The 288,358-nt window shown below is 45.6% G+C and overlaps 4 protein-coding genes across 6 annotated transcripts; 1 reads left to right on the forward strand and 3 right to left on the reverse strand.

The window, feature by feature from the left end:
- The first annotated feature begins 6,074 nt into the window (after positions 1-6,074).
- Positions 6,075-50,144, forward strand: LOC126070585 (interferon-induced GTP-binding protein Mx1-like). Its single transcript, XM_049874905.1, has 15 exons — positions 6,075-6,299; positions 7,892-7,967; positions 8,962-9,109; positions 26,742-26,934; positions 28,126-28,263; positions 31,002-31,156; positions 32,281-32,419; positions 35,245-35,443; positions 41,296-41,374; positions 43,784-43,906; positions 44,316-44,457; positions 46,643-46,801; positions 47,006-47,082; positions 48,677-48,928; positions 49,422-50,144. Exons 3-15 carry the CDS (start codon positions 8,984-8,986, stop codon positions 49,650-49,652), a joined length of 2,013 nt encoding a protein of 670 aa, XP_049730862.1. The 5' UTR covers positions 6,075-6,299; positions 7,892-7,967; positions 8,962-8,983; the 3' UTR covers positions 49,653-50,144.
- A 16,233-nt stretch (positions 50,145-66,377) lies between these two features.
- LOC126070590 (interferon-induced GTP-binding protein Mx1-like) lies at positions 66,378-93,626 on the reverse strand. The gene is made up of 15 exons (XM_049874913.1): positions 93,514-93,626; positions 91,845-91,920; positions 88,389-88,536; positions 85,423-85,615; positions 84,092-84,229; positions 82,589-82,743; positions 81,343-81,481; positions 78,344-78,542; positions 75,675-75,753; positions 73,051-73,173; positions 72,511-72,652; positions 70,163-70,321; positions 69,882-69,958; positions 68,422-68,673; positions 66,378-67,106 (listed from the first exon to the last, which is right to left on the reverse strand). Exons 3-15 carry the CDS (start codon positions 88,512-88,514, stop codon positions 66,876-66,878), a joined length of 2,013 nt encoding a protein of 670 aa, XP_049730870.1. The 5' UTR covers positions 88,515-88,536; positions 91,845-91,920; positions 93,514-93,626; the 3' UTR covers positions 66,378-66,875.
- A 6,933-nt stretch (positions 93,627-100,559) lies between these two features.
- On the reverse strand, positions 100,560-137,754 carry LOC126070589 (interferon-induced GTP-binding protein Mx2-like). Of its 2 annotated transcripts, none has more exons than XM_049874911.1 (14): positions 137,653-137,754; positions 129,338-129,895; positions 127,762-127,954; positions 126,633-126,770; positions 122,798-122,952; positions 117,953-118,091; positions 113,696-113,894; positions 112,128-112,206; positions 109,046-109,168; positions 108,614-108,755; positions 106,913-107,071; positions 106,197-106,273; positions 103,938-104,204; positions 100,560-101,951 (listed from the first exon to the last, which is right to left on the reverse strand). In XM_049874911.1, the coding sequence occupies exons 2-14, from the start codon at positions 129,824-129,826 to the stop codon at positions 101,721-101,723; spliced, it is 2,391 nt and encodes a 796-aa protein (XP_049730868.1). In that variant the 5' UTR covers positions 129,827-129,895; positions 137,653-137,754; the 3' UTR covers positions 100,560-101,720. The 2 variants fall into 2 exon arrangements, with proteins under 2 accessions (XP_049730868.1, XP_049730869.1); XM_049874912.1 differs by lacking the exon at positions 137,653-137,754 and adding an exon at positions 130,477-130,541.
- Positions 137,755-192,658: 54,904 nt separating this feature from the next.
- Positions 192,659-251,516, reverse strand: TMPRSS2 (transmembrane serine protease 2). Of its 2 annotated transcripts, XM_049874915.1 has the most exons (15): positions 251,385-251,516; positions 241,097-241,144; positions 236,345-236,415; positions 229,915-230,137; positions 223,452-223,538; positions 222,199-222,315; positions 214,729-214,855; positions 214,070-214,180; positions 209,861-209,904; positions 207,647-207,818; positions 203,590-203,765; positions 201,154-201,249; positions 197,411-197,553; positions 194,894-195,046; positions 192,659-194,232 (listed from the first exon to the last, which is right to left on the reverse strand). In XM_049874915.1, exons 3-15 carry the CDS (start codon positions 236,357-236,359, stop codon positions 194,221-194,223), a joined length of 1,476 nt encoding a protein of 491 aa, XP_049730872.1. In that variant the 5' UTR covers positions 236,360-236,415; positions 241,097-241,144; positions 251,385-251,516; the 3' UTR covers positions 192,659-194,220. The 2 variants fall into 2 exon arrangements, with proteins under 2 accessions (XP_049730872.1, XP_049730871.1); XM_049874914.1 differs by lacking the exon at positions 241,097-241,144.
- Positions 251,517-288,358: the final 36,842 nt, after the last annotated feature.

A 288,358-nucleotide genomic window follows, 5' to 3' on the forward strand; every position in this document is an offset into this window, starting at 1 on the left:
TAACAACTCCATAACCAAGAGATGACATTTTTAATCTAGTGCTATTATGCTGGGGTCTTTGGGCTTCTCCTTACAGGCCAGAGGAGGAATGAGGCAACCTAGAATAGAATTTGGAAGTGAGGACTGGGAGAATTTTGAAGAGTAGCTGGAAAGAGAAGAGCCAGCTGGGTCAATTCCCATAAACCCCAGGGGAGAGGTCCTGGGAAGGCAGTTGACAGGTGTGCCGTCTGCACCATTTGAAAAAATTAACTTTCACAAAGTATTGATTTCCCAGTACATCACCAGGCAAATGGCAGGGGACGGCTGGCGCTGTCAGGAAAAGTGATTTGCAAAGGCCACCACCTTCCCCGGTGACCATGTACTAGACCCCGGGTGCACAAAGCCAGGGCCCGCGGCGGAGCCTCCGGCCAGCCTGGCTCGGCTCCCCGCGCTCCTCCGCTTTTGGCTTTCAGCATCTGAGTCCTGGGGCAGGGCTCTCTGCGGGGCCCTGGGGCGAGAAGCAGGCAGAGCAGGGCCTGCCACTGAGAAGAGGAACTGGCACGCACGCCACGCGCCAGCCTCTTTGCACTTTAATTGAAAACCAGTCTCCTGGGGTATCCTCTTCAAATGCAGATTCCGATTCCGTGGTCTGGGGTGGCCCCAGATCTGAATTTCTGACAAACTCCCAGGGGATGCCAATGTTCCTGGTCCGAGACCACCCTTTGAGAAGCACAGGTCCATAAGTCACACGCACAACACCAGGCAAAAGCAACAAGAGTGTGGACTCGCACCTGGCCAGCTTGGGGTCCGCGACAGATGCAAGGCGCCCGAGCGGGGCGCACGGCCTGCAGCTCTGGCCGCACAGCGACAGCCTGAGCGCGTTCCTAGGAGGTGCTGCTGGCCCCGCCGCCTCCCGGGAGCCCGCTGGTCACCGGCAGGATCGTATCCGGACGGACCGATATCCGATACACAGCGCGACAGCAGAGCGCAGCGCCAGTAGGGCGGGATCCTGGGGGTCTTCTAAACACCGCCTGACCCTCCTCCTCCCGGTTTGCCGTGGGTCGGAGCACCGCCCACCCCGCCGAACCCCGCCCCCTGCTCAGGGCACCGCCCACCTCGCCGGACTCCGCGCACCCTCCGGACCCCGCCCACCCCCGGACCACGCCCACCCCAGGCACCGCCCACCCCGGGCACCTCCCACCCCGGCCCCCGCCCCCTGCTCAGGGCACCGCCCCCGTCAGGCCCCGCCCACGCCGCCAGGCACTGCCCACCCCGCCGGACACCGCCCACCCCGCCGGGCATCGCCCACCCCGCTGGACACCGCCCCTTGCTCAGGGCACCGCCCCCCACGCCGGACACCGCCCACCTCCCCGGACACTGCCGAATCCCGCCGGACACCGCCCCCTGCTCAGTGCACCGCCCACCCCTCCTGACCCCGCCCTCCCCGCCGGACACCGCCCACCCCGCCGGACACCGCCCCCTGTCCAAGCACCTAACCCTCCCCCGGCACTGTCCCCTCTCCTGGCAATGTCCCCCTCTCCGGACACAGTCCACCTCTCCGGACACCGGTCCCTCCTCTCGCACCGCCCCCTCTCGGCCCCTCCTCCGAGCAGCGCCCCTCCCCCAGTCAGTGTCCCCTCCCCCGGCACCCACCGCCCCTCTGTCCCTGCACCGCCCGCTCTCGTCCCTTTTCGGCAGTGCCCGCCCCTCACCGCACCGCTGCCTCCTCCCCGCCCTCGGGCTCCGGAATCCAGTCTGCGCACCTAGACTTCCCTTTCTCTGAGCCCTGGAGGAGAAAAGAAACCGAAACCGAAACTGACTGCTGAATGGACCTGCAGGGAAGGCGGGCGAGAGGCGGGGAGGGGGCTGTGGAGAAAACCAAGGGCTCAGGGTAGCCCTCCAGAGGTCACAGGAGAACCAGGCCTGCAGTGCCAGACTCAGCCTCCTGGGCTCACTGTCCACGCACCCACTCATCTATTTATTCATTTGTTCATTCGAGAAACATTTATTAAACTCTGCCAGATCCCGAGTACAAGAGGGTGCAGGGTTACGGCACGCTTGACACTGTCACAGGGGGTGACACCGAAATGACCCCAGGGTCCCCGGCAGCGGCGGCTGAGGCAGGCAGCCAGGTTCCACAGGGGGAGGGTCTGGCGAGGCAGTGGCGCCACTAGGGTTGGTGTCACCCATCACCCAGCACAGTAGCTCCTCACCACAACCCACCCCCCATCACCCAGCACAGCCCCGCTCATGAGGGGTGACACCATGAGTTACCACACTGGGTGACAGACACCAACCCTAGTGACACCCCTAGTGTATGGGGCATGGATTGTCAGGGAAGCACCTCCACGGACCTGGAGGACCAGGTGCAGCTGGTGGGTGGATGGGCCAATGGCGACAATGCACAGGGCTGACTACATTCCCAGAAGAAATCCTGGCTGCAGGCGCCAGGGGAGGAGAGCGGCCCCAGCTGGCAATACATGAAGTGAGGAGGGTGCTCAATGCCGGAAAAGGAAGGGAGCAGAGAGAGGTGCACCAGGCGCAGGCCAGCATTGGTACACTAGGCTGGGCAGTTTGGGATAACTTCCTCTCACCCCTCTCCCCCTGAAGGCAGCCCCCCCCGTGCAGAGTCATATTCCTATAGGTGTTGAAGAGGACACACCCATTCAGAGGAGGCTGGGCTTGCAGTGGGGAGCCCACCCCACAGTTGCTGGGATAGCACTCCATGAACATTGGATCAGCTATCAGGGAAAAGCCAACCCAGGCCAGCCCAGGCCATCGGGGTGTGAAAGGCTGCGGGAGGACCCCTACAGGCTGGAGACTCCAAATGATGACCAGGCAGACAACAGGGCTGAGAGTCAGTGAGATTGTTGGGCCCCTAATCTGCTTCTCCTCTGGATGCTGTGTTTTGCCACATATAGAAACGGAGGGAGTTCTGCAAGAAACCAAAGGAGACCTACATAAGTGGAAAAACATACCTTGCTCATGGATAGGAAGACTTAACATTATAAAATTGTCTATTCTACCAAAAGTGATCTATAGATTTAATGCAATTCCAACGACATTTTTTAATGAGATGGAGAAACAAATCACGCCCCGGATAAGTAAAGCTTTACTGAAAAAGAAAAAGTGGGAGGCCTCACTCTACCTGATTTTAGAACCTATTATACCGCCACAGTAGTCAAAACAGCCTGGTACTGGTACAACAAGAGATACATAGACCAATGGAACAGCATTAAGAATTCAGACATAAAGCCATCCACATATGAGCCGTTGATACTTGACAAAGGCCCCCAGTCAGTTAAATGGGGAAAAGACAGTCTTTTTAACAAATGCTGCTGGCATAACTGGATATCCATCTGCAAAAAAAAATGAAACAAGACCCATACCTCACACCATGCACAAAAATGAACTCAAAATGGATCAAAGACCTAAATATAAAATCTAAAACGATAAAGATCAAGGAAGAAAAAATAAGGACAATGTTAGGAGCCGTAATACACGGCATAAACAGTATACAAAACAGTATAAAGAATGTAGAAGAAAAACTAGATAACTCAAAACTAAAAAACTCACATAACTAGGAGCTCCTAAAAATCAAACATCTGTGCTCATACAAAGACTTCACCAAAAGAGTAAAAAGATTACCTACAGACTGGGAAAAAGTTTTTGGCTATGGCATTTCCGATCAGTGCCTGATTTCTAAAATCTGCATGATACTGTGAAAACTCAACTACAAAAAGATAAATAACCCAATTTAAAAATGGGCAAAGGATATGAACAGACACTTCACTAAAAAACACATTGAGGTAGCTAACAGATACATTAGAGAAATGCAAATCAAAACCACAATGAGATTCCATCTTATTCCAACAAGGCTGGCATTAATCCAAAAAACACACAATAATAAATGTTGGAGAGGTTGTGGAGAGATTGGAACACTTATACACTGCTGGTGGGAATGTCAAATGGTACAACCACTTTGGAAATCAACTTGGAGCTTTCTTAAAAGCTAGAAATAGAAATACCATATGATCCAGCAACCCCACTCCTTGGAATATATCCTAGAGAAATAAGAGCCTTTACATGAACAGACATAGCACACCCATGTTCACTGCTGCACTGTTTACAATAGCCAAAAGATGGAAGCAACCAAGGTGCCCATCAACGGATGAATGGATAAATAAATTATGGCATATTCACACAATGGAATACTACGCATTGATAAAGAACAGTGAGGAATCTGTGAAACATTTCATAACATGGAGGAATCTGGAAGGCATTATGCTGAGTGAAATTAGTTGCAAAAGGACAAATATTGAACAAGACCACTATTATAAGAACTGGAGAAATAGTTTAAGCTGAGAAGAAAATATTCTTTGATGGTTATGAGAGGGGGGTGGGAGGGAGGGTGGGAGAGGGGTATTCACTAATTAGACAATAGATGAGAACTACTTTCGGTGAAGGGAAAGACAGCACACAATACAGGCAAGGTCAGCACAACTGGACTAAACCAAAAGCAAAGAAGTTTCCTGAATAAACTGAATGCCTCGAAGGCCAGAGTAGCAGGGGTGGCGGTTTGGGGACCATGGTTTCAGGCGACATCTAAGTCAATTGGCAAAATAAAATCTATTAAGAAAACATTCTGCATTCCACTTTGGAGAGTGGCGTCTGTGGTCTTAAATGCTTGCAAGTGGCCATCTAAGATGCATCAATGGGTCTCAACCCACCTGGATCAAAGGAGAATGAAGAACACTAAGGACACAAGGTAATTACGAGCCCAAAAGACAGAAAGGAGCACATAAACCATAGACTACATCAGCCTGAGACCAGAAGAACTAGATGGTGCCCTACTACAACCGATGGCTGCTCTGACATGGAACTCAACAGAGAACCCCTGAGGGAGCAGGAGGGCAGTGGGATGCAAACCCCAAATTCTCATAAAAAGACCACACTTAATGGTCTAAGACTAGAAGGACCCCAGTCGTCATGACCCTCAGACCTTCTGTTAGCCTAGGACAGGAACCATTCCCAAAGCTAACTCTTCAGACAGGGATTGGACTGGACAATGGGATGGAGAGAGATGCTGGTGAGAAGTGAGCTTCTTGGATCAAGTAGACACTTGAGACTATATTCTTGGATCAAGTAGACACTTGAGACTATGTTGGCATCTCCTGTATGGAGGGGAGATGAGAGGGTAGAGGGGGTTAGAAGCTGGTGGAATAGACAAGAAAAGAGAGAGCGGAGGGAGGGATTAGAGTGTCTCATTAGGTGTAGAGCAAATGGGAGTATATAGCAAGGTGTTTTTTTTTATATAAGTTTTTGTGTGAGATGCTGACTTGATGTGTCAACTTTCACTTAAAGCACAATAAAAATTAAAAAAGAAAGAAAGAGAGGAAGAACGCCAGGAAGGTGGGACCAGGCTCTGCCACCATGGGAGCCACAGGCAGGCAGGCCCATGGTTAATGAGCACCTACTGTATGTGTGATGGGCACCGAGTGGGCACTGGAAGAATACAAGCTTGCTAAGACCTTCATGGAGGTGACAGCTGGTCAAGGAGGTGGACTCTTCCCCACTCTCCATAACAGCCATCAGACTCAGATGCCACAGCGGCATCCTGAGCTCAGGATGGAGGGTGCCCGGAACAGCTGTGGCCCAGGCGTGGGAGGAGAGCCCAGGGGAGCTACACTGACCAGGAACATCAAAGAAGGTTTTTTTCTTGAGTTCTAATAATAGTGGTGTCATACAATATTTGCCCTTTAGTGACTGACTCATTTCACTCAGCATAATGGGCTCCAAAATCACCCACGTTGTGAATGTTTCGCAGATTCATCTTTGTTCTTGATCGTCTTCCTTTATCATTGCGTAGTATTCCATTGTGTGTAAGCACCTTAATTTGTTTATCCGTTTATCTGCTGGAGCGGCGGTTCCTGCGCACCTCAATCATCCACGGAGCTTGTTGAACAGAGCTGGCTGGGCCCGCCCCAGAGCTTCTGATTCAGCAGGTTGAGGGTGGGGCCCAAAATTCTGCATTTCCCCCAGTTCCCAGAGATGCTGAGGCTTCTGGTCCGGGTCCCCACTTTGAGAACCTGTCTTACTTCCACTAGGTGCTGGGCTGAGATTGCGCAAGCGCCCCGCCCCCCGCGCTCTGACTTTCGGCGCCTGGGTTTCCTTTCTGCTGCCTGTGAGCGGTGAGCATCTCGCAGCGCCTAGGCCCGTTGGCCGCTGAGCATCGTTTCCCCGCGTCTGGGGGCGGCGCCAAGCGGGGCTTAAAGCCACCAGCGCCCGGACCTGGAGCCTGGTGACCTGCGCCGAGACCGGTGAGTGTCGCGCCCTGGGGTCCGCTGATCTCCAGCCCGGGAGTGGGTACCGCGGGAAGGGGCGTTCGGCCGCGGGACTGGGAAGCCGAGCGCTCGGGAGTGCGGACATTGCGGGGAGCGGGCGCTAGTAATAGTACTAATAATAACGACAGCAGTGATGACGGGGGCTCGGACTGCGCTTGGTTCTGTTTCTGACCAACAGCGTGCTGAGGGCGCTGAAGCCCCATTAAAAACAGCCCTGGAATAGGAGGTTTTTATTTGGTGGCGGGGGCGGGGGCGGAGCAGAAGGTGGAGGGGATGGAGGGTCGGAGGGGGGTGTCCAGGGGACTCGGGTTAAGGTGGAGGGGGGGCGCTGTGAGAAAGTTTCGAACCCATTGCTGCAAACGTAGGCCAGCGCTTTATCAGGGTGTCTATGCCTGCAAGCGAGTGCGAACTGCAAAAGTCAGCTTTAGGCGGCTACTTGGAGGCGCACGTTCCAGGGGTCTGCACAGATCCTGCTGAATCAGGCGAGGGTCGAGCGGAGGGTCCGTCAAGAATGCGCTGGGTGACAGAGCCACCCTTCGCGAAAAAGGGTCCTTTGGAGACAGACCGGGCATGCGCAGAAGAGCCTCCGCTCGCAATGGCCGAGGGCTACCGGGTTCCCATGGGCTCCCTCCCCCAAGCGAGTGGGAGGGTACTGGGGGAGACCCATTCCCAATCTTCACAGTAGCTTAAGAGGATGACGTGGTGTGGTTGTGAGGGAGAAAGGCACGACCGTCCTTGGGAGTTTATGGAAGGATCCCAGGCAGCTGCTAAGCCCTGCACCCATGCCCCCCCCCCCCCACTCCGACCACCACCCTGGGTGAAGGCTTAGCTGTGAGTATGGAATTCAAGGAATGATTTAGCCAAATTTTGAATCAAGTTTTTACTGGAAGCAGTGTCAAATGACGCTAACCACTAGTTGTCAGCCTCAACCAGCTCCTAAGATGTCATCTCAGCTTTCTGCTTTAGCTCACCCCAGGCCCCTCCCCAGCTGTGGACCGGGCCCTCCTGCCCCGCCCACGCACCCACTTCACACTGGGTGTGGTCCCTGGGGTTTACAACCATTTGGTCTAAGAACAAGATGTTCGGCCCTTTCAATTATAAAAAAAATTTAAATGCCAGTGGGTTTGGGAAGGTAAAAGCACTTTCAGGAGAAAGAGGGAGTTGCAGAGTGGGGCTGCAGGCACTATGACTATGGATCTATCCATCCATCCATCTATCCATCTATCCATCTAACAACCTTGGGTCTTCAGCCTTCCCCTGTGGACAAGGACTGTGTGGCTCACGGGGAGGGTGCCCTGAAAAGAAGCAAACAGAGCATGGGTACTAACTGTTGATCCTTGCGCTGAACGTACAGCAAGGCTCTGAGCCTTAGGCATGCATCTTATAATTAAAATATTCAAGGCTTATGGGAAGGATTCTGGGGAAATACGCATGCCTTCAACGCATCACCGCTGGAAGGGTGCCTCGGCACTACTGAAAGCAGTGGGAATGAACTTGGGGAGTACTCTCATTTATTCCCCCCCTTCCCCCACATTTGGTCTAATTTGTATATTTTGCATGATTTCAAGGAGGTGTCAGAGAACATTTCTCCATTTTCCTCGGTGCAAGGTTACCTCTTCAAATAAAAGGAACCTCCTGCTGGAAGTAAGTTAGTGCTTTGTTATTTTATAAGATTAATCGTTTTCATTTACTTTTATCTAGGATTGTTAGATGCTGAAAATTTAACATTTATACTCTTTTGGTCCCAGAAAAATTAAAAAATGAATTTCTAATACATAGAAACCAGTTGCTGTCCAGTGGCCCCCATGTGTGTCAGAGTAGAGCTGCGTTCCCTGGGTTTTCAGTGGCTGATTTTTAAGAAAGTAGATGGCCAGGCCTTTCTTCTCAGGCACTTCTGGGTGGATTTGAACCTCTAACCTTTCAGTTAGCAGCCTAGCATGTTAACTGTTTGCATCACCCAGAGACTCCTTCACATACATACATGTGTATTTTTTCCAGTGCAGACAAATATGGTAAAGGGGTCAATTAAATGCTTTCCAAAACAAATGGATAGGATTAGGATAGAGTTATATGGGGAAGTGGAATGAAAATATGAATTCAAGGATCAAAGAAACAGTGTAAGAGACTAAGATTTCATTTTTTTTTTAACTAAAGATTTGGGTATCGAATTACCATGGTACTTAGATTCCCTTGGCTACATTTGAAAGAGATTTATAACAGTTTAATTTTAAATGTAATTTTTTAAAAATACATACAGAGTTCTATCATTACAACTATTTAAATATATAGTGAAAAAAAATTTCACCTTCAGCCTACAATTGTGACATAAAGTACCATTTTTTCAAAACCTTTTGGGGTATGGAAGGGTATTCTTGAACACGACTGAGCTGAGATGTAGGATTTTTCTTCATTTCACGTTTGCTTCTTCCGGAACCTTCCTTTAATTTCTCCATCGATAGACAGTTACTGAGCTGACACTGTATTCCATGAACTCTTCTAGGCTCTGGGGACATCACTGTGAATAAAGTTGTCCAAGTCCCTTCCCTCAAGGAGCTTCCCTTCTAGTGATGGGTGTGGTTCCACGAGTAGATATTACCAAGCTTTTGGTTTTTGTTCATATTGATCTGCTTGATTTCAGGCTTCATTGACAAAGGAAGAAGATGGTGCGTTCTAAAGCAGAAAAAGCAACACCCGATTCAGCTGCTACAACCAACCGTCTTCTGTTACTAAACGGAGATGCCAATATGGCAAATGATACGTACGTGTCAGAGAAGAAGCAGGACTGGGTAAGCTGTTGTCTGAAGCTCTCTGTGCATTCTGACCTGAGCTGTGCCCATTGTATCAGCAACGACGCTGCTGCCCGTGGTGTCTGCTGGGCTCTTCTTCCCCAGGCAGGATGAGAATTCTCTGCTGCCTCTGCTTGGGCCAATGCAGCCAAATGCAGACGTTCTGCCATAGCTGACTCTGGCTGGGGTACCATTCAGGTCTGGGGAACCAGGTGAGGCGCTGATTGGCTCCTGTAGGAATTGGCCTGAACGCTGGGCCCCTGAGCCTGGAGTTATCGCCTGCCCCAGGCCTGGTCCCTTCTCCAGCTACAAACCCTCTGAGGTAGCGTCATGACAACACCTCCACAGGGAGCCACATGCTGTCTTTGCTCCCAGAATCAAGCCATACTTTTTGTGGGAACCAAACGCAGGCTCCGGAATCAGTCTGAGCTGAATTAGGTCCCAATGCTGGCACAGCCTGCTGTGTAAGCTTGGATGTCTGTTTTTGCCTTTATGAAAGCCTGGTTTCCGTCTCTCCGTGGGGAGCGTGACAGTGTTAACGTCACGTGGCTGTGGCGCCGATTGAATGCAGGTGACAGCGGGCAGGCAGGAAGAGCTCAGTTGACTGCTGTTGTGTATTTTTAAACCATGGATGGATAGTCCCTTTCAGAATGGCTCCAATTTCGTAAATAATGTTCAACAGTATTTCACATTAGTATTAAAAACCGTGCTGAAGGGCACAGGAAAACATACAGGCCCACCCATCTTTCCCCGCCACCAGCATAACTTTCCGTTTCCATGCCTTCCCTCCTGTGTCCTGTCTGTGCCTGCTGGGTGAGCGGCCGCAGGGGCATGCACCCTGAAGGTGCTGCGAAAAGTGCTTCACCTGCTTAGGCCCTTTTCCAGTCACGTTGAGCAGAGATACATCTTGTGACCCAGCAATTCCTCTTCCAGATACAGGTAGCCCTTGTTGTTGTTAGGTGCCACCAGGTTGGTTGTGACTCATAGCACACTATGTACAACCCAACGAAACGCTGCCTGTCCCCACACCATCCTCACAACCATTGCTATGTTGCCAGCCCATTGTTGCAGCTACTGTGTGAGTCCATCTCATTAACGGTCTTTCTCTTTTTCGCTGACCTTCTACTTTACCAACCGTGATGTCCTTCTCCAGGGGCTGGTCCCTCCTGTTAACGTGTCCAAAGCAAGTGAGACAAAGTCTCACTATACCCACTTCTTTTTTTATTTTTTTAATGTGCTTTAAGTGAAAGTTTACAAATCAAGTCAGTCTCTTATACAAAAATTTATATACACCTTAATATATATCCCTAATTGCTCTCCCCCAATAAGACAGCCCTCTGCTTCCCTCCACTCTCTCTTTTCGTGTCCATTCCGCCAGCTTCTAACCCCCTCTGCCCTCTCATCTCCCCTCTACATAGGAGATGCCAACATAGTCTCAAGTGTCTACTTGATCCAAGAAGCTCATTCTTCACCAGCATCTTTTTCTATCCCATTGTCCAGTCCAATCCCTGTCTGAAGAGTTGGCTTTGGGGATAGTTCCTGTCTTGGGCTAACAGAAGGTCTGGGGGGCATGACACCAGGGTCCTTCTAGTCTCATTCAGACCATTAAGTATGGTCTTTTTAGAGAATTTGGGGTCTGCATCCCACTACTCTCCTGCTCCCTCAGGGGTTCTCTGTTGTGTTCCCTGTCAGGGCAGTCATGAGTGGTAGCCGGGCACCATCTAGTTCTTCTGGTCTCAGGATGATATAAGTCTCTAGTTTATGTGGCCCTTTCTGTCTCGGGCTCATAGTTATCATGTGACCTTGGTGTTCTTCATTCGCTTTTGGTCCAGGTGGGTTGAGACCAATTAATGCATCTTAGATGGCTGCTTGCTAGTGTTTAAGACCCCAGACACCGCTCTCCAAAGTGGGATGCAGAATGTTTTCTTTTTTTTTAATAACTTTTATTAAGCTTCAAGTGAACGTTTACAAATCCAATCAGTCTGTCACATATAAGTTTACATACATCTCACTCCCTACTCCCACTTGCTCTCCCCCTCTTGAGTCAGCCCTTTCAGTCTCTTCTTTCTTGACAATTTTGCCGGCTTCCCTCTCTCTCTATCCTCCCATCCCCTCTCCAGACAAGAGTTGCCAACACAATCTCAAGTGTCCACCTGATATAATTAGCTCACTCTTCATCAGCGTCTCTCTCCCACCCGCTGACCAGTCCCTTTCATTTCTGATGAGTTGTCTTCGGGGATGGTTCCTGTCCTGTGTCAACTGAAGGTCTGGGGAGCATGGCTGCCGGGATTCCTCCAGTCTCAGTCAGACCATTAAGTTTGGTCTTTTTATGAGAATTTGGGGTCTGTATCCCACTGATCTCCTGCTCCCTCAGGGGTCCTCTGCTGTGCTCCCTGTCAGGGCAGTCATCGATTGTGGCCGGGCACCAACTAGTTCTTCTGGTCTCAGGATGATATAGGTCTCTGGTTCATGTGGCCCTTTCTGTCTCTTGGGCTCTTAGTTGTCGTGTGGCCTTGGTGTTCTTCATTTTTCCTTTGCTCCAGGTGGGTTGAGACCAATTGCTGCATCTTAGATGGCCACTTGTTAGCATTTAAGACCCCAGACGCCACATTTCAAAGTGGGATGCAGAATGATTTCATAATAGAATTATTTTGCCAATTGACTTAGAAGTCCCCGCAAACCGTGTTCCCCAGACCCCCGCACTTGCTCCGCTGACCTTTGAAACATTCATTTTATCCCGGAAACTTCTTTGTTTTCGGTCCAGTCCAATTGAGCTGACCTCCCATGTATTGAGTGTTGTCTTTCCCTTCACCTAAAGCAGTTTTTATCTACTGATTAATCAATAAAAAACCCTCTCCCACCCTCCCTTCCTCCCCCCCTCGTAACCACAAAAGTATGTGCTCTTCTCAGGTTTACTATTTCTCAAGATCTTATAATAGTGGTCTTATACAATATTTGTCCTTTTGCCTCTGACTCATTTCGCTCAGCATAATGCCTTCCAGGTTCCTCCATGTTATGAAATGGTTCAGAGATTCGTCACTGTTCTTTATCGATGCGTAGTATTCCATTGTGTGAATATACCACAATTTATTTACCCATTCATCCGTTGATGGACACCGTGGTTGCTTCCAACTTTTTGCTATTGTAAACAGAGCTGCAATAAACATGGGTGTGCATGTATCTGTTTGTATGAAGGCTCTTGTATCTCTAGGGTATATTCCTAGGAGTGGGATTTCTGGGTTGTATGGTAGTTCTATTTCTAACTGTTTAAGATAACGCCAGATAGATTTCCAAAGTGGTTGTACCATTTTACATTCCCACCAGCAGTGTATGAGAGTTCCAATCTCTCCGCAGCCTCTCCAACATTTATTATTTTGTGTTTTTTGGATTAATGCCAGCCTTGCTGGTGTGAGATGGAATCTCATCGTAGTTTTAATTTGCATTTCTCTAATGGCTAATGATCGAGAGCATTTTCTCATGTATCTGTTGGCTGCCTGAATATCTTCTTTAGTGAAATGTGTGTTCATATCCTTTGCCCACTTCTTGATTGGGTTGTTTGTCTTTTAGTGGTTGAGTTTTGACAGAATCATGTAGATTTTAGAGATCAGGCGCTGGTCGGAGATGTCATAGCTGAAAATTCTTTCCCAGTCTGTAGGTGGTCTTTTTACTCTTTTGGAGAAGTCTTTAGATGAGCATAGGTGTTTGATTTTTAGGAGCTCCCAGTTATCGGGTTTCTCTTCATCATTTTTGGTAATGTTTTGTATTCTGTTTATACCTTGTATTAGGGCTCCTAGGGTTGTCCCAATTTTTTCTTCCATGATCTTTATCGTTTTAGTCTTTATGTTTAGGTCTTTGATCCACTTGGAGTTAGTTTTTGTGCATGGTGTGAGGTATGGGTCCTGTTTCATTTTTTTGCAAAGGGATATCCAGTTATGCCAGCACCATTTGTTAAAAAGGCTATCTTTTCCCCAGTTAATTGACACTGGTCCTTTGTCAAATATCAGCTGCTCATACGTGGATGGATCTATGTCTGGGTTCTCAATTCTGTTCCATTGGTCTATGTGTCTGTTGTTGTACCAATACCAGGCTGTTTTGACTACTGTGGCTGTATAATAGGTTCTGAAGTCAGGTAAGGTGAGGCCTCCCACTTTCTTCTTCTTTTTCAGTAGTGCTTTGCTTATCCGGGGCTTCTTTCCCTTCCATATGAAATTGGTGATTTGTTTCTCTATCCCCTTAAAATATGACATTGGAATTTGGATCGGAAGTGCGTTAAATGTATAGATGGCTTTTGGTAGAATAGACATTTTTACTATGTTAAGTCTTCCTATCCATGAGCAGGGTATGTTTTTCCACTTAAGCATGTCCTTTTGAATTTCTTGTAGTAGATTTTTGTAGTTTTCTTTGTATAGGTCTTTTACATCCTTGGTAAGATTTATTCCTAAGTATCTTATCTTCTTGGGGGCTACTGTGAATGGTATTGATTTGGTTATTTCCTCTTCGGTGTTCTTTTTGTTGATGTAGAGGAATCCAAGTGATTTTTGTATGTTTATTTTATAACCTGAGACTCTGCCAAACTCTTCTATTAGTTTCAGTAGTTTTCTGGAGGATTCCTTAGGGTTTTCTGTGTATATAATCATGTCATCTGCAAATAGTGATAACTTTACTTCTTCCTTGCCAATCCGGATACCTTTTATTTCTTTGTCTAGCCTAATTGCCCTGGCTAAGACTTCCAACACGATGTTGAATAAGAGCGGTGATAAAGGGCATCCTTGTCTGGTTCCCGTTCTCAAGGGAAATGCTTTCAGGTTCTCTCCATTTAGAGTGATATTGGCTGTTGGCTTTGCATAGATGCCCTTTATTATGTTGAGGAATTTTCCTTCAATTCCTATTTTGGTAAGAGTTTTTATCATGAATGGGTGTTGGACTTTGTCAAATGCCTTTTCTGCATCAATTGATAAGATCATGTGGTTTTTGTCTTTTGTTTTATTTATGTGATGGATTACATTAATGGTTTTTCTGATATTAAACCAGCCTTGCATACCTGGTATAAATCCCACTTGATCAGGGTGAATTATTTTTTTGATGTGTTGTTGGATTCTATTGGCTAGAATTTTGTTGAGGATTTTTGCATCAATGTTCATGAGGGATATAGGTCTATAATTTTCTTTTTTTGTAATGTCTTTACCTGGTTTTGGTATCAGGGAGATGGTGGCTTCATAGAATGAGTTGGGTAGTATTCCGTCATTTTCTATGCTTTGGAATACCTTCAGAAGTAGTGGTGTTAACTCTTCTCTGAAAGTTTGGTAGAACTCTGCAGTGAAGCCGTCTGGGCCAGGGCTTTTTTTTGTTGGGAGTTTTTTGATTACCGTTTCAATCTCTTTTTTTGTTATGGGTCTATTTAGTTGTTCTACTTCTGAATGTGTTAGTTTAGGTAGGTCGTGTTTTTCCAGGAATTCATCCATTTCTTCTAGGTTTTCAAATTTGTTAGAGTACAATTTTTCATAATAATCTGAAATGATTCTTTTAATTTCATCTGGTTCTGTTGTGATGTGGTCCTTCTCATTTCTTATTCGGGTTATTTGTTTCCTTTCTTGTATTTCTTTTGTCAGTCTAGCCAATGGTTTATCAATTTTGTTAATTTTTTCAAAGAACCAGCTTTTGGCTTTGTTAATTCTTTCAATTGTTTTTCTGTTCTCTAATTCATTTAGTTCAGCTCTAATTTTTATTATTTGTTTTCTTCTGGTGCCTGATGGATTCTTTTGTTGCTCAGTTTCTCTTTGTTCAAGTTGTAGGGACAGGTCTCTGATTTTGGCTCTTTCTTCTTTTTGTATGTGTGCATTTATTGATATAAATTGGCCTCTGAGCACTGCTTTTGCTGTGTCCCAGAGGTTTTGATAGGAAGTATTTTCATTCTCGTTGCTTTCTATGAATTTCCTTATTTCCTCCTTGATGTCTTCTATAACCCAGTCTTTTTTCAGAAGGGTGTTGTTCATTTTCCAAGTATTTGATTTCTTTTCCCTAGTTTTTCTGTTATTGATCTCTAGTTTTATTGCCTTGTGGTCTGAGAAGATGCTTTGTAATATTTCGATATTTTGGACTCTGCAAAGGTTTGTTTTATGACCTAATATGTGGTCTATTCTAGAGAATGTTCCATGTGCACTAGAAAAAAAAGTATACTTTGCAGCAGTTGGGTGGAGAGTTCTGTATAAGTCAATGAGGTCAAGTTGGTTGATTGTTGTAATTAGATCTTCCGTGTCTCTGTTGAGCTTCTTACTGGATGTCCTGTCCTTCTCCGATAGTGGTGTGTTGAAGTCTCCTACTATAATTGTGGAGGTATCTATCTCGCTTTTCAATTCTGTTAAAATTTGATTTATGTATCTTGCAGCCCTGTCATTGGGTGCATAAATATTTAATATGGTTATGTCTTCCTGATCAATTGTCCCTTTTATCATTATATAGTGTCCTTCTTTATCCTTTGTGGTGGATTTAAGTCTAAAGTCTATTTTGTCAGAAATTAATATTGCTACTCCTCTTCTTTTTTGCTTATTGTTTGCTTGATATACTTTTTTCCATCCTTTGAGTTTTAGTTTGTTTGTGTCTCTAAGTCTAAGGTGTGTCTCTTGTAGGCAGCATATAGAGGGATCGTGTTTCTTTATCCAGTCTGTGACTTTCTGTCTCTTTATTGGTGCATTTAGTCCATTTACATTCAGGGTAATTATAGATAAATAAGTTTTTAGTGCTGTCATTTTGATGCCTTTTTATGTGTGTTGTTGACAATTTCATTTTTCCACATACTTTTTTGTGCTGAGGCGTTTTTCTTAGTAAATTGTGAGATCCTCATTTTCATAGTGCTTGACTTTATGTTAGTTGAGTCGTTACGTTTTTCTTGGTTTTTATCTTGAGTTATAGAATTGTTATACCTTTTTGTGGTTACCTTATTATTTACCCCTATTTTTCTAAGTAAAAACCTAACTTGTATTGTTCTATATCGCCTTGTATCACTCTTCATATGGCCGTTCAATGCCTCCTGTATTTAGTCCCTCTTTTTGATTATTGTGATCTTTTACCTATTGACTTCCATGATTCCCTGTTATGTGTATTTTTTTTTTTTAATTAATCTTAATTTGTTTTTGTGATTTCCCTATTTGAGTTGATATCAGGACGTTCTGTTTTGTGACCTTGTGTTGTGCTGATATCTGATATTATTGGTTCTCTGACCAAACAATATCCTTTAGTATTTCTTGTAGCTTTGGTTTGGTTTTTGCAAATTCTCTAAACTTGTGTTTGTCTGTAAATATCTTAATTTCGCCTTCATATTTCAGAGAGAGTTTTGCTGGATATATGATCCTTGGCTGGCAGTTTTTCTCCTTCAGTGTTCTGTATATGTCGTCCCATTCCCTTCTTGCCTGCATGGTTTCTGCTGAGTAGTCAGAACATATTCTTACTGATTCTCCCTTGAAGGAAACCTTTCTTTTCTCCCTGGCTGCTTTTAAAATTTTCTGTTTATCTTTGGTTTTGGTGAGTTTGATGATAATATGTCTTGGTGTTTTTCTTTTTGTATCAATCTTAAATGGGGTTCGATGAGCATCTTGGATAGATATCCTTTCGTCTTTCATGATGTCAGGGAAGTTTTCTGTCAGGAGTTCTTCAACTATTTTCTCTGTGTTTTCTGTCTCCCCTCCCTGTTCTGGGACTCCAATCACCCGCAGGTTATCCTTCTTGATAGAGTCCCACATAATTCTTAGGGTTTCTTCATTTTTTTAAATTCTTTTATCTGATTTTTTTCAGCTATGTTGGTGTCGATTCCCTGGTCCTCCAGATGTCCCAGTCTGCATTCTAATTGCTCGAGTCTGCTCCTCTGACTTCCTAGTGCGTTGTCTAATTCTGTTATTTTATTGTTAATCTTTTGGATTTCTACATGTTGTCTCTCTATGGATTCTTGCAACTTATTAATTTTTCCACTATGTTCTTGAATAATCTTTTTGAGTTCTTCAACAGTTTTATCAGTGTGTTCCTTGGCTTTTTCTGCAGTTATCCTAATTTCATTTGTGATATCATTAAGCATTCTGTAAATTAGTTTTTTATATTCTGTATCTGATAATTCCAAGATTGTATCTTCATTTGGGAAAGATTTTGATTCTTTTGTTTGGGGGGTTGGAGAAGCTGTCATGGTCTGCTTCTTTAAGTGGTTTGATATGGATTGTTGTCTCCGAGCCATCACTGGGAAACTAGTTTTTCCAGAAAATCCACTAAAAAAAAAAATGCAGTCAGATCCCTATCAGAGTTCTCCCTCTGGCTCAGGCTATTCAGATGTTAATGAAGCCGCCTGGGGAGGGTGGGGGAGGGAAAAGAGAGATAGGAAAGTAGCACCTCAGAATATAGCCAGAGTTGCTTGTCTTGCTTGGAATGACTATTATATCTGAGATTTCCGCGGGCGCATCGCCTATGTGTGCTGGCTGTGTGGAGATTGCCCCCGGGGGGGTCTGGCCCGCTGGAGTCACGGTCAGATCCTCCGCTTCCAGCCCCACGCCCAGCGTCAAGGCTCCCCTACTGGGACGGTGCACTCTCGACTCCAAAATCAGTTGCTGCCTCCCGGGGACTTCTCGTCCCTCCAGCCGCGTGGCCTTGCCGCCCCCGAGAACCAGTTGGGCCTCCTCCCGGAGTTAGTTCAGATGGGTGGAGCAGGTCCCCGTGCTTGTGCCGTGACCAAGTGTCCCGACTGGGACGCTGTTCTCCCTGCTCCAATACCAGTCGCTGCCTCCCAGGGACTTCTCCTACCAGCTGCGTCCCACGCCGCCCGCGCAACCCGGCTGGTCCCCTTCCCGGGGTTAGTTCAGGGGGGTGGAGCAACTCTCCGTGTTTATGCCGTACCTGCGTCCAGTCCAAATCCCTGCGGGACGGTTCCCCGGCTCAGATGCTGCTCTTTCTGCTCCAAGACCAGTCACTGCCTCCCGGGGACTTCTCCTGCCGGCTGCGTCCCACGCCGCCCGTAGAACCGGCTGGTCCCTCTCCCGGGGTTAGTTCAGGGGGGTGGAGCCGCTCTCTGTGCTTGTGCCGTACCTGACTGGTACGCTGGCTCCAGGCTCTGGAAACAATCGCTGCTTCCCCGTATTAGTTCGTTGTCCGTCTCTAAATCTGTGTTTGTTGTTCAGGGTTCGTAGATTGTTATGTATGTGATCGATTCACTTGTTTTTCCGTGTCTTTGTTGTAAGAGGGATCCGAGGTAGCGTCTGCCTAGTCCGCCATCTTGGCTCCGCCGAATGTTTTCTTAATAGATTTTATTTTGCAGATTGACTTAGATGTCCCCTGAAACCATGGTCCCCAAACCTCCGCCCCTGCTACGCTGGCCTTCAAAGCATTCAGATTATTCAGTAAACTTCTTTGCTGTTGGTTTAGTCCAGTTGTGCTGACCTTACCTATATTGTGTGTTGTATTTCCCTTCACCTAAAGTAGTTTTTACCTACTATCTTATTAGTGAATACCCTTCTTCCTCCCTCTCTCCCTCATTCGCTTCCTCCCTCCCTCCCTCCCCCTTCTCATAACCATCAAAGAATATTTTCTTCTCTGTTTAAACTATTTCTTGAGTTCTTATAATAGTGGTCTTATACAATATTTGCCCTTTTGCAACTGACTAATTTCACTTAGCATAATGCCTTCCAGATTCCTCCATGTTATGAAATGTTTCACAGATTGATCACTGTTCTTTATCGATGCCTAGTATTCCACTGTGTGAATATACCATAATTTTTTTTATCCTTTCCTCCATTGATGGGCACCTTGGTTGCTTCCATCTTTTTGCTATTGTAAACAGCACAGCAGTGAACATGGGTGTGCATATATCTGTTTGCATAAAGGCTCTTATTTCTCTAGAATGTATTCGAAGGAGTGGGATTGCTGGATTGTATGATAGTTCTATTTCCAGCTTTTTAAGGAAGCGCCAAATTGATTTCCAAAGTGGTTGTACCATTTTACATTCCCACCAGCACTGTATAAGTGTTCCAGTCTCTCCACAACCTCTCCAACGTTTATTATTGTGTGTTATTTGGATTAATGCCAGCCTTGTTGGAGTGAGATGGAATCTCACTGTAGTTTTGATTTGCATTTCACTAATGCCTAATGATCATGAGCATTTTCTCATGAATCTGGTAGCTGCCTGAGTGTCTTCTTTAGTGAAGTGTCTGTTCATATCCTTTGCCCATTTTTTAATTGGGTTATTTGTCTTTTTGTAGTTCAGTTTTTGCAGTATCATGTAGATTTTAGAGATCAGGCGCTGATCGGAAATGTCATAGCTAAAAACTTTTTCCCAGTCTATGGGAAATCTTACTCTTTTGAAGTCTTTGGATGACCATAGGTATTTGATTTTTAGGAGCTCCCAGTTATCTTCTTTTTCTTCTGCATTGTTAGCAATGTTTTGTATACTGTTTATGCCATGTATTAGGGCTTGTAACATTGTCCCTATTTTTTCTTCCATAATCTTTATCATTTTAGATTTTATATTTAGGCCTTTGATCCATTTTGAGTTCATTTTTGTGCATGGTGTGAGGTATGGGTCTTGTTTCATTTTTTTGCAGATGGTTATCCAGTTATGCCAGCAGCATTTGTTAAAAAGACCGTCTTTTCCTGGTTTAGCTGGTTTGGGGCGTTTGTCAAATATTAACCGCTCATATGTGGATGGATTTATCTCTGGATTCTCAGTTTTGTTCCATTGGTCTATGTATCTGTTGTACCAGTACCAGGCTGTTTTGACTACTGTGGTGGTAAAATAGGTTCTAAAATCAGGTACAATAAGACCTCCCACTTTGTTCTTCTTTTTCAGCGAAGCTTTACTTATCTGGGGCCTCTTTCCCTTCCAAATGAAGTTGGTGATTTGTTTCTCCATCTCATTAAAAAAATGTCGTTGAAATTTGGATTGGAATTGCGTTAAATCTATAGATCGCTTTTGGTAGAATAGACATTTTCACAATGTTAAGCCCTCCTATCCATGAGCAAGGTATGTTTTTCCACTTATTTAGGTCTGTTTTGGTTTCTTGCTGAAGTGTTTTGTAGTTTTCTTTGTGTAAGTCTTTTACATCTCTGATAAGATTTATTCCTAAGTATTTTATCTTCTTAGGGGCTACTGTAAATGACATTGTTGTGGTGATTGCCTTTTCAATGTTCTTTTTGTTGGTGTAGAGGAATCCAACTGATTTTTGTATGTTTATCTTATATCCTGATCCTCTGCGGAACTCTTCTATTAGTTCCAGTAGTTTTCTTGAGGATTCCTTAGGGTTTTCTGTGTATAAGATCATGTCATCTGCAAATAGAGATACTTTTACTTCTTCCTTGCCAATCTGGATGCCCTTTATTTCTTTATCTAGCCTAATTGCTCTGGCTAGGACCTCCAGCACAATGTCGAATAAGAGTGGTGATAAAGGGCATCCTTGTCTGGTTCCCGATCTCAAGGGGAATGCTTTCAGGCTCTTTCCATTTAGGATGATGCTGGCTCTTGGCTTTGTATAGATGCTCTTTATTATGTTGAGGAATTTTCCTTCTATTCCTATTCTGCTGAGAGTTTTTATCATGAATGGGTTTTGAATTTTCTCAAATGCCTTTTCTGCATCAATTAATAAAATCATGTGATTCTTGTTTTTTGTTTTATTTATATGATGGATTACATTAATTGTTTTTCTAATGTTGACCCATCCCTGCATAGCCGGCATGAATCCCACTTGGTCACGGTGAATTATTTTTTTGATATATTGTTGAATTCTATTGGCCTGAATTTTGTTGAGGATTTTTGCATCTAAGTTCGTGAGGGATATAGGTCTGTAATTTTCTTTTTCTGTGGTGTCCTTACCTGGTTTTGGTATCAGGGATATGCTGGTTTCATAGAATGAGTTTGGGAATATTCTGTCTTTTTCTATGCTCTGAAATACCTTTAGTAGTAGTGGTGTTAACTCTTCTCTGAAAGCTTGATAGAACTCTGCAGTGAAGCCGTCAGGGCCAGGGCTTTTTTTTTGTTGGGAGTTTTTGGAATACTTTTTCAATCTCTTCTTTTGTTATGGGTCTATTTAGTTGTTCTATCTCTGTTTGTGTTAGTTTAGGTAGGTAGTGTATTTCTAGGAATTCATCCATTTCTTCTAGGTTTTCAAATTTGTTTGAGTATTGTTTTTCATAGTAATCTGATATGATTCTTTTAATTTCAGTTGGGTCTGTTGTAACATCACCCATCTTATTTCTTATTCGGGTTATTTGCTTCCTCTCCTGTTTTTCTTTTGTCAGTTTGGCCAATGGCTTATCAATTTGGTCGATTTTTTCAAAGAGCTAGCTTTTGGTCTTTTTAATTCTTTCAAATGTTTTTCTGTTTTCTACTGCATTTATTTCTGGCCTAATTTTTATTATTTGTTTTCTTCTGGTGCCTGTGGGTTTCTTTTGTGTCTCTCTATTTGTTCAAGTTGTAGGGATAGCTCTTTGATTTTGGCCCTTTCTTCTTTTGGGATGTGTGGATTTATTGATATAAGTTGACCTCTGAGCACTGCCTTTGCTGTGTCCCAAAGGTTCTGATAGGAAGTGTTTTCATTCTCATTGGATTCTATAAATTTCTTTATTCCATCCTTAATGTCTTCTATAATGCAGTCTTTTTTGAGCAGGGTATTGTTCAGTTTCCAAGTGTTTGATTTCTGTTCCCTGCTTTTTCTGTCACTGATTTCTACTTTTATGTCTTTATGGTCAGAGAAGATGCTTTGCAATAGGTCAGTGTTTTGGATTCTGCTAAGGCTTGCTTTATGACCTAATATGTGGTCTATTCTAGAGAATGTTCTATGTGCACTAGAAAAAAAAGTATACTTGGCTGCTGTGGGGTGGAGTGTTCTGTATATGTCTATGAGGCCAAGTTGGTTGATTGTGGCATTTAGATCTTAGGTGTCTTTATTGAGCTTCTTTCTGGGTATTCTGTCCTTCACTGAAAGTGGTATGTTGAAGTCTCCTACTAATATTGTGGAGCTGTCTATCTCACTTTTCAATGGTGATAGAGTTTGTTTTATGTATCTTGCAGCCCTGTCATTGGGTGCATAAATATTTAATATGGTTATATCCTCCTGGTATATTGTCCCTTTAATCATTATATAGTGTCCTTCCTTATCCTTTGTGGTGGATTTAACTTTAAAGCCTATTTTGTCAAAAATTAATATTGCCACTCCTGGGCTTTTTTGATTGTTGTTTGCTTGATATATGTTTTTCCATCCTTTGAGTTTTAGTTTGTTTGTGTCTCTAAGTCTAAGGTGTGTTTCTTATAGGCAGCATATAGACAGATCATGTTTTTTAATCCATTCTTCCACTCTCTCTCTTTGTTGGTGCATTTAGGCCATTTACATTCGGCATAATTATGGATAGGTATAAATTTGGTGCTGTCATTTTGATGTCTTTTTTGTGTGTTGCTGACAGTTGCTTTTTCCCACTTACTTTTTGTGCTGAGTAGATTATTGTCTTTTCCTCATATTCATTGTTGTTGATTTTGTTTCCGCTGAGTCTCTATTTTTTTCTTGTATTTTATTTTCATGTGTAGGATAGTTTGTCTCATTTGTGGTTACCTTATTATTTACCCCTATTTTTTTCTAAATTTAAACCTAACTTTTATTTCTTTGTATCCCCTTGTCTTACTCTCCGTGTAGAAGACCTATGACTACATTTCTTAGTCCCTGTTTATTATTTTAATGTTGTCTTCTTTTACATAATAATATCGCTGTTTCCCTGTTTTGACCTTTTTTTTAATCTTGATTTATTTTTGTGATTTCCCCGTCTGGGTTGACATCTGATTGCTCTGTCCAGTGTTCTAGTCTTGGGTTGATACCTGATATTATTGATTTTCTAACCAAAGAACTCCCTTTAGTATTTCTTGTAGTTTTGGTTTGGTTTTTATGAATTCCCTAAACTTCTGTTTATCTGGAAATGTCCTAATTTCACCTTCATATTTGAGAGACAGTTTTGTTGGATATATGATTCTCGGCTGGCAATTTTTTTCCTTCAATTTTTTATATAAGTCATCCTATTGCCTTCTTGCCTGCATGGTTTCTGCTGAGTAGTCCAGGCTTATTCTTATCGACTCTCATTTGTAGGTGACTTTTCATTTCTCCCTCACTGCTCTTTAAATCCTCTCGTTATCTTTGGTTTTGGCAAGTTTGATTATAATATCTCTTGGTGACTTTCTTTTAAGATCTGCCTTATGTGGAGTTCAATGAGCATCTTCGATAGATATCTTCTCATCTTTCATGATATCAGGGAAGTTTTCTGCCAACAAATCTTCAAGAATTCTCTCTGTATTTTCTGTTATCCTTCCCTGTTTTGGAACTCCAGTCACTCGTAGGTTATTTCTCTTGATAGAGTCCCACATGATTCTTAAGGTTTCTTCATTTTTTTTTTAATTCTTTTATCTGATTTTTCTTCAAATATATTGGTGCCAAGTGCTTTATCTTCACGTTCACAAATTCTGGCTTCTGCTTGCTCACGCTGCTCCTCTGACTTTCTATTGAGTTGTCTAATTCTGTAATTTTATTGTTAATCTTCTGAATTTCTGATTGCTGTCTATGGATTTTACCGGCTTATTAATTTTTTTGTTATGTTCCTGAATAACCTTTTTTAAGTTCTTCTACTTCTTTATCTGTGTGTTCCTTGGCTCGTTCTGCATATTGCCTAATTTCCTTCCTGATGTCTTGAAGGGTTCTGTATATTAATCTTATGTATTCTGCCTCCGGTAATTCCAGGAAGGCGCTTTCATCTAGAAGATCCCTTGATTCTTTGTTTTGAGAGCTTGTTGAGGCAGTCATGGTCTGTTTCTCTATGTGACTTGATATTGACTGTCATCTCTGAGCCATCTATAAATTATTGTATTAATTTATTTTATGTTTGCTTACTGTGTCATAGTTTCTTGCTTTGTTTTGTTTTGATATGCCCATATGGGTTGCTTGAGTGAGCTAGCTTGATTATTTTTGCCTTTGAAGCTCTGATGTCCTGTCTCCAGATGGCTAGAGCTGTTATCAGGTATATCAGTCTAGGAGTCCATTCACTTTTCTGGTATGAATTCAGCTGAGGTGTCCAGGTAGCTGATCATCAAGTGTGGGTACAGGCTCTGTCCTAGTCTTAGAGGGGCAGGGGTGATTGATGTAGGTACCAGTGTCTGGTTGCAGCAAGGGGTCATGCTCTGAACAAGGCAGAGGGCCAAGACTCATCCCCCAAGTGTCTCTGAGGAAAGTGTGTCCCTGTTCCCTAGAGCTCACAGGTGGGTGGGTTCTGCAGATGGACCACGGGCACCCAATGTTTTTGGTTGTAAGGACTGGGAGGTACCAGTTATCCTTGGACCCCGTTTGCGGGTTGGGTGACCTGAGTGGAGCCACCAGTCCTTAGGGCCCTGATGTGGGTAGGTGAGGACCCTGTTTATTAGGCAAAATGGTGTTAAACATCCTACACCCACCTCTCCACCACACAGCGGAAACAGTTGTAGTCTGCCAACAAGGGCCTATTCTCCTGAAATAGGCCCACACAGGTGCATGCAGAGAGGAAAGTTACTCAAAGTCCACAGACTGTTTATGCCTGGACAGGAGCCACTTCTCTCCTGAGCTCCCCCGGTTAGTGTACCTGGCAAATTATCTTTTCCCCCAATTGTGAATTTATTCCTTCTCCAGGGCCTGGAGGAAGGCTCTCAGGCCCTGGAGGAAGGCTCTCAGGCCCAGGAAAATCAAAAGCTGCTGAAGCCGGCTTGGGGGCGGGGAACACGGTAAAATACACGGAAATACTTAGCTTTTGCAGGCAGCACCAGCCTTCTCTGGTTCCAGAGGTGTGAGTAGGCTGTGCAGCTGGCTGCTTCTACCTGAGGAAACTGCGGCTGAACTCTAGTACCAGGCTGCCTCTGCAACTTCCAGGAATGGTGCCTGAGGGCTTCCAGTGATTCAGGTCTGGTAACTCCTCTCTACTTCTGAGCAGCCTTTTCCTCCCGGCTCCTCAGTTCGTTTTCTAACCTCGCCTTTGATGTTCAGGGCTCCTAGCTTGTCATAAATATACTCGTTTCACTTGTTTTTTGGGGTTTTTATTGTAAAAGGCTCGCCAGAAGCGCCTGTCTATTCTGCCATCTTGGCCCTGCCTCTCACTATACTCACTTCTAAGGAGCATTCTGGCTGTATACCTTCTAAGGCAGATTTATTTGTTCTTTTGTCAATCTATGATATATTCAGTAATCCTCACCGACACCATAATTCAAAGGCATCACTTGTTCCTTGACTTCTTTATTCATTCTCCAGCTTTCACATACATGTGAGGTGATTGAAAACACTGTGGCTTGAGTTAGATGCGCCTTCGTCCTCAAAGTGACATCTTTGCTTTTTAACACTTTAAAGAGGCCTTTTGCAGCAGATTTGCCCAATGCAATGTCTCGTTTGATTTCTTGACTACTGCTTCCAGGGGTATTGATTGTAGATCCAAATAAGATGAAATCCTTGACAACTTCAATATTTTCCATATTTGAAAATATTTTCAATATTTGAGGTTTATCATGATGTTGCTTATTGGAGCAGTAAGCAACATCATGGTAAACGGAGAAAATACTGAAGTTGTCAATGATTGAGGGCCAATGTGGAGCAGCTAACAACAGCATCAACACAGTCCTTTACTGCCTCTTGTCCAATGCCAGAAAACTATTTTCTCATCTATTTTCTTTCCAGTTTTCTGCTTGTCAAGCGGAAGAGGAAATTCCTCCCATGTTTTTTAGTGACTCAGGTGCCATCACTTAGGGAGTAGACTCCTGTTATGGCATTCCCTCCTCATTCTCTGGGTCTTCCTGTTGACAAGTCCCATTGTTAGGAATGAAGAGTCGCAGGTCGCTGAGCTCCCAGAGACACACCTGGTATCTCCTGCTCCCAGAAATGCTGTGGGAGTCACCTGATGCCCACTATGCCAGTTACCATTGAGCCAACCCCACGTCACGGTGACCCCACATGTGTCACAGTAGAACTGTGCTCCATAGGGCTTTCAGTGGCTATGATCAATTGGAAGTGGATCACCAGGCCCTTCTTCAGAGGCACCTCTGGGAGGACTCAAATCACCAATGTGTCCATTAGTAACCGAGCGCTTAACTGTTTGCACAACCCAGGGACTCTGACACCTCTCTTAAACCCAGAAATCCAGACTCACTGCTGTCGAGTTGATTCTGACTCACAGCAACCCTATAGGACAGCATAGAACTGCTCACAAGTTTTCGAAGGCAGCAAATATTTACAGAAGCAGACTGCCACATCTTTCTCCCGCAGTGCAGCTGGTGGGTTGGAACCGCTGAACTCTCAGTTCGCAGCTGAGCACTTAATCACTGTGCCATCAGGGCTCCACATTAAAAAAAAATACCCGTTCCCGTTGGATGAATTACAACTCATAGCGAACCTATAGGACAGAGTAGAGCTGCCTCATAGGGTTTCCAAGGAGCGTCTGGTGGATTAAAATTGCCAGTTTTAGGTTAGCAGCCAAGCACTTAACCACTGCACCACCAGGGCTCCACTATAGAGGATGAAAACTGCAGCTGACTTGCTCCCGTATAAAAACCGTAACAGGCACATTTATGTGATGGAACACGACTGGCAGACATGACAACGGTTCTTAAGTCTGTCTTCCCCAGGGGGCCTCAAACAACCTGTGCAGCCAGTATGAGGAGAAGGTGCGCCCCTGCATCGACCTCATCGACTCCCTGCGGGCCCTGGGCGTGGAGCAGGACCTAGCACTGCCCGCCATCGCTGTCATCGGGGACCAGAGCTCCGGGAAGAGCTCAGTGCTGGAGGCTCTGTCGGGCGTCGCCCTGCCCAGGGGCAGCGGTAAGAACTCACTCACTCCTAGCATGTTTCTCTGGGCGTGTGTGACTTGCAGGTAGTGGAAGGTTGAATAAGTGCTCCTGGTCCCCAGCCCAGAACCACGTGCATGTGGGCATCTTTCCCGAGCCCTTCTCAGAGCTTGCCTTCCATCTTGGGGGACAAAGATTGGTGCCCAAGTTAGGGATGTGTTTGAGCTACAAGGCCAAGAATAGCCCTGAGGGTGGAATCCTCGTGAGGGCTCTGGGAGGAGGTCACACCTGAGATGGACATTGACATGGAAGATAGGGAGGATTTAGAAAGAAGCTCTAAGTATGGGGGACTTGTCCCTTGTTCAAGGGATTGCTCATGCACAAATCTGACCCATGTTAGATGGCCAGGTTGGACACTGGGCCTCTGGATGTGAATGGAGTGTGTATATTGGGGGCCGGGGGGGAATGTTGGCATAAGCTTGGGGATTTCCCACCACAATTTGTCACCTGAGCTGGTGGTGGAATGCAGGCATGAGCAGGAAGTGTGAGGTGATGGCTTCCAATCATTCATGAACAAGAGCTGCCTGGACCCTCTATGACTCCCCCGTGGGTGCTGGACATGGGGGCTTAAGACAACAGATTTATTGTCTCAGGGTTCTAGAGACTAGAAGTCCCAATTCAAGGTCTCTGTGCTCCCACTGAAGGATCTAGGGGAGAAACTTTCCTTGCCCCTTCCTGCCCTTCCTGCCCCTTCCTGCCTTCTGTTGCCAGTTCCTTGATCTGTAGGTGCATCACTCCAATCTTCCTCCGTCTTCACATGGCCGTGTCCCCACTGTGTCTGGGTGTCTGTTCTCCCTTTCTTTATAAGGACAGCAGTCCCTGGACCTAGGGCCCACCAACTCCAGGGTGACATCACCTTGACTAATTACATCAGCAAAGAGCGTTTTTCCCCAAAGATCCCATTCTCAAGTTCCAAGTAGACATGGATTTTGGGGAACAGTATTCAACATAGCACAGATGGTATTCGAGATGCATATTGTGGGGCCACACCAGGCAGAATGCATCAGAGGCTCCGACCTGGAAGTTTGCATTTTAGCAGTCTTTCCAACTGTGAATAAAGAAAATTGAGAACCCTGGGGATCAGTCACCTGTATGGTGGTCCAAGGCCACCACAGGGGATTTCTAAGAGTAGAGTATAGGAGCTGATGTGGAAGTGGCCTCCTAGGTATTGTTACGAGATGTCCCCTGGTGCTGAAACTGAAAAAACTTGGGCATGAAGAAGGCTGGAGAGGGAAGGTCAGCTACAAGGACTTGGAGTTCGACATTTCAGACCCTTCAAAGGTGGAAGAGGAAATAAACAAAGGTAAGTACCCTCTGCTTGTACATCACCGTATTCATCACCTTCAGACGCCTGGCCCAACCTTGTCAGGTGGCTGGGCTCTCCCTGTGGCTGTTCCCACTCTCCCCTTTCTGAGCTTTCCTGACCCATTAGGAGCCCACCCTCCTTCTCGCCCTCTCTCCTCCTCGTCAGACCCCTAGCTCCCTTACACTTTTTCTTCTTTCACCCTCATAAAGATCAGCACTTGTACACGAGATATGACATCAGTAATTTATTGCCCAGGGTGGGATAAAGTTTCTGAGAATGATGTCAATTTTAAATTGTAAACCTTGTCTCCAAATGTGAAGGATTCATCCCTTCTCAGGGGGCTTACCATTCCAAAAATCTGATATAAGAAGAATTGGGGAGTGGGAGGCAGGGAACCCCTTTCCCCTGTCAACCTCATAAAAAAAAAATTCCAAACGCCTGAATGGATCATCACTGTACCCTACTCAAAGGGGTGAGCCTTTTCCTCTGGGGAGAATATATGCATTTGCATAATCCTACCTTAGGCTCACTTAAGGCAGGTCTTGATAAATGCAAATTAGAAAAAAGATCAGTTTGATCAACTTGAAGTATCTGAAGGGGGACATTGCACTAGAATAGATGTAGATAACTTCCAAGTGTTTAACAAAGAGCAGGAAGTGTGAGTGAGATGGCGTCAGGAACCCAGGCTCCTTCTATCTTGTTGCTCCATTGTGTGTGGGCTCCAGATAAATACCTTCTTCCTTGTTGATTTTAATGTTTTCCGAGCATCTGGCATCATGAAGTTTCAGTCATTTGGGAAAGTATGAAAGTGACATGAACAAGTTGCCAACAGGAGGAAAGAATGGATTTGCCCTCTATAAAGGAGGGAACATAAATTAAGATTTGTCGATTGTTTTAGGAAAAGTTAAATAATGTCATAGACAAAACAAGATTTTGTATTAGTTAGGGTTAGGTTGGCTTCCTGTGACAGAAAACGCAACATAATTACACATCGGTTACCTCTTGCTGGATAACAAACACATCTCAAAGCCTAATGGCTCAGAACTCTTGTTTCTTAATGATTCGACACATGATCTGGGAATTCTTCTCATGTGGGTTGACTTGGCTGAATCTGGGTGATCTACAATGGCCTTAGTCACATGTCGAAGACATTAGCTAGCATGACTAGGCCTTCTCTCAATGTGAATTTTAACCTTCCACCAAACCCAAGCCACCCAGTTCTCTTGAGGTGATTCTGACTCATAGCAACCCTGTGGGAGACTAAAGACCAGTTGACATGCCGTCACATATGACTCATGATGACCTTATGTGTGTCAGAGTAGAAAAGTACTCCATAATGTTTTCAGTGGCTGTGATTTTTGCAAACTATATCCCCAGGCTTTTCTTCCAAGGTGCCTCTGGGTAACTTCCAACCTTTTCACCGTATAGCAGAAGGGTTCCCAGCAACAAGAGAGGACAAGCCCCAATGTTTCAACACTTTACTGCTCTCTGCTAACTTCACATTTTCTAATGCCCTTTGGCCGAGGAAATCTCTTGGTCAAACCCAATTTCAAGGGGCAGAGGGAGAAATAGGCTCTCTCTTCACGGGAGAAATGGCAAAGTCATATTATAAAGGAGCATGCATACAGGGATGCTTGCAAGGGATCATTGAGGCCATTGGTGCACGCAGACTGACACAGTGGTTTCTTCAATGATGTGCAAGTTGTATTTCCCTGAAGTAGAAGCCCAAACTGAGCCGATCAGACCTGGTTTGGGGGTTGCACAGTATCAAAAGCCCAGGCTCCTTCTATCCTGTTGCTCCATTGTGAGTGACCTCCATCCCCAAGGCCCCTCACGATTGAGTCATTGAGTCTGCATTCCACCTACTGGACTTTGGCAGAGCCACATTTCTGCCCTCCAAGTGCACTTTTTGGTAGCTGCATATTGTATTTTTGCATATACTCCATTCGCCAGACCTTGATCTCATGACCGCATCTAGCTGCAGGGAAGCCTGGGAAATGTGGTCTTTCATCTTAATTGCTATGTGGCCATGCACACACTGAGGGTTTTATCAGCTAGGGAGAGTGGATATTGGGGAAGAATTAGCAGACAATGCTACCTATGTCATTGTTGTGATTCTTTCCAATCTACGTTCTAGATAGTAGAAAACATGCCAAAAAGGCATTCTGGATGTAGAAAAGACTAGAACATAGAGTTGGAATTAGCTAACAATTTGATGAAATCAATTCATATGCTAAAACTCTTTCGTTTTCATTTTTAAGGAGCAAGAAGCAAAAGAAATCTCTTAAGAAGATATAGCCAAGCTCATCTTGTCTAAAGAAGCACTTTCCCCACGTTCCCACATACTTTGCAGTTCATAATTTAGGAGTCTCCAGGTGTTTTTATTAGTTCCATATTTACTTTGTTGAATCTACTCGTGCCATCAATGGGAGGGATGTAGCTGGAACACCACGAAGAACTCTGTCACTGCTCACTTTTGGGGGGGTACAGGGTGGTGTATTCCATTAAGATGGGTCCAATGGGTTGCCCTGCAAGAGTGTTCTGGCCTCTGGTGGGGAATATACTGAGTTATCCTTTGAGGACCCTTGTAGCTCCCATCACAGTAAATCGAATCTGCTCCTAATATAGTTTTATCTATGAATCATAATGAATGGACAGGCTTTCAGTGCATTCCCTGTGAGGAGACACTTCTCACCTAAGATCTATTCAATTTTTCCTTTGTTCCTCTTCTTTAGCCCAGAACATCATTGCTGGGGAAGGAATGGGGATCAGTCAGGAACTCATTAATCTGGAAATCAGCTCCCCCAATGTTCCGGATCTGACATTGATTGACCTTCCTGGTATAACCAGAGTGGCTGTGGGCAATCAGCCAGCTGACATTGGACAACAGGTGAGACTTCCAACTCTGTGTGACCTTGCCTAGGGGGACATACAGGGTAGAGTGCTGCATTAGAGCAGGACTAAGTTGAAGGCTGAGTTTTGAACAGTGAGTATTTGGAGGTGTAAGTAGGGCATTGGGTCTCCTTGTCCTTGGTCAAGTCTCATGGGAGCGTCTCTGGAGAGTGAGGCTAATCAGCAAAATGGGAAGTAGGATTTATTTTTGTGTTTTCTATTTCATGGCATATCTAAAGCGATGGTTAGTAGGAAGGAATTCTTGTGGGACAAGAGAGCCTTAGAAATGGGCAGAATGATATTTGAGGATGACTGAATTTCACTCTGTGGATTAAGGGTTTAGGGAACGATCAACCCATTCACTTGGCATCTTGTTATCTGGCCGTCAGGTCTGAGGTCTTAGGGGTTAGTTAATCAGCTAAAACCTTGTATTAGTCAGGATTCTCCAGAGGAAAAAAGCCAATAGGATGTGTGTGTGTGTGTGTGTGTGTGTGTGTGTTCATGCACACACACACACGCCTAGCCGCACACACCGACACACAGAGACATTGATTCATTTGAAGAATTTGGCTCATGTGATTGTAGAGCCTGGCAAATCCAAAATACGTAGTTCAGGCAACAGGCTGGCAGCTCGAGCAGGATGTCTTTATTCCAGTCTTGAGTCAGAATTCCTTCTCTTCTCAGAAACTCCATTTCTTGCTCTTAAGGACTTCAGTTGACTGGATGAGGTGCAAGCACATTTTGGAGGGTAATCTCCTTTACTTAGAGTCAAAGGACTGTAGATGTTAACCACACCTACAGATTACAGCAACTCCCAGACTAGTGTTTAACTAGATGACTGGGTGCCCTAGCCTAGCCGAGTTGACACATAAAATTAACCATCACAAACTTACGGTTTTCCTTGACCCAGTAGCTGTGCTTCTGCCTCAGAGAACAGTTTCTCATAACGCTGACTAGGGAGGTGTGACCAGTTCATGTTTGTGGGCTCATTTCTCTGTGTTACTTCTTTTGGGGATGTTCCCCTGGGACTCTGGGGCCTATGGCAAATACAAGGTCAGGACCTACGTAACGCTTATTCTCCTTTACAGTATTCACGCGTCACATCCTCACATTTTCTTACAGATCAAAGCACTCATTAGAAAGTACATCCACAAGCAGGAGACAATCAGCTTGGTGGTGGTGCCGAGTAACGTGGACATTGCGACCACAGAGGCGCTCAGCATGGCTCAGGAGGTGGACCCTGATGGAGAAAGAACCATAGGTAAGAAGAGGGGAGAACCTAAGGATTGTGGGTGGTTTCAGAATGGAAAAGCATCTCCTGAATTCAGCTAGGTGTTTCTTGGCACACACTTGGAGTGGTGGACCTGCATCCAGCACATAAGAATTGCTGAGGTCAAGATAATTATGAGTCCAGGAGACGGAAAGGACCACATAAACCAGAGACTGCATTGGCCCGAGACCAGAAGAGCTAGATGGTGTCTGGCAACAACCGATGACCGCCCTGGCAGGGAACGCAACGGAAAGCCCCTGAGGAAGCAGGAGAGCAGTCGGATGCAGACCCCAAATTCTAACAAAGAGAACAGACTTAATGGTCTGACTGAGACTAGAAGGACCCCAGGGGTTAAAATGGTCCCCAGACCTTCTGTTAGCCCAAGACTGGAGCCATTCTCAAAGCCAACCCTTCAGACAGGGATTGGATTGGACTACGGAATAGAAAATGATACTAGTGAAGAATGAGCTTCTTGGATCAAGTAGACACGTTAGATTATGTTGGCATCGCCTGTCTGGAGGGGAGATGAGAGAGTAGAGGCAACCAGAAGCTGGCCGAATGGACACAAAAATAGAGAGTTGAGGAGTTAGTGTGCTGTCTCATTAAGGGGACAGCAACTAGGAGTATGTAGCAAGGTGTGTGCAAGTTTTTGTATGATGTACTGACTTGATTTGTCAACTTTTCACTTAAAACACAATAAAAATTAAAAAAGAAAAAGAATTGCCAAGCTGCCAGGTCTGGTGCCCATTTAGGCTGGTTAGCTGGGCCTGATTAAATGCCACAACTTGACTCTTAACCTTTGTATTAGTGTCTTAGGTCTACTGTAACAAACTACCACTAACTGGGTGGCTTCTTGTAAGAACAGAACTTATTGCCTCTCAGCTCTGCACTCTAGAGGTCCAAATCAACATGTCAGTTGTACCTTGCTCCCTCTGAAGGCCCTGGGGGAATGTCCTTTCTTGTCTCTCTCAGCTTCTGGTAGCTCCACGTGTTCCTTGACTCTAGATGCATCTTCGTGTGGCCCTCCTTTCTCTGTCTTTCTGCATACATTCTTTCTAAGATATGAGTCGGATAGGATTAAGACCCACCCTACTCCAGTATGACCTCCTCTTAACTTAATTGATAACATCTTCAAAGGCCTTATTTCCAAACAATGTCGTGTTCACTTATACCAGGGTTTAGGACTTCGACGTGTTTAATGGGGGGTACACCATTCAATCTATAATAATCCTTATCAATCTGCTTATAAAAGTCATGGTGCAGTCCAAGGGAAAAGTAAAATCAGAAGGTGAATTCTATCAGCTAAGAATGCAAAGGACTAATGGACCACAACTACACACAACCTCCACCAGACTGAATGCAGAACAACCAGATGGTGCTCGACTACTACCACTAACTACTCTGACAGGGATCAGAATAGAGGCTCCAGGACACAGTGGGAGAAAGATGTAGAACAAAATTCAAATTCACACACGCATACAGACACACACAAAAGGACCAGACTTCCTGGTCTGACAGAGACTGGGGAAACCCTGAGAGCATAGCCTCTGAAACCCTTTTAACTCACTACCAAAGTCACTCCCGAGGTCTGTGCTTCAGCCAAAGATTAGGCAAGTGTATAAGGCAAACAATAACACACGTGAAGAAAGTGCGTCGTAGTTCAGTTATGTGTATGTGGCTAAATAGGCACACCAGCCAAAAACAAAGAGTAGAAGGCAGGAAATGAAAGGAAAACTGGACAAATGGAAACAGGGAGCCCAGGGTTGAGAAGGGGAGATGGTTGTAACATCGTGGGTCGGCAACCAATGTCACAGAAAAATGTGTGTATTGATTGTTTAGTGAGAAACTGCTTTGCTCTATAAACTTTCACCCAAAGCACAACGAAAAAAAAAGAATGCATTTGACTGCAAGTAACAGAGAACCTGACTACAGTGGCTTAAGCAAATGGCGATTTATTTTCACGAGAAGTTTGGGTAGAGGCAGCCCACATTTGCACAGCTGTTCAGTGAAGCTGTCAGGACCTCTTTCATGCTCCTGTTCCGCCATCCTTAGCGTGTTGGCCTTCATTCTCTTGCTTGTCCGGCTGCTGGCCTTCCCCAGGATGGAGTCTCACCTCCAGGTAAGCAAGGACCAGTAGACACAATAAACCCGGTGGTTAGGCCTGGGCCACCTTCATGGGTGTGCTACCCATGTAGTCACACAGGGCTCCACACTCCTTCTGCAGCCATCTTGAAATACTTAATATTTGAACAAGGGGCACCACACTCTGATTTAGCACTGGGCCCCACATTTATGTCACAGATCCAGGCTGGACCTGTGTTTCTCAGTGTGGGAGTAGGCACCGCCTGAATCAGAAATAATGAGAAATTTTAGAAATGTCGGTCCTTCGATCCCACTCAGCTTCCTGAATCAGGATCTCCAGGGCAGGGGTTGAGACTCTGCATACTAGCTCTCACTTTTGGGATGACTCGGCTGCACGAGGGAGTTTGGTAACCATTGCTTTAGAGAGGGAATTCTTCACTTGCCAGAAGCAAAATGGAAAAGTCATTATGAGCGGCTATCTCTCTTGCACAGGGCCCAAGACGGATGAAGGAAGCCTCCTGAGGAGCCCCCATAGCTGCTCTCAGAGGGAACCCCCGTCTTCACATGCCCTGGCTGTAATTCTCTGACTAGATAGGGGCTCCACCTTGCACCTCAATTCTGGCAGGGCTCTTGTCTGCCCTCTAGCAAGAGTGGGAGGCTGATGACCAGGAGAGCAAGCTGTCATCCACATCGTGACCATCCCCATTCTCTAATTGACCCTCTCCGGCTCTCAGGTATCTTGACCAAGCCTGACCTGGTGGACAAAGGCACAGAGGAGAAGGTGGTGGATGTGGTGCGCAACCTCGTCTGCCACCTGAAGAAGGGCTACATGATCGTCAAGTGCCGGGGCCAGCAGGACATCCAGGACAAGCTGAGCCTGGCTGAGGCCTTGCGGAGAGAGCAGGCCTTCTTTGAGGACCATGACCATTTTAGGTACGTACTTCCGTGGGCTATCAAGGGAACGCTGAAACCAAGACGCTTGTCCCTTACTCAGGACATTGCCACTGATGAGAAGTTGATGTGTGGAGTTTGTGTGTGTGAGTGTGTTTGTACCTTGGCAAAGATTATGAAACTTGCCTGGAAGAATAAAAGGGGAATTAACAAAGGATTGCAAAAATGGATGGATGGATGGACAGACGGATGGATGGATGGACATGTAGTTAGGTAGGTAGTTAGCTAGCTAGGTAGATATAAAGATAAATAGATATGGCAGATGAATGGATGAATAGGTAGGAATTACATTACCAATGAATAAAGCTAAAAGTAGTAGAATAGTGTGGTACCGGAAAAGGAATAAAAACGCAAAGAGTACAAAATCAAAACACTAGAAAGCCCAGAAAGAGACTCCAATACATATATTTAATAGATGATAAACATGCCATTTCAAATCAAAGGGCTGTCATTTTGCTTATTCAAGAAATGATATTGGGATAATTGTTTAATATTTGAAAGATGTCACATGGTGCCCTTATTTAGCACTTTAACTTACACTTTATAGCAAAAGGCTTATCAGTTGAATTTTTAAATTAAATATAAAAGAGAAGCCAAAGCGTCCTGGAAGAAAATGTAGATGTTGTTGTTGTTAGGTGCCGTCAAGTCGATTCCGACTCATAGCGACCCTATGCACAACAGAACGAAACACTGCCCGATCCTGTGCCATCCTTACTATCGTTGTTATGCTTGAGCTCATTGTTGCAGCCACAGTGTCAGTCCACCTTGATGAGGGTCTTCCTCTTGTCTGCTGACCCTGTACTCTGCCAAGCATGATATCCTTCTCCAGGGACTCATCCTTCCTGACAACATGTCCAAAGTATGTAAGACATAGTCTCGCCATCCTTGCCTCTAAGGAACATTCTGACCACACTTCTTCCAAGACAGATTCGTTCGTTCTTCTGGCAGTCCATGGTATATTCAATATTCTTCGCCAGCACCACAATTCAAAGGCGTCAACTCTTCTTCGGTCTTCCTTATTCATTGTCCAGCTTTCACGTGCATATGATGTGATTGAAAATACCATGGCTTGGGTCAGGCGCACCTTAGTCTTCAGGGTGACATCTTTGCTCTTCTACACTTTGAAGAGGTCCTTTGCAGCAGATTTGCCCAGTGCAATGCGTCTTTTGATTTCTTGACTGCTGCTTCCATGGCTGTTGATCGTGGATCCAAGTAAAATGAAATCCTTGACAACTTCGATCTTTTCTCCATTTATCATGATGTTGCTCATTGGTCTAGTTGTGAGGATTTTTGTTTCCTTTATGTTGAGGTGTAATCCATACTGAAGGCTGGGGTCTTTGATTTTCATTAGTAAGTGGTTCAAGTCCTCTTCAGTTTCAGCAAGCAAGGTTGTGTCATCTGCATAACGCAGGTTGTTAATGAGTCTTCCTCCAATCCTGATGCCCCATTGTTCTTCATACAGTCCAGCTTCTAGTATTATTTTTTCAGCATACAGATTAAATAGGTGTGGTGAAAGAATACAACCCTAACGCACACCTTTCCTGACTTTAAATCAATTGGTGTCCTCTTGTTCTGTCCGAACAACTGCCTCTTGATCTATGTAAAGGTTCCTCATGAGCACAATTAAGTGTTCTGGAATTCCCATTCTTCGCATTGTTATCCATAGTTTGTTATGGTCCACACAGTCGAATGCCTTTGCATAATCAATAAAACACAGGTAAACATCCTTCTGGTATTCTCTGCTTTCAGCCAGGATCCATCTGACATCAGCAGTGATATCCCTGGTTCCACGTCCTCTTCTGAAACTGGCCTGAATTTCTGGCAGTTCCCTGTCGATATACTGCTGCAGCCATTTTTGAATGATCTTCAGCAAAATTTTGCTTGCATGTGATATTAATGATGTTGTTCTATAATTTCCACATTCAGTTGGATCACCTTTCTTGGGAATAGGCATAAATATGGACCTCTTCCAGTCAGTTGGCCAGGAAGCTGTCTTCCATATTTTTTGGCATAGACGAGTGAGCACCTCCAGTGCTGCATCTCTTTGTTAAAACATCTCAATTGATATTCCATCAATTCCTGGAGCTTTGTTTTTCGCCAGTGCCTTCAGAGCAGCTTGGACTTCTTCCTTCAGTACCATCGGTTTCTGATCATATGCCACCTCTTGAAATGTTTGAATATCAGCTAATTCTTTTTGGTATAATGACTCTGTGTATTCCTTCCATCTTCTTTTGATGCTTCCTGCGTCGTTTAACATTTTCCCCATGGAATCCTTCACTATTGCAACTTGCGGCTTGAATTTTCTCTTCAGTTCTTTCAGCTTGGGAAACGCCAAGCGTGTTCTTCCCTTTTGGTTTTCCATCTCCAGCTTTTTGCACATGTCATTATAATACTTTGTCTTCTCGAGAGGCCCTTTGAAATCTTCTGTTCAGTTCTTTTACTTCATCAATTCTTCCTTTTGCTTTAGCTGCTCGACGCTCAAGAGCAAATTTCAGAGTCTCCTCTGACATTCTTCTTGGTCTTTTGTTTCTTTCCTGTCCTTTCAATGACCTCTTGCTTTCTTCATGGATGATGTCCTTGACGTCATTCCACAACTCGTCTGTTCTCGGTCACTAGCGTTCAATGCGTCAAATCTGTTCTTCAGATGGTCTCTAAATTCAGGTGGGATATACTAAAGGTCATATTTGGGATCTCGTGGACTTGCTCTGATTTTCTTCAGTTTCACCTTAAAGTTGCATATGAGCAATTGATGGTCTGTTCCAGAGTTGGCCCCTGGCCTTGTTCTGACTGATGATATTGAGCTTTTCAGTTGTCTCTTTCCACAGATGTAGTCAATTTGATTTCTGTGTGTTCCATCTGGTGAGGTCCATGTGTATAGTTGACGTTTATGTTGTTAAAGAAGGTATTTGCCACGACGAAGTCATTGGTCTTGCAAAATTGTATCATTCTATCTCCGGCATTGTTTCTATCACCAAGGCCATATTTTCCAACTACTGATCCTTCTTCTTTGTTTCCAACTTTTGCATTCCAATTGCCAGTAATTATCAATGTATCTTGATTGCATGTTTGATCAATTTCAGACTGCAGCAGCTGATAAAAATCTTCTATTTTTTCATCTTTTGCCCTAGTGGTTGGTGCATAAATTTGAATAATATTCGTATTAACTGGTCTTCCTTGTAGCCATATGGATATTATCCTATCACTGACAGCGTTGTACTTCAGGATAGATCTTGAAATGTTCTTTTTGGCGATGAATGCAACACCATTCCTCTTGGAGTTGTCATTCCCAGCATAGTAGACTATATGACTGTCTGATTCAAAATGGCCAATACCAGTCCATTTCAGCTCACTAATGCCTAGGATATCGATGTTTATGCATTCCATTTCATTTTTGATGATTTCCAATTTTCCTAGATTCATACATTGTACCTTCCAGGTTCTGCTTATTAATGGATGTTTGCACCTGTTTCTTCTCATTTTGAGTCATGCCACATCAGCAAATGAAGGTCCCAAAAGCTTTACTCCATCCACGTCATTAAGGTTGACTCTACTTTGAGGAGGCAGCTCTTCCCCAGTTGTCTTTTGAGGGCCTTCCAACCTGGGGGATTCATCTTCCAGCACTATATCAGACAATGTTCCACTGCTATTCATAAGGTTTTCACTGGCTAATGCTTTTCAGAAGTAGACTGCCGGGTCCTTCTTCCTAGTCTGTCTTAGTCTGGAAGCTCAGCTGAAACCTGTCCTCCATGAGTGACGCTGCTGGTATCTGAATACCACTGGCGTAGCTTCCAGCATCACAGCAACACACAGGCCCCCACAGTACAACAAACTGACAGACATGTGGGGGGGAAATGTAGATGGGTGGTCCTAATCCCAGGATGGGGAAGACCCTTCTGACACCAATACCTAATGTGAAATATTTTAAAAAGAGAGAAGACTGCTAAAATGGGTTGGATATAAAATGGTGAGAAGATGTAGGGTTGGTGAGCAGGAAAGGAGGAATGTGTTTTCACACGGGCTGATGGGAGCAGGTGTGGCCAGCACAGATTTTTGTGTTGCTTACCATCCTAGAAAAGGTACTTCCCTGTGGTTCAGATTTCTACATTCAGGAATTACCCTGGAAAGTAATCAGAGCTGTGCAGTGGTGTGAGCTAGAGGATGTTCAGTACAGTGTTGTTTATAATGGTGAAAAACTGGAAACACTCTAAATGTCACAAATCAGGAGATCGTATAAACAGACCACAGTGAATCCGCATGGTGTTTGCGCCATTACGGGCTGTAGTAGAACCATTTGTTGGTAGGAAGAGGTGTTGATGATAGAATAAGAGTCATACAACCTGCTTACCGAGATCCCAGTGCGGGCACGCGTGTCTGTGGAGGCTCGAGCGGTGTAAACATTCTCAACAGTCAGTCCTCCCAGAAGCCTGCCTTTACCACTGCCACCAAGTCGAGTCCAACTCCTAGTGACCCTGTAGGGCACAGTAGAACTGCCCCTGGTGGATTTGAACTGCTGACCTTTTGGTTAGCAGTGGAATGCTTAACCTTTGCGCCACCAGGACACCAAAGCCTTGCTGTGAGGTGTGATTCAGAGTGGACAGGTGTGTAAGCTGAGAATGAGGTCTTTGTTTTTCTCAAAAACAGGCATGTAAACTCATGCTTCTCTGCTGTCTTTTATGCTAAAAGCCCTTTCTAATATGGTAGTTAGCTGCTGGACAGTCGGCCCCCGAGTTATGGCGACCGCATGCACAACGGGATGGGATGGTTATGATTCTTAGGGCTTTCATTGGCTGATTTTCAGAAGTAGATTGCCAGCCTCTCCCAAATCCATTTGAGTCTGGAAGCGCCGCTGAAAGCTGTTTAGCATCGTAGCAACATGCAAGCCTCCCCTGTGAAACGCGTGGTGGCTGGGCATGAGGTGCCTTGGCCGGGACTCAAACCTGGGTCTCCCATGTGGAAGGCGAGAATTCTACCACGGGTCCACCAGTGCCTTCCTAGAGAACTGTAATAACTAACCCTGTAAACACAAATTTGGACAGTGATAATAGGGCCTCTTCCTAGATTCTTGCAAACATTACATATTTTCATCATTTAAAATCTAATGAATTTTATCAGTATTTTCCTTTTTAAAATATTTTGCTTTGGCTTCTGATTCCAGGCAGTACATGGATGAATGTATTGTGAGGGAGGGTGTGTTGTCTCCAGTTCAGTGTTCATAGACACACTTATGTAAAAAATAAGTGAAAATACATGTTTATGAAGAATTATAGCTATTATATGATACACGTTTACACATACTGGGGTGTGTCTGTGTGTGCAATGAAAACATCTCCAAGCATGATGTGTATTTTTATAAAGACATATTCTATAGGGTTAAGCGTTTGACTGCTAACCAAAAGGTTGGCAGTTTGAATCCACCAAGAGGTATCTCAGAAGAAAGGCCCGGTGATCTGCTTCCGAAAGATCCCAACCACTAAATACCCAGGGAGCACAGTTCTGCTCTGAGACATGTGGGGCTGCCGTGGGTCAGAATCAGCTGGATAGCAATTCGTTTAGTTTTTTCTTTTTTATTGTGTCGTCAGATGTCCAGAGAGACGCATTTATTATATCAGCAGAAAGGGATAATTCTATACCATTGTTGAAATATCCAAGATCATTAAAATCCACTTTTTCCATATGGTCCAACAAGAGTATTCATTAGAACCCAATTGCAAAGCATTTTGTTCAGCCGACATAACTGGATATACCTTGAATTTTGTTTTCTGACTACTTAAGGAATGCAGACTTGGGTTTTAAGGGCACATCAGGCTGGACATCCATGCGGTGTTCTCTTTCAGGGTTCTCCTGGAGGAAGGGAAGGCCACCGTTCCACTTCTGGCAGAAAGACTCACCACCGAGCTCATCACCCACATCTGCGTAAGTACATGTCACCCACATCTGCTTAAGTACACACCACCCACATCTGTGTAAGTACACACCACCCACATCTGCTTAAGTACACACCACCCAGATCTGTGTTAGTACACACCACCCACATGTGCGTAAGTACACGTCACCCACGTCTGCATAAGTACACGTCACCCACATCTGTGTGAGTACACCTCACCCACATCTGTGTGAGTACACACCACCCTCATCTGTGTAAGTACACACCTGGGTGTCTATTCTCTGAAACTATCCAACAATCACGTTGCTGAACCCTGCGGGTGGCCTCAACGTCAGTGTGCCCCTGCATGCCCTGGGGTCTTGTTGCAGTGAGGGGTCTGATCAGTAGGTCCGGGGCGGGCCTGGGAGTCTCAGCTCCCACCAGCTCCCAGTGATGCTGAACTGCCTGGACCACATTTCATGGGGTGGCAATAGATGATACCCACGGGGCCCGAAGAAAAATTACATCTTGATTCTAATTCATTAAACAGCTGCCATTTAATTAATTACATAACCATTACCTGAATAACTAATTATGAATTACTGAAACAGGAGTGTCATGAATCATCCTCGTTTGTTCCCAGCCACCGTAGTCATCTCTGGGTCATGTTCATTCTCACGCTCTTCGTTTCTAGAATGTTCTCCATTCCTTTCAATGTGGTTCTTTCTCTCACTTACCTGGGCATCAGCTTTCCATTTTTCACATTGTCAATCCTTTGTAAAGGCTTCCTTGCACATATTGATGTTGTGTTTTGCGTTTGTTGGCTCCAATGTCAGAAGCCCTGGAGGGTGGGGTCTGCTGGTTGTCTCTGCTGCTTCACCCCCGTGCCTGTGACTTGGAGCTGGAGTTTTGGCTGGGAGTCTGTCTTTTCTGGAACTTGATCTGTGGGTGTGTGTAGATGCCTGGGTGGAAGGTGGGCTCCATGGCCACGGAGCCGGGCGACTGAGGGGGCCTTTAGCTTGAACTGCGTTACTTTCTCAGCTTGAGTTTTAGGGGCTGCTCAGTAAGTGGGATTTGGCAGCAGAGTTCTTAAAGGGTTGGCTTGGGGTTACAGATTCTCAGTGGAGATAATACCTTTCTATCCCCTCAGGGCTAGAGTTCAAGATTTTCATGCAATCCCCAGGAGTTATTTCTAGCTAACCATTACAACAAGGGAGTCCCTGTGTAGTCAGCTGCTAATTGAAAGGTTGGAGATTGAAGTCCACCTAGAGGTACCTTGGAAAAAAGGCCTGGCAATCTACTTCCAAAAAGCCAGCCATTAAAAACCCTATGCAGCACAGTTCCAATCTGATGCGCATGAGGGTGCCATGAGTTGGAACTGACCAGACAGCAGCTGGTGGTAGGGGTATTATAAGGAGAGTGTAGCTTTTCTGCAGAAGGAAGGTGCCCCACCCTGAGCAGGCCCACCTGGGGCCTTCTCTTTGCCCCACACACCAATTCAGGCTCTGAAAGTCCAGCTCAGGCAGTCTCACCTAAACAAGTGCCCTGAAGGCAGATCAGCTTCCCTGCTGCCTTCCGCTGTCCCCCGGGTCCTGCTGCCACCTGGCTTTAGTGTGCCCCTTTGTGACCTCTGTCAGCTGTCTGATGCTCTGTTTTATCTTAACAGCCATCTTCAGCAATCTGCAGTGGGGGGCCAGCCAGCATATCCCAGACAGGAGTCCTCGATGGCTTTTCATCTGTTTAAAACCACGTAAATGTTGTGGGATCTCGTTATTCCAATAGGCACTTTTCAACAACCCACTAGACAGGAGGGTTTCTAATCTCCCTGCAGAGAGCTGGTGTAAAAAAGTCACCATGCATGGAGAATATTAAGCCGAGTGAAAAGAGCCAGACACAAACGCTCACAGGTAGTTTGATTCCATTTTTGTGAAATATCCTGAATAGGTACATCCATAGAAATGGAATGCAGACAGGTGGGTGCCAGTGCCTAGGGGAGGTTCTGGAAGCATCTACTGAAAGGCTGTGGGGCTTCCCTTTAGAGTGGCCAAATGTTTTCCCAGTAAAGAGAGGTGAGGGTTACCCCTTGTGCGTGTACTATGTGCTGCTGAATGGTTCACTTTAAAATGGTCAAGTTTGCAATATGTGAATTTCATCTGAATTTTTTTTAAAAAGATCCCAGGTGGAGGTGCTCCTTGCGTGGCTCATATATAGGGCCTGGGAATCACTCAGAAGGGCAGTGTCAGCCTAAGGCTGTGCCCACTAGAGGGAGAACATGGGAGACCTGGATGGAAAGCCATGGCCCGAGTTGTCCCTTTGTCTGTCTGAAACTCCTTCCTTTTAGAGGAGACTGAGAAGTCAAGGCTGCCCTCGGCCTCTTGGTACCTTGCAGACCGTGTGTGTCCCTGTTCACACCCTGTTCACATTATATATTTCCATCCTTTTCTCTCTGCTCTCTGCAGAAATCTCTGCCCCAGTTAGAGAATCAAATCAAGGAGAGTCACCAGAAAATAACAGAGGAGTTACAGAAGTACGGTGTGGACATCCCCGAGGATGAGAATGAGAAAATGTTCTTTCTGATAGATGTGAGTACTGCCAGCGGCATTAGGTGGAGACTCACACAACATTGTCTGAAAAGGGGTCATGTGCTCAGGCACCTCTCCCCTCCCCAAAGCTGATCTGCACACCCTGTTCCACTTCATACCAAAAGGGGGATGGAGGAGACAGACGGGACTGTGGGGGCAGAGTCCACAGTGAGGGCGTGTCTGTCATGTGATGGTCCCCTTTGAGGCATTGACCCTTCCAGGTGAGCACTCACCTGAGACCCACAGGTGGTAAGAGGAGGCTTGGAGGGTCTGTGCTAACACCTCTGCTTTCCCACGATCCCACAGTGGCCCATCGTCCATGCACACCCGCCCACCAACATCCTCATTACTTGTATTTTCAGTATCTCAGCTTATGCTGACTTTGTTTTTTTTTTTTTTTTTTTACCAGAAAATCAATGCATTTAATCAGGACATTCTTGCTTTAGTACAAGGAGAAGAGTCAGTGGGGGAGAATGACAGCCGGCTATTTACAAAAATCCGAAGTGAGTTCCTCAAATGGAGTAATGAAATTGAAAGGAGTTTCCAGGACGGTGAGTTTGAGGTCCCGTTGTGAACCTGGGTGTTGGGTTCAGACTGAGGCGGTAGAGGGTGGCGATGCCGTTGGTGTGCATGCCGGAGTGAGGAGTTAGTGGGCTGAGGCCCGGCAGAAGCGTTGGTGTTTGCTCTGTTCCACATCACTGGACTGCACCCAGAGAGCATGGGGCACTGATTTCAAAGGACACCTGGAGAGAAAAGGCAAATGAGTCAGCCCAGATCAGCCCCAGCTCCTGGAAACATCAGCCCTCGTCACCTGGGAGTATTGCCCTGACGCAAGCACCATAGTCATTCTGTCACCAATGGCACCACCACTAAAATAGCCCACACCTGTTCTCGGTTAATGGTCAGGGTCGTGAAGTCTAATGTGTCTCCGAATGGATTTTGAGGAAAGGTGGTAAAAAGAAGGTAAAATTGCATGATAGATACTGTCCTTGCATCTTTGGGTTCTCAAGAGTCTGGAAAAGGGAGAAAATGTGACCTGAAAACTACTTTATAATATTTTAAGAAGCCCTAAGGAGATCACTGGCGGTTCAGTGGTGGAAACCTCACCTTCCACGCAGGATACCTGGTTTCGTCCCATCCAGGCACCTCATGCAGCCGCCAGTCTGTCCGTGGAGGCTTTATATTGGTATGATGCTGAACAGGTTTCAGTAGAGCTTCCAGACTACGATGGACGAGAAATAGGCCTGGAGATCTACATCTGAAGATCAGCCACTGAAAACTCCATGGATCACAATGGTTCGAGCCGAAGCTGATTATGGGGATGGCGCAGGACCAGGCAGGACTTCCTTCAGTTGCGCCTGGAGTTGCCCGGAGTCAGGGGCCTACGTGACAGCAGCTAACGGCAAAGGAAATGATAAGGAAATGATATATCGACCAAGGGTAAAGCCCCGGGGCTGAGGAACCTTTATGTAGCTTTGCTTTTACTCACACGACTGGATTCAGGAGTCCAGTTGGCATCAGCGGACCAGAAGTTCAAATCCGCAGTTCACCATGGCTTTAGGTAATAAATATGGACAGTAAATTAAGTGATTTGTTGTTGTTAGGCCACATCCTTGAGTGCATTGTTTCTGGCAGAGGGCAGCGAGGATGGGATGGGTTAAATAACAGAGCCCCTTGCTGGGAGAACGGTTAGGAAGCCCTGTGCTCATTTCTGGGGCAGTCACATGCTACATCTCCACCCTGTCAACCCCTTTCCATGCTAGGTCCAGAGAGCAGATGGTGGAGCCCACTGTGTGGGTCTGTCCGTTTGGGGAAGGGTCACTCTGTCCCTCTCAAGGAAGTTGAGCGTCTCGGCCTTCCGGCAATTCCTTTATGATTGCTCAGTCAGCTTATTATCACAAGGACTCATGGCAAGCCCCCTAAGACAAATAACCAAAGTGAAAACTGGGCAAAGGGCTGGAATGGACATTTCTCCAGGGAAGACATTCAGAGGGCCAATAAGTACACAAATAATGCTCAACGTCATTAGTCTTTGCTGTTGTTGTTGTTGTTAGGTGCCATCGATTCGATTCTGACTTATAGCGACCCTATAGGACCCCATAGTAGAACGGTGCCATAGGGTTTCCAAGGAAAGGCTGGTGAATTTGAGCTGCTGACCTTTTGATTAGCCGCCAAGTTCTTAACCAGTACAGTACCAGGGCTCCAGTCTTTAGGGAAGTGCAAAGCAAAGTCACAGTGAAATGCCACTCCATAACCACTAGGATGTTTGAATTAAAAAGTTAGAGAATAAGAAGTGTTGGCGAGGAATGGTGTCCCAGACCTGCATGTACACGGGTGAGAATTTCCCAGCCAAGGTCAAACTAGGCTGGTTCAATACTCGCTGTTTTGGTATTTGTGAGAACTGTATAGACCATAACTACTGTGGCTAATGAGATGAGTTCTTTGGTAAAAATCAAATTTGATTTCCAACATTTCATCCTCAAGTACCTTTTCCAGACTATGTCCTACTCTGTGTATCTGGTTATGTTGTCCTCCGGCATCATACTCTGGCTTCGCCTTTGGTTCCTTGAGAATACAAAGGACGTTTATCCTGAATGCTTTTCTTTATTGCAATCCCTGAATTTTTGTTGAATTGTAATCTGCCAGTTTCTCTTGCCACTTGGCAGCTTCAGAAAGCCCCACAATCTGCAAGATGATATTTGCAGAATCATCCAGTGCTGTGCGTTTTGATTGTAGGTCACAAAATTATGTGTCAACATTACTGGAAATTTGAAAATCAGTATCGTGGCAGAGAGCTGCCAGGCTTTGTGAATTATCGCACTTTTGAGATGATTATAAAAGACCAAATCAAAAACCTGGAAGAACCAGCTGTGGGTATGCTTCACAAGGTGACTGGTGAGTTCTTGGTGCCACTTTTAGGCGTTTGGCTCCTATGGGGGGAAAGTAGTGGGAGGAGGGGAGGAAGAAGACAGGGGGATGTGAAGGAGGGTGGAAAAAAGGAAGCTTCGTTTCTTCCCATTATATCCTCTAATTTTTTGCAATTTATGAAGCTTATGAATGATTTGGCCAACGTTGAACTTCTTCTCTTTCTTTGATCAGATATGGTCCGGCTTGCCTTCACAGATGTCTCAAAAAACAATTTTGAAGAATTCTTTAACCTGCACAGAACAGCCAAGGTAACTGACTGCATGCTATTTAAAACTCTGTATTAAGTCTAATTCTGTAAAAGAGATTTCTTGGATTAAGACCATTTCAGCGTCATCTTCCCATTGTATATGTAGAGAAGCAAACACTCAGGCTTGCTCAGGAGTCTTCCTAGTGATGTTACCAGTTAACCTATGTCTCGGTTATCTAGTGCTGCTATAACAGACATACCACAAGTAGATGGCTTTAACAAAGAGGTTTGTTCTCTCATAGTCTAGTAGGGTACAAGTCCAAATTCAGGGCATCGGCTCCAGGGGGAGCCTTTCTCACTCTTTCGCCTCTGGGGGAAGGTCCTTGTCATCAATCTTCCTCTGGACTGGGAGCTTCTCAGTGCAGGAACTCTGGGTCAGAAGAATGCATTGTTCTCCTGGCTCTAGTTTCTTGGTAGTATGAGGTTCCCCTGTCTCTTTTCTCACTTCTCTTTTGTATCTCAAAAGAGAGTGACTTAAACACAACCTATTCTTGCTGACTGAGGCCTATCCCATTAACATAACTGCTCCTAATCCCACCTTATTAACATCACAGAGGTAGAATTTACAATGCTTAGGAAAAGGAAAACCGCAACAGATGACAAAATGGTGGACACAACACTGGGAATCGTGGCCTATCCAAGTTGACACCAGCAGGACAAAACAGAGTCACAGTGAATGTCGAAGATGGTGACTTCTGGAAAAAAATCCCCAAATTCAGAAACTCATGGGGAAAACCAGACATAAATATGGTGTCCTTCAAGAAAGGAGACCCCCACCCTGAGAGGCAAGAGCGGTCAAGAGAGCAGACTCACCCACCCTCACATCAAGGGCTCCCCCGTTCACCAGCTGGAGAGTTCGGGCCAAGCCCCTGATCCTCCCTGTGCCTGTTTCTCATCCATAACTAGGAGCACCTCCCTTGGAAGGTGTGTAGTTAACAGAGGAAAGTGATGTGAGTGCCTGGCTTTGTGTCCTCGGTGAGGCCGGGAGGATCAGATCATTCTCTGGGAGGGCTGTCCCCAGGGCTTTCTGGCAGTGCTTTCTTGAAACTCCAAGACCATGGAACAGAATTTGACTGACTTAAATTTCAGTCCCCTGGTTACCCTGTGGGAAATTCGGTGGCGTAGTGGTTAAGAGCTATTGCTACTAACCAAAAGGTTGGCAGTTTGAATCCACCAGGTGCTCCTTGGAAACTCTATGGGACAGCTCTACTCTGTCCTACAGGAATTGGACAGACTCCATGGCAAACAGGTTTTTTTGTTTTGTTTTTGGTTACCCTGTGAACCTCTGGTGGATAAATTAGTCCTTAGCATCCGGTTAGAAAACCCCAAGAGATAGAAGGAAGGACCTGCCTTACAGACCTGAGAACAGAGCCCCTGCGAGTCCTCACCCCTGGGTGTGGCTCAGGCTCCAGGGTGATTCTGACCCTCGGCACAGGGGAACCCAGCTTAGACAGCCGAGGTGGGACTCAGAGGGCCATTCCAGGGTCATGTGCCACTTTCACACAGCTCGGATAACCTGACACTGGCTGAATTTTGCCATCACCCGTGCGTTCGTTTCTTGAGGAAGACGTAGTTGTGTTTCTCCTTTCCCGTAGTCCAAAATTGAGGACATTAAATTAGAACAAGAGAAGGAAGCTGAGAAGTCCATCCGGCTGCACTTCCAGATGGAGCAGATTGTCTACTGCCAGGATCAAGTTTACAGGAGCACGCTGCAGAAGGTCAGGGAGAAGGACGCAGAGGAAGAGAAGAGGAAAAAAGAGAATTACCCATACTATCAACCAAAACCAAGTCCTTCCATGGAGTCTTCCATAGCGGAAATCTTTCAGCACCTGCTCGCCTACCATCAGGTGCGTTTGCCCATGTCTCTTAGAACGGGGCCTTCATTTCATTTCCTTTTCTCCTGAGTGACTCTCTCTTTAGCCTCGTCGTCTCTGTAAGGTGAACATCTGTCAGCTCCATCTCTCAGCCTTTCTAAGCCTTTGTACAAGCTCAGATAGTTGTGGGTTAGAGCCACTGGTATCTGGTTTTGTCTGGCTGTGTGTCCGTGGCCACACACAGAGCCTTAGCTTTCTTCTCTGTAAAATGGTTATCACTTCTCTCTGCCTGTAGGATCACCGTGAGTTGGAATCGACTCTGCCGCAACAGTTTTGGTTTGGTTTTGGTATAGCACAGATGTCACTGACGTGGGAGAGTTGACAGTGACTCAAGAGAGAGGCCTCGAGCTGGGAGAGGTTTTCTCTTTGGAAAATGAGCCCCCACATGCTCAGGCGGTGGGGTCTGAGCCCCATCCCGGTGGTGCAGAGTTCCCCCAACCTCTCTGTGCCCTGTTCCTTCTTGCAGGAGTTCAGCAACCGCATCTCCAGCCACATCCCTCTGGTCATCCAGTTCTTCATCCTGAAGGTGTATAGTCAGCAGCTTCAGAAGGCCATGCTGCAGCTGCTGCAGGACAAGGATGGCTACAACTGGCTCCTGAAGGAGAAGAGCGACACCAGCGACAAGAGGAAGTTCCTGAAGGAGCGGCTGTCACGGCTGGCCCAGGCTCGGCGCCGCCTGGCCAAGTTCCCTGGTTAAAGTGGGCTCTCTGCTCAGCCCCGTTTCCCCACCTACTGCGCCAGGGGTGCAGGCCATCACCCTTCCCGAATAGATGTGCTGTGAACACACTAACAGGTTAATGCTTAGCAGGTCTTACAGTGCCTCAGGTCACCTTAATGTCACAGTCATGGTGCATCCATAAGCCCAGGAGCACTTGCAAAGACGCCCAGATACGCAGCTTGAGTTCAAGCCTGAAGACCAGAGTCCGCCCTTACGGAGCATACGGTGTGGACTGGGTGAACGGTTGCATTTTCCTGACTAGGAAAAACTGCGTTCAGCCTTCCAGATTGTTCTTCCTCTCTGAGCTCCCTCTGGCTCTTTTCTCAGAACGGGTGTATGCTAAGCATCACAGGAGGACTCTTTCCTGTTTTTTGTAATGTCCCTTTACATACCCAGTGTTTTCGTCGCTTAGTGTCTGCATGCGCACAGTCCTAGGAGCCGTATCGTATTAGTTTATAATAAACTTGTTTTCGTCAGACATTTTTTGGATGTGTTTTTTTTATTGGGGGCAGAAAGGGAAGAAGCCTGAAGAGGGCAGCAGGTGGGAACCCAGTGAAGCAAATTATCTGCCACTTTTTTTTACAGGAGCCCTGGTGGCTCAGTGGCTAAGAGCTCAGCTGCAAACCAAAAAGGTTGGCAGTTCAAATCTACTATCTGCTCCTTCAAAACCCTATGGGGCAGTTGTGGTCAGTCTTATAGGGTCACTATGAGTTGGAAGCGACTGGAGCACAATGAGTTTCCTGGAGACCTAAGGGGATGGTGGTTGTACAGTGATAGAATTTATGCCTTCCATGCAGAACAGGGTTTGATTCTCAGCCAACACACCTCAAGTGTAGCCACTACTTGTCATTCGAGGCTCGTGTGTTGCTATGTTGCTGAACAGGTTTTGGTGGAGCTTCCAGACTAAGATGGATTCAGAAGAAAGGCCTGGCGATCTACTGGAGAAAATCAGTCAATGACAACCCTTTAAATCACACGGGTCCAGTCCCTAACCTATCATGGGGATGGTGCAGGACCAGGCCACTGGCCAACATGGCCTCTCACAACAACAATTACAAAGACAATACCGCCTTCTGTGGGCGGGCTAGGTAGAAGGTATGACTTGAGCAAAAGGACAGGGTCTGACTATTTCCAAGAGGCTCAACGGAAGTGGGACAGAGTTCAAGAAAGGAAACAGAATATGAAGCATAGGACATCAACTGTGTGTGAGGTGTGCTGGCTGATCAAGTGTCCCAATTTGTTTGACCACTGCCTACCCGTCAGGTAGTTAAAATAATAATAAACCCAAATAGAATACAGGTCTGCAACCAAGAGTTTGGATGCAAATGCTTTGGCTGGGGGAGGGGTCTGATGGGAGGAGAGAAGACAGTAAATTAACACTGAATGGCTTGGAGGAAGACTGCAGACTCCAGACTGTCTTCCTTATGGTCTAACCAGGAATGTGGAGACTCTCAGACTCCCAGCCACTCCCTTGAACCCTGAGCCTTGGAGAGTGTGACTCTGAATGGGTGCTGCTGCCCGGAATGGGGATGGCGGGGGGAGGTGGGAGGAGGTTGGGGGGGAAAGTGCTAGGGACCTAAAAATGAAACAGGTTTAGGAAGGGGGCCAGATAAGAATACCTTATACTTTGAGGAAGAGTTGAAGAATCTGGAATACCCAAGCCTAGAATAGAGAAGGCTTTGGAACTGTAAAAAATCAGTAGCCCTCTTATACACTGCTGGTGGGATTGTAAAATGGTACAACCACTATGAAAAACTGTATGGCGCTTCCTCACTAAGCTAGAAATAGAAATAGCATACGATCCAGCAATCCCACTCCTTGGTGTATATCCTAGAGAAATAAAAGCAATCGCACAAACGGATGCATGCACGCTCGTGTTCATTGCACCATTATTTACAGTAGCAAAAAATGGAAACAACCTAAGTGTCCATCAAAATGTGGTACATACACACAACGGAATACTATGCACCAATAAAGAACAATGATGAATCCAAGAAACATAACATGGACGAATCTGGAGGACATTACACTGAGCGAAATAAGTCAATCACAAAAGGACTAATGTTGCATGATACCACTTTTGTAAAAAGTCAAGTATACCGGGATAAAATGAAAGCTTCAAAGGTCAGCGGAGCAGGGGCTGGGGTCTGGGGAACATGGTTTGAGGGGACTTCTAAGTCAATGGGCAAAACAATTCTATTATGAAAACATTCTGCATCCCACTTTGAAATGTGGCGTCTGGGGTCCTAAATGCCAACAAGCGGCCATCTAAGATACATCAATTGGTCTCAACCCACCTGGAGCAAAGGCAAAGGAAGAACACCAAGGTCACACGACAACCAAGAACCCAAGAGACAGAAAGGGCCACATGAACCAGAGACCTACATTATCCTGAGACCAGAAGAACTGGTTGGTGCCAGGCCACAATCGATGTCTGTCCTGTCAGGGAGCACAACAGACAACTCCTGAGGGAGCAGGAGACCAATGGGATACAGACCCCAAATTCTCATAAAAAGACCATACCTAATGGTATGACTGTGACTAGATGAATCCCAGAGACAAAGCTCCCCAGACCTTCTGATGGCACAGGACAGGAACCATCCCCGAAGACAACTCATCAGGCATGAAAAGGACTGGTCAGCGAGGGGGAGAGAGATGCTGATGAAGAGTGAGCTAATTAAATCAGGTGGACACTGGAGAGTGTGTTGGCAACTCTTGACTGGAGGGGGGATGGGAAGATAGAGAGAGAGGGAAGACGGCAAAATTGGCACGAAATGAGAGACTGAAAGGGTTGACTCAATAGGGGGAGAGCAAGTGGGAGAAGGGAGTAAGATGTATGTAAACTTACATGTGACAGACGGATTGGAATGGTAAATGTTCACTTGAAGCTTAATAAAAATTAATTAAAAAAAAAAAAAGTCAAGTATAGGTTTACATAAAGAAAGCAACATTCTTTGCTGGTTACCAGGGCAGGAGGGAGAGGGAGGGAGAATCACTTGCTGGGTAGTAGAAGCATGTTAATTCCAGTGAAGGGAAAGTCAATACACAACGTGGGGGAAGTCAGTACCATGTGACCAAGGTAAAGGAAGACACTGAGAGGTACTCAAGAATCAAGGGCATCTATGGTAAATGCTATATATAACATGTACGATTCTGCAACAACAGTAACAGTAGCCAAAAATTTGTGAGTGGTTACGTAGGTAGATATGTATGTTATACAGGTGTGGGAGGGCGCATGGGAGTACACGCGTGTGCATATATAGGTATTGATGTGGGCGTTTGTATATACATATTTGTATTTGCTGCATATATATTAATATTTATAAAAGAGCACATGGGGGGGCACAGTTATGGAAACTCCTTAGACATATCCAAACATTTCGTGGGACTGAGTTACTGGGCTTGAAGGCTAAGGACCATAGTCTCCAGGGACATCTAGGTCAACTGGTATAACATAGTTCATAAAGATAATGTTCTACATTCTAATTTGGTGAGTAGCTTCTGGGGTCTTAAAAGCTGGCAAGAGACCATCTAAGATACAACTATTTGTCTCTTCCTGTCTAGAGCAAAGGAGAATGAAGGAAACCAAACACCCCAGGAAGCAATTAGTCCACAGCCTTCTCTAGCCTGAGACCAGAAGAACTACATGGTACCCAGCTACCACTAATGAGTACTCTTGACCAGGGACAGAATAGAAATTCCTGGTTAGAATAGGAGAAAAATGTAGAACAAAACTCAAATTCATAAGAAAAAAAATCAGACTTACTGGACTGATCGAAACTGGAGAAACCCCCGAGACTATCATCCTAAGACATCCTTTTAAACTGAAACTGAAGATACTCCCAGGGGTCACCTTTCAGCCAAATAATAGATTGGCCTATAAAATAGACAGTAACTTCTGTGAGGAACAGGCTTCTTAGAACAATCAACTGTATGAGACCAAATATACAACATTTGCCCAAAAGCAAAGATAAGAAGGCAAGGAGGGACAGGGAAACTGGAGGGATGGAAACAGGGAAGGCAACCTGGAAATGGTGAGAGTGCTGACACATTGCGGGGATAACAACAAATGTCACAGAACAAATTGTGTATAAATTGTTGAACGGGAAAATAACTTGCTGTGTAAACTTTCACCTAAATACAATAAATATTCAAAAACAGAAAAAACCAAAACCAGTAGCCCTCCACTCATGGTGACCCACATGCAACAGAGTAGAACTGTGCTCCAGAGGGTTTTCGGTGGCTGATTTTTTGGAAGTAAATTGCCAGGCCTTTCTTCCGAGATACGACACCTCAGGGTGCACTCCAAATTGCCAAGCTTTTTGGCTTATTTGCTTCTCCCAGGAACTCCATTTAAAGGAAAACAACAACAACAAAAAAAACCAAACCTACTGCTGTCGAGTCGATTCCAACTCATAGCGACCCTATAGGACAGAGTAGAACTGCCCCATAGAGTTTCCAAGGAGAGCCCGGTAGATTTGAACTGCCGACCTCTTGGTTAGCAGTTGTAGCACTTAACCACTAAGCCACCAGGGTTTCCATTTAAAGGAAAGGCTATACAAATATGCTCCCACACGTCTGTTAATTTGTCATATTGTGGGGGCTTGCATGTTGCTGTGATGCTGGAAGGTATGCCACTGGTGTTCAAATACCAGCAGGGTCACCCATGGCAGATAGGTTTCAGCTGAGCTTCCAGACTAAGACTGACTAGGAAGAAGGACCTGGTGGTGGTCTACTTCTAAAAAGAATTAACCAGTGAAAACCTTAGGAATAACAGTGGAATATTGTCTGATATGGTACCGGAAGATGAGCCCCTCCGGTTTGGAAAGCACTCAAAAGACTGGAGAAGAGCTGGCTCCTCAAATAGAGTTGACCTTAATGGTGCAGATGGAGTCAGGCTTTGGGGACCTTCATTTACTGATGTGGCAGGACTCAAAATCAGAAGAAACAGTGGCAAACATTCATCAATAATCAGAACTTGGAATGTATGAAGTATGAATCTAGGAAAATTGGAAATTGCCAAAAATGAAATAGAAAGCATAAACATTGATATCCTAGGCATTAGTGAGCTGAAATGGACTGACGTTTGCCATTTTGAGTCAGGCAATAACAGGGTCTACTATGCCAGGAATGACAACTTGAAGAGGAATGGCATTGCATTCACCATCAAAAAGAACATTTCAAGATCTACCCTGAAGTATAATACTGTCAGTGATAGGATAATATACATACACCTACAAGGAAGACCAGTTAATATAACTATTATTAAAATTTATCCATGAACCACCAAGGCCAAAGATGAAGAAATTGAAGATTTTTACCAACTTCTGCAATCTGAAATTGATCGAACATTGAATCAGGATGCATTGATAATTACTGGTGATTGGAATGCAAAAGCTGGAAACAGAGAAGAAGGAACAGTAGTTGGAAAATATGGCTTTGGTGATAGAAATGGTGCTGAAGATCACGTGATAGAATTTGGCAAGACCAACAACTTCTTCATTGCAAATGTCTTTTTTCAACAACATAAAGGGCATTTTTATGCATGGGAACTTGCCAGACTGAATACGCAGGAATCAAATCAACTACTTCTGTGGAAAGAGACAACTGAAAAGCTCAATATCATCAGTCAGAACAAGGCCAGGGGCCAACTGTGGAACAGACCATCAACTGGTCATATGCAAGTTCAAGTTGACGATGAAGAAAATGAGAACAAGTCCACAAGAGACAAAGTACAACCATGAGTATATCCCACCTGAATTTAGAGACCATCTCAGCAGATTTGACACACTCAACACTAATGACCAAAGACCAGACAAGTTGTGGAATGACATCAAGAACATCATACCTGAAGAAACCAAGAGGTCCTTAAGAAGACAGGAATGAAAGAAAAGATCACAATGTCAGAAGAGACTCTGAAACTTGCTGTTGAACATTGAGTAGCTAAAACAAAAGGAAGAAATGATGAAGTAAAAGAGCTGAATAGAAGATTTCAAGACAGGGCTTGAGAAGACAAAGTATGATGACGTGTGCAAAGACCTGAAGATAGAAAACCAAAGGGAAGAAGATGCTCTGCATTTCTCAAGCTGAAAGAACTGAAGAAAAAATTCAACCCTTGAGTTGCAATATTGAAGAATTTTACAGAGAAAATACTGAACAACGCAGGAGGCATCAAAAAAGATGGAAGGAATATAGAGAGTCACTATACCAAAAAGAATTAGTTGACACTCAACCATTTCAGGAGGTAGCATATGATTAGGAACCAATGGTACTGAAAGGAGAGATCCAAGGTGCACTGAAGGCATTGGCAGAAAATAAGTTTCCAGGAATTGATGGAATACCAATAGAGATGTTTCAACAAAGGATGTAGCGCTGGAAGTGTTCACTCACCCATGCCAAGAAATCTGGAAGACAGCTACCTGGCCAACCTGCTGAAAAAGATCAAAATTTATGCCTATTTCAAAGAAAGGTGATCAAATTGAATGGGGGAAATTATTGAACAATACCATTAATATCACAGGCAAGTGAAATTTTGCTGAAGATCATTCAAAAGCGGCTGCAGCAGTATATAAACAGGGAACTGCCAGAAATTCTAGCTGGATTCAGAAGAGGACGTTGATATCATTGCTGATGTCAGATGGAGCTTAGCTGAAAGCAAAGAATATTAGAAAGATGCTTTCCTGTGTTTTATTGACTATGCAAAGGTATTCGACTGTGTGGATCATAACAAACTGTGGATAACATTCCGAAGAATGGGAATTCCAGAACACCTAATTGTGCTCATGAGGAACCTGTATGTAAATCAAGAGGCAGTTGTTTGAATAGAACAAGGGGATCCTGCATGGCTTAAACTTAGGAAAGGTATGTGCAAGGGTTGTATCCCTTCACCATACTTATTCAATCATTTACAGCCTGTGTTGTGCAGATGGCACAACCTTGCTTGCTGAAAGTGAAGAGGACTTGAAGCACTTACTAGTGAAGATCAAGGACCACAGTCTTCAGTATGGATTATACCTCAACATAAAGAAAACAAAAATCCTCACAACTGGACCAATAAGCAACATTATGATAAGTGGAGAAAAGATTGAAGTCGTCAAGGATTTCATTTTACTTGGATCCACAATCAACACCCACGGAAGCAGCAGTCAAGGAATCAAATGATTCATTGCACTGGGCAAATCTGCTGTGAAAGACCTCTTTAAAGTGTTAAAAAGCAAAGATGTGACCTTGAAGCCTAAGGTGCGCCTGACCCAAGTCATGATGTTTTCAATCGCCTCATATGCATGTGAAAGCTGTACAATGAATAAGGAAGACCCAAGAAGAATTGACACTTTTGAATTATAGTGTTGGCAAAGAATATTGAATATACCATGGACTGCCAAAAGAACGAACATATCTGTCTTGGAAGCAGTACATCCAGAATGCTCCTTAAAAGCAAGAATGGTGAGACTATGTCTCACATACGTGGGACATGTCATCAGGAGAGATCAGTTCCTGGACAAGAACTTCATTCTTTGTAAAGTAGAGGATCACCAAAAAAGAGGAAGACCCTCAACTAGATGGATTGACACAGTGGCTGTAATGATGGGCTGAAGCATAAGAAAGATTGTGAGGATGGCACAGGACCGGACAGTGTTTCATTCTGTTGTACATAGGGTTGTCATGAGTTGGAACTGACTCAAGGGCACCTAACAACAGCAACATGATACTGAACAGGTTTCAGAGGAGTTTCTAGACTAAGAAAGACTAGGTAGAAAGGCCTGGTGATCTACTTGTGAAAATCAGCCAATGAAAACCCTATGGTTCACAATGGTCTGATCTGCAGTGAACCATGGAGATGGCACAGGATGAGGCTGTGTTTTTGTTCTGTTGTTCACGGGGTAGGCATGAGTCAAGGGCCGACTCCATGGCAGCTAACAGGAACAACACATTTCCTCTTTGTTCTAATTAGCAATTTTGGTTAATTTACATTAAGCAAACTACTTCATTTGTCTCTAATAACTTTTTTTTAATAATTTTTATTGAGCTTTAAGTGAACGTTTACAAATCAAGTCAGTCTGTCACATATAAGTTTATATACACCTTACTCCATCCCACTTAATCTCCCCTTAATGAGTCAGCACTTCCAGTCTCTCCTTTTGTGACAATTTTGCCAGTTTCTAACTGTCTCTACCCTCCTATCTCCCCTCCAGACAGGAGATGCCAACATAGTCTCAAGTGCCCACTTGATACAAGTAGCTCACTCTTCATCAGCATCTCTCTCCAACCCATTGTCCAGTCCCTTCCATGTCTGATGAGTTGTCTTCGGGAATGGTTCCCGTCCTGGGCCAACAGAAGGTTTGGTGCATTTAGTCCATTTACATTCAGTGTAATTATAGATAAGTATGTGTTTAGTGCTGTCATTTTGATGCCTTTTCGTGTGTGTTGTTGACATTTTCATTTTTCCACTTACTTTTTTGTGCTGAGACGTTTTTCTTTGTAAATTGTGTGTTCCTCATTTTCATAGTATTTGACTTTATGTTTGCTGAGTCATTATGTTTTTCTTGGTTTTTATTTTGAGTTATGGAGTTGTTACACCTCTTTGTGGTTACCTTAATATTTACCCCTATTTTTCTAAGTAAAAACCTAACTCGTATTGTCCTATATTGCCTTATACCCCTCTCCATATGGCAGTTCTATGCCATGTGTATTTAGTCCCTCTTTTTGATTATTGTGATCTTTTACATATTGACTTCAATGATTCCCTGTTTTGAGCATTTTTTTCTTTTTAAAATTAATGTTAATTTGTTTTTGTGATTTCCCTATTTGAGTTGATATCAGGATGTTCTGTTCTGTGACCTTGTGTTGTGCTGGTATCTGATATTATTGGTTTTCTGACCAAACAATTTCCTTTAGTATTTCTTGTAGATTTGGTTTGGTTTTTGCAAATTCTCTAAGCTTGTGTTTATCTGTAAATGTTTTAATTTCACCTTCAAATTTGAGAGAGAGTTTTGCTGGATATATGATCCTTGGCTGGCAGTTTTTCTCCTTCAGTGCTCTGTATATGTCATCCCATTGCCTTCTTGACTGCATGGTTTCTGCTGAGTAGTCTGAACTTATTGATTCTCCTTTGTAGGAGACCTTTCTTTTATCCCTGGTGGCTTTTAAAATTTTCTCTTTATCTTTGATTTTGGCAAGTTTGATGATAATATGTCTTGGTGATTTTCTTTTAGGATCAATCTTAAATGGGGTTCGATGAGCATCTTGGATAGACATCCTTTCATCTTTCATGATGTCAGGGAAGTTTTCTGCCAACAGATCTTCAACTATTCTCTCTGTGTTTTCTGTTATCCCTCCCTGTTCTGGGACTCCAATCACACGCAAGTTATTCTTCTTGATAGAGTCCCATATGATTCTTAGGGTTTCTTCATTTTTTTAAATTCTTTTATCTGATTTTTTTTCAGCTATATTGGTGTCAATTCCCTGGTCCTCCAGATCTCCCACTCTGCATTCCAATTGCTCGAGTCTGGTCCTCTGACTTCCTATTGCATTGTCTAATTCTGTAATTTTATTGTTAATCTTTTGGATTTCTGAATGCTGTCTCTCTATGGATTCTTGCAACTTATTAATTTTTCCACTATGTTCTTGAATAATCTTTTTGAGTTCTTCAACTGCTTTATCAGTGTGTTCCTTGGCTTTTTCTATAGATTGCCTTATTTCACTTCTGAGGTCATCCCTGATGTCTTGAAGCATTCTGTAAATTAGTTTTTTATATTCTGCATCTGGCAATTCCAGGATTGTATCTTCATTGGCGAAAGATTTTGATTCTTTAGTTTGGGGATTTGCAGAAGCAATCATGTCTGCTTCTTTATGTGGTTTGATATCGACTGCTGTCTCCGAGCCATCACTAAGATATTGTAGTGATTTATTCTATATTTGCTCACTGAGTCTTATCTTGTTTTGTTTTCTTTCAATATACGTAGAAGGGCTACTAGACTTCTCTGTCTTGATTGTTGTAGCCCTTGAATCACTTATGTGCTATTACCAGCTGGTTTGGGCTGTTACCAGTATATAAGCCTAAGAGTCCATTCACTATTCTTGAGTAGAATCTGATTTTGGGTCATCAAGTGTGTGGTGCAGACTGTCACCTATCCACCTAGAGAAGTAGTGGTGATAGTTGTGTGCACCAGATTCTAGTAGCAGCACGGGTTCACACACGGGGGGGGGCAGGATGCTGACAGGCTTCCCCCAAGTGCCAGTGAGGTAGGTGTGTCTCTATTCCTAAAGCACTTTGGTGGGTGGGCTCTGCAGCTGTACCGTAGGCCCCCAATGCAATTACCTCTAGAGATTGGTAGGTGTCACCCTCCTTGGACCCCTAAGGCAGGAGGCTAGGTGGTCTGGGGGGAGCTTCAGCCCTCAGTTCCCTGTTGTGGGTCAGTGAGGTCTCTGTTGAATAAGCAGAGATATCAGGCCTGGGAAACTTGTCTTTCCAGCAATCTGCTAAAACACTTATAGTCAGATTCCTATCAGAAATGCCTTGTTCCCTATAGGAATGAAAGCCCAAGACTGTGGATCATATATGCTTGGCTGGAGCTGGTTCTGTGTTTTTAGTCCAATTAAGGAAGGATTTTTGGTCCCTGGGTTTTTTGTAGCTGCTCTGTCAGGCCAGGGGAATGGGTTAGGAAAAGACCAAAAAAAAAAAAAAGAAAGAAAGAAAAACCACAGTGTAGTTCACTCTCTGACTTAGGAAATTTCAATGTTAATGAAGCCACCTGGGAAGGGGAGGAGAGGGTTCAGATAAATAGGAGAGAGTAGCACCCCAGAATATAGACAAAGTTACTTATCTTGCTTGGGATGACTGTTTTATCTGAGATTCCCGAGGGCCCATTGACTGTGTGCGCTGGCTGGGTAGAGATTGCCCCCGAGGGTCAGGCCCACATCCTGTGCTTGTGCTGTCTCAGAAGCCGCGGTTAGTTCCTCCGCTCCCAGTCCAAAGCCCTGCGCCAAGGTTCCCCGGCTGGGATGCCGCACTCCTGGCTCCAAAACCTGTCGCTGCCTCCCGGTGACTTCTCCTCCTGTCAGCCGCGTCGCTGCACTGCCTGCGTGTACTGGCTGGGCTTCCCCCGAGGTCAGTTCAGGGGGCTAGGGCTGCGCCCCGTGTTTGCACTGTCACAGGATGCAGTGCTCAGCTCCCCTGCGCTCAGTCCAAAGCCCGGTGCCAAGGTTTTCTGACTGAGACGCTGGCTCCAGGCTCCGAAAACAGTCACTGCTTCCCCATGGTTGTTCGTTCTCAGTCTCTGTCACTCAGGTCAACTCTTTAGATCTGTGTTTGATGGTCAGGGTTCATAGATTGTCATGTATGTGATCGATTCACTTGTTTTTCCGAGTCTTTGTTGCAAGAGGGATCCGAGGTAGCTTCTACCTAGTCAGCCATCTTGGCCCCGCCTCCTCTAATAACTTTTTAAATATGAAAATATCATTATTTCCCTAATCTCTTAGCTTTCTGGCTGAATCTTTCCACTGAAATCAGCCTCATCCAAAAGGAACATCATTTACCAAGGTGGCCCCAATAAGAAATATATAACTGAAAAGAATGTTATGTGCCTTGTTCAGCTGGACATTTAGGTATATTTACGAATAGTATTGTCTAACACAAAAATGTGTACTTTCTTCACTTTGCTAACTATACCTTTTTCCGTAACTTTAATGGTTTGACATAAAGGACCCAGTCACCTGTCATGTATTGACGACCTGCTGGATTAGGGCGTGCAAAGAATAAGAAATGGTGTCTGTTCTCAAGCAGGGAGAAAGCTCAACTATGTTCTCTCCCGCTTACAGGCACAATCCTAGGGCAACAGAATCAACACCATTGGAGAAAGCAACTCTGCCACCATCAACTTCAGGAGACAGCTTTAGGGGGTGGGATGCTGGGCTCGGTTTGGCTGGTGCTGAGGGAGGAAAGTCTAGAAGACAGTTGGTGCTCCGTGTCTGAAGCCAACAGAGATGGAAGCCAGGGGTTAGTAATTTCACTATCTATTAACACTAAATTACGAGAAGTAGCTCAAGTATAGCACTGCTCATGCTTTGGGAGAGACAAGAATAGTTTCTTTCAAAGAGCCAAGTGAATTTCTAACAGGAAAGGACCAACAAGGGGATGGGACAGCCCAGCCCCCCTCGCTGCCACCTCGCCCTCTGACCCACACCCCCACCCTCTTCACTGCCACACAACGACCACGTCAACATCATTCCCCACCACGGAAGTGCAGACTGGTGAATGAATCACTCTCCATGGAAAGCATCAGAGGTTCCATAAATACTTGGGAAAACAATTGTGTAATTTGCACGATATTTCACAATTGAATTTCACAGTTTAAAAAAGATACAAAACAGAAGACAACCAGTGTGTCATATAAATAAAAGGAAGCACTGGAGAAGACACATTTCCACCATGACAACACATTTTCACACCTGGGGTGGAGAGCAGGCACCCTACAGGGCAGCATGTCTGTTAATGCAGGGGAGGACATTCCGTCCGAGGCTCACGTGCATGGAGTCCTAGCAACCTTCCATTTCAAGGTGAAGTCTTGTCAGTAGAATCATTCTTGAAAACAGTGTACTTGGAAAAGAGGTGGGACCACAAGGAAAGTGGTGTTGTTAGGTGCATTAAGTCTGCTCCGGCTCATAGCCACCTTATGTATAACAGACAGAAACATTTCCTGGTCCTGCACCATGCTCACAGTCATTGCTATGTTTGAGCCCATTGTCGCAGCCACTGTGTTATCCCATCTTACTGAGGGTCTCCCTCTTTTTTGCTGACCCTCTACCAAGCGTGATTTCCTTCTCTGGGAATTGGCCCCTCCTGATAACATGTCCAAAATTCGTGAGATGAAGTCTCACCATCCTTGCTTCTAAGGAACATTCTGGTTGCACTTCTTCCAAGACAGATTTGTTTGTTCTTCTGGTAGGCCACGGCATAGTCAATATTCTTTGCCAATGCCACAATTCAAATGTATCAATTCTTTTTCGGTTTTCCTTATTCACTGTCCAGCATATGAGGTGATTAAACACACTGTGGTTTGGTTCAGGTGTACCTTAGCCATCAAAGTGATATCTTTGCTTTTTAAAACTTTAAAGAGGTCTTTTGCAGCAGATTTGCCCAATCCAATACATCATTTGATTCCTTGATTGCTGCTTTCATGGCCATTGATTCTTGATCTAAGAAGAATGAAATCCTTGACAACTTCAAGTTCTTCCCCAATGGAGAAAGCAGTCCTCAGGTAAGAGCAAAATTGGCAATGAACGAGGGACCCTCCCCTGCAGTGGAAATGAAGGAGTTGGAGACGGCCCCGGGAGTCCAGAATACACCCCTTTTGTCTTTGTCACAAACACAGGTGGCTTTTCTCAGCACATTCATTTACTAACGTGGTATTAGGAGTCAGGCATTGTGAAGAAGTAGCTCAAATACACCCCTGCTCCTGCTTTGCAAGGACAAGAACAGTTTCAAAGAGCTGAGTGTAGGTGAACTGCTTATGGGCATCAAAAGGCAAAGATTCCCTCTGAGCACTGAGGTAGTCACATGTGGGGACGCTACATGCAAACAGTGCATCTGGGGTGGGTGTTCCTGATTCCCCAGGCAGCCTTAACTGTCCAGGTTACCAGGCATGAGGAGGGCCAGCCTGGCACCCAATGGCCCCCATTCTGAGAACCCAGGGGGCACCATCTGCAAGGAGGCTAGGAGGAGGGGGCGGGGAGTAAGGCTGGTCTCCAGCCAGGGGGCCCCCTACACAACACGCGGGGCCCTGGGGCAGCAGGTGGTTGGGAGCTTGTGGGGGTCTGGGGTGAACATGTTTTGCCATCACTTCCCTGCTCCAAGGGCTCCGTCCACACTCTCACCCCCTCAAGGAGAAAAAGGCCATTGACCATTGATGCCCTTAGAGGTGACCATCACACCATTGCGCATGAAGGCTGGTCCCTTATCTCCAGCCCCCGTCTGGGGCTGCTCAGAAGGCACTGAAAATGACCAGCAAACCCCTGGTGTGGGGGAGGCATGGGGCGTCCCTGGGGGTCTTCCCCAGTCTCCAGGTCCCCCAGCTCTCTCCAGGGGGTGCATTTCCTTTTCTGTCTCAAGCCATCCAGCAGCTGAGAGGTCCCCATCTCCCAGTTCTTCCCAAAGTAGGCTCCATGGTGGGCTCAGCAGGGGGACCCAGCGGGGCACCTCCAGCTTTTCTGTGCTCTGCTCCACAGGCCCAGAAGTGGCCCACACCCAGCCCGGCCAGCCACCCCTCTGGACAGGCGTCAGGGCCCCCATGCCATGTGGGGAGAGTGGGCCTGAGAGGAGCCTCTGTGGAGAGCACCCAGTCAGCCAAGTTCACTGTTTAATAAAAATGAAAGGACCTTCCAATCACCTCTAACCACACATAAAGCTTGGGGAATTAAAAACAGCCTCCATCTCCTTGTGTAGTGGTTTCACCGGTGTCTGGATTAGCTGTTGGCCTGTTCAACAAGGAAAACGAAACTGATGTTATTTTGTTAAAACACAAAAAAGGTAAAAAATGATTTTTTTCCACCCTAGATTGACAAGAGACATTTATAAACCAAATAAGTAAGCTTATTTGGTGGGGAGGGGACTGGGGTGGGCAAGGGCAGTGTGGCTAGTCCACCTTCTTACCTGACAAGTGACTGCCCAGCTGCTGTGAAGCTGTCCCCTGAATGGAAGCTCACAGCTTTGAGGGCAGCCATTCCAGTTCTTGACTTTCCACTAAAAAGTCACTCGTCACTCCCTACATTGACTGTATAGAATATGCCTACCTAGAAAATATTCCCTTACTGGTCCTAGCTGCTGGCAGGACCCATCACACACCTCATCTTATTCCCATGTACGCAGTAGCCCTTCTGGCAGTTCAGGAGTCCCTGGGTGGTGCAAATGGCTAACACACTCAGCTGCTAACGGAAAGGTTAGAGGTTCGAGTCCACCAGAGGTACCTTTAAGAAAGGCCTGGAGATCTACTTCTGAGAAATCAGCCATTGAAAACCCTATGGAGCACAGTTCTACCCACTAGAGTTGCCATGAGTCAGAATCAACTCAATGGCAACGGTTCCCCACCCCCTCTTTTTTTTAATTGAACTTTAGATGAAGGCTTACAGGACAAATTAGTTTCTCATCAAAGAGTTAGTACACACATTGTTCTCTGACAGTGGTTAACAACCCCACGACATATCAACACTCTCCCTTCTCAACCCTGGGTTCCCTATTACCAGCTGTCCTGTTCCCTCTTACCTTCCAGTCCTCGCCCCAGGGCTAGTGCACCCCTTTAGTCTTGTTTTGTTCCATGGGACTCTTCAATCTTTGGCTGAAGGGTGAACCTCAGGAGTGGCCTCATTACTGAGCTGAAAAGGGTGTGCAGGGGCCATGCTCTCAGGGTTTCTCCAGTCTCTGTCAGGCCAGCAAGTCAGGTCTTTCTTTCTGAGTTGGAATTTTGTTCTACATTTTTCTCCAGGTCCTCCTGGGACCCTCTGTTGTAAATCCTGTCAGAGCAGTCAGTGGTGGTAGCCGGGCACCATCTAGTTGTACTGGGCTCAGTCTGGTGAAGGCCATGGCAGATGTGGTCCATTAGTCCTTTGGACTAATCTTTCCCTTGTATCTTTAGTTTTCTTCATTCTTCCTTGCTCCCAAAGGGGTAAGACCAGCAACTGGTTTTTAATAGTCCCCAAACCTCTTCTAGGCATGAGGAGCATTCAGGATCCTTCAGCTCTGCCTCCGTGGGCACTGTGGTGGAAGGTCTTCTCATCAGCCGCCCTCTCAGCTCCTGTGCTCCATTTCCTCAGCCCCCAAGGCAGCAGCACCCATTCAGAGCCACACTCTCCAAGGCCTAGGGTGCAAGGGAGTGGCTGGCAATCTGCCAGTCTCCGCATCCCTGGTTAGACCACAAGGACAGCCTGGGCTCTCCAGTCCTCCTCCGGGCCATTCAGGGTTAATCTTCCGTTTTCCCTCCCTCATCAGACCCCTCCCTCAGCCCGAGTATTTGCATGCAAACAGGTCCCTGCAGACCTGTTTTTGTTCTTTATTATTTTAACTCCAGGAACCCTGTGATTAAGCAAATTTGAACACTTGACCACCCAGCATTCTGTTTCCTTTCTTGAACTTTGTCTCATTTCACTTCAGCCTCTTGGAAATAACCAGACTCATGTTCCTTTGCTCAAGTCATTTCTTCCCACCTGGCCCACCCATGGAGGGAGGGCAGCAGGGCCCTTGTAGTTGTTGTTGTGAATTCCCATGCACAACAGAATGAAATGTTGCCCGGTCCTGCGCCATCCCCATGATCAGTGGCAAATTGAACCATTGTGATCCATAGTAGATGGCAGGCTTTTCTTTCTAGACTGTCCTAGTCTGGAAAAAGCTCTGCTGAAACCTGTTCAGCATCATAGCAACACACAAGCCTCTACTGACAGGTGGTGGCTACACTTGAGGTGCTTTGCCCGGGAATCAAACCTTGTTCTGCACAGAAGGCATAAATTTTACTGCACACCACCGCGGTCCCCTTGGGAGACCAGGATAAACAACCAAACCAAACCCATTGCCGTCGAGTCGATTCCGACTCATAGCAACCCTATAGTGGTGGCAGATAACTTGTTTCACTGGGTTCCTACCTGCTGCCCTCTTCAGGCTTCTTTCCTTTCTGCCCCCCGCAAAACAAAACAAGACAAAAAAAAAAAGTCCAAAAACTGTCTGGTGAAAACAAGTTTATTATAAACTAATACGATATGGCTCCTAGGAGTTTGCACACGCAGACACTAAGCAACAAAAACACCGGGTATATAAAGGGATGTTACAAAAACCAGGAAAGAGTCCTCCTGTGATGCTTAGCATACACCCGTTCTGAGAAAAGAGCCAGAGGGGGCTCAGAGAGGAAGAACAATCTGGAAGGCTGAACGCAGTTTTTCCTAGTCAGGAAAATGCAACCGTTCACCCAGTCCACACCGTATGCTCCGTAAGGGCGGACTCTGGTCTTCAGGCTTGAACTCAGGCTGCTTATCTGAGATCTTTGCAAGTGCTCCTGGGCTTATGGTTGGGCCATGACTGTGACTATAAGGTGACCTGAGGCACTGTAAGACCTGCTAAGCATTAACCTGTTAGTGTGTTCACAGCACATCTATTCGGGAAGGGTGATGGCCTGCACCCCTGGCACAGTCGGCAGGGAAACGGGGCTGAGCAGAGAGCCCACTTTAACCAGGGAACTTGGCCAGGCGGCGCCGAGCCTGGGCCAGCCGCGACAGCCGCTCCTTCAGGAACTTCCTCTTGTCGCTGGTGTCGCTCTTCTCCTTCAGGAGCCAGCTGTAGCCATCCTTGTCCTGCAGCAGCTGCAGCATGGCCTTCTGAAGCTCCTGACTGTACACCTTCAGGATGAAGAACTGGATGACCAGAGGGATGTGGCTGGAGATGCGGTTGCTGACCTCCTGCAAGAAGGAACAGGGCACAGAGAGGTTGGGGGAACTCTGCACCACCGGGATGGGGCTCGGATGCCACCGCCTGTTACAGGTTAAATGGTGTCCCCTCAAAATACGTGTTGTAAATCCTAACCCCTCTACCTGTGGGTGCAAACTCATTTGGGAATAGGATTTTCTTGCTTATGTTACTGAGGCCATATTCGTGTAGGGTGTGTTTGAAACCTAACCACTTTTGAGCTCTGAATGCAGCAGATTAGGCACAGACGCGAGCAAGCAAAATGGGGGAAAGACAGATGCCACGTGGAGATCACCAAGGAATGCCAAGAAGTACGCTAGAGAAACGGAGGTAAGGACCTTCTTCCAGAGCGGACAGAGAACCTTCCCCCGGAGCCAGCACCCTGAATATGGACTTGTAGCCTCCTAAACTGTGAGGCAACCAGTTTGAATTGCGAGGTGCCTGCATTCAGTGCCTGTTCCCCAGGATGCATTAGGTGACACTGCTCATTGTTTGAAATGTGATGTGGCAACCAAAGCAGGGTGTATAAAGAGCTGCTTCCATTTGCTGAGGTGCCACTGCATTTTGATACCTCCCTGAGGGAGTCACCCATGATCATCTCACTGTATACTCACCAGCACCTTAGGAAAAGACACCATTTGTTACCGACTGAGTTGTGACTCCCCCGAAAGATATGCTGAAGTCCTAACCCTTGTGCCTGTGAATATGACCTTGTCTGGAAGTTGAGTCTTTGAGGATGTGATCAGTTAAAGTTGACACTGGAGCAGGTGGGTCCTACTTCAGCCTTATAAAAGAGGAGAAGACACAGAGGCAGGCGAGAGACAGTAGAGGAAGGACCCCAAATGAAGATGCATCCACAAGCTAAGGAATGCTGGGTCTACCAGAAGCTGAGAGAGAAAAGAAAGGATCTTCCCCTAGAGACTCCCAAAGAAGCATGGATCTGCCAACACCCTGAACTCTGACTCCTAGCCTCCAGAACTGTGAGATGATGCCTTTATATGCTGATAAGGCCCCCAATATTTGGTATTTTGTTACAGCAGTTCGAGGAAGTTGATATGCCATTTCACAGAGAAGGAAGCTAAGGCTCAAGGAGGTTAAGTAACTTGGCCAGGGACACACAGCTAGACAAAGCCAGATGCCAGTGGCTCTAACCCACAACTATCTGAGCTTGTACAAAGGCTTAGAAAGGCTGAGAGATGGAGCTGACAGATGTTCACCTTACAGAGACGACGAGGCTAAAGAGAGAGTCACTCAGGAGAAAAGGAAGTGAAATGAAGGCCCCGTTCTAAGAGACATGGGCAAACCCACCTGATGGTAGGCGAGCAGGTGCTGAAAGATTTCCGCTATGGAAGACTCCATGGAAGGACTTGGTTTTGGTTGATAGTATGGGTAATTCTCTTTTTTCCTCTTCTCTTCCTCTGCGTCCTTCTCCCTGACCTTCTGCAGCGCGCTCCTGTAAACTTGATCCTGGCAGTAGACAATCTGCTCCATCTGGAAGTGCAGCCGGATGGACTTCTCAGCTTCCTTCTCTTGTTCTAATTTAATGTCCTCAATTTTGGACTACGGGAAAGGAGAAACACAACTACGTCTTCCTCAAGAAACGAACGCACTGGTGATGGCAAAATTCAGCCAATGTCAGGTTATCCGAGCTGTGTGAAAGTGGCACATGACCCTGGAATGGCCCTCTGAGTCCCACCTCGGCTGTCTAAGCTGGGTTCCCCTGTGCCGAGGGTCAGAATCACCCTGGAGCCTGAGCCATACCCAGGGGTGAGGACTCGCATGGGCTGTATTCTCAGGTCTGTAAGGCAGGTCCTTCCGTCTCTCAGGGTTTTCTAACCAGATGCTAAGGACTAATATATCCACCAGAGGTTCACAGGATAAACAAAAACAAAACAAAACAAAAACCCGTTTGCCATCGAGTCTGTCCAATTCCTGTAGGAGAGAGTAGAGCTGTCCCATAGAGTTTCCAAGGAGCACCTGGTGGATTAAAACTGCCAACCTTTTGGTTAGCAGCAATAGCTCTTAACCACTACGCCACCAGAATTTCCCACAGGGTAACCAGGGGACTGAAATTTAAGTCAGTCAAATTCTGTTCCATGGTCTTGGAGTTTCAAGAAAGCACTGCCAGAAAGCCCTGGGGACAGCCCTCCCAGAGAATGATCTGATCCTCCCGGCCTCACCGAGGACACAAAGCCAGGCACTCACATCACTTTCCTCTGTTAACTGCACACCTTCCAAGGGAGGTGCTCCTAGTTATGGATGAGAAACAGGCACAGGGAGGATCAGGGGCTTGGCCCGAACTCTCCAGCTGGTGAACGGGGGAGCCCTTGATGTGAGGGTGGGTGAGTCTGCTCTCTTGACCGCTCTTGCCTCCCAGGGTGGGGGTCTCCTTTCTTGAAGGACACCATATTTACGTCTGGTTTTCCCCATGAGTTTCTGAATTTGGGGATTTTTTTTCCAGAAGTCACCATCTTCGACATTCACTGTGACTCTGTTTTGTCCCTGTGGTATTAAACATTTTATAATTTTCAAATTCTCTCTCTTTCATTGTTTGTGACTGGCAACTGGTTAACTGTTACATCATTAACTGGCACGTTAACTGTTACAGGTTAACTGGTAACATGACTAGGAAGACTCCTGAGTGAGCCTGAGTGTTTGCTTCTCTACATATACAATGGGAAGATGACGCTGAAATGGTCTTAATCCAAGAAATCTCTTTTACAGAATTAGACTTAATACAGAGTTTTGAATAGCATGCAGTCAGTTACCTTGGCTGTTCTATGCAGGTTAAAGAACTCTTCAAAATTCTTTTTTGAGACAACTGTGAAGGCAAGCCGGACCATATCTGATCAAAGAAAGACAAGAAGTTCAATGTTGGCCAAATCATTCATAAGCTTCATAAATTGCAAAAAATAAGAGGATAAAATGGAAAGAAACAAAGGTTCCTTTTTCCCGCCCTCCTTCACATCCCCCTGTCTTCTTCCTCCCCTCCTCCCACTACTTTCCCCCCATAGAAGCCAAATGCCTAAAAGTGGCACCAAGAACTCACCAGTCACTTCGTGAAGCATTTCCATAGCTGGGGCTTCCAGTTTTTGGATCTGTTTTTTTATAATCTTCTCAAACGTCCGAAAATTCACAAAGCCTGGCAGCTCTCTGCCACGATACTGATTTTCAAATTCCGAAATTTCCTCATGCATAGCATTGTAACCTATAATCAAAAAGAATCACTCTGAACGATTTTCCAGAAATCATCCTGCAGATTGCAGGGCTTTCTGAAGGTGCCCAGTGGCAAGAGAAACTGGCAGATTACAATTCAACAAAAATTCAAGGATTGCAATAAAGAAAAGCATTCAGGATAAACGTCCTTTGTATTCTCAAGGAACCAAAGGCGAAGCCAGAGTATGATGCCGGAGGACAACATAACCAGATACACAGAGTAGGACATAGTCTGGAAAAGGTACTTGAGGATGAAATGTTGGAAATCAAATTTGATTTTTACCAAAGAACTCATCTCATTAGCCACAGTAGTTATGGTCTATACAGTTCTCACAAATACCAAAACAGCGAGTATTGAACCAGCCTAGTTTGACCTTGGCTGGGAAATTCTCACCCGTGTACGTGCAGGTCTGGGACACCATTCCTCGCCGACACTTCTTATTCTCTAACTTTTTAATTCAAACATCCTAGTGGTTATGGAGTGGCATTTCACTGTGACTTTGCTTTGCACTTCCCTAAAGACTGGAGCCCTGGTACTGTACTGGTTAAGAACTTGGCGGCTAATCAAAAGGTCAGCAGCTCAAATTCACCAGCCTTTCCTTGGAAACCCTATGGCACCGTTCTACTATGGGGTCGTATAGGGTCGCTTTAAGTCAGAATTGAATCGATGGCACCTGACAACAACAACAACAGCAAAGACTAATGAGGTTAAGCATAATTTGTGTACTTATTGGCCCTCTGAATGTCTTCACTGGAGAAATGTCCATTCCAGCCCTTTGCCCAGTTTTCACTTTGGTTATTTGTCTTAGGGGGCTTGCCATAAGTCCTTTTGATAATAAGCTGACTGAGCAATCATAAAGGAATTGCCGGAAGGCCAAGACGCTCAACTTCCTTGAGAGGGACAGAGTGACCCCTCCCCAAACGGACAGACCCACGCAGTGGGCTCCACCATCTGCTCTCTGGACCTAGCATGGAATGGGGTCGATGGGGTGGAGATGTAGCATGTGACTGCCCCAGAAATGAGCACAGGGCTTCCTAACCGTTCTCCCAGCAGGGGGCTCTGTTATTTAACCCATCCCATCCTCGCTGCCCTCTGCCAGAAACAATGCACTCAAGGATGTGGCCTAACAACAACAAATCACTTAATTTATTGTCGATATTTATTTATTACCCAAAGCCATGGTGAACTGCGGATTTGAACTTCTGGTCCGCTGATGCCAACTGGACTCCTGAATCCAGTCGTGTGAGTAAAAGCAAAGCTACATAAAGGTTCCTCGGCCCCGGGGCTTTACCCTTGGTCGATATATCATTTCCTTATCATTTCCTTTGTCGTTAGCTGCTGTCACGTAGGCCCCTGACTCCGGGCAACTCCAGGCACAACTGAAGGAAGTCCTGCCTGGTCCTGCGCCATCCCCATAATCAGCTTCGGCTCGAACCATTGTGATCCATGGAGTTTTCAGTGGCTGATCTTCAGATGTAGATCTCCAGGCCTATTTCTCGTCCATCGTAGTCTGGAAGCTCTACTGAAACCTGTTCAGCATCATAGCAATATAAAGCCCCCAGGGACAGACTGGCGGCTGCATGAGGTGCCTGGATGGGACGAAACCAGGTATCCTGCGTGGAAGGTGAGGTTTCCACCACTGAACCGCCAGTGATCTCCTTAGGGCTTCTTAAAATATTATAAAGTAGTTTTCAGGTCACATTTTCTCCCTTTTCCAGACTCTTGAGAACCCAAAGATGCAAGGACAGTATCTATCATGCAATTTTACCTTCTTTTTACCACCTTTCCTCAAAATCCATTCGGAGACACATTAGACTTCACGACCCTGACCATTAACCGAGAACAGGTGTGGGCTATTTTAGTGGTGGTGCCATTGGTGACAGAATGACTATGGTGCTTGCGTCAGGGCAATACTCCCAGGTGACGAGGGCTGATGTTTCCAGGAGCTGGGGCTGATCTGGGCTGACTCATTTGCCTTTTCTCTCCAGGTGTCCTTTGAAATCAGTGCCCCATGCTCTCTGGGTGCAGTCCAGTGATGTGGAACAGAGCAAACACCAACGCTTCTGCCGGGCCTCAGCCCACTAACTCCTCACTCCGGCATGCACACCAACGGCATCGCCACCCTCTACCGCCTCAGTCTGAACCCAACACCCAGGTTCACAACGGGACCTCAAACTCACCGTCCTGGAAATTCTTTTCAATTTCTTTACTCCATTTGAGGAACTCACTTCGGATTTTTGTAAATAGCCGGCTCTGATTCTCCCCCACTGACTCTTCTCCTTGTACTAAAGCAAGAATGTCCTGATTAAATGCATTGATTTTCTGGCAAAAAAAAAACGCAAAGTAAAAGCTGAGATACTGAAAATACAAGTAATGAGGATGTTGGTGGGCGGGTGTGCATGGAGGATGGGCCACTGTGGGATCGTGGGAAAGCAGAGGTGTTAGCACAGACCCTCCAAGCCTCCCCTTACCACCTGTGGGTCTCAGGTGAGTGCTCACCTGGAAGGGTCAATGCCTCAAAGGGGACCATCACATGAGAGACATGCCCTCACTGTGGACTCTGCCCCCACAGTCCCGTCTGTCTCCTCCATCCCCCTTTTGGTATGAAGTGGAACAAGGTGTGCAGATCAGCTTTGGGGAGGGGAGAGGTGCCTGAGCACATGACCCCTTTTCAGACAATGTTGTGTGAGTCTCCACCTAATGCCGCTGGCAGTACTCACATCTATCAGAAAGAACATTTTCTCGTTCTCATCCTCGGGGATGTCCACACCGTACTTCTGTAACTCCTCTGTTATTTTCTGGTGACTCTCCTTGATTTGATTCTCTAACTGGGGCAGAGATTTCTGCAGAGAGCAGAGAGAAAAGGATGGAAATATATAATGTGAACAGGGTGTGAACAGGGACACACACGGTCTGCAAGGTACCAAGAGGCCGAGGGCAGCCTTGACTTCTCAGTCTCCTCTAAAAGGAAGGAGTTTCAGACAGACAAAGGGACAACTCGGGCCATGGCTTTCCATCCAGGTCTCCCATGTTCTCCCTCTAGTGGGCACAGCCTTAGGCTGACACTGCCCTTCTGAGTGATTCCCCGGGCCGGATATGAGCCACGCAAGGAGCACCTCCACCTGGGATCTTTTTAAAAAAAATTCAGATGAAATTCACATATTGCAAACTTGACCATTTTAAAGTGAACCATTCAGCAGCACATAGTACACGCACAAGGGGTAACCCTCACCTCTCTTTACTGGGAAAACATTTGGCCACTCTAAAGGGAAGCCCCACAGCCTTTCAGTAGATGCTTCCAGAACCTCCCCTAGGCACTGGCACCCACCTGTCTGGATTCCATTTCTATGGATGTACCTATTCAGGATATTTCACAAAAATGGAATCAAACTACCTGTGAGCGTTTGTGTCTGGCTCTTTTCACTCGGCTTAATATTCTCCATGCATGGTGACTTTTTTACACCAGCTCTCTGCAGGGAGATTAGAAACCCTCCTGTCTAGTGGGTTGTTGAAAAGTGCCTATTGGAATAACGAGATCCCACAACATTTACGTGGTTTTAAACAGATGAAAAGCCATCGAGGACTTCTGTCTGGGATATGCTGGCTGGCCCCCCACTGCAGATTGCTGAAGATGGCTGTTAAGATAAAACAGAGCATCAGACAGCTGACAGAGGTCACAAAGGGGCACACTAAAGCCAGGTGGCAGCAGGACCCGGGGGACAGCGGAAGGCAGCAGGGAAGCTGATCTGCCTTCAGGGCACTTGTTTAGGTGAGACTGCCTGAGCTGGACTTTCAGAGCCTGAATTGGTGTGTGAGGCAAAGAGAAGGCCCCAGGTGGGCCTGCTCAGGGTGGGGCACCCTCTTTCTGCAGAAAAGCTACACTCTCCTTATAATACCCCTACCACCAGCTGCTGTCTGGTCAGTTCCAACTCATGGCACCCTCATGCGCATCAGATTGGAACTGTGCTGCATAGGGTTTTTAATGGCTGGCTTTTTGGAAGTAGATTGCCAGGCCTTTTTTCCAAGGTACCTCTAGGTGGACTTCAATCTCCAACCTTTCAATTAGCAGCTGACCATGTTAACCATTTGTACCACCCAGGGACTTCCTCGTTGTAATAAAAAAAAAAAAAAAAATTTTTTTTTTTTTTAGTTAGGTAGAAATAACTCCTGGGGACTGCATGGAAGACCTTGAACTCTAGCCCTGAGGGGATAGAAAGGTATTATCTCCACTGAGAATCTGTAACCCAAAGCCAACCCTTTAAGAACTCTGCTGCCAAATCCCACTTACTGAGCAGCGCCTAAAACTCAAGCTGAGACGCTAATATGGTTCAAGCCAAAGGCCCCCTCAGTGGCCCGGCTCAGTGGTGAGGGAGCCCATCTTCCACCCAGGCGTCTACATACACCCACAGATCAAGTTCCAGAAAAGACAGGCTCCCAGCTGAAACTCCAGCCCCAAGTCACAGGCACGGGGGTGAAGCAGCAGAGACAACCAGCAGACCCAACCCGCCAGGGCTTCTGACATTGGAGTCAACAAGGAAGTCTTTACAAAGGATTGACAATGTGAAAAACGGAAAGCTGACGCCCAGGCAGGTGAGAAAAAGAACCACATAGAAAGGAATGGAGAATGCTGTAGAAACGAAGAGTGTGAAAATAAACATGATCCAGAGATGACAATGGTGGCTGGGAATGAGCGAGGATTATTCATGACACTCTTGTTTCAGTAATTCATAATTAGTTATTCAGCGAATGGTTAATTAATTAAATGGCAGCTGTTTAATGAATTAGAATCAAGATGTAATTTTTCTTCAGGCCCCTTGGGTATCATCTATTGCCACCCCATGAAATGTGGTCCAGGCAGTTCAGCATCACTGGGAGCTGGTGGGAGGTGAAACTCCCAGGCCCGCCCCGGACCTACTGATCAGACCCCTCACTGCAACAAGACCCCAGGGCATGCAGGGGCACACTGACGTTGAGGCCACCCGCAGGGTTCAGCAACGTGATTGTTGGATAGTTTCAGAGAATAGACACCCAGGTGTGTACTTTCACAGATGTGGGTGGTGTGTACTTACCCAGATGTGGGTGACGTGTACTTACACAGGTGTGGGTGGCGTGTACTTACACAGATGTGGGTGGTGCGTATTCACACAGATGTGGGTGAGGTGTACTCACACAGATGTGGGTGACGTGTACTTATGCAGACGTGGGTGACGTGTACTTACGCACATGTGGGTGGTGTATACTAACACAGATCTGGGTGGTGTGTACTTAAGCAGATGTGGGTGGTGTGTACTTACACAGATGTGGGTGGTGTGTACTTAAGCAGATGTGGGTGACATGTACTTACGCAGATGTGGGTGATGAGCTCGGTGGTGAGTCTTTCTGCCAGAAGTGGAACGGTGGCCTTCCCTTCCTCCAGGAGAACCCTGAAAGAGAACACCGCATGGATGTCCAGCCTGATGCACCCTTAAAACCCAAGTCTGCATTCCTTACGTAGTCAGAAAACGAAATTCAAGGTATATCCAGTTATGTCGGTTGAACAAAATGCTTTGCAATTGGGTTCTAATGAATACTCTTGTTGGACCATATGGAAAAAGTGGATTTTAATGATCTTGGATATTTCAACAATGGTATAGAATTATCCCTTTCTGCTGATATAATAAATGCGTCTCTCTGGACATCTGACGACACAATAAAAAAGAAAAAACTAAACGAATTGCTATCCAGCTGATTCTGACCCATGGCAGCCCCACACGTCTCAGAGCAGAACTCTGCTCCCTGGGTATTTAGTGGTTGGGGTCTTTCGGAAGCAGATCACTGGGCCTTTCTTCTGAGACACCTCTTGGTGGATTCAAACTGCCAACCTTTTGGTTAGCAGCCGAATGCTTAACCCTATAGAACAGGTCTTTATAAAAATACACATCACGCTTGGAGATGTTTTCATTGCACACACAGACACACCCCAGTATGTGTAAACGTGTATCATATAATAGCTATAATTCTTCATAAACATGTATTTTCACTTATTTTTTACATAAGTGTGTCTATGAACACTGAACTGGAGACAACACACCCTCCCTCAAGATACGTTAATTCATGTACTGCCTGGAATCAGAAGCCAAAACAAAATATTTTAAAACGGAAAATACTGATAAAATTCATTAGATTTTAAATGATGAGAATATGTAATGTTTACAAGAATCTAGGAATAGGGCCTCTTCTCACTGTATCCAAATTTCTGTTCACAGTGTGAGCTCTCTAGGAAGGCACTGGTGGATCAGTGGTAGAATTCTCGCCTTCCACATGGGAGACCCAGGTTTGAGTCCCGGCCAAAGCACCTTGTGCACAGCCACCATGCGTTTCACAGGGGAGGCTTGCATGTTGCTATGATGCTAAACAGGTTTCAGCGGCGCTTCCAGACTCAAATGGATTTGGGAGAGGCTGGCAATCTACTTCTGAAAATCAGCCAATGAAAGCCCTAAGGATCATAACCATCCTGCGGTCGCCATAACTCAGGGGCCGGCAGTCCAGCAGCTAACTAAAAAACTACCACATTAGAAAGGGCTTTTAGCATAAAAGGCAGCAGAGAAGCATGAGTTTACATGCCTGTTTTTGAGAAAAACAAAGACCTCAGCCTCAGGTTACACACCTGTCCGCTCTGAATCACACCTCACAGCAAGGCTTTGGCATCGAGGTGGGGCAAAGGTTAAGCATTCCATTGCTAACCAAAAGGTCAGCAGTTCATATCCACCAGGGGCAGTTCTACGGTGCCCTACAGGGTCACTAGGAGTTGGACTCGACTTGGTGGCAGTGGTAAAGGCAGGCTTCTGGGAGGATTGACCGTGAGAGTGTTTATACCGCACGGGCCTCCACAGACACGCATGCCCGCACAGGGATCTCGGTAAGCAGGTTGTATGACTCTTATTCTATCATCAACACCTCTTCCTACCAACAAATGGTTCTACTACAGCCCGTAATGGCGCAAACACCATGCGGATTCACTGTGGTCTGTTTATACGATCCCCTGATTTGTGACATTTAGAGTGTTTCCAGTTTTTCACCATTATAAACAACACTGTACTGAACATCCTCTAGCTGACACCACTGCACAGCTCTGATTACTTTCCAGGGTAATTCCTGACTATGGAAATCTGAACCACAGGGAAGTACCTTTTCTAGGATGGTAAGCAATACAAAAATCTGTGCTGGTCACACCTGCTCCCATCAGCCCGTGTGAAAACCCATTCCTCCTTTCCTGCTCACCAACCCTACGCCTTCTCACCATTTTATATCCAACCCATTTTAGCAGTCTTTTCTATTTTTCAGATTAGGTATTGGTGTCAGAAGGGTCTTCCCCACCCTGGGATTACGACCACCCATCCACATATTCTTCCAGGATGCTTTGGCTTCTCTTTTATATTTAATTTAAAAATTCAACTGATAAGCCTTTTGCTATAAACTTTAAGTTAAAGTGCTAAATAAGGGCACCATTTGAGTTCTTCCAAGTATTAAACAATTATCCCAGTATCATTCCTTGAATAAGCAAAATGACAGCCCATTGATTTGAAATGGCAGGTTTATCATCTAGTAAACATATGTATTGGAGTCTCTTTCTGGGCTTTCTAGTGTTTTGATTTTGTTCTCTTTATGTTTTTATTCCTTTTCCGGTACCACACTATTCTATTACTTGTAGCGTTATTCACTGGTGATGTAATTCCCACCTATCCATCCATTCATCTACCATATCTATCTTTCTACCTACCTAGCTACCTAACTACCTACCCAACTACATGCCCATCATCCATCCGTCCGTCCGTCTGTCCATCCATCCATTTTTGCAATCCTTTGTTAATTCCCCTTTTATTCTTCCAGGCAAGTTTCATAATCTTTGCCAAGGTACAAACACACTCACACACACAAACTCCACACATCAACTGCTCATCAGTGGCAATGTCCTGAGTAAGGGACAAGCGTCTTGGTTTCAGTGTTCCCTTGATAGCCCACGGAAGTACATACCCAAAATGGTCATGGTCCTCAAAGAAGGCCTGCTCTCTCCGCAAGGCCTCAGCCAGGCTCAGCTTGTCCTGGATGTCCTGCTGGCCCCGGCACTTGACGATCATGTAGCCCTTCTTCAGGTGGCAGACGAGGTTGCGCACCACATCCACCACCTTCTCCTCTGTGCCTTTGTCCACCAGGTCAGGCTTGGTCAAGATACCTGAGAGCCGGAGAGGGTCAATTAGAGAATGGGGATAGTCACGATGTGGATGACAGCTTGCTCTCCTGGTCATCAGCCTCCCACCCTTGCTAGAGGGCAGACAAGAGCCCTGCCAGAATTGAGGTGCAAGGTGGAGCCCCTATCTAGTCAGAGAATTACAGCCAGGGCATGTGAAGACAGGGGTTCCCTCTGCGAGCAGCTATGGGGGCTCCTCGGGAGGCTTCCTTCATCCATCTTGGGCCCTGTGCAAGAGAGATAGCCGCTCATAATGACTTTTCCATTTTGCTTCTGGCAAATGAAGAATTCCCTCTCTAAAGCAATGGTTACCAAACTCCCTCGTGCAGCCAGAGTCATCCCAAAAGTGAGAGCTAGTATGCAGAGTCTCAACCCCTGCCCTGGAGATCCTGATTCAGGAAGCTCAGTGGGATCGAAGGACTGACATTTCTAAAATTTCTCATTATTTCTGATTCAGGCAGTGCCTACTCCCACGCTGAGAAACACAGGTCCAGCCTGGATCTGTGACATAAATGTGGGGCCCAGTGCTAAATCAGAGTGTGGTGCCCCTTGTTCAAATATTAAGTATTTCAAGATGGCTGCAGAAGGGCGTTATAGAGGCGTGGATCCCTGTGTGACTGCATGGGTAGCACACCCATGAAGGTGGCCCAAGCCTAACCACGGGGTTTATTGTGTCCACTGCTCCTTGCTTCCCTGGAACTGAAAGTCCATCCTGGGGAAGGCCAGCAGCAGGACAAGCAAGAGAATGAAGGCCAACATGCTAAGGATGGCGGAACAGGAGCATGAAAGAGGTCCTGACAGCTTCACTGAACAGCTGTGCAAATGTGGGCTGCCTCTACCCAAACTTCTCGTGAAAATAAATCGCCATTTGCTTAAGCCACTGTAGTCAGGTTCTCTGTTACTTGCAGTCAAATGCATTTTTTTTTTCATTGTGCTTTGGGTGAAAGTTTACAGAGCAAAGCAGTTTCTCACTAAACAATCAATACACACATTTTTCTGTGACACTGGTTGCCAACCCACGATGTTACAACCATCTCTCTTTCTCCACCCTGGGTTCCCTGTTTCCATTCAGCCAGTTTTCCTTTTACTTCCTGCCTTCTAGTCTTTGTTTTTGGGCTAGGGTGCCCATTTAGTCTCATATCCCCAACCCCCCAGTGCCGTCGATCATATAGTCTCATATACATAACTGAATTATGAAGCACTTTCTTCACGGGTGTTATTGTTTGCCTTATATACCAGTCTAATCTTTGGCTGAAGTATAGACCTGGGAGTGGCTTTAGTAGTGAGTTAAAAGGTTGTCAGAGGCTGTGCTTTCGGGGTTTCTCCAGTCTCTGTCAGACCAGTAAGGCTGGTCCTTTTGTGTGTATGTGTGAATTTGAATTTCGTTCTACATCTTTCTCCCCCTGTATCTTGGAGCCTCTATTGTGATCCCTGTCAGAGTATTTAGTGGTAGTAGTCAGGCACCATTTAGTTGTTCTGGGTTTAGTCTGGTGGAGGTTGTGTGTAGTTGTGGTCCATTAGTCCTTTGCATTCTTAACTGATAGAATTTACCTTCTGATTTTACTTTGCTCTTGGACCGCACCATGACTTCTATAAGCAGGTTGATAGGACTGCTAGAGATTGAATGGTGTACCCCGCAATAAACATGTCGAAGTCCTAAACCTCGGTATAAGTGAATATGACCTTGTTTGGAAATAAGGTCTTTGAAGATGTTATCAGCTAAGTTAAGAGGAGGTCATACTGGAGTAGAGTGGGTCTTAACCCTATCTGACTCATATCTTAGAAAGAAGGTACACAGAGAGACAGAGAAAGGAGGGCCACATGAAGATGCATCTACAGTCAAGGAACACCTGGAGCTACCAGAAGCTGAGAGAGACAAGAAAGGACATTCCCCCAGGGCCTTCAGAGGGAGCAAGGTACAACTGACATGTTGATTTTGTGGTAGTTTGTTACAGTAGACCTAAGACACTAATACAAAGGTTAAGAGTCAAGCTGTGGCATTTAATCAGGCCCAGCTAACCAGCCTAAATGGGCACCAGACCTGGCAGCTTGGCAATTCTTTTTTTTTTTTTTTTAATTTTTATTGTGTTTTAAGTGAAAGTTTACAAATCAAGTCAGTCCCTCATACAATAACTTATACAGACACTACTATATACTCCTAATTCCTGTCCCTCAATGAGACAGCACACTCCTTCCTTTGACTCTCCATTTTCGTGTCCATTTGGCCAGCTTCTGATCGCCTCTACTCTCTCATCTCCCCTCCAGACAGGCGATGCCAACATAATCTAATGTGTCTACTTGATCCAAGAAGCTCATTCTTCACTAGTATCATTTTCTATTCCGTAGTCCAATCCAATCCCTGTCTGAAGGGTTGGCTTTGAGAATGGCTCCAGTCTTCGGCTAACAGAAGGTCTGGGGACCATAACCTCCGGGGTCCTTCTAGTCTCAGTCAGACCATTAAGTCTGTTCTCTTTGTTAGAATTTGGGGTCTGCATCCGACTGCTCTCCTGCTTCCTCAGGGGCTTTCCGTTGCGTTCCCTGCCAGGGCGGTCATCGGTTGTTGCCAGACACCATCTAGCTCTTCTGGTCTCGGGCCAATGCAGTTTCTGGTTTATGTGGCCCTTTCTGTCTCTTGGACTCATAATTACCTTGACCTTGGCAATTCTTCTGTGATGGATGCAGGTCCACCACTCCAAGTGTGTGCCAAGAAACACCTAGCTGAATTCAGGAGATGCTTTTCCATTCTGAAACCACCCGCAATCCTTAGGTTCTCCCCTCTTCTTACCTATGGTCCTGTCTCCATCAGGATCCACCTCCTGAGCCATGCTGAGCGCCTCTGTGGTCGCAATGTCCACGTTACTCGGCACCACCACCAAGCTGATTGTCTCCTGCTTGTGGATGTACTTTCTAATGAGTGCTTTGATCTGTAAGAAAATGTGAGGATGTGACGCGTGAATACTGTAAAGGAGAATAAGCGTTACATAGGTCCTGACCTTGTATTTGCCATAGGCCCCAGAGTCCCAGGGGAATATCCCCAAAAGAAGTAACACAGAGAAATGAGCCCACAAACATGAACTGGTCACACCTCCCCAGTCAGCATTATGAGAAACTGTTCTCTGAGGAAGAAGCACAGCTACTGGGTCAAGGAAAACCGTAAGTTTGTGATGGTTAATTTTATGTGTCAACTCGGCTACGCTAGGGTACCCAGTCGTCTAGTTAAACACTAGTCTGGGAGTTGCTGTAATTTGTAGGTGTGGTTAACATCTACAGTCCTTTGACTCTAAGTAAAGGAGATTACCCTCCAAAATGTGCTTGCACCTCATCCAGTCAACTGAAGTCCTTAAGAGCAAGAAATGGAGTTTCTGAGAAGAGAAGGAATTCTGACTCAAGACTGGAATAAAGACATCGTGCTCGAGCTGCCAGCCTATTGCCTGAACTACGTATTTTGGATTTGCCAGGCTCTACAATCACATGAGCCAAATTCTTCAAATGAATCAATGTCTCTGTGTGTCGGTGTGTGCAGCTAGGCGTGTGTGTGTGCACAGACACAGACACACACACACATATCCTATTGGCTTTTTTCCTCTGGAGAATCCTGACTAATACAAGGTTTTAGCTGATTAACTAACCCCTAAGACCTCAGACCTGACGGCCAGAAAACAAGATGCCAAGTGAATGGGTTGATCATTCCCTAAACCCTCAATCCACAGAGTGAAATTCAGTCATCCTCAAATATCATTCTGCCCATTTCTAAGGCTCTCTTGTCCCACAAGAATTCCTTCCTACTAACCACCACTTTAGATACGCCATGAAATAGAAAACACAAAAATAAATCCTATTTCCCATGTTGCTGATTAGCCTCACTCTCCAGAGACGGTCCCTTGAGACTTGACCAAGGACACGGTGACGCAATCCCCTATATACACCCCCAAATACTCACTGTTCAAAACTCAGCCTTCACCTGACTCTTGCTCTAATGCAGCACTCTACCCTGTATGTCCCCCAAGGCCATACACAGCTGGAAGTCTCACCTGTCGTCCAATGTCGGCCGGCTGATTGCCCACAGCCACCCTTGTTATACCAGGAAGGTCAATCAATGTCAGATCTGGGACATTAGGGGAGCTGATTTCCAGATTAATGAGTTCCTGACTGATCCCCGTTCCTTCCCCAGCAATGATGTTCTGGGCTAAAGAAGAGGAACAAAGGAAAAATTGAATAGATCTTAGGTGAGAAGTGTCTCCTCACAGGGAATGCTCTGAAAGCCCGTCCATTCATTATGATTCATAGATAAAGCCATATTAGGAGCAGATTCGATTTACTGTGATGGGAGCTACAAGGGTCCTCAAAGGATAACTCAGTATATTCCCCACCAGAGGCCAGAACACTCTTGCAGGGCAACCCATTGGACCCATCTTAATGGAAGACACCACCCTGTACCCCCGCAAAAGTGAGCAGTGACAGAGTTCTTCGTGGTGTTCCAGCTACATCCCTCCCATTGATGGCTTTGAGATGTGTTTGTTATCCAGCAAGAGGTAACTGATGTGTAGTTATGTTGCGTTTTCTGTCACAGGAAGCCAACCTAACCCTAACTAATACAAAATCTTGTTTCATCTATGACATTATTTAACTTTTCCTAAAACAGTCAACAAATCTTAATTCATGCCCCCTCCTTTATAGAAGGCAAATCCATTCTTTCCTCCTGTTGGCAATTTGTTCATGCCACTTTCATACCTTCCCAAATGACTGAAACTTCATGATGCCAGGTGCTCGGAAAACATTAAAATCAACAAGGAGGAAGGTATTTATCTGGAGCCCACACACAATGGAGCAACAAGATAGAAGGAGCCTGGGTTCCTGACGCCATCTCACTCACACTTCCTGCTCTTTGTTAAACATTTGGAACTTATCTGCATCTATTATAGTGCAATGTCCCCCTTCAGATATTTCAAGTTGATCAAACTGATCTTTTTTCTAATTTGCATTTATCAAGACCTGCCTTAAGTGAGCCTAAGGTAGGATTATGCAAATGCATATATTCTCCCCAGAGGAAAAGGCTCACCCCTTTGAGTAGGGTACAGTCATGACCCATTCAGGCGTTTGGAATTTTTTTTTTATGAGGTTGACAGGGGAAAGGGGTTCCCTGCCTCCCACTCCCCAATTCTTCTTATATCAGATTTTTGGAATGGTAAGCCCCCTGAGAAGGGATGAATCCTTCACATTTGGAGACAAGGTTTACAATTTAAAATTGACATCATTCTCAGTAACTTTATCCCACCCTGGGCAATAAATTACTGATGTCATATCTCGTGTACAAGTGCTGATCTTTATGAGGGTGAAAGAAGAAAAAGTGTAAGGGAGCTAGGGGTCTGACGAGGAGGAGAGAGGGCGAGAAGGAGGGTGGGCTCCTAATGGGTCAGGAAAGCTCAGAAAGGGGAGAGTGGGAACAGCCACAGGGAGAGCCCAGCCACCTGACAAGGTTGGGCCAGGCGTCTGGAGGTGATGAATATGGTGATGTACAAGCAGAGGGTACTTACCTTTGTTTATTTCCTCTTCCACCTTCGAAGGGTCTGAAATGTCGAACTCCAAGTCCTTGTAGCTGACCTTCCCTCTCCAGCCTTCTTCATGCCCAAGTTTTCTCAGTTTCAGCACCAGGGGACATCTCGTAACAATACCTAGGAGGCCATTTCCACATCAGATCCTACACTCTACTCAGAAATCCCCTGTGGTGGCCTTGGACCACCATACAGGTGACTGATCCCCGGGGTTCTCAATTTTCTTTATTCACAGTTGGAAAGACTGCTAAAATGCAAACTTCCAGGTCGGAGCCTCTGATGCATTCTGCCTGGTGTGGCCCCACAATATGCATCTCGAATACCATCTGTGCTATGTTGAATACTGTTCCTCAAAATCCATGTCTACTTGGAACCTGAGAATGGGATCTTTGGGGAAAAACGTTCTTTGCTGATGTAATTAGTTAAGGTGATGTCACCCTGGAGTTGGTGGGCCCTAGGTCCAGGGACTGCTGTCCTTATAAAGAAAGGGAGAACAGACACCCAGACACAGTGGGGATACGGCCATGTGAAGACGGAGGAAGATTGGAGTGATGCACCTACAGATCAAGGAACTGGCAACAGAAGGCAGGAAGGGGCAGGAAGGGCAGGAAGGGGCAAGGAAAGTTTCTCCCCTAGATCCTTCAGCGGGAGCACAGACACCTTGAATTGGGACTTCTAGTCTCTAGAACCCTGAGACAATAAACCTGTTGTCTTAAGCCCCCATGTCCAGCACCCACGGGGGAGTCATAGAGGGTCCAGGCAGCTCTTGTTCATGAATGATGGATTGGAAGCCACCACCTCACTCTTCCTGCTCATGCCTGCATTCCACCACCAGTTCAGGTGACAAATTGTGGTGGGAAATCCCCAAGCTTATGCCAACATTCCCCCCTGGCCCCCAATATACACACTCCATTCACTTCCAGAGGCCCAGTGTCCAACCTGGCCGTCTAACATGGGTCAGATTTGTACATGAGCAATCCCTTGAACGAGGGACAAGTCCCCCATACTTAGAGCTTCTTTCTAAATCCTCCCTATCTTCCAGGTCAAGGTCCATCTCAGGTGTGACCTCCTCCCAGAGCCCTCACGAGGACTCCACCCTCAGGGCTATTCTTGGCCTTGTAGCTCAAACACATCCCTAACTTGGGCACCAATCTTTGTCCCCCAAGATGGAGGGCAAGTTCTGAGAAGGGCTCGGGAAAGATGCCCACGTGCACGTGGTTCTGGGCTGGGGACCAGGAGCACTTATTCAACCTTCCACTACCTGCAAGTCACACACCCCCGGAGAAACATGCTAGGAGAGAGTGAGTTCTTACCGCTGCCCCTGGGCAGGGCGACGCCCGACAGAGCCTCCAGCACTGAGCTCTTCCCGGAGCTCTGGTCCCCGATGACAGCGATGGCGGGCAGTGCCAGGTCCTGCTCCACGCCCAGGGCCCGCAGGGAGTCGATGAGGTCGATGCAGGGGCGCACCTTCTCCTCATACTGGCTGCACAGGTTGTTTGAGGCCCCCTGGGGAAGGCAGACATAAGAACCGTTGTCAGGCCTGCCAGTCGTGTTCCATCATATATATGTTCCTGTTATGGTTTTTATACGGGAGCAAGTCAGCTGCAGTTTTCATCCTCTATAGTGGAGCCCTGGTGGTGCAGTGGTTAAGTGCTTGGCTGCTAACCTAAAACTGGCAATTTTAATCCACCAGACTCTCCTTCGAAACCATATGAGGCAGCTCTACTCTGTCCTATAGGTTCATTATGAGTTGTAATTCATTCAACAGGAACGGATATATTTTCTTAATGTGGGGCCCTGGTGGCACAGTGATTATGCGCTCAGCTGCTAAGCAATAGTTCAGCAGTTCCAACCCACCAGCTGCACTGCGGGAGAAAGATGTGGCAGTCTGCTTCTGTAAATATTTGCCGCCTTTGGAAACCCGTGAGCAGTTCTATGCTGTCCGATAGGGTTGTGTGAGTCAGAATCGACTCAACGGCAGTGGGCTTGGTTTTTTGGGTTTCACAGAAGTGTCAGAGTCCCTGGGTTGTGCAAACAGTTAAGTGTTTGGTTACTGATGGACACGTTTGTGGTTTGAGTCCTCCCAGAGGTGCCTCTGAAGAAGGGCCTGGTGATCTACTTCCAACTGATCACAGCCACTGAAAGCCCTGTGGAGCACGGTTCTAGTGTGACACACGTGGGGTCACCGTGACGTGGGGTCGGCTCGAGGGTAACTGGCGTAGTGGGCATCAGGTCACTCCCACAGCATTCCTGGGAGCTGGAGACTCCAGGCGTGTTCCTGGGAGCTCAGCGACCTGCGGCTGTTCATTCCTAACAATGGGACTTGTCAACAGGAAGACCCAGAGAACGAGGAGGGAATGCCGTAACAGGAGTCTGCCCCCTAAGTGATGGCACCTAGAGAAGGGAACCTGAGTCACTAAAAAACATGGGAGGAACTTCTGTTTCTAGCTGTGACAGGGTGACTGGGGCTAAATTTCCTTTTCCTCTTGACAATCAGAAAACTGGCCAAAATAGATGAGAAAACAGTTTTCTGACGTTGCACAAGAGGCAGTAAATGGCTGCGTTGCTGCTGTTGGCTGCTCCACGTTGGCCCTCCACTCATGGCAAAATCATTGACAACTTCAGTATTTTCTCCGTTTACCATGATGTTGCTTACTGCTCCAATAAGCAACATCATGATAAACCTCACATATTGAAAATATTTTGAAATATGGAAAATATTGGAGTTATCAAGGATTTCATTTTATTTGGATCTACAATCAATGGCCCTGTAAGCAGCGATCAAGAAATCAAACAATACATTGCATTGGGCAAATCTGCTGGAAAAAGCCTCTTTAAAGTGTTGAAAAGCAAAGATGTCACTTTGAGGGCTAAGGTGAATCTGACCCAAGCCATGGTATTTTCAATCACGTCATACGTATGTGAAAGATGGACAATGAATAAGGAAGACCAAAGAAGTAATGCCTTTGAATTATGGTGTTGGTGAAGATTATTTAATATAGCATAGATTGCCAAAAGAACGAACAAATCTGTCTTAGAAAAAATACAGCCAGAATGCTCCTTAGAAGTAAGGAGAGTGAGACTCCGTCTTACTTACTTTGGATACATTATCAGGAGGGACCATTCCCTGGAGAAGGACATCATGGTTGGTAAAGTAGATGGTCAGTGAAAAAGAGGAAGACCATCAATGAGATGGACTGACACAGTGGTTGCAACAATGGGCTGAAACACAGCAATGGTTGTGAGGATGGTGTGGGGACAGGCAGCGTTTCGTTGGGTTGTACATAGTGCACTATGAGTCGCTACCAACCCAATGGCACCTAACAACAACAAGGGCTACCTGTACCTAGAAGAGGAATTGCTGGGTCACAAGATGTATCTCTGCTCAACGTGACTGGAAAAGGGCCTAAGCAGGTGAAGCACTTTTCGCAGCACCTTCAGGGTGCATGCCCCTGCGGCCGCTCACCCAGCAGGCACAGACAGGACACAGGAGGGAAGGCATGGAAACGGAAAGTTATGCTAGTGGCGGGGAAAGATGGGTGGGCCTGTATGTTTTCCTGTGCCCTTCAGCACGGTTTTTAATACTAATGTAAAATACTGTTGAACATTATTCACGAAATTGGAGCCATTCTGAAAGGGACTATCCATCCATGGTTTAAAAATACACAACAGCAGTCAACTGAGCTCTTCCTGCCTGCCCGCTGTCACCTGCATTCAATCGGCGCCACAGCCACGTGACGTTAACACTGTCACGCTCCCCACGGAGAGACGGAAACCAGGCTTTCATAAAGGCAAAAACAGACATCCAAGCTTACACAGCAGGCTGTGCCAGCATTGGGACCTAATTCAGCTCAGACTGATTCCGGAGCCTGCGTTTGGTTCCCACAAAAAGTATGGCTTGATTCTGGGAGCAAAGACAGCATGTGGCTCCCTGTGGAGGTGTTGTCATGACGCTACCTCAGAGGGTTTGTAGCTGGAGAAGGGACCAGGCCTGGGGCAGGCGATAACTCCAGGCTCAGGGGCCCAGCGTTCAGGCCAATTCCTACAGGAGCCAATCAGCGCCTCACCTGGTTCCCCAGACCTGAATGGTACCCCAGCCAGAGTCAGCTATGGCAGAACGTCTGCATTTGGCTGCATTGGCCCAAGCAGAGGCAGCAGAGAATTCTCATCCTGCCTGGGGAAGAAGAGCCCAGCAGACACCACGGGCAGCAGCGTCGTTGCTGATACAATGGGCACAGCTCAGGTCAGAATGCACAGAGAGCTTCAGACAACAGCTTACCCAGTCCTGCTTCTTCTCTGACATGTACGTATCATTTGCCATATTGGCATCTCCGTTTAGTAACAGAAGACGGTTGGTTGTAGCAGCTGAATCGGGTGTTGCTTTTTCTGCTTTAGAACGCACCATCTTCTTCCTTTGTCAATGAAGCCTGAAATCAAGCAGATCAATATGAACAAAAACCAAAAGCTTGGTAATATCTACTCGTGGAACCACACCCATCACTAGAAGGGAAGCTCCTTGAGGGAAGGGACTTGGACAACTTTATTCACAGTGAGGTCCCCAGAGCCTAGAAGAGTGCCTGGAATACAGTGTCAGCTCAGTAACTGTCTATCGATGGAGAAATTAAAGGAAGGTTCCGGAAGAAGCAAACGTGAAATGAAGAAAAATCCTACATCTCAGCTCAGTCGTGTTCAAGAATACCCTTCCATACCCCAAAAGGTTTTGAAAAAATGGTATTTTATGTCACAATTGTAGGCTTGAAAGTGAAAATTTTTTTCACTATAAATTTAAATAGTTGTAACAATACAACTCCTCATGTACTTAAAAAAATTATATTTAAAATAAAAGTGTTATAAAACTCTTTCAAATGTGAGGCCCTGTATAAGTAAAGCATTACTGAAAAAGAAGAACAAAGTCAGAGTCCTCACACCATCTGATTTTGGAACCTATTATACCTCCACAGTAGTCAAAACAGTCTGGGACTGGCAAAACAACAGATACATAGACCAATAGGACAGAATTGAGAATCCAGACATAAATCCATCCACACAGGAGCAGTCGTTACTTGACAAAGGCCCCAAGTCATTAAATGGGGAAAAGACAGTCTCTTTAACAAATGGTGATGGCATAACTGGATATGCATCTGCAAAAAAATGAAACAAGACCCATACCTCACGCTGTGCACAAAAACTAACTCAAAATGGATCAAAGACCTAAATATAAAATCTAAAACAATAAAGATCATGGAAGAACTCCAGGAGCCCTAATACATGGCATAAACAGTATACAAAACATTACTAACAGTGCACAAACACCAAAAAAGAAACTAAATAACTGGGATCTCCTAAAAATGAAACACCTATGCTCATCCAAAGACTTCACCAAATGAGTAAAAAGATTACCTACAGACTGGGAAAAAATTTTGAGCTATGACATTTCCGATCAGCGTCGGATCTCTACAATCTACATGATAATACAAAAACTCAACTACGAAAAGACAAATAACCCAATTAAAAAATGGGCAAAGGCTATGAACAGACACTTCACCAAAGAGGATGTTCAGGCAGCTAACATATATATGAGGAAATGCTCACGATCATTAGCCATTAGAGAAATGCAAATCAAAACGACAATGAGATTCCATCTCACTCCAACGAGGCTGGGATTAATCCAAAAACTCAAAATAATAAATGTTGGAGAGGTTGTGGAGACACTGGAACACTTATACACTGCTGGTGGGAATGTAAAATGGTACAACCACTTTGGAAGTCGATTTGGCACTCCCTCAAAAAGCTAGAAATAGAACTACGATACGATCTAGCAATCCCACTCCTTGAAATATATCTCAGAGAAATAAGAGCCTTTACATGAACAGATATATGCACACCCATGTTCATTGCAGCATTGTTTACTATACCAAAAAGATGGAAGCAACCAAGGTGCCCATCAACGGATGAATGGATAAATTATGGTATATTCACACAATGGATACTACGTATCAATAAAGAACAATGATGAATCCGTGAAATATTTCATAACATGGAGGAATCTGGGAGGCATTATGCTGAGTGAAATTAATCTCTTGCAAAAGGACAAATATTGTATGAGACCACTATTACAAAAACTCAAGAAATAGTTTAACCAGAGAAGAAAATATTCTTTGATGGTTACGAGGGTGGAGAGGGAGGGAGAGGGAGGAGTATTCACTAATTAGACAGTAGACAAGAATTATTTTAGGTGAAGGGAAAGACAACACACAATATAGGCGAGGCCAGCACAACTGGACTAAACAAAAAGCAAAGAAGTTTCCTAAAGAAACTGAACGCTTCGAAGGCCAGAGTAGCAGGGGCGGGGGTCTGGGGACCATGGTTTCAGGGGACATCTAGGTCAATTGGGATAATAAAATCTGTTAAGAAAACTTTCTGCATTCCACTTTGATGAGTGGTGCCTGGGGTATTAAACACTAGCAAGCAGCCATCTAAGATGCATCTATTGGTCTCACACCACCTGGAGCAAAGGAGAATGAAGAGCACCAAAGACACAAGGTAAATATGAGCTCAAGAGACAGAAAGGGCCACATAAACCAGATACTCCATCAGTCTGAGACCAGAAGAACTAGATGGTGCCCGGCTACAACGGACGACTGCCCTGACAGGAAACACAATAGAGAATCTCTGATGGAGCAGGAGAACAGTGGGATGCAGATCCCAAATTCTCATAAAAAGACCAGATTTAGTGGTCTGACTGACACTGGAGTGACCCCAGAGGTCATGGTCCCCAGACCTTCTGTTAGCCCAAGACTGGAACCATTCCCAAAGACAACTCTTCAGACAAGGATTGGACTGGACTATAAGATAGAAAATGGTCCTGGTGAGGAGTGAGCTTTTTGGCTCAAGTAGACACATGAGACTATGTGGGCAGCTCCTGTCTGGAGGGGAGATAAGAAGGCAGAGGGGCACAGGGGCTGGCTGAATGGACACAGGGAATACAGGGTAGAGAGAAGGAGTGTGCTGTCTCATTACAGGGAGAGCAACTAGGAGTACATAAAAAAAAAAATTTTTTTATAGTACATAAAAATAAGGTGTATATAAACTTTTGTATCAGAGACTGACTTGATTTGTAAATTTTCACTTAAAGCACACACACACAAAAAAACTCTTTCGAATGTAGCCAATGGAATCTAAATATGGTAATTAGATACCCAAATCTTTAGTTAAAAAAAATATGAAATCTTAGTCTCTTACACTGTTCCTTTGATCCTTGAATTCATATTTTCATTCCATTTCCCCCATATAACTCTATCCTAATCCTATCCATTTGTTTTGGAAAGCATTTAATTGACCACTTTATCATATATGTCTGAACTGGAAAAAATACACATGTATGTATGTGAAGTAGTCTCTGGGTGATGCAAACAGTTAACATGCTAGGCTGCTAACTGAAAGGTTAGAGGTTCAAATTCACCCAGAAGTGCCTGAGAAGAAAGGCCTGGCCATCTACTTTCTTAAAAATCAGCCACTGAAAACCCAGGGAACGCAGCTCTACTCTGACACACATGGGGGCCACTGGACAGCAACTGGTTTCTATGTATTAGAATTCATTTCTTAAAATTTTCTGGAACCCTAAAACTATAAATGCTAAATTTTCAGCATCTAATAATCCTAGATAAAAGTAAATGAAAAGCTCTCCTATAATAGGCCATGAATAATCTTATAAAATAAGAAAGCACTAACTTACTTCCAGCAGGAGGTTCCTTTTATTTGAAGAGGTAACGTTGCACCGAGGAAAATGGAGAAATGTTCTCTGACACCTCCTTGAAATCATGCAAAATATACAAATTAGACCAAATGCGGGGGGGGGGGGGCGGGGAATAAATGAGAGTACTCCCCAAGTTCATTCCCACTGCTTTCAGTAGTGCCGAGGCACCCTTCCAGCAGTGATGCGTTGAAGTCATGCGTATTTCCCTAGAATCCTTCCCATAAGCCTTGAATATTTTAATTATAAGATGCATGTCTAAGGCTCATAGCCTTGCTGTACGTTCAGCGCAAGGATCAACAGTTAGTACCCATGCTCTGTTTGCTTCTTCTCAGGGCACCCTCCCCGTGAGCCACACAATCCTTGTCCATAGGGGAAGGCTGAAGACCCAAGGTTGTTAGATGGATAGATGGATGGATGGATAGAGCTATAGTCATAGTGCCTGCCGCCCCACTCTGCAACTCTCTCTTTCTCCTGAAAGTGCTTTTACCTTCCCAAACCCACTGGCATTAATTTTTTTTTTTTTTTATAATTAAAAGGGCCGAACATCTTGTTCTTAGACCAAATGGTTGTAAACCCCAGGGACCACACCCAGTGTGAAGTGGGTGCGTGGGCGGGGCAGGAGGGCCCGGTCCACAGCTGGGGAGGGGCCTGGGGTGAGCTAAAGCAGAAAGCTGAGATGACATCTTAGGAGCTGGTTGAGGCTGACAACTAGTGGTTAGCGTCATTTGACACTGCTTCCAGTAAAAACTTGATTCAAAATTTGGCTAAATCATTCCTTGAATTCCATACTCACAGCTAAGCCATCACCCAGGGCGGTGGTCGGGGGCGAGGGGCATGGGTGCAGGGCTTAGCAGCTGCCTGGGATCCTTCCATAAACTCCCAAGGACGGTCGTGCCTCTCTTCCTCCCTCACAACCACACCACGTCATCCTCTTAAGCTACTATGAAGATTGGGAATGGGACTCCCCCAGTACCCTCCCACTCGCTCGGGGGAGGGAGCCCATGGGAACCCAGTAGCCCTCGGCCATTGCGAGCGGAGGCTCTTCTGCGCATGCCCGGTCTGTCTCCAAAGGACCCTTTTTCGCGAAGGGTGGCTCTGTCACCCAGCGCATTCTTGACGGACCCTCCGCTCGACCCTCCCCTGATTCAGCAGGATCTGTGCAGACCCCTGGAACGTGCGCCTCCAAGTAGCCGCCTAAAGCTGACTTTGCAGTTCGCACTCGCTTGCAGGCATAGACACCCTGATAAAGCGCTGGCCTGCGTTTGCAGCAATGGGTTCGAAACTTTCTCACAGCGCCCCCCCTCCACCTTAACCCGAGTCCCCTGGACACCCCCTCCTGACCCTCCATCCCCTCCACCTTCTGCTCCGCCCCCCCCCCCCCCGCCACCAAATAAAAACCTCCTATTCCAGGGCTGTTTTTAATGGGGCTTCAGCGCCCTCAGCACGCTGTTGGTCAGAAACAGAACCAAGCGCAGTCCGAGCCCCCGTCATCACTGCTGTCGTTATTATTAGTACTATTACTAGCGCCCGCTCCCCGCAATGTCCGCACTCCCGAGCGCTCGGCTTCCCAGTCCCGCGGCCGAACGCCCCTTCCCGCGGTACCCACTCCCGGGCTGGAGATCAGCGGACCCCAGGGCGCGACACTCACCGGTCTCCGCGCAAGTCACCAGGCTCCAGGTCCGGGCGCTGGTGGCTTTAAGCCCCGCTTGGCGCCGCCCCCAGACGCGGGGAAACGAAACTCAGCGGCCAACGGGCCTAGGCGCTGCGAGATGCTCACCGCTCACAGGCAGCAGAAAGGAAACCCAGGCGCCGAAAGTCAGAGCGCGGGGGGCGGGGCGCTTGCGCAATCTCAGCCCAGCACCTAGTGGGAGTAAGACAGGTTCTCAAAGTGGGGACCCGGACCAGAAGCCTCAGCATCTCTGGGAATTGGGGGAAATATAGAATTTGGGGCCGCACCCCAGCCTGTTGAATCAGATGTTCGGGGGGGGGCGCCAGAGAGCTTTGTTCAACAAGCCCCCTGGATGATTGCGGTGGGCAAGAACCGCTGCCCCAGCAGATGAAAGGATAAACAAAAAAAGGTGCATACGCAGAATGGAATACTAACAAGAAACCAAACCCAGTGCCTTTGGGTGGATTCCGACTCATGGTGAGCCTATAGGACAGAGTAGAACTGCCCCATAGAGTTTCCAAGGAGCGCCTGGTGGATTTGAACTTCTGACCCTTTAGGTTAGCAGTGGTAGCGCTTAACCACTACACCACCAGGGTTTCCAATGAGTGATAAAAGACATGGATCAAGAACAAAGATGAATCCGGGAAACACCTCACAAGGTGGATGATTCTGGTGGGTGTTATGCTGACTGAAATAAGTCAGTCACTGAAGAACAAATATTGTATGCGACTGCTATTATTAGAACTCAAGAAAAAAACCTTCTTTGATGGTTCCAAGGTGGGGAGGGAAGGGAAGGGGAAATCACTAAGTGGAGAGTAGACTTGTGTCAACTTTGGTGAAGGGAAAGACAACACACAATACACGGGAAATCAACACAACTTGAGCAAGGCAAAGGCATAGAACTTTCCTAGAAAACATCCAAATACCTTGAGGGTCCAAGTTGCTGGGGCTGGGGGCTGGGGACCATAGTCTCCAGGGACATCTAGGTGAATTTGTCTAACCTAGATCATAAACAAAAGTTTCCACATCCCACTTTGGTGAGTAGCATCTGGAGTCTTAAAAGCTTGCAAGCAGCCATCTAAGATACATCTGTTGGTCCCGTCCTATCCCATGGGAGCAAAGGAGAATGAAGAAATCCAAAACACAAGCAAAATATTAGCCCAAAGGACTAAAGGACCACATGAACCAGAGCCTTCACCAGCCCGAGCCCAGAAGTAGACGGTGCCTCAGAGCCCAACCCTTCTGAGAGACACCTGTTCTGACTTATCCTCCTACATCCAGCAAAATAAGCTGCCCTTTCTTCGGAAATTGTCCTTGACAAGATAACCACAGAACGGGCCATAGATGGCCTCAACCCGACTCTGGGTGGAGACGAACATCCTAATGAAGAAAAATTCATCCCTTCGTACATCCTGGGGGATCGAACCCTTGTCTAAAGAAAATGCATAGTCATCCCCAAGCTCTGAGCACCTGCGTGAACTCACACTTGAATATTCATGATGAATTTGCATTTTCCTGTCTGCTCTCTGTAAAAGCCCACCTCCCCAAGCTGCCCCGGAGCAGCCTTGGAGGCAGCAGCCCTGATTGCTCCTTTCCTTGTACAATGAGATAAAGGCGTCTTTCTGATCTCCCACCTCAGCCTCTTGTTTATTGGCTGTAACAAGTCACGGGGAGCAAAACCTGGGGTTTTCACCCAGCAACATTGCCAGGCTACCACCACCAACTACTCTGACAGGGATCACAACAGAGAGTCCCAGACAGAGGGAGAGAAAAATGTGGAACAGAATTGAAATTCATGAAAAAAGGCCACACTTACTGGTCTGACAGAGACTGGAGGAATCCCTAAGACTATGGCCCTCCACCCCAACACTTAGAACTCAGAAGTGAAACCACTCCTGAAGCCCATGTTTCAGACAACGATTAGATGGGCCTATAAAACAAACAATAACACACAGGAGGAAAATGCCTCTTAGTTCAGTTAAACATATGAGACCAAATGGGCAACTCCTGCCTGAAAGCAAGACAAGAAGGCAGGAAAGGACAGGAACTAGAGGAATGGACACAGGGAACCCAGAGAGGAAGGGGGAGCGTGCCGTCACATCATGGGGATGGCAACCAATATGTGTAGACATTTTTGAATGAGAAATTAACTTGAGCTGTAAACTTTCACCTAAAGCACAAGAAAAAAAAAAAAAAGAAGTGAGTATATGATCATCTTCATTTTACACCCGAGGCCTTAGGTCACTGCCCAGTGGTAGAGCTACTATTATTTCAAGACGGGTTTTATCCCCCGAGCCTGACCTTTTTGAAGGAGAGAAAATACATTTTCTCCAGTGTTTTAATATTAAAGTAGAGAGAATATATTTCCTTGTTTATTTTAGTATAGCTGTATAAGCTGTGATTAATCTCTAGTCTTTGGAAAATGGCGCAGGTTCTATTCAAGATATGGCTGAGCGGCCTGTCCCACTCTTAACATAACAAACATCCTAATACCTGACAACATGTTTTCTCCTGTTCACAATGGGTGATTGAGAACTTGACATAACTAATGCCATAAAGATGCTTTAAGTAATCTCTGAAAACATTTTTCATTGCACCAGCCGCGCTGGTCTCTTCCAAAGGGGTGTGGAGCTCTCTCAGCTCCTGTGGCCTTGGTCTCCTCTTCTTTGTTCTCTTGAGAAATGGCCTTCAGCTTATAAAATGGCAGCTAGAAAAGATGCCTGACATTTTTAATCTACAACTGTCTTTCTTGCTCCCTGTCTCTGCCAGAGTGGACTTGGCAGAGCAGTTCCACTAGCCGAGAGATTCTTATGTGAGTTTTTTTGTCCTGTTACAAATATACTAATTAGAGTCCAGATGTCTCGCATATCTTTAGTTTAATAAAGAGTTTCTTATAGTTGTTTTGTGATGTATAAGACCATCTGTGGCCTACATGCTTTAAAACATTAGGTAACCCTAAACTTACCCCTATATAAACCCTCACGTCAGCCCTTTAGGGTAGACAGAATTTGGGAGAAATTTAACCCCCTCTGTCTCTTGAGTACCGGCATCCAATAAAGCCATCTTGCTGACTAACTCCTCCTGTCTCACTATAGGCTTTGCAGCAGGCCACTCGAATCTAACATTTTCTCCCACTGCAGAAATCAGCAAAACTCAGTTCCTTTCTTAAGGAAGCCCACAGCCCTCCCCCTGAACTGCTGAGGATGCGTTCTCTACTAAAGAGAATATTTAGTAGTATATTTTCTGCTGGGTAAGTTTCAAACTCTGTAGCTCTTTGAGAATTTCCCTCTCCTTCCCCAGGCAACTTCTGTTCCAATCCCAGCACCCTACTCGCCCACCTAGAGCAAGGCATCCTGTCACTCCCCCACATGTCACCCTCCCTGGCCTTTGTGCGTGCCCCTCTCTCTGCTTGGACTGTCCTTCTCCCGTGGGCTTCCTGAGAAATTCCCCTCCCTGCTAGGGCTCAACTGGGATGTTCCTGGTCAGTGTAGCTCCCCTGGGCTCTCCTCCCACGCCTGGGCCACAGCTGTTCTTCCAGGCACCCTCCATCCTGAGCTCAGGATGCCGCTGTGGCATCTGAGTCTGATGGCTGTTACGGAGAGTGGGGAAGCGTCCACCTCCTTGACCAGCTGTCACCTCCACGAAGGTCTTAGCAAGCTTGTATTCTTCCACTGCCTACTCGGTGCCCGTCACACATACAGTGGGCCTGCCTGCCTGGGGCTCCCATGGTGGCAGAGCCTGGTCCTGCCCTCTTGGTGTTCTTCCTCCCTCCATTACAGTATCTGGCCAAAACACAGCATTCAGAGGAGAAGCAGATTAGGGGCCCAACAATCTCACTGGCTCTCAGCCCTGTTGTCTGCCTGGTCATCATTTGGAGTCTCCAGCCTGTAGGGGTCCTCCCCCAGCCCTTCACACCCCGGTGGCCTGGGCTGGCCTGGGCTGGCTTTTCCCTGATAGCTGATCCAGTGTTCATGGAGTGCCATCCCAGCAACTGTGGGGTGGGCTCCCCACTGCAAGCCCAGCCTCTTCTGAATGGGTGTGTCCTCTTCAACACCTATAGGAATATGACTCTGCAAGGCGGGGGGCTGCCTTCAGGGAGAGAGGGGTGAGAGGAAGTTATCCCAAACTGCCCAGCCTAGTGTACCAATGCTGGCCTGCGCCTGGTGCACCTCTCTCTGCTCCCTTCCTTTTCCGGCATTTAGCACCCTCCTCACTTCATGTATTGCCAGCTGGGGCCGCTCTCCTCCCCTGGCGCCTGCAGCCAGGATTTCTTCTAGGAATGTAGTCAGCCCTGTGCATTGTCGCCATTGGCCCATCCACCCACCAGCTGCACCTGGTCCTCCAGGTCCGTGGAGGTGCTTCCCTGACAATCCATGCCCCATACACTAGGGGTGTCACTAGGGTTGGTGTCTGTCACCCAGTGTGGTAACTCATGGTGTCACCCCTCATGAGCGGGGCTGTGCTGGGTGATGGGGGGTGGGTTGTGGTGAGGAGCTACTGTGCTGGGTGATGGGTGACACCAACCCTAGTGGCGCCACTGCCTCGCCAGACCCTCCCCCTGTGGAACCTGGCTGCCTGCCTCAGCCGCCGCTGCCGGGGACCCTGGGGTCATTTCGGTGTCACCCCCTGTGACAGTGTCAAGCGTGCCGTAACCCTGCACCCTCTTGTACTCGGGATCTGGCAGAGTTTAATAAATGTTTCTCGAATGAACAAATGAATAAATAGATGAGTGGGTGCGTGGACAGTGAGCCCAGGAGGCTGAGTCTGGCACTGCAGGCCTGGTTCTCCCGTGACCTCTGGAGGGCTACCCTGAGCCCTTGGTTTTCTCCACAGCCCCCTCCCCGCCTCTCGCCCGCCTTCCCTGCAGGTCCATTCAGCAGTCAGTTTCGGTTTCGGTTTCTTTTCTCCTCCAGGGCTCAGAGAAAGGGAAGTCTAGGTGCGCAGACTGGATTCCGGAGCCCGAGGGCGGGGAGGAGGCAGCGGTGCGGTGAGGGGCGGGCACTGCCGAAAAGGGACGAGAGCGGGCGGTGCAGGGACAGAGGGGCGGTGGGTGCCGGGGGAGGGGACACTGACTGGGGGAGGGGCGCTGCTCGGAGGAGGGGCCGAGAGGGGGCGGTGCGAGAGGAGGGACCGGTGTCCGGAGAGGTGGGCAGTGCCAGGAGACGGGTGGTGGGGGAGGAGGGGACGGTGTCCGAAGGGGTGGACTGTGTCCGGAGAGGGGGACATTGCCAGGAGAGGGGACGGTGCCGGGGGAGGGTTAGGTGCTTGGAGGGGGGCGGTGTCCGGCGGGGTGGGCGGTGTCCGGCGGGGGGGGCGGTGCCCGGCGGGGCGGGCGGGGTCCGGCGGGGTGGGCGGTACTCTGAGCAGGGGGCGGGGTCCTGCGGGGTGGGCGGAGTCCTGCGGGGTGGGCGGGGTCCTGCGGGGTGGGCGAGGTCCGGTGGGGTGGGCGGTGCACTGAGCAGGGGGCGGTGTCCGGCGGGATTCGGCGGTGTCCGGCGAGATGGGCGGTGTCCGGCGTGGGGGGCGGTGCCCTGAGCAGGTGGCGGTGCCCGGCGGGGTGGGCGGTGCCCGATGGGGGCGGTGCCCTGAGCAGGGGGCGGTGCCCGGGGTGAGCGGTGCCCGGGGTGGGCGGGGTCCCGAGCCTCGGCAAACCGGGAGGAGGAGGGTCAGGCGGTGTTTAGAAGACCCCCAGGATCCCGCCCTACTGGCGCTGCGCTCTGCTGTCGCGCTGTGTTTCGGATATCGGTCCGTCCGGATACGATCCTGCCGGTGACCAGCGGGCTCCCGGGAGGTGGCGGGGCCAGCAGCACCTCCTAGGAACGCGCTCAGGCTGTCGCTGTGCGGCCAGAGCTGCAGGCCGTGCGCCCCGCTCGGGCGCCTTGTATCTGTCGCGGACCCCAAGCTGGCCAGGTGCGAGTCCACGCTCTTGTTGCTTTTGCCTGGTGTTGTGCGTGTGACTTATGGACCTGTGCTTCTCAAAGGGTGGTCCCGGACCAGGAACATTGGCATCCCCTGGGAGTTTGTCAGAAATTCAGATCTGGGGCCACCCCAGACCACGGAATCGGAATCTGCATTTGAAGAGGATACCCCAGGAGACTGGTTTTCAATTAAAGTGCAAAGAGGCTGGCGCGTGGCGTGCGTGCCAGTTCCTCTTCTCAGTGGCAGGCCCTGCTCTGCCTGCTTCTCGCCCCAGGGCCCCGCAGAGAGCCCTGCCCCAGGACTCAGATGCTGAAAGCCAAAAGCGGAGGAGCGCGGGGAGCCGAGCCAGGCTGGCCGGAGGCTCCGCCGCGGGTCCTGGCTTTGTGCACCCGGGGTCTAGTACATGGTCACCGGGGAAGGTGGTGGCCTTTGCAAATCACTTTTCCTGACAGCGCCAGCCGTCCCCTGCCATTTGCCTGGTGATGTACTGGGAAATCAATACTTTGTGAAAGTTAATTTTTTCAAATGGTGCAGACGGCACACCTGTCAACTGCCTTTCCAGGACCTCTCCCCTGGGGTTTATGGGAATTGACCCAGCTGGCTCTTCGCTTTCCAGCTACTCTTCAAAATTCTCCCAGTCCTCACTTCCAAATTCTATTCTAGGTTGCCTCATTCCTCCTCTGGCCTGTAAGGAGAAGCCCAAAGACCCCAGCATAATAGCACTAGATTAAAAATGTCATCTCTTGGTTATGGAGTTGTTACCTGTGGTGGAGTCAGGCTCTCACTCATGGCGACCCCATGTACAACTGAACAAAACACTTCCTGGTCCTGCACCATCCCCACCATGATCCTTTTTTAAGATGGGACTGTTGTGACCCATCGGTTTTCACTGGCTGATTTTCTGAAGTAGATTGCCAGGCCTTTCTTCCTAGTCTTAGTCTGGAAGCTCTCCTGAAATTTGTTGAGCTTCATAGCCACAGACAAGCCTCCATGTACAGACGGGTGCATTGATTTGGAATGGAACTCAAGTCTCCCACATGGGAGGCAAGAATTCTACCACTGAACCACCAGTGACCTCAATACAGATATTAATCGCTTTAAGAATATGTATTGTATTGCCTTTTTATTAAGTAATTCATACTCATTGCTTGGAAAATACAGAAAAGCATGAAGAAAATAAAATCACCTACAACCCTCCAGTCTAGAGATGATCACTGGTGAGAAGCTCTCTCTCTCTTTATTATTATTGTTTATTGTGGCGAAAATATACATAAGAAAACACACTCCAATCCAGTAGTTTCTACACGGACAGTTCATGACACTGATTACATTCTTCAAGTTGTGCAACCATTCTTGCTATCTTTTTCCAAACCATTCCACCACCATTAACACAAACTCCATGCCCCCTAAGCAAAGCCTCCCCCTTTCTCCCTCCCTCCCACTCCTGATAAACCAGCTCAAACTCATTGCCATAGAGGTGATTCGGACTCACAGCAACCCGAAAGGACAGAGTAGAACTGCCCCAAGGATATTTCTAAGGAGTGGCTGGTAGATTCAAACCACTGACCTTTTTTGAACAACCAAAGTCAGGGTCGAAGCGACAGCCTTGGGTCACCTCCCTCACTCAGCAACACTCACTCTTTCTAGGTATAGCATTGATTAAGAAGTTACACGTGCTAGGTGAAAGGTTGGTGGTTTGGATCCACCCAGAGGCACCTCAGAAAAAAGGCCTGGCAATCTGCTTCCAAAAGGTCACAGCCATGAAAACTCTGTGGAGCACAGTTTTACTCTGACACACATGAGATTGCCATGAGTCGGCGTCGACTCCAAGGGAATCCTTTTTTTTTTTTTTTTTTTAATGTGCCAGGTGCCTCTTAGAGTCTGGAAATACAAAAGAGGAATATATTATCCTTGCCCTCTGCAGGGTCTCATTATCCGATGGGGGAAAATGACAAAGAATTACTGTTGTACTCGAGAATGCCATAATTGAGTGCTATGGGGGCCCAAGGTCAGGACCACCCACCTCTTCATGGTGGTCAGGGAAGACTTCCTGGAGGAGGTGACAGCTGAGTACATGGGTATCCTGCCAGGGTGAACTCAGAGAAGCGTTCTGATGTGTGTAGAGCACAGAGAAGATGGATGCAGCCGGCACCAGAAGAGTCTGGCCCTCAGCGTAAAGCAGCTTCTGGCACCAGCTCTGCTTGCAAGGGACGCGCACAGAAGGATAGCACCCAAGAGCACCATCGCCCTCCAGCGGGCTGTCTCCTCTAAGTGGAGAACTGACGGAGCGTGCACCGCGCCTGCGTCAGCCGGTAGATCCGCTCCTTAAGGAACCTCCTCTTGGCGGCCGTCTCCGTTTGCTCCTGCAGCAGCCAGGAGTAGCCCTCTTTTTCCTGTAATACGTGCATCATGGACCTCTGCAGGCAGTCGCCATACTCTTGGAGCAGGAAGAACTGAATTATGAGCGGGATCTGGTTGGCAAGACGCCTGCTGGTTTCCTGGAGGAAGGGGGTTAAGTAGGGTTAGTGGGAGGGGTCTTGGCCCAGAGCCTGGGGTTGCTGAGAGAAGACCTGGCCTTGGGTGTATGTGTGGGCGCCTTGCTAAGACCGGAACTTGACGTCTGTGGACGCCCTGGCAAGTCCCACTCTATTGTGCAGTGTTGTTATGGGTTGAATTGTGTCTCCTCAAAAGATACGTTGAAGTCCTAACCTGCTGGTATCTGTGAATGTAACCTTGTTTGGAAATAGGGTCTTTGAAGATGTTATCAGTTAACATAGGTACCTGGGTGGTGCAAATGCTCTCGACTATGAACCTAAAGTTTGGCATTTTGAACTCACCAGCAGCACTGCGGAAGAAAGGCCTGGCTCTCTGCTTCTGTAAAGATTACAGCTAAGAAAGCTCTGTGGAGCTCAGTTCTACTCTGTGATACACGGGGTCCCCATGAGTCAGTTTTTATCAGTTACCCTGAGTTCATACTGGAGTAGGGGGGCTCTAATCAAATCTGAGGAGTGTCCTATAAAAGATGAGAAAGGACACAGAAAGAGGAAGGGCAACTGTGTGAAGACACATCTACAGCCAAGGAAGTCCTGGAGCTCCCAGAAGCTGTGAGAAAAGAAAGGATCTTCTCCTAGAGCCTTTGGAGGGCGCAGGGCCTGGCCGACATGTTGATTTGGACTTCTGGTGTCCGGAGCTGCGAGAGGGTACATTTCTGTTCTTATAAACCACCTCACTAACAAACAAACAAACAAACCTTGTTGCTGTCAAGTCTATTACAACTGACAGCGACCCCATATGTTACAGAGTGGAACTGCTGAAGCAGTTTTCATAAGGGTTTTTGTGCAGTAGCCTGGGTGGGTTTGAACTGCCAGCCTTTAGGTGAGTAGCCGAATGCAAAGCGTTTGCATCACCCAGGGGCCTTTATAATCCACCGTGTTGGTGGTATTTAGTTACAGCAGCCCTAGGAGACCAGTACAAGTACCAGACACATGGCGCTTCTGTCTGGGCTGCCACTCTTACTATCCCGGCACCCTCTCTGGCACCAAGAACCCACTGATAGGTTAGCAGACCCCACCCTGCCAACTGCCCTTCACACTTTGGACATCCCAGGGGGCCCCCTGCCACTCTCCCCCTCCCCCAAGTTCTGGGGGCCCCATGATTCCTGTCTGCATTCTGGGAGGCAAATGGGGCCTAGCACCAATGTCTGCCTCATTCCCTTTCTGCAAACTGATGTCTGCTTTCCCTGGCAGCCTGACGCCCATGCCTGGGTAACTCTGCTTCTTGGGAAAGGGCTTTAGGAGTTGAGCATCTTCAAAGCTTAAAGGGTATTTTCCTTTCTCTGTGCTCTAATCCTTTAGCCAGCCGCTAGATCAGAAACCACAAAAATCACAAAATGTACAGAAAGAAATTTTAGCCTCTGTTTTGTGAAACTGGTGAGTTTGAGGTACTTTACAAGGTGAAGGCCTTCTGAACCTCAAGAAAGTGAAATTATAGCCAGTATAGCTATTGTGTGTTAGATTTTGCTGTATTCTGATTTTATTAATTTTGTATTTCCTACATAAACCAATCAATTGCCCTCGAGTCGATTCTGACTCACAGTGACCCTAGAGGACAGGGTAGAACTGCCCCATAGAGTTTCCAAGGAGCGCCTGGTGGATTTGAACTGCCAGCCTTTTGGTTACCGGGGTTTCCACATTTTCTACATAGCATATAAAATATGAAGAAATTTGGAACTGGAATTAATTTTGAGTTCATGCTCTGCCACGGTAAAAATAAATAAATAAAATCCACAACTGATTTTGGGGAAGTTAGTTAAAAGCTCTCTTGGCTTGAGATTATAATTTCCCCTTCTTTAGAGTTAATAGAGTAGGTGTTATCACAGTACGAAAGGGCTTGATAAAGACCGGTGGTCCTTTCTTTCTTCCCTCAGTTAAGCAACTCTCAACAGGAAGACCCAACCTGCCAAATACCGGCCTGCACTGACTCACCGTGAAATACGCATTCAGGTGTACACCACTTTCAGTAATAGAGGAAGTTGAAGGATCCGTTACGCTGGCACCAAAAACATTCAACTGATTCCTCTGAAAAAGCTGCGGATTATTTTCCAGCGGGTTAGACGTCTGTTTTCGGACTTCCTTCAGAATCGCACAGTAAAGCTCATCTTGACAAAAAACCAGCTGCTCCATTCTGAACTGAAGCTGGACCAGATCTTCTGCTGCCTCTACTTGTCTCATTTTTATGTTTTCGATCATCTCCTGATGAGATAAGAAAGGCAAACACATACTTTCCTTCCCCTTCTTAGGCTGAAACAATTTAGAAGTACATCAAATTAAAAATAAGCTAAGGTCAGAAAAGGCCCGAGGCTTTAACTAGTGATTTTAAGACAGTCCCCGCCCCAGCCTTCACTGCCTTCCTCAGCCCTATTTTGCTCACACCCCTTGCTCCCTGTCCAGCCCGCCTCCCTCCCACCCTTTCCTTCTCTCTGCCCTGGCCTCCCCGCCCCCACTGCACGGCCTTCCTCCTCCTTCAGTCATGGTTTAGTCAACGTTTTTACAAACGTGTCCTTCTGTCCTTATTAGCTGCCGTAGAGTCAGCCCCCAACTCCTCGTGACCCCACGACAACCGAATGAACGCTGCCTAGTCCTGCACCAGCCCCATGATCGGTTGAGGGTTGAACCATTGTGATCCACAGGGATTTCTCTGGCTAATTTTGGGAAGTAGGTCACCAGGCTTTTCTTCCTAGTCCTTCTTAATCTGGAAGCTCTGCTGAAACCTGCTCAGCATCCCAACAACACGCAAGCCTCTATGGATACACAGTGGTGACTACGCCCGGGGTGAATTGGCTGAGAGTCAGTCCTAGGTCTCCCACGGGGAAGGTGCACTTGAGTCTCTCTAAACCAAGCTGCTTGAATCCACGCTCCAGAATGACTCTGAATCTAATGACACGGTGGGGTAATAGTTTGGTACGTTTACTTCCCAGAAATTCTGCTTCTCCTGGGAAAGAAAGGATGGCAAGGGAGAGAAGAGTCACGTCTTTGCTTTTGACTTTCAGACAGACTTCTGTAAATTGAAGGTAGGTTTGTAAAGTGAACGTTTGGGAGACAGAGGGCCTGTGAGTTTCACAAGTGTTGCTTTGTCTTCTTTTTTTGGAGTGTATGTAGCAATAACGGACAATAGATCCTGTTATGGATTGAATCGCGTCCCCCAAGAGATACGTTGAAGTCCTAGCCTGTGGTACCTGTGAACAAGGCCTTGTTTGGAAATAGGGTCTCTGAGGGCGTTCTCAGTTAATACAAGGACATACTGGAGTAGGGTGGGTCCTATTCCAATATGACCAATGTCCTTATAAAAGAAGAAACAGAGGCAGTTAAAGGAAGGGTGGCCATATGAGATGCGTCTAGAGGCCAAGGGACACCTGGGGCTACCAGAAGCTGAGAGAAACTGGATGGTTCTTCCCCTAGAGCCTCTGGAGAAAACATGGTCCTGCTGACACCTTGATTTGGGATTCTGGCCTCCAGAGGTGGGAGACCATAAATGTGTGTTGTTACAATTCTCTCAATTGACGATATTCTGTCACAGCAGCCCTGGGAAGCTCATACAGACCCCTCGTGGACTGTAGAATGAGATTTTAACCCACCAGCCTCTGCCTGGGTGGAAGAGAAGTGGTGAGTGGAAAGCTACAGAGCTGTGGTAAGATTTTTAAGCCAAACTTTCAAAAAATTTTGGACTAGGGCTAGTAGATAATGCTGCGCTTCATGTGTGAAAAAGAGTCATGGCGACCCCCTGGTGCGTCAGAGTAGAACTCTGCCCCCCAGGGTTTTCAATGGCTGCTTTTTTCAGAAGAGGATCACCAGGTCTTTCTTCCAAGGCACCTCTGGGAGGACGTCAATCTTTCAGTTAGCAGCTGAGCGTGTTAACCATTTGCACCACCCAGGGATCCCAACCAGTCATTAGGTACCGTCACATTTTAGGCCATCACTGCAGAGCCTCCATCCTGTGCTGCTGCATAAAGGCGTGTGGAAAAGATGACTAGGACATGCACCCACTTTCATTTCTCGCAGGAAGGGAAGACTAACTCCTGAGGCAGATAGGTGAGGCTCCTGGAGTTGCCAGCCCAGCAAATCTACAAGTAGAGCCCTGGCCTCATATTGCCAAACTCCAGTAAATATCTCACTTCTTTCAAAGGTCGGTGCTGGTTAAAACAGTCGGTAGTACCTGTGACTATCAAGCAACCTGTGAACGCTTACCTGGGCCGTTTGATTCAGGTTGGGAAATTCTCTGAAATTGGTTTTGGCCTGAGCAATGAAAGCCTGCTGGACAATTTCTGGCCAAAGAAAGAACAAAACCAAGCAGGAGTCAAAGGGGTTAAAGACACAGGGAGGATGAATCGTGCCACCTCAACCCCATCCCAGGGCAGAGTTCCCCAGATCCAGACCAAGAGAGAAGTGGGGGGAAACAGTACATAATCCTAGGGAGAAAGACTGCCACAATCACTACCCACCCTGAGCTTGTGCTATTGCTGCCTGCCCTTCCCAGGGTCTGCCTCTGCCCTTTCCTCACACGGCTGCTTTGAGGGTTATGTATGATACAGATGAAGCTCAAGTGCCCGCTAGTATCCCCACCCCAAGACCGGAGAACCCATCGCTGCATTCTGTTCCTGTAGGATGTATTTAAAGGACACTAAAAAAAAAAAAAAAAATGGAAGCTTCTACAATACTCCAGCACAGAGCTACCCAGCCTTCTATGTGCATTCGTGTCACCCGAAGCCCTTCTTACAATGAGGTTCTGATTCAGTAGGTCAGAGTCAGTATTTCTGACCGCCACCCAGGTGAGGCTGATGTTGCAGGTCCACGGACCATATGGAGTCGCCATCTAGCTGTGCTTGATAACTGAATTCCCAGCTGTTCCCCCAAGGCACTGAGGTTTATGGAAGGTAGGGGATGGTCACTTGAAGGGTCCTTACCAGTAACTTTCTGGAGCATGTTCAGGGCTGGGTCTACCAGCTGTTGGATATACTGTCGCACAATGGCCACAAACGTCTGGTAGTTGATAAATCCAGGAAGCTCTTTGCCCCGGTACTGATTCTCATATTTTGAGACTTCTTCATGAACTATATTTTTCACTAGAACATAAAACAAGCCACCTGGTGAAGTTTAATAATTCCACAGATATTGAAAAGATTAGTTTGTTTGTTGTTTTGCCGTTGAGTAGACCCTGACTCATGGTGACCCCATGTGTGTTACAGTAGAACTGTACTCCATTGGGCTTTTCATGGCTAGTTTTTTGAAAGCAGATGGCCAGCCCTTTCTTCTGAGGTGCCTCTGGGTGGACTTGGAGTTCCAATCTTTCAGTTAGCAGCTGAGCTCACTAACCATTGCATCACCCAGGGACTGGACTCTATCGAAAAGATAGGAACTTATTTTTTTTAAAGCCTTACTTGTCCATTGTACCTAAGACAATATTTCCAAATACAGTTTCCTTTTTAGTGGAAAAAAAAAAAATTGTACTCTGATAATGCCATATAAGAAAAAATGATTTTTAAGAAGCAAAGTTCTTCTTCTATGGAAATTTATTTCAATCGAGAATTATCACCCCAAGGAAGAAGTTTAGTATTTATAATTGATAGGAGAAAAATTCTAATTAGGTAAAAATAGGAATTCAAAGAGTTTTGCAGCACTGGCAGGCTTCCCGAGAAGACATCCACAGAGTACACGTGAAGGACTCCCCCCCCCGCCCCAAACCTAGTTTTCATGGAAGTAGGTAAAGCTGCTTTTATCAAGTGCACAACAAACAAACATAGAATAGCTCCGGCACACGTGCACACGCACACAGGCACACGCACGTACGCACGCATCCTACTGACATCCGACCTGGAGCAGAGTGGAAGCTAGAGCGGCGCCGGGGAAGCAGGAGGTGCTCCTGAAACCACCCGCTCACCTCTGTGGTCCTGGCTGGGGACAAAGAGAAAGGGACGAACGTGTTCAGGAGAATTGTCTGGCTGCCCTGGGTACGTCTCGGTGGCTGACCAACGGCACCACCACTTCCTCTACACTTTTGCTTTGTTTTGATCAAACCCGATCATCACCACAGCCTGGACCTTCCAGAAGGGGTGGTGGTGATTGACTTCATGTGGATCTCCCTCCGAGGCAGCTGGGCGGCTCTCTGCCTCAGTCTCACCAAATGACAAACATCCCAGGTCCCCTTTTCTACCAGGGAAAACTCAGAAGCAGTTTTCCAGCCACTACTAATTCAGCAGTGGTGCCATGTGGCCAAAGCAAGCTCAACAGGGACCGCCGTGGGCATCATGTGGGCACTGAACACGTGCGGCCAGAGAAGCTTAGTGTGGGTGGGCTTCCAAGACAGACGCCTCTCCAAGGCACCCACGGTCCTGGGCCTGGAGCCCCGGGGATGCTCTGCACATCTCTCAGGTGGGAACTGAGTGCCCCTGAGGAGGTCGGGGGCAGTGGCGTTGCCCTGGGCAGGGTTGGTGAGGGCAGGGCTCCACGGTGAGGGGTCTCCATGGCTGGCAAGCCGTTGAGTCCTCAGGGGAGCAGGCCATGGAGGGGTGGGCTTAGCTCCTTGTGCACATTTCATATGTGCCAGAGGTAGCTTCCCGTGTTGGTAAGTGGGACGCCACTTTGAGGGAGCCCTGCCCAGGACTGACCTTTTTGGGTATTGGCTGCCAGTACATGATTCCAGGTTTTAAACTCCATTCTGATTTTGTTATATAATCGTGTCTCATTCTCCTTGACAGCTTCTTCTCCTTCTACTAGTTTTTCGACATCTCGATTGAACACCTTGACTTTCTGCAAACGAGATAAAGGCATCCATCTCTTCTGTGTTCACAGGTCCTCAGGCAGCTGTGTGTGGTGATGGTGGCCGGGGCTGCAAAGGGCCCACACCCACCTCTTCTTTCAGATGGGGCACCTGAAGGGCGGCTAGGGCCCAAGGTGGCTCCTGGCACCTCCATGGGGTGGGGACTGTGCGGGGCCACCTCAGGACATACTAGGCCACCAGGCACGAATGCGGCCACCCAAAGGCCTTTGGTGATGGAGAAGCCAGGTCGTGTGTCTGAGTGTCACGCGGGAATTCTTACCTCAATCAGAAAGAACATTTTATCCGTTTCCTTGTCTGGGACCTCAGTGCCATAATGACGCAGCTCCTCTGTCGCCCTCTGGTGGCTCTCCTGGATTTGCTGTCCTAATAATGGGAGTGATTTCTGAAGGAAACAATAGCAATGAATTAGACTCTGCAGCCTGATGAAATGAATGGACAGATTTCCTAGGTATGTAGGTAGACACTCGTTTTAAAGCATTTAAGGGGATCCAGAATCTCTATTACTGTATGAAAGTTGCTAAGGCCGTACATGTAACGGGGACGTTTGGGGATTTTGCAGTAAACAGATTAACCAGTTGCCCTCAAGCTGACCCAGCCCCCTGGTGACCCCACGTGTGTCAGAGCAGCACTGTGCTCCGCAGCGCTTCAATGGGTGAGTGTTCAGAGGTAGATCACGAGGCCTTTCTTCCCATGCACCCCTGGGGGGACTCAAACCTCCAACCTTACTTTTAGCAGCCAAGTGCAGGAATTACTTGTTACCTACAGTTAGTCCCTGACTTACAATGGGCTTCTGTTCCAAAGACTCCACTATAAGTCGGTTTTGACATAAGTTGAATACGTTGGGTTTTTGTTTTTGTTTTTCATTTCAAATCACGGCAGTGTTTCAAACAGGAAGTCATGAAAGTGAATATCTGTGAGTGAACATCTGAGAATGATGACATCAGCAAATTACATGCCACCACATTGTACGTAGTACAGACTACTAATGATAGGATGTGTGAAAAAAAGTAGATGGTAGCAAGTGTGGTTTGTCGTGACTCGAACATGTCGCAAGTCAGGAACTACCTGTATTGTATATAATAAGGCAAATTTCTTATGCAATTGGAGTCGTGTGGAATCGGGTGGTGACTAGTTTGGTTTTGGGCTTTTTATTTGATTTTGCTTGGTGCTTTGCCGTTTGAGAACAAGTCCATTGGAACACGATGTAAGATCTCTTTAGCGAAGCGTCTCTTGGAAGTGACTGGGTTTTATAAGCTGATAAAGGGTGCTTCAGTGGAAGGTGCGTCTTGGGTGTTGGTGTCAGCCCGGGTATAGTCCTACCCTACCAATGATGCTGTTGATAAATAAGGAGACGGAAGGAAAGGTGCATAGGGGCACACTGGAAGGTCTTCTGAGGGCCAAGCCTTACTCCAAACACTCCACATCTCCTTTGATCCCCACACTACACTGTAGAGCAGGTGGTCGGATGGCCTCCTTTTTACAAGAGAGGAAACTAAGGCTCTGAGAGGGCAATTTACTTGCCATCCTCACTTACCTAGCAAGTGGCAGGGTTCAGGTTTTCACTCTGCCCACCACCCCAGAGCCTGTGCAGGTGAACACTGTGGCAGAACAAGCAAAGTCACCTAGGAGATCAGCGGCTCCATTTCCTGCTCAGGGATGAGGTCACTGCCCATGCTGGGCAGGATGAGCTCACTAGAACTTGGGGAGCGAAGACCAAGTGGTTTGAGGATGGATTAGCACACCAAGGCTGTGTGAGATGAGGGTAATGTAGGGTCACCTCAAGAAAGTATTAAGATTTTACAGGCCCTGTTTGGAGGGGATAGTTTGTGTCTCTAGACAGAAATGCATTAAAATTTTTTTTGAAATTTCAAATATCATTATCATAATTAAATCTTGGTATATATATTTAAAAAGTTAATTTAAAATGACATTTTAAACTCAAATTTCAATGTAAAACATTGAAATGTTCAAAACAAGTTATGGAAAAATAAGCTATGAAAATGCAACTTTTATTTTTTCCCTAAAAGAAAACCCATTGTCGTTGAGTAAATTCTAACTCACAGTGACCCTATAGGACAGGGAAGAACTACCCCATAGGATGTCTTAGGCTGTAATCTTTATGGGAGCAGATCACCACATCTTTCTCCTGCAGAGCAGCTGGTGGGTTCAAATTGCCGACCTTTTGGTTAGCAGTTGACCTGTTAACCACAGCACCACCAGGGCTCCTTTTCTAAAAGAGAGGTATGTAAATCAGACAGGGATATGCTTTACAGAGGAGTTCCTGGGTGGTGCAAATGGGTAAGCACTTGAGTACTGACTGAAAGGTTGGTGGTTCAAAGCCACCCAGAGGCACCTTGTAAGAAAGGCTTGGCGATCTGTTTCCAAAAGGTCACAGCCTTGAAAACCCTATAGAACACAGTTCTACTCTGCCACATGGGGTCGTCATGAGTCAGAATCGACTCAATGACAATGGGTAGTAGGTAGGAATTTTCAGAGCCCTCTTCTGCAAAATGAGGGATTCAACTAGAATCAGCGCTACTCAGAGGGTGTTCTGGGATCGCTCACCTGCTGAATCAGAAAGTCTGGGAGTGGGAGCCAGGAATATGGGTCTTAACAGACTCTCCAGGTGACTCTTGTGCGCACTAAAGTTTGAGAGCCACTGGCCCCTTCCAAATCACTCACGCTGGGAGTGTGGTTCCTGGCTTAAAAGACACCATTGCTTTGGTCCTACGAACACATTAGCAGTCACTGAGAACCAGGACCTTGGGTCACCTGCCGGTGTAGAACTCTGCTCTCAGGGTTAAGACAAAATGTTCACACACTGTTCTACCTCTTTGCAGAGGTCCAGGCAAGCACTACAATACTGGATTTCTAACAAGCACTCTTAGTTCTCCCATATTGGAAAATATCATGAGAACTTTGGATGTGGTTGTCCATTTTTGAGGACCAGTAATAACTGAACACTTATTTCTTACAATTTAGGAGAATGTTTTTTGTACTGGGAAGTGTTAACAACGTATGAAAAAACGCAGATTTTCTATCTCCGTGGCCGTTCCTCTTCCCACGCCTAAGCTGCTGTTAGAGGTTGGTTTCCCCCCTAGTTTCTTCTCCCGGGTTGACTGACCCACCTTTGTTTCTACACTGCGACCTGGTTGCGGCCCCACTTCAGGAGCTCTCTTGTTGGCCTCTGGCCATGAGAAACGCGGTTTTTAGAATTTGCTTGTTTGTTGGCTTTCTTGGGTGGTGCAGTGGGTGTCTTAGCTGACACATAATTGAGGGAGTGACGTGGCAGCTGCAATTTTGACCACTACCCCCTGCCCCACCAACACCAAATGGCTCACTTTGATGTGCACGATGAGCTCCGTGGTCAGTTTCTCGGCCAGACAGGGCACCGTGGCCTTTCCTTCCTCCAGGAGGACTCTGAAACAGGACAGAGCACACATGAGCTCCAGAACCCTGTTCTGCCATTTTCCAGTACTGGGCTTTGTAAGTGGACGGGAGGGCTTAGCTTTGTTTTGTATTCTCATCAGGAGCTGATCAGTACCCGAGAAACCAAAACCAAAAACTCACTGCCATGGAGTCAATTCCGACTCACAGTGACCCTATAGGACAGAGTAGAACTGCTCCACAGGGTTTCCAAGGCTGTCATCTTTACGGAAGCTGACTCTCACTTCTTTCTCCTCCAAGCGACTGGTGACTTTGAACCGCCGACCTTTTAGTCAGCAGCTGAGTGCCTAACCACTACACCACAAGGGCTCCTGTGCATGAGAAAGCCAGCTGCTAATTACTGAGCTAGCCATCCCTAGCTAGCACAGGGCTGGGAAGGTTGCATTCGTTGTCTCCTTAATCATCAGAACCAGCCTCTGAGGTAGGTAGTCCTTTTACTGACAGGAAAACAGAAGAAACCTAAGGGAGACTCCTAGAGGTTAAGTACTTACACTTGTCTTTTACTGATTGTAACAAACCTTTCCATGAAGCTCACTAAGTGCCAGGTACCATCCTATGGACTTTACACATGTCAACTTATTCCGCCCTTTGTTATGGATTGAACTGTGTCCTCCAAAACGATATGTTGGAGTCCTAACCACTGTGCCTGTGAACATGGCCTTGTTTGGAAATAGGGTCTTTGAAGGTGTTATCAGGTAACATGAGGTTGCACTGGAGCAGGGTGGGTCCTAATGCCATCTGAGTGGTGTCCTTATGAGAGAGGAGAGACACAGAGAGGAAGGACAGCCACCTGAAGATGCACCTGCAAGCTAAGGGATGCCTAGAAGCTGAGAGAGGCAGGGCGGATCTTCCCCTAGAGCCTTCTGGGAGAGAACATGGTCCTGCCGACGCCCTGCATTCTGACAACTGCTCTCCAGGAGTGTCAGACGATAACGTGCTGTTGTTTAAAGCCTCCTACTTGGTGGTATTTTGTGGCAGCAGCCCTAGGAGACCCAGAAGGCAGGCTTTAATGTACACCATCTGGAATAGGAGACCCAGGTTTCAGGAAGTTGGGAGATCTCTTTCTAGTCTTGCTTGCACTCGCTAGTTGTTTGTCTTTATTGTCCTTATCTGTAAAATGAGAAGAATCCCACCTGCACTACAAAAAAAAAAAAAAATCCCTTAAAATTGTGTGGCACGCCAATGACAAAGCAAGAGAAGACATTTGGGGAGAGCAAAGGGCTCTCCAGGTGTGGAATGATGTGATACGATTTTAATCATCAGCGGCATTAAAGCCCAAGAAACACTAACGTGTTTAAATTTCTCTAAATTAGCCAATACATTGAATTAAAAATTAAAGACAAGGGTAGACCATGCTACACCTTATCATTTTTTACAGACGAATTGGTTGTACTCTTGGCCAATTCTAGCTGGGGGGACAGGTTCCCGGGAGTCCAACTCCAGGCCCCTCCTAGAGCCTCACCTGAAATTCGGATGTGTTTGGAAGAAGTTTATTTCCCTCTTAGTGGCCTCTGCCAAGCTCAGCTTGTCGGTGATCTCCTGCTGGCCCCGGCACCTCACAATCATGTAGCCCTTCTTGAGGTGGTACGTGAGGTTCCGCACCACGTTCAGGATACCTGTTTCTGCTCCCTTGTCCACTAGATCTGGTTTGGTCAGGATCCCTGTGAGATGGGTGGAGAAGGACAGTGCACAGTCAGTTCTCCCCTTTCTTCCAGACACACCTGGAACATGCTGGGCTTTGAACGCTTCTCCAGGACCACCCAGGCCTCCTGCAGCCTCGATTCCCAGTGCCTGGCAGCCCTTCATTTTATTCCACTGTCACTCCTCTTAGGTGGATTTTATCTATCACCTATTCACCCATTGTCATGGACTGAATTGTGTCCCCAAAATATGTGTCCACTGGGCTAGGCCGTGATTCCCAGTATTGTGTGATTGTCCACCATTTTGTCATCTGATGTGATTTTCCTATGTGTTATAAATCCTACCTTTGTGATGCTAATGAGGCAGGACTCAATCTACAAGATTAGGTTTGTCTTAAGTCAATCTTTTTTGAAATATAAAAGAGAGAAGCGAGCACGGAGACATGGGGACCTCATACCACCCAGGGTCTCTGTGCTGAGAAGCTCCTAGACCAGGGGAAGACTGATGATAAGGACCTTCCTCCAGAGCCAACACAGAGAGAAAGCCTTCCTCGGGAGCTGGCTCCCTGAATTTGGACTTCTAGCCTCTTAGACTGTGAGAGAATAAACTTCTCTTTGTTACAGGCCTCTACTTGTGGTACTTCTGTTACAGCAGCCCTAGATAACGAAGACACCCCTATTCTCTCAGTGTTCACCCACTGTATAATTCAGCAAATGTTTCTTGGGTGTCTCTGTGTGCCAGGACATAGGGTATCATCCTCAAAACAGACTGGGTCTACCCTCCACGTTCTTGAGAACAACTTGTTTCTCACTGTAAGGGGGTCTGTACCCCCTGTTACAGACTGACTTGTGTCCCCTGAAAATGTGTTGAATCCTAATCCCTGTACCTGTAAATATGACCTTTTTTGGAAATAGGGCTTTTCTTTTCTTACATTATAGAGGTCAAACCAGAGTAGGATGGGCCTTAAACCTCATCCCTTCTGAGTTATACAAAGAGCAGAATAGGCTCAGAGATATACAGAAGAGGACAAATACCACGTGAAAACCCGTCCAGAGGCAAAGGAACACCAAGGATTGCCGGCAACAACTAGATACTGAAGAGCCCTGCTGGTGCAGTGGTTCAAAGCTTGGCTGTTAACCAAAAGCTGGCAGTTCGAATCCACCAGATGCTCTTTGGAAACTCTATGGGGGAGTTCTACCCTGTCCTATAGGGTCACTATGAGTCAGAATTGACTTGAGGGCAAATGGTTTTTGTTTGTTTGTTTACTGGAAGCTGAAATAGACAAGGAAGGTCCTTCCTGTAGAGTCACGCACTGAGTTTGGACTTTTAGCCTCCTGAAGTGTGAGAAAATTAGCTTCTTCGCCCACTTGTGGTATTTCTGCCACGTCAGCACTAGGTAACTAAGATACCCCTTTCTAAAGTCTCTGGTCACAGACCCACTCTGTCCCCCTCTGTGGGCACCTCCTCTGATATTCTCTCATCCTTCTTCTCCTGCCCCAGGCCTTTTGACTTGCTCTGGATGAAAACCTTTGACTTCTGAGCCTGTATTTTTGTTTACGTTCTTTGAGTGTAAATTTGCTGTTGCATTTGTTTGTTTATGCTGGAACCTCAATGTAATCTTCTGCTGTCTTTCCTGATTTTTAATTTGTGGCTAAACCCAAATGTCTGATCTACCATCTCCTGAAAATTTCCTGGCACCTCAGTTAAGCAGTTGTCTCTCTTTCTCTGTTTTAATCTTCTTATTACCAAAAGTTGTCACTTAAAAGCATATCTTTTGAAGAACACCAAGGATACAAGGTAATTAGGAGCCCAAGAGACAGAAAGGGCCACGTAAACCAGAGACTACATCAGCCTGAGACCAGAAGAACTAGATGGTGCCCAGCTACAACCGATGACTGCCCTGACAGGGAACACAACAGAGAACCCCTGAGGGAGCAGGAGAGCAGTGGGATGCAGATCCCAAATTCTCATAAAAAGACAAGACTTAATGGTCTGACTGAGACTAGAAGGACCCCAGTGGTCATGGTCCCTAGACCTTGTGCTGGCCCAGGACAGGAACCATTACCAAAGCCAACTCTTCAGACAGGGATTGGACTGGTCAATGGGATGGAGAGGGATGCTGGTGAGGAGTGAGCTCCTTGGATCAGGTGGACACTTGAGGCTATGTTGGCATCTGCTGTCTGGAGGGAAGATGAGAGGGTAGAGGTGGTTAGAAGCTGGCGGAATGGACACGAAAAGAGAGGGTAGAGGGAGGGAGTGGGTTGTCTCATTAGGGGGAAAGCGATTGGGAGTATGTAGCAAGGTGTATATAAATTTTTGTATGAGAGACTGACTTGATTTGTAAGCTTTCACTTAAAGCACAATAAAAATTAAAAAAAAAAAGTATATCTTTATCCTTACTAAAAGGTTTGTCTGAGCATATCTCTTCAGGTCACTAACAGCCGAGACATACGTGAATCCACGTTCGAACCTCCCACAGGGAAAGGAGAGGACCTTCTACTGGGGGGGAAGAAAGGTGGCCGAGAAAGTCTTTCCCCTGGAACCAGTGGTTGATCATGAAAGCTGAGACCGTTGTAGTTTATTTGGAGAAAAGGTAGTGATATAATAAAAACAGGGGTTTGTAATTAGGACTCACCCTAGCTGGGGAGAGAGAGCCTTCTCATAGTCATGTTCATACCCAACCTCTCTAACTGAGAGTGTCTCAGTTTGTAATAGAGGATTCCAACTGGGAAACGCACGTGCCTTGGTGTGCAGCACCGGCCCATGAGCATCTCCTACTGTTCAGCTTAGTATTAAGTCACAGAGAAGGGCACTGTCGGCAGTTTTTAGATGCTTTAATTTTTCTTTCTTTTTTAATTAATTTGTTCAGGTAGTTAACAAATACTTATTAAGCACACCACTCTGGGTGTTGGAGAGGTGGCCATGAACAAGACTGCCAAGTCTCTGGTCTCATGAACAACCCTCCCTCCAGCGAGAAGAAGCCAGGTAAACTAACCTAGTGATACACAAGAAACAAAAGACAAATATCTGATGCTGATAAGTGCTATGCAGAGAATTAAAATGAGGTGACGTGCTAGCCAATGACGGTGGGCAGGGGTGGATGGAGTACCCGAAGGTTGGTGGACAGAGAGGGCCTGCCTGAGAAGGAGCACTAGGGCCGAGGTCTGAACGAGAGATTGGAGGCAGCCCTGGGAGGATGAGGAAGACCATTCTAGGCCCTTGGGAGGGAGTGAGCTGGCATGCTGAGCCCTGCTGTAGAGTAGTGGGCCGGAGAGACAGCGATGGGAACTGAGGTCACAGAGGAGGACAGGGGCCAGGTCGCCTAGAACTTCATGGTCTGGGTAAAGAATTCTGGGATGCATATACACAAAAATATTATAAGTTAACATAAGGTCATACTGGAGTCCATTAAAAAAAAAATCTGTCACCGTCTAGTCAATTCTGACTCATAGTAACCCTATAGGGCAGAGTAGAACTGCCCCATTGAGTTTCCAAGAAGCACATGGTAGATTTAAACGGCTGACCTTTTGGTTAGCAGCCATAGCTCTTAATCACTAAGCCACAAGGGTTTCCCATACTGGAGTAGGGTGGCCCTAATCCAATCTGAGTAGTATCCTTATAGAAGAGGAGAAGACAAACAGCACAGGCACAGAGGCAAGACGGCCATGTGAAGCTGGAGGCATCTATAAATCAAGAATGCCAAGAATTACCAGTAGACATCATCGGCGGCCAACACCTTGATTTTGGGCTTCTATCCTCCAGAAGTATTAGACAACAAACTTCTGTTCTTGTGAGCCACACAGCTTGTGGTACTTTGTTATGACAGCTTTAGGACACTAATACGAGGAGTGAGAGGGAGAAGGGTGAAGAACCTTCAAATTCTGACCACTAACTGAACCCTGACTGTGAACAAAGATGACCCATGTGTGGTGTATGCCTACGCCCAGAAGCCCACAGCTGCTTCTCCACAGAACGATTCAGTACCACTACCACAGTGCCCTACTCTGGGGCGTTCTAAATACATGAGAAGCGTCTCCCTCCCTTCCTGTCTTCTGGAAGCCTGGTGCTCTCTTCTTACCTATGGTCCTGTCTCCATCAGGGTCCACTTCCTTAGCCATGTTGAGAGCCTCCGTGGTCGCGATGTCCACGTTACAGGGCACCACCACCAAGTTGATTGTCTGCTGTCTTTCGATGTATTTCGTGATGAGCGACTTGATCTGATGCAAGAGAATCACACACAGAAAGATCACACTATGGTCATCTGGGAACTCAGCTGGAAATGTATAATGGCTAAAGACCAACACTATCCCAGAGGGTAGCCCACAGCTTTCACGCCCCTGTGCTTTTGCTTGGCTTATTCCCTTCCTCTGGCACTTCAGCCCCCACTTGCCCTGCTCCGCTCTCTGCTGACCCATGTATCTTTCAAAGCCCATCTCTGGTATTTCTTCTTTCCTGAAGACTCTTGGATTCCTGCGGCCAGGTGTGACCTCTCCTTCTTCCCTAGATCTCCCCATGATGTCTCACAGTCTTTTGTCTCTATGCATTTATTTATTCTAGATGTTTCATTGTACACTATTTACCCTTTTCTGTCTGGCTTATTTCACTTGGCATAATATTTTCAAGGTTCAGATAGGTTGCAGCATGCATCAGAGCTCTGTTAGTATTTATGGCTGAATGGTATTCCATTGTAGGAATATACCAGAGCCCCTGGGTGGTGCAAAGGGTTAAGTGCTGGGCTTCTAATTGAAAGGTTGGGGTTTGAGTCTACCCAGAGGTGCCTTATGAGAAAAGTCTTGCAATCAGCTTCCAAAAACTCAACCATAGGAAGCCTATGGGGCACACTTGTACTCTGACACACATGGGGTTGCCGTGAGTCACAGATGACTCGATGGCCACTGTTTTTTTTTTTTTTTTTTTTTTTAATATTTTATGGACGTACCATATTTTGTTCATCCACTCATCTGTTGATGGACACTGGGCTGTTTCCACCTTTTGGCTATTGTGAAAAGTGCTGCTATGAACATTGGTGTACAAGTATCTGCTTTCGGATTTTTTGGCTATATACCAAGAAGTGGAATTGCTGGCTCATATGGTAATTCTATGTTTAACTTTTTGAGGAACTGCCAAACTGTTTCCATAGCGGCTGCACCATTTTACGTTCCCACCAGCACCGCACGAGGGTTCTAATTTCTCCACATCCTTGCCAACACTTGTTTTCTTTCTTTCTTTCTTTTTAATAATAGCCATCCTAGTAGGTATAAAATTGTATCTCATTGTGGTTTTTGATTTTTATTTCCCTAATGACTAATCATGTTGAGCATCTTTTCATGTGCTGACTTGTGTTCTAAAACATATGCATTGTGTTGGGAATAGACTGGAACAGGGTGCTGCAGTGAAGGGCAGGGGCAGACAAGGCAAGCAGGAGGCCAGTACAGTTATCCAGGTAACAGATGATGGTGGCTTGGGTTGGATGCTGGTGGTAGATGGGGTCAGAAGTGGGTGGAAGCAGGGTGCATTTGAAAGTAGAGCTGGAGGGTTTTCAGATGGATCGAAGCGTTGTATGAGAGAAAAAAAAGGCAGCAAGTGTGACCCCAGAGGGTTTGGCCTGGTGAACAGTGAGGCTGGAGGTACCATTTTCTGAGACGGGAAGACAGTAGAAGGGCAGACGTGGGTGGAAAGATCAGGTGCTAGGTTTGGACGCATTGAGTTTACTATCCCTATTAGTCATTTAGGAGGCCCTGGGAGGTGCAAACAGTTCACGCACTTGCCTGCTGTCATGACTGAATTGTGTTCCTCCCAAAATGTGTGTCAACTTGGCTAGGCCGTGATTCCCAGAATTGTGTGATTGTCTATCATTTTGTCACCTGATGTGACTTTCCTGTGTGTTGTAAATCCTACCTCTATGATGTTAATGAGGCAGGACTCAATCTACAAGAATAGGTTGTGTTTTAAGTCAATCTCTTTCTGAGATATGAAAGAGAGAAGCAAACAAAGAGACGTGGGAACCTTGTACCACCAAGAAACAAGAGCCAGGAGAATAGTGCGTCTTTGGACCCAGGGTCCCTGCACCGAGAAGCTCTTTTACCAGGGGAAGATTGATGACAAGGACTTTCCCCCAGAGCTAACAGAGAGAAAAGCCTTTCCCTGGCACCTTGAATTTGGACTTCTTGCCTCCTACACTGTGAGAGAATAAATTTCTCTTTGTTAAAGCCACCCATTTGTGGCATTACTGTTATAGCAGCACTAGATAATTAAGACACCTGCTGACTAAAAGGTTGGAGGTTCGAGTCCACCCAGAGGCACTTTGGAAGAAAGGCCTGGCAATACACTTCCAAACAATCAGCCGTTGAAACCCCTATGGAGCACAGTGCTACACTGACACACAAGCTGGAGGTGACTCTGTGACAACTGGTTTAATGGCTATTAGGTATTCAAAGGTGGGGGAAGGGAAGGTGAGCCTGCAGCTGGAGATATGAGCCTGAAGTTCAGGGGAGAGGCCTGAGCTGGAAATAGAGATTTGGGAGTTGTTCGGGGTGATATTTAAAGCTATGAGCCTGAATGAGATACCAATGGGGAGATCTCTGAGTCTTTGCAACATCTGGAGGCCAGAAAAGTGGAGAAGAATCGACTAAGAGGGAGTAACCGAGAGGAGAGAGAGGAAGGGCCAGCATGGATTTTCCTGGAAGCCAATGAAGATGGTTCTCAAGGAGGGAGTGATATATTGTATTTGGAAATGGACGTGTTGGGTGGGTGAACACGTGCATGTGTGTGTTAATGGGAAAGTGGAGTGTGAAATAAAAGATAAATGCAGACTTTGATAGGGAGACCGTATTCAGAAAGAAGAGGGGGAAAGGGGAAAGGGGCCCTTGTAGTAGTCGGGGAGCAGGTCTTTGGTAATAGAGAGAACTCTCAGATCATAAGGTCTGCGAGCCTCTCAAAGAATTAGGGAGAAAGTGTTTTCTTCTATAGAAGCTAAGGGGAAACAGGGAGAGAGAAAAAAAAAAAAACCCAGGTGTGGGGAAGAGGGATGAATAGGCAACCTTCATCAGACAGGAAATCAGAATGCTTTGTGCTGAGGTCAGCCTTTCTCTGGGAAGAGACCTTAAGGACGGGCACTGTGTTGGCTCAGGCTGAAGGTGGGCCAAGGATCACAGACTTGGGGCATGGAGAGGAGCTTAACCAAAGTCTAGTGAACAAGGATTTGTTTCTCATTGATCAGTGGGACAAGCAGCTCAGTGGCTCATTTATGAGGCTAGAAATGGGAACTGGAGCATCTCTGTCGGGCCCTGTCACAGGTAAACGAGGGGGCATCTCTGAGTCTTATCTAACTCATATGTTTGGGACCGGTGGTTCTTTGCAGCAAGGCATTTTCCTGAACACAAAGGGTGGGTGGACTTCTTTAACCATTGCATTTTTCCTACATCACAGGGCTCAGGTAAAATTCAGCATTAAAAGGGGCAACACAACGAAGCTGGGAGGACAGAAAGTTCTTAAAGGAGAACAATTTGGCAGACAGCAGGGCAGGCTCCCTCCCCTCTTTGTGGACTTTGGTCTGTGTTCACGTGCACATTTCTCAGACGGGGGAGTGGTTCCAGGAAGATGGAGCACATGCACCAGCAATCCAACTGGGACAAGGAGCTGGTGTGGCCTCTGGGAAGACTCAAAGACAGTGAAGAGTTGGAGAAAAGACTCATTTGCAAATATACAAGGGCAGGCAGGACTTGTGAAAGACGCCCAAGGTGAGGAAGCTTTGCCTCTTTGATTGACAATTCCTGAAACAGGTTGGGATTCATGGACAAGGTAAAGGGTCAAATTTCCAGGAAACTGAGAGGAAGATATTCCTTCTCACATGGAAATAAGACAATGGCCAAAGAACTGGGAGATTTCTAGCAGCTATTTCCTTGTGCTTAGAGATGTGCTCTGGAGTTTATCAGCCAGGTTTCGGATGGGGCAGGACAGTGAGGGTGCTAGGGAGCTGAGGGGCCCTGGATGCCTGCAGCTGAAGAAGAATGGGACAGAGGAGAGGAAACTCAGAAAGAGGGTGGGATGGGGTGGAGAGGAAACTCAGAAAGAGGGTGGGATGGGGTGGAGAGATGGGGAGGTATTTGGAATGGATTTCCAGGGCTGGTCTTGGCTCTGAATGCCCTTTCCCTTCCCCTTGTCTCCACTCCCCAGCCTCTAGCAGCCACAAACCATGCCATTTTCCCCTTTCCCCCATCAAGTCCTATCTGTACCTATCCTCTCCTGCAGTTTGCTCTAGGAAACATACTTTTCTTTCCCCTTTTGAAGGCAGCCCTTAAGTTGGGGAGGGACAGGTAGAAAGGGGAGCATATAATTTGGTCAAAAGCAATAAAGTAAAAAAATAAAATAAATAAAAACCGATCAAGAAGTCAGTTGAGAAGACTACTTGGTCAAAAATGTATAAACCCTTTGCCGTGGAGTTGATTCCAACTCATGCAACCCCATAGGACAGAGTAGAATTGCCCCGTAGAGTTTCTAAGGCTGTAATCTTTACCGAAGCAGACTGCCACATCTTTCTGCTGTGGAGTGGCTGGGTGGGTTCAAATGCTGACCTTTTTTTGGTTTGCAGTCAAGTGCTTAACCACTGTGTCACCACGGCTCCTCCAAAAATGAATAGTCGCCAAAAAAAACAGTTGTCTTTGAGTCTACTCTGACTCATGGTGACCCCATAGCTGTCGGTCCCACCAGGTCCACTTCACTATCTTACATGACCTTATGAGGCCAAGTCAGAAACTGAGTATGAGGTCCCTGCCCTCAGCAGTCCTGATCTAGACCCCCTCTTGTCACTTGGAGCAAAGGCTGAGGCAGGCACCCAGAAGTCCTTGGGACTGTAGGCAGAAACCGCTGAAGTACCCCCCTGCAACTTCAGCTTGGCCTGTTTCCAAGTTCCAGGAAGGCTCACCTGTAGTCCGATGTCCTGGGGCTGATTTCCCATGGCCACCCTGGCGATGCCAGGAAGATCAATGAGGGTCAGGTCTGGAACCTCCGGGGAGGTGATCTCCAGATGAATGAGCTCGTGACTAATGCTCACACCATGACCAGCGATGGCATTCTGGGCTATGGAGGCCAAGAGGGGAGAAACCCAGAGTCAGAGTTAATGAGCATCAGAGAGGAACCAGTTGATACTTAAGTGGTTGCTATTTTCAGGGCACATTTCATAGAAGACTGCACAATCATCTTACCCAAAAAACCAAACCCGTTGCTGTTGGGTTGATTTCGACTCATAGTGATCCTATAGGACAGATTAGAACTACCCCACAGAGTTTCCAAGGAGCAGCTGGTGGATTTGAACTGTTGACTTTTTGGTTAGTAGCCAAACTCTTAACCACTGTGCTACCAGGTCTCCAGAGTTATCTTGGAGGCCTCCAACTTGCTTCTAATGGACAGTGTCCTGGAAGTGATAATGTGTGACTAAGTCATAAAAGACATCATGGTTTCCTCCTTGCTTTCTCCTGGATGGTTCCCTCTTGGGGAAGCTACTTGCCACATCACAAGGACTTTCAAGTTGCTGTATGGAGAATCATAAACTAAGTATATTTGGGGGCAGGATGTCTCTATTTTGGAAGAGATCTTCTGCGTGGGCCAGGAGGAGCCATTGAGGCTAGCAGTAGACAGTACATAAAACAATGTGTGGTCTACTGTTGATGGACATTTGGGTAGTTTCCAGTTTGGCTCTATTGCAATAGTGCTGCTCTGGACATTCTAAAACCTGTCTTGGTGAAAATTTGGTTGGGTGTTCAGGTAGTCCCCAGGGTATGAATGTCCCACTTACATACAACTCGGTAAAAAATAAAAAATAAATTAAAAAAAACCCATAGAGTCTATTATATGAAATATTTGAGGTACATACTGGTTCATAATAACAAATGGGCAGTACTTCATGATGCACATCAAAACATTGTTATTTTTACTTAAGTTAAAGATGTTTTAGTGAATCTGGAGGTGTTTATTTAATGTTTTTTATGCATAGAAAGGTACACTATATACTATATACTAAGACAAACATTTGACTAACTGACCTTAAATACCAACTGTATCTACCTGTTCCCACTTATGTACAAATTCGACTTAAAGATAGACTTAGGAATGGAACTTTTTCATAATACAGGGATTGTCCGTATACCTAAGAGTAGAGGGGCTGGATTACAGAGTATGTACATTTTCTGCTTTTGTAAATATTGCCAAGCAGCTTTCCAAAGTGGCTGCACCCACTCACACCCGTACCAGCACTGGATGGGAGTTCTGACCTGCTATTTTAAAGATGTCTAGGCTCTGGTTTGTTCATTATTCACTTGTATACAGAACCTTTTCTGAGCCCACACTCAGGGTGTGCTTTTTAGGGGACCCTAGAGGCTGAAGACACCTAATTCATTAGTACTCTACTAGTTATCAGGCCATTCCCAGTCACCCCCACCCCCCACATCACTAACGTCTTCTAAGTTGTTTTTGCAGACTCTCTGGGGAGCCCCAGAAGAGTCCAGATCTAACCGGCTTGGAGTAGCCAGACACGCGCAGAACAGACCACAATGGCCAACAAATGACCCTGCGCTGCCACACGTGCTCAATAATGCAAGAGAGCTTATGTCAAGGAACCAAAAGACTCACACCAGGGCACCAAAATCACCAGATACATGTCATTGGCAGTAGTTGAGCCCATTTCAAAAGGGAAGGGTCCACCGGCCATTTCCGTGCCAAGTCTTAGCCTTGCTTATAATGAATAATCCGTAGAAACCATGAATAGTTAAAACTTTCTGATCCTGCCCACCACCTTCCTCCACCCTCAAGTGAATACGTATAAGTATAAATTAGAAATTGCTTGTGCGGGTTGGGGAACTCAATCTGAGGTCGATACCCCTGAGTTCCCGCTTACTAGCCTGTGAAATAAACTCTTTCTTCCTCTCAAAGACTGTGTCTGAGAGTTTGGCTTCTTGCACACTGGGCACGGACTCATTGGTCCAGTTTCATGCTGGTGCTATGTTAGGGGCTCAGGTCACAGGGTGCATGCTGCCCACCTGGCCTGTTCCCACTAAGCTCACAGTTAGAAAGGGTCAGACAGACATCCACAAACCTGCAGGATGTGTTGGTGGGACCAGAATAGGGACAGAATAGCTGTCGTGGGCACTGCCAGGGTGCAGATCTTTGAAAAACTGAAGCTTGCAAATGGGCCACTTAAGGGCCTCAATCCACTTGCGTTTGTGAGGGGTGAGAACTAGAATTGAGGGCAGGACATCTCTATTTTGGAAAGAATCCTGTGGGCAAGCCATTTCAGGTTTGCAGACATGGGGTTCTCAGGGCAGCACCAAGCCCAGAAAGTCATCCAATGGCCTTGTGCTGTGATAGGGAGTTTGCTAATTAATAATGCAAAAAACTTGTCTCCACTAAACTCAGAATTCATAGCTGTGGAGATTCTTTTATTTTAAGGACATGTATATATATTTTTCTCCCTCTGGCTGAAACCAGTCCCAGGTAGCACAAATGGTTTGCGCTCAACTACTAACGAAAAGGTTGGTGGTTCGAACCCATCCAGCAGTGCTGTGGAAGAAAAGCACAGTGATCTGCTTCTGTAAAGATTATGGCCAAGAAAACCCTGTGGAGAAGTTCTACTCTGTCATACCAGGTTGCCATGAGCTGGAATCAACTGTATGCCAATGTTTGTTTATGTATTTTTTTGGCAGAAACCAGAGAGGGCAATAAGAGTGGAGGGACAGGGGCCTGGTAGGAGGGATGAACAACCGACCACCAAGGGGCACTGTGGAGGTGGCATGGCCCCAGACTCCAGGAGCAATTGATCTTTTTTTTTATTATTTTACAGTTTCCTACTACTAATCTTAAGCCTTGGTAAGCTTTGCTCAGCAGCCAGGTGTTAGCTGTGCTTCCAGCATTTACGGGTGGGAGGTGCCCATGCTGGGTGGGGGGAGCTGCCTGGTGATGTGGCCAGAAGACAGGAAGACAAGCAATGTCCAGGATGGCTGGGCCTGGCCCAGGGTTAAGGTCAGATCCTATCCAGGGAGGCTTCCTGGAGGAGGGAGGGCATTAAACCAAGACCCCCAAGGATGAGTAGGAATCAGGCAGGTGAAGAGGAGAGGAAATTGTGGAAACCAAGAGACCAGCAAGTGGAAAAGCCTAGAAGGAAGAAAGGGCACTTTCCTTTGTGAAGCTGAGATCAGTCCAGCATGTTGGAGCCTGGAGCTGGGAGGGGGGGGGCACAGAACGAGGATGAGGCCCTGGCGATGGGGGGCCAGACTTCTCCCTGCAGGTGGGGGCAGTGTGTGAGGGTTTCAGCTGGGAGATAATTCTGCGAGGGTTGAAATGGGCAAGGACCTGGGGGAGAGCGGCGGTGACCCAGACCGGCCAGTGCCATGTGGGGGGAAAACCAAAAGGCAAACCAGTTGCCATCGAGTTGACTCCAACTCACGGCGACCCGTCTGTGTCAGAGTAGAACCACGCTCCACAGGGCTTTCAACGGCTGATTGGCTGGCGGGAGATCACTAGGCCTTTCTTCTGAGACACTTCTGGGGGGACTTGAACCCCCAAACTTTCAGTTAGCAGCTAAGTGCATAAACTGTCTGCACCACCCCGGAATTTGCCATGTGGGGAGTCAGGGTATTTTGGAGGTTGAGCGACAACCCCCCTCCATCATGGGGTGATGGATGCAATGAGGAGCAGTAGAAAGAGCTGGGGAAGAGGGAGGGAAGCCAGCCACAGGATGGAGCCAGCAGAAACCCACGTGGCCCTACCTTTGTGTATAACCTGTTCCACCTCCTCCGGGCTGTGCAGGTGGAGTTCCTTGTCTCGATAAATGAGTTTTCCCCTCCACTCATACTCACACGGCTGCCTTTTCAATTTCAGCACCAGAGGACACCTGGTGGTAATACCTAAGAGAAATTTTCCAAAACACTGTTCAGTTTTCTGTTAAAAAAGTAGCACTGGTGTCTCTTACTCTTCCCTCCCAGGGACTTCCCCAGTGTCCCCACAGGCTGTGTCTTACTTCCTGGCACTTTCTAGGGCCTCATGATAAGCGCAGGAGGATCTGGGTTGGGTAGGTGAGCACAAGGCTCAGGGACCAGCTGCTGTTCTAGGGAAGCCTTTGCTGCTGCTGTTAGTGCTGTATGCAGGGCGTGGTCAGTGGGCGCCACCCTGCTGGTCACCAGCAGTGGTCCCCACCATGCTTTCTGTAGCGATATGTGTGGATGTTGGGGCCCCGGTGCACCTCAGAGCCCTCAAGTCCCGTGGAGCTTCAGCCCCTTAGATGTTTGTTTAGGGCCTGCATTGTCCAGGTGGGCTGCTCGGGGAAGGGGAGCAAATAAAACATGCAACAGTGAGACCTGCTCAAGTGCATCCCACTCCCCTGCACCCTGTCCTCTGGATCAGAGAGCCTGGGAGAGAAGCTGGGAATCTCAAAGGAAGGAGTCAAAGGGTATTCTAAAGGTGCAGTGTATGGAGGCGCCTGGCAGGGAGGTAGGAACTCTCTGACCAAGCTGGTGCTCCTGAGATCCTGGGGACCCTCAGATCACTGCTCTTTGTGAAGCCCACGTCCCTAGGTGCCGCAAATTCAGCACGTTGACCGTTTGCACTACCAAGGGACTCCACGCTCTTATAAAGACCACTGGAAAGAAACACCAAGGTCACTGCTGGGACCTTGACTGACACAGGGGGTGATGGTTGTTAGATGTGAATGTGAAAGAGAAAATGCAAGGCAAAGCAGGACACCCAGACCCCTCCTGACTACCCATACACTCCCGAGCTTAAGCTGCCCAGGACATGGAGGATCTGCCTCCTGGGCTCCCTAACGGTGGCCTGCCTCTCAAGCTGGTTGGTCCCCAAAGGATGGTTTGATGCCACGTGCTATCGAGCAGAGTTGCTTACCGCTGCCCCTGGGCAGGGCGACGCCCGACAGAGCCTCCAGTACCGAGCTCTTCCCGGAGCTCTGGTCCCCAATGACAGCGATGGCGGGCAGTGCCAGGTCCTGTTCCACGCCCAGGGCCCGCAGGGAGTCGATGAGGTCGATGCAGGGGCGCACCTTCTCCTCGTACTGGCTGTGCAGGATGCTCTTGGTCCACTGCAGAAGGCAGACAGACCTCACTGCCCTGGTTTCAGATTGGGTTTTATCCTAGAGGTTCCCACCCTTGTGGGGAACTGGTGGCAGAATTTGTGCATCTGTGAATGTTGGGTGGCACAAACATTAACTACTTGACTACTAACCAAAAGGGTGGCACTTCGAATGCACCCAGAGAAACGTCAGAAGAAAGGCCTAGTGATCTGCTTCTAAAAGGCCACAGCCTTGACCCTATGGAGTGCAGTTCTACTCTGACACACATGAGGTCACCGTGAGTTGGAATCTACTCGACAGCAACTGTTTTGGGTTTTTGTTTTTTTATTTGTCCATGTTGGGCTGCAGACCAGGGCTGGGGGGAAGTGGATCAAGATGTTCCTCAAGGGTGGGACTGTGTTGTGTTCATATTGGGGTGTCCTCAGGAGAGGGGAGTATTTGGCTGGGGTGGAGAAGGAACTGCCTCCCAGAGGAAAGGTTGAAGGTGAATCTTTGCTTCTGGGGAGGGAACTGGGAGAAGACAAGGCAACAAGAGGTGGCAGCTCCCAGCCAGAGGATGGCAAAGCGATGGGCCCTGGGACTGCAGAACGGGGAGGATGAAGGGTGGAGGGTACATCGGCTGTGGCGACAGAAGCTGTAGCAGCTGATAGAAAAGCTTCCAGGAAGGATTCCCAGCATATGTGTTGGGAAGATGGTGTGTTGTACGGCCTTGCAGTTCTTACCCAGGCTCCCTAATCAGAAGCCTTGGGTTCTAGAACATTCCCTGATAATGCAGGCTGGGAACTGAGCCTCCCTCTGTCCTGGTTTCTTGTTCTTCCTTATCAGGGAAGCTCCTTCCCTCTTTCAGGTCTAATGAGTACTTGTTTGTTTGCTATAATGTAAATCATATGGCACCTGGTCAACCCCACTACTATACCTATTCCTGGTGGGGAAGGAACGGGGTCCCTCCGGGCAAAATGAGTGGGGTGTGTACAGAATACCAGCCCTGTGTTGGCTGTGGGGAGTGACCCACTGGCCATTGGGGACCAGCTCCCACTACTGAAGCTAAGCTTGCTCTGTCTTTTCTCTATGTGGGTAAAGTGTTGTTCTCCCCATTGTCCATGTGTAAGTCGTGTCTTTCCTGGCAATCCCGGACCTTGGATCAACAACATGGAACAGAAGTCCCTAGTCCCAGATATCAGATGTCCAGTGCCGCTGCAGAGCCTGTGTGTGTCCCTGGTACTTGTTGGAAGTGACCAGAAGAGCTAGGGGACAGAGCTGTGCATTGAGATTGGGCTGATTTGCTGGTTTTATCACCTGGGTGGGCTGACCCCACAACCATTCCCTGGCATTTATCTATCTGGCTGGTGGCTAGAACATTCCCTTCCTCAATGCCTTACCTCAATGACTTACCTTTGCCCATGGCTGGCTCCTGTTCTCTCCTGGTGGTGGCTGTCTCATATTCTCTCCTGGTGGTGGCTGTCTCATATTCTCTCCTGGTGGTGGCTGGCTCCTGTTCTCTCCTGGTGGCAGCTGGCTCCTGTTCTCTCCTGGTGGCGGCTGTCTCCTATTCTCTGCTAGTGGTGGCTGGCTCCTGTTCTCTCCTGGTGGCGGCTGGCTCCTGTTCTCTCCTGGTGGCGGCTGTCTCCTATTCTCTCCTAGTGGCGGCTGGCTCCTGTTCTCTCCTGGTGGCATGCTGGTGGTCTGTTCATTCAGCATCAGTGAAGTGAAGTGCATGGTGACGTCTCCTGCCTGCTGGTTTGGGGGAGACATCATTTGTTTTTGTGCTGGGCGGAATGATGGCGGTGGCCGTTGACGGGAACTCATTTCTTTTTCAGGATGGTATTGGGAAGAAAGTGGATTTTGATTCTGCTGTGGACAAGGCTTGTGGACTTTAGGCATTAGCTATTGCCAGTCAAGTCTGGTGAGTGTTTTCCTGTTGCTTAGTGCTTCCAATCTCCCTGCAGAGCTCTGCAAAGACAAAAAATGGGTGAGAGGTCCAAAGGTCACCAAGAAGTCCTACCACACACAAGCTCCATGTTTGTCAGCCCCTCCTCGCCTCAACCCAATGCAAACCAATACCTGTCCATAAAACAGAGGAAACCATTGGCCCAGCACAGGCCCCCACATCTGCAGGAGGACTCTTGGCAGCAAATAGTCACAGAACACAAGCGAGGGTCTCTACAGGGCCCAGGGCTTGGGGATAAGGGGCGACTAGGTTTCACATTACCGTGGAGGAGTTTCAATGGCCCCCTGTCACTTCTGATGAAATAGAAACCATTCTGTTTCATCCATGGCTTCACCCTTTCTCTGGTTCAGTTCTGGGCAGAAGAACTGGTAGGGGTGCGGAGATGAGAGGTAGCACCTCTTGGACCTGCTTGAAGCAAACCTAGCCCTGCCGTCACTATATCAGAACCAGAAGTGGGGTTTGTGTTTCACGTATTCCCCCTAAAAATGACTCAGACCACAGCCCATCTGCAAATCCAGCCTCTTGCTGGACTTGCCACCCATTTCTAATCCAGGAATCACATGAATCATGAGAATTCACTTACTTAGTTTCACATCACATGTTTTCCAACATGGGATTCAAGTGTCTCTCAAGTCCGTAAGATGGTACAGAAAATATCCTTAATCAAGAGACACAAGCAGGATGCCACAATTATCTTCTTGTTCTTAGTTGCCATTGAGTTAGCTCTGACTCATAGTGACTTTGTATAACTGGTGAAAAACATGGCTCCAAGAATTGACAGAATATCAATTGAGATGCTTCGATAAATGGATGCAATGCTGGAAGTGGTTATTAATCTATATCAAGGAGTTTGGAAGACAGCTACCTGGTCAACTGACTGGCAGAAATCTATATCTGTGCTCCTTCCAAAGAAAGACAATCAAATGGAATGCAGAAATTATTGAACAATATCACTAATATTACATCCTAGCAAAATACTGCTGTACAACAGAAAGAAGATAATTAAAAACAAAAAACTACTGCAGCCATATATCAACAGGAGACTGCCACAAGTTCAAGCGGGATTGATACTATAGCCACAACAATGGACTCGAGGGTACCAATGATCATGAAGACGGCACAAGACCAGGCAGCGTTCCATTCTGTTATACATAAGGTCACCAGGCGTCAGCTGACTTGATGGCAACTAACAACAACGTTATTGATTAAAGTCCATAGTTCATATTAGGGTTCACACTTTGCATTGTAGAGTCCTCTGAGTTTTGACACCACTAGAGTAGTCTATGGAATAGTTTCACTGTCCTAAAAATGCCCTGTGCTCCACCTAGTCATCTCTCCCCCTCCCCTTGACCTTCTACCCATTTTTTTAAAAAAACAAAATTCATGACTAGAAGGCCTCTGTTATTCAGCAGTCACTGCACTGTGGGTTCCTCCCCAGGGTTCTGCCCCCACCTGGAAGCTTCTGGAAGCCCAGAATAAATATAAAGGACAGGAGATTGAGGCTTTGACTTGGAAGGAAAAGGAAGGAAAGAGGGACTAAAAACAAAGAAGACAGCCAGCAAGAGAGGAGGAGAGGAGAGAAGAGGCAGGAGCCAGGGCGCAGCCTACAGCGAAGAAGGAGCAGGAAAAGAAAAGGCAAGGACCAGACAAGGGGCAAGAACCAAAGAGGCTACAACCAAGAACAGAGGCCAAGGTAACGAGGAAGGGCAGTAAGGCCCTCTTAAAAGGGAAATGGGACCAAGGGGAAACAATAAAGCCAGCTGAGCAAAAGAGTTTGCTTTTTAAGTATGACTGTGTGCTGCTGGGCTGAAAGAAATGGAGCTGCTTTTGACTCTCCAAGGCAGCCACTTAACCAGTGAGCTGCCAAGTATTGCCAAGGGCACCCAGGCTAGTAATATAAGAAATAATCAGTCTAGTTTTGGATAAATCAGAAGTCAGCAGGAGAATAGGTGGAAGACCTGTCTTCCAGAGGAAAACATTCTGGGACAGTTCCTTTCTGGGGTGGCCTCTAGTATTTCTACAAGACCAACAACCTTTCTCTTGTCCATATTGACAATTCCTTATAGCCACACCCCTCAGTTCTGGTCTTTCTGCCTTACTAATGACCACTTCTATGCTCCTAACTTGATATGAACCTACTGCCCCATCCGAGGAAGGTGAGGAAAAAAAACCCCACTCTGCCACAGAAGGAACACCAAAAAAACAAAAACAAAAACCAAACCCGCTGCCGTCGAGTCGATTCCGACTCATAGCGACCCTACAGGACTGAGTAGAACTGCCCCATAGAGTTTCCAAGGAATGCCTGGAGGATTCAAACTGCCGACCTTTTGGTTAGCAGCCGCAGCACTTAACCACTGCGCCACCAGGGTTTCCAGAAGAAACACAGATATTGGTGTATCCTTCCTCAGCTGAGTATCTTGCTGTGTCTTTAGAGTCATGATTCTAAAATTAAGAATGTTGCGCTGAATCTGTGTAAACCCTAGATAGACCCGTGGTGACAGTCTGCCTTCTTTAATATTAACTAGGAATTTATTTTTTCCTCCAAGCAGAATATAACAAAAGCAACCTGGTTAACAGATTTGGTCCTGGTTTCACATTTAAACCTTCACTCCGTTCTTTGCTTAACCCTGGGGTTCTATGTTTAATGGAGGGGAGGAGGCAAACGTCTGATTTTTCCATTGTAAAAATGCTACAAAACTCTATTAGCATGGCCATAAGTGCCCTGAGGCACCCCACTCTGCCAGTAAGCCTCTGCCTGAAGGCACTGAGGTCTAGTTCCCTGGGTCAGCAAACCTAGATCCACCAAGTGCCCAGAGGCACCCTACTCTGCCAGCAAGCCTCCTGCCCCAAGGCAATCAGCTTTTTCTCTCTCCTGCCTGGGAAGCCCACTGTGCTGTTTCCTGTCTCTGCTACTACCACTTTTCACCATCTCCAGTGTTACAGCTCTCTGTCTCCTGATTCCAAGAGCTTTTCAATGCAGGGATCCCGAATGCAAAGCACGCCCTCTGTTCTTGGCTCTTCTATCTTGGTGGCGGTGAGATCTTCTCCTTCTGCCTGTGGGACCGCTCATTTTAAGCCTAGCGGGATGGCAAAACTGACCAAGCCTCTTGTTGGGCCACAGTTACCTTATTTGCACAGTCTCATCCAATCACTTGGATGGGAGTTACAAGACCATGATGAGAAAGGCCACATAAACGTGATCCATGGCACTGCAGGCCACCCCCTGACTTTTCTAGCCATAGTTCTTTTATACTTAGAGGACAACTTCCCCCTCCCAATCATTTTGTGAGTCTAAAACAGTCATCAACAATTAGTCCTTCAGTAGGGCAAAGAGTCCTCAGGGTGAGGTTACTCAGGTACCAGACATTCAGCCTGCTGCAGGTGTCCATCTGATCTGGTCAGGTTCTCCAAAAGTCATCTTGGCTTCACCCTTCCTGGCATCTGATAAAATTTCACTGAGAGAAGATTCCCTTGATCTGAGCCTCATGAGGTATCAGCATAGCAAAACCTTTAAGGAGTTTTAGGCTCAGCCACTGTACTGGAGTCTAGCAGTGCCTTCCCCTTAGTCCACTCTTTCACACTTACAGCTTCTACAATTACGGGTTTTACAATCACAATTAATCTGTTAACGATCAACACTCCAACTGAATCATGTAATCCTATCAGCATCTTCCCCCACCCTCTCTTCCCTAGACCCATCAGGAAAAGAGGAATCTATTCAGTAGGGATCCTCCCTTGTCCCCCTCATGTTGAGTGTGAGCACACTCACAAAAGTGTGTGAGCCAGCCACTTCATGCCTTTATTTCCCCTCAATTTAGATAGCCAATGTTTAAATTGCCCATTCCTATCAAACTAGTACTGAGGAGACAGCATCTTCTCCTTGGTCTTGAAGAATCTTCTGTTCCATTTGGAACTTTGAGCGTCCGCATCCATAAGCAAAGTCCAGTCCAGAGCAAGCCATCAAATTGCAGCAGTCTACACCAGCTCATGGTGTCAAACATCTTTCTCTTCATTCAGCTGGGTTCTGGTCAGCTCATCCCCAGCCATCCAAGCTAGGTCACAATGGGTAACCACTTCTCTCTCTCTCATCCCTAGCCGCTGTGGCTGGGTCAACGTGTTCCAGTGGAACATGTCCAAATTCAGCCTGTTTCTTCATTGTTTCACTCCCCCCGCTTCCACTCATGAATGGACCCAGGCGGTCACCATAAGCAAGCATACCAAACTGTCTACTCACTGGTACCCTTTAACTTCCAGTCCTGGAAGGGGGTTCTAATAGGCACTGACTTTTCCTGCCTCAATGCACCCAAAGGCAAACCACCTGCTTGCTTGAAATTCAAAAAGAGAAAGTATTTTTTTCTGGAGGTCCTTCCTTTAAATGCAAATCTCCTGTTCTCTCAGTGGATCTGGGTAGGTCTGCGTGTCTTTTCAAATGCAAATCTGGGCAGAGCCCAGGTTTTCAACCTAAGCACCCACCCTATACACAGGGCTACTGACTTGGAAAAAAAAAGCCTGTGTTTCTTTGGGCAAATCCTAGTTCTCCTTTTAACATATCCAAGCAAGTATTGGCTGAAGGTGGAGTTACACACTCTCTGTAATCTATAATACCCAATATTCATTTCTTATCATACATTGAGGCCTGCTTTACAACACTAGGGAGGAGAAACATTCAATATTCATAGTACATTCAAATAAACACATAATACTAAACACAGAACACTTTTTACAACATTCCAGTTTCATCTTCTCCACCCCTTGACTATCTTTCCATTCATATTCATATGGCCTTGGGCCTCTGGCTCGGTGGAACCAGAAGACCTTGTCTCCCTATCAATCATCTTGCTTATCTGGCCTGACTTTTGCCAGAGCCACTCCGGATGTAGCTTTTCTCCCCTCAGCTCCACCATAACTTTCCTTTCAGCCATTGCAGGTAACAACAACCAAAGTAACCACCTACGAATCAAAAGTTTCACTTCCCACACCCCTTCCTTTTTTCTCTTACAAAATCCCATGCTTCTGAGTTTGGAGCCATTGCCACAAATCCCACTCCTGACACCAACTGTAAAATTGGCATGGCAGGGGTATTGTCTGACCACCTTTAACTTCACAAGAGGGAATAAGAATCAAGATCAACTGCCCAAGACTGATTCCTATGGGGTGGAGATGAGATATGCCTCCTCTCTCCACCATCTTTACCAATTCTAACACTAACCATCCTTCCCATGGCACTCTCTACTTCTCTGCTGAGCTAGAAAATTCATTGCAAGGACCACACAAAACTCGACAGACAATACTCACAGTTAATGGGGTTTCCTTAGGGAATTGCTGTTAGGTGCTGTCAACTTGGTTCCAGCTCATAGTGACCCTATGTACAACAGAACAAAACATTGCCCGGTCCTGATTCATCCTCACAATCGTTGCTGTGTTTGAGCTCAGTGTTGCAGCCACTGTGTTAATTCATCTTGTTGAGGGTCTTCCTCTTTTTTGCTGACCGTCTACCTTACCAAGCATGTTGTCCTTCTCCAGGGACTGGTCCCTCCTGATAACATGTCCAAAATGTGTGAGATGAAGTCTCGCCGTCCTTGCTTGCAAGGAGCATTCTGGTCATACTTCTTCCAAGACAGAGTTGTTCATTTTTCTGGCAGTCCATGGTATATTAAATATTCTTTGCCAACACCATAATTCAAATGTGTCAATTCTTCGTCAGTCTTCTTTGATATTGTCAATTAGGGAAGTAAGAGGTTACAATTCAGGTTCAGGAACACTCAGGATGAAGTTCTTCCATCAGGACAACCTCTTCTCTGTCATGCCCACAGGCACTCAGCTTTCTCTGTGGGCTGGGAAGCCACCACACTCTCTCCTGCCGGTCTCTCCTGCTGTCGTTTCTCTGCCACCCCTTCTCGCCATCTTCAGTGTTACAGCTCTCTCTCTCTTTCAGCCTTCTGGTTCCAGGAGATTCTTAGCACAGGGATCCTGGCTCCAAAGGATGTGTTCTATTCTTGGCTCTCCTTCCCACCTCTGGGATGGTTCATTTTAAGCCTGGTGGGATGGCAAAACTGCCCAATCCTCTTGGTGGACCACAATTACCTTATTTGCACAGTCGCACCCAAGCATTTGGGTGGGAGTTACAAGATCATGGTGAGAAAGGCCACACCTTTCTTAAAAGTGTTCCATCTCACTGTACCCATAGAATTTGCCAGAACTGGGAATATGTCATAGTGACTGTGTGGTCTTGGGTTTCTACTTATTGCTCATGGCATAACCCTGTAGAAGCCACCACAGCCTCTCTGAGGTGTTTTTCCTGCCAGGCAGCCTTCTCCCAGGAGGCTCAGAGAGGCACTGCTTTAATTGCCTAGGAGTGCCATAACCAAACACCACAAAGTGGGTGGCTTTAAAGAACAGAAATGTATTGTCTCACAGCTTTGGAGTCTGGGAGTACAAAATCAGGGTCTGGGCATCCTTCTGAGGCTCTGAGGGAGGAAGTATTCCATGCCTCCCTGCTAGCTTGTGTGTGTGCAGGCAATCCTTGGTGTTCCTTTGTGGTTTGTAGATAAATCTTCACACGGAGTCTTCATGCTGTGTGTGACCTGTTTTCCTGTCAGTTTTCCTCTTTTATAAGACACCAGTTATAATAGAATTATAGAACCCTACTTCAGTATGCCTTTGTTAACTGGTAACATCGTCAAAGAAAAACCCAGTTTCCAAGGAAGGTCATGTTTGCAGGTGCCAGGGATTAGGACTTCAACATATCTTTTTGGGGGACACAATTCAACCCATGACCACTGCCATGATGAAAGTAAACATAACTCCTCAAAAAGGTGAAAGTAGCTGTGAGGGGTGGGGGCAGCAACCCATGGAAGCAGTGCCCCCAGACTAAGCGATGTGTGTCTTCCACACTGCTCTGTCTACCAGTGCTGCTTTGCATACAACCAGAGAACTTTACTGGGTTCCTAGGTGTGTCCTGGCACGGGGGACTTTTTGCTCCACCCTCTTCTCCCCTCACTTTGGCATCAGCCTCATTTGTACAGCACAGAGTAACATCTGCTGAAGGGTCAGGGAAAGAATTTGACCTTATCCTTTTCTTTTGAAAACCACTATAGTAAAAATTCTAAACGTGACGAGAAAGAACTGTTTCAAAATGTGTCATCAATAAAATGATGTCACCTTTCTGCTTGGCCCCAAGGGTGCAGGCGGTTTAGGGTGCTGGAGGTGGCTCCTGCTGGTTGGGATCTGGCCATGGTTGGGGGTATTTACGCATCGACAATTAGAAAGCACTAGAAGTCAGGGCTCCCCACCTGCACCGGGGGAGCCAGTTTAACAGCATAGCACTGAGACGGGTCACTGAACCACAGAAACCACAAGAGAAGAGGCAGTCGAAGCCCCTCAGAGACCAGAATTTAGGCTGCGAAGCTCCCCACCCCACCCCCCTGACTCCATGCACCCTACAGTCGCTGCTAAGCAAATGTAGCCCCAAGCCATCCCAGCATGGGCACCAGCCTTTGGCCAAATTCTGAGGCAGTTGTTCCCTTCTAGATTCCACCCCTCTGCCTGTGGGGCTGGCTGTGGACCAGCACCAACACAGGCCTTTTCCTGTCTCACATGGGTCAGATTCAAAACTTATCTTTATTGCTCCTGCCTCTGACACTAGCCAAGTTTACAAGGCAAATGCCATGTCACTTAGGAAATGCAAAAAAGGACATTTCTGTTGGCATTTAAGGCTTTGAGTAGCATTCCCCCCTCCCCTGCTCCGTCCGGCTCTTACTGGCTCAGGTTCCCAGCAGACTCCAGGCACATCCGCTCTTTCTCTTCCTTGGCTTTGTTTTTATGTGGTATGTGAACTGCTCCTCCTCCCATGCCTCCCCCTTCACAAGCACGAAGAGAAATGAAACTAGATGGGCAGCCACAGAAACGAAACTGAGTTATCAACATGCTCCCTGGGGTGACTCAGATGGGGGTGGTACAGGGCGCTCAGTCTAGAGCAGCATCAGAAGTACCCAGAGTGCTTGTGTAAACATGGGGGTGGGGGCCGCTAGGCTGCCCAGGTGCTGAAGCCTGGTCTGGGCCGGGGCCCAGAAATCAGCAGTTCTAAAGAGTTTCCAGGTAAGACTGTTGGGGACCACACTGGAAAGCTTTGACTTCCATCAGTGCTGGCTGTCGGACAGAACCCTAAAGGAGGATGGGAGTGTTCTCTATCTGCACGTCCAATATGGTAGCCAACAGCCACACGCGGCTGCAGAGCATTTGAAATGTAGCCAGCGCAATGCAGGAACTGAATTTCTAATTCGATTCAATTTTAATTAATTTAAATAGCCACATGTGGCTCTTGTGTGGGATCATGCAAACACATCGCTGACACAGAACAGGGGAATTTTCCTCAGGTATGTGACTTGAACGTTCTCAGATGTTCCTCTAGGATCCCACCTAAGCCACACCAGGCAAATGTTACCTTTCCCGGTGTTAAGTGCTGAATCCCCAAAGGAGGGAAGTCCACAGCTTCCCTCGGTAACCCATTCCTGGAACCCACAACTTCATCCTCAGGAGGAATTGGACTTTTCTCCCAATTTGATATTTCTCCCTCCTGCTATAATGTACCATAGCTACAATGCAGTGGTGGCACGGTGGTAGAATTTTTGCCTCCCATGTGGGAGACCTGGGTTCAATTCCCGGCTCATGTATGTACCTCATGCACAGCCGACCACTTGTCTGTCAGTGTAGGCTAGTGTGTTACTATGATGCTGAACAGGTTTCAGCTGGGCTCCAAGACTGAGATGGACTAGGAAGAAGGCCTGGTGATCTGCTCTCCTAAACCGGCCAGTGAAAACAGTTTGATCCCCAGCCACGTGTCGGGATGCTTCAGGACCATTGTGCACAGGGTCACTGTGGGTGAGGGCTGACTGAAGGGCAACTAAGGACACAACAGTGCAAGTTCCTGGGGTGTGGCAGGAGGAAGGCATGGCCTGGAACAAACGCCAAGATCTGAACTTGGTCCCGAGAGTAGCCTCTGTGTCTATGGCACAATTTGTGATTTTTTCTGGTCTCCAGTTATGCTACCTGCAGAAATGAAGGCATTCCGTCAAGGGATCCCTAAAGTCCTTCTGTGCTCGGTGACTCAGGTGGAGGTGAGGACTGGCTTGGAAGCCCCCAGGAGCCCTCATGACCCTGGAGCCACAGCTGCAGGCACTCTGGGCGTGGCCAGGGCGGGAGGGGCTGGCTCTCAGCTGTTTCTGCTCCTACCTATTCTCTCAGCACAAAAATGGAGATGTTAAATAAGTAAAAAAAAATAATAATAAACATTCCTGAGCACCTCTTTGCTCATTCATTTTTCTTATTGCCCTTGCAGGCAAATTCCCCTTTGCAGAAGGATTATAGAGGCTTACAAAAAATTTTTTTTCTTGTTTAATCTATTGACTCAATTGTTAAGCGCTGGGCTGATAACCGAAGGGTCCCCAGTAGGAATCCACCAGCCCCTCCGTGGGAGAAGGATGTGGCAGTCTGCACCTGTAAAGATTTACAGCCTTGGAAACCCATGGGGCAGTTCTAGTCTGTCCTCTAGGGTCAATATGAGTTGGAATTCACTCAGGGCAACTGGACTGGTTTTGGTTTCTGGATCTTAAACCCAGAGAGCCCGGAGGGAGGAGCTGAAGGAGGGAGGGGAGGAGTCATGATGCGGCCTGTAGTGTGAGGGGTGTTTGATTCCACCACTGGGTTCCCTCACATCAGGCCAGGACACGCCTACTGCTCCCTAAGAGGCTCAGTGATGAAGCCGACAGAGGGACACCGGCCTAGGGGGCATCGGGGGTGCAGGGGCTCAGGCCAACTCCGGGGCGGGGAAGACAGGTGGGGTGGGGGACTCCCTCTCCTCCAGCAAAGCAGTTCCGTGCGCCCATCCTCTCGGTGGCCTGTCAGGGATGGACCTGGGCTCCTCCCACTCAGACCAGCTTGGCCTCCCATGGGGCTGATGGTGGCCAGCTGAGGACCAAGCTCCCGGGGCAGGACCCCAGTCCCCCATCGGCGTCAAAGGGCCGGGTTCCCGGGCTCCCGGGCTCAGTGTCGTGCGCAGGATTCTTTGCTTGGCTCCGCATTGGGGTCAACCGCGGAGCATTGGGGTCAACCGCAGAGCTCTCGTAAAGATGCAAAAGGCAAAAATAGGCGCAACGCCTCAGCCCTGCCCTGTCCCCGCGGAATGGCCAGAGCATCTGCCCGTGCCCAAAGCCCGGATAGTGGAGATGGATCCGGGCCGCAGTGCACAAGTCCTGGGACAGACCGCTCATTCCGAGTTGACTGGTCACCCTAAAGGTCAGAGTGTCACAGTTGATTGACTCCCCTTTTCTCAGTCAAGCACAAGGTCTCTTATGGTTATGGATTTTGTGGTGCCAACCGGCTTCCTGTCCAAGGAATCTTGGAACAGAACTCTTATTCCTGTGCCCCTCAAATTGTCACCGGAGGCCCCATTGCCGGAGGCCTCCTTCGGAGGGCAGAGGGGGTGTGCCCCTAGGCCCCCATTCCACCTGGCCTCTCTCTAGGTGTGGGGAGTGATGGTGAAGCTCATCTGCTCTGACTCCTCTTGGACCTGATTCGGAGACAGAGATGGGCTGCTCCGTTGGAAGCTCCTCAGGGCTGGCCACTGGGGAGGCAGTGCTGGGGGTGGCTGAGGTCTGAGCACAGAGGGGGTTTCCGAATAACTGGGCCACTCACTGGCAGCTGCCTGTCTAAGCCCTGCTCTCCTTCACAGCCTTTTCAGTGATAAAACGGCTACCTGCTCTCCATCTGTCTCTTCCTGTGGCTCCTCCTTGGCTGGTTCAGAACCCAGAAAGGGGTGGCTAATTATCACCTCCTAACTCCCACAGACCCTGGTGAACATGCTTGGCTGCTAACTAAAAAGCTGACAGTTTGAGTTCACCCAGAGGTGCCTTGGAAGAAAGGCCTGGCAAACTACTTCTGAAAAATCAGCCATTGAAAACTCTGTGGAGCACATTTCTACTCTGACACACATGGGGTTGCCATGTTACTGGTTGCCAGTGACTGGTTTTAGTAACTCCTGCGGAGTGGGTCAAAGGTGCATCCCTGTAAGAAAACACCTAGAACTTCCCCTCTTAGGCACGAAGACAAAGAGCTGTGGACAAGGGCAGGAAATCCTAGTAGGAAGGTCCTCAGCAAACTGACCTAGGAGGCAGCCCGGAATGTAATGGCAGTCAGCTTAAGGAGCATTTGCCTCAAAGAACTCAGGGCCTCCTGAAGCCCTGAATAGGCCTGGGACAAGTGGGGCCCTGCTGTGTGGACTACATGGTCCCACTGGCTGGGGTCCAGGAGGGGGCAGCGGGGCAGCTGAAGTACAGTCAGAGGTGTCACGTGGTCGCCACCTACAGCCTCTTCACTGCTTGGTCATCCTTCCACTGTGAGCTCTCAAAGTGGAAGGTAGAAGGCTGGATCCAAGACCAGACTTCATGGCTGCACTCAGGAATATGTTTGATAGACCTGCTAAGAGAACAGACCCTGAACCAGTGAACCGTGGCCTGGAATTTCAGAAATAATTAGATATACCATGCAATCTGCTCCTTTTGTCACCATTTCATTTAATGGCATAAAATTTAAGCTTAGGTAGAAAAAATAAACCTGGAGAAATAATATAGAGCCAAGGCCACAAGTGAGGAAGATGTTGGTAAGTTCTTTATTTTCAGACAGACAGTTCCAAGCTTGCCAGCCAATCAGCAGGAAGGTAGCACCATGAGAACAAATATTTGAGGCTCAGAAGACAGGCTTGGTGATCTTCGTCCGGAAGATCACAGCCTTGAAAACTCTGTGGAGCACAGTTCTACTCCGCACACGTCGGGTCTGCATCAGTCAGAATCCACCCAATGGCAACCAGCAACAATATAACGTGCAGAGGACCCTCCTCCTAAGTGCCAGGGGAACATTCACCCCCAGGGTGGGCACATCAAGTGGTGGGGGTGGGGACAGTAGAGGGCCACGGGCCATGGTTGTCAGAGGAGCTTCCCTTCCCAGAAGCAGGTTCTGGAAACATGTCTGGCCAGGAGTGCCCAGGAGGCCCAGCCTGCTATAATGAATTAAGATCAACAGTGCCGTGTGTGATGGTTAACTGTGTGTGTCAACTTGTCTAGGCTACGGTGCCCAGTTGTTTGGTCAAACACTAGACTCAGTTATGAAGTAGTTAAAAACTCGAAACCAAACCAGTTGCCACCAAGTCGATTCTGAGTCATGGTGACCCCATCTATTACAGGATAGAACCGTGCTCCATGGAGTTTTCAATGGCTGATTTTTCAGAAGTGGATCACCAGGTCTTTCTTCCAAGGCTCTTCTGGGTGGACTCAAACCTCCAACCTTTTGGTTTGTAGCTGAGCACATAACTATTTGTGCTGGAAGAGATCTAGGGACTCACTTGACCTTAAGTAAACAAGATTGCCCCCTGTGATGGTTAAGATTGTGTGTCAACTCGGCTGGGCCATGATTCCCAGTGTTCTGGCAGTCGTATAATATTGCGATCACGTCCCTGTTGAGACTTGATATGTGATCACCCCCATGATGGAATCCCCTGTGAGCAGCCGATCAGCTGAAAGGATGTTTCCTTTCGTGTGTGGCCTGCATCGAATATAAGCGGACATGCTGGCAAGGCTCAGGGGCTTTTTGCTTGCCCTGGATCCTGCAGTTCACTCCCACTTGTCAGATGTCTGCTTCCTGGGACTTGAGCTAGCAGTTTACCTGTGGTCTTGCCTGCTGATCTTGGGATTTGTCGATCTTCGGAGCCTGTGAGCAAGAGCCCTGCTCTCCGACCTGCCAATCTTGGGTTTGTCACCCCCGTGGCAACATGAATCAGGAGAAGCCTCTATTCTGAGTCATGGACTTCAGATGTTCCAGCCTTTACAACCACGTGAGCCATGTCCTTGATATACATCTCTCTTTCTATATATGTATTTATACATTTTGCTGGTTTTGGTTCTCTAGAGAGCCTAGCCTAAGATGCCCTCTAAAATGTGGGTGAGCCATACAATCCAGCAATCCCACTCCTTGGAATATATCCTAGAGAAATAAGAGCCTTTACACGAACAGATATATGCGCACCCATGTTTATTGCAGCACTGTTTACAATAGGAAAAAGCTGGAAGCAACCAAGGTGCCCATCAACAGATAAATGGATAAATAAATTATTGTATATTTACACAGTGGAATACTATGCATCGATAAAGGACAGCGATGAATCTGTGAAACATTTCATGACATGGAGGAAACTGGAAGGCATTATGCTGAGTGAGATTAGTCAGTTGCAAAAGGACAAATATTGTATAAGACCACTATTATAAGAACTTGACAAATAGTTTAAACTGAGAAGAAAACATTCTTTTGTGGTTACAAGAGGGAGGGAAGGTGGGAGAGGGGTATTCACTAATTAGATAGTAGCTAAGAACTACTTTAGGTGAAGGGAAAGACAACACACAATACAGGGGAGGTCAGCACAAAAGCAAAGAAGTTTCCTGAATAAACTGAATGATTCGAAGGCCAGCGTAGCAGGGGCAGGGGTTTGGGGACCATGGTTTCAGGGGACATCTAAGTCAATTGGCATAATAAAATCTATTAAGAAAACATTCTGCATCCCACTTTGAAGAGTGGCATCTGGGGTCTTAAAGACTAGCAAGCGGCCATCTAAGATGCATCAATGAGTCTCAGCCCACCTGGATCAAAGGAGAATGAAGAACACTAAGGACACAAGGTAATTACGAGGCCAAGAGACAGAAAGGGCCACATGAACCAGAGACTACATCATCCTGAGACCAGAAGAACTAGATGGTGCATGGCTACAACTGATGACTGACCTGACAGGGGACACAACAGAGAACCCCTGAGGGAGCAGGAGAGCAGGGGGATACAGACCCCAAATTCTCATAAAAAGACCAGACTTAATGGTCTGACTGAGACTAGAGGTACCCCAGTGGTCATGGCCCCCAGACCTTCTGTTGGCCCAGGACAGGAACCATTCCCAAATCCAACCCTTCAGACAGGGATTGGACTGGACAATGGGTTGGAGAGGGATGCTGGTGAGGAGTGAGCTTCTTGGATCAGGTGGACACTTGGGACTATGTTGGCATTTCCTGCCTGGAGGGGAGATGAGAGGGTAGAAGGGGTTAGAAGCTGGCAAAATGGACACGAAAAGAGAGAGTGGAGGGAGGGAGCAGGCTGTCTCATTAGGGGGAGAGTAATTGGGAGTATGTAGCAAGGTTTATATAAGTTTTTGTGTGAGAGACTGACTTGATTTGTAAACTTTCCCTTAAAGCACGATAAAAATTACAAAAAAAGAAAAATGTGGGTGAGCCTTATCCAATCACTTGAAGGTGTCTTCTGCCTCCAGACTATAGATAGACATGTTGCCAGAACCCCCCCGCCCCCACACTCTTCACATCACCTGACCTATAGATTTTGGAGTACTAGACTGCAGGAGTCTCCAGGCTGTCACCGGAGTCACAAATTTTGAACCTGTCAGCTCCCCCACAATCACATGAACCAAATCCTTAATCTCTCTCTCTCTGTACATATAATTTGTTGTGGTGGTGGAGTCAGCTCTAAGTCATGGTGACCCTGGGTATAACAGAATGAAACATTGCTCTTTCCTGCCCCATCTTCATGATCGCTGGTATGTTTGAGTCCAATCTTGTGGCTATTTTATATATATTACTGGTTCTGTTGCGCTACAGAACCCTAAGACTCTATGATAATAGAATAAATCAGACACAGTGTCATGGATTGAACTGTGCCACCCCCTGCGCCCCAAATATCTGTCAGCTTAGCTAGGGCATGATGCCCAGTGTTGTGTGATTGTCCACCATTTTGTCATCTGATGTGATTTTCCTAGCTCTACAAGGTTAATGAGATGGGATTAGTGGCAGTTATGTAGACTCAATCTACAATTTAAGCCAATTTCTTTTGAGATATAAAAAGAGAAGTGAGCAGAGAGACAGGGGGACCTCATACCACCAAGAAATAAGAAGCAGGAGAATAACGTGTCCTTGGAACCTGGGTCCCTGTGCTGAGAAGCTTCTGGACCAGGGAAAGACTGAGTACAAGGACCTTTCTCTAGAGCAAACAGAGAGAGAAAGCCTTCCTCTGGAGCTGGCACCCTGGATTTGGACTTGTAGCCTACTAGGCTATGAGAGAATAAATTTCACTTTGTTAAAGCCATCCACCTGTGTTATTTATGTTATAGCAGCACTATTAAGACACACAGGAAAAACTCCTCTTTCTTAAACACAGAAATGTCAACTAGCCTGCCATGACAAAGCCCTTCCTTTGCGGCTGGCACCAAGGAGTTTAGAACTGGAGAAGGGCTGAGTCATGACCCCAGCTGGTGGTCTGCAGACTACTCTGCTACACCCAGGGCTCCCTGTGGGGTGGCTGAGGGCCAAGGGGCCACAGCTCCAATGGGCTGACAGCAGCCAGGGGTATCTGGCATTCATGGTTTGTGGTGTTACTGTTCACAAATATTCCCCCGCTCCCCTGTAGGAGAACCATCATGCCTGCTTCCTGCCTCACAGGTTTTTTTATTATTATTATTATTATTAACTTTTATTGAGCTTCAAGTGAACGTTTACAAATCAAGTCAAACTGTCACATGTAAGTTTATATACACCTTACTCTGTACTCCCACTTGCTCTCCCCCTAATGAGTCAGCCCTTCCAGTCTCTCCTTTCGTGACAATTTTGCCAGCTTCCAACTCTCTCTATCCTCCCATCCCCCCTCCAGACAGGAGATGCCAACACAGTCTCAAGTGTCCACCTGATACAAATAGCTCACTCTTCATCAGCATCTCTCTCCTACTCACCGTCCAGTCCCTTTCATGTCTGATGAGTTGTCTTCGGGAATGGTTCCTGTCCTGGGCCAGCAGAAGGTCTGGGGACCATGACCGCCGGGATTCCTCTAGTCTCAGTCAGACCATTAAGTATGGTCTTTTTGCTGCCTCACAGGTTTTTTTAGTCTCTGGGGGAGGAGCAGACATCCTTGTGGCTGAGCTGACCTGGGTTGGGTAGCAGGGGGGGCTGATGCCACTTTCAGGCAGAAGCTTCAGGAGGATTTCTGCTCTCAATTTGGCTTCCATCTGACAGGGGATGATGCTTCTTCAGCCTGGCCTCACCATCTGGGGCTCAGCCACAGCTGACCTGTGGCCCATAAGTGTTTTGTTAGGTGCTATCGAGTCTCTTCTGACTCATAGTGACCCCATGTACAACAGAACAAATACTGCCCAGTCCTGTGCCATCCTCACAATCGCTACCATGTTTGAGCCCATTGCTGCAGCCACTGTGTCAATCCATCTCATTGAGGGTCTTCCTCTTTTCCCCTGACCCTCTGCTTAACCAAGCATGATATCCTTCTCCAGTGACTGATCCCTCCTGGTAACATGTCCAAAGTACACGAGACAAAGTCTCACGATCTTTACTTCTAAGGAACTTTCTGGCTGTACTTCTTCCAAGACAGATTTATTCATTCTTCTGGTAGTCCATGGTATATTCAATATTCTTCACAAACACCATAATTCAAAAAAGACATCAATTCTTCTTTGGTCTTCCTTATTCATTGTTCAGCTTTTGCATGCATATCAGGCGACTGAAAATACCATGGCTTGGGTCAGGTGCATCTCAGTCCTCGAGGTGACATCTTTGCTTTTTAACATGTTAAAGAGGTCTTTTGCAGCAGATTTGCCTAATGCAGTGTGTCATTTGATTTCTTGACTGCTGCTTCCATGGGCGATGATTGTGGATCCAAGTAAAATGAAATCCTTGGCAATTTCAACCTTTTCTCCATTTATCATGATGTTGCTTATTGGTCCAGTTGTGAGGATTTTTGCAGCATAAATAATATCCCCCCAAATCAACACTGTTGTACACCACTGAGATTGTGCCAGGTACTACCATGTTTTAAAAGGAGCTCTGTTGGTGCAATGGTCAAGAGCTTGGCTGCTAACCAAAAGGTTGGTAGTTCAAATCCACCAGCCACTCCTTGGAACCCCTATGGGGCAGTTCTACTCTGTCCTATAGGGTTGCTATGAATTGGAATTGACTCGATAGCAACAGATCTGGTTTTGGTTTGTTTGATAACAATGTTTGAAAGTCATTTATCTAGTCCAACTCCTCCACTGTACAGAGGAGAAACTGGAGACTCAGGGAGGCAGTATTAACCTGGCATCACAGTCTCAGAGCTCTTCCAGGGTAGGACAGCCTCTTGGGCAGCCAGGCTTGGGAAGGAAGCTAGAACGGCTGATGCTTAGAAGCTATCCTGTACCCCAGTGACATTATCAAACACATTCTCTGACACGTGGTTGCATGGTGGTGGGGTATCTTGAATAGCTGATGTAATGATGTGTCTCAATGATGTCTCCTGGAAAGTCTGAGATGAATAGTCACCATCCTCAGGGTGGACCCCCAATGGCCGCAACTGTCAACCAAGGACATCCTGCTAAGCCCGCTCCCATCTTGCTCATTCTTTTATGACTGTCAGAAGCTAGGGTGTGCTTGCAGTAAAGGAACAAAAGTTATCTTTCTGCAGAGCTGCCTGGACTTTCGTCTGACCACAATGTGACTCCACCTTGGGCGAGCAGCTGTTGCTTCCACTGGCTCTCTCCCTTCCACATTAAATCACTTCATTTCCTCTAACAAGCCCCATTCCTTTCAGAATGTAGCATATTCATATCTTCACTATATAAACTGTTATTAGCTGCTGTTGAGTTGACCCCTGACTCATGGGGGCCCCATGCACCACGGAATAAAATCCTATCTGGTCCTGCGTCATCCCCATGATTGGTTGTGGATCTGACCATTGTGATCCATAGGGTTTTCACTGGCTGATTTTCACGAGTAGATCTCCAGGCCTTTCTTCCTAGTTCATCTTAAACTGGAAGCTTCTCCGAAACCTACTCAGCATCACGGCAACACGAAAGCCTCCACTGACAGACGGGTGGTGGCTGTGTATGGTGTGCACTGGCAGGGAATTGTACCCAGGTCTCCTGCATCGAAGGTAAGAATTCTACCATGAACGACCTATGCCTCCTCCACTGTATAAATACTGGCATATAAATATTGTGCTAAGATTGTATAATTAGACAATATTGGTTGGTTTAAGACAAGCCCAAAATCCTTGTAAAATATTGACTGTAGGGTTTAAAGTGATAAGATTCGTGGGCCAATCCATGTGACATTTTACAAAACACATTTATTAAGGAAGTGGAATGTTAGCTTGGTTCTCGTGGTATACAGCCTTCTATCTGTATCTCTGCAGGCCAGCCAGAATATCTGTTCTTCTTATTATCAGAGTGGTTGATCTGCATAAAGGAAAGAAAATACCTTTATTTATTCACTAATCTAATTTGACAAATATTTAATGAGTCAGCTGTGAACACAGTCACAGAAACAAAATCACTCCCTACAGTGGGATTTGCTTCAACCTACACTGGTGTTTGATTTCCTCCCGAAGTGTTTCTTAATAATACTTGAACCATACTTAGGACAGTTACGGTAATGCTGCCGGATAGAACTTTCCGCAACTATAGAAATATTCTATAGTCTGAGCTGTCCAATACAGAAGACACAAGCTACCTTTACGATGAAATCCTTGAAACGTGACTATACCAGCTGAGTTTTAAATTCTATTTAATTTTAACTACTTTAAATGTAAATACACCTACCCCTCACTTACGGATGATCTCATTATCCCACATTTCGCATTCACGACAATAGTAAAAATCCAACTATTTTGCACATTAACGATGTACATCTGGCAGTAACCCTTTCGTGACCAGTGGGACACAGAGTGCCCACCTACCTTTTCCACCTCAGGTTTATTGGAAAGCGACTGGCCCACTGACAATACATGCTGCCGGCAAGAAGGGACCTGTATAACTGCTCGAAATGGAATAAATGGGCATGTCCCACAAATTCCCGTTTTTACAGGGTACTGTATGTGGTGGTGTATCCTGGAGGTGTGATGGTGCAAAACTTTTGTCTCTTTTGGCTTTTGTACGGCGAGATAAGCACTCTAAGTGTATTTCTGGGTTCCTGTGTTATTTGGAAGTTGCATTTCTCGCGGTGATTTCCATGTTCACAGGAATACTTCATTTTCAGGTGCCAGCATGAGGTTGTAGCATACCTCACATACCACCAATCCTACCCCCTAGATCCAGAGAGACATTGTTGTTGTTGTTGTTAGGTTCTGTCGAGTCGGTTCTGGCTCATAGCAACCCTATGCACAACAGAACGAAACACTGCCCGGTCCTGAGCCATCCTTACAATCATTGTTATGCTTGAGCTCATTGTTGCAGCCACTGTGTCAATCTACCTCGTTGAGGATCTTCCTCTTTTCTGCTGACCCTGTACTCTGCCAAGCATGATGTCCTTCTCCAGGAACTGATCCCTCCTGGCAACATGGCTAAAGTATGTAAGATGTAGTCTCATCATCCTTGCCTCTAAGGAGCATTCTGGGTGCACTTTTTCCAAAACAGATTTGTTCGTTCTTTTGGCAAGCCCATGGTATATTCAATATTCTTCGCCAACACCACAATTCAAAGGCGTCAACTCTTCTTAGGTCTTCTTTATTCACTGTCCAGCTTTCACATGCATATGATGTGATTGAAAATCTCATGGCTTGGGTCAGGCACACCTTAGTCTTCAGGGTGACATCTTTGCTCTTCAACACTTTGAAGAGGTCCTTTACAGCAGATGTACCCAATGCAATGTGTCTTTTGATTTCTTGACTGCTGCATCCGTGGCTGTTGATTGTGGATCCAAGTAAAATGAAATCCTTGACAACTTCAATCTTTTCTCCGTTTATCATGATGTTGCTCATTGGTCCAGTTGTGAGGATTTTTGTTTTCTTTATGTTGAGGTGCAATGCATACTGAAGGCTGTGGTCTTTGATCTTCATTAGTAAGTGCTTCAAGTCCTCTTCACTTTCAGCAAGCAAGGTTGTGTCATCTGCATAATGCAGTTTGTTAATAAGTCTTCCTCCAATCCTGATACCCCGTTCTTCTTCATACAGTCTAGCTTTTCTTATTATTTGCTCAGCATACAGATTGAATAGGTATGGTGAAGGAATACAACCCTGACGCACACCTTTCCTGACTTTAAACCAATCAGTATCCCCTTGTTCTGTCCGAACAACTGCGTCTTGATCTATGTAAAGGTTCCTCATGAGCACAATTAAGTGTTCTGGAATTCCCATTCTTCCCAGTGTTATCCATAGTTTGTTGTGGTCCACACAGTCGAATGCCTTTGCATGGTCAATAAAACACAGGTAAACATCCTTCTGGTATTCTCTGCTTTCAGCCAGGATCCATCTGACATCAGCAATGATATTCCCGGTTCCACGTCCTCTTACATGTCCCATATAATATTTTGTGACCTGGTGTGGTCATCCTCCATTTCCATATAATGCCGATTTTTGCATAATGCCCTGGTCTTTGGAACCCGTGTTGATAAGTAAGGATCCAGGTGTAGCTACAGTTGCCTAATGTCCGCCATATTGGACAGCACAACTCTAATGTCTGGTTTTTATTTTTCTAGGGGGAAGGACTATTTTTTTTTTCCCCAGAGCTCTCCTATAGTCTCTTGCTCAGCAAATGTGTGTTCATATTGAGGCAGGCTTTAGTCCTCTACATTTGTTTATTTCCATTATTTTATTTAAACATTAGGTTAAGGTGCAGAGGATCCAGCACCTCAAGCTAATGCTTAAATAATAAGCATTTTGAACTTTGGAATTCTAGTTATATATCCCTTCTATTTTCATTGTGTATGTGTGTGTGTTTAAATAATATTTTATTTAGTTTTTGGTGAAAGTTTACACGGCAAGTTAGGTACCCATTTGACAATTTCCACACAAATTATTCAGTGACATTAGTTACATTTATCACAATGTGTGAGTATTCTCTTTGTGTCCTGTTTGTTCCCTTTCCAGTACTCTAGTTTCCATACCCCCTTATCATCTTTAATTTTAAGAAATCGTTGACCTTTTGGTCTCATACTCATGGTTTTTAAGTAGGGCACCAATCATACAGGTAAGATCCTTTCTTTTGTGTGCCACTCTGCTATTTCGCTAAAAGGTGACTTAGAGGTAGGCTTGGTTCTAGATAAATAGTGTCTCAGGGCAATAGTCTCAGGGGGTCCTCTGTTCTCTACCATTCCAATTTATCTGTTTTTCTTTTTTGTTGTTGTTAGTAAGAATTGGATTTCTGCTTCTTATTTTTCTCCCATTGTATTCAGGACCAACTATTGCAGCCCCAGTCAGAAGGGTCAGTGGTGGTAGCCAAGCACCATCTAGTTCTTTTGGTCTCAGAGTAGATGATGTTGTGGCTTTTGTGGACTTATTTCTTCTCTGTGCTTTTGGTTACTGTCTTATTGTTTTGTTCCTGGTGAGTTGAGAGCTATAGTTGTGTCTTAGATAGCTGCTTGCAAGCTTTTTGTGTGTGTGTGTGCTTTAGGTGAAAGTTTACAGCTCAAGTTAATTTCTCATACAAAAATTTATACACATATTGTTTTGTGATGTTAGTTGCCATCCCCACAATGTGACAGCACACTCCCCCTTTCCACTCTGGCTTCCCTGTATCCATTTGGCCAGTTCCTGTCCCTTCCTGCCTTCTCATCCTGCTTTTGAACAGGAGCTGCCCAATCTATATCTGATCGAACTAAGAAACACATCCCTCACACATATTATTTCTTATTTTATAATCCTGTCTAATCTTCGTCTGAAGAGTGGTCTTTGGGAATGGTTTCAGTTCTGGGTTAACAGTGTGTCCAGGGGCCATAGTTTCAGGGGTTCATCCAGTCTCTGTCAGACCATTAGGTGTGGTCTTTTTACATGATTTGAATTCTGTTCTACATTTTTCTCCTGCTCTGTCCAGGACTCTCTGTTGTGTTCCCTGTCAGGGCGGTCATTGGTAGTAGGCAGGCACCATCTAGCTCTTCTGGTCTCAAGCTGGTGGAGCTCACAAGCTTTTAAGGCCCCAGATGGTACTCACTTCACTAGGATGTAGATCATGATTTCTGTGAACTATGTTATGCCAATTGACTGAATTGTCCCATAAGATTATGGTCCTAAGCCTTCAAACCCAGAAAACCAACTTTGGAAGGTGTCTGGTTATGTCTGAGGAGTATCCATATTTGTGTCTTAAATGAATATATGTGCCTGCACCCATTTACTTGTATTTACACATACATTTTTTTTTATAGCTACTTCAAAAAAAAAATTTTTTTTTTTTTTTTTTTTTTTTTTTTTATAGATACTTCAGAAACCCTGATGGCGTAGTGGTTAAGAGCTACAGCTGCTAGCCAAAAGGTTGGCAGTTCAAATCCACCAGGCGCTCCTTGGAAACTCTGTGGGATAGTTCTACTCTGTCCTATACAGTTGCTATGAGTTGGAATTGACTTGATAGCAACGGGTTTGGGTTTTGGTTTATAGATACTTTTGTCTGTTCTCACCTATGTACACACCTGTACCTACCTATATACTGCTTTGCCTATACCAAACTATATGTGCTTAAATGCTCATTTTTACTTTGGTTGTGCTATGCCCATTACACCCACAATCAGTGCCACTTTTTCCGTCATCAAAAATAATTAGTCTCTAGTGTTATTTTTTTTTTTTTTAGTGTATAAAGCATACATTCCCCATTCCTCCCCCGCCCCATAACCACCAATGAACAGTGGTCCTTCTATATTTATCTATTCTTGTCTTCTTAGAAAAGAGGGTTCGGGGGGGCGGAGCCAAGATGGCAGACTAGGCAGACGCTACCTCGGATCCCTCTTACAACAAAGACATGGAAAAACAAGTGAATCGATCACATACATAACAATCTACGAACCCTGAACAACAAACACAGATTTAGAGACGGAGAACGAACTAATACGGGGAAGCAGCGATTGTTTCCAGAGCCTGGAGCCAGCGTACCAGTCAAGTACGGCACAAGCACAGAGAGCGGCTCCACCCCCCTGAACTAACCCCGGGAGGGGGACCAGCCGGTTCCATGGGCGGCGTGTGACGCAGCCGGTAGGAGAAGTCCCCGGGAGGCAGTGACTGGTCTTGGAGCAGAAAGAGCAGCGTCTGAGCCGGGGAACCATCCCGCAGGGATTTGGACTGGACGCAGGTACGGCATAAACACGGAGAGTTGCTCTACCCCCCTGAACTAACCCCGGGAAGGGGCCCAGCCGGGTCGCGCGGGCGGCGTGGGACGCAGCTGGTAGGAGAAGTCCCTGGGAGGCAGCGACTGGTATTGGAGCAGGGAGAACAGCATCCCAGCCAGGACACTCGGTCACGGCACAAGCACGGGGACCTGCTCCACCCATCTGAACTAACCCCGGGAGGAGGCCCAACTGGTTCTCGGGGGCGGCAAGGCCACGCGGCTGGAGGGACGAGAAGTCCCCGGGAGGCAGCAACTGATTTTGGAGTCGAGAGTGCACCGTCCCAGTAGGGGAGCCTTGACGCTGGGCGTGGGGCTGGAAGCGGAGGATCTGAGCGTGACTCCAGCGGCCAGACCCCCCGGGGGCAATCTCCACACAGCCAGCACACACAGGCGACGCGCCCGCGGGAATCTCAGATATAATAGTCATTCCAAGCAAGACAAGCAACTCTGGCTATATTCTGAGGTGCTACTCTCCTATCTCTCTGTTCCCTCCCCCACCCGCCCCAGGCGGCTTCATTAACATCTGAATAGCCTGAGCCAGAGGGAGAACTCTGATAGGGATCTGACTGCATTTTTTTTTTTAGCGGATTTTCTGGAAAAACTAGTTTCCCAGTGATGGCTCGGAGACAACAATCCATATCAAACCACTTAAAGAAGCAGACCATGACCGCTTCTCCAACCCCCCAAACAAAAGAATCAAAATCTTTCCCAAATGAAGATACAATCTTGGAATTATCAGATACAGAATATAAAAAACTAATTTACAGAATGCTTAATGATATCACAAATGAAATTAGGATAACTGCAGAAAAAGCCAAGGAACACACTGATAAAACTGTTGAAGAACTCAAAAAGATTATTCAAGAACATAGTGGAAAAATTAATAAGTTGCAAGAATCCATAGAGAGACAACATGTAGAAATCCAAAAGATTAACAATGAAATAACAGAATTAGACAACGCACTAGGAAGTCAGAGGAGCAGACTCGAGCAATTAGAATGCAGACTGGGACATCTAGAGGACCAGGGAATCGACACCAACATAGCTGAAAAAAAATCAGATAAAAGAATTAAAAAAAATGAAGAAACCCTAAGAATTATGTGGGACTCTATCAAGAAGGATAACCTGCGGGTGATTGGAGTCCCAGAACAGGGAGGGGGGACAGAAAACACAGAGAAAATAGTTGAAGAACTCCTGACAGAAAACTTCCCTGACATCATGAAAGACGAAAGGATATCTATCCAAGATGCTCATCGAACCCCATTTAAGATTGATTCAAAAAGAAAAACACCAAGACATATTATCATCAAACTCACCAAAACCAAAGATAAACGGAAAATTTTAAAAGCAGCCAGGGAGAAAAGAAAGGTTTCCTTCAAGGGAGAATCAGTAAGAATATGTTCTGACTACTCAGCAGAAACCATGCAGGCAAGAAGGGAATGGGACGACATATACAGAACACTGAAGGAGAAAAACTGCCAACCAAGCATCATATATCCAGCAAAACTCTCTCTGAAATATGAATGCGAAATTAAGATATTTACAGACAAACACAAGTTTAGAGAATTTGCAAAAACCAAACCAAAGCTACAAGAAGTACTAAACGATATTGTTTGGTCAGAGAACCAATAATATCAGATATCGGCACAACACAAGGTCACAAAACAGAACGTCCTGATATCAACTCAAATAGGGAAATCACAAAAACAAATTAAGATTAATTAAAAAAAAAATACACATAACAGGGAATCATGGAAATCAATAGGTAAAAGATCACAATAATCAAAAAGAGGGACTAAATACCGGAGGCATTGAACGGCCATATGAAGAGTGATACAAGGCGATATAGAACAATACAAGTTAGGTTTTTACTTAGAAAAATAGGGGTAAACAATAAGGTAACCACAAAAAGGTATAACAACTGTATAACTCAAGATAAAAACCAAGAAAAACGTAACGACTCAACTAACATAAAGTCAAGCACTATGAAAATGAGGATCTCACAATTTACTAAGAAAAACGCCTCAGCACAAAAAAGTATGTGGAAAAATGAAATTGTCAACAACACACATAAAAAGGCATCAAAATGACAGCACTAAAAACTTATTTATCTATAATTACCCTGAATGTAAATGGACTAAATGCACCAATAAAGAGACAGAAAGTCACAGACTGGATAAAGAAACACGATCCATCTATATGCTGCCTACAAGAGACACACCTTAGACTTAGAGACACAAACAAACTAAAACTCAAAGGATGGAAAAAAGTATATCAAGCAAACAATAAGCAAAAAAGAAGAGGAGTAGCAATATTAATTTCTGACAAAATAGACTTTAGACTTAAATCCACCACAAAGGATAAAGAAGGACGCTATATAATGATAAAAGGGACAATTGATCAGGAAGACATAACCATATTAAATATTTATGCACCCAATGACAGGACTGCAAGATACATAAATCAAATTTTAACAGAATTGAAAAGCGAGATAGATACCTCCACAATTATAGTAGGAGACTTCAACACACCACTTTCGGAGAAGGACAGGACATCCAGTAAGAAGCTCAACAGAGACACGGATGATCTAATTACAACAATCAACCAACTTGACCTCATTGACTTATACAGAACTCTCCACCCAACTGCTGCAAAGTATACTTTTTTTTCTAGCGCACATGGAACATTCTCTAGAATAGACCACATATTAGGTCATAAAACAAACCTTTGCAGAGTCCAAAACATCGAAATATTACAAAGCATCTTCTCAGACCACAAGGCAATAAAACTAGAGATCAATAACAGAAAAACTAGGGAAAAGAAATCAAATACTTGGAAAATGAACAACACCCTTCTGAAAAAAGACTGGGTTATAGGAGACATTAAGGAGGGAATAAGGAAATTCATAGAAAGCAACGAGAATGAAAATACTTCCTATCAAAACCTCTGGGACACAGCAAAAGCAGTGCTCAGAGGTCAATTTATATCAATAAATGCACACATACAAAAAGAAGAAAGAGCCAAAAGCAGAGAACTGTCCCTACAACTTGAACAAATAGAAACTGAGCAACAAAAGAATCCATCAGGCACCAGAAGAAAACAAATAATAAAAATTAGAGCTGAACTAAATGAATTAGAGAACAGAAAAACAATTGAAAGAATTAACAAAGCCAAAAGCTGGTTCTTTGAAAAAATTAACAAAATTGATAAACCATTGGCTAGACTGACAAAAGAAATACAAGAAAGGAAACAAATAACCCGAATAAGAAATGAGAAGGACCACATCACAACAGAGCCAAATGAAATTAAAAGAATCATTTCAGATTATTATGAAAAATTGTACTCTAACAAATTTGAAAACCTAGAAGAAATGGATGAATTCCTGGAAAAACACTACCTACCTAAACTAACACATTCAGAAGTAGAACAACTAAATAGACCCATAACAAAAAAAGAGATTGAAACGGTAATCAAAAAACTCCCAACAAAAAAAAGCCCTGGCCCGGACGGCTTCACTGCAGAGTTCTACCAAACTTTCAGAGAAGAGTTAACACCACTACTACTGAAGGTATTCCAAAGCATAGAAAATGACGGAATACTACCCAACTCATTCTATGAAGCAACCATCTCCCTGATACCAAAACCAGGTAAAGACATTACAAAAAAAGAAAATTATAGACCTATATCCCTCATGAACATTGATGCAAAAATCCTCAACAAAATTCTAGCCAATAGAATCCAACAACACATCAAAAAAATAATTCACCCTGATCAAGTGGGATTTATACCAGGTATGCAAGGCTGGTTTAATATCAGAAAAACCATTAATGTAATCCATCACATAAATAAAACAAAAGACAAAAACCACATGATCTTATCAATTGATGCAGAAAAGGCATTTGACAAAGTCCAACACCCATTTATGATAAAAACTCTTACCAAAATAGGAATTGAAGGAAAATTCCTCAACATAATAAAGGGCATCTATGCAAAGCCAACAGCCAATATCACTCTAAATGGAGAGAACCTGAAAGCATTTCCCTTGAGAACGGGAACCAGACAAGGATGCCCTTTATCACCGCTCTTATTCAATATCGTGTTGGAAGTCTTAGCCAGGGCAATTAGGCTAGACAAAGAAATAAAAGGTATCCGGATTGGCAAGGAAGAAGTAAAGTTATCACTATTTGCAGATGATATGATTATATACACAGAAAACCCTAAGGAATCCTCCAGAAAACTACTGAAACTAATAGAAGAGTTTGGCAGAGTCTCAGGTTATAAAATAAACATACAAAAATCACTTGGATTCCTCTACATCAACAAAAAGAACATCGAAGAGGAAATAACCAAATCAATACCATTCACAGTAGCCCCCAAGAAGATAAGATACTTAGGAATAAATCTTACCAAGGATGTAAAAGACCTATACAAAGAAAACTACAAAGCTCTACTACAAGAAATTCAAAAGGACATACTTAAGTGGAAAAACATACCCTGCACATGGATAGGAAGACTTAACATAGTAAAAATGTCTATTCTACCAAAAGCCATCTATACATTTAACGCACTTCCGATCCAAATTCCAATGTCATATTTTAAGGGGATAGAGAAACAAATCACCAATTTCATATGGAAGGGAAAGAAGCCACGGATAAGCAAAGCACTACTGAAAAAGAAGAAGAAAGTGGGAGGCCTCACCTTACCTGACTTCAGAACCTATTATACAGCCACAGTAGTCAAAACAGCCTGGTATTGGTACAACAACAGACACATAGACCAATGGAACAGAATTGAAAACCCAGACATAGATCCATCCACGTATGAGCAGCTGATATTTGACAAAGGACCAGTGTCAATTAACTGGGGAAAAGATAGCCTTTTTAACAAATGGTGCTGGCATAACTGGATATCCCTTTGCAAAAAAATGAAACAGGACCCATACCTCACACCATGCACAAAAACTAACTCCAAGTGGATCAAAGACCTAAACAGAAAGACTAAAACGATAAAGATCATGGAAGAAAAAATTGGGACAACCCTCGGAGCCCTAATACAAGGCATAAACAGAATACAAAACATTACCAAAAATGATGAAGAGAAACCCGATAACTGGGAGCTCCTAAAAATCAAACACCTATGCTCATCTAAAGACTTCTCCAAAAGAGTAAAAAGACCACCTACAGACTGGGAAAGAATTTTCAGCTATGACATCTCCGACCAGCGCCTGAAATCTAAAATCTACATGATTCTGTCAAAACTCAACCACAAAAAGACAAACAACCCAATCAAGAAGTGGGCAAAGGATATGAACATACATTTCACTAAAGAAGATATTCAGGCAGCCAACAGATACATGAGAAAATGCTCTCGATCATTAGCCATTAGAGAAATGCAAATTAAAACTACGATGAGATTCCAACTCACACCAGCAAGGCTGGCATTAATCCAAAAAACACAAAATAATAAATGTTGGAGAGGCTGCGGAGAGATTGGAACTCTCATACACTGCTGGTGGGAATGTAAAATGGTACAACCACTTTGGAAATCTATCTGGCGTTATCTTAAACAGTTAGAAATAGAACTACCATACAACCCAGAAATCCCACTCCTAGGAATATACCCTAGAGATACAAGAGCCTTCATACAAACAGATACATGCACACCCGTGTTTATTGCAGCTCTGTTTACAATAGCAAAAAGTTGGAGGCAACCACGGTGTCCATCAACGGATGAATGGGTAAATAAATTGTGGTATATTCACACAATGGAATACTACGCATCGATAAAGAATAGTGACGAATCTCTGAAACTTTTCATAACATGGAGGAACCTGGAAGGCATTATGCTGAGCAAAATGAGTCAGAGGCAAAAGGACAAATATTGTATAAGACCACTATTATAAGATCTTGAGAAATAGTAAACCTGAGAAGAACACATACTTTTGTGGTTACGAGTGGGGGAGGGAGGGAGGGTAGGAGAGGGTTTTTTATTGATTAATCAGTAGATAAGAACTGCTTTAGGTGAAGGGAAAGACAACACTCAATACATGGGAGGTCAGCTCAATTGGACTGGACCAAAAACAAAGAAGTTTCCGGGATAAAATGAATGTTTCAAAGGTCAGCGGAGCAAGTGCGGGGGTCTGGGGAACACGGTTTGCGGGGACTTCTAAGTCAATTGGCAAAATAATTCTATTATGAAATCATTCTGCATCCCACTTTGAAATGTGGCATCTGGGGTCTTAAATGCTAACAAGCGGCCATCTAAGATGCAGCAATTGGTCTCAACCCACCTGGAGCAAAGGAAAATGAAGAACACCAAGGCCACAGGACAACTAAGAGCCCAAGAGACAGAAAGGGCCACATGAACCAGAGACCTACATCATCCTGAGACCAGAAGAACTAGTTGGTGCCCAGCCACAATCGATGACTGCCCTGACAGGGAGCACAGCAGAGGACCCCTGAGGGAGCAGGAGATCAGTGGGATACAGACCCCAAATTCTCATAAAAAGACCAAACTTAATGGTCTGACTGAGACTGGAGGAATCCCGGCAGCCATGCTCCCCAGACCTTCAGTTGACACAGGACAGGAACCATCCCCGAAGACAACTCATCAGAAATGAAAGGGACTGGTCAGCGGGTGGGAGAGAGACGCTGATGAAGAGTGAGCTAATTATATCAGGTGGACACTTGAGATTGTGTTGGCAACTCTTGTCTGGAGGGGGGATGGGAGGATAGAGAGGGAAGCCGGCAAAATTGTCAAGAAAGGAGAGACTGAAAGGGCTGACTCAAGAGGGGGAGAGCAAGTGGGAGTAGGGAGTGAGATGTATGTAAACTTATATGTGACAGACTGATTGGATTTGTAAACGTTCACTTGAAGCTTAATAAAAGTTATTAAAAAAAAAAAAAGAGGGTTCATACAATATTTGTCCTTATATGCTTGACTTATTTCATTTAGCATTATGCAGTCCAGGTCCATCCACGTTATAAAATGTTTCACTGACTCATCATTGTTCTTTATGGTTGTGTAGAATTCCATTACATGTATGTGCCACAGCTTGCCTATCTATTCATCTGTCGATGGACACTTCAGTTGTTTCCATTTATTTGCAATTGTGAATAAATCAGCAATGAACATAGGCATGCATATATCTATTCGTGTCATCATTTTTAGGTCTCTATGTTTTTTTATGGTATATACAAGGAGCCCTGGCGGTGCAATGGTTAAGCGTTCAGCTGCTGGGAGGTTGGTGGTTTCAACCACCAGGTGCTCCACGGAGAAAGATGTGGCAGTCTGCTCCCATAAAGATTACAGCCTTGGAAACCCTATGGGGCAGTTCTACTCTGTACTATACAGTCACTATGAGCTGGGATTGACTTGACGGCAATGGGTTTGGTTTTGGTGTTTAGGGTATATACCTAGGAATGAGATTACTGGATCATAGGGTAGTTCTATTTCTAGTTTTTTGAGAAAGTGCCATACTGTTTTCCATAGTGGTTGTATCAGCTTACAGTCCTACCAGCAACGGATAAGTGTTCCAATTTCCCCTCATCCTCACCAACATTTTTTTTTTTTAATCAGTGCCATTTTAGCCAGGGTAAGATGGTATCTCACTGTAGTTTTGATTTGCATCTCTCTATTTTTAATGCCTAATGATCATAAACATCTTTTTATATGTTTCTTGGCTGTTTGGATGTCCTCTTTCGGGTGAAGGTTCTGTTCACGGCCTTTGCCCATTTTATGATTGGGTTGCTTGTCTTTTTGTGGTTGAGTTGTTTCAGTTTTCTATAGATATTAGAGATTAGACCTTTATCAGATAAATCATTTCTGAAGCTTTTTTCCCAGTCTGTAGGTTGTCTATTTATTCTTTTATTAAAGTCTTTTAATGAGCATAAGTTTTTAATTTTTATGAGGTCTGACTTATCTATATTGCCTTCTTCAATTCATGTATTCGTTGTAATATTTGTTATCCTATTTTTACAGAAGATTAGGTCCCATAGTTTTCTTCCTCTGTTGCCTTTCAGGAATTTTATGATTTTAGATTTAACATTTAGATCTTTGTTCCATTTTGAGCTAGTTTTTGCATATAGTGTGAGGTATGGGTCTTGTTTCATTTTTCTGCAGGTGGATATCCAGTATTGCTAGCACCATTTATTAAAGAGACCATTTTTGCCCCATCGAATGGACTCTGACCCCTTGTTGAAAATCAGTTGTCCATAGATGGCTGCTTTTATTCTGAGTTCTCAATTCTTTTCCACTGGTCTATGTGTCTATCAGAGTCCTGGCGGTGCAGTGGTTAAGAGCTACTACAGCTGCTAACCAAAAGGTTGGCAGTTCGAACCCACCAGCCACTCCTTGAAAACTCTGTGGGGCAGTTCTACTTCGTCCTATAGGGTCACTATGAGTCGGAATCGACTCAACGGCAACAGGTTTTTTTTTTTTTTTTTTTTTTTTTACGTGTCTATCACTGAACAAATACCAGGCTGTTTTGATTACAGTGGCTATATAGTATGTTTTCATATCGGGGAATGTGAGACCTCCTACTTTGTTCTTTTTCTTCAATGTTGCTTTGGCTATTTGAGACTTCTTTCCTTTCCGTATGAAGTTGGTCAATAGTTTCCATTTCAGTAAAGAATGTTGTTGGGATTTGTATCAGGATTTCATTGAATCTGTAGACTGCTTTAGGTAGAATTGACATTTTCACTATCTTAAGCCTTCTAATCCATGAGCATGGGATGTCTTTCCATTTTTGTAGGTCTCTTTTAGTCTCCTGTAGTAGGGTTTTATAATTTTCATTGCATAAATCTTTTAAGTCCCAGGTTAGGTGAGTTCCTGCGTATTTTATTGATTGGGGGCTATTGTAAATAATATTTTCTTTCTTTCTTTTTTTGGAGTAGTCTTTGTTAATGTAGAGGAACCCAACTCATTTTTGTATGTTGATCTTGTACCCTGCAATGCTGCTGAATTCTATTAGTTCCAGCAGTTTTCTTGTGGGATCTTTAGAGCCTTCTATGTATAGGATCACATCATCTGCAAATAGTGCTAGTTTTACTTCTTCCTTTCTGATTTGGATACCTTTTAATTCTCTTGTCTTATTGCTTTAGCTAGGACTTCCAGTACAATATTGAATAAGAGTGGTGGCAATGGGCATCCTTGTCTCTTTCCTATTCTGAAAGGGAAGGCTCTTAGCATTTCTCTTTGAATATAATGTTTGCTGTTGGTTTTGCACATATGCCCTGAATTATGTTGAGAAATTTCCCTTCTATTCCTATTTTGCTGAGAGTTTTTATCAGGAAAGGGTGTTGAATTTTATCAAATGCCTTTTCTGCATCAGTTGATATGATCATATGATTCTTTTCCTTTGTTTTATTTACGTGGTGGATTACACTGATCGACTTCCCAATGTTGAAACACCTTTGCAATTCTGGTATGAACTACACTTGATCATGGTGTATGATGTTTTTTGATATGTTGCCATCAGGGTTCCCTGCTGAAGTCTATTGGCTAGAACTTTGTTGAAAATTTTTGCATCTACTTTCATAAGGGATATTGGTCTGTAATTTTATTTATCTTTGTTATGTCTTTTTCTGGTTTAGGTATCATGGTTATGCTGGCTTCATAGAAAGAGTTCAGGAGTGTTCCTTCCTCTTCTATGTTTTTGAAGAGATTGAGTAGAATTGGTGTCAACTCTTCTCTGAATGTTTGGTAGGATTCTCCAGTGTAGCTATCTGGTCCTGGGCTTTTTGTTGTTGTTGTTGGCAGTTTTTTGATATACCTTCTATCTCTTCTTTCGTAATGGGTCCGTTTAAATTATCTACCCTGTTTGTGCTAGTTTCGGTAAGTAGTGTGTTTCTAGGAATTTGTCTGTTTTATCTAGGTTTTTAAATTTGTTGGAGTATAATTTTTCATTGTAATCAATTATGATCTTTTTTTTAATCTCTTTTGGGTCAGTTGTAATGTCGCCAACTTCATTTCTTAATTTGGTTGTCTCTTCTTGTTTTTGTCTTTTGTCAGTCTAGCCAGTGGTTTGTCTATTGTATTGATTCTTTCAAAGAACCAACTTCTGGTTTTGTTAATTCTTTCAACTGTTTTTTCTATTTTCAGTTTTGTTTATTTCCACGTTTAGCTTTATTATTTTTTTCTGGTAGTTTTTGACTTCGTTTTCTATTTGTTCAAACTGTTGGTTTAAGTTAATGATTTTGGATCTTTTTTTCTTTTTTAACGTAGGCAGTTATTACTATAAATCTCCCTCTGAGTACTGCTTTTGCTATGTCCCAAAGGTGTGGATATGTGGTGTTTTCATTTTCGTTTGATTCTAGGAATTTTTAAATTTCAATTTTGATTTCCTCTATGATCCAATCGTTTTTTGTAGTAGTGTATTATTTAGTTTCCATATATTCTTTTTTCCTTATTTATCCTGCTGTTGATTTCTAGCTTCATACAGTTATGGTCAGAGAATATGCTTTGTATAATTTCAATCTTTTAAATTTGTTGAGTCTTGTTTTGTGTCCTAGAGTATGGTCTATTCTCAGAAATGATCCATGTGCACTGGAGAAGAATGTGTGTTGTTCTGATGTCTGGTTCTATGTATGTCTATTAGGTCCAACTGGCTTATGGTTTTATTTAAGTTCTCAATGTCCTTAGGGATTTTCTTTTTAGATGTTCTGTCTATAATTCAAAGTGGTGTGTTGAAGTCCCCTATTATTATTGTGATGTTGTCCAGTTCTCCTTTCATATGAGTCAGTATTTGTTCCATGTATTCTGGTGTGTTGCTGATAGGTGCATATATAATTGTTATGTCTTCTTGCTGAACTGACCCTTATATTGTTATTTGAATATCCTTATTTATCTCTTATAATAGATTTTGATTTAAAGTCTATTTTATCTGATATGAGTATGGCCACCCCTGCTCTTTTTTGTTCACTGGTTGCATGGAATATTTTTCTCCATCCTTTTATTTTCAGTCTGTTTGTATCCTTATGTTTAAGGTATGTTTCCTGTAGACTGCAAAAGGGTGGATCTTTTTTTAATCCATTCTGCCACTCCCTGTCTTGTGCATGGGGTATTTAGACCATTTACATTTAAGGTTATTGCTAAAAACGGTGTGTCTACCTCACTCATTTTGCCATTTGTTTTTGAGTATTTCATATCTCTGTTTTTATATTCTGATTTTCCCTTTTTGTTTTGTATTTGGGTGCTTTCTTGTGATGAGCCTTTTTGTTATCTTCCTTCTTGTCTTCTGAATGTTTCTTCTTGGTGATTTCTTAGTGGTTTCTGCATATGTGACATTACGTAACTTACAACAACATTTAACATATGAACAATGATTAGCATATAACTAACTGTAACATAATAAATCTATTCCTGAGGTACTCTTCCCTCTCCCATGTCTGTTGGTGTTAATATCAATCAATATACATTAATATATCATCAATATCAAATAAGCCGTATTAGTCAATAAGTTTACTCTGTATTTATTTCTTAATGCTCTTGCCTTTCTGTTTGGAGTGCTCCCTTGAGTAATACTTGCACAACTGGATTGGTAGTGGAAAATTCTCAGAGGTACTGTTCGTTTGGGAATGTCTTGATTTCCCCCCTCATTTTTGAACGACAACTTTGCTGGGTAAAGAATTCTTGGTTGGCAATTGTTTTGGTTCAGTATTTTATATATGTTGTTCCATTGTCTTCTGGCCTCTGGAGTTTCTGGTGAGAAATTTGCACTGGTTTTTATGAAAGACCCCTAGTATGTTACACTGTGTTTTTCTCTTGCCACTTTCAGAATTTTCTCCTTGTCTTTGGTTTTCAATAATTTTACTAGGATGTGTCACAGAGTTGATCTTTTTGTGTTTCTTCTTATTGAGGTTTGTGTAGTTTCCTGTATTTGCAGGCGTGGCTCTCTGCTTCGTGCCTGGGAAATTCTGATTATCTCTTGAAAATTGTTTCTATGCCTTTATTGTTGTCATGGTGCTCTGGGATTCCAATAATTCTAATGTTAGATTTCTTTATTGAATCCCACATTTCCTTCTGGGTTTGTTTGCTTTTCTTTGTTCTTTTCTCTTTTTTCTCTTGAGACTTGATAGATTCAGTTATCTTATACTTTTGTATTTTTTCTTTTGTTGTTTGTACTTTTGGGGCCATATATAAGAATCCATTGTCTAATCCAATGTCATGAGATTTATACCTATAGGTTTTTCTAAGGGTTTTATAATTCTAGCTCTTACATTTAGGTGTCTGGTCCATTTTGAGTTAATTTTTGTATATAGTTTGAGGTAGGGGCCCAATTTCATTCCTTTGCAGGTGGATATCCAATTGTCCCAAGATGGTTTGTTGAAAAGACTATTCATTCCCCCATTGAATGGTCTTGGCACTCTTATTAAAATCAATTGACTGAAAATATGAGGGTTTATTTCTGAATTCTCAATTCTATTTTACTGATCTATATGACTATTTTTATGCGAGTAGCACATTACCTTGATTACTGTGACTTTGTAGTAAGTTCTGATACCGGAAAGTGTGAGGCTTTTAATTTTGTTCTTCTTTTTAAGATTGTTTTGGCTCTTCTGGATCCTTTGATTTTCCATACACATTTTAGCACCAGCTTGTCAAGTTCTGTTAAGAAACCAACTGGAATTTTGATAGGGATTGTATTGAATATGTAGATCAATTTGGGGAGTACTGCCACCTTAACAATATTAAATCTTCTGATCCATAAACATGGGATGTCTTTTCATTTATTTAGGTCTTCTTAATTTCTTTCCGCAGTGTTTTATAGTTTCCAGAGTATTAGGTTTTACACTTCTTTTGTTAGCTTATTCCTAAGTATTGTTATTCCTAACAATACAGAATTGTTTTCTTAATTTCATTTTTGGATTGTATTGCAAGTGTATGAAAATAAAATTGGTTTTTGTATGTGGATTTTGTATTCCGCAACCTTGCTGAAGTTGTTTATTAGTTATGATATTTTTTAGTGGGTTCTTTTGAATTCTCTATACACAAGATCATGTTATCTGCAAAAAGAGATAGTTTTACTTCTTTCTTTTCAATCTGGATGCTCTTTATTTCCTTTCCTTGCCTAATTCCCCTGGCTAGAACCTCCAGTACAATGTTGAATAGATGGTAAGAAAGGTCATCTTTTTCTTGTCCCTGACCTTACAGGGGAAGTAGTCAGTCTTTTACCACAAAGTGTGATGATCATTGCGATTTTTTCATAGATACTCTTTATGAGGTTGATAAAGTTCCCTCATATTCCTCATTTGTTGAGTGATTTTATCATGAATTGGTGTTGAATTGTGCCAAATACTTTTTCTGTCTACTGAGATGATCATGCAGTTTTTGTCCTTGAGTCTATCCATGTGGTGTATTACATTAATCAACTTTCAGATGTTAAACCAGCTTTGTATTCCTGGGAATTCTCACTTGATTATACATTCCTTCTTAAAACCACAGTTCTGATCATTTACTCATTGTTGAGACTTTGGGGAATCAAAGAATTGAATAAAATGTGGTCTCTGCCTTTAAAAGGCTACAATCCAGGCACAATAAGACAAGTAAACCTAATGCAAAGGACCGTATGCCCCATCAGGAAGGTACAAAGCGTCATGGGAGTTCACAGGCTGGGGAAGGAGGAGCCAGTGAGGCTCTACAAAAGAGGCAGCATCGAGCTTCGAAAAGCCTACTCTAGATGCAGGGATACACGCACAAAGATCCTGACATGGACGAACTCTGTAGCGTGTGGAGACGAACAAAGACTGCAGGGATTTTACTGGAATGTGACAGGGAAATATGAAGAAATGACTTGAGCAAAGGAACATGAGTCTGGTTATTTCCAAGAGGCTGAAGTGAAATGAGACAAAGTTCAAGAAAGGAAACAAAATGGGAAGCACAGGACGTCAGCTGTGTACAATGTGTGCTGGGTGGTCAAGTGTCCACCACTCAGCAACACTCACTCATTCCAGGTATAGCATTGATTAAGAGGTTATATGTGCCAGGTGAAAGGCTGGCATTTCGAACCCACCCAGAGGCACCTCAGAAGAAAAGCCTGGCAATCTGCTTCCAATAGGTCACAGCCATGAAAACCCTGTGGAGCACAGTTCTACGCTGACACACGAGATTGCCATGAGTCGGAGCTGACGCCATGGCAACTGTTTTTTGTTTTGTTTTGTTTTATGCACCAGGTGCCTGCAAGAGTTTGGAAATATGAAAGAATATGATATTGTCCTTGTCCCCTCCAGAGTCTCATTATCTGATGGGGGAAAACGACAAATGAACAAAGAATTATTGTCGTATTCGAGAATGCCATAATTGAGTGCTATGGGGGCCCAAGGTCAGGACCACCCACCTCTTCATGGTGGTCAGGGAAGACTTCCTGGAGGAGGTGACAGCTGAGTACATGGGTCTCCTGCCAGGGTGAACTCAGAGAAGCGTTCTGATGTGTGTAGAGCACAGAGAAGATGGATGCAGCCGGCACCAGAAGAGTCTGGCCCTCAGCGTAAAGCAGCTTCTGGCACCAGCTCTGCTTGCAAGGGACGCGCACAGAAGGATAGCACCCAAGAGCACCATCGCCCTCCAGCGGGCTGTCTCCTCTAAGTGGAGAACTGACGGAGCGTGCACCGCGCCTGCGTCAGCCGGTAGATCCGCTCCTTAAGGAACCTCCTCTTGGCGGCCGTCTCCGTTTGCTCCTGCAGCAGCCAGGCGAAGCCCTCTTTTTCGTGTAATACGTGCATCATGAACTTCTGCAGGCAGTCGCCATACTCTTGGAGCAGGAAGAACTGAATTATGAGCGGGATCTGGTTGGCAAGACGCCTGCTGGTTTCCTGGAGGAAGGGGGTTAAGTAGGGTTAGTGGGAGGGGTCTTGGCCCAGAGCCTGGGGTTGCTGAGAGAAGACCTGGCCTTGGGTGTATGTGTGGGCGCCTTGCTAAGACCGGAACTTGACGTCTGTGGACGCCCTGGCAAGTCCCACTCTATTGTGCAGTGTTGTTATGGTGTTACCAGGGGAAACCCCAGGTTCTTACTCGGCTTGACTCCTATTGGCCAGTAAATGAGCGACTGAGGTGGGAGAACAGGAAAGTCACCTTTATTTCGTTGTACAAGGAAATGGAATCAGTCAGTGCTACTGCTGCCAAGACTGCTCACAAAGGCCGGACAGGTAAGTTACTTTTCAAGGGGTTTACAAGTAGAGAGTTGCACAAACCACATCGGCAACGTTCTTAACCATAATATGCAGGCTCAATGGGGTTTACATTTAACCTTTGAGCAAAAGCAGGATTCAAAGGCAAAGCCGAGGGGCGGGGCAGCCCAGCAAAGGAAAGGAGTTTTCAGTACAACCTGTAGGGGAGGAAGCCAGGTAAAGAGTACAGCCCTGTGGAGGTTCTGTCTCCTCCCATTTCTTTTTGGACATTGGTCATTCAAGACCACTGTTCATTTTGAACTGTAGCCCAGCTCGGAATTGTTTGTCATTTTCGAAGAGAGGCAAACATTGGACCTAGGCCTTTCATTGTGGCTACTGACCTCTTGTTGGTTTAGGACTATTTACTAAATATTAAAAGAAAAAGAGTGGCTTCTATGCCCTGTTTATGTGAATGTCTCCTTAAAAGATTCTCTCTCTCTCTCTTTTTTTTAGATTGTCTTAGTTATTCTCTCTATACCTAAGGGGCCAGTTGATGTATCTTCATGAGTCTCCGTGAGTCTAGCTCGAGCTGGGTCACATTTTTTATGCTCAAAACCAAAACCAAGCCCATTGCCGTTGAGTCAAATTCCAACTCATGGCAACCCTATAGGGCAGAGTAGAACTGCCCCACAGGGTTTTCAAGGAGTGCTTGGTGGATACGAACTGCCAACCTTTTGGTCCACTCAAGGACTGGGAATAATGGCTCCAATATTGTCTCTTAAATTATTCTTTTGATCAGAGATTGGAGATATTAATACCTGAACTTACTCAGGCCCTTAGATGGTGGCCATGGCAGGCTCTGTAAACTCACGGTGCTGCTTTTCCACCGGATACCCTCTGGTTCTTCACCAAGATCTTAAGAGTGATGTCAGTTGTATTGCTGAAGTGAGCAGACTCAGTGTACATCCGCATTTTAGCCGGAGACCTTCTTTGGCCCTTTTAGGTGTGTAGGACAGTAGAAGATGAGTTTTATTACGTCTAATACCATCAGGATGCAGACAGAACATGACTATCCCTTGCAGTAGTGATCTAGCCCATGTACTTATTCCTGATGGTAACCAACCAAATAAATCTGGTGTTCGAACGGGTGTTACAGTGTGTAACCAAGTAGCTTGCTGTCTAATTCTATGTATATCCTGTTCTACTTCTCCTGTGTTATTTATTCAGATGTAACAAGAGATATTTGTTACAGCATAGACTCTACTTTTTTGAGCTAATAAAAAAAATCTTAAGGCTATTTTGTTGTCTCATGTCACCCTGGCTAATGAGGTCAGATATTACTGTTGTGTCGTTATCTCTTTTAGCAACTTCGTCTGTTATTTGTCCCATAATGATTGATAAATTTCTTAAAGATTTCTCCAATTCACCTGTACCATAACTAGGAATTAAAGCGACCAACCATACCCTGAGTGTTGCACCAGTGTGTTTCTTTTTGACTCTCATTTTATAGCGTGTAACAGTTTAACATTACCTTTTCGTTATTTCCTATATCATTACTATGAATATCTAAAGGTGATCTAAAAATTTTCAAAACGCGTTGCCCTTGCATTCACCAGGAATCTAAACAAGAGATTGCCCATGCCAACTCACTGTCGGTTGGAAAGGGATCATTTAAAACCAGTATAGTTGGATCTACCACACTCAAAGTTTGTCTAGAGGCAACAGAAATATAGAAAAATTCACATGTGACAACCAGATTTTCATTAGAGAGTACGTGATTAACAAGATGATATAGGATGGACCTCTCCTGTTGGAGATCTTCAGTTAATCTGTTTAAAACACACTAAGTGTTCTTCTCGAGGGCAAGCTGTCCTGCTTGGTCTACCTATTAACAGTCATGGGTCACTGTCTCAGAAGCACAAGTGTCACAAAACTGATTTTGTGAGAGGAAAACTTCTAGGAATTACAATATCTAAACCCATTAGTTAAATAATTTAGGAGCAAGAAAAATGGTTTCTTATATCTGGAAAGTAGGACCTTAAAACATCAGCAGTATTCCCTCATAAAACCCATAGCTTCCTTTCGTTTACTCAGTATTATGTAGTTAATCTCTGTTCCATGTGATTCTGGATCAGCCACAATCTGTGAACCTGTCAGCTTCTGCATAGGAGTTCTGAAAATTTTATTCAGTCTAGTCACAGTCCCTTTCACAACCCCAGTATAGTCCATCTTTTTGTTGAGATGTTTCGGTCAAACGTTTTCAGCAAATCAGCGAAGTGAAAACCTTTGTGCAGATGACAATACTTAATATGGCCGTGATTAACTTATAAAAATAATACTCTTATAGTGAAAGACCTGATAGAAATGAATTACAAGCCTAACCTAAAGGCCAAATAAAATCAATTAAAAAAAAAAACCCCTTCAGATAAAAATATTTCTAAATATAACCATTAACCATATTTTTAAAGAGCTTCAGATATAATAATAATAATCTGGAGACATAATACCAGGATATACCAAGTCAGGATATACCAAGAAGATACCAAGATTATCAAATCTAAGTACCTGAAGGAAACCCTGGTGGGGTACTGGTTAGGTGCTACGGCTGCTAATCAAAGCGTTGGTAGTTCAAATCCTCCAGGCACTCCTTGGAAACTCTATGGGGCAGTTCTACTCTGTTCTATAGGGTCGCCATGAGTTGGAATCGGCTTGATGGCAGTGGGTTTTGGGAAATACCTAAATAGTAAAAACAAAACAAAAGCTTCCTAGGTAAATGATGTGAGTTCCCCAATCAAACCATGGGCTGTGATATAGTTGCAACTGAGTTAGCAATTAAAAAATTATAATAAAATTATGACATAATATTATGCATTTGCTGTCTAATATTAGGCAAAAACACGAGAGGAAATACTGGCACATAAATCTTAACCCAAAGAGAATCAGGTGTTTTTTCTTGATTTTGACAACCCCTTCCATGTAATTTATTAAATAAAGCTTTTTTAGCACTTTTCCTTTATAAAAATTTTTTTTTTGTGGCTTTCCGTGAAGTTTCAGAGTTGTCAGGAGTTTATTATAGGTCACCATGAAACAATACTTAAGTTATTTAAGCAAAGATCTTAAAGCAAAAACCCTAGCTATTTTTTCTAAAAGCCATGCTGCTTGGTTTTCGGCTCAGGAATCTTATTCTAAAGAGAACCCAAACCTCTCCCTTTGAGGCAGATTACACAAAGAATAAATTAATCCTTCTACTCAGAAATCAAAGAAAATTTTGTTATTTTAACAGCAAGAAACTCAATTCTTTGTTTTATATTTTATTTAATGTTAAAGCTCCTAGAAATCTCATAAATTAAATCATTAAATTTTAGTCAGACAGATAAAAGTTTTTGACCATATTAAATATATTAATTTTTAATAAACCCCTTAAATGTTGTCTGTTACACATCTCTTATAGTGCATCCCTTTAAATGGTGGAAATGAACCCACTCAGTAAAAAAATCAGTAGCAGACCCAAATATACACACATATATATATTCTTTCTCTTGTGGGGTTAAAAGCAAAAGTATATAAGCTTAAATTATGACAAATATCTATTAACTCAATTTAACATCAATAAGTTACCTAAAAGGTCTTAGAAATTATTTTAAGTCTGTATACCATAAAACGTAACTGTTGTTGAAAGAAAGTCTGTTTAAACATTCTAAGTTTTCATTCAAATTTTACTATTTCCCATATTTTCCCAATCTAATTTTAGCACTTATAGATTTTATCAACCGCCTTTGGAAATCACAGAGTCCCTGCTCAACTGACCAATTCATTGATATGCATATAACCTTAAAGTGTCTGGCTGGGGTTGGAAACATTTTCCCACGCCATTTCAGGTGTCTCATTGTGACTTCGGTATGACCTTGGAGACTGAGAAGACAAAATTAGGCCATTCTGGTTCATTTACAAATGTTTAAATTGATGGAGGCATTTTGAAAGGCTATCTACCCAGTAAATACCAAAGCCCTTCAGCGATTTTTTTCTAGGCTTGCCTCCTTTTTCATACTCTGGAAACCTTTTCCTTTTTCTTTAAATAAAACATTTCATGTAATGTCTAGGTTAAGTTACTTAGAAAGGCTGTGATTTTATGATTGATTTAAATATATAGCTACTAAAAATCTAAATCATAAGATAGACACAAGACACTGTTTTTCTTGGATGAGGAAAGAACTGAGGTTTTAAGGCAGTGTTACAAAAAACAGCAACTCTCAGCCATAGCCTCCAACCTGATACAAGGCAGAAACTTAGACACAACACTCTAGACCAGAAGCAAACTCTCAGAACAAATCAAGACGGAAAGACCACATAAACTAACCAAACAACACCACACAAAACAAGGATATAGGGATTCTAGTTTCTTCAAGTGTGTGTAGCAATTTTTGGTAAGACCCACTCAATTCAATGGAAATAACAGGTTTTAGATAAAACTTATTAACTTGCCGGAGAATCAGATGGAGGAATACCGTGGTGATTCTTTATTGTGAAACTCTATCACAAAACAGGTGTGGAACTACGACTTCTTCCTGCAAATTTGGCAAAACAGAACATTATTTTCCAGGTTTTCTCTGAGCCACAAAAAGAAACCTAACGAGGAACATCGTGGGGTGTGGACAGTGTTGCACTTAGACCAACGTGTATCTTTGTTGCATGAGCGTTTGCTGGGTGGCAGGCAGCCTAATGCTCTAGCCTGTCTTGCGACCACCCTATCCCGTCAAGGGAGTCTTTAATGCTTGTGATGAGCGCCAGTGACCACCCTAATGGCTTTTATTGGTTGATCTGTACCCGAATTTTTACGGCTTATAGTGGCTCAGAGCTCTTTGAAAATAAATTTACCTCTTTAATGTTTCAACACCCAAATCTGGACCTAAACTGCAGTTCACCAAGAGTTACTAGATATCACTCTTAAGCAAAAAATCAAGCAAAAATCTAAGAAAGATTCTCCTTTATCAAACAACCTGTTTTTCACACAAATGTGCTACATAAAACTAAAGACAACATGAGAAAAAGAACAAAAAGAGTAAGCAAAGGCTTCTTTTCCAAGAGCATCCACCCTGTCAGTGTTGAAGGGATGTGGAGTGCAAATGCTTGGGTCCGGAAGATAGGACCTCTCTTTTTGTCCGCTTCTGCAGTCCAGGTCTTCTTGAGGTTGACGGGGTTCATGGTTTTAGAATTCCTGCAGCAACTAACTCTTGTAGGGTGAAAACACCACAAAGTTTAGTAAAACAAAAACAAAGGTTTTATTTGGCATATATTTAAAGAAGCAAAAGTAGGAAAGGGACAAGCATGCCGCCTGAGCCGCGTCTGTCCTAGTCTCTGTTCCCAGTTCTTAAGGAGGCATTTTAGAGGGCTGCATCTCGGGATGCCTTGAACCTTCTCCATTCTCTAGATACACACACTTACACGCTCCCACAACCTAATCTAGTGCACCAACGTAACAGGTACGTGACCCTTTTATGCCCTCAGCAGTCAACTGCTCCCACTTCTTGGGACTCTCCTAAGGCCTTACCTGGGAATTACCCTGTTTCTTCCCATATTACCTCAGATTCCTAATGCCCTCCATGGTCAATTTATCCCACTTCTTGGGACTCTTCTAAGGCCTTACCTAGGCACTTACCAAACAACCCAGTTGCATTTCATGTCTCTCACAGAGACATCATTTGGGTCCCTTTGGGGCAGGGGGACTGGCTTTCAGAGCTGCTCCGAGGTCTCTAGGAGAAATCTGGTGGCACCAGACATTGGGGCTGTTCTGTTTTCCGATCTACCTCAGGAACTGAGCAGGTGGCTCCTGGCTGGTTTGCCAGAAATGTTAACTGGATGGAAACCCCAGGTTCTTAAATGGTATGAATTGTATTGGCCAATAAGCAAGAGATTGAGGCGGGAGAACAAGAAAGCCACCTTTATTTCGTTGTACAAGGAAATGGAGTCAGTTGGAGCTACTGCTGCCAAGGCTGCTTGCCAAGCGTGGGCAGGTAAGTTACTTCTAAAGAGGCTTACAAGTAGAGAATTCATACAAGTTATATCAGCAACATTTTTAATCATATCACACAGGCGCAATGGGGTTTAGATATAACCTCCAAGCAAAATCAGGATTCAAATGCAAAGCTGAGGTGGGAGAAGCCCAGCAAAGGAAATGATTTTGCAATACCACACTGTAGGGGAGGAACCCAGGTAAAGAATACAGCACTGTGGGTGTTCTGTTTCAATGGCTTGAATTGTGTCCCCTCAAAAGATAATGTTGAAGTCCTAACCTGCTGGTATCTGTGAATGTAACCTTGTTTGGACATAGGATCTTTTGAAGACGTTATCAGTTAACATAGGTACCTGGGTGGTGCAAATGCGTTGCTCTCGACTATGAACCTGAAGTTTGGCAGTTTGAACTCACCCAGCAGCACTGCTGAAGAAAGGCCTGGCTCTCTGCTTCTGTAAAGATTACAGCTAAGAAAACTCTGTGGAGCTCAGTTCTACTCTGTGATACACGGGGTCCCCATGAGTCAGTTTTTATCAGTTACCATGAGTTCATACTGGAGTAGGGGGGCTCTAATCAAATCTGAGGAGTGTTCTATAAAAGATGAGAAGGGACACAGAAAGAGGAAGGGCAACTGTGTGAAGACACATCTACAGCCAAGGAAGTCCTGGAGCTCCCAGAAGCTGAGAGAGAAAAGAAAGAACCTTCCCCTAGAGCCTTTGGAGGGCACGGAGCCTGGCCCACATGTTGATTTTGGACTTCTGGTCTCCAAAGCTGTGAGACAGCACATTTCTGTTCTCATAAACCACCCCACCAGAAAACAAAGAAACAAACCTTGTTGCTGTCGAGTCTATTACGACTGACGGTGATCCCATATGTTACAGAGTGGAACTGCTCTATACGGTTTTCATGGCTGTAATCTTTATGGAAGCAGATTGCCAGGCCTTTTTTCTGCAGTACCCCTGGGTGGGTTTGAACTGCCAGCCTTTCGGTTAGTAGCCGAGTGCAAAGCATTTGCGTCACCCAGGGACCTTTATAAGCCACTGGATTTATGGCATTTTGTTACAGCAGCCCTAGGAGACCATACAAGTATCAGACACCTGGTGCTTCTGCCTGGGTTGCCCTCTCTTTACTACCCCGGCACCCCCTCTGGTGCCAAGAACCCACTGGTAGGTTAGCAGACCCCACCCCGCCAACTGCCCTTCACACTTTGGGCATCCCAGGGGGCTCCCCGCCACTCGTCCCCCACATCCCCCAAGTCCTGGGGACCCCATAATTCCTGTCTCCCTTCTGGGAGGCAAATGGGGCAGAGCTCCAATGTCTGCCTCATTCCCTTTCTGCAAACTGATGTCCGCTTTCCCTGGTAGCCGGACGTCCACACCTGGGTAACTCTGTTTCTTGGGAAAGGGCTTTAAGAGTTGAGCATCTTTGAAGCTTAAAGGCTCTATTTTCCTTTCTCTGTGCCCTAATCCGTTAGCTGCTAGAGCAGAAACACAAAACTCACAAAATGTAGGGTAAGAAATTTTAGCCCTTTGTCATGGATTGAATTGTGTCCCCCCAAAATATCTGTCACCTTGATCACCATGTTTCCCAGTACTGTGTGATTGTTCACCATTTTGTCATCTGATGTGATTTTTCTATGAGTTGTAAAATCCTACCTCTACAATGTTAATGAAGCAGGATTAGAAGCGGTTATGTTAATGAGGCAGGACCAATCTACGAGAATAAGATGTGTCTTAAGTCAATCTGTTTTGAGATATAAAAGGGAAAAGCAAGCTGAGAGATGGGGGTGGGGGGAAACTCATATCACCAAGAAACAAGAGCCAGGAGAATAGCGCATCCTTTGCACCCAGGGTCCCTGAGCTGAGAAGCTCCTTGACTGGGGAAGAGTGATGACAAGGACTTTCCCCCAGAGCTGATAAAGAGAGAAAGCCTTCCCCTAGGGCTACCCATCCCATTGCCATCGAGTCGATTCCAACTCCTAGTGACCCTATGGGACAGAGTAGAACTGCCCCACAGAGTTTCCAAGGAGAGCCTCGTGAATTTGAACTGCCAACCTTTTGGTTAGCAGCTATAGCTCTTAACAACTATGCCACCAGGGTTTCCGCCCTCCCCTGGAGCTGGCACCTTGAATTTGGACCTCTAGCCTCCTTGACTGTGAGAAAATAAATTTCTCTTTGTTAAAGCCATCCACTTGTGGTATTTCTGTTTTTGCAGCACTAGGTAACTACGACACTCCTGTTTTGTGTAACTGGTGAGTTTTAGGTACTTTACGAGCCTTCTGAACATTAAGGAAAGTGAAATTGTAGCCAGTATAGTTACTGTATGTTGGATTATGCTGTATTCTGATTTTATTAATTTTATATTTATGCATAAAACCAACCAAACCAAATCCATTGCCATCAAGTAGATTCCAACTTATAATGACTCTGTAGGACAGAGTAGAGTTACCCCAGAGGGTTTCTAAGGATTGGATGGTGGATTTGAACTGCTGACCTTTTGGTTAACAGCTGTAGCTCTTAAGCACTGGATCACCAGGGCTCCATTTCATGCATAACATATAAAATATTTTGGAATTGGAATTACTTTTGAGTTCCTGCTCTGTCACATTGAAAAAACAAAAGCCACAACTAATTTTGTGCAAGTTAGTTAAAAGTTACCTTATCTTGAGATTATAAACACCCCTTCATAGAGTTACTATAAAATTATAAATGAGATAATATAGGAAGTGTTATAACAGCACAAAAGGGCTTAATATGGAGTAGTGGTCCTTCCTTTCTTCTCTCAGTGAAGCAGCCCTCAGTAGGAAGATCCCAGTATTCACTTGCCAAATATTGGCATGCACTAATTCTGTGCCTCTAGGAGCTCATCATGAAGTGTGCGTTCAAGTGTACACCAATTTCAGTGACGGAGAAAGTTGAAAAAGTTGAAGGATTCCTTACGCTGGTGTCAAAAAGATTCAACTTTTTCGTCTGAAAAAGCTGTGGAGCCTTAGTTCAGTGGGTTAAACATCTACTCTCAGATTTTCTTCAGAAATATGCTGTAAATCTGATCTTGACCAAAAACCAGCTGCTTCATTCTGAACTAAAGCCTGCTCAGACTTTCTGCTGTCTCTGCTTGTTTCATTTTTATGTCTTCTATCATGTTCTGGTGAGATGAAAAAGGCAAATACATTACTTTCTTTCCCCTTACTCTGAAACAATTTAGAAGTACTATTATTTCAAACATCAAATTTAAAATAACTTAAGGTCAAAAAAGACCCAAGACTTTAAATAGTGATTTTAAGAAAGTCCTCACCCCACCCTTTATTGCTGTCCTCAGCCCTATTGTGCTTCGCACTCCTTGCTCCCTGTCCAACCTGCCTTCTCTCCCACCCTTTCCTTCTCTCTGCTCTGGCCTCCCCATCCCCACTGCACTGACATTCCCTCCTTCAGTCATGGTTTAGTCAACATTTTTACAAACATGTCCTTCTCTCTGTTATTAGCTGCCTTAGATAGAGTCAACCTCCCGACTCATGGCAACCCCATGCACTAAGGAATGAAACATTGCCTGGTCCTTCACCATCCCCATGACTGGTTGAGGGTTGAACCATTGTGATTCACAGAGTTTTCATTGGCTAGTTTTGGAAGAAGATCACCAGCCCTTTCTTCTGAGATGCCTCTGGGTGAACTCGAATTTATAACTTTTCAGTTAGCAGCTGAGCTCATTAACTGTTATGTTACCCAGGGACTGGACTCTATTGCAAAGATGGGAACTTATTTTTTTTAAAGCCTTACTTGTCCATTGTGTCCTAAGATAATGTTTCCAAATGGAGTTTCCCTTTTAGTGGAAAAAAAAAAATTGTGCTCTGATAATGCCATATGAGAAATAATGATTTTTAAGAAGCAAAGGTCTTATTCTATGAAAATGTATTTCAATTGAGAATCATCACCCCAAGGAAGAAGTCTAGTATTTATAATTGGTAGGAGAAAAACTCTGATTAGGTAAATGAAAATAGGAATTTAAAAAGTCTTACAGCACTTGCAGGCTTCCCAAGACATCCAGAGTATACATGAAGGACTCCCCCCCCCCCCGAAACCTAGTTTTCATGGAAGTAGGTAAAGCTGCTTTTATCAAGTGCACAACAAACATAGAATAGCTCCGGCACACGTGCACGCGCGCACACACGGGCACACGCACGCACGCACGCATCCTACTGACATCCGAACCTGGAGCAGCGTGGAAGCTAGAGGGGCGCCGGGGAAGCAGGAGGTGCTCGTGAAACCACCCGCTCACCTCTGTGGTCCTGGCTGGGGACAAAGAGAAAGGGACGAACGTGTTCAGGAGAATTGTCTGGCTGCCCTGGGTACGTCTCGGTGGCTGACCAACAGCACCACCACTTCCTCTACACTTTTGCTTTGTTTTGATCAAACCCGATCATCACCACAGCCTGGACCTTCCAGAAGGGCTGGTGGTGATTGACTTCATGTGGATTTCCCTCCGAGGCAGCTGGGCGGCTCTCTGCCTCAGTCTCACCAAATGACAAACATCCCAGGTCCCCTTTTCTACCAGGGAAAACTCAGAAGCAGTTTTCCAGCCACTACTAATTCAGCAGTGGTGCCATGTGGCCAAAGCAAGCTCAACAGTGACCGCCGTGGGCATCATGTGGGCACTGAACACATGCGGCCAGAGAAGCTTAGTGTGGGTGGGCTTCCAAGACAGACGCCTCTCCAAGGCACCCACGGTCCTGGGCCTGGAGCCCCGGGGATGCTCTGCACATCTCTCAGATGGGAACTGAGTGCCCCTGAGGAGGTCGGGGGCAGTGGCGTTGCCCTGGGCAGGGTTGGTGAGGGCAGGGCTCCACGGTGAGGGGTCTCCATGGCTGGCAAGCCGTTGAGTCCTCAGGGGAGCAGGCCATGGAGGGGTGGGCTTAGCTCCTTGTGCACATTTCATATGTGCCAGAGATAGCTTCCCGTGTTGGTAAGTGGGACGCCACTTTGAGGGAGCCCTGCCCAGGACTGACCTTTTTCGGTATTGGCTGCCAGTACATGATCCCAGGTTTTAAACTCCATTCTGATTTTGTTATATAATCGTATCTCATTCTCCTTGACAGCTTCTTCTCCTTCTACTAGTTTTTCAACATCTCGATTGAACACCTTGACTTTCTGCAAACGAGATAAAGGCATCCATCTCTCTGTGTTCACAGGTCCTCAGGCAGCTGTGTGTGGTGATGGTGGCCGGGGCTGCAAGGGGCGCACACACACCTCTTCTTACAGATGGGGCACCTGAAGGGCAGCTAGGGCCCAGGGTGGCTCCTGGCACCTCCACGGGGTGGGGACCGTGCAGGGCCACCTTGGGACATGCTAGGCCACCAGGCAGGAACGTGGCCACCTAAAGGCCTTTGGTGATGGAGAAGCCAGATTGTGTGTCCGAGTTTCACGCGGGAATTCTTAACTCAATCAGAAAGAACATTTTATCTGTTTCCTTGTCTGGGACCTCGGTGCCACACTGACGCAGCTCCTCTGTCGCCCTCTGGTGGCTCTCCTGGATTTGCTGTCCTAATAATGGGAGTGATTTCTGAAGGAAACAATAGCAATCAATCAATTAGACTCTGCAGCCTGATGAAATGAATGGACAGATTTCTTAGGTATGTAGGTAGACGCTCGTTTTAAAGCATTTAAGGGGATCCAGAATCTCTATTACGGGATGAAACTCGCTAAGGCCGTACACGTAACGGGGACGTTTGGGGATTTTGCAGCGAACAGATTAACCAGTTGCCCTCAAGCTGACCCAGCCCCCTGGTGACCCCACGTGTGTCAGAGCAGCACTGTGCTCCACAGGGCTTCAATGGGTGAGGGTTCAGAAGTAAGTCACGAGGCCTTTCTTCCCATGCACCCCTGGGGGGACTCAAACCTCCAACCTTACTTTTAGCAGCCAAGTGCAGCAATTACTTGCTACCTACAGTTAGTCCCTGACTTACAATGGGGTTGTTCCAAAGACTCCTTTGTAAGATGGTTTTGACAAAATGGAATACCTTGTTTTTTTTTTTTTTTTAGTTTTCATTTAAAAACACTGCACTGTTTCGAACAGTAAATCATAAAAGTGAATATCTGTGAGTGAACATCTGAGAAAGATGACATCAGCAAGCTACATGCTGCAACACTGTATGTAGTACAGACTACTAAAGGTAAGATGTGTGAAAAAAAGGAGACGGTGCCAAGTGCAGTTTGTCTTGAACACATAGTAAATCGGGGACTACCTGTATTGTATATAATAAGGCAAACTTGTTATGCAATTGGAGTCGTGTGGAATCGGGTGGTGACTAGTTTGGTTTTGGGGTTTTTATTTGATTTTGCTTGGTGCTTTGCAGTTTGAGAATGAGTCCATTGGAATACCATGTAAGATCTCTTTAGTGAAGCTTCTGTTGGAAGCAACTAGGTTTTATAAGCTGATAAAAGGTGCTTTGGTGGAAGGTGCGTCTTGTAAGATCTCTTTAGTGAAGCATCTGTTGGAAGTGACTGGGTTTTATAAGCTGATAAAGGGTGCTTCAGTGGAAGGTGCGTCTTGGGTGTTGTGTCAGCCCGGGTATAGTCCTACCCTACCAATGATGCTGTTGATAATAAGGAGACGGAAGGAAAGGCGCATAGGGGCACACTGGAAGGTCTTCTGAGGGCCAAGCCTTATTCCAAACACTCCACATCTCCTTTGATCCCCACACTACACTATAGGGCAGGTGGTCGGATGGCCTCCTTTTTACAAGAGAGGAAACTAAGGCTCTGAGAGGGCAATTTACTTGCCATCCTAACTTACCTAGCAAGTGGCAGGGTTCAGGTTTTCACTCTGCCCACCACCCCAGAGCCTGTGCAGGTGAACACTGTGGCAGAACAAGCAAAGTCACCTAGGAGATCAGGGGCTCCATTTCCTGCTCAGGGATGAGGTTGCTGCCCATGCTGGGCAGGATGAGCTCACTAGCACTTGGGGAGCGAAGACCAAGTGGTTTGAGGATGGATTAGCACACCAAGGCTGTGTGAGATGAGGGTAATGTAGGGTCACCTCAAGAAAGTATTAAGTTTTTACAGGCCCTTTTTGGAGGGGACAGTTTGTGTCTCTAGACAGAAATGCATTAAAAATTTTTTGAAATTTCAAATATCATTATCATAATTAAATCTTGGTATATATTTAAAAAGCTAATTTAAAATGACATTTTAAACTCAAATTTCAATGTAAAACATTGAAATGTTCCAAAACAAGTTATGGAAAAATAAGCTATGAAAATGCAACTTTCATTTTTTTCTCTAAAAGGAAACCCATTATCGTTGAGTAAATTCTAACTCATAGTGACCCTATAGCACAGGGAAGAACTACCCCATAGTATGTCTTAGGCTGTAATCTTTATGGGAGCAGATCACCACATCTTTCTCCTGCAGAGCAGCTGGTGGGTTCAAATTGCCGACCTTTTGGTTAGCAGTTGACCTGTTAACCACAGCACCACCAGGGCTCCTTTTTTCTAAAAGAGAGCTATGTAAATCAGACAGGGATATGCTTTACAGAGGAGTTCCTGGGTGGTGCAAATGGGTAAGCACTTGAGTACTGACTGAAAGGTTGGTGGTTCAAAGCCACCCAGAGGCACCTTGTAAGAAAGGCTTGATGATCTGTTTCCAAAAGGTCACAGCCTTGAAAACCCTATAGAGCACAGCTCTACTCTGCCACATGGGGTCGTCATGAGTCAGAATCGACTCAATAACAACGGGTAGTAGGTAGGTATATTTTTCAGAGCCGTCTTCCAAAAAATGAGGGGTTTGACTAGAATCAGCGCTGCTCAGAGCGCTGCTCACCTGCCGAATCATAAACTCTGGATGTGGGAGCCAAGAACCTGGGTCTTAACAAACTCTTGTGTGCACTGAAGTTTGATAACTACTGGCCCCTTCCAACTCACTCATATTGGGGTGTGTGGTTCCTGGCTTAAAAGACGCCATTGATTTGGTCCTACGAACACGTTAGCAGTCACTGAGAACCAGGACCTTGGGTCACCTGCCGGTGTAGAACTCTGCTCTCACGCTTAAGATAAAATGTTCACACACTGTTCTACCTATTTGCAAAGGTCCAGGCAAGCACTAAAATACTGGATTTCTAACAAGCACTCTTAGTTCTCCCATACTGGAAAATATCATGAGAACTTTGGGTGTGATTGTCCATTTTTGAGAACCAGCAAAAACTGAACGCTTATTTCTTACAATCTGGAGCCTAGGAGGATGTTTTTTGTACCGGGAAATGTTAACAACCTATTGAAAAAAGGCAGATTTTCTCTCTCTGTGGCCGTTCCTCTTCCCATAGCTAACCTGCTGTTGGAGGTTGGCTTCCTCCGGGGTTTCTTCTCCCAGGCTGACTGACCTACCTGTGTTTCTACACTGCAGCCTGGTTATGGCCCCACTTCAGGAGCTCTCTTGTTGGCCTCTGGCCATGAGAAATGTGGCTTTTAGAATTTGCTTGTTTGTTGGCCTTCTTGGGCAGTGCAGTGGGTGTCTTGGCTGACACATAACTGAGCAAGTAATGCAGCAGCTACAATTTTGATCGTTCGTCTTGAGTCAAGCAAAAGGAGTCAGCGGGGATCTAAGCCTCTCCAAAAGACTGACTCAAAAAGGGAAGAAAGACTAGGGCTTATACAGGTTTGGTGGAGATAATAGAGTAATGAATATTTTGTGGGCTTCTTTCAAAGGGCAGGTACTTCTCAGACTGGCGGTATATGCTAATTAGGTTGCACCTGCATCTGGAATCTAAGATGAAACCCGCTGGTATTCAAGATGGAGTCCTCTCGGCAGCCCTTGGCATCACTTAGTATGGGATATAGCATAAGTGTGCTAGATCTTCGGCACTACATTGCCATCTTCGGAGGGCTAAGGAAGGTTAAACAGCGGTCACACTTTGTTCTTCTGTGCATGAGGAGCCTGTAAAGGAGGAGGGGACTAGAAAAACACTAAGAAGGAGACAGTAATTCATGGGTTGTTTCAATCCTATCTCTTGTTGACAGGGTGGGTTCCTGTTTACCCAGCTTCTAGATGGTAATCTTTTAACACCTCTTTTGTTCAGCAGAGTTAACCTTATCTGTTTCACAAAGGCTCACTTTGATGTGCACGGTGAGCTCCCTAGTCAGTCTCTCGGCCAGACACGGCACCGTGGCCTTTCCTTCCTCCAGGAGGACTCTGAAACAGGACAGAGCACACGTGAGCTCCAGAACCCTGTTCCACCATTTTCCAGTACTGGGCTTTGTAAGTGGACGGGTGGGCTTACGTTTTTTTTTTTTTTTCTCATCAGCAGCTGATCAGTGCCCGAGAAACCAAAACCAAAAACTCACTGCCATGGAGTCAATTCCGACTCATAGTGACCCTATAGGACAGAGTAGAACTGCTCTGCAGGGTTTCCAAGGCTGTCATCTTTACGGAAGCTGACTCTCACTTCTTTCTCCTCCAAGCGACTGGTGACTTTGAACCGCCGACCTTTTAGTCAGCAGCTGAGTGCCTAACCACTGCACCACAAGGGCTCCTGTGCATGAGAAAGCCAGCTGCTAATTACTGAGCTAGCCATCCCTAGCTAGCACAGGGCTGGGCAGGTTGCATTCCTTGTCTCCTTAATCATCAGAACCAGCCTCTGAGGTAGGCAGTCCTTTTACTGACAGGAAAACAAAAGAAACCTAAGGGAGACTCCTAGAGGTTAAGTACTTACACTTGTCTTTTACTGATTGTAACAAACCTTTCCATGAAGCTCACTAAGTGCCAGGTACCATCCTAAGGACTTTACACATGTCAACTTATTCCGCCCTTTGTTATGGATTGAACTGTGTCCTCCAAAACGATATGTTGGAGTCCTAACCACTGTGCCTGTGAACATGGCCTTGTTTGGAAATAGGGTCTTTGAAGGTGTTATCAGGTAACATGAGGTTGCACTGGAGCAGGGTGGGTCCTAATGCCATCTGAGTGGTGTCCTTATGACAGAGGAGAGACACAGAGAGGAAGGACAGCCACCTGAAGATGTACCTGCAAGCTAAGGGATGCCTAGAAGCTGAGAGAGGCAGGGCGGATCTTCCCCTAGAGCCTTCTGGGAGAGAACATGGTCCTGCCGACGCCCTGCATTCTGACTGCTGGTCTCCAGGAGTGTCACACGGTAACGTGCTGTTGTTTAAAGCCTCCTACTTGGTGGTATTTTGTGGCAGCAGCCCTAGGAGACCCAGAAGGCAGGCTTTAATGTGCGCCATCTGGGATAGGAGACCCAGGTTTCAGGAAGTTGGGAGATCTCTTTCTAGTCTTGCTTGCACTCGCTAGTTGTTTGTCTTTATTGTCCTTATCTGTAAAATGAGAAGAATCCCACCTGCACTACATATCTCTTAAAATTGTGTGGCACGCCAATGACAAAGCAAGAGAAGACATTTGGGGAGAGCAAAGGGCTCTCTACGTGTGGAATGATGTGATACGATTTTAATCATCAGTGGCATTAAAGCCCAAGAAACACTAACGTGTTTAAATTTCTCTAAATTAGCCAATACATTGAACTAAAAATTAAAGACAAGGGTAGACCATGCTACACCTTATCATTTTTTACAGACGAATTGGTTGTAATCTTGGCCAATTCTAGCTGGGGGGACAGGTTCCCGGGAGTCCAACTCCAGGCCCCTCCTAGAGCCTCACCTGAAATTCGGATGTGTTTGGAAGAAGTTTATTTCCCTCTTAGTGGCCTCTGCCAAGCTCAGCTTGTCGGTGATCTCCTGCTGGCCCCGGCACCTCACAATCATGTAGCCCTTCTTGAGGCGGTACGTGAGGTTCCGCACCACGTTCAGGATACCTTTTTCCGCTCCCTTGTCCACTAGATCTGGTTTGGTCAGGATCCCTGTGAGATGGGTGGAGAAGGGCAGTGCAGAGTCAGTTCTCCCCTTTCTTCCAGACGCACCTGGAACATGCTGGGCTTTGAGCGCTTCTCTGTCCAGGACCACCCAGGCCTCCTGCAGCCTCGATTCCCAGTGCCTGGCAACCCTTCATTTTATTCCACTGTCACTCCTCTTAGGTGGATTTTATCTATCACCTATTCACCCACTGTCATGGACTGAATTGTGTCCCCAAAATATGTGTCCACTGGGCTAGGCCGTGATTCCCAGTATTGTGTGATTGTCCACCATTTTGTCATCTGATGTGATTTTCCTATGTGTTATAAATCCTACCTTTGTGATGCTAATGAGGCAGGACTCAATCTACAAGATTAGGTTTGTCTTAAGTCAATCTTTTTTGAAATATAAAAGAGAGAAGCGAGCACGGAGACATGGGGACCTCATACCACCTGGGGTCCCTGTGCTGAGAAGCTCCTAGACCAGGGGAAGACTGATGACAAGGACCTTCCTCCAGAGCCAACACAGAGAGAAAGCCTTCCCCTGGAGCTGGCTCCCTGAATTCGGACTTCTAGCCTCCTAGACTGTGAGAGAATAAACTTCTCATTGTTACAGGCCTCTACTTGTGGTATTTCTGTTACAGCAGCCCTGAATAACTAAGATACCCCTATTTTCTCAGTGTTCACCCACTGTATAATTTGGCAAATGTTTCTTGGGTGTCTCTGTGTGCCAGGACATAGGGTATCATCCTCAAAACAGACTGGCTCTATCCTCCACGTTCTTGAGAACAACTTGTTTCTCACTGTAAGGGGGTCTGTACCCCCTGTTACAGACTAACTTGTGTCCCCTGAAAATATGTGTTGAATCCTAATCCCTGTACCTATAAATATGACCCTGTTTGGAAATAGGGCTTTTCTTTTCTTACATTATAGAGGTCAAACCAGAGTAGGATGGGCCTTAAACCTCAACCCTTCTGAGTTATGCAAAGAGCAGAATAGGCTCAGAGATATACAGAAGAGGACAAATACCACGTGAGAACCCGTCCAGAGGCAAAGGAACGCCAAGGATTGCCGGCAACAACTAGATGCTGAAGAGCCCTGCTGGTGCAGTGGTTAAGAGCTTGGCTGCTAACCAAAAGCTGGCAGTTCGAATCCACCAGATGCTCCTTGGAAACTCTATGGGGGAGTTCTACCCTGTCCTATAGGGTCGCTATGAGTCAGAATTGACTTGAGGGCAAATGGTTTTTGTTTGTTTGTTTACTAGAAGCTGAAATAGACAAGGAAAGTCCTTCCTATAGAGTCACAAACTGAATTTGGACTTTTAGCCTCCTGAAGTGTGAGAAAATTAGCTTCTTCGCCCACTTGTGGTATTTCTGCTATGTCAGCACTAGGTAACTAAGACATCCCTTTCTAAAGTCTTCGGTCACAGACCCACTCTGTCCCCCTCTGTGGGCACCTCCTCTGATATTCTCTGTCTTCCTCTCCTGCCCCACACTGTTCCACTTTCTCTGGATGAAAGCCTTGTAAATCTGAGCCTTTATTTTTGTTTACGTTCTTTGAATGTAAAATTGCTGCTCCATTTGTTTGTTTCTTTATACTGAAAACCATAATGTAATCTTCTGCTGTTTTTCCTGATTTTTAATTTGTGGCTAGGCCCAAATGTCTGATCTACCATTTCCTGAAACTTCCCTGGCATCTCAGTTAAGCAGTTGTCTCTCTTTCTCTGTTTTAATCTTCTTTTTTTTGAATTTTTTTTCTATTTCTTTAAATAATTTTTATTGTGCTTTAAGTGAAAGTTTACAAATCAAGTCAGTCTGTCACATATAAGCTTATATACACCTTACTCCATACTCCCACTTACTCTCCCCCTAATGAGTCAGCCTGCTCCCTCCTTCCAGTCTCTCCTTTCGTGACGGTTTTGCCAGTTTCTAGCCCTCTCTACCCTCCCATCTCCCCTCCAGACAGGAGATGCCAACACAGTCTCAAGTGTCCACCTGATACAAGTAGCTCACTCTTCATCAGCATCTCTCTCCAACCCATTGTCCAGTCCCTTCCATGTCTGGTTTGGGGACCATGACCGCCGGGATTCTTCTAGTCTTAGTCAGACCATTAAGTCTGGTCTTTTTATGAGAATTTGGGGTCTGCATCCCACTGATCTCCTGCTCCCTCAGGGGTTCTCTGTTGTGTTCCCTGTCAGGGCAGTCATCAGTTGTGGCCGGGCACCACCTAGTTCTTCTGGTCTCAGGATGAGGTAAGTCTCTGGTTCATGTGGCCCTTTCTGTCTCTTGGGCTTATAGTTATCGTGTGACCTTGGTGTTCTTCATTCTCCTTTGATCCAGGTGGGTTGAAACCAATTGATGCATCTTAGATGGCCGCTTGTTAGCATTTAAGACCCCAGAAGCCACACTTCAAAGTGGGATGCAGAATGTTTTCATAATAGAATTATTTTGCCAATTGACTTAGAAGTCCCCTTAAGCCATAGTCCCCAAACCCCAGCCCTTGCTCCGCTGACCTTTGAAGCATTCAGTTTATCCCGGAAATATCTTTGCTTTTGGCTCAGTCCAGTTGAGCTGACCTTCCCTGTATTGAGTATTGTCCTTCCCTTCAACCGAAGTAGTTCTTATCTACTAACTAATCAGTAAATAACCCTCTCCCACCCTCCCTCCCTCCCCCCCTTGTAACCACAAAAGTATGTGTTCTTCTCAGTTTATACTATTTCTCAAGATCTTATAATAGTGGTCTTATACAATATTTGTCCTTTTGCCTCTAATTTCACTCAGCATAATGCCTTCCAGGTTCCTCCATGTTATGGAATGTTTCACAGATTCATCACTGTTCTTTATCAATGTGTAGTATTCCATTGTGTGAATATACGATAATTTATTTAACCGTTCATCCATTGATGGACACCTTGGTTGCTTCCAGCTTTTTGCTATTGTAAACAGAGCTGCAATAAACATGGGTGTGCATATATCTGTTCGTGTAAAGGCTCTTATTTCTCTAGGATATATTCCGAGGAGTGGGATTTCTGGGTTATATGGTAATTCTATTTCTAAATTTTTAAGAAAACGCCAGATAGATTTCCAAAGTGGTTGTACCATTTTACATTCCCACCAGCAGTGTATAAGAGCTCCAATCTCTCCACAGCCTCTCCAACATTTATTATTTTGTGTTTTTTGGATTAATGCCAGCCTTGCTGGAGTGAGATGGAATCTCATCGTAGTTTTAATTTGCATTTCTCTAATGGCTAATGATCGAGAGCATTTTCTCATGTATCTGTTAGCTGCCTGAGTATCTTCTTTAGTGAAGTGGGTGTTCATATTCTTTGCGCACTTTTTGACTGGGTTGTTTGTCTTTTTGTGGTTGAGTTTTGACAGAATCATATAGATTTTAGAGATCAGGTACTGGTCAGAGATGTCATAGCTGAAAATTCTTTCCCAGTCTGTAGGTGGTCTTTTTACTCTTTTGGTGAAGTCTTTAGATGAGCATAGGTGTTTGATTTTTAGGAGCTCCCAGTTATCTGGTTTCTCTTCGTCATTTTTGGTAATGTTTTGTATTCTGTTTATGCCTTGTATTAGGGCTCCTAACGTTGTCCCTATTTTTTCTTCCATGATCTTTATCGTTTTAGTCTTTCTGTTTAGGTCTTTGATCCACTTGGAGTTAGTTTTTGTGCATGGTGTGAGGTATGGGTCCTGTTTCATTCTTTTGCAAATGGATATCCAGTTATGCCAGCACCGTTTGTTAAAAAGACTATCTTTCACCCAATTAACTGACACTGGGCCTTTGTCAAATATCAGCTGCTCATATGTGGATGGATTTATATCTGGGTTCTCAATTCTGTTCCATTGGTCTATGTGCCTGCTGTTGTACCAGTACCAGGCTGTTTTGACTACTGTGGCTGTATAATATGTTCTAAAATCAGGTAGAGTGAGGCCTCCCACTTCCTTCTTCTTTTTCAGTAATGCTTTACTTATCCGAGGCTTCTTTCCCTTCTATATGAGGTTGGTGATTTGTTTCTCCATCACACGGAAAAATGTCATTGTAATTTGGATCAGAAGTGCATTGTATGTATAGATGGCTTTTGGTAGAATAGATACTTTTACTATGTTAAATCTTCCTATCCATGAGCAAGGTATGTTTTTCCACTTACGTAGGTCCTTTTTAGTTTCTTGCACTAGTACTTTGTAGTTTTCTTTGTATAGGTCTTTTACATCTTTGGTAAGATTTATTCCTAAGTATTTTATCTTCTTGGGGACTACAGTGAATGGTATTGATTTGGTGATTTCCTCTTCGATGTTCTTTTTTTTGATGTAGGGGAATCCAAGTGATTTTTGTATGTTTATCTTATAACCTGAGAGTCTGTCAAACTCTTGTATTAGTTTCAGTAGTTTTCTGGAGGATTCCTTAGGGTTTTCTGTGTATAAGATCATGTCATCTGCAAATAGAGATAATTTTACTTCTTCCTTGCCAATGCGGATGCCCTTTATTTCTTTGTCTAGCCTAATTGCTCTGGCTAGGACTTCTAGCACAATGTTGAATAAGAGCGGTGATAAAGGGCATCCTTGTCTGGTTCCTGTTCTCAAGGGAAATGCTTTCAGACTCTCTCCATTTAGTGATGTTGGCTTTGCATAGATGCCCTTTATTATGTTGAGGAATTTTCCTTCAATTCCTATTTTGCTGAGAGTTTTTATCATGAATGGGTGTTGGACTTTGTCAAATGCCTTTTCTGCATCAATTGATAAGATCATGTGGTTTTTGTCTTTTGTTTTATTCATATGGTGGTTTACATTAATGGTTTTTCTAATATTAAACCAGCCTTGCATACCTTCTTTTTTTGCATGCCTGGTATAAATCCCACTTGTTCGTGGTGGATTATTTTTTTGATATGTTGTTGAATTCTCTCGGCTAGAATTTTGTTGAGAATTTTTGCATCTATGTTCATGACGGATATAGGTCTGTAATTTTCTTTTTTTGTGGTCTCTTTACCTGGTTTTGGTATCAGGGAGATGGTGGCTTCATAGAATGAGTTAGGTAGTACTCCATTATTTTCTATGCTTTGAAATACCTTTAGTAGTGGTGGTGTTAACTCTTCTCTGAAAGCTTGGTAGAACTCTGCAGTGAAGCCTTCTGGGCCAGGGCCTTGTTTTTTGGGAGTTTTTGGATTACCTTTTCAATCTCTTTTTTTGTTATAGGTCCATTTAGTTGTTCTACTTCTGATTGTGTTAGTTTAGGTAGGTAGTGTTTTTCTAGGAATTCATCCATTTCTTCTAGGTTTTCAAATTTGTTAGAGTACAATTTTGCGTAATAATCTGGTATGATTCTTTTAATTTCAGTTGGGTCTGTTGTGATGTGGCCCATCTCCTTTCTTATTCAGGTTATTTGTTTCCTTTCCTGTATTTCTTTAGTCAGTCTGGCCAATGGTTTATCAATTTTGTTAATTTTTTCAAAGAACCAGCTTTTGGCTTTGTTAATTCTTTCAATTGTTTTTCTGTTGTCTAGTTCAGCTCTAGTTTTTATTATTTGTTTTCTGCTGCTGCCTGATGGATTCTTTTGTTGCTTGCTTTCTATTTGTTCAAGTTGTAGGGACAGTTCTCTGATTTTGGCTCTTTTTTCTCTATGTATGTGTGCATTTATTGATATAAATTGACCTCTGAGCACTGCTTTTGCTGTGTCCCCGAGGTTTTGATAGGAAGTGTTTTCATTCTCATTGCATTCTATGAATTTCTTTATTCCCTCCTTAATGTCTTCTATAACCCAGTCTTTTTTGAGTGTTTTAATCTTCTTAGTACCAAAAGTTGTCATTTAAAAACATATCTTATCCTCAATAAAAGGTTTGTCTGAGGACATCTCTTCGTGTTACCAACAGCCAAGACGTATGTGAGTCTACCTTTGAACCTCCTTCCGCTGGGGGGGAAGAAAGGTGGTCAAGAAAGTCCTTCCCTTGGAACCAGTGGTTGATCATGAACGCTGAGACTGTTGTAGTTTATTTGGAGAAAAGGTAGTGATATAATAAAAACAGGGGTTTGTAATTAGGACTCACCCTAGCTGGGGAGAGAGAGCCTTCTCATAGTCATGTTCATACCCAACCTCTCTAGCTGAGAGTGTCTCAGTTTGTAATAGAGGATTCCAACTGGGAAACGCACGTGCCTTGGTGTGCAGCACCGGCCCATGAGCATCTCCTACTGTTCAGCTTAGTATTAAGTCACAGAGAAGGGCACTGTCAGCAGTTTTTAGATGCTTTAATTTTTCTTTCTTTTTTAATTAATTTGTTCAGGTAGTTAACAAATACTTATTAAGCACACCACTCTGGGTGTTGGGGAGGTGGCCGTGAACAAGACTGCCAAGTCTCTGGTCTCATGATCAACCCTCCCTCCAGTGAGAAGCCAGGTAAACTACCCTAGTGATACACAAGAAACAAAAGACAAATATCTGATGCTGATAAGTGTTATGCAGAGAATTAAAATGAGGTGACGTGCTAGCCAATGATGGTGGGCAGGGATGGATGGAGCACCCGAAGGTTGGTGGACAGAGAGGGCCTGCCTGAGAAGGAGCACTAGGGCTGAGATCTGAACGAGGGATTGGAGGCAGCCCTGTGAGGATGAGGAAGACCATTCTAGGCCCTTGGGAGGGAGTGAGCTGGCATGCTGAGCCCTGCTGTAGAGTAGTGGGCCGGAGAGACAGCGATGGGAACTGTGGTCACAGAGGAGGACAGGGGCCAGGTCACCTAGAACTTCATGGTCTGGGTAAAGAATTCTGGGATGCATATACATGAAGATATTATAAGTTAACATAAGGTCATACTGGAATCTGTTAAAAAAAAAAAAAACCCGTCACAGTCTAGTCGATTCTGACTCACAGTGGCCCTATAGGACAGAGTAGAACTGCCCTATAGAGTTTCCAAGGAGCACCTGGTAGATTTGAACTGCCGACCTCTTGGTTAGCAGCCGTAGCACTTAACCACTACACAACCAGGGTTTATACGTAGCTGAAAACAACACCAAGTGCTTTGCTCAGGTGGATATTTTTGGTATATTTAAGGATATTACTGTCTCACACAAAAATATGTGCTTCCTTTACAAACTACAACTTTTTTGTAGTAATTTTAATACATTTTGACATAAAGGACCCTGTCACCTGTCATGTATTGAGGACCTGCTGGATTGGAGGCTGGGGTACAAAGAATAAGATGTGATTCCTATTTTCAAGCACATGGAAAGCTTGCCACACCTCCTCTCCCACCCAGTCACAGTCCCAGGGCAATGGGATTGGCATTATTGGAGGAAGCAGGTCTGAAACCATTGAGCTAGCAGGGACTTCAGAAGACAGCTTTAGGGAGTGGAATTTGGACTTGGTTTGGCTGGATCTGAGGGAGAAAAGTATAGAAGACAGTTGGTGCTCTGGGTCAGAAGCCAAGAGAGGCAACCTTTCAGGGGTCATCCTCAGGGCATCACTGGGAGCAGACGGGACCCACCAGAGGATGGGTCTGCCCAGCCCCCACTCCCATCCATGTGACCTCTGACCAGCACCTCCACTCTTGCCTCTGCTGCACAGCGACCACGCCAACATCATTCCCATACAAGGAAAAGCAGGATGGCGAATGAACCACTTGCCGTGGAAAACATCAGCAATTCCATAAATACTTGGGGAAAAAAATCATATAATTTATTGGCAGGATATTTCACAGTGGAATTTTACAGTTTAAAAAAGATACAAAACAAGACAAACAGCAGTTCACATAAATAAAAGGAAGCACTGGAGAAGGCATGTTTCCGTCATGACAAAGTGTTTTCACACCTGGAACGGGAAGTGGGCACCCTGCAGGGTGGAGTTGTCTGCAAATCCCAGGGAGGACATTCCCACCCCAGCCTCAAAGCTCATGTGCACAAAGCTGTCCTGCCCTTCAATTTCAAGGTCAAGTCCTAGCAGTAGAAACTTTCATTTCATTCTTGAAAACCAGTGTCCTTGGAAAGGAAGTGGGACCACGGAAAAGCAGTCCTCAGGTTAGAGCACACTTGGCATATCCCTGCAGTGGAAATGAAGGAGTTGGAGTGGGCCTAGGGAGTCCAGAGTATATCCCTCTCGTCTTTGTCACAAACACAGGTGGCTTTCCTCAGCACATTCATTTACTAACGTGGAATTAGGAGTCAGGCATTGTGAAGAAGTAGCTCAAATACACCCCTGCTCCTGCTTTGCAAGGACAAGGAGAATTTCAAAGAGCTGAGTGTAGGCGAACTGCTTATGGGCGTCAAAAGGCAAAGATTCCCTCTGAGCACTGAGGTAGTCACATGTGGGGATGCTGCATGCAAACAGTGCATCTGGGGTGGGTGTTCCTGATTCCCCAGGCAGCCTCAACTGTCCATGTGGTTACCAGGCATGTGGAGGGCCAGCCTGGCACCCAATGGCCCCCATTCTGAGAACCCAGGGGGCACCATCTACAAGGAGGCTGGGAGGAGGGGGCGGGGAGTAAGGCTGGTCTCCAGCCAGGGGGCCCCCTACACAACACGCAGGGTCCCTGGGGCAGCGGGTGGTTGGGAGCTCGTGGGGGTCTGGGGTGAACATGTTTTGCCATCACTTTCCTGCTCCAAGGGCTCCGTCCACACTCTCACCCCCTCAAGGAGAAAAAGGCCATTGACCATTGATGCCCTTAGAGGTGACCATCACACCATTGCGCATGAAGGCTGGTCCCTTATCTCCAGCCCCCGTCTGGGGCTGCTCAGAAGGCACTGAAAATGACCAGCAAACCCCTGGTGTGGGGGAGGCATGGGGCGTCCCTGGGGGTCTTCCCCAGCCTCCAGGTCCCCCAGCTCTCTCCAGGGGGCGCATTTCCTTTTCTGTCTCAAGCCATCCAGCAGCTGAGAGGTCCCCATCTCCCAGTTCTCCCCAAAGTAGGCTCCGTGGTGGGGCCAGCAGGGGGACCCAGCGGGGCACGTCCAGCTCTTCAGTGCTCTGTTCCACAGGCCCTGAAGTGTCTGACCCCAGGCGCCCACACCCAGCCCAGCCAGCCACCCCTCTGGACAGGCGTCAGGGCCCCCATGCCATGTGGGGAGAGTGGGCCTCAGAGGAGCCTCTGTGGAGAGCACCCAGTCAGCCAAGTTCACTGTTTAATAAAAATGAAAGGACCTTCCAATCACCTCTAACCACACATAAAGCTCGGGGAATTAAAAACAGCCTCCATCTCCTTGTGTAGTGGTTTCACGGGTGTCTGGATTAGCTGTCGGCCTGTTCAACAAGGAAAAAGAAACTGATGTTATTATTATTATTTTTTAATGTTATGTCCTTAAAACACAAAAAAGGTAGGATTATTTTTTTTCTTAGATTGACAAGAGGCATTTGTAAGCTAAATAAGTCTGTGAGGCAGAGGTCACAGAGAAGGCCCAGGGCCTGCCCCACTTCACAACCAGCTTCCCTTGTACCAAAGCCTGGGAACCAGGGACCCCCAGCTGCTCCGCCACCTGGAAACTTGGGAGCCGCCTCATCCAGAGCCCCGGAAAAGGAAGAAGCATAGTAAGGACTCAATGGTTGCTTTGCTTCACTCCACCGATCACCCAAAGTTTGATTCGATGATGTCTGGGGGTAATTGGGTCAGCGGAACCAGGACCAAGCGTGGTCATGAGAGCACTGGGGAGCCCCAGGTACAGTTCTGTTTGCTCTGGACTCTGGAGAGCTGAGACCTGATGTCTTCACCAAGACCCACGGGCCCACAGGCCAATGACATTAGCTTACAATGATGGGGGGCGTTCATGGAGGGGGAAGCCGTGCTAGCTGCAGACACATGGCCAGCAGTCAGCTTCCTGGTGACACCACCACCCTCAGAGTCACCTGGACTTTGGTACAATCAATCAGTGAGAACTCAGGGAGGAGGAGCTGTGGGGGAAATTACCCTCATTTGTTGGTAAATCCAGTCTGTGAATACTGTCATGTTTCCATACACGCCTGGCCTGTTCACCTTGGCACATCCGGATCCCCAGCTCGTGTCCCCAATCAACCACCAGACGCTGCTCTTCAAAGTGACCAGAGGACCTCCACTGTCACCCTGGAGGGACACGCATCAGACAGCAGAGAATCAAGTCACAACCTCCTCACGCCCTGACCACCGAGGGTGCTGTGGGAAGTGTGAGGGGTGTATGTTAGTGTGGGTTCTGAGGGCACTGAGGGGTGTGTATGTGTCAGTGTGAGTTCTGAGGGCACTGAGCAGTGTGTGTGTGTCAGGGTGGGTTCTGAGGGCACTGAGGGGTGTGTGTGTGTGTCAGTGTGAGTTCTGAGGGCACTGAGGGGTGTGTGTGTGTCGGTGTGAGTTCTGAGGGCACTGAGGGGTGTGTGTCAGTGGGAGCTCTGAGGGCACTGAGGGGTGCGTGTGTGTCAGTGTGAGTTCTGAGGGCACTGAGCGGTGTGTGTGTGTGTGTGTGTCACTGGGTTCTGAGGGCACTGAGGGGTGTGTGTGTCAGTGTGAGTTCTGAGGGCACTGAGCGGTGTGTGTGTGTGTCAGTGTGGGTTCTGAGGGCACTGAGGGGTGTGTGTGTCAGTGTGAGTTCTGAGGGCACTGAGGGGTGTGTGTGTGTGTGTCAGTGTGGGTTCTGAGGGCACTGAGGGGTGTGTGTGTGTGTCAGAGTGGGTTCTGAGGGCACTGAGGGGTGTGTGTGTATGTCAGAGTGGGTTCTGAGGGCACTGAGGGGTGTGTGTCAGTGTGAGTTCTGAGGGCACTGAGGGGTGCATGTGTGTCAGTGTGAGTTCTGAGGGCACTGAGCGGTGTGTGTGTGTGTGTGTGTGTCACTGGGTTCTGAGGGCACTGAGGGGTATGTGTGTCAGTGTGAGTTCTGAGGGCACTGAGCGGTGTGTGTGTGTGTGTCAGTGTGGGTTCTGAGGGCACTGAGGGGTGTGTGTGTCAGTGTGAGTTCTGAGGGCACTGAGGGGTGTGTGTGTGTGTCAGTGTGGGCTCTGAGGGCACTGAGGGGTGTATGTGTGTGTCAGAGTGGGTTCTGAGGGCACTGAGGGTGTGTGTGTATGTCAGAGTGGGTTCTGAGGGCACTGAGGGGTGTGTGTCAGTGTGAGTTCTGAGGGCACTGAGGGGTGCGTGTGTGTCAGTGTGAGTTCTGAGGGCACTGAGGGGTGCGTGTGTGTCAGTGTGAGTTCTGAGGGCACTGAGGGGTGTGTGTGTGTGTCAGTGTGGGTTCTGAGGGCACTGAGGGGTGTATGTGTGTGTCAGAGTGGGTTTTGAGGGCACTGAGGGGTGTGTGTGTATGTCAGAGTGGGTTCTGAGGGCACTGAGGGGTGTGTGTCAGTGTGAGTTCTGAGGGCACTGAGGGGTGCGTGTGTGTCAGTGTGAGTTCTGAGGGCACTGAAGGGTGTGTGTGTCAGCGTGAGCTCTGAGGGCACTGAGGGGTGTGTGTCAGTGTGAGCTCTGAGGGCACTGAGGGGTATGTGTGTGTCAGTGTGAGTTCTGAGGGCACTGAGGGGTATGTGTGTGTCAGTGTGAGTTCTGAGGGCACTGAGGGGTGTGTGTGTGTCAGTGTGAGTTCTGAGGGCACTGAGGGGTACGTGTGTGTCAGTGTGAGTTCTGAGGGCACTGAGAAGTGTGTGTGTCAGTGTGAGTTCTGAGGGCACTGAGGGGTGTGTGTCAGTGTGAGTTCTGAGGGCCCTGAGCGGTGTGTGTGTGTGTGTGTGTGTGTCAGTGTGGGTTCTGAGGGCACTGAGGGGTGTGTGTGTGTGTGTGTGTGTGTCTCACTCAGTATGACTGTGCAGGTTTCACATCTCCACCAATAAGAGGTAATAGAAATATTGTGAGAGAATATTTTGGAGTATTTCGAATTTACAGGAGATTATACCCAGGATGAACAGGCATCTATATCAGCTAATTGGCACTAAAGAAATTGTTGCTTGTATTTTAAAATACTCAAAAGACTTATTTCTGTTCAATTGACACTTTTGCCGAATAGAAGTATTTCCGGAAGAAGGGGCGTCATAGGGTTTTCTTCGGTAGTGCTTGCTCCTGGCACCCAGGTACGTTCACACTGAGCGGACACCACAGCTCCCCAAGGGCCTGAGCCAGGTCTGCACCCAGCTGAGGTCCCCGGCCCCAGGAAATCCAGCGTCACGGGGTCTCTGCTCGCTCTCGCCAGCTCAGTCTGGAGTTGGTCAAGGCCAGAAGGCATCCTCTAAGGTTGAACAGGAGTCCCTGGGTGGTCAAACAGTCAATGTGCTCGGCCGCTAACTGAAAGGTTGGTGGTTCGAGTCCACCCAGAGATGCCGTGTAAGAAAAGCCTGGTGATGTACTTCCGAAAAACCAGCCACTGATGGCTCTGTGAGCACAGCTCCACTCTGACACATGGGGATCGGCCATAGTCGGAATTGATGCCATGCTCACTGGGGCCGGTAAGGCTGAATAAGGAACCTCCGTTACCTGGCAGGAGTCGATGTTTCCCTCCAGGTACCCTGCGCAGATCATGGTAGGAGTGACGAGGTCATTGTAGATGTATCTGTTGTTACATATCCACGTCTCGATGAGGGGCACTTTGGCTGCATTCAGCTCGTTGGAGGTTTTCCCTGAGGGTAGAGGACAGAGGGCACTTGGTGCTGCAAATGCTTTCTCAGAAAAAGTCAATGTCCTTCCTGGAAGCCACCACCACAGACACTGCGTACACGCCCATGTCCCTTCCCTCTTCCCTCCCCAGCCCATCCTGTGGAGCATCCTGGCAGCATCGGTGATGAATGTGCAAATAATCAAGGCTCGGCTGCTAACCAAAAGGTTGGAGGTTGGAGTCCACCCAGAGGCACCTCAGAAGAAAGTCCTGGCAACCTACTGCTAAAAGATCACAGTCACCGAAAGCCCTGTGGAGCACAGTTCTACCCGGACACACATGAGGTCAATGTGAGTCTGAGTTGATTCCATGACAAGTGGTGTTTTAGAGTTCAGGTTCGGGGCAGAGAGCTTCCTGCCTCTGGAATCAGGCTCTTTCTTCCACCCAAGGACTTGGTTCCGTTGGCTTGATTTTCCCAGTGTAGCTGCCTCTTTGCTGGATCATCCCCAGGGCCACACAGTGAGCTCCTGTACTTCCCCCCGTAGGTCCCTAGGTGTCTGCAGTCGACTTCTAACCAAAAGATAGGCAGTTTGAACCCGCCCAGCAGCAACACAGGAGAAAGGCCTGGCAATCTGCTTCTGTAAAGATTACTGCCAAGAAAACCCTAGAGAGAAGTTCTACTCTGTAACAGATGGGGTTGTCATGAGTCGGAATTGACTTGACGGCAATGGGTTTCATTCCTGGTTTTGGTGTATTTCCCTTTTAGACAAACCAGCCTTTCCTATTCTAGCCTATAGGGTTGCCATGAGTCGGAATCGACTCCACGGCAGTGGGTTTGGTTTTTTTTCTTCCACCCATCACCCCACTTCTCTGCTCTCTTGCTCATTAAAATTTCTCCAACAATTACTGACACCTGCTGTCTCTACTTCTTTACTTCCTGTCTTACTACGTCCACTTGATGTCTACTTGACACCCCAAACTTCACATGCTAAGACAGAACCCCGTCTTCCTGCACCCCAAATTCTGACCACCCCATCCTCCCCATTGCAGGGACTGGCTCCCCCCAGCCCCTACCACTGTCAGAAGAAAACACTAGAAGCCACACTTCCTTGACTTCTCATCTCCCTCTCCTTCACGTTCAGTCCATCAGCAAAGCTGAGGCCCCACCCCAAATGTAGCTGCACCTCCGTATCCACCCCCATGGTGGGGGTTGCCATCTTGTCTCAGGGGACCCCAGCAATGGCCTCCTCATTGCTCTTCTGCTGCCATTCCTGCCTCCTTCTGCCACTCCTCACACAGCCATGAGAGGGCCTTTAGCAATGTGGGTCAGGTCATGTCACCCCTGTTTTGGACTGAATTGTGTCCCTCAGAATATGCATTGCAGTCCTAACTGCTCTGCCAGCGGATGTTTGGAGATAAGGGTTTCTTTGTTATGTTAATGAGGCCACATCAGTGTAGGTGAGTTTTAAGCCAATGGCTTCTGAGCTATTATAAAAAGAGCAGCTTAGGCAGAGAAACAAGGAAGCACAGATTGGGTACAAAGATGCCACGTGGAGATCGCCAAGGAATGCCAAGGAGAACACCAGCGAAGCTGAGACAAATGTTACTCGTGGAAGTTCTGCTAGAGCAGCACCAGATAAGCTCAGAACAGACGAGTGTCCACACCACAGCACCAAGCATGACCTGGCCCAAGCCCACCTTCTTTTTAATTTATTGTGCTTTAAGTGAAAGTTTACGAATCAAGTCAGTCTTTCATACAAAAACTTACATACACTTTGCTGTGTACTCCTAGCTGCTCTCCCCCTAATGAGACACCACACTCCTCCTCTTCACCCTGTATTCCCCGTGTCCATTCAGCCAGCTTCTGACCCCCTCTGCCCTCTCATCTCACCTCCAGACAGAAGCTGCCCACATAGTCTCACGTGTCTACTTGAACCAAGAAGCGCACTCCTCACCGGTTATCATTTTCTATCTTATAGTCCAGTTCAATCCCTGTCTGAAGAGTTGGCTTCAGGAATGGTTCCTGTCTTGGGCTAACAGAGGGTCTGGGGGCCATGAACTCTGGGGTCCCTCAGTCTCAGTCAGGCCATTAAGTCTGGTCTTTTTACAAAAATTCGAGGTCTGCATCCCACTGCCACTGTTCTCCTGTTCCATCAGGGCTTCTCTGTTGTGTTCCCTGTCAGGGCAGTCATTGGTGGTAGCTGGGCACCATCTAGTTCTTCCAATCTCCAGCTGATGTAGTCTGGTTTACGTGGCTGTTCCTGTCTCTTGGGACAAGTCCTCCTTCTTGTTCCCTGTCCTTGCGCCCCAGCCACACTGGATTTTCTATTCCTTGAACATTCTTGCCCTCTAGGTCCCAGCTGGAATGTCACCTTTTCCCGCAAGCCTTCCCTGACCAGAGTAACCAGGCCCTCATTGTCAGGGTCCTGTCCTCTGCTATGTGGATGTCTATTGCTTCCCTGCTCACCTGACCTCTCCCTGCTCTGCAGACATCCATGAGAGGATGTGAGCTTCCTGAGGACACATATTTTTGTCATGTTTTGTTCATCACTGCAGTCCAGCACCGTGGGCAGTCCAGCACCTAAAGGTGTACTACAAACATCTGTTGCCTTTCCCTTTTATCTTAGCTGCCTTGGAGGCTTGCAGTCAACCATAAGGCTGAACTGCAGGAATTTTGTTTCAACAAGGTACCTGGATACCCACCACTGTCTCCCTGACACCTCTCAAATCACCCAGACCTTATACTCTTTTCCTTGTTTTAAAAGGTTTCTTATACGTGTGCCCTAAGTTTTTTGTTTTTTTTTTTTGGAAGTACAAGGATGTAAACCACCCATAAAATAATTCTTTGTACCACCAAGCACTTCCAACCCTCCCTACAAATGAAACAGCCAGGGTCCCTTCATCTGGGAAATGTTATCTGGAATGGAGGCAAATTATGACTGTGGGAACCAGGCAAGCCCACACTGGAAAGCCTAGTGCCTTCCACTTGCCTGTGGTGGTCTGGGCAGAAGGATGTGGACTTGACGTTCTATGGCTGACTGTTCACAGGTCATGGAGCCCATTCTCACCAAGACCATTACCAAGCGTAGGATGGAGACTTTCTGGGCAGCCCTTTATTAACTATGGGATGTGGACATGGGCTGAGAGAGGGATGGTTTACACGTCTTAAACTTATATGGCCTTTACATGTCAAACGGTTAACGCACTCACTGCCAACAGAAAGGTTGGAGGTTCAAGTCCACCCAGAGGCACCTCAGAAGAAAGGCTTAGTGATCTACTTCCAAAAACCAGCCACTGAAAACTCCATGGACCACAGTTCTACTCTGACACACATGGGGTCTCCATGAGTCGGAATCAAATCAATGACAACTGGTTTTTTTACACTTCAAAAATCAGTTCTCACACATTGTCCTGTTGGATCTTATCAGGAACACTGCTGTGCGTTCAGTAGGGTGGGTACAATTTTTCCCATTTAGCAGGTGAGAAAACTGAGGCACAAAGACTGAGTGATTTGCCCAAAGTCATCCAGGCACTTAGTAGAATCAGGGTTAAAGCTTGGACTTCCTACTTCCAAACCTGGCACCCTGTTATGAGAGACCAGTTTCCTGCGTGCTGGGAGCCTTACCTTTCTCTTGGGTGGCACCCCACCCAGAAATCCAGCAGGTCTGCGTGGGCTCCAGCATCAAGCCCGGGTTGGGCAGACACACAGGACTTACTCTGTCTGTTTGAAGAAGAGACAACACTGTGAGCTAGTCTGGTTTAACGGAAGCCTCAGGGGATGGTTTCCACCTGGACCGTTCCCAGGTAAGCGCTGCTGGGGCTGGAATCACCGCCATCTTCCCCAAGGAAATTTCTGGACTCCGATGTGACCTGAAACTCCCACTTTCTGCCCCCGCCTGGTGCCTTGTTCTAACAGGCATAACTCTTCTGAGAGTTATGCTAGTTACATACAGAATTATTTGCTAATTCTACCTCTAAAAATATGCAATATTTTCACGTGACCGAGGGTAGAAAAGACATACATGTGGCAATGGCCAAAAAGCTGATGGCCACGGTAGGTGCTTAATAAACACATACTAATAGACTGCTAAGTGTTACAGCTGCTAACCAAAGGATCGGCAGTTCGAATTCACCAGGTGCTCCTTGGAAACTCTATGGGGCAGTTCTACTCTGTCCTATAGGGTCGCTATGAGTCGGAATCGACTCGACAGCACTGGGTTTGGGTGTTAATAGACTCTAAGGAGCCCTGGTGGTGCAACGGTTAAGTGCTCAGCTGCTAACCAAAAGGTTGGTGGCTTGGACTCACCCAGTGATTCCTTGAGAGAAAGACCTGGCAATCTGCTCCTTTGAAGATTACCAAACCAAAACCAAACCCATTACCCTCGAGTTGATTCCGACTCACAGGGAACTCATTAGGACAGAGTAGAACTGCCCCATAGGGTCTCCAAGGTTGTCGATCTTTATGGAATCAGACTGCCACATCTTTCTCCCATGGAGCAGCTGGTGGGTTTGAACCAACAACCTGTTGGTTTGCAGCCAGGGGCTTTAGCCACTGGCCAAAAGGGCTCCTTCCATAAAGATTACAGCCAAGAAAACCTGATGGGACAGTTCTACTCTATTACGCAGGGTCCCTATGAGTTGGAATTGACTCAACGGCACCTGACAGCATCAAACTCTATGGAGTCACACGGGGGTCATCATGACTTGGATCCACTCCACTGCAACTGGTTTGTCTGTTTTTCAAATGGACTGTAGGGGGCAGTGGTGGTTCAGTGGTAGAATTCTTGCCTTCCATGCCCAGCCGATGCACCTCACATGTAGCCACCACCCATCTGTCAGTGCAGGTTTGCGTGTTGCTGCGATGCTGAAAAGGTTCCAGCAGTGCCTCCAAACTAAAACAGACTAGGAAGAAAGGCCTGGAGATCTACTTCCGAAAATCAGCCATGCATCACAATGGTCTGATCCGCAACTGATCACGGGGATGATGCAGGACCTGGCGGCGTTTCGTTCTGTTGTGCATGGTGTTATCGTGAGTCAGGGCCGACTCCATGGCAGTTAGTAACCGTGACTCCAAGGCGTAGGCTTGTCAGTCAAGGTATTACTTTATCTAGGTTTTCCCCCTTGAAGAGGGAGACTCAAATTCTAGAAAGCCATCAGGATCTGGTGGAAATGGAGAAATTGTTTCCATGGACAACAGGCCATTGCCCACGGATTGCTTTTTCTGTGTGTAAATCACTTCCCAAGTTGAACGCAAGCAACTCGTGGGGAGGGACTAGGTTTTGTGTCTTCCGTTCCTGTGTGTGGCTAGAACATTGCAGACCCTTGGATGGACTAGAATAGGAGTCGAGGAAGAAGCCAGGAGCTAAGAGGAGGTGTGTTTGCTTTTGTTGTTTTAAATTATCCTTATTTTCAAGTCTCTTACTTTTGGACGGTACATGAAAAAGAAAGTATCTTTACAAATGATAGACAAGTGGTTCTCAAATGGAGGTAGATTTGTCCCCCAGGGAAGATCTGGCAACATCAGGAGACATTTTTAGTCATCACAACATGGCAACTGGTATTGAGCTCACGCCCTACAAGGCAGAGGGTAGGCTCCTCTACAGAAAATTATCCAGCCCTAAAAGGAGCCCTGGTGGCGCGGTGCTTAAAAGCTCAGCTGCTAACCAAAAGGTCAGCCGTTCGAATCTACCAGCCGCTCCTTGGAAACCCTATGGGGCAGTTCTACTCAGAATTGACTCAACGGCAACGGATTTGGATTTTTTTTGTTTTTTGGCTAAATATCAGTCAAGTCCCAGCTGAGAAACTCTGCTCTAGACTTTTGTATCTATTGATTAAAAACCACTCTATACAGTAGAGAAAATCTTCCCTCAACACAGCACTCACTCATTTTCAGGTGACTCGGCCTCTGCTGAGCCCTTCCTGCCTTCTCCAGCACAGCACCCTCACTCAGCTCAGCTCCCTGGCTTCCACTCATCACAGCACAGCTATTTCCAGGCAGCACCTACTTATTATTTGGCCAAAATTATTCACACTCCTGAGCCAGAGGAACAAAGATGCATACCGTTAAAGGTCAGCGGTGCCTGCAACTTCATAAGAGCAACGTCATTGTTCTTGGTCTTGGAATCATAATTTGGATGAGAAATAACTTTCTCTACTTGGTGCCCACTTCCATATACCATGGAAGACTGCGTCAAAATCCCCGCGAAGGCTGTCCAATACCATGGGCTGGAAAGAGGTCTGCAAAAGAAAGATATACAATACTCAGCATCTCAGAACCATGGATGTGAAGCGTGCCCTTGAGAAACTTCAAAAAAAAAAAAATCCATAGTTGTTGTTAGCTGCTGTTGAGTCAGTCCCCAGCGCACGGCGACCTCATGGACATTGGAACAAAACAGCGCTCAGTCCTACACCATGCCCACGATCGGTTGCGGACTGGACCATTATGATCCATAGGGTGTCACTGGCTGATTTTCAGAAGCAGATCGCCAGGCCTTTCTTCCTAGTCCATCTTAGTCTGGAAGCTCCACTGACATCTGTTCAGCGTCATATAGAAGCCTCTACCGACAGACAGCTGTTGGCTACGCATGAAATGCATTGGCTGGGATGGAACCCGGGTCTCCCTAATGGAAGGTAGGAATTGTACCACTGAACCACCGCTGCCCCCTTCAAAAACCATAAGCTGGAGCCATGATTCCCAGAGGCAGTACGGCTGGCCACAAACCACACAGGATTGTCAAGGAGGGGCCTCAGCTTCTTCTCACCCTCCCCACATCCAGAGTCCCTCCTGTCTCTCCCCACCTCCCCACAGCCTCATCCGCCACGCTTTCCCCTCTTTCAAGACTCGCTCATGTTTTATCTCATCAGTGAATCCAGTCTCTCTCATGTTCCACTAGGCACCAACCCACAAACCCTTCACAATTTCAAGAACACTTCTTGTGCCTAAATCTCTCCCTTAGCTTCCATACCTCCCTCTGGCAGGACTGGGTCTTACCTATACATGCCAGAGCACTGCCTGGCACACAAACCAAACCAAAGCCCGTTGTTATCGAGTCAATTCCGACTCACTGCAGCCCTATGGGACAGAGTAGAACTGCCCCACAGAGTTTCCAAGGAGCGCCTGGTAATTTAAACTGCCAGCCTTTTGGTTAGCAGCCATAGCTCTTAATCACTATGTCACCAGGGTTTCCTCCTGGCACTCAGTAGGTGCTTAATAAATATGCACTGATGAATAGATTCTAAGGTGTAAGCTTACCAAGCAAGGTATTACTTTTATCTAGATGTTTCCCTTTTAACCAAAACCAAACCAAACCTGTGACTGTTGAGTTGATCCTAACTCATGGCAAGTAGAATGCGAGCAGATCGCCAGGGTTTTCTTCCGTGGTGCCACTGGGTGGGTTCAAACTGCCAACATTTAGGTTAGCAGTCGAGCACAAACAGTTGTGTCACCCAGGGGCACCTTTCCCTTTTAACCAAACCCCAAAACCAAGCCTGTTGCTGTTGAGTCGATTCTGACTCATAGCGACCCTATAGGACAGAGTAGAACTGCCCCATACAGTTTCCAAGGAGCGCCTGGTGGATTTGAACTGCCGACCTTTTGGTTAGCAGCCGGAACCCGTAACCACTGCACCACCGGGGATCCTCAAATTCTAGAAAGCCACCAGAATCTGGTGGAAAAAGAGGAACTGCTTCCTTCAACCTTTACACTAGCCCCTGGGGAGACAGAGTGCACACCTGTTGTACAGGTGCAGACTCCAGGGTCAGGGACGGTGGGTGCACTCTTGGGGGACGAGAAAGTGGCTGCACCAGGAGCCAAGGCAGAGGATGGGAGTGCTTTCAACCAAAGGATGGGGTCAGGGCAGGTGACTTCAACTGAAAAGACTCTGCGGTCACTTCCCTACAAACGCTGTCAGGGGCCAGGCCTGCTGCTCCTCTGATAGGTCAGAGACTGCTGCACACACTCAGACGTGCTCGTGTGTATACCACCTGACACACTGTTCACTCACTGTTCTCTTTACACGCCTGGGACCTGTGTGCCCATTACCTCGTTTGATAACGTGAAGGTTAGCCTGCCCTTGATCCTCCACTCACTTCTCAGTGTAGAAGAATTCTGCACCAAATTCAGTTCTTCTGGGGCGTTAGAGGCAACTGGAGAGGAGTCATCCCACCCAAGCCCAGCCCCCCATCACCCTTGGGGCTCAGTGAGACCCTGGAGCACAGCCCACACCACTGTGAATCTGCAAACTCACTCGTGGGAGGCATAAAAGCCCTGGCCTGCGCCCCCTGGTGGCCGCTCCTGTTTTCCTCGCCCTTCTCGTTTGGTTTAAAAGCAGGCAGTTTTCTGTGACTCTCCGCCTCTCTCCTCTTCCCGGATTCAATACCAGCCGGGTCCTCAGAGCTCACATTTCCTGTGAACAGCCCATCTTGCCTTTTCCTGAGCAACTCCTGCGCTGCTACGTGCACACACACACACAGACATAAACACACAGTGCACGCACATGTACACACACAACACCTGTATATATGAACACACACACATACACAACACACGCATGTACACACACGCACGTGTGCACACACACACATCCTTATTTGGCACTCCCATTGTGTTCCACATACTTAGGGACATTTCACCTGATCCAGGCTGAAGCACCTTAGGAATGCCCTTGTACCTATCTGTGTGACCATGGGCAACTTGACCTCCTAATTTTTCCCTGTCTGCAGAAAGAGAAGCCGTGGCCAGTGAGTCAAAGCTGGGCCATTTTCCTGGAGGGCAGCCTGGCAGTCTGTGTCACAGTCCCGAGATCAATAGCTAGCTAGCTCCCTTTCCAGAAATTCGTCCTCAAGAAGTGGCTGGACAAGGGAGTGGAGCTGACTTCATGTAGGTGGGGACTAGATCCACCATCAAAATCAGAAGCAGCTGGTAATATCACCTCCGTCTGGACCAATCCCAGGACTAGGCACTTGGGGCCTTTACCATCTGCAGTGTCTTCATGAGGGGTGCAAACCACTGCACCCAATGACATCACATCACGTCCGATGCCAGCATTCTGTGCTAATCCCCCCACCAATGAGAAGACTGGAATATGTGAGCTGAAAGAGGAACTGAACAGGGTCTGACACACAGGGTAGATACAGCCACCCACACAGGCACAGAACCCAGTCAAAGCCAGAAAAACAGCCCTGTTGAAGGAGGGTTTCTCCAAAGCAGTCATGTGACAATATACCTGTTTAATGAAAAAAAAAAAAAAAAGGGCTGGGACATTAGTGGCTCAGTGGCAGAACTCTCACCATCCACGAAGGAGACCTGGGTTTGATTCTTGGCCAATGCACCTCTCATGTGCAACCACCGCCTGTCCGTCAGTAGAGGCTTGTGTGCTGCTGTGATGCTGAACAGCTCAGTAGAACTTCCAGACTAAGACTAGGGAGAAAGGCTTGGTGATCTACTTCTGAAAATCAGTCGAGGGAAATCCTATGGATCACAACGCTCTGACCCATGACCGATCATGGGGATGGTGCAGGACGTGGCAGCATCTCCTTCTGTTGTGCATGGGGTCACCACCAGTTGGAGCCGACTTGATGGCACCAAACCATAACAACAGCAGCTCGTCTATGAAGGTTAACACTATAAATTATGACTCCTCCCTACTCCTGTCACCAAGGACTCTTAACTCGGGATCACAGAGTAGCTTTCGGCAGGGAATGAGTTCTTCGATCAGGTCTGAGTGCTCACTCTCTGGGGACAAGCGTCCTGGAGAGATCAGACTTCTTGAGAGGTGGTGGCTTCTACGAGCTGAGAAGACTCCAGGCTAGATGGAATTCTAGCTGTACCATCCAATCCCACACGGCACCCCCGGTGCCCAGAATAAGCATACAGGATGCATGCAATGCCCACGTGCTGAAGGGTGGACTCTGACACACACGTCCTCACAGCTACGCCAAGAGGCAGGTGCCCTCATCCCCCCCACTTACTGACAAGGGAGCTGGGGCTTCCAGAGGGTAAGCATTTGCTCAGCATCTCGTAGTGGCAGAGCCACGTTCCAAGCCAGAAGTCTGGCTCTAGAGCCCCCGCTCTCTCAGTCCACCGCCCACCTCCCTGGCGACTTGGGACAGCCACTTACTCTTCCACACAGTGCGCAGCCGTCACGATCCACTGGGGGGTGATGATGGAACCTCCGCAGACATGGACGCCTTGGACATGCAGGCTGACCTGCCAAGGCCAGGCCCCCAGGGCGGCACTTTCACCCCCCACGATCCGGCTCTGGTGGGTCATACTGGAGGTGACCCCGCACTCTAAAGAGTAAGCACAACACGCGTCCGTGTGCCAGTAAGCACATACCGTGCCCATCCCAGCACCCAGCACTCAGCTCCACGACCACACAGCCCCTTGTGAAGGATCTCCCAGGCCAGATGGCAGACGACAAAGGCAGTGTTGCCTTATCTCATTCAGAGATATAGAGGGAGAGACAGACACACAGAGAGAGACAGACCAAGAGAGACAGAGAACTTGACCTGGTCTGTTCCTCTGCCCCTCCCAGGCCCTCTGTGATGGATTGAATTGTCTCCCAAAAACTTGTGTTGGAATCCTTAGGACTACACATGTGAATGTGAATGGAATCCTGTCTGGGAAGAGGGTTTTCTTTGTAATGCTAATGAAGCCATCAGTGTAGGGCGTGTTCTGAACCTAATCACCCACTTCTGAGACACCCTTCCAGGCACCACCTCCTCTCCTGGCACCAAATGCCACCTTCTATTGGGCCCTGCTGAGATTTTGCCAGGGTCGCCAGCATATCCTGGGGAGGGGGTCCCTGGACAACCAAGGGCTGCTGGGAGCTCTTGAGTCCCGGAGGGACAGACCATGTTCATAGGCCTGGGGAGTAATATTCTTGAACCAAAAAAAAGAAGGGGGGGCGGTTCAGGAGGGTAAGGGAGAGGATGTGCCAATTTCATCACAGACAACTGACCCTGTGGTAACGGCCTGTCCCACTCCAAGTGAGGCTCCTGGGGGAGAGCGTTGGGGGCGATGCTGGGAGCCCCAGAGGGTTGGGGGTGGGTCTATAATCAACCCAATCCAAGTGAGGGAGGAGATTGGGGTGAGGGCACTTTGAGTCCCAGGGACTTTTCCAGAGAATTTATCCAGGTGTCCATATCCACGGCAGGGCCCTCTCCACCCTCCCCCACCCTGGGCCAGTCACTGCCTGGGGAAGCAGGCAGGGCAGCCCGCCAGAGTCCTCACTCAGTGCCTCCGCACCGCCGCCACCTGACTTCTTTCCCGAGCCCTGTCTTATTCGCCCAGTAAGGTGGGTGGCATAGGCACCAGGGGTGGCACGACTACCCTTTTGGCTTGGTACTGAGCTGAACCTGGCCCTGATGTTATGGCTGCATGACCAACCTCTGGGACCATGCCGCCCAACTGGGAGAGGCTGCTGGTTTACCACATCAGACTGGAAGGCTGAGCTTCTGGACCAAGATCAAAGTGGTAGGGAAACAGCACTGGGCCACCAGCAAGGGGGGGAAAGGTGTCCTCCATATTTATGATAGGATGAACCAAAAGCCAAACCAAACCCATTGCTGTCAAGTCAATTCTGACCATAGCAACACTATAGGACAGAGTAGAACTGCCCCAGAGGGTTTTCAAGAAGCAGCTGGTGGATTCGAACTGCTGACCTTTCTGTTAGCAGCCAGCCTCTTAACAACTGCGTCACCAGGGCTCCACGAAAGGATTGGAAATCACAAATAACCCAAACACAGAGATGGGGACACCCAGATCCCAGCCACTGTCAAAAGTCCCCAAGAGAAGGGAGAAGAGAATCCTTGGTCTCCCGGCTCATGTCTGTCCTAATCCTAGTGGCTCGTGAGCACCAGGTTGTCACATGGTTGTGCTGGACCTCGGCCTGGCCGGCATGTTTCTGCAAATGCTTCAGGCCCACATATTGCAGCTACCAGGATGCCTAAATGCTGCCCCTTCTTTTCACCTCCTGGAGCAGAAGCGCCCACGGGGGCCCCCAGCTCGACCTGGAAACGGCACACAGAATCAGGGATTGTCAGTGCCTCGGGATTGCCTGTGCCTCGGGATTGCCTGTCCTCAGGGGATGTTTCTGGGACCCAAGGCTGAAGGAGTCCAAAGCACATCAAGATTCAAAAAGGAGCTTCTAGGGCAGAGCCCAAGTATGGCCAGAGGGAGAGGCCTATGAGCCCATTCCAGCCCGTTAACCCGCCTCCTCCCACAAGCTTTCCTCTCCCTACATCCCCAAAGACACAGGGGAAGACTTTTCAGAAGCTACTGAATGTTTCCTGTGTAGAAATGTAGAAAAGATAAATCAAGAAGCGCTTACCTATACAGCGTAAAGACACCACTGTCTTTGAAGAACAGGTAGTGCTGGAAAACAGAGGGGGGATTTTGGTCACGATAAGAAATGAGGAAGCATATGACTCTCCAGATACTTAGAGAGTAACATTTTCTTTCAAGGGTGCCCCTCCCTGTCTCCCCGGAAATAGAAGCCCTCCTCCCAGCTAAGCCTCAAATAAGGTGAGTAAATCCACAGAGCACAGTGGTGAAGATTAAAAACTAAGTCAAACCACCAGGTTCGAATCCCATCTGTGTGACCTTAGGCAAGTTATTTCATCTCTCTGTGCCTCGGTTTATCTGTCTGTAAAACGGGCTAATAATGGTATCAACTCATTGAGTGGTAGGGAGAGTAAGCACCCATTATTGTTAGCTATTATTGGTACTCTTGGAATTTAAAATCATCCTCTGATTTTCTAAGGAAGGCATTTGGAGACCTCTGGGTTCCCAAGACTGCCTACATTTATTTATAGTATTAAAAAAAAGGCCATATAAACAACATGGATGAACCTTAGAAACATGCTCAGTGAAATACACAACAACAAAAAAAAAGAACGCAGCGCCATCGAGTCGATTCCGACTCATAGCGACCCAGTGAAATAAGTCAGTCATGAAAGGAAAAATATTGTATGATCCCACGTATATAAAATATCCTGAAAAGGCAAGTGTGTGGAGACGGAAGCTGATTAGTGCTTATCAGGTGTGGGTTGGGGGAGGAGGGAGCCATTGCTCAGGGGGGCACTGAGTTTCTGTTAACTGTGGTGGATTAATTTGAAATGGGTAGAGTGGCGATGGCTATATAACACGATGGATGTAATTCATGTCACTGAACTGTACATGTAAAAAAAGTTGGAATAGCCAATGTTGTATGTATATTTTCACGACAATAAAAACAAACAAACAAAAACAATATAATAATTTGCCCAGGTATACAAGGACATGGAAGTTTCTTCTTTGGGAGCTAACTATCAGAGGTTACGAATGAAAAGGAAATAATAAGTTCTCTGGGTCAGCGCATTTTCCCCCAATATCCTGAGAAGGAGAAAGACAGCCCTTGACGACCCTCACAACTAGGCTTTGGCATTGAATGTGCCAAGTTCACAGAACACCTAACTCAGACAAGGCCACTCAGTGACCAGATGGCTCAAGACAAAAAACAAGCCCACTCTATTGTCATGTCTGAACGTGGACAAAACAGGAGCATTGTCCAAACCACAGATGTGACCACACAGCCCCCTCTGCTGGCCACGAGGGGTAACTGCTGCACCTTGTAGTGGATCCCAGCTTAGGTTTCTCACTCCTACCTTCTAGATAAAAAAAAAAATTAAGTTACCCAATCATAGAGTGTACCTCCACTTCCCGGAAGCACCCAATCCACACCAAAGCCCTATTTCCTTGACCCTCCCCCAAATCACAACCCCCAATCATGTAATGAGTCCTAAAACCCAAATCAAACCTGTTGCCCTGGAGTTGATTCTGACTCATAGAGACTCTATAGAACAGAGTAGAACTGCCCCATAGGGTTTCCAAAGAAAGCCTGGTGGGTTCCAACTGCCAACCTTTTGGTTAGCAGTCTGAGCTTTTAACCACTCCGCCATCAGGGCTCCAAACTAGTCCTAACACCTTATTCAGATGCCCCCTGGTGCGTGTTGTCCTCGCTGCCCAACTTTGTTCGGCCTCAGAGGTGTCCCCGGTGGTCTGTGGCTGGAGGGCAGTGACAGTGGCAAGGAGAGAAACATTCCCATGAAGAGAAGTTGTTATCTGAGAATCATGAGGCCAACTGTCCTCTACCTAGAAATTAATTCACTGAGCAACTAGCCCCCAGCATCTGGGCTGGCAGCAGTGATCGCAGAGGCAGCTGGCTAGCGGGCCAGCCCAGAGACTCAGCGCTCAAAGGGCAATTTCTGGAAGAAAACAGGGAAAAGTAGAATTTCCATGCCCCATCGCATAGGCGGACTCCAGAATGTCACACAAGGCTCTCTTCTTGCTTCCACACTGTCAGCCACCTAGTGAGTTCCCAAGCTTCCAGCCAGAGGACGCCAGGCCTTCTGGCCCTCCCCTAGCAGCTCCATTTGTCTGGGCTCTAAGCTTTCATGTATAACTGGGGAAGACAAAGCAACAGGTAGTAATTACAAATACTCCCGGCAGCTGTGTTTTGCTTCTCGGCCAGGCAGACCACAGCCCTGTGGTTTTTGGGTGCACCTGGCTGTGTGCGCCCCTCCCTCCTGGGCTTGCCCTGTGACATTCCCAGGGTCAGCCAGACTCGGGGGGACCCAGCCCCCCAGACACCACTCTGCTTCTGCCTCCTGCTCACAGAAGGGAGGGGCGTGTGATTAGTTCGTCTCCCCCCAAATCCAGCACCTGGCACCTGCTGGCAGTGCAGGCATGGCCAGCCACCTGCGGATGAGCCACCCAGACCTGGGGGTGAGTAAGGCTGTTGTGTAAGAAAGGACATGTTATCTTCAGCGTTAAAAAACCTGCCTATATTTTGAGGGCAGTGAAATCTATCATGTAGGATACTGTATCAGGGGACATAGGACGCGCTTGACAAAACCAGTAGGACTGTACAACAAAGAATGAACCCTGATGCAAACTATGGACTTGTGTTACTGCTAACGTATCAGCGTTGGTTCATCCATTGTAACCAATGTACCCGGGAATGCAAGATGTTCGTAACAGGAGAAGCTATGTGCAGAGGGAATATGATGGAACTCTCTGTACTTTCTTTGTAATATTTCTGTAAGCCTAAAACTACCCTAAAAAGTAAAGTATATTCAAAAGAAAAAAAATTAGATAATAATTATAGGCAGAATACCACTATTTTAAGCATATGCAAAACAAAATTAGTAGCTTGAATCCACCCCTCTCCTTCACTCTCCCAAGAATTAAGCCACCAAGTATAGGACCTACGGTTTGCATTCATTCCCACCCGTGGACACCCGGTGACCTGCCAAGGGGAGGGAGTCTGCTCCAAAGTGTGGCAGACGCAGAGGCTGGGACCTGCAGGTGCCCATCAGTCACCTGGGTGGCCTGAGTCTGCCTTCAGAGAGACAGCAGCCCACTGTCTGTGGCCAGCATGTCTCTCTGGTTACAGTGTTTCTGGTGTGACCACATGGGACACACCTTCAAGGCAGAGGGGTGGTGTCTACATAACATCCCCACACCCATGAGGGTACAGGGGATGTTTTGATTGAACTGGTCTGGCCTCTCTCACCGAGGCCCCCAGAACATTCCATCACCTGATGCGGCTGTTCATGGGCTGGGGCTGGAGGACCAGCCCTCCTAGTGGGTTGGAACTGAGGGGGTCCTGAAGCAGTACTCCCAGCGCTAAAACCGAGCAAGTCCAGGGCATAGTGGCATGCGTTGGTCACCCTAACAGGGACCTTGAGTTAGTCTCTGGGATTCCTAGGGCCACACATGATAGAGCAGGTACACCCATAAATGTTTGGGGGAAAATACATAAAGCTGAATCTCAATTTTGCAATATTATCCAGTGCCATTAAGGATAGAAGGCAGAGGTCGCAGACTAAATGGAAAATAACCTTAGCCACTTCCCAAGAAGACATGCAGGGCTGTTCAGAGCTACGAGTCCCGCTTAGAGTCTGTCATGAATTGAATTACGTCCCCCCAAAATGTGTGTATCGATTGGGCTGGGCCATGATTCCCAGTACTGTGTGATTTTCCTACATGTTGTAAATCCTGCTTCTATGATGTTAATGAGGGAGGATGGGCAGCAGTTGTGTTAGTGAGGCAGAACTCAACCTACAGGATTGGATTGTGCCTTGAAGCAATCTCTTGAGATATAAAAGAGAGAGATGAGCAGAGAGACAGAAGGACCTCATACCACCAGGAAAGCAATGCTGGGAGCAGAGCGTGTCCTTTGGACCTGGGGTCCCGGGAAGATTGATGAGAAGGCCGACAGAGAGAGAAAGCCTTCCCCTGGAGCTGACACCCTGAATTTGGACTTTTAGCCTACTTTACTGTGAGGAAATAAATTTCTCTTTGTTAAAGCCATCCACTTGTGGTGTTTCTGTTATAGTAGCACTAGATGACTAAGACAGAGTCTAACCTCCTCCCAACAAGAAAATCATCCAAACCAGGAATCACAGCTCAGAGAACTCTGACTCAGGACAGTGGCCTCTGGCCTCTGCAGCTCATTCTTGCTGCACAGTTTTTCCAAGAAGGGAATCACCAATACCTGTGGAACAGTCTCTTATACAGGTCGATACTTCCGACACTGGTGTTCAGCTTCAGAAAGCTGGTGGCACCGCTGTCGTCCACCACACCTTGGCTGGAGTAAAAACTTTGCCTAAAAAATGAGCATTCAAGACAGAAGATGTTATTCAAAATAATGGTGAAGTCTGAAGCAATCACAAATCCTCTCTACATCCTAATACCCTTTTTGTATAATGTTCGGAAGAAGAGAACCTTAATATTTTGGAACATGAAAGCACAAATTCTAATCATATATATATCGTGTATATACATATATGATATGCTTATGATACACATTAAGGTGCATATATATGCATATATTGTATATTTACATAATATATACATATATAATATATCACACACAAGTAATACACCAGACACCACATGGACCAAGGAGAGGTCAGGGTGCAGGGGACTGGGGGAGCGAGCGTTGGTGAACACGCAGGACACAGCTCCAAGCACGATGGGTTCTGCCTGCTGGTTGCGGGCATCCGTTTTCGGAAGGAGACGATTGCCTTGGTATTTGTGTGCCAGCTCTTCCACAGAGGAGCAGAGAGAAGATGGGTTTTTCTTAGGCTCCCACTGCCTGCCCTTGTCACCAGGCGGACGCTGCCTGTCCTTGCCGCCGAGCGCCACACTCACTTGTAGCCCATGTCTCCGCAGGCTGCCCGTGCATAGCTCTCCTGCCAGTTGTCCCAGCACACGGGGTGCCAGGAGTTCCTCGGGGCCGAGTACACCTGCAGGATGAAGTTGGGTCCGTAGAGGCGCACTGAGGGCAAGGAAGAGTCCTCATGAGTGCATGAGGGACAGACAACACAATACAATGCCACACCATGTGCACAACACACAATATACCAAACATAACACACAACACCACCCTGTGTGTATAACACACAACACACCAAACCATATAACACAACACAACACCACACAGCAACACACAACACCACATCATGCCACACAACACCACACCGTGTATACAACACACAATGCACCAAACCACATAACACAACACACTACACCACACAACACACCATACCACATCACACCACACCATATGCACAACACACAGTGCACCATACCACATAACACAACATCACACATCATGTGCACAACACACAACACGCCAAAACACATAACACAGCACCACAACACACAATACCACTCCATGTGCACAACACACCACGCACCACACCACACAACACCCCACAACACCACACCACACACCACACCACTCCCCACAACACCATACCACACCACACAAACAACTCAAAAGGCTGAGAACACAAACGCAGCAGTGCTAGGCTCGCCCTTCTCAACACGTTGACCACAACTGTCAGGACTCTAGGGCTCTGTTCTCTCCCTATTAGAAAGTGTCTTTTACCCAAAACAAGTGAAAACAAGAATTCAGACAAAAGCTTGTGTACCAGCTTTCACAGAAGCACTATTCACAACTACCCAAAGCAGAAACAACCCAAGTGTCCATCAGGTGATGAATGGATAAACAAAATGTAGTATATCATAAAAACCACATCAAACCCACCGCTGTCAAGTAGATTTCGACTCATAGTGACCATATAGGACAGAGTAGAACTGCCCCATAGGGTTTTCAAGGAGTGCCTGGGGGATTCGAACTGCCGACCTTTTGGTTAGCCGCTGTAGTTCTTCACCACTATACCACCAGGGTTTCCAGTATATCATAGAACGAAATATTATTCAGCCATCAAAGGGAAATGAAGTTCGGATACACGCTGTGACAGGGATGACCCTTGAAGACATTATGCTGAGTGAAAGAAGCCAGTCACAAAAGACTACAAGCTACATCATTCTATACATACAAAATGTCCAGGAAAACAATCTATAGACAGAAAGTAATTTAGTGCATGCTTAGGGCTCAGTGTGCGTGTGGGAGGGGGCCAGTAATCACTAAAGGATTCAGGGTGTCCTTTTGGGGTGATAAAAATAGACTGTGATGATGTTTGCACGATTCCGCGAATATATTAAACACCGTTGAACTGTATAATATATAATATATTCACAAAACAGAATCCTACAACTTCAGGATTAGTTACGGCATCATGTATTACCATGGGCAATCCTGAAAAGAACACTGTAACAGAGCAAGTTGCTAAGGGATGTGTTTGGTATATTGCTTACGTAAAGTTTAAGAGTTTATAAATGGCGGTATTTGGTTCTGAGAGAAGTATACGCATGCTTAAAGGAGAAAAGGAAATTCCAGCTATCCTGAGGCTTCACTTCTTGCCTCCCACCTGTGGCCCCTGTTATTGATTGAATTGTGTTCCCCCAAAATATTAAAATCCTAACCCCTGTACCTGTAAATATGACTCTGTTTAGAAACAGGGGTTTTCCTTTGTTATGTTAATGAGGTCATCAGAGTAGAGTGGGTCCCAAACCTCATCCCTTCTGAGGTATGAAAAGAGCAGAACAGGCTCAGAGACACACATGGGAGAAGTGGAAGACAGGTGAACAAGACAGAAGCATCTACAAAGATCACCAGCAGCTACTAGAAGCTGGCACAGACGTGGACAGACCTGCCCCTATTGTCACTCACTACACTTGGACTTCTGGCCTCCTGAACTGTGAAAAAATTAATTTTGGTTCTCTAAAGCTACACACTTGTAGTATTTTTGTTACAGCAGCACTAGCAGACTAAGACAGCCCCGACTCACAGGATGGTCTGAAGACAACCACCTGACAGCTCTGGACGCAATGTCCCCCACCCTGACAGGACCAGACTTGGGGCAGATGATTTCCCTGAGGAGCGAATCCACGTGCCACATACTTTGGCTACACAAACCTTGGTACCTCCATACGATAGGATATTACTCAGCCATAAAAAGAAATGTGTTCTCAAGCCACAAAAAGACATGGAGGAACCTTACGTGCATACTGCTAAGTGAGAGATGGCAGTCTCAAAAGGCTACATACTAGATGATCCCAACTACAGGACATTCTGGAAAAGGGAAAACGATGGAGACAGTGAAAAGATCAAGGGCTGCCAGGGGCTGGGGGAAGGATGAATAGGGGGAGCAGAGGGTATTTTTTAGGGCAGTGAAACTCTTCAGCATGATGCGGTGATGGTGGGCACATGTTATCATGCTTCCGTCAAAACCCACAGGACAGGACAATGTGTGAGCCCTGGTGTAAACTACAGACTTTACTTAACAACAATGTACCGAAATTTGTTCCTCCATTGTAACAAATGTACCACAAGAATGCAAGATGTTATTAAGAGGGGAAACTGCAGGGCGAAAAACAGGTATGGGAGAGGCTCTCTGTACTCTTACTGTTTTAAAAAATAATGTCTATTAATTAAAAAAATAACGAATTAAACATACTTCCAAAATTAAAAATAAACTGCCACTGTGATGTGGGAGAGAGTAAGAGAGACATTTCATTCTTGTTTTATAGAGAATTTAAGGGATTTTTCCCCACTTCCAACTATTTGCATCCACATGGTAACTCAGCAAAGATAGCTGTAGACATGATGGAGACTTGGAAGCCGTCTCAAGCAGTAATTTAGTTTCTCCTCTGACATTCTGAGACTCAGAAAACATCTCAGTAGAAGTAGAAAGTGTGAGTTAATATGTGTGTACGCATATGTATACAGTGGAGTCCTGGCAGTGCAGTGTTTAAGAGCTCAGCTGTTAAGCAAAAGGTCGGCAGTTCGAATCCACCAGCCGCTCCTTGGAAACTGTATGGGGCAGTTCTACTCTGTCCTACAGGGTCGCTATGAGTCAGAATTGACTTGATGGCAACGGATTTGGTTTTGGTATGTGTATATCTAATGCACCCTTAGAAAGAAAGCTCTACACCCATCCATGAATATTTTCCATGGGGTGGGTGATGGTCTTCATTGTTGGAAGGTACGCAGTTCATTGCAAATCGCTTCCACTCTGCAAGGTGGACAAATGAAAAACACATCCCATGTGTGTTCTGATCTAAAATAAGACATACATACACTCAATGTTATGGTCACCTATTTTGTTTTATACGAGTCATCAGTGTGGAAATTAGGTAAAACCAAATCGAGAAGGGTCTATCAAATTACAAATACACAAATCCTTCGTCCCAGCAATTGCACTTCCAGGAATTTCTCTACGGATATGCTCGTGCGTTGGCAGTTTGCAGGATTAGAGCAAAAGCTGGGAAGAACTGAATGTCCATCAAGAAGAGGCTGCTGGAAGGAAGGTCCCCTGTGCAAAGGCACACTGACTACTATGGTGGAAAGTGGGCAGAGGAGCTCTGATGGGAAGTCAGGATGCCACAGCGTGCCACCTGATAGTAACCACCATGCTGCCTGATATTAACCACCATGAAAAGGGGGGCTGAAGAATGCGCATACATGCTTGCTTTTTTATGCAAAAACTCTCAGAAGGCTAAATAAGAAACTCAAGACTAGTTGCCTCTGAGAAAGTGTGTGATTGGCTGGTGAACAGGGGTCTGTGTGTGTGTGTGTGTGTGTGTGTGTTCATGTGTGCGTGTGAAGGGGTGGGCGGGACTATACCTAGATACCCTTTTGTACTTCCTGAATTTAGGTCCATTTGAATGTATTATCTGCTAATGTATTCAAGCAAATACGATTTAACTATTAAGAAGTGAGGGATTCTCACCACTGACTGCTCTAACAGGGATCACAATAGAGGGCCCCAGACAAACCTGGACAAAAACGTAGGACTAAATTCTAACTCATGAAAAAATACCAGACTTACTGGTCTGGTAGAGACTGGAGAAACCCTCAGAGTATGGCCCCTGGCCACCCTTTTAGCTCAGTACTGAAGTCACTCCTGAGGTTCACGCTTCAGCTAAAGACGGGGCAGGCCGCTAAAACAAAATGAGACTAAAGGGGCACACCAGCCCAGGGGCAAGGTCTAGAAGGCAGGAAGGGACAAGGTAGCTGGTAATGGAGAACCGAAGGTTGAAAAGGGGAGAGTGTTGACATGTCGTTGGGTTGGCAACCAATGTTACCAAACAATGTGTGTTAATTGTTTAATGAGAAACTCATTTGCTTTGTAAATCTTCATCTAAAGTACAATTAAAAAAAAGAAAGTGAGGGACTTTGCAGGTAACATTGTTAAAATTCCTTACTGTAGCTTATTGAAACACACACGCACTCGCGCGTGCACAGGAAAATATCAAAAGCCATTACACGTGTTATCTTAACCACACTACTAAACCTCAAAAACTCCTTAGTTGATTTAAGAAAATGGTGATAAATATATTACTGCTAAAAGCAAGAAAGGAGCAATGTTTAAACAGTGAATGTGCTGTTTTTGAACATACACGTTCTCCCAGGAAGCATTAAGGCTACGCTGTAGGGCTGGCTGAGGCCAAGAGCAAGGGCAACTGGTAACTGGTCCCAGGACCTGGGCCAATGCGTGGGCGGCACAGAGGCAGGGCGCCAAGGGACCCACCCACCTCGTTGAGAAATCCTGCTAGCCAGGAGTAACGGCACCCCTTACACATCCCACCAACCCAGTGCCGTCGAGTCGATTCCGACTCATGGTGACCCTATAGGGTAGAGTAGAACTGCCCCATAGATTTTCCAAGGATCGCCTGGCAGATTTGAACTGCCAATAGGGCCATGATTTTGGAAATGAGAACGTAACAAGGAAACAGTCCTCACCAAGGATGATCCCTCAGGAAAGGAAAGATCACTGTCAGGTTGAACACGGCCATTTCCCGACATTTTCAGCCAGCTCCACCGCTGGTTTGCGGTTTTGAGATAAAACTCTGGGGGGTTGGGAGTAAACTTGATGGATAAGGAGAGATCTGTCTCAGAGGCATGCGATGAAGCCTCTGAAATTTCTTTTAAAACAAAACAAAAAACAGTGCAGTGTGTAATGTCCTGGTTGGGTCTATCATGGATTGAGTTGTGTCCCCCAAAAGACGCTGAAGTCCTAACTCCCAGCACTTGTGAACGTCACCTTGTGTGGAAATAGGGTCTTTGAAGATATCACCAGTTAAGTCAAGGGCAGGCACTGTTGGCTCAGCGGTTAATCACTTGGCTGCTAAGTGAAAGGTAGGTGGTTTGAAACCACCAGTCGTTCCTCAGGAGAAAGAGTGGCAGTTGGCTTCTGTAAAGATTACAGCCTTGGAAACCTCATGGGGCAGTTCTACTCTGTCCTATAGGGTCGCTAGGAGTCAAAACTGACTTGATGGCAACAGGTTTGGTTTTTTAATGTCACTTTGTGTGGAAATAGGGCCTTCGAAGGTGTTATCAGTGAAATTAACAAGAGGCCATAGCACAGTAGGGTGGGTCCTAACCCTATATGAGTGGTGTCCTTATGAAAAAGGAGACGGGTTGATTACTTAATAAGCAAGGTAAGCACAGGCTTACTTGTGCTGACTTACTAATCTGTAGTGAACAATTTCACATGTGTTTCACTACAGATTAGTAAGTAAGCACAAGTAAGCCCGTGCTTACCTTGCTTAATGGGTAAACCCTCCCTGTCGGGGACTGTAAATTTGAAAAGAGGCTTTGATTCTGTAAGAAGGTGCTGTGGGGTTGGGAGAGAAACAGATGGCAGCCATCCCTAGAAGCAGAATTTTTGATGTGGTGAAAAAATGTGAAATTGCTTACGACAGACGATCTGGTAAGCATGGTCAGCACTGTGCTTACCTTGCCTGTTGGGTAATCTGCCCCTGGGAGACACAGAGACACACACAATGGAGAAGGCCATGTCAGGACAGAGACTGGAGGAAGGGATGCATACACAAGCCAAGGAACGCCAAGAACAGCCAGCAACCACCAGAGAAAGCAACCACTGCTAGGAGAGAGGCATGAAACAGCTTCTCTCTCTGAGCCTCCAGAAGGAACCAACCCTGGCGGCACCCTGATGCTAGACTTCTGTCCTCCACAACTCTGCAGCAATACATTTCTCATGTTTTAAACCACCCAGCTTGAGGTACTTTGTCACGGCAGACCTAAGAAACTAAGATAGGTACTAGGTGGTAGGCAAGGAGGGAAAACAATTACAGGACTTCCTTTTAGGAGAAACAGGCCAGCTCCATGCCAACAGTCAGAGATAGTTAACACCAGTGATAGAGGGAGACTGCTCCCTTCAGCCCCCGGCTCCACCTCCACCCCAACGGAACGGGAGGGGACTCCCAGGAGACAGCAGTCATTGACCAGGTCAGCGCCAGCCAGACTGTGAGCAGACATCAGCTCCCATGGAGAGATGCAAGGGGCTTCCCACTCTCTGCGGGTATTAGCACACCTCTGACTCTCAGCTCTTATTCCTCTATTACTGCCACTTTGTTGCTGTTGTGAATTGCCTTAAAATCAATCAATTCCAACTCACCACAACCCCAAGAGTGCAGAGTAGAACTGCTCCATAGGGCTGACCTGCACTTTGCTGCCGTTGAAATCACCTTGAAAAGTTAACGATCAGTCAGCAAACAGAATTGCTCTCTCTGTGACAAGTAGATTAAAATGTAAATGCAGCTCATTTTGAAAATAACACAATATACTCCCAACTTTGAATTTTAAAAGGTGTGCTTGTTTTTAACCAGTGGGAGGCAACATCACAGGGGCAGATCACCCAGTAAACAAGGTAAGCACAGGCTTACTTGTGCTTGCTGACTAATCTGTAGTGAATGATGTCACCAACCCACGCGATATTGTTCACTACAGATTAGTAAATACGCACAAGCCCGTGGTTACCTTGCTTACTGGGTCATCTGTCCCTGTCAGGGATTGTAAATTTGAAAGGAAGCTTTGATTCCTTAGGAAGGTGCTGTGGGTTTGGGAGACAGACAGAGGCCAGAAGCAGAGTCTTTGATGCAGTAAAAAAAAAAAGTATGAAGTTGTTCACTGTAGATGATCTGGTAAGCAAGGTAAGTACCGTGCTTGCCCTGCCTATTGGATAACCCTCCCCTGGGCACATTCGAGTGACACAGTCCAGGCTGGCCCTGTGGTCTCCCCCCCACCCCTTCTGAGCCCATTTCCTCATCTGTAACTCTCGGACTGGATCCAGTGCTCAGCCTGGAGGTGAAGGATGACGTGACACAGTGCCCTGACATGCTGGACCCAGGCCTGGCACCCGGCATCGCTGATGCCCTGGGCAGAGCGAGGTCCCAGCCACTCACCGCAGCGGTTCTCATCCTCCCCGCTGGGGCAGTGTGAGATGCCATCACACCAGTTCGAGGCGCTGATGCAGGTTCCAGAAGAGCCACACTCTACTCCTGAGCCAGAGCACTTGTCCACTGAAGGGGAGACGGGAGGACGACAGCATCAGGTCAAGAAGCAAGGACAGCCCGCGGTGGCCCCCGAGGACTGAGGTCGTCTGTTCTCCAAGACCCAGGTCACAAGGGGGAATAAAGACAGCCCCACAGTGGCCCCGATGAAGGATGCCATATGTTTTCCAAGCTCCAGATAACAACAAGGGGTATCTTTTTCTCTTTTTTCAGTAGGGAGGGGATGAGTCCTTGATGCCGGCATACATAAGAACAATTAGGGCTGGAAATGGGTGGTACCAGGGAACCCTTTGGTTGAGCTCCTTCCATGGGGCCAATGGCAAGGACCCCCTTAGCCTCTGGATTAGACAGCACTCATACCTGCCTTGCTGCCACACAGGTGACTTCAGTGATCTGGAAATGACCAGAATCTAAACTGCCCCTGGCTGATGGAAAGGCCTGGACTGTAGGAATAGGTGCCTATTCAAGCAGGACGTGAGGTGCAGGGGAGGGACATACCCTAGGCCACAGTAGCTGTGGCTTTACACTGAGGTACAGGTTACCGGGTGTGGCCCCAAGGCCCCTGCGCTCAGGAGCGCAGGGTGGTACCTAGTTCCCCGCCCAAACCAAACTAAACCAAACCAGTTGCCCTCCAGTTGATTCCGACTCATGGTGACCCCATGTGTGCAGAGTAGAACTGCGCCGCATAAGGCTTTCAAGACTGTGACCTTTCGGTAGCAGATGGCCCAGCCTTTCTTCTAAGGTGCCTCTGGGTGGAACGAACTTCCAACCATTTGGTTAGTAGCCATTTGCACCATGCAGGGACTCCTGAGCACTAGTGAAATGCTAAACCCTTCTTTCTCCCACTGCATGGGATTCTGACAGCCCACAGTCTAGGAGAAAGCAGGCAAGGGAGGCAGAACCACCCGGCACAAGATTGGCTGCTTCCCAGAATGGTTGTTTATGCAACACCACAACTAAATAAAGAGAAAGGAGAGAAGACATCCTCGCTTTGTAAGAGAGAAACTTCCGGAAGGGCTCGGAAGCAGGTCTCCTCAGCTCCGAGAGCAGGGTCATTTGGATGCTCAGTAGACTGGAAGCCCACAAGGACATGACGTGAGACCCAGCCTCCCGCCTACCCAGGGTCCGGCTCCCCCTACACTTACAGAACCTCCAGAGCAGGATGGCGGCCAGCGCCACGGCAGCAAGGATGGCCCCCAGCGCAAAGGTGACACAGAGTGCTCTCTTGGTTCCTGGAGGAAGAACAGAGGGGATAAAATTCTGCTGCAGAATTTTTTCAGAAGTCATCCTCTCAAATTTCATTCACTCTGTAGCACACAACGTGAAGAAATACTAATTTCTTAAAAAATCTGGCTTCAAACTTTTCAAACATATCCTGGGAGATCTTACTTTTTTCCATTGCATTCAACTTTGTATTTTGGGGAGATCAAAGGCAGGAAGCCATGACATGAAGTGAAGCTCTTAAAACAAACCAGTGGGGTATACTACAAAGGATCCTAAAAGAGCCAAAGAAATGATTACTGAAAAAATATTGGTCAACAGGGGAAAAGTATCTCCTATCAGTAATTATAAGCATAAACAAAATAATAATGTCGACAAAACTATCATCACCATTTCAGGGGTATTCAAGGCAAAGGAGAATTAATTCCCACCTCCCAAAAAGAAAAAAATTGTCTCACCCAAGGCTGTTTAAGTGAATGGATGGTGTATACCTATAATGGCCCAAACAAACAGCCACTAGCCACATGCAGCTATTAATACTTGAATCAACTGAAGTTCAATGAAATTAAAATAAAGTTATGGAAACTCAAGCGCTCAACGGTCACGTGTGGCCAGGAGATGCTGTGTTAGACAGCTTAGATATAGAACATTCCCATCACTGCAGAAAGTTCTACTGAACAGCGCCAGCAAAGATCTTTTGGTGTGAGGGCAGAAATGCTGAGCTCAGATTAAAGGAATTGGAGGAAGGTCACCAATTTTCTTTCTCTCGAAAACAGACACACAATTGTTGGTCAAAGAGTGTAAGGCAAAAATTGCACGAAGGTTTGGAAGACAGCCTGTCCCCATAGGCAGCACCTCCACGGGGCATCTGGCCCAGATGCGGCAGCTGACTAACTCACAGGCCAAGGAAGGACAGCAACCCCCAAAACTCACATCTGAGCGATTGCTATGCAGAGTGCAGCCCCCAGCTCAGGAGCTCCCGGAAGCTCTCCTTGGGAGAAAGGTTGGGAGTAGAGGAGAAAGGAGGGCAGGAGGAGAGGGCAGCATTCAAACATGACTCTCCACCCGCCTCAGAAACCCTGGTGGTGTGGTGGTTAAGAGCTATGGCTGCTAACCAAAAGGTCGGCAGTTCAAATCCAGCAGGCCCTCCTTCAAAACCATATGGGGCAGTTCTACTCTGTCCTATAGGGTCACTATGAGTCGGAATTGATTCGACGGCAATGGGTTCTCCAACCCCCTCAGTTTATACACAAGAAAACCCAGGCTGGAAAGATGGACTCACAGCCTGATACACCCACTTGTACACACCTGGGCTTAAGGACGTGAGCCAGGTGAAGAAGTTTAGCTTCTGGAGTTGATGGGACAAGCTGACTCATCTGTTCAGGGCTCAGAGCCTCATCTCTAATCTTGCTACCACATTCTACATATCCCATACTGGTTCTCAGGGTTTAACGGATTTAAAAATCATCCGAGAGCTTCTGCCCCCATCACTAGAGAATTCTGATGCAGTTGGAGGGACAGAGGACATGAATTTTCAATTCTAGCAATCACAGGTAGGCCAACGCCACCAGTGTGGGGACCATGCGCTGAGAACCACCATGCTAATGAACCCAGACCATGTTGCAGGCACTGATTTTTATCATAACTCATTCTGCAGTGATTACACCTTGAGGTGGGTGGGGCGGAGCACCCAGGGTAACCCACGGGGAAATTCCAAATGGCCTCTTTGGACCATTAACCAAGGATTTCTTTTGGGCGACTCCCTGCAATTCGTATTCTTTAAGATAAAATAATAACTTGCATGGTGAGTTACAAGATTATAAATTTGTTGCTGTTATTGTTAGCTGCCGTCAAATCGGCCCCCAACTCATGGTGACCCCATGCACAATGAAACAAAATGCTGCCCGGTCTGGCACCATCCCCATTATCGGTCGCAGCTTGGACCATTTTCATCCACAGGGTTTTCGCTGGCTGATTTTCGGAAATAGACTGCCAGGCCTTTCTTCCTGGTCTATCTTAGTCTGGAAGTTCCACTGAAACCTGTTCAGAGTCACAGCAATACCCAAGCCTCCACTGACAGACGGGTGGTGGCTGAGCATGAGGCGTATCAGCCGGGAACCAAACCTGGGTCTCTTGCATAGAAGGCGAGAATTCTCCCACTGAACCACCACCACCTCCATTAATAAAATTCGATGTTATTAACCTCACGTGATTGAGTTCGTGGCAATCAGCACAGCTCTTGATAGCAGCATGAACGCAACGGGAATCCTCAATTTTATCTCGAGTGAACATGAAGAAGTATTGTATAATCAGTGCTTGGTGACCCCAGACTCGAGTGGGTCCTGCTTTGCAGTTGCTGCTATCATGAATTTAATTGCAATTTACTATTCATTTACCTCCCCCATTATTTAGCCTGCCGTCACTTTTTTAAAATTTTTAAAAATTTTATTGTGCTTTAAGGCACAATTAGTTTAAATCAAGCCAGTCTCTCATACAAAAATTTATATACGCCTTGCTATATATATATATATATTTTTTTTATATACTCCTAGTTGCTCTCCCCCTAATAAGACAGCACACTCCTCCTCTCCATCTTGTATTTCTGTGTCCATTCAGCCAGCTTCTGTGCCCTTCTGCCTTCTCATCTCACCTCCAGACAGGAGCTGCCCACATAGTCTCACGTGTCTACTTGATCCAAGAAGCTCATGCCTCACCAGTATCATTTTCTATCTTATGGTCCAGTCCAATCCCTGTCTGAAGAGTTGGCTTTGGGAATGGTTCCTGTCTTGGGCTAACAGAAGGTCTGGGAACCACTGGGTCCTCCTAGTCTAGATCAGACCATTAAATCTGGTCTTTTTACGAGAATTTGAGGTATGCATCCCACTGCTCTCCTGCTCCTTCAGGTGCTCTCTGTTGTGTCCCCTGTCAGGTTAGTCATTAGTTGTAGCCGGGCACCATCTAGTTCTTCTGGTCTCAGGCTGATGTAGTCTCTGGTATATGTGACCCTTTCTGTCTCTTGGGCTCATATTTTCCTTGTGTCTTTGGTGCTCTTCATTCTCCTTTGCTCCAGGTGGGTTGAGACCAATGGATGCATCTCAGGTAGTTGCTTGCTAGTCTGCTGTCATTTTCTCCCGACAGCTTCTAGTGCCAACTATTTGCATCACAGGCTTGTTGACATTTAAGTCCCCAGAAGCTAAACTGTAAGATGTGTACGCATTGCTATTCAAATATGAAACACCAATAGGAATATTACTAAAGCAAATAGATCCATCAAGTCCAAAAATATTTCCTTGTTCTTCTGATGCAGCGCATGTACACTTATGCTATTTAAATAACTTATAAAATACTTTCAGGGCCAAATGTGACAAGAAATGTATACTTTTCTAATTATCATCTATCACTCACCTGTCCGTTTGTCCTACTGTGGTGGCTTATATGTTACTATGATGCTGGAAGCTATGCCACTGGTATTTCAAATACCAGAAGGATCACACATGGTGGTTAGGTTTCAGCAGAGACAGACTTGGAAGAAAGGCCTGGTGATCTATACCAAAATTTAGCCAATGGAAACACTATGGATCACAATAGAACATTGTCCAATAGAGTACTGGGAGATGAGCCCATTAGGCTGGAAGGCACTCATAATATACAGTGCTACAACGATGGACTCAAGAATACCCACGGTTGTGAAGATGGTACAGGATTAGACAACATTTCGTTCTGTTGCACATGGGATTGCCAACTCAATAGTAGCTAACCCTATATATTATATGCCAATAAAGTGTTTTAAAAATAATTGCAAAGTGAGCTAAATAAAATTACTAAATTATGTTTAGTTTATAGGGCACAGCTCTATAATGCAAAAAATAGTACAGGTAGGCTCAGATTCTTCCCATACGAAAAAAAGTAACTGATGCAGGATTTATACATTCCTGTCCAACCGTCTGTCCTCACCAAGAGTTTTCCCCTGAAGAAATGAAAAGCATGTTCGGGAGGTGGGCTGGGGGCTCTTTTGCTGGCCGGCGTTTGACCACATTGGGGTAAGCAACGCCCTTTGAAGGTGCTAACTTCAAACTTCAGTTTTTGATGATTGTCCGCTTTGTCTGGGGGGCAGCTAACACTGTAAATGTTACCCTTTACCCTGGCTTCCTTCCAACCACCATGGATGGATGAACGGAGCTGGAGGCACTGCTGGCATTTGGGACCTGAATTCTCCATTGTGGGGCCTGTCCTGTGACTGATGTCATATTGGTAGCTTCCTTGACATCTGCTCACACAATGCCAGTATCCCCCCACCCCACCCCCATTCATAACAACCAAGCTGTCTCCGGACCTTGACAAATGTCCCCAGGGGGTCGTTGAGGGCCACCTATTCAACCACAACCCCAGAAGGACATCAGCATGAAGACAGGCATTTCTTGGAGCAGAAGGAAAACAATAGAGGAGAGGTGGGCCACAGGAGGGGAAGGAGAAGGGACCATCAAGTAGGATCGTGAAGGGGCAGAAAACTCAGGAATGAAAGCATAGAGGGTGAATGAGGAGGATGGAAGAGCCATCTGTGAAGGGAGCCGGATGGGAGGCAAGACGTGTGGTGGAAATATGAGTGACAGCGCTTTACACCCTGGGTGGTGTAAACGGTTAGCGGCTTGCGCTTGGCTGCAGACTGAAAGGCCGGAGGTTGTTATGGATTCACTTGTGTCTCCCAAATATATGTGTTGTAAATCCTAATTCCTATGCCCGTGGATGTAATCCCATTTGAGAACAGAGCTGTCTTTGTTACGGTGATCAGTGTGTTTAAAACCAATCGTTTCTGAGATATGAAAGAGCAGATTAGATTGGGCATAGAAGCAAGCAAGCACAGATGGATGAAGACTGATGCCCCATCACATGAAGATGGGCAAGCAACTGAGGAACAGAAGCTGAAAAGGGAGAGAGAGATAAAGCCTTCTGTAAGAGCTGGTGTCCTGAACTGGGACTTCTAGCCTCCCACACTGTGAGAGGAAACCCTGGTGGCATAGTGGTTAAGAGCTATGGCTGCTAACCAAAAGGTTGGCAGTTTGAATCTACCAGGCGCTCCTTGGAAACCCTAAGGGGCAGTTCTACTCTGTCCTCTAGGGTCACTATGAGTTGGAATCGACTCGGTAGCAACAGGTTTGGTTTTGGTTTTAAACTGTGAGAAAATACATTTCCGTTTGTTAAAGCCACCCACTTGTATTTCTGTTAGAACGGCACTAGGTAACTAAGACAGAGGTTTGAGTCCACCCAGAAGTGCCTTGAAGGAAAGCCCTGGAGATCTCCTTCTAGAAAGTCAGCCATTAAAAACCCTATGGAGCACAGTTCTACTCTGACACACATGCGGTCGCCATGAGTTGGAATGGACACAACAGCCACTGGTTTATAGATTACCCTTGGGGTAAGAGTGGGAAAGGTCCTGGAGGGAGGCACCCAGGGGCTCTAAATAGTACTAGTATCTTTCAGTTTAATTATTTATTATGTGGTGGTAGGCACATGGATATTCACTATCATTCATTTTTTAATTCTATAAGCTGTGTAGATGTGGATACATATTTCATGAAACAAAAATAAAAGCATTAACAAGAAAAAGTTAATTGGCACAGCCACTCATGTTAGTTATATCCACGTAGTTTACTAGTGGAGCTGGGCAGTTCTTAACCAGGCTTCGCTAAAGCGGGAAGGGGTATGCAAGAGAGAGGGGCTTGGAGAGAAACAAGACAGAATGGAGCAGCAAAGCAAGGAGATGAATGAGGATAAGAGAGACACGGAATTAAAGGGATGAGGTCTCCAATTCTTCATCCCACGGCCTTCTTGGGCCAGGTCTACAGGACCATTCAAACAGGTGAAATGTCAAAGATACTTCGTGCTGTTATTCTCTCACTGAACAAATAATTATAGAGCATCTTGAGCTCTACTTGCTCTATTCAAGGAACTGCATATCAAAGAAAGTGAGATAGTTTATTCCTGACCTTGGGAGCTTACCATTGATTTAAGGAGTTGATGCACCAATAAGCCAGGCAGTCAAGAAACAACAGAGAAGCCCATCTGTAAAGGTCAAACTGGGTGGTGCAGCAACAGCTGGTATAGGAGAGTTACCCGAAGATGGAGGTCTTTGCAGTCCGTAAGGGTCCGAAAGGCCAGCCTGGGCAGGAGGCAAGACCCAGCAGCCAGGCCCCTGGAACCCCAGCAGCTCTGACCCAGAAGAAGGAGAAGAAAAAGGTACTCTAAGACTGGCCAGCCCAGGGAGTGAAAGGAGCGAGATAGACGTAGGATAGTTGGCAGTAGAGCTGGTGGGAGCAGACAGCCCACTAGAAAAAGTAGACCTGGAAACTCCGGCTTCATTATAGGCAATTAATGCAAAAAGGGTCCTACTTGAGGTGCGCACAGTCCCTGATGGCGGGTTGGGCTGCTGGTGGATGGCGGGTGTCGAAGCATGCGTCAGAACCGTCGGGACGTACTGGGGCACGGGGGACGGATAGTGCTGGGCCGGGTATGCTGGGTAGGCACCGGGAGCAGCAGGGGGCTGCAGGGGGTAGAAGTTCTCTGGCTGGTATCCGTGGTTTTCATAGTAAGGTCCAACACCCGTTGGTGACCCCTAAGCAATAGAAAAGAATATGAATACCAGAAAACCCTTCATTACCCTAAAGGATTTAATATATATATATAAAATATCATATTACATTCAGACAAGAAAGTGAGAAAGTACTACAGATTCTTTTAGGGCACCTATAAAACCAAAAAAAAAAAAAAAAAAAGAAACCAAACCCATTGCCATCGAGTTGATTCCAACTCATAGCGACCCTATAGGACAGAGTAGAACTGCCCCATAGGATTTCCAAGGAGTACCTGGTGGATTCGAACTGCTGACCTTTTGATTAGCAGCCATAGGTCTTAACCACTACGCTACCAGGGTGTCCATAATTATGTCAAGACATTGAAAATCAGAAGAATGAAAATGAGCCAGGATTTTCAATAATTGTACATCTTTTTTTACTATCATTTTTCAAATTGTTTTAATACATAAAAAAAGTTATTGATAGCAGGGACACAAACACATACTTGTATGCCAATGTTCACTGCAGCATTGTTCACAATAGCCAAAAAGTGGAAACAACCCAAGTGTCCATCGACAGATGAATGGAGAAACCAAATGTGGTATATCCATTTTGTTATTTTTGTTAGGTGCCACTGAGTTGACTTTCAACTCATAGCAACCTTATGTGACAGAACAGAACAGCCCCATAGCGTTTTCTTGGCTATAATCTTTATGGAAGCAGATGGCCAGGTCTTTCTCCTGCAAAGCTGTTGGATGGGTTTGAACTCGCCTTTCAGTTAGCAGCCAAGCACTTAACCACTGTAACAACAGGGCTCCTTGATACATCCAGGCAATGGACTATTTTCCAGCTATAAAGAGAAATGAAGCTCTGATACTGGCTACCACATGGATGAACCTTGAAAACATTATGGTGAGTGAAATAACAAGACACAAAAGGACATCAACAAGGCTTCTCCAAAAGAGAGCCTACAGATTGGGAAACAATTTTTGGCTACAAAATATCTGACGAGGGTCTAATCTCTAAAATTTATTGAAAACTTCAACACCTCAACAATAAAAAGACGAACAATCCAATTAAAAAATGGGCAAAAGATATGAACAGACACTTCACCAATGAAGACATTCAGGCAGCTAACAAACACATTAAGAAATGCAATCATTAGCCATTAGAGAGATGCAAGTCAAAACTACAGTGAGATACCATCTCACCCCGACATTACTGGCACTAGTCAAAAAAACAAAGTAACAAATATTGGTGAAGTTGTGGGAGATTAGGACTCGTACACTGCTGGTGGGAATATAAGATGGTACAACCACTATGGAAAATGATACGGTGCTTCCTCAAAAAGCTAGAAATAGAAATACCATATGATCCAGCAATCCTACTCCTAGGTATAGAACCTAAAGAAATAAGAGCCATGACACAAATAGACATATGCACATCCATGTTCATTGCAGCATTATTCATGGTAGCAAAAAGAAACAACCTAAACGTCTATCAAAAGACAAATGGATTAACGAACTGTGGTACATACACACAATGGAATACTACGCAATGATAAAGAATTATGACTAATCCAAGAAACATCCCACAACATGGATAAATCTGGAGGGCATTGTGCTGAGTGAAATAAGTCAATCACAAAAGGACAAATATTGTATGAGATCACTATTATAAAATAACAACAAAAGATTTACACACAGAGGAAAAAAACAAAAAATCTTTGATGGTTACCAGGAATGGGAAGGGGAAGGGTGGAAAATTACCAAATAGATAGAACACGCGTTAATAATGGCGAAGGGAAAGGCAACACACAATATGGGAGAAGTCAGCACAACATGACCAAGGCGAGAGAGGCCACTGAGAGGAATGCTAGAATAGAGGGCAACTACGATAACTCTAGCATAGTCATCCTGCAACAACAATATTACCAAACAATAATTTATGAATTGATACATAGGTAGATAGATAGGCCAAGAGGTGTCAGAAGGTGTAAGGGAGCACACCTACCTGCAGATACAGGTATGGTGGTGGATATTTCTACATACATGACTGTAGATGCTCCTCATATATTAATATAGACAATAAAGCACACAAGGGGCACAGTCAAGGAAACCCCTTAGACATAAGCAAACACCTTGTGGGATGAAGTTCCTAGGCTCAAAGGCAAAGGACCATAGACTCTGGGGACACCTACGTCAATTGGCACAACATAGCTCATAAAGACAATGTTCTGCCTTCTATTTTGGTGAGTAGCGTCTGGGTTCTTAAAAGCTTGCAAGTGGCCACCTGACATTCAGCTATTGGTCTCTTCCCAACTGGAGCAAAGGAGAATGAAGAAAACCAAAGACTCAAGGGAGCAATTAGTCCAAAGGACTAATGGCCCACATGAACCACAGCCTCTTCTATCCTGAGACCAGAAGAACTAGAAGGTGCCCAGCTACCACTACCAACGGCTCTGACTGAGATCACAACAGCAGGTCCCAGACAGAGTGGGAGAAAAATGTAAACACAAAAAAGACCAGACTTACTGGTCTGACAGAGACTGGAGGAACCCCTGAGACTACGGCTCTAAGACACCCTTCTGATCTGGAACTGAAGTCGTTCCCAGAGACCACCTTCCAGCCAAACAATAGACAAGCCCATAAAATAAACAGTAACACCTGAGAGGAACGTGCTCCTTAGAACAATCAATTATATGAGATCAAAAGGGCAATATTTGCCCAAAAGCAAAGATGAGAAGGCAGGAAGGGGTAGAAAATCAGGATGAAAGGAAACGAAGAAACCAGGGCGGAAATGGGGAAAGTGTTGGCATGTTGTGGGGAATGAAACACTTATGTACAAACTATTGAATGTGAATCTAATTTGCTCTGTAAACTACCACCTGATGCACACACACACACACACACACACACACAAAAAGACACAAAAGAACAGATATTGTATGATCCCACTTACCTATATGAAATATTTAGAATAGGCAAATCCATCAAGACAAAAAAAATTAGTGGGTACCAGGGGCTGGGGGGAAGGGGTAACAGGAAGTTTAAAAAAAATTGATTCCAAAAAAAAAAGAAAAGCTATCAGTGGCAAAAGCATGTTTCTTTGAAGGCAGTTTCTAGGAACCCGTTTTTAATATGATAAAGTCATCCATTGTATTAATATCAAAGACCATGTAAAAAATGACCTATAAAAGGTTTCAATACAAATATTATGGAGTGGGGAAAGTAAATGGCTGACATTGGGATTTAGTAAAAACGAAGGAAAAAAAATGTGTGGAAACTTGGGATTAAGAATCGATACAGCCCAGTACTTATGGTACTGTACTCCCTTAAAAAAATCACCTGTATGAGACCAAACGGTCAACAATTACTTTAAAACAAAGATGAGAATGTGAAGAGGCAGGGAAACTAGATTAATAGAAACAACACAACCAGAGCCGAAACAATGAGAATGTTTACACACTTTGAAGAATGTAACCAAGGTCACTGAACAACTTGTGTAGAAATTGTTGGATAGGAACCAAAATTGCTGTGTAAACTTTCACTGAATCACAAGAAAATATTATTTTTTTAAAAAAGAACTCAGACAGTCAATATCCTATGCCTCTTATTCTTTCCGTCCTCTCCTTGAGAATGAACAGGCGGAATTTTGAACTAGAGATACCGGAATTATGAACTAGAGATACCAGAATTATGAGACTAATAATAGCTAACATTTGGCACTCAACTGCTGCTGAGCCTGCATACTCAGGTTCTTCTTGATACCTGACCGTAACCCCTAACACTGGCACAAAAACCCAAACCAAACCCGTTGCCATCAAGTCAATTCTGACTCATAGCGACCCTACAGGACAGAGGAGAACTGCCCCATAGGGTTTCCAAGGAGCGCTTGGTGGATTCAAACTGCCAGCCGTTTGGTTAGCAGCCACTGTGCCACCAGTGTTGCCAACAGTGGCACAGGCACAAGGAAGCTGTGTTACAGAGGGAAGACTTTTGCCTACAGGATCATACTATCCGTGTTACTCTGCAAATGTCTGTTCTGTGTCCTCTTCTCTTACAGAGATGTATTGGAATTTCTGTGCCATCCTTTATCAATGGACATTTCACCGGTTTACAGTTAGGGGCTGTTACCAGTTCTGCTGCAATACGTATCCTTACTCAGCATATGCACTTTATTCTCATAGAGGAGAAACTTGCATAACATAAAATGAACCATTTTCAAGTGAACAATTCAGTGGCCATTTAGTGCGTTCGCAGTGGCATGCAACCACCACCTCCATCTATTTCCAGAACATTCCACCATTCTAAGTAAAACCCCGTACCCACTAAGTAGTTCCCCCCCATTCCCTGCTACTGGTAACCATGAATCCACTTTCTGTCTCTGTGGATTTACCTGTTCATATAGATGTGTGTCCTTTTGTGTCTGGCTTCTTTTTCATAATGCTTTCAAGGTTCACTGCTGTCATGACATGTACTAGGACTTCATTTCTCTTCGTGGTTGAATAATATTCCATCGCATGGATGTATGCCAGAACACGGGCTGTTTTCACCTTTTGGCTATTGTGAATAAGTACGTGTATTTTTGTGCAAAAATGCATGGATTTCTGTAGCCACGTCCCTGTAAGTGGCATTTCTGGGTCAAGTGTGTAGCTACCGCCCTAGCACTATAATCTCAGCTCCAACCTGTGAGTGTCTGTCTTTGTAGAACGCCTTTCTCCTCTCCCTTTGCTTCCGTAAAACATGGCGTCAAAAGGTTTCCCTCTCAAGGCTCCTCGCCCCCATAAACACAGGCCACTCAGGACCCTGTCAACCTACACACCTTCCCCCTCCTTCAACATTCTGAGATGGGCCATTGGCTGGGCCACTCTGGAAGGTCACAATTTGCCCCTCATCAGCCTCCAAGCAGCCCCATGCAAAACTTTTCCCCACTCATGACTTTCTGCCCCTTGTTTCTCCTTGACTCTGAACTCCAAATGGATAGGTGCTCTGAGCAATGCAATGCAATGCTTAGAATTTTAAATGTGACCTTCAGGGAAGCTGATTATAAAGGAATAAGCAAAAGGCAGGCTACCACAGTTAACTTCTGCTTAATAACTCACTAATGCTCTCCTTCAAAAGTCCAAAGATTACAATTTCAAACCCGAAGAGCAGACAGAGAGGGAACATGAAATGCAATCTCTAATCTAAATGGAAGTACCAGCAGCACAAAAAGAAACCCAGGGGTTTGGCTTGTATCAAAAGCATCTAAGAACACGTTGTCCCACCCAGGGAAAGCTTTGTAGCAAGCTAATTACTTTGTCCCCACAAATTCCTCTGCAGTAGATCAGTAGATTTGAAATTAAAATGAGATCCAGTGAAAATAAGTATCAGTAACAGATAAAGGGGTGAAAAACAAAAGGTGTACTTTCCAGGTCTAGGATCTAAAAGCAATAGGAGTGCCTGGTGGATTTGAACTGCTGACCCTTTGGTTAGCAGCTGTAGCACTTAACCACTACGCCACCAGGGTTTCTGCGGGATCTAAAAAAGTTTTATTGCTGACCATGAGATTTTTGTTCAATGCATTTATTCCCAGACATAAAAGGAATCAGTTAGATGAGACGGGAACAAATGTGTCTCCAAAGAAGATGGGTTCCGAGTTTATCAGGAAGGTAGGCTAATAAAACCACTTCCCCACATGACCTGTTGGCCAATGGTATCCCACACAGGCTTTCTTCCCTGGACGTACTCCCTCTTACCACCCTCCTTCTGCCTCTACCTATCCCCACACCTTGCCCCTGCCTCAAAACAGGCGGAGATCAAGGTAAGAAGGCCCACCACCCCCATCCATCCAACAGGAATGGCTTCCAGGACTCCCATCTGGGCACCGGCTGGGTGGCTACACCCTCAGCTCACTCTTTTACTCACCTGTAACCTACAGGAGGAAACCCTGGTGGCGTAGTGGTTAGGTGCTACGGCTGCTAACCAAAGGGTTGGCCCTTCAAATCCGCCAGGCGCTCCTTGGAAACTCTATAGGGCAGTTTTACTCTGTCCTATAGGGTCGCTATAGGGTCACTATGAGTTGGAATCGACTTGACAGCACTGGGTTTGGTTTGGCTTTGGAACCTACAGGATGCCTTGAAAAATGTAGTGAAGACATTTGCTACAAAGAGCTCTTAAAAATGCTGACCAACACACACGTTGAGAAATAACAGAAGGAGTAAGGTAACAAAGATAAGTCCAAGAAGGTAACACTTAACAACTTACTGAGTCTAAAGCCATCCTGATTTGATCAACAGCATCAGGTAATGTTAGATACTTGGAAAGTTCAAGATGACCTAGAAAAAAGAATTACAAGACTGTAGCATTTCTGTACTGGTTGGTTTTTAGAAGATAAATCTAGAAAGAACTAGGAAACTTTCTCGCTAGACATTACCTCTCACTAGAGCAAATAGCAGTTTTACCCACTTACCTTAGACTTCCCCTTTTCACCCACATCTTCCCACAACTACTCATCTGTGAGTTTGTCATACTGTGGTGGCATGTATGTTGCTATGATGCTGGAAGCTGTGCCACCAGGATTGCAAATACCAGCAGGTTCAGCCGAGCTTCCAGAAGGGCCTGGTAATCTACTTCCAAAAATTGGTCAATGTAAACTTTATGGATCACAACAGAACATTGGTCAACTTGTTTGCTTTGCACATGTCATCAAGAGAGATCAACCGCTAGAGGAGGACATCATGTTTGGTGAAGTAGAGGGCCAGTGAGAGCAAGGGAGACCCTCGGTGAGATGGATTGGCATAATAGTCACAACGATGGACTCGAACATGCTGGTGATTGTGACGATGATGCAGGACTGGGCAATGGTTTTTTCCATTGAACATAAGGCTGCCATGAGTCAGAATTAACTCAATGGCAGCTATCTACAACACTCATACTTGATAAGTTTGGACTCGCTTATACCTTTGAGTTTAACACAGAGGCACTTATCTAATCCTACATTCTCATCTGGGATCCAGATGTGCCCGTGTGGGTGGGGGGGTGCAATTTTAAATAAGGTGGCCAGGAGAGCCTCACTTGGAAGAAGGCGAAGGAAGCACGGGCTCAACAACCAGGACATTGGCTGGGGAGCAGTTCCCCAGGTGGAGTGCCTTCCCTGCTCCCAAACCCAGGTATCCGAGTTGTAGCGCCGTTAGGTTCTTACCAGGATGCTGTGATTTCCCCCTTATGTTATATCTCACAAAAGGAGAACCCGTGGAATAAAAACACACAACCTCCGCAAGGTGATCTATGGACCTGTGAAGTTCAGCAAGGAGGTTAAGGTGGGCACAGGAGGCAAAAACTGGGATCATATTCTGCCAGTGGCCCTTACTGGGGGTGTGACGGGGCAGGTGGCCGAAACTCGCTGAATCACGGCTCCTTATCTGAAAATGCACATGATCCTTGACGATGTTGTTAGGTGACCATTCGCTGAGAGGGTGCAGAGGGGCCACCTCGCTCAGAACAGGGCACCAAGGGACAGGCGGTACTTTCAGACACTCCCTCCCCAGAAAGTTCACAGGCACCTGGTATGGGCACCTGCAGTCAGCAGGCAGTCTAGAGTTTAATGTTAGATATAGGTCACATTTGACTTTTTAACATAAGCCACATGGAAATTCTCAGTTTATAATGAACGTATATGGAGAAAAAGTCCGTGAAACACACCCACGGCCACCAACTACCCTATCTACTAATCCGAATCCAAAAAAGAGAAACTCAGAGGTAACCATTTTGATTGTTTCAAATGGCAGTAGTTGCTGTGATGCCGAACAGGTTTTCGTGGAGCTTCCAGACTAAGATGGACTAGGAAGGAAGGCCTGGCAATCTGCTTCTGAAAATCAGCCAGTGAAAACCCTGTAGATCCCTGAAACTATTGCCTTGAAATAATCTTTAAATCTTAACTCAGAAATGTCCCCTGAAGTCTTCTTAAAACCAAACAATAGTTCAGTTTAACTAGTAAAAAATGTCTAACTTGAGCATTATGCTCTTTTAAGACCTATCTATATGGGATCAAATTGACGACAGCAACTCAGAAAATTAAATAGGAACCTTAGTGTGCAGTGAGTTTATGTTAATGGAGGAGGAAAAATTTAGAAAAGGAAGATGAGAATGGTTGTACGACTTGAAAAATGCAATCAATGTCACTGAATTATACACGTAGAAACTGTTGAATTGGTGTATGTTTTGCTGTGTAGTCTCAAGAACAACAAAATAAATACAATCCATCCTCTGTCTCTATAGGTTTCGCATGAGCGATTCAGCCAACCACAGGTTGAATTTGCCCCACTCTGAGCACTACACAAATGGCGAGATGCCCAGCATCCTCTCCTGTAGCCTGTCTCCTCTCACAGATCTCAGTCTCTCTCCCGCACTCATTGCCTGAGCATTTGTCTAGTCATTACTCCCTAAACAATACGGTATAACAAGTATTTACACAGCGTTTACATCGTATTGGAGCCCCGCTGGCGAAGTGACTAAGAGCTTGCTGCTAACCAAAAGGTTGGCAGTTCGAATCCTCCAGCCACTCCTTGGAAACCCTATGGGGCAGTTCTACTCTGTCCTGTAGGGTTGCTAAGAGTCAGAATGGACTCAACAGCAATGAGTTGTTTTTTTTTTTTTTTGGTTTTCACATCGTATTAGACATTATAAGTAATCTAGAGATGATTTAAAGTGTACGGGAGATGTGTCTAGGTTATATGCAAATACTATGCCATTTTATATAAGGGACTGGCGCATCCGTGGATTTCAGTATGTGGGGATCTTGGAACCAATCCCCCGTGGGTACCAAGGGATGACTGTGAAATTAAGAAAAAAAAAGAAAGAATAAACAACGGTCTGATCTATAACTGATCATTGTGCATGGGGTCACCATGAATTAGGGCGACTCGACGGCAGCTAACAACAACAACAAAAAGTAGAGGTCTTGAAAAGAAAGCTCTGGGATGTCTTGTTCATAAGACAGGGTCAACATGAAATGCCTTATAGAAATGCCCTCATTCTGATATCACTCTCCCCTCATGGGAAAATGAAAGGCTTCACCCCATCCTGCCCCAACTTGGCTTGAAATGCACAAAGACTACCCAAATGAAAACCAAAGCCACTACGGTTGAGTCAATTCTGACTCACAGGGATCCCATAGAGTTTCCAAGGCTGTAAATCCCTATGGAAGCAGACTGCCACATATTTCTCCCATGGAGTCCCTGGTGGTTTTGAACAGCCAACCTTTCAGTTAGCAGTGGATCACTTTAACCCCTGCACCAACAGGGCTCCTTAAAATTCACAAAATTGCCTTCAGATCACTTGTCCACAGACCACATTCCTGATGAGTAAAAGGGGTTGGAGAAAGCTCTGGGTTCTGAAGTGGGTCAGTACATCATTATGCTTGGGGGCTACAATTTTATGGCCAAAGCAGTAATTAAGCTCTTTCTTAAAACACAGTTTGTATTACCCTATTATTGCCATGGAAACCCTGGTGGTGCAGTGGTTAAGAGCTATGGCTGCTAACCAAAAGGTCGGCAGTTCGAATCTGCCAGGTGCTCCTCGGAAACCCTATAGGGCAGTTCTACTCTGTCCTATAGGGTGGCTATGAGTTGGAATCGACTCGACAGCAACAGGCTTGGTTTTGGTTTTATTATTGCCATGGGTCTCTGGGTGGTGAAAACCAAAAGGTTGGAAGTTTGAGCCCACCCAGAGGCACCTGTGAAGAAAGGCCTGATGATCTACTTCTGAAAATTCAGCCACTGGAAACCCTATGAAGCATGGTTCTACCGATATGCATGGGGTCGCCATGGGTCGGAATCGACTTAAGGGCAGATGGTTTCGTGTTGAGCGGCTACTAGGTCAATCAAAGTCATTGTTGAATCTATCCTAAAGTACAATGAACTATATTTTATCTATCCACTTCATAAAAGCCATCAAAATTAATGATGAGTGTGGCTTAAATGTCCAAAACTCTTAAAAAAAACGCCATCACCTGCTATGAAGAAAATGATGCATATGGCTTGTGAATTTAGGGAAACCTCACTGAAGGTCAGGATAAAGGCACTAGTGGCTGAACTCGTCATGTGAAGGTAAAGATAAGAACCAGTTCATGTTGATAGCAACAAGGTTTTAAAAGACTAAAAAAAGTGAATACCTCTCTGGGTATGAGGAAAGGACACTCACCAGTACAGAGGTGGGAAGGGTCACCATTTAAAAATATATGTATAACATTTAAGCCTCTTAAATAGAGGCAATTATCACAATATTGTTTACTATGCCTCCTTATGTCTACTCAGTAAAGAGAGAGAATTCTAAGGCACGACACACAATAAATCCTCCACTCTCGTCCGCCATAAGCAGGAAAAAACCCAGCACATTCGTGAGATTACTTTAAAAACGCGTCCTGCCTAAGCAAACACCTTCTCACTCCTCTGGTTTCTCTGAACTCAGTGGCAACTTACTTCCTGTAGCTCTGAGCTATCTCACCAAGTATAGGTTTGGTTGAAGTTTCAGGAAATGAAAATTTGATCCCACTGGCCCCTTTCCCAGCTTAAGTGCCTGCTGAAAGGAACGATGAATCAATGATCAAAACGCACACTTGCTAGTCATTCAAGATCCCTGACAGCGAGACAAGGAAGCTAGAGGGGGAGGAACACAGAGCCAGAGCCGTCAATTGTCCGCTGAAAGCCACGGGACCCAGAAGCCACCACAGTATAATCCTTATCTCACCCAGTGATCCTACAACCCACAAAACATTAGAACAAAAAATATTAAGGGTGCCCAGATCAGCTATCATGGACTTTGGAAGAGAAGACAAGTGTCGTCCCCACCTGTAATTCTCACTGGCAAAAGAGAAAGGAAGAGGGAAAAATGCCCAGTTCTGGAATTGGATCTGAAAGCGGAAGCTACTGCTCTTCAAAGAAGACCCTGGAGATCACAGAAGCCCCAGAGAACACCCTCAAGGATGGTTCATTTCAAAACAGGTGTTCCCATACTCACTAGGATAGTAAATCCAGCAACCGATATCTGGAAGCAGTAAGATATAACCTGGAAGACAAGAGATAACATGACACACACTATTTAGCAAATGTTCTTTTTTGTCATTTAAAAGACACACGATTGTTCCCAATTCTGAAAAAACTGGCCATAATAAGGATTTGGGGAAATTTTTCCTTTTAAGTGGCAAAAGAGCAAAGATGAGTCTAATAACCTCTCCCCATCCTGATTCCCAGCCAGCTCGGACTCCAACACCCACAGTATCGTCTACTTGAGTCACACAAGGACAGAACTGCCCTTGCTCTCTTTGTCCGTGCTCTGGGCTTCCCTTTTAGAGAGCTGAGTCATTCCGTGAGTCACCTGCGTTGCCACAGTGCAGAAGGAAGATGCTACAGAATCTCACCTGCATCTCACGGCATGATGGAGCTATTACCAACACAAGAATAGTTTCTTTTCTCCAGAGATCTCAAGACACGTTTGCTGGACCTTATTTTTGGAAACAACCAAACCAAGGCAAGCCCAGTCAGTCACATAAACTTGGATTCTCATCTGAAGTTATTGCTGTTGTGAGCTGCCATGGAGTCAGCCTCCAACTCATGGCAACCCCATGCACGACAGAACTAAATGCTCCCTGGTCCTGCACCATCCCCATGGTTAGGGGTTGCGAATTGGACCGTTGTAATTCATAGGGCTTTTTGTTTTTGCTTTATTTATTTTGTTATTTTTGTTGTTGTTGAAGATATACACAACAAAACATACACCAATTCAATAGTTTCTACATGTACCATTTAGTGACACTGATTACATTCTTTTAGTTGTGCAACCCTTCCTTTTCTGAGTTGTTCTCTTGCCATTAACATAAATCCACTGTCCCCTAAGGTCCCTCTCTAATCTTTCAAGTTGGTGTTGTCAATTTGATCCCATACAGATAGCTCTTAAAAGAGCATATTGCTTAAGGCAGACATTTTTTCCTAGTTTAGCTAAGCTATTGTTTAGTTTTTAGAAGACTTCAGGGGATATTTTTGGTTTAAGGCTTGAAGATTGTCTCAGGGCAATAGTTTCAGGGGCTCATCCAACCTTCATAGCTTCAGGAAGTCCGGAGTCCATGAGAATTTAAAATTCTGTACTGCATTTTCCCCCTTTTGACCAGGATTTTTCTATGGAGACTTTGATCAAAATGGTCAGCAATGGTAGCCAGGCACCATCCAGTTCTTCTGGTCTCATGGCAAAGGAGGAAGTTGTTCATGGAGGCAATCAGCCACACATTCCATATCCTCCTACTATTCCTGGCTCTTCCTCCTCTATAGCTCCAGGTGAACAGAGATCAATTGTTGCGCCTTGGATGGCTACTTGCAAGCTTTAAGACCCCAGGCACTAAGCAATGTACTAGGAGGTAAAACAGAAGCACTAATACGTTATTAGGCCAATTAACTGTGATGTCCCATGAAACCACGACCCGATTCACAGGGTTTATTTTCAGAAGGAGATCACCAACCTTCCTTTCTAATCCACCTTAGTCTGGAAGCTCCACTGAAATCTGTTCAGCATCATAACAACACGCAAGCTTCCAACGCACATGAGGTACATTGGCCAGTAATAGAACCCAGGTCTTACGCATGGAAGGCAAGAATCCTACCACAGAACAACCGATGCCCTCCTAATCTAAGGCGTCAGAGGTATTCCCAATAATCAAGCCTCCACTACTTTGCCATACACCACCCTTCATGCATTTGTTCACTTGTTGATGTTGCACAAGTGGGCCAAAGACATACTGCCTATTAGCCCCAAGTTGCTTACTTCTTCAGAGCAAGCTAAGGCCTGTTTGGCCAAAAACCCTGCCAGCACCAACCTCAAACTCTTACATTTCCAACTGTTTAAAAATAGCCCAGATAAGCAGATTTTTAGCCATTTAGGGCCCGCCTGCTTTGCAAACCCCATGAAACTACACTCATCCTCTGTTTACTCTAAATAGGTTAAAACCCTGTAGCTATAAGAACCTCAAGCAGCTACTGCCCTTCAGAGCTCTCTGACCAGAGCTGCCCCACCTTGCTGCAGATGGAAAGGACGTTTCCCAGGCACATGTGAGCCTCTCCTGTTTCTCTCTCCACCCCCCCTCCACCCCGGGGGTGCTCCCTTGCCCTCTTCCCCTTCTGATGGCTTCCTGCACCTCCACTTGTCTCTGGAGGGGTTCCTGCAGAGGGGACTGCCCCCAACATGCAAGATGTCTATGCATCAGCCCCAATAAGTAGCTTGTTGTACAACGCTCATGTGCAGGTCCTTTTCCTTAATCAGCTCTGGACTCCATTGAACTCACTGAAGTTCAAGGCCCTGGGGGTGCCAGGTATTGTTCTAGATACTGAAGGAGTAATGGTGAAAAAGCCAACGAGGCCTCGCTTTCCTTGGTCTGTTTATCTATTCCTTCTCAAAACCCAAAGCAATATGGTCACCATCACTTCACTCTTCCCACGCAATAAACAAATGATAAATGAGGACCCCTTACGCCTAAACCACTGCACTAAAACAGTGTTATACAGAAAGATGTTATCCCACTCGGGATAGAGCGCACTGCTGGAAGAAAATCAACAGTGGTGAAGTTAGGGAACAGTTCGGCATAAGAAACACAAGACAACCAGACAAATACCGATACAGGAATTCTAGAGAGAGACATTGGGAGAGGTGTTGCCTACGCCACCCAAGTTTCTTTTTCTATGAATACCTCATTGTCCCAACAAAATCACGAACTTTTTAGGGCAGGAATCATCTCTGGGTTTTTGTTTTTTTTTTTTAATCTAGCTTGGTACCATACAAGGAAAAGCCTCTGGTATTTTTTAAGTTCCAAAGGGCCAACAAATATGATGGGATTTAATGAGATGTGGAAAGATGTTACCTGGGACAAAAATCTGAGTCGGGGCCAGTGGGTGACCTCACAGGATTCAGGTGCACCCCTAACATGATAGGCAGGCTGGACAGGTTCTGCTCTGAGAAGTCACCAGGCCCTCAGTAGTTTGCGTGCATAGGCTGCTGGCTAGGTTGAAAGAACTTACCCTACACAGCCTGTAAAATGGGAATAATCAACGGGGTTGTTGTACGAATTAAATGACGAAAGCATGCCCATTTCTTAGCACGGTTCCCGATACAATATAATGCTGTTGTTCTTGGTAGCTGCTGTGGAGTTATGGTGACCTCATGCACGGTGGAACGAAATGCTGCCCGGTCCTGCACCATTCCCATGATGCACTGGGGACTGGACTGTTCTGCTCCACAGGGTTTCCACTGGCTGATTGTGGAAGGAGATTGCCAGGGCTTTCTTCCTAGTCCATCTTAGTCCAAAAGCTCTGCTGAAAGCTGTTTAGCATCATAACAACACACAAGCTTCCACTGACAGGTGGTGGCTGTACACGAGGTGCATTGGCTGGGAATTGAACCTGGGTCTCCCACTTGGAGGGCAAGAATTCTACCACTGAACCACTATTGCTAAAAAAAAAAAAAAAAAAAATTTTTTTTTTTTTTTTTTCTAGCAATATATAATGTCAGCAGCTAGCATGTACCTTCCAGTGTCTGGTGGGCTGTTACGGGGGAAACGGATTCGGTTTATTCTGTAGAAACTCAAAGGAGGAAACCAGGATCAATATGCAGAAATGGCAGAAAAGCAGGTTTTGACTCAATATAGAGAAATGTAGTTTCCAACAATTATAAAGTTCAAATATGGACTGGGCTGCCCTAGAAAGTACCGAGTTCCTTAAAGCCAAAAACGTATGGTATCTGCATTACGTGGAGTGAAATAAGTCAATCACAAAAGGGCAAATATTGTATGATATCACTAATATATTGGGAGCCCTGGTGGCACAGTGGTTAAGAGCTTGGCTGTTAACCAAAAGGTCAGCGGTTCAAATCCACCAGCCACTCCTTGGAAACCCTATGGGGCAGTTCTACTCTGTCCTATAGGGTCGCTATGAGTCAGAATGGACTCCATAGCGATGTTTTTTTCCTGTTGTTGATTTTTTGTTTATCACTAACATGAAGTACATAGAATTGGCAAATACTTAGAGACCAGAGTTTAATAGCAGTTACCATGGGCAGGATGGAAACGGAATGGGGAAATTATTGTTTAGGAAACACTAAGTTTCTGTTTACGGGGCTGGAAATTTGGCAAAGGACATTGCTGATGGCCACACAACCTGACCGGTGCAGCTGGTGTCACTGAATCATATACGTGAAAAATGTTGAATTGCCAAAAGTGGTGGTATCTATATTTTTACAGCAATAAAGAAAATTGTTCAAAAAAACAAAAAAAAATTTGACCCAAGACTGGTCGATCATTTCTTAGGCATATGCTAGAACAGAATTGAGCTTTCACTGGGAGGCTAGACACGGGGATCATTTAAAATGGCTCCCAAGGCTTTATGTATCTATCACCTGCTGATGTGGAAGTGTCGCTAATTCTCTGTGGGTAGAAACTTGCAGAAGGAACTCCACACCCTAGAAAACGCAGGGTCTGTGCCCCTGGAAGTTCAGACCAAAGGCTGGGGGCGCCCCCTGGACAGCAATGACCTTAAAGAGACTCTGACCCTGTGACTCTCGCCACATACAAATGATCAATACTTTAGCCAGGGCTTAGTTTCATCTTTCAACTCTGCTCTCATTTCAAAACATTTTTCTAATGAATGTCAGCCCTACTTCAGCTCCCAAATTCTGTCTATTCTGTCCTTAGATTCCCTGGGTGGCACAAAGTGTTAAGCACTTGACTGTTACCTGAAAGGTTGGCAGTTGGAACCTACCCAGAGGGGTCTCAGAAGATAAGCCTGGCAGTGTGCTTCCGAAACGTTACAGCCTTGAAACCCCTGAGAAGCAGTTCTACTCTGCCACAGGTGGTCGCCATGAGTCGGAATGGACTCGACAGCAACGAGCAACAACAACATTCGGTCTGTGTGTGAACTTCCAGACTACATCGGTCTCAGCTGCAAGCCTGTGATACCCACCAAACAGTTCGTGCTTTCTTATCACATCTCTGTCCCCTTAACCCCTCCTGCACCTCCCCACTCCCAGCCCACTGATGCCCGATGCCTTAATTCTGTGCACACATGCAACATGCCTGGAGTTTCCACCTAGAGCGGGTGCTTTCTTTCTTCTCCTTGACTCACCCCTAATAAAAGGGACAAGTGTATCTTTAAGTCACCATCTGTCTTCAAAATCCATAGTTTACAACTCAAGTATCTGCCTCTTTCTGCCCACAACTCCACCACAAAGTCAGTGTCTGCCAATACAGGGGAAGCCAGCACAGCTTGTACAAGGCAAAGTCATGGAAGCGCCATAGACACACCCAAACTCCCTGAAGGACCCAATTGCTGGGCTGAGGGCTGGGGTGAACATGGTCTCAGGGAACATCTAGCTTAATTGGCATAACAAAGTTTATAAAGAAAATGTTCTATACTCTACTTCGGAGAGTAGTGTCTGGGGTCTTAAAAGCCTGGGAGCTGCCATCTAGGATACTCCGCTGGTCTCGCCCCTTCTGGAGCAAGGAAGAATGAAGAAAACTAAAGACACAAGGGAAAGATGAGTCCGAAGAACCACATCTACCATGGCCTCCACCAGACTGTGTCCAGTACAACTGCATGGTTCCTGGCTACCACCACTGACTGCTCTACCAGGGATCACAATAAAGGGTACTGGACAGAGATGGAGAAAAATGTTGAACAGAATTCTAATTGAAAAAGAAGACCGGACTTGCTGGCCTGACAGAGACTGGAGAATCTCTGAGACTATGGCTCCCGACACCCTTTCAGCTCAGCGATGAGGCCACTCCTGTGGTTCACCCTTCAGCCAAAGACTTAACAGGCCCAAGGAATAAAGCAAGACCAAAGGGGCACACCAGCCCAGGGGCAGGGACTGGAAGGTAGGAGGGAACAGGAAAGTTGGCAATAGGGAACCCAGGGTCGAGAAGGGAGACTGTTGACATGCAGTGGGTTGTTAACTAATGTCATACAACAATGTTTGTACTAACTCTTTGATGAGAAACTAGTTTGCTCTGCAAACCTTCATCTAAAGTTCAATAAATTAAAAAAAAAAAAAATCAGTGACTGCTTTCTCGGAGAGGCCCCCTTTGCTGACTGTAATGTGCTCCATGCCTTCTGGCTCCTCTTCTCCTGACCACTTCCCAGTCTCCAGACCTTACTCTGCCTTCTTCCTGACCTCAAGCTCCATCTTGAGGCTTTACCCCACAACTACCTGTATGATCAGCTGAACCTCTGACGACCATGGATGGCCCTTTATACGCCCTGGATTCTGTGTGCTAGCTGAGGCCCGGATGGTCAGTGGTGCAGGGGGCATCAGGAGTCCACAGTCTTCATTCCCAGGCCTGCTACCCCTGGGCGGCCTACAAACCAGGGCTTCCCAAGAGATGGCCTTTAGGCCCAACATCAAGGCAGAAGGGAACTCATGAAAACCTCATGGGATGTCCTTGCACCCTGGTCCCCAGAGACCCTGAGGAGTCCTGGGGGCAGGGCCCAGGTATGAAGCCTTGCAGGTGCAGGGTTGGGGGCCCCGGGTAGGTGCTCTGGAGAGCGAGAAGGAGCCAGAGGTTGAGGAACAGCAGACAAAGGCACACCAACCAAGGGAACACCCCAGGGAGACACAGAGAAGCAGGACAGAGCGAGGCTGGGAACGCGCTGGGGCTTTGGATTCGTTGCTCTCTGCAGGGACCTCTCCCCTGCCTCCAGAAGCCTCCTTCGTCCTCCCCACTGGTTTTCCCCGAAGGTGGTCCTTCCTCCTACCAGCCCCCCTTTCCAGCAGGGCCAGTTTCTGTGAACCAAAAAGAACTGGCTGTTAAATTGAGCCAGTTCTCTTTCCTTCCTGCCCCATGCCCAAGGCTAAAAAAAACCAAAACCATTGCTGTTGAGTCGATTCCAACTTATCACGACCCTATAGGACAGAGTAGAACTGCTCCATAGGGTTTCCAAGGAGCAACTGGTGGATTTGAACTGCTGACCTTTTGGTTAGCAGCTGAGCTCTTAACCACTGTGCCACCAAGTTCTCCAACCTGGAATTTTCTGGGGTGCTTAGAAAAAATGCAGAAAGATTCTCAGGCCCCCCCTCACAGGGTCTGATTAGAGAGCTCCCCCAGGAATTTGCCAGAGGGCTTAGGTAAAGTGAGAGTTACACAGATAAAATTACACTTCCTGGTGTTCTCCCACAACCAGCCTGTGCTCCCTGTGTTATACTTCCTGGCAGACGCCCCAATACACACATGTATTCACACGCTACCACCACCCCACCAGGCTGGCCCAGAGCAGGGGTCAGGTACAGCATGTGTCTCGGCTTCATTGCTCACAGGACATTTCGGCAGCATCAGGTCACTCAAAGCCCCCATCACCCAGGAAGTCACAAGGAAGTGCTGCCACCCACCCTGCCTGGATAAGGACTCGAGACAGCCTTGCTGGGAGTCATAGTGCCAGGAGGGTCTGCACAGAGGCCAGCTGGGGCTGCCAGCAGGTGCACTGCTCTGTCCTCACCCTGTGTGAAGGTCAGCTTAGGCTGACCGTGGTCTAGGCATAAGCAACTCCCATTTGCATCCCATTCCACAACTTCCTTGGCTCCTTCTTAGCTTCCCTCTTCTTCTGCCATTCGCTTTCTGGCCACGTCCTACCCTCCCAGAAGGGCTGAGCCAGGAAAGGAAGATGAGTGGACACTGTGCCGATAGCTACCAAAGCCCCTTCTCTGCACCTTGTCTCCCACTCAGAACCCAATCCTGAGAGCATGGTCCGTGGGGCTGGGTGCCTGCATTCAAATCCCAAATTCTTTGGTGACCTTGGCACAAATGACTTACCCTCCCTGCCCCAGGTTCCTTGTAACTAAGTGAAGTAAGTTATAAACCCCAAACCCAAACCCGTTGACCTCAAATCGATTCTGACTCATGGCGACCCCACGTGTTACAGAGTGGAGCTACTCCATAGGGTTTTCTTGGCGGCAATCTTTGTGCAAGCAGATCACCTGGACTTTCTTCTGCCATGTCACTGGGTGGGATTGAACCATCAACCTTTGGGTTAATAAAACTCATTGCCTCAAGGAGTCGATTCTGACTCACAGCCACCCTATAGGACAGGAGCAGCTGGTGGATTTGAACTGCCGACCTTTTGGTTAGCAGCCAAGCTCTTAACCACTGCAAACCACTTGTGCTACCCAGGAACCTAGGTAAATTGTAGAGCTTGGACTCAGTGCCACATCAACCTTTCCATTGTTATTGTAATACAGTGTCAATAGCCTATTGACTCTCGTTTCCTTTGAGGCTCCTGACTGGGCTGGAGGCATGGGGGCGCTGTGAGTGGCTCCAGCCGCAGCACAGGCTTGTTGCAAGAAATGGCATAGCAATAAGAGGGAAGTTGCTAGAGACCAAACAAACGAAACGTCCAAGCCCAGAGTAAAGGCCCACTGTCTCACCAGCTGATCTTAAAAAAAAAAAAAAGCTAAAGTGCCCAACCGCCCTTCAACACACAGAGGGCTACCTCCATCCGGGCCCCGCCCCCAACTCTAGCGTTGAGCGTTCCTGGCTAAGTGGTGCCCTTGAATTTCATCCTAACCCCACCTGTCGGGTAAGGTCCATTGGGGAGAGGGGAGGTGGCCCCTCCTTAGAAGAGGCACAGGCAAGCTGGGGAGGTTGTGAGCAACCCCCAACGACTTCCTGGAGGGGGTGGGGGACTGAGGGTCCCCAGGCCTCCCTTCCAACTCACCTAGCAGCAGAAGCAGCAGATAAGGAGCTCCGGGATTAAATCTGAGCCAGGATGGACCAGTGCCCCAGGACCCTGGTAACCCTGCCCCCCACACTCCCGTTCCCACCCCTTCTTCAGAGTTGTCTGGCTCAGTCCCCGCTTCCTGGAGAACCCTGACCTCCTAGGGTAGGTCAACAACACCCCACCCCTTTTAGGTTTTCTAAGCACCGGGTTATCAGCTCTGCAGCCCTTGTAACTTCCCAATATTTGGGTAGTTCTCCCCCCCGCCTCCGTTGTAAGCGGCTAAGAGCTCCTTGAGGGCAGGATCTGACCGGCGAGTGCCGCGTGTTCCTTGTATTATCCCCAGCTCCGGGAACAGGGTGGAATCGAGGGGTGCGCAACCTTGAGGCCAGAGCTGGCTCACCTTTGCTCCCCCCGGCCCCCGGGCTGACCCCCGGCCGCCTGTCATCCTTCCTCTCCCAAACTGGGAATCCGGAATCCTCTTGACCAGGCCGGTGACCTCTGCGTTTTAAATGGGGCCTCGTGGCCACACTCTGTGCCCTCGGACGGGATGGCTGGCGGTCACCTTGCCCCGCGCCTCCGGACCCCGGGTCCTGGCACCGGGCACCCCACATGGAAATGCCGGCACCCCACATGGAAATGCCGGAGAACAAGCCAGTGCTGGCAGTCACCCGTCCCAGCTCTCCGGGGCAGGGAAGCACAAACTTTCAGGGGTAAGACAAACCCTGGGCAGAGCCCGTGGGGCCGCGAGCAGGGCGCCCACTGCCAGGCGGGTGCTCTCGGCTGCCCTGCGGCGTCTTGGGGTCGGGCGGACTGCAGGCGGAGGAGAGAAGCGCCCGGGTACCGGGTCTTCTCCCCGGCAGGGAGGGCTCTCTTGGGGCCACCACGGCCCCTTCGGGCGCCACCTGAAGCGGTTCGCCCCAGCGGGGCACGGCTCAAAGGCAGGCCCTCCGCGCCCGCCACTGGTATCGCCTCGGCATCTCCGCGAGTTTCCAGTTTCTCCCCGGCTGGGTAGAAACGAAGCAGCGGAAGGAGTCCAGGTAACGCTCCCGGCTGCAGAGATTTTCCCGAACAAAGAAACAGCCGGACGCCCTCCCCGCTACCCTTCCTCGTCCCCAAAGTAAAAGGCGCACCCCTGGTTCCCAGCTGAGGACCCAGAGGCCGGGGACGGCCGGCGGGCGAGCGACCGGCTCCGGCCGGGGGACTTCACCTGCCACTAGCTGGTACCTTCTGCTTGGGCCACCGGCCGGCGGCACGCAGGACAACCGGCCCCAGCAGAGCGAGATCAAGGGGGCGGCCGGTGGGCCGCGCAGCTCAGGCCAGAGAAAAGAGACCAGTCAAGGGCCCTGGGCGCCTGGCGTCCTCCTGGTGGGTGCGTTGCCCCGTTGAGCCCAGAGCACCCAGTGCCCGCTAGCCGGCTCACCTGCTGCCCTGGGTCGCTCGCGCACCTGGCTTCAGCCTCCACCCAGCCCCGGGAGGTAGGTCGTTTCCGAGAGAGTCCAGGTCCCACAACCGGGACCCTGCGTCCCGGACCTGGGGACTGAAGGCAGGCCGCTCGCGCCGCTTACCTGTCGCCCTCCGGGTCTGTCGCAGCGGCGCTCACCGCCCGGCGCCCTGCCTCCTTCTCCTCCTCCTCTGCTCAATTCTTCCTCAAGCTGGCTCCCCAGTCCCAGGCCCTCCCCCCGGGCTCTCGCTTTAATATCCGGAGGCGGTGTCCCAAGAACTAGAGAGACACGCCCTAGCGCAGGTCTAAGTCACCTCGGGCAGGGGGAGGGGAGGGGGCCGGAGCAGGTGTCCCAGCAGGGCGGGTCCGGGGCGGGGACCAGGAAGGCCAGAGGTGGTATTTCCCGGAGGAAACCTTGGGACGGCTACTCGCACCGGCCCGCGGAGCTGGGGGACCCAGAGGGAGACCCGAAGGCCACTTCCTGGGCTTAGTCCTCCCTCGGGCAGTTTAGGGGTAGGGAGGAACGTGACTGCTCCCCATCCTCCCTGAACTGCGCTCAAGAGGTCCCGAACTCCGAGTTTGGATTAAGGAGGGCGATTCTTTTTTATAATTGTGTTTTCGGTGAAAGTTTACAGCTTAAATTAGTTTTTCATTCAAAAATTTTACACACAAGTTGTTTTGCGACGTTAGTTGCAATTCCCTTAATGTGTCAGCTCTCTCCCCCTTTCCGTTTCCACCCTGGGTCTCAGTGTCCATTCCTCCAGGTTTCCTGTCCCTTCTTGCCTTCTTGTTTTTGCTTTTGGGTGGGTTTGCCCATTAGGCCTCCTCTACTTGATTAAACTAAGTAGCACTTTCCTCATGTGCTGTTGTTTGTTTTACAGTCCTGTCTAATCTTTGTCGCTACCAGTAGGAATCGGAATCGACTAAACGGCAATGAAGTTTTTGGTTTTTTAATCTTTGTCTGAAAGGTGGACTTCTGGAGTGACTCAAGTTCTGAGTTAGCAGTGTGTCCAGGGGCCATAGTCTTGGGGATTCCTCCAGTCTCTCTCAGACCAGTAAGTCTGGTCTTTTTTGTGAATTTGCATTTTGTTCTACATTTTTCTCCTGCTCTGTCCGGGACCCTCTATTGTGATCCCTGTCAGAGCAGTCGGTGGTGGTATGGGCACCATCTAGTTCTTCTGGGCTCAGGCTGGTGGAGGCTGTGGTTCATGTGGTCCATTAATCCTTTGGACTAATATTTTCCTTGTGTCTTTGGTTTTTGTCATTCTCCTTTGCTCCAGACAGAATGGGACCAATAGATGTATCTTAGATGGCCACTCAAGCTTTTAAGACCCATACAGGGTAATTCTGGTCAGTGCTAATCAAGTCCTGTTGTGTGTGTGCCTGGAGCAGCTGCTCCTCCTGTTGTAGGCAGTTAACCCTCCAGAAACCTGCATGGCCTTGGTGCCCGCAGTGAGGATCCAGGAGTAGGCTCCAGGAGATATAACACCTAGCTCAGAAGATTCTGAGCCCACCTTTCTCCTCCCTCAGATCTCAAGTCCCATCCCAGGGTGGTGCATGGTCTTCCACCAACCCGAGGCAAGGCACAGTGGGTGAGGAAGGGAGTGGAATAAACCTCAAAGCAAAAGGTCTGGCTTTCTCAGTATTCATAACAGGCTCTTTCCAATGTGGTTTGCAATACAGGCAGTCCTCGACTTATGAATTTGAGTTAGGGTGAACTGGAGGAGTTTTTGGAACGGAACCCTGTAATAAGTCGGGGACTATTTGTATTTTTTTTTTTTATTTGTATACAAATTGGCATGGATTAGTTTAAAATTAAAAGGTGGAACCCAAAGAATGCCTAATTAACTCCTTCCTGGAAAGGTCGCCATTCCAGTTACCTCGGGAACCCTGGTAGGCTCTTGGATCCTGCTAGACTTTCCCAGTAAGTACCCCCTCCACACTTTTGCCTCTTTTCTGTTCAGCTTATAGCATCCACAACAGGTCACTGTCTTTAATATGCCCTGGGCCTACTCATCCTTTATACCTCCCTGATTCCAGTCTATCCCCAGTAGAAGACCATCATGGACCATCTTCAGCAGAAGGAAGTCAGGCCTAGTTGTCTTCTGAGGGTGACCCACTTATTAGTGTGTTTGGTGCCTGCTAGAAGTGACACCTTTGTTCCCCCAAATTCCTAATGTCTAGCTATATACCTGATGTGTGTGTCTATATATTCAGCCCTCATGTGGTGGTTGTTCTCCCCACATTAATTTCTTGGCAACTTCCTGGAATTTTCATTGGGGTATGCACATCTCCCAGGAGCAGCCCACATGCTTGAGGAACCAACTGCACCTGGCTCTAGAAGTGGACAAGTGTCTCGGGCTCTAGCTAGGAGGTTAATTCTATGCCTGGCAGGAATTCCTGGTTCAGGGATGAAAACATGACTCACTACAGGTCAGTGAGACATGTAGAGAAGCTTTCAGAGACCTCTGTCCTCATTGTGTTTAGAGGAGGAAGCAAGCAGGCCCAGGAGCTGTTGATAGCCATCTGTCCAGCACCAGGGACCTAGTACAAGCAAGGACAAAGATAGCTCATCCATCAAAAAGCACAGCATAGAGATGACAAGATGACCAATTTTTAATGGCACCCTTGAGCCATCAAATTGAGACAGCTCTGAAGTTGAGGCCCCTTTACCACTTTTTTCACTAATAAAAATAGAAAATGAGGACCCTTTGCCATGAGCAATAATTGAGATACATTGAAAAGAAAACAATACTATTATATGTTAAAAATAAGCAACATAGTTCCCTTTTTGGCAATACGGCAGACTAGCCATCCTGAAAAACTCTCTCTACAAAAGAGGCTGGACAATATATGTATATATATATGTGTGTGTGTGTGTGTGTTATTTTTTTTTTGAAAATTACAGCTAAATTTGCAAGAAAGGATGGGAAATCTTTAGACACAAAAGTGAAGTGGGAATACGTATCCAGGAAAGGAAGGAAGGAAGGAAGGAAGGATTACAAGCATTTTGAAATTATCTGGCCATCTCTGGTAGTGAGGAGTTTTGTAAGCAAGGGGCAGAGTTGGATGACAGTCTAAGGTCTCAGCAAGGTGGGTTACCACCACATCAAACCAGGACCTAAAAAAATATCGACAGCAGGTAACTTTGGTAAAGGGTAAGACAATACACAATACTGGGGAAGCCAGCACAACTTGTCCAAGGCAAGGTCATGGAAGCTCCACAGACATATCCAAACTCCCTGAGGGACCAAATTGCTGAGCTGAGAGCTGTGGGGACCATGGTCTAGGGAAATATCTAGCTCAATTGGCACAACATAGTTTGTAAAGAAAATATTCTACATTCTACTTTGGTGAGTATCATTTGGGGGTCTTAAAAGCATGTGAGTGGCCATCTAGGATACTCCACTGGTCTCACCCCTTCGGGAGCTAGGAAGAATGAAGAAAACCAAAGACAAAAGGGAAAGATTAGTCCAAAGGACTAAAAGACCACACCTACCACGGCCTCCACTAGACTGAGTCTAGTACAACTAGATGGTGCCCAGCTGACTGTTCTGACAGAGATCACAATAGAAGATCCTGGACAGAGCTGGAGAAAAATGTAGAACAAAATTCTAACTCAAAAAGAAAGACCAGATTGGCTGGCCTGACAGAGACTGGAAAAACCCTGAGAGTATGGCCCCTGGACAACCTTTCAGCTCAGTAATGAAGTCAGTCCTGAGGTTCACCCTTCAGCCAAAGATTGGACAGGCCCAAAAAACAAAACGAGACTAAAGGGGCACGCCAGCCCAGGGGCAAGGACTAGAAGGCAGGAGGGGATATGAAAATTGGTAATAGGGAACCCAAGTTTGAGAAGGGGGAGAGTTGACATGTCATGGGGTTGTTAACCAATGTCATAAAACAATATATGTACTAGCTGTTTAATGAGAAACTAGTTTGTTCTGTAAACCTTCATCTAAAAATATCTAAAGTACAATAAAAAAAAATTGACAACGTAAAACGACACCAATAATAATGTTTAATTTGTGAAGGTAATGAAGCAAAAACTACACACACAAATAGAACTAATATATTGGAAAATAACAGCATAAAAACCAGGAGTAGGCTAACCAAAATTAAATCATTTTAATGATTTTATTGTTCTGGAGGAGAATAAACATATTGATTAACTTTAGAAATTATTGAATACGTTTGTTCAAAGGATATTTATAAAAGAACAAAAAATAGAGTGTATATTAATAACTTTCAAACACAAATTAAAAGAAAAAACACAAAAAAACAGAATGAGGGAAGAGACCTTAACAGAAGCAAAACGTGGCAAAGAAGGATAAGGGCAGGGAGGAAGAGGAAAATAAGGCAAACAGAAAGAACAAAATATAAATATAGAAATAGATGGGAATGTATCAGTAATCATAATACATGCAAATGCTTTAAATTACCCAGTTAAAAGATATAACCCTTAAAAAAAACTCATTGCCATCGAGTCGATTCTGACTCATAGTGACCCTGTAGGACAGAGTAGATCTGCCCCACAGAGACTCCAAGGAGCACCTGGTGGATTCAAACTGCCAAACTTTTGGCTCAACGGTAATGGGTTAAAAGATACAGGTTTTAAAAAAGAGACAGGAATAGATTATCAGATCATATAACTTTTTAAGACAGCTATGTGCTATTTATGAGAAACATGGAGAAAGACACATGTGAAAGAAAGCTGGCTTGGCTACACCAATAATGAACAAAATAGACTTTAAATCAAAAAGCACTATTGAAAATAAGAAAGATCACTTTACAATGATTAAAGAATTCACCTGGAAAATATAACAATTCTGAACTTGTATGTACTTAACAACATAGTATAAAATGTATAAAAGGAAAGTTGTTGGAACTACAAGAAGACCTTCAGAAATCCCATAATAACGTGTAGGTCAAGCAGACAAAACAATCAAACAAACAAAAATAATAATAAAAATATAGAAGTCTTGAACAACACAATTAATGGACTTTATTAAGGGGCGTATATATATATATATACGTATATATATATATTTATATATATATATACGTATATATATATATATTTATATATATATATACGTATATATATATATATATATATATATATATATATACCTATGGAAACCCTAGTGGTGTAGCGGTTAAGTGCTACAGCTGCTAACCAAAGGCTCTGCCGTTCGAATCCGCCAGGCACTTCTTGGAAACTCTATGGGGCAGCTCTATGCTGTCCTGTAGGGTCACTATGAGTTGTAACTGACTCGACAGCACCGGGTTTTGGGTTTTATATATATACCTATAATGAATAGTTGACAAAAATACATCATCTTCAAGGTCAAATTTTAAAAAAATACCCACATGTACATAAAGTAAGTTTCAACACATGTTGGAAAAGTAGTATCATATAGTCTGGTTTCTGACCAAAATGCAATTAATTTATAAATCAATTATAATAAGAAAACTTTTAAACTCTTATACCCTTCAAAGTTTTAAAATACACATTTGAAAAAAAAAACAAACCCTCACAGATCAAAGAAAAAAACATGATGGAAATTACAAAATACTCGGAACTGAAGAATAATAAAAAATACTACATATCAATATTTGTGAGATATATCCTGTGCAAAATTCACAGAGAATTTTAAAGCATTGAATATTTATACTGGAAACAAAAAGGCTAAAAATGAACAAGCTATGAATCTGGCTCAAAAATTCAGAAAAAAAAAGAACAATAGAAAGAAGGAACAAAACCATGAAGACAGGAGAAGAATAAAGGCAACAGAAAATAAACATTAGAGAATCTAAAACCAAAAGTTCGTTCTTGAAAAGGCTGAAAAATGTCACATCTCTGGAAGTAGATCTAACAAAAGAGAGAGAAAGCACAAACTATATCAGGAATTTAAAAAAAAGGTAACAACTACAAATGCCTCAGGGATTAAAAACAATAACATCAAACAACAAACATATTTATCTCACCAAACTAAGTTAAAACAAAATAGAAATTCTGAATAGTCCTGCAATTTTTAAAGAAATTGAGCTGGTAATTAAAACAAAACAACCCTACCCGCCCCCCCAGAAAAAGACAAGAACAAAAACCAAACAGTATATATGGTTTTATAGGTTAATTATAAGAAACATATTATTCTGATCTTTCAAAATTTCCTCCAGACAGTAGAAAAATATAAAACACTCCTCGACTCATCCATATCTAAATCAGTGAAGGAATTCAGAAAGAAAAAGTATGCACCACTCTAAATTGCAAAAATCCTAACCAAATATTAGCAAAATGAATCCAACCGTGTATAAAAAAGATTATGACCAAATTGGGAGTATCTCAATGTAATCGTGATTTAACATCAGAAAAGCTATCAATGTAGTTCAACATAATAACAAATTAAAAGAGAAAAATCATAAAACCATTTTAATGTTGTGGTGCAGTGAATTAATATGGCCCTTCTGTTGTCGTTAGGTGCCATCGAATTGGTTTTGATTCACAGTGACTCCATGTTCAACAGAAGGAAACACTGCCCAGCCCTGCACCATCCCCACAATCATTGCTGTGTTCAGCCCATTGTTACAGCCACTGTGCCAATCCATCTTGTCCAAGGTCTCCCTCTTTTTCGCTGACTCTCTCCTTTACCAAGCATGATGTCCTTTTCCAGGGAATGGTCCTTTCTGATAACACATCCAAAGTACGTTCAATTCCAAGGAGCACACTTGCTGTACTTCCAAAACAGGCTTGTTCATTCTTCTGGCAGGTCATGGTATATTCAATGTTCTCTCCAACACCATAATTCAAAGGCATCAATTCTTCTTTGGTCTTCCTTATTCGTCCAGCTCTCGCATGCATATTAGGTGATTGAAAGTATGATGGCTTGGTCAGGTGCACCTTAGTCCTCAAGGTGCACCTGAGGACTTTCTTTTGAACACCTTTTGCATCAGATTTGCCCAATGTTTAATTTTCTTGACTGCTGCACTGATTGCGGATCCAAGTAAAATGAAACCCTTGATTACTTCAGTCTTTTCTTTGTTTATCATGATGTTGCTTATTGGTCCAGTTTTGTTTTCTTTATGTTGACATGTAATCCATACTGAAGTCTTCGATCGTCATCAGTAAGTACTTCAAGTCCCCTTCACTTCCAGCAAGCAAGGTTCTGCTATCTGCATATCTCAGGTTGCTGATGAGTCTTCCACCAATCCTGATGCCACATTCTTCTTCATATAGTCCAGTTTATTGGATTATTTTGCTCAGCATACAGATTGAATAAGTATGGTGAAGGGATACAGCCCTGAGGCACACATTCCTGGTTTTATTTATTTATTATGCTTTCAGTGAAAGTTTACAGCTCAAATTAATTTGTCATTCAAAAATTTATACACATTGTTTTGTGACATTGTTTGCAATCACTGCAATGTGACAGCATGCTCCTCTTTTCCACCCCAGGTTCCCTGTGTCCATTTGTCCAGTTCCTGCCCCCTCCTGCCTTTTCATCTTGCTTTTGTATAGGAGTTGCCCATTTGGTCTAATATACCCGATAGAACTAAGAAGCATGTTCCTCACGTGTATTATTTTTTGATTTATAACCCTATCTAATCTTTGCCTGAAAAGTGGGCTTCAGGAATGGCTTCAGTTCTGGGTTAGCAGAATGTCTGGGGGCTGTAGATTTGGGGATTCCTCTAGTCTCTCTCAGACCACTAAGTCTGGTCTTTTTTCATGAATTTGAGTTCTGTTCTACGTTTTTCTACCACTCTGTCCAGGATTTTCTACTGTGATCCCTGTCAGAGTGGTCGGTGGTTGTAGTTGGGCACCATCTAGTTCTTCTGGTCTCAGGCTGGTGGAGTCTCTGGTTCATGCGGTCCTTAGACCTTTGGGCTAACATTTTCCTTGTGTCTTTAGTTTTCTTCATTCTCTTTTGCTCCAGGTGGGATGCGACCAATAGAAGTATCTTAGATGGTCACTCCTAAGCTTTTAAGACCCCAGACGCTATAACCGAAGTGGGAGGTAGAACAGTTTCTTTAGGAACTATGTTATGCCAATTGACCTAGATGTCCCCTGAGACTCTGGTCCCCAGCCCCCAGCCCCAACTACTTAGTCCTTCAAAATGTTTGGATGTGTCTAGAACACATCTATGTTTTGGTTTTGGTCCAATTGTGCTGACTTCCCCATATTGTGTGTTGTCCTTCCCTTCACTGAAGTTGATATTGTCCACTTTCTAGTTAGTGATTTCCCCACCCCCTCTCTCCCCACCTTTGTAACCATCAAAGAATGGTTTGTTTGTTTGTTTTCTGTGTGTAAGCCTTTTCTTGAGTTCTTATAATGGTGGTCTCATACAATATTTGTCCTTTTGTGACTGACTTAATTCACTCAGCATAGTGTCCTCCAGATTCATCCGTGTTGTGAGATGTTTCACGGATTCTTCATTGTTCTTTACAGTTGCATAGTTTTCCATCGTGTACTGGTAGTTTTCATTGGCATTTCTCTAATGGCTAATGAGTGGAGCCCTGGTGGAGCAGTGGTTAAGTGTTCAGCTGCTAACCAAAAGGTTGGAAGTTCAACTCAACCAGCTGCTCCTTGGAAACCCTATGGGGCACTTCTTCCCTGTCCTATAGGGTTGCTATGAGCAGTGTGATGTCTTGTGGAAGGGGAAATGATCAAGGTCCCTGAGGACAAATTTATGACATAGGGCTGGAGAGTTGATATACCTCTGAGGTAGGACACTGAAGGTGTGTTGCTGGACTTGCCAGATGAAGGTAAACTGCTTCTGGTGGTCCTTCGAAACAGGTATGGAGAAAAAGCCATTAGCCAGATCAATAGCTGCATACCAGGTACCAGGAGATATATTAGTTTACTCAAGCAATGAAATTACATCTGGAACAACTGCTGCAATTGCAGTCACCACCTGATATACTTTTCAATAATCCAATTGGCGTTCTCCAAGATCTATCTGTTTTTTTGCAGAGGCCAAGTAGGTAAGTTGAATGGGGATGTGGTGGGAATCACCACCCCTGCATTCTTCAAGTCCTTGATGGTGGCAGTAATCTCTGCAGTCTCTCCAGGAATGCAGGATTGCTTTTGGTTTACTATTTTTCTAGATGGGGCAGTTCTAGTGGCTTCCACTTGGCTTTTCCGACCATAATAGCCCTTACTCCATTTATCAGGGATCCACTATGGGGGTTCTGCCAATTGCTGAGCTTATCTATTCCAGTTATGCATTCTGGAACTGGGGAAACCACTACAGGATGTGTTTGGGATCCACTGGACCTACTGTGAGACAGACATGAGCTGAAACTCCATTAATAACCTGACCTCCATATGCCTCCACTCTGACTGAAGGGCTGCAGTGATGTTTTGGGTCTCCCGGAATTAGGATCAGTTCAGAGCCAGTATCTAGTAATCCAGTAATACTTTTTCCCAGTGAACAATCAGTCTTGTAAAAGGCTATAGATGCCTTTGGGGAAGGCTGGGAGAAAGATTAACAGTATAAATTTTTGTCAGTGTAATGGGGTCCTTCTTCAAGGAGTCCCAACCTCCTCTTCATTAAAGGAGTTGTGTGTCTGTTGCCTGACTCAAGTCTGGGAACTCATTGAGGGGTCGTGACTCGCTATATTGGCAATTTAAGTTAAACTGCTCTTCACTTGACCAAAAATTCTTCTGCTTGTACAGATCAAGTAAATTTCTCATCTATTTCACTTCTAGGGACACGAAGAATAGGTAGCCAATGCCATAAGTCTATTGGAGTCAGACTATTCTGATTACTGCTTTGACTCTGTTGTCCACTATGGTAATCATGCCCATCTTGTCTTTGTAGATTGAGTGCTGCCATGTGACCCCCACCACTAGGGTGTACAATCAGCCCCTTGTAGTTAGGTGTCTTAATTCAGTTAGGACAATTACCACCGTCAAATCTGATTTGCATAAAATAGTAATCACAGCAGTCTTCAAGGATACTGTGGCTCCCTTCACAAATTTATTCCTCACCTTTATGGTAAAAGTTGTGTCCTCTGGGCACTCCATGTGTGAATCTGTGGGTCTAACAATGGTAAATCTTCTCTAACATGCCAGTTGCCCTAAGCCTTTGGGTTCTTCTACGGTATACCAAGGCAGGTCTGGTACTTTAATTTGATTTAGTGTAGGGCACAGCGTAGTCCATGCTTCAGTGACCAAACCAAATAAACTATTAGATCATTTCCTAAACTCTCCAGCTGAAATATTGAATGGAGAATCTGTGCTTAGTGGGCCCATATCAATAAGCTCTGATTGATTCATCTTTTTGTTCCTTGCACCATTATCCCACACCCTTAATAGCCATTCCCACACATATTCGCCAGGTTTCTGTTTGCACGTATTAGAAGACTCAACAGTTCTTTTGGAGTGTAGCATATCTCCCCCTAGGTCACACTTTGCCCTTCACCTTTTGGGACTCACTGGGACTTAAGTCTAGTTATAGGCCTAGAAGCCAAAATGGGTGGTGGGGATGTGTCTTGAGAACATTCAGCATTGTCTAATAAGGCATCTGCCTCAGGCAACGCCCCAGGCAATGACTCAGCTGCCTCCCCAGGGGATGACTCAGGTGCCACCCCAGGTGATATCTCAGAGAAAGGGTCTTCAGACTTATCTGGGTTAATCTCACGAGATGGTGGTAGAGGGGCTGATGGTTTTGTTGGCAGGAGTGATTCAATGGCATATAGGGGTTCAGCATCCCCAGCTTCCTGATTATCTGCCTGTGATGGTTAAGAGGGTGTGTCAACTTGGCTGGGCCATAATTCTTACTGGTTTGGCAGTTATGATGTAGTTTGGCAGCTGAAAAATGATGTGATCACTTCCATGATTAAATTTGATATAATGTGATCGCTGCCATGATGGGATCTACTGTAAGTAGCCAGTCAACTGAAAGGGAGTTTCCTTAGGGGTGCAGCCTGTATCTAATATAGATGGACTTCCTGGCAAGGTTTGCAAGATTTTACTTGCTCTGGATCCAGCAGCTGCTTCCTGTTCATCTGACATCCAGTTCTTGGGAGTAGAGTTGCCAGCTTACCATCTGTCTTGCCTGCTGATCTTGGTATTCATTAGTCTTCACAGCCTGTGAGCCAGGAGAAGCCTCCAGTCTGACCTGCGGACTTGGGACTTTCCAGTCTCTACAACTGTGTGAGCCATTCCCTACATATAAATCTCTCTCTCTATATATATTCATATGCTTTACTGGTTTATCTTCTCTAGAGAACCCAGTCTAAGACATTTGGTACTGAGAGTCATTCTAGAGAAAAAAAATTGTAAGGATGAGTTTTCTAAATTAGTTCTCAAGTCTGGTTAATCTTAAAGATGTTGATGACTCTGCTTCCAGCAGTAAAGAGGGCACTGCTAATCCATGGTATGAGGTGGCAATAGAAATACGCAAAATATCACTACAAATAAATCAGGTATTGGTGAAAGGTAAGGCTCTGGGTTAGTGCACGTTTGATATCTTTCTAAAATTTTGTCATAATGAGAAATATAAAGAAACTGGTTGGTTGGTTCTACTTTCACTAGGCAAAGTGGTGAAAAAAAGAGATGCGCTCAGGACTTGAGTCGAAGCTTAAGTGCCGCACAAACAACCTCAAAGTTTCCACTTGTGCCTTGAAGAAAAGCCTCGTTTCTTTTAGTAACAAAGCTGATATTGCCAAAAACCAAACCCAGAGTCTTATTCTAAGAGTGGCTGAATTACAATGCCAACTGAATTCCCAACCTTGAGTTGTGTCTGAAGTTAAAGTGAGAGCATTGATTGGGAAAAAGTAGGATCCTGAAACTTTGGAGGGGGACATACGGGCAGATAATCAGGAAGCTAGGGACACTGAGCCCCTAAATGCCATTGAATCACTCCTGTCAGCAGAACCAGCCCTGTTACTCCCCTCTGAAGAGATTACTCCATCTTTGTTTGCTAAGCTACCTTCCCCAGTAAAACCATTAGCCACTCCACCTCCATCTGATGAGATTAACCTAGCTGTGTCTGAAAAGCTTTTTTCTGAGTCATTGTCTGGGGCTATTGCCTGAGTCAGATGCCTTCAAGACAATGCTGAATGTTCTCAAAACACATCCCCACCACCTTCTTTGGCTTCTAGATCTATAACTAGTATTAAGTCCCAGGAGCCCCCAAAGAGAAGTACGAAGTGTGACTCAGGAGGTGGTATGCTATACTCCAAAAGAACTGTTTGACTCTTCTAATATGTACAAAAAGAAACCTAGGGAATATGTGTGGGAGGGGTATTACCCAAAACCCATTGCCGTCGAGTCGATTCCAACTCATAGCGACCAGGTATTAAGAGTGTTAAATAATGGTGCAAGAAACTCAGTCTGAGTTTACTGATATGGACCTACTAAGCCAAGACTCTTCATTCAATGTTTCACATCAAGTGGTTAGGGAAGGACTTTCTGGCAAGACTTGCAGGCCTTTGCTTGCTCTGGATCCTGCAGCTGGCTCCTGTTCATCTGACTTCCTGTTCTTGAGACTTGAGCTAGCAGCTTACCTGACATCTTGCCTACCAATCTTGGGATTCATCGGTCTCTGCAACCTGTGAAGCAGGAGTAGTCTCTGGTCTGACCCATGGACTTGGGACTTCCTAGCTTCTACAACCACATGAGCCATTTCCTTGATATCAATCTCTCTCTGTATGTATTTATACGCTTTACTGGTTTTGCTTCTCTAGAGAACCTAGCCTAAGACACTACCAGTATGTCCCCATCCCAAGTTTCAGGATCCCATTTCTTCCCAATCAATTTCCTCACTTTAGCTTCAGACACCATTAGAGATTTAGAATTCAGTTGGTATTGTAATTCAACCACTCTTATGATAAGACTCTGGGTTTGGTTTTCAGCAATATCGGCTCTGTTACTACAAGAAATAAGGCTTTCTTTCAGCTCACATGTGGCAACTTTGAGGTAATTTATGTGGTGCTTGAGCTTTGTCTCTGAAGCCCTGAGCTCATCTCCTTCTTTCACCAGTTTGTCTAGCAAAAGTAATACCAACCAACCAGCTTTCTTATACTTCTCATTATGATATCAAACACGTGCTCACCCAGAGCCTCCCCTCTCATCAATACTTGATCTGTTGGTGGTGACATTTTGCATATTTCTATTGCCACCTCACAGCATGGATTAGCAGTGGCTTCTTTACTACTAGAAACAGAGTCATCAACATCTTTAAGACTAACCAGACCTGAGAACCAATTTATAAAACTCATCCTTATAATTTTGTTTCTCTAGAACCACTCTCAGTACCAAATGTCTTAGGCTGGGGTCTCTAGTGAAGCAAAACCAGTGAAGCACATACATAGAGAGAGAGAGAGAGAGAAACTTAGCCCAAGGAAATGGCTCACATGGTTGTAGAGGCTGGCAAGTCCCAATTTCATGGGTCAGGTGTCAGACTGGAGGCGTCTCCTGACTCATAACTGCAGAGGTTGATGAACCAAGATCCACAGATCAGATGGCAGGCTGCTGGTTCACAGGCCGTGAAGGCTAGTGAATTGAAAATTGACAGGTAAGACGGCAGGCCACTGTCGTAGTCCCAAGAACTGGAGGTCAGATGCTGATGGGCCAAATGCAGGATTCTGAGCAGAGCAAAAGCCCACGAGCTTTGCCAGAAAGCCCATATGTATTGGATGTGGGCCACACCCCCAAGGAAACTCCCTTTCAACTGATTGGCTACTCACAGCAGATCTCATCATGGGGGTGATTACATCATTATATGACTACCGAACTACATCGTAACTGCCAAACCAGTGAGAATCATGACCCAGCTAAGTTGACACACAACCTTATGATCACACAGCTCCACAACTCCCCACATTCAAATCCTCTAATAAATCCCTTTCAAAATTACACACACATATACACACACGACATTATAGTAAGTGGAACACAAATTAAAACAAAATGATTAAACCAAACAGTAGTTTTGTTTAATTAGTAAAGAATGTCTACCTTGAGCATTGTGCTCCTTTAAAGAACTATATGGGATCAAGTTGACAACAGCAGGTTGAAAGTTTAGATCTGAAGTTTAGCAGGCAGTGAGTTTATGTTAACAGTGGAGGAACAATTTGGAAAAGGAAAGTGTGATGGTTAGCATATGTGTCATTTTGGCTAGGCTATGGTTCTCAGTGGTTTGGAAGATATTCTGTATCATCCTCCATTTTGTGATCTGATGTGAGTAGCCAATCAGTTGAAAGGGGTGTTTCCTTGGGGGTTTGGCCTACATCCCATATGTATTCTGGCAAAGCTCTCTATCTTAATGCTGCATCTGACTCATCCTCCTCCCACTTTCAGTTCTTGGGATGTGAGCCAGCAGCCTGTCACCTGACCTGCAGATTTGGGGGTTCTCCAGCTCCTGCCACCCTGTGAGCCAGCAGTCTGCCACCTGACCTGCAGATCTGGGGGTTCTTCAGCTCCTGCCACCCTGTGAGCCAGCAGCCTGCCACCTGACCTGCAGATTTGGGGGTTCTCCAGCTCCTGCCACCCTGTGAGCCAGCCGCTTGCCATCTGACCTGCTGATTTTGAGTTAGTCAGCCCTGCCACCACGTGTTTCAGGAAAAGCCCCCAACCTGAGCCTGACCCACAGATTTGAGACTTGTTAGCCTCCACAGCTGTCTAAGCCATTTCCTTGAAATAAATCTCTCTCTCTCTCTTTATATATATGTGTGTATGTGTGTGTGTGTGCCTATATATATTTTTTGCTGTTTTTCCTTCTCTGGAGAACCCAGCCCAAAGCAGAGGGTGAGAATGGTTGTAGAACTTAAAGGATATAATCAATGCCACTGAATTGTACTTGTAGAAATTGTTGAATTGATATGTTTTGTTGTGTATATTCTCAATAACAACAAAAAAGAAAAGAAAGTATTTTTTTTTAATGAGATACCATTTTACACATACTAAAAAAACTAGTACTTAAAGGATATAATCAATGCCACTGAATTGTACTTGTAGAAATTGTTGAATTGATATGTTTTGTTGTGTATATTCTCAATAACAACAAAAAAGAAAAGAAAGTATTTTTTTTTAATGAGATACCATTTTACACATACTAAAAAAATACTAGATTGGCAAAAATTAAAGTTCAATACCATGTGTGACCCAAGCTGGATCAATGAGACTTCTTAGCTGGGGAGGGGAGAGAGGTGTAAATTTGTTACAACCACTTTAAGAAACTTTTTGGAATTATGCAGTCATGTTGAAGACATGCATAATTTTCACCCAAAATTACACTCGTAAGTATGTGCCCTAAAGACACTTTTATACCATGCCCCCGAAGACTTCCCAAGAAAGTTCATAGAAACACTATTTGTATTGCAAAAACCTGGAAACAACCCAAATGCTAATAGGAAAATCTTATCAGCTCCTATTGATAAAAAAAAAAAAAAAAGGATAAATACACAGTGGTATATTTATAGAATGGAATACCAGGCATCAATGAAAATGGATGAACTGCCACCATACCCATTGTTGGTGTTAGCTGTCATCAAATTGGTTCTTACTCATGGTGACCTTATGTACAACAGAATGAAATGTTGCCTGGTCCTGCATCATTGTTGCTATTAAGCCTATCCCTCTCACTGAGGGTCTCCCACACCCTTGTTGGGCCTGTACTTCACCAAACACGATGTCTTTCTCTAGTCATTGATCCTTTCTGATGACATGTCCAGAGCAAGTGAATCGGACAATGTTTTTTGTGATCCATAAAATTTTCATTGGCTAATTCTGGAAGTAGATTGCTTCCATGGATAAATATCATGAACAAAATGCAGAGCAAAAAAGCAAGTTGAAGAAGTATACAGACATATGATTCTGTTTATATAAGGTTCAAAACATTCAAAACAAAGTAATGTATTGTTTAGAGATGTATATATGTACGGTAAAACTGAAAAAGAGAAAGGAACTTATACACACAAAATTCACTATGCGGTCTCCCACTAATGGAATTGGATAGGATGTAATGGGAGTGTGGAGCTACAAACTTGAGGGTCTGGGAAAATGGTCTTGGTAATAATCTGTTCCTTAAGCTGAGTGGTAAGTACCTGGGTGTTCACTTAATTTTTTCTTTATACAATATATTTGCATTATATATATATATATTCTGTTGCATGTATAAAATATTTCATAATTTTAAACATGAAGTATGTATAATTATTAAACGGATTTTAAAATGTGTGTATCTGAAAATGAGTTCCTTAACAGGAAGGATGGGGCTATTCATGACCGGTCATGATAAAGTGATTTTGAGCTAATGTTGCTTCATATGGAAAAGATAATTTTGTATTTCATTGTTGATGTTAACCAGTTCCAAGATTCCCATGTATACTTACAGCCAGAAGGAATGAGGCATAATGAACAATCCCTTGATAAGGCAGGTTATGGAGAATTTATCCCCAAACAAAATGATGTAGTGTGCTTGTGATGGTTAATGTTATGTGTCAACTTGGCCAGGCCATGGTTGTAACTATCCTCCATTCTGTGAACTGATGTAATCATCCCACATTTTATGTGTTGTAACCTGATCTCTATACGTTAATGAGGCAAGATTAGTGTAGAGTGTACCATGAGAAACACACTCAATTTGCACTCTTACTCAATTTGTACCCTTACTAAAATCACACCCTTACTCAAGTCATACCCTTACTCAAGTCATACCCTTACTCAAGTATCTGATGTGAGGGGAGTTTTCTTGAGGTGTGAGCTACATCTAATATATATGTGGACACTCTGACAAACTCTTTCTTGCTCTGGATCCTGCATTCAACTCATCATCATTTGACCTTCAATTCTTTGCACTTGAACCAGCAGCCTGTAGCCTGACCTGCTGACTTTGGGATTATTAGCCCCTGCAACCTCGTGGCCAGGAGAAGCCTCCAGGCTGGTGCCTGCCCCACAGATTTGGGGCTTGCCAGACTCCACAACAGCATGAGCCATTTCCTTAAGATAAATCTCTCTCTATATATATGCTTCACTGGTTTTGCTTCCCTAGAGAACTAAGCCTAAGACAGTGCTCAACACACTTTTGTTTCAAGAAGCCAAACAAAGCCATCTTCAAGTGTGGTCCGTCCCCCTGACCATGTACTCAAGGGATAGATGAAGTCCTTGCCCACACAACACTGCTAGGAAAAGAAAGTCTCTCACGTGTCAGCAAGTTCTTTAGATGAATTCATACCCGCATTTTTAAAACGAGGAAATAATTTTTAATATTTTGTTTTTAGTCAATGAAGCAAGTTCCAAGGCTTGGTTCCAAGGCTCAGCATGTATTGGGCGTGACACACTGTAAAACTAACAACTACCTTTTATTTAACATTTACTTTACCAGACCCCACGCACAATGAAGATGAATGCTGCCCTTCCTCTGCCATCCTCGTGATCGGTTAAGACCATTGTGATCCATGGGGTTTCCACTGGCTGATTTTCAGAAGCAGACTACAGGGCCTTCCTTCCTAGTTTGTCTTAGTCTGGAAGCTCCCCTGAAACCTGTTCAGCACCATAGCAACCTGCAAGCCTCCACTGACTTGGATGGGCGGTGGCTGTGCGTGAGGCGCATTGGCTGGGAATTGAACATGGGTCTCCCTCAGAGAAGGTGAGAATTCTACCAAGGAACCACCAATGCCCTCCACTGTGAGACAGGAGTGCTGATGTCCCCGTTTTACAGCCAAAGACAACAGGTTTAGAGAGATCATGTGACTGCCTACATCACCAGCTAGGACAAGGTAGAGCCAAGACCAGAGTTGGGTCCACGAGCTTAGCTGCCTCTCAGGCTGGTGAGTGGAATCAGAAGCTAGAGGTCTACTGAAGCCTGGGCTGCTGGGACCAGGACTTGGTAAGGGACAGTGAGACTGTTTACTCCCACCTGTTCTCAGAGACACCAAGTTCTACAGCCCCTATTGCTCCAGAACCCAGGAGGAGGCCATCTCTGGGAGGGGAATTGCCAGAGAGGGTTGGTGGTGAGGGGGGAACTTTCCAACGGCTCCCTTCTTCTCACACTGACATCTCTCTCCTTCTTGCTTCCTTGACATCTTCCTCTATCCTTCCAACCCCAGTGCCTCTCTACTCCAAGGGGAGATGCTGTTAGTCTTGGGACAGGTTCTGGCCCCTGGCACTGGGTGCTGGGAAGGTCTGCAGGGTAAATGATAACTTTAACCACTGAAAACACATCAACTTATAATGGTGGAAAATTGCAGTAAAAATCCCATGCAGAAAAGGGGAGAAGGAGAAGCAGTGCTTGGTGGTCTCCTGCCATTCCCATATACCCTGTCCAAACAGGAGGACCAGGGAAGACCATAACCCCTGCCTTGCTGTCCTGAGGTCCTTGTGGGACTCTTTGCTCCCAGTTCTACCCTCCAGAGGTTTTCTTTGTCCAGTGATTGGGTGGGCCAGCTTGAGGAGGGCTCTTCTTCCTGTGTGCACTTCTTCAGTAACTACTTCTTGTTGTTGGTTCAGAGATCTGGCAATTGGCTCAGGTTGAGGGATTACAAATTTTTCTTTGTTAGATTTGGACTTCTCCAGCAATGAAATTTCCTTAGATCTGTGGCCGACTTCCTGTGGATTTAGTTCCCATCCACCAGAGTTCTGGTCAGGCTAGCACCTCTTAGGTCGACATAGCTTGGTCCTTTTCCCTTTACCAGCAGGCGTTCTGTTACCTGAGTGCAAAGGATGCTGGGAATGTGGCAAAAACAGATGTCCAAACACCTCCCCAGGAGGCGCTTGCCTGTCCCAGTCAGACTAAGTTAGACACACCACACTCCAGCTTTTTAAATGATTTTGTGATCTTTTTTCACTTGATATTCTTTCTCCACTAGGGATTATGAATTCTTAAACTAATAGACTTAATCTTCTATTACTCTCTATCCCCTCTCACAGGGACGAAGGAATGGGTGCTACGACCTCATTTCTCCAAGGATATAAGTTCTTTGTCCATATCCTGGTTCTCTGGGTTCCTGGCTGTGTGACTTAGAACAAGTATAGTGGATGCTGTGGTGTGCTACCCAAATTCCTCATATTCAGGACTGAAGCACTAATTTCTCCAGCTGCTTATCCCCTACACAACTCCAAATACACAACCACACACACCCCTCCACAGCTGCCCTGGGCTACTCAGTCTGTTATCATGTCCCCTTTCTGAGGGCAGTCAGCATCCAATGACTGGTTGATTGAACCCCCCGAATCCAATTTGGGACATCTCTGAAGGACTATCCCAGCTCCAGAGCCCCCTAGGGGTTAGCTGAAGCCATTGTTGTGGCTATATCACAGCCTAACTTTTCCCTCTTCCAAATCTTACTTCCTGATTCTCTCAAGTTAATATTGAATCTTGAGAACCCTCTCTAAAAAGCTTCCTGCCTCCCAAGAAACCTGACCTAGGGCAGAAGTGACCAGACCTCTCTGTGCCTCAGTTTCCTCCTATGTAAAGTCTCACAGAGATGTAATGAGCTTTGAAATAGCTAATGCATACAAAATGTTCAGAAAATACCTGGTGAAGGAGGGGGAGGGGAAATCACTAACTAGATAGTAAAAAAACACGTGTAAAACTTAGGCGAAGGGAGGGGCAACACACAATATAGGAGAAGTCAGCACAATCGGACCAAAGCAAAAACACAGAAGCTTCCTAGACACATCCAGACACTTTGAGGGACTAAGCAGCTGGGGCTGGGGCCTGGGGACCATAGTCTCACGAGACTAGGTCGATTGGCATAACATAGTTCACAAAGAAAATATTCTACATCCCACTTTTCGAGCAGCCATCTAAGATACATCTATTGGTCCCAGCCCACCTGGAGCAAAAGAGAATGAAGAAAACCAAAGACACAAGGAAAATACTAGCCCAAAGGACTGACTAAAGAACCACATAACCCAGAGAATCCATCAACCTGAGACCAGAAGAACTAGACAGTGACTGACTACCACCAATGACTGCCTTGACAGGGAACACAGCAGAGAGTCCCAGGCAGCAGGAGAAAAATGTAGAACAGAATTCAAATTCATGAAAAAATATGAGACTTGATGGTCAGGCAGAGGCTGGAAAAACCCCTGGAACTCTGGCCCCTGGATGCTCTGCTGACCCAGAACTGAAGCCATTCCCAAAGCCCACTTCTCAGACAAAAATGACAAGCCTGTAAAACAAAAAATAACACACATGAGGAACGTGCTTCTTAGCTCAATCAAATATATGAAATGAAATGGGAAGCTCCTGCCCAAAAGCAGGATGAGAAGGCAGAAAGGGACGGGAACTGCACCAATGGACACAGGGAATTCAGGGTGGAAAGGGAAATGTGCTATCACATTGTGGGGATTGCGACCAATGTCACGAAACAATATGTGTATAAATTTTTGAGTGGGAAATCAGTTTGAACTGTAAAATTTCACCTAAAGCACAATAAAAAATAAAAAAAGAATACCTGGCACCTACTCAATACCCAATTATCATTACTACTGCCGGTAGTACTCAGTACATGTTGTCATTAGTTACTATCTAGTCAGCTTTGACCCATGGTGACCTTATGTATAACGGAATGAGGCGTTGCGTGGTCCTGTGCCACCATCACTATCATTGGTATGTTTGAGTCCATTGCCGAGGCTATTGTGTCATCTCATTGAAGATTTTCTTAATTTTTGTTGGTCCTCTACCAAACATGATGTCCTTCTCTAGAGATTGGTTTTTCCTGATGATGTGTCCAAAGTAAGCAAGATGAAGTCTCAGTATCCTCAGTACCTAAAAAAAAAACCCAGTGCCATAGAGTCGCGACTTCCTCCTAAAACATGACCTGCTGCAGTTCTAGCAAAACACCTACCCTGGCTCTGGTGGGTATAAAGTAGTCTTCATGGTAAAGTATCCTGAAATCTCAAGATGACACCCACACCTGTAAGAAAGGTATTCACTTTCTACCAAAGTGAATTAATCCATTTCTAATTAATCTATTCCAGAATGAATCCACTGGTGACTGATTCATCAGTCCCAGCCCGGTGAGCTTGTCCCGCTACGTATTTATCTTGGAACATCAAAAACTCTGTTATCACCAGTGCTTTCTCAATACATACCCTCCCTTAAGTAATTACCCAATGGACTGAGTTGTCCGCCTTGTTGAGTGAACTTTGTTTTCGACATTTGAAGACTAATATTTTCATTACTTTGTTGAATGTCAAAATTTTTAGATAATAAATGACAGCATAATTGCAGGCTCCCTGATATAGTGCAAATGCTAATCATATACGTGTAGCTGCTGTGCCCTTTAAAGCTTTTTAATAGATGCAACACTAGCTCTAACAATAATAATTTATTGTGAAACAAATTTAGCTAAAGATCAGCCTCCAGAATTTTATTTCAAGACCACATCCTGGACTTTCTGAAAAGCACCACACTGAATAAAATGTTATGTAAATCAAAGTTGGTGAGGCTGCTTTGCAAGGGCCTAGAAAGTGAACTCTATCAAGAATCCTTTCCTTTCAAGCCTCATGCTTTGCAGAAGAGAAAGGCCCAGGTAACAGGTTCTGTTGTCCATCTTATCCTTCCGGGACTCTCCGCAGCTGGGAATTTCCTGGTCCAGGAGCATGTCTCAGCCCACGCTGACTGTCTCAGCAAGGTGAGGAAAGGGAACTGGAAAAGGGGAGGCAGAAAGCGGCTCTGAGTGAGACAGAGAGAGCATAAAAGAGCCATTTCTGCCTCCCCAGTACAATGAGATCTTTAACCTAACTTTGCATCTGCTTGGAGAAGAGGTGTGGGGTAGGGCAGGTCCACCAGGGGCATTGAAGAGATGCCTGTGCTGGGAGGGACCAAGCACAAGTGTCAAGCCAAGGTCCGAGATCCCCAAGAAAGACATGACTTACACATAGGCATTGGATGGAACAATGCTTTACTCACATAGAGAAGAGACAGCAACATTAGCTTTACCAGTGGGCATAGGTCCCCTGTGGCCAGAGGCTCGCTCTCTGAGCAGCCAACGTAGAGAGGATGGTCTGTGTGCACCTCTCTTGTGCTGCAGAAGAGGGATCTCCTCCCCTTCCTGGGTGTGAACAGGCATAGAAATGGGGTTGGTCAGGTGCCATATAACGCACATGCATAAACAGAACAAGGAAAATGTACTATGTACTCAGAACAGGGAGGGAGTTTCCCCAATAAGGAAGAAGAAGAAACTGGGACAGAGGGAGCCTCAGTTCCCAGCCTCCATTATTCAGGAATGTTCCAGGCTCAAAACTTCTACCTAGGCAGTCCCAGTGAGGATAGGAAAGACATGTGATAGACTGTTTTCTTATTTTTCTCCCATTTTATTTTTTATTGTACTTTAGATGAAGTTTTACAGAACAAACTAGCTTCTCATTAAACAATTAGTACACATATTGTTTTGTGACATTGGTTACTGTCATGGATTGAATTGTGTCCCCCCAAAATGTCAGCTTGGCTAGGTCATGATTCCCTTCTATGATTGTCTACGATTTTATCTTCTGATGTTTTTTCCCTATAAATTGCAAATCCTAATCACTATGATGTAATAAGATGGATAAGTGGCAATTATACTGATGAGGTCTACAAGATCAGGTAGCATCTTAAGCCAATCTCTTCTGAGAAATAAAAGAGAGAACAAGCAGAGAGGCATGGGACTTCATACCACCAAGAAAGCAGCACCGGGAGCAGAGCATGTCATTTTGGACCTGCGGTTCCTGCGCTGAGATGTTCCCAGACAAAGGGAAGACTGATGACAAAGACCTTCAGCAGAGCTGACAGCGAGAGAAAGCCTTCCCCTAGAGCTGATGTCCTGAATTTGGACTTGTAGCCTACTAGACTGTGAGAGAATAAATTTCTCTTTGTTAAAGTCATCCACTTGTGGTATTTCTGTTAAGCAGCACTAGATGACTGAGACAGTTACCAACCCCATGACATGTCAGTACTCTCCCTTCTCAACCTTGGGGTCTCTATTACCAGCTTCCCTATCGCCTCCTGCTTTCTAGTCCTTGCCCCTGGGCTGATGTGCCCCTTTAGTCTCTTTTTGTTTTATGGGCCTGTCTAATCTTTGGCTGGAGTGACTTCGTTACTGAACAAAAACGGTGTCCAGGGTCCATACTCTCGGGGTTTCTCCAGTATCTGTCAGGCCAGTAAGTCTGGTCTTTTTCTGTGAGTTTGAATTTTGTTCTACATTTTTCTCCAGCTCTGCCTGCGACTCTCTGTTGTGATCCCTTTCGAAGCAGTCAGTGGTGGTAGCCAGGCACCACCTAGTTGTAGTCTTTTGGACTAAGATTTCCCTTGTCTTTAGTTTTCTTCATTCTGCCTTGCTCCCAATGGGATGAAATAAGTGGAGTATCTTAGATGACCTCACACAAGCTTTTAAGACCCCAGATGCTACTCACCAAAGTAGAATGTAGAACATTTTCTTTATAGACTATGTTATGCCAATTGAGGTAGATATTCCCTGAGACCATGGTCCCTACAGTCCTCAGCCCGTTAATTCAGTCCCTCAGGGAGTTTGAAAGTGTCTATGGAGCTTCCATGACCTTGTCTTGTACAAGTTGTGCTGGTTTACCCAGTATTGTTTACTGTCTTACCCTTGTTTTCCTACTTTCTTGAGAGCAAGTAAATCTTAACGCCCTCCTTTGTCTACATGAGCAGCTCTACTTGAGTCTGCTTTGCACAGTGGTTACAAGATTTCATTTGAAGAATGTTATATGCTGCTTTAAAATGTTTGGAAGTCACTGGTGTTGGAAGAAGAGTTGGGGCTGGGTTGGACCATGTGAGACATTCCACACCCATTCAATGAATTTGGTTGGACCTCAGAGCAAAGGCATTGTTGAAGGGCTTCAGGAGGGGAATGACATTCCTTTCTCAATGTGTGTGGGCTGAATTTGCACTTCTGGTTTCTGCCTTCTTCCCCCACCCTACTGTCCAGGTAGCGGAGCAGACAGGAGGCATTTGTGTTTTAGGGGCTGAGGGTGCTAGGTGTGGTTGGAAACCCAGGGGATTGTTTTAAAGCTACATTTACACAGTATATCATCTTCCACATCTTTTATTTTTTGTCATTTTATTAAACATGTATTTCTATCTCTTAACCCAAGACAGGAACCGTTCCCAAAGCCAAGTCTTCAGACAGGGATTGTACTGGACTATGGGCTAGAAAGTGATGCTGGTGAGGAGTGAGCTTCTTGGATCAAGTAGACACATGAGACTGTGTGGGCAGCTCCTGTCTGGAGGGGAGATGAGAAGGCAGAGGGGGACAGAAGCTGGCCGAATGGACAAGAAAATAGAGAGTGAAGAGAAGGAGTGTGCTGTCTCATTAGGAGGAGAGCAACTACAAGTATACGGCAAGGTGTATATAAATTGTTGTATAAGAGACTGATTTGATTTGTAAACTTTCTCTTAAAGCACAATAAAAATTAAAAAAATGATTTCTACAATTTTTATTATTAGTTTCCAAATTTATGTTACCTAGCGACTATCAAGTGAAATTAATATTTATTACTAATTATGATTTTATTTCCAGAAAGATTACCGTGACAATGTGGATTCCATTGAAGCCCTTATATAAGTTCTTATAGGGTCACTATGAGTCAGAATCAACTTGATGGCACTGGGTTTGGGTTTAGGTTTTGCCTTCACCCTCTTACCACTTCCATCCCACAAAGATAAATCTTTTCAGTGTCATCATTAAAGTAACAAAAACAACCCATTCCAAATGGGATTACAACCACAAGCACAGAGGTTAGGATTTACAACACATATTTTGGGTGGACACAATTCAATTCATAACAGGTGGAAATCTGTCAGAGAAGGAAAACTCAAATATCTTCCACTAAAATGAGGGATGGAAAAGTTGTAAGACTGCACACTGTCAAAGGCAAAAAACTTTGGAGACCTGGAAAAACAAGACAGCCCATTAAGTTTCATCTCTCACAGATTTCACTGTATAAGTGAAGAAGCAAATCTGTTGGGATAGGTGCAATGCCCTTTGGAAGGGCAGATGGTTTGCGAATGATTGAGTTGTACCTCCTTCCTTTCTCCAAGTGTTTGCATCTGTCTCCAGGCATGAGGGTGATTCACATTGGGACTTATTATGTATTGAACTATGTCCCCCAAAATATGTGTCAACTTGGCTAAGCATGATTCTCAGTATTGTGTGGTTGTCCACCATTTTGTAATCTGATGTGATTACCCTATGTGTTGTAAATTCTAACCTAAATTGTTAATGAGGCAAGATTAGAGGCAGTTATGATAATGAGGCAAAACTCAGTCTACAGGATTAGGTTATATCTTGACTCAATCTCTCTCTCAAAATAGAGAACCCAAGAAAAAAGCTCCAGGAGGAGAGTGTGTCCTTTCGACCTCGGGTCCCTGCACTGAGAAGCTTGTAGATCAGGGGAAGATTGAAGACAAGGACCTTCCCCCAGAGCCGACAGAGAGAAAGCCTTCCCCTAGAGCTGGTGCCCTGAATTCAGACTTCTAGCCTCCTAAACTGTGAGATAATAAATTTCTGTTTATTAAAGCCATCTACTTGTGGTACTTCTATTATAGCAGCACTAGATAATTCAGATAGAATCCTACTCAGTCATCACTACCATTGTCCAGCCCAATGATGAACAGTAACAGATCAATAAGCCTCAGAGCTCACCTGGACTTGAACATCTCTAACTCTATTCATTTTTTTTTTTTAATTAACTTTTATTGAGCTTCAAGTGAACGTTTACAATTCAAGTCAGTCTGTCACATATAAGTTTACATACATCTTACTCCGTACTCCCACTTGCTCTCCCCCTAATGAGTCAGCCCTTCCAGTCTCTCCTTTCGTGACAATTTTGCCAGCTTCCCACACTCTCTATCCTCCCATCCCCCCTCCAGACAGGAGATGCCAACACAGTCTCAAGTGTCCACCTGATATTATTAGCTCACTCTTCATCAGCACCTCTCTCCCACCCACCGTCCAGTCCCTTTCACGTCTGATGAATTGTCTTCGGGGATGGTTCCCGTCCTGTGCCAACAGAAGGTTTGGGGACCATGGCCGCCGGGATTCCTCTAGTCTCAGTCAGACCATTAAGTATGGTCTTTTTATGAGAATTTGGGGTCTGCATCCCACTGATCTCCTGTTCCCTCAGGAGTTCTCTGTTGTGCTCCCTGTCAGGGCAGTCATCGATTGTGGCTGGGCACCAACTAGTTCTTCTGGTCTCAGGATGATGTAGGTCTCTGGTTCATGTGGCCCTTTCTGTCTCTTGGGCTCTTAGTTGTCGTGTGACCTTGGTGTTCTTCATTCTCCTTTGCTCCAGTGGGTTGAGACCAATTGACGCATCTTAGATGGCCGCTTGTTAGCATTTAAGACCCCAGAGGCCACATTTCAAAGTGGGATGCAGAATGTTTTCATAATAGAATTATTTTGCCAATTGACTTAGAAGTCCTCTTAAACCATGGTCCCCAAACCCCAGCCCTTGCTCCGCTGACCTTTGAAGCGTTCATTTTATCCTGGAAACTTCTTTGCTTTTGGTCCAGTCCAATTGAGCTGACCTTCCATGTATTGAGTATTGTCCTTCCCTTTACCTAAAGCAGTTCTTATCTACTAATTAATCAATAAAAAACCCTCTCCCTCCCTCCCTCCCTCCCCCCCTCGTAACCACAAAAGTATGTGTTCTTCTCAGTTTTTACTATTTCTCAAGATCTTATAATAGTGGTCTTATACAATATTTGTCCTATTGCCTCTGACTCATTTCGCTCAGCATAATGCCTTCCAGGTTCCTCCATGTTATGAAATGTTTCAGAGATTCGTCACTGTTCTTTATCGATGCGTAGTATTCCATTGTGTGAATATACCACAATTTATTTACCCATTCATCCATTGATGAACACCTTGGTTGTTTCCAGCTTTTTGCTATGGTAAACAGAGCTGCAATTATTCATTTTTGATATATGAGAAAATACATAATATTCTGAGCAAACTTAAAATATATATATATATATATATAGTTAACAAGCCAAACACATAAATATTCATTTTCCTCACTGGTTTCTAGAAACCATAGGACAAATCTGCTGCAAAATATCTCTTTAAAGTGTTAAAAAGCAAAGATGTCACTTGGAGGACTAAGGTGTGCCTGATCCAAGCCATGATATTTTCAATTGCCTCATATGCATGCAAAAGTTGGAAGACTGAAGAAGACCTGTTGCATTTGAATTACGGTGTTGGCTAAGAATACCGAGTATTTCATGGAATGCCAGAAGACTGAACAAATCTTGGAAGAAGCACAGCAAGAATGCTCCTTAGACGTGAGGATGGAGTGACTTTGTCTCATGTACCTTGGACATGTTTTCAGGGGGGACCAGTATCGGGAGAATGACATAACGCTTAGTAAAATAGAGAGTCAGCAAAGAAAGAGGAAGGCCCTCAAGAGATGGACTGGCACAGTGGTTGCAATAATGGGCTCAAACATAGCAACAATTATGAGGATGGCACACAACTGGGCAGTGTTTCATTTTCTTGTACATGAGGTCACTATAAGTTGTAACTGACTCAATAGTACCTAACAACAACAACATAGCTTCTTTAGCAAATCTGTCCTTTAAAAAATGAGAACAGAAAACACTGGTGCTCTGCACAGCTCACGGTTACATAAATTTGACATTTACCTTCCACAGTCTAGGTTAGCATAACTTCACTGTTCCAGGCATATGGCTTGACAGTTCTTTACAGGACCTTTTGAAAGCTCCTTCAATTCTTCCATGGAAAGTATCAACAGACACTTTGTGTCCTAAGATTCTTTAAATCCCTTGCCTCAAAATCCTTGCCTGGCTGTTTCCACCAATCCTGGACCTTTGCAGCATGATGCATACCCGATACTAAAAAAAAAAAAAAAAAAAGCCTTACCTTAACCCAAACTTCCAACTCTCAGTAACTTTGACTTTGCCTTCTCCCCTCGGATACACTCCTAAGCTTGCCTTATCACCATGAGCAATAAGCTCAGCTTTGTCTCGGTGTATTTTTGCTGTTTGGCGACCTGGCCTCTGACAATAATAGGCTAATTTTATGTAGATATACAGTGATAAATTACTCAATAAAACTAATCATGAAAGGAGAACAGGGGTCATGATCCTGGTTGTAAAAGTCTTTCAGTCCTGGGTACAAAATGTCTGCTGTAAAACAGTAAATTATTCTGCCACAAAGAAGGAAGAGGAAGGAAACTAATTCCTCTTTTACCCACTATGTCCTTCAAAAATCACCTGCAACCCCTTAGAAAAACGGAGGAGTTTCAAAAATATCGTTTTAATATCTGGGATCTTTGACTAAAATGTCAGGAACCTTGAAGGCTTCTGCACAATGTAAGTTAGACTAAAAGGGCATGGGATTGCTGAAGGATAGAAAGACATAATACATGGGTGTCAAAATGAGCATTGTTAAAACCTTCTCTCCAGTGAACAGTCACTCTTGTAATAGGCCATAGATCCCTTTGGTGAAGACTGGGAGAGAGATTAATAATATAAATTCTTGGCACTGTAGTTGAGGACATGGCCTTCCCTTCATTCAAGGGGTTGTGGGTTTATAAACTAGCTCAAGTCTGGGAATTAATTGAGGGGCCATGACTCTCCATCTGGTGATTAAAGTTAGACTGCAGTTCTCTTGAACTAGAATTTTTCTGCTTGTACAGGTTAAGTAAATAATTAGTAGATTCCTGATCTATTTCACTCCTAGGGACACCATGACTAAGTGGTCAACGTCATACGTCCATTCGTGTCAGACTGTTCTGATTACTGCTTGACTCTGCTTACATTACAGTAACAATGCCTACTTTTTGAGTGCCACCACTTGGCCCCTACCACCACGGTGTCCAAACAGCCCCATTGTAGTTAGGTGTCTTAATTCAGTTAGGGCAGTTCCCACAGTTAAATCTGGCTTACATAAAATAGTAATCACAGCAATCTTCAAGGATGCTGGGGCTCCCTTCACAAAATTGTTCCTCACAGTTGTGGTAAAAAGTGTGTTGTCTGTGTACTCCATGTGTAGGTCTGTGGGTCTAACCTGATAAGGCCACTCTAATATACCAATTTCCCTACTCTTTTGGATACCTTCTTCTACAGTATACCAAGGCAGGTCTGGTATTTTGGCTCAACTTAGTGTAGGGCACTGAGAAATGCATGCTTCAGCAACCCAGCCAAATAATCTGTTAGAGGTTTTCCTAACCTCTCCACCTGAAACACTGAATGAAGAACCTGTGCTTAGTGGGCCCATATCAATAAGCTCAGACTGATGCAGCTTTATGTTCCTTGCACCATTATCCCACACCGTTAATAGCCACTCCCACACCTATTCCCCAGGCTTCTGTTTGTACATATTGGAAAAATCAAGCAGTTCTTTTGGAGTGTAGCATACCTCCTCCTGGGTCAGGTTTTGTCCTTCACCTTTTGGGACTCACTGGGGCATAAGTCTATTTATAGGTCTAGTAGCAAAAATGAGTGGTATGGATGTGTTCTGAGAACATTCAGCAATATCTTTTAAGGCACCTGTCTCATGCAATGCCCCATGCAATGACTCAGATACCTCTCAAGGGGATGACTCAGACAAAACCTCTTCAGATGCAGTTGGGTTAACCTCTTCAGATGGGGATGGAGAGGCTAATGGTTTTGTTGACAGGAGTGATTCAATGGAATTTAGGGGCTCAGTGTCCCCAGCTTCCTGATTATCAGGCCTTATGTCCCCATACCAAGTTTCAGAATCCCATTTCTTCACTATCAATGCCCTCACTTTAATTTCAGACATGATTTGAGGTTGAGAATTCAGTTGGCATTGCAATTCAGCCACTCTCATGATAATACTCTGGTTTTGGTTTTTGGCAATATTAACTCTGTTACTACAAGAAATAAGGCTTTCTTTCAGGGCACAAGTGGACACTTTGAGATAGTTTATGTGGCACTTGAGTCGTAACTCTGAAGCCCTGAACTCATTTCTTTCTTTCTTATCTTTGTCTAGTGAAAGTAGGACCAATCTTCCAGTTTCCTTATACTTCTTATTTTGACAGCATTGTAGAAAAGTATCAAACGTGATTGCCCAGAGCCTTGCCTGTCCAAAATACCTGATCTATTGGTGGTGATATTTTGGAAATTACTATTGCCACCTCATGCCATGGATTAGCAGTGCCCTTTACTATTGGAAAGTCATCAACATCTTTAAGACCAACCAGACATGAGAACCAGTTTAGAAAATTCACCCTTTCAATTTTGTTTCTCTAGAACCACTCTCATTGCCAAGTGTCTTAGGCTGGGTTCCCCAGAGAAGCAAAACCAGTGAAGCATATGTATATGGAAGTCCATGAGAAGAAAAGTATGACCTTCAGTATATCCCACTTGAATTCAAAGACCATCTCAAGGGTAGATTTGACACATTGAAAGCTAATAATCAAAGACCAGATGAGTCGTGGAATGACATCAAGGACATCAAACATGAAGAAAGCAAAAAGTCATTAAAAAGACAGGAAAGAAAGAAACAAAATGGATGTCAGAAGAGACTCTGAAACTTACTCCTGAACATCAAGTAGCTAAAAAAAAGGAAGAAATGATGAAGTAAAAGAACTGAACAGGAGACTTCAAAGGGTGGCTCAAGAAGACAAAGTATTATAATGAGATGTGCAAAGACCTGGAGTTAGAAAACCAAAAAAGAAGAACAAGCTGGGCATTTCTCAAGCTGAAAGAACTGAGGAAAAAATTCAAGCCTCAAGTTGCAACACTGAAGAATTCTAAGGGGGAAAATATTGAATGACACTGGAAGCATCAAAAGAAGATGGAAGGAATACACAGAGTCACTATACCAAAAAGAACTGTTCGATGTTCAACCACTTCAGGAGGTAGCATATGACCAGAAACCAATGGTAATGAAGGAAGAGATTCTAGCTGCACTGAGGCATTAGTGAAAACAAGACTCTGGGAATTGACTGAATACCAATTGAGTTGTTGCAATAAATGGATGCAGCGCTGGAAGTGCACACTCATTTATGCCAAGAAATTTGGAAGACAGCTATCTGGCCAACCAACTGGAAGAAATCCATATTTATGTCTATTTCCACCAAATGTGGAAATTATGGAACAACATCATTAATAGCGCATGCAAGTAAAATTTTGCTGAAGATCATTCAAAAGTGGCTGCAGCAGTATATCAACAGGGAACCACCAGAAATCGAAGCTGGATTCAAAAGAGGACGTGAAAGCAGGGATATCATTGCTGATGTCAGATGGATCCTGGCTGAAAGCAGAGAATACCAGAAAGATGTTTACCTGTGTTTTATTGATTATGCAAAGGCATTTGACTGTGTGGATCATAACAAATTATAGATAACACTGTGAAGAATGGGAATTCCAGAACACTTAATTGTGTTCATGTGGAACCTGTACATAGGCCAAGAGGCAGTCATTTGAACAGAGCAAGGGGATGCTGCATGGTTTAAAGTCAGGAAAAGTGTGTGTCAGGGTTGTATCTTTTCACATGCTTATTAAATCTGTATGCTGAGCTAATAACCCAAGAAGCTGGACTATATGAAGAAAAATGCAGAGTCAGGATTGGAGGAATACTCATTAACAACCTTTGTTATGCAGTTGACACAGCCTTGCTCACTGAGGGTGAAGAGGACTTGAAGCACTTAATGGTGAAAATCAAAGACCACAGCCTGATGGATTGCACCTCAACATAAAGAAAACAAAAATCCTCACAACTGAATCAGTAAGCAACATCATAATAAACGGAGAAAAGATTGAAGTTGTCAAGAATTTCATTTTACTTGGATGCACAATCAACACCTATGGAAGCAGCAGTCGAGAAATCCAATGATGCATTGTATTGGGCAAATCTGCTGCAAAAGTCCTCTTTAAAGTGTTAAAAAGCAAAGATGTGACCTTGAAAACTAAGGTGCACCTCACCCAAGCCATGATGTTTTAAATTTCCTCCTATGCATGTGAAAGCTGGATGATGAATAATGAAGACTGAAGAAGAATGGACGCCTTTGAATAGTGGTGTTGGTGAAGAGTATTGAATATACCAGGGACTACCAAAAGAATGAGCAAATCTGTCTTGGAAGAAGTACAACCAGAATGCTCCTTAGAAACAAGGATGGTAAGATTACATCTCACATACTTTGGACATGTTATCAGGAGGGATCAGTCTCTAGAGAAAGACATCATGCTTGATAAAGAAGAGGGTCAGTGAAAAACAGGAAGACTCTTAATGAGTTGGATTGACACAGTGACTGCAACAATGGGCTCAAGCATAACAACAATTTTTAGGATGGTGCAGGACTGGGCAGTGTTTCTTTCTATTGTACATAGGGTCACTATGGGTGGGAACCCTCCCAATGGCACCTAACAACAACAACAACAAATACATACATATATATGTATGTATATATCTCAAGGCAATGACTCATGCAGTTATAGAGGTTGGAAAATCCCAAGTCCACGGTTCAGGCTGGAGGCTTCTCCTGACTTAGGTAGCTGGAGGGCTCATGAACCCAAGATCAGTAGGCAAGCTGCTAGCTTAACTCCCAAGAATTAGAAGTCAGATGATGAGCAAGATCCAGGATCCAGAGGGAGCAAAAGCCAGAGAGCTTTGCCAGAAAGTTCACATTGGATGCAGGCCACATCCCCAAGGAAACTTTGTCTCAGCTGATGGGCTGCTCATAGCAGATCTCATCATGGAGGAGATTACCTCATTACATAGCTGCTAAACTACATCATAACTGCCAAACCACTGGGAATCATAACTCAGACAAGTCAATATACACCTTCACCATCACAGTTCCTTTATCTATAAAATAAGCATAACAACGTATTTCAGGATTGCGGATGATTAAATTTGCCAGCAAAAGTGGGGAGGCTTTTTAAAATGTAAAGAGCTAGGCAAATACAAACTGTCATGTTTTCCAAGGAGTGGAGAATTCAGACAACTCTGAAACCAGTCTAGAGCTGAGGTGGGTTGGACAAAGACATTCATATCTTGCGTTGCCATGTGTGGTGGTGCAGGCTGTATACTGCACAACTCCTGGGATGCCTTTCACATTTAGAGTCATGAGGGACGTGAATATTTAACATGACTGTTTTCTAGGAGGTACCATAAAATGTTTCATGAAAAGGGTAGTTTATTCTAATCCATACAAAGCTGCATGTCACACCCTATCTTGTAAGATGGAAGAAATTGTACCCTAGGGCTGTACTCTTCTTTACATTGTTTGTAAAGTTGAATCACTGTTTTGTAATTGTTCTTTGATCTAATTATATCACTAAAAGCCAAAGGTAAAAATATCAGTCCCTTAAAAAATGTTTCAGTCACCTTTAGGTTTTTTTAGAACAAAGATCTGAGTTGGTTCTAGTGGACTAACCAGGTATACAATGTCTTACAAGAAACACCCAGAATTTGAAAAACATTTGAGTCAACATTTTAAAATTGGGAGACTTCACATAAAATCCAAATTTCAGCTTTTCTTTAAAGCGTGGATAGTGTGACAGTTTAGATGGGGCAGGATGAACTCACCAGCCTTGTGGGCATCAGAGCGTCCAGCCCTGGCACGGACCATGCTTGAAACTGAAATACAACTTTCTGAAGTTTTTATTGACTGACTAGCAGAAGGTAGTGGGTTGGGTGTATGCCCGAGGCCCAGCAGTGTGTTCTGAGCTCGTGGTCACTGAAATGGTTAAGATTGTATGTCAACTTGGCTGGGCCCTGATTCTCAGTGTTTTGGCAGTCGTATAATGTTGTGATCACTTCCCTGTTGAGATTTGATATGTGATCACTCCCACAATGGGATCTGCTGTGAGTAGCTGATCAGTTGAAAGGGATTTTCCTTGGGCATGTGGCCTGCATTGAATATAAGTGGACATTATGGCAAGGCTTGAGGCCTTTTGCTCATTCTGGATCCTGCAGCTGGCTCCTGTTCCTCTGACCTCTGGACCTTGGGACTTGGGCTAGCAGTTTAACTATGGTCTTGCCTGAGGATCTTGGAATTCATCAACCTTTGCAGCCTGTGAGCAAGAGCCCTGCTCTCTGACCTGCTGATCTTGGGTTCGCCAACCCCTTCAGCTACATGAATCAGCAGATGCCTCTATTCTGACCCATGGACTTGGGACATTTTAGCCTCTACAACTGCATGAGTTATTTCCTTGATATAAATCTCTCTCTTTATACATACATACACGCATATATATATATATATATATATACATATATATATATATACATATATATATATATATACATATATATATATATATATACTTTACCAGTTTTGCTTCTGTAGAGAACCCAGCCTACTACAGCCACTCTAGAGGGTTGCAGCCTGAGACTGTTGCCAAGGAAATGAGACATCATCTCCAGTTCCCTTTGTGGTCCCTCCTCACTTCCTGATTCCCTTAGCTGAAAAGCAAAGACAAAAGCACAGAGGTGCTCCTGCTTGTCTGCTCCTATGCTGTGCAGTGACTCCAAAGCTTCACTAAGCACCTGTTGTGTGCCAGGCCCAGTGTTAGGGCATGCAGAGAGAACAGAGTGTGAGCCCACCTGCAGCTCTGTCCCATATGAGGAGACAGGAACAAGGAACAATAAATATACGAAGCCAGGCAGTGCTAAGTGCTAAAAAGATAAATCAAACAGGGTAAAGACACAAAACAAAGAGAAAAAGGGGCCCCTTCTCATACCAGGGTCTCATACGTTGCCTGTCTCCAGTAAGGCAGAAGCAGTGAAGGGTGTATATGTGCAGGACAAGAGTTTTCCAGGCAGAGAGGACGGGGGCTAGTCTTAGTCATCTAGGGTTGTTATAACAGAAATACCACAAGTGGATGGCTTTAACAAACGGAAATTTATTTTCTTGCATTCTAGTAAGCTTTAAGTCCAAATTCAGGGCGTCAGATCCAGGGGAAGGCTTTCTCTCTCTGTCAGTTCTGGAGGAAGGTCCTTCTTGTCAATCTTCCCCTAGACTAGGAGCTTCTCTGTGCAGGAACCCCAGGTCCAAAGGATGTGATATGTTCCCGGTGCTTCTTCCTTGGTGGTATAATGTCCCCAACTCTCTGCTTGCTTCCCTGGCCTTTTACCTAAAATAAAAGGCGGTGAAGGCTACGTACCAGTGAAACTCACTTTACATTGGATCAGGGACATGATCTTAGTAAGGGTGTTACAGTCCCACCTGAATCCTCTTTAACATGAAATTACAATGATGAAATGGAGGACAACCACCCAATACTAGAAATCACGGCCTAATGAAGTTGACATATATTTTGGGGGGACACAATTCAATCCACCACAGGGCTCAAAAAGCTCAGATTATAAACTGGACATCCTCAAAATTAAAAACTTTTGTGCCTCAAAGGATACTGTCAAGAAAGTCAAAAGACAACATACAGAACCTAGAGAAGATATTTGCAAATCATATATCTGATATATGGTCCAATGTCCAGAATATATAAGAACTCTTACAACTCAACAACAAAAAGAAAAGCAACCCAATTAAAAAACAGGTGATCTGTCACAAAACAATCTGTGTATAAATTTCAGAATGAGGAACTAATTTGCACTGTAAACTTTTACCTAAAAAAAAAAGGAGAGATGACTTCAATAGGTATTTCCCCAAAGAAGGTATATAAATAGCCAATAAACACGATAAGCACATGAAAAGATGCTCAACATCATTAGCTATTAGGGAAATGAGACATCATCAAAACCACAATGAGATACCACTTCACTGATGATTAAAAATAATAATAGTAACACGAATGCAGAGAATGCAGAGAAATTTGAACCCCTGTAAATTGCTGGTAGTAATATAAAATGTGGAAAACAGTAAGGTGGTTCCTCAAAAAGTTAAACATAGAATTACCTTATGGCCCAGCAATTCCACTGCTAGGCATGTACCCAAAAGAATTGAAAACAGGTATCCCCCAAGTAGATGCATGTACACTCACGTTCACTGCAGCATTATTCACAAAAGCAAAAAGGTGGAAACAACACAAATGTTCATAAACTGATAAATGAATAAACAAATGGTGGTATATCCAAACAGTGGAATATTATTTGGCCATAAAAAAGAATGAAGCACTGATACATGCTACAACATGGATGAACTTTGAAAACATTATGATAAGTGAAAGAAGCCAGACACAAACGGTCACGTATTGTGCAGTTCCATTTTAGTGGCTCCTAGGGGCTGGGGCCCCACACATCTGTCAGTTTGTCACACTGTGGTGGCCTGTGTGTTGCTGTGATGCTGGAAGCTATGCCACCAGTATTTCAAATAGCAGCAGTGTCACGCATGGTGGACAGGTTTCAGCTGAGCTTCCAGACTAAGACAGGCTAGGAAGGACTTGGCAGTCTACTTCTGAAAAAATTGGCCAGCGAAAACCTAATGAATAGCAGTGAAACATTGTCTGGTATAGTGGTGAAAGATGAGCCCCTCAGGTTGGAAGGCACTGAAAGGCACCGGGGAAGAGTTGTCTCCTCAAAGTAGAGTTGGCCTTAATAATATGGATGGTGTCATACTTTTGAGACCTTCGTTTGCTGAGGTAGCACAGCTCAAAATGAGAAGAAACAGCTGCAAATATCCATTAATAATCAGAACACGGAAAGTACGAAGTATGAATCTAGGAATATGGGAAGTTGTCAGAAATGAAATGGAACACATAAAGATTGATATCCTAGGCCACTGGGGGTTTCAAACTGCTGACCTTTCCTTTAGCAGCACACTGCACCACCAGGGCTCCTTATCGTAGGCATTAGTGAACTGAAATGGACTGGTATTGGCCATTTTGAATCAGACAATCGTATGGTATATTATGCCAGGAATGACAAATTGAAGAGGAATGGCATCACATTCATGGTCAAAAAGAATATTCTAAGATCTACCCTGAAGTATAATGGCTGTCAGTGATAGGATAATAGCAATATACCTACAAGGAAAACCAATTAAAACAACCATTATTCAAATTTACGCTTGAGTCACTAATGCCAAAGATGAGGCTACTGAAGATTTTTACCAATTTCCACAGTCTGAAATTGATCAAACGTGCGATCAAAATGAATTGATAATTAGTGATGATGGGAGTGCAAAAGTTGGAAACAAAGAAGTATTGATAGCTGAAAAATATGGCCTTGGTAAATGACACCAAA

The sequence above is a fragment of the Elephas maximus genome, chromosome 2 (assembly GCF_024166365.1).
Source record: "Elephas maximus indicus isolate mEleMax1 chromosome 2, mEleMax1 primary haplotype, whole genome shotgun sequence".
Lineage (NCBI taxonomy): Eukaryota > Metazoa > Chordata > Mammalia > Proboscidea > Elephantidae > Elephas > Elephas maximus.

What these genes read in the sequence shown, in the direction of transcription:
- LOC126070585 (XM_049874905.1), top strand. Translation starts at nt 8,984, where the DNA reads ATGGTGCGTTCTAAAGCAGAAAAAGCAACACCCGATTCAGCTGCTACA. An exon ending in CGCCCTGCCCAGGGGCAGCG is followed by an intron (nt 26,935 to 28,125) that starts GTAAGAACTCAC and finishes GTGGCCTCCTAG; the next exon opens with GTATTGTTACGAGATGTCCC. An exon ending in TGATGGAGAAAGAACCATAG is followed by an intron (nt 32,420 to 35,244) that starts GTAAGAAGAGGG and finishes TCCGGCTCTCAG; the next exon opens with GTATCTTGACCAAGCCTGAC.
- LOC126070590 (XM_049874913.1), bottom strand. Translation starts at nt 88,514, where the DNA reads ATGGTGCGTTCTAAAGCAGAAAAAGCAACACCCGATTCAGCTGCTACA. An exon ending in TGATGGAGACAGGACCATAG is followed by an intron (nt 78,543 to 81,342) that starts GTAAGAAGAGGG and finishes TCCGGCTCTCAG; the next exon opens with GTATCTTGACCAAGCCTGAC. An exon ending in ACCTGCTCGCCTACCATCAG is followed by an intron (nt 67,107 to 68,421) that starts GTGGGTTTGCCC and finishes TCCTTCTTGCAG; the next exon opens with GAGGTCAGCAACCGCATCTC.
- TMPRSS2 (XM_049874914.1), bottom strand. An exon ending in AGGGACTGTGCGCACCTCAA is followed by an intron (nt 223,539 to 229,914) that starts GTAGGACCCTTT and finishes TTCTTCCTCCAG; the next exon opens with GAACCAAGAGAGCACTCTGT. An exon ending in CATCCTGCTCTGGAGGTTCT is followed by an intron (nt 222,316 to 223,451) that starts GTAAGTGTAGGG and finishes TCTCCCCTTCAG; the next exon opens with TGGACAAGTGCTCTGGCTCA.
- LOC126070589 (XM_049874911.1), bottom strand. Translation starts at nt 129,826, where the DNA reads ATGCCTAAAGTCCACAAGCCTTGTCCACAGCAGAATCAAAATCCACTT. An exon ending in CCCAGGACATCGGACTACAG is followed by an intron (nt 118,092 to 122,797) that starts GTGAGCCTTCCT and finishes CTCTTGCATCAG; the next exon opens with ATCAAGTCGCTCATCACGAA. An exon ending in CATGCTCCAGAAAGTTACTG is followed by an intron (nt 106,274 to 106,912) that starts GTAAGGACCCTT and finishes TTCTTTGGCCAG; the next exon opens with AAATTGTCCAGCAGGCTTTC.